The sequence below is a fragment of the Taudactylus pleione genome, unplaced genomic scaffold, assembly GCF_031769625.1.
Source record: "Taudactylus pleione unplaced genomic scaffold, aTauple2 ptg000109l, whole genome shotgun sequence".
NCBI lineage: Eukaryota > Metazoa > Chordata > Amphibia > Anura > Myobatrachidae > Taudactylus > Taudactylus pleione.
The window spans coordinates 8,978,228-9,266,585 of record NW_028284511.1 but is presented as its reverse complement, the minus strand read 5'-3'; the positions used below and the strand labels follow the sequence as shown (position 1 = coordinate 9,266,585).

The window sequence follows — 288,358 nt, the reverse complement described above, 5'->3', positions numbered from 1 at the left end:
GGCCATTGTCTGCAATATTCTTGTAAACATTATGACTTCGTACCGTCATATCATATGTGATATAAATGTACTATAAATTATAAAGATTTTTATAAATCACTGAGGATTACCATTATCATATACCGGTAGCAGATGATATCCATAATAATTTATAGTAAAAACATGCATTATTCCATGTAATTCACAAAATTTCCTCATCAACACTGGACTTGTGACATCAGAACTCAATGATAATAAGATGTGATATCTAACCTCATTGCTTTTACAGATATTATTTACAGGAGTTTATACATGTTAGCATAATTTCTGTTTTATCTAACTGTATTATTACTGAATCATAGATAAAAGTACATATGAAGCATAGACAAAAGTATATATGGGTCAAATGACATAAAACATGGTTTATTTATTTATCATGTTATTTGCATTTTGTAACCATGGTGCACAACCAACCAATATCACCAAATACCATTTAATTATAACTGCACTACAAATGATGGGGCCGGATGCAAGTCAGCAATTATTGCACCCTCATTGTGGGCATGGAACTAAACGCGTTATTCACCCATATGCAGAGTTGTACACATCTCTGTGATGGGATAGGCCGTATAAGTACTTTGGTTTCATAGCAGTTATAATCTACGGTGCACACTTTCACCAGCCGCATCCTTGGTACAAACGTGGCATATGAAAACAGGTGTATTTATGCTGCATGACTCCCGCAATTCTGTTGACATACTGTACCCTCAACACGTCCTTGCTAAACTTTGCTTACATGTGAATCACCCATGAATACACTGCCACAACTCTGTGTCATTCATAGATTTGTGCACTTGTTTCTGGAGAATACACAGTGCGGAAACATGCAAGAAAATATGTAGAGATCTATCAGAAACAGTACAGTCTTAATGTATGGCACACTGGACACCTGCCCAGAGCCCCACAATTCTAGGGGCCTTCGAGCAGGGGTAGGCTGGTGCCTCTGGAGCTTCTTGGGAGGCAGGTATAGAATGCTGCCCACCTGGCCGCTCTGATTGTGTGCAATCCACAGTCAGAACGGCCGGGGAGCTTCTTTCCTGCCTCTCAGCAGGCAGCCCTATGCATTGAGCGAGCGGCCGCATACTCCCTGGCTGCTCTTATTGTGTATTACACACAATTAGAGTGGCCAGAGAGCATTCTTTACCTGCCTCCCAGCCTGCAGCCTGCAGTGAAAGGCTGTCAGCATGCTAATTGGTGGATCGCGGGAGCTATCCACCAATAACAGTGCTGACAGACATAAGAAATACATTGGTTTATTGCTTCTAACCCTTAACAACCTTGTATAGCTTACTTAACTTAAACTAATAAATAACGACACAGACAACAAGAGCTTGGCTAAAAAAGGTCACAGCTTTTATTTATAATGAATTAACCTAACCAGGGTGGCAAAGAGACGCTGCAGACTCAGTTCTAGCTTTTTCTTTGCTCAAATACTCGGGGAACGACTGACACATCCCCCCTCTAGACGCACTAACGCTGCGAGGGTCCCACTTCCCTCCTGGGCCAATCCGAGGCGCTTCCGTACCAAAAAGCGCCCGGGTCCCCCCGTGCGGAGCAGGACAAATTCGCCAGGTTCATCGAGGGCAAGTGCCCCCACAACGTATCTTACGCCACATAAAGCCACTGAGCTGCAGCGTACTCCCGCCATGCTGCGACTCCCCTGAATTGGGAAGAAAAAGTTAGTGTGACACAACATAAACAGTAACGGGTGGGATGGTGGGTTTCAAAGATCCAGGAACCAAGAGGCTGTCCATGCTCACACAGCCCAATATATACTGATCATCTGACCACTCCTTCAAGCCATATCATTGGCTCACCCAACCAGCTGACCAGACAGCCTTATAATCTGCCCAGCAACAAGGCTGTCATCAACAGCCATACAGCAAAAAACATAGTATTCTTAGTTATACTCACGCTTATTCCGCCTTCGTATACTATAAGAAATACATTGGTTTATTGCTTCTAACCCTTAACAACCTTGTATAGCTTACTTAACTTAAACTAATAAATAACGACACAGACAACAAGAGCTTGGCTAAAAAAGGTCACAGCTTTTATTTATAATGAATTAACCTAACCAGGGTGGCAAAGAGACGCTGCAGACTCAGTTCTAGCTTTTTCTTTGCTCAAATACTCGGGGAACGACTGACACATCCCCCTTCTAGACGCACTAACGCTGCGAGGGTCCCACTTCCCTCCTGGGCCAATCCGAGGCGCTTCCGTACCAAAAAGCGCCCGGGTCCCCCCGTGCGGAGCAGGACAAATTCGCCAGGTTCATCGAGGGCAAGTGCCCCCACAACGTATCTTACGCCACATAAAGCCACTGAGCTGCAGCGTACTCCCGCCAAAGCCAGACTCCAAAGGAAACTGGCCCGCCACCCAACACGACCTAGCCCAAAACAAGAATTCCTAAATAAGGAAACTGAATCCAAGTCATCAAGATGCCCTCAATCAGGATTGAAAAATACCGAGTTAAATCTCCAACTAAAAGCTATGACTCACAACCAAGCCACCCAGTGACTCCTAATGACAGTCTTCTGACACATTCACCTTCTTCTTCGTCCTGTCTAACGCACCGTGCTTATACACCACTCTCCAAGTCACACAATACACCAGCCAGATCATACATCCTCCCATTTGGCTTGAAGCCCACAAAATCTCTCACTACGAACGATCACCTCACACCTTTCTGCTGACGCACCTTGTTGCTCCTGACAGGCAACACCTCCTAGTCAGGCACATCCTATTTAGTCACTGAGGACACAAGAAACCCAAGCAGAAAACTCAACACCAAAACCGCGCACATCATTCACAACCCAAATTGTCAACTGCTGCAATCCCAGTGGGCCACAAAGACCCGTACCATGAGTATCGCACCAAACCCAAACCATCCCGACACAACTTTAAGAAAACACATAGCAACTAAATAGCAGGGATGCATAAGAGGGGAAACAAGTAACCCGAGTGAAGGGGAAAAACTAAAAAACCTACCCGTGAACCAAATTGGGCCGGATCAAGGCTTCCGGGAGGAAAAATTAAAAAATCCCTTCACCACCCCCCAATTGTTGAATGCTAGTCGTTCAACGATTGGTTGGTAAACAACGTTTCAGGTTGTCGCCAGGTGCGCAACTAGTTCTATTCGCAACTGAATACTTGTCTCATAGGAAGCCATTTGTACGCCCTAAACTCTGCAGGAAAATGCCCCCGCAATCGCTGCGCCGATTCGTAGAAAATGAGTACTAGAAACTGAAGCATAGAAACTGCCCCAATAAAAACTTAGGCCAAAAACCGCAGAAAACTAACATGTAGTATGTAGGATAAGAGTGGCTTGTAAACCACCCTCGTGCTCTAGGTGAACTGTAGAATGCAGGGTAAGATTGGCATGTAAACTTTCCTTGTGTTCACTAGCAGGGCACCGCATCTGAAATGCACCGCAAGGTGTACCGGGCAAATAAACCTCTGGATGTTGAGAAACGGAAACTATCCACCCCCACCTTTATGGTCTGAACTGCCCAATAAAAACTTGCAAGGCACCACTAATCTCCTGAAAAACAATATTTTAAACCAAATCCCTAATGAAACTAAACACTCCAAAATTGCAGCTGGAAAGTTCAAATGTAAAAGCGAGGCCTCACGCCCTCCTTGTAAACTCTCCTTGTGTTCACTAGCAGGGCGCCACATCTGTAGTGCACCGCAAGGCGTACCGGGCAAATAAACCTCTGGATGTTGAGAAACGGAAACTATCCACCCCCACCTTTATGGTCTGAACTGCCCAATGAAAACTTGCAAAGCACCACTAATCCCTGAAAAACAATATCTTTAAACAAAATCCTTGAAAAAACTAAACACTCCAAAATTGCAGCTGGAAAGTTCAAATGTAAAAACGAGGCCTACCACCCGTCAGAAGCCACCTGCCCCTAACCACAAGCAACGCATCAAAAATGCACATCAAAAAGCTGCCGGGAGACGACGCGAAAGGGGAAACCATTCACCCAACATGTAATAACTGACTGGGTATGTACATGAATACATTTAAGCTTACAATAGATGAGATCCCCGCTGGCGCCGCCACCGCAGAGACTTTGAAGCCGCTCCACTATGAATGGCTCCAAACAAAGAAGTAAAGCAAATATTGAAAAAACGTAGATAGCTGAGCCCATAAACTCACCAAAATTGCCAGTTAGACGAATACCTCCTAGGTATCATTGGGACGAGAGACCGAAGCGCAATTTGTATGAAGAAATATAATATTCTGAACCTAAACGCACAAAATTAAATGACAAAACAAATGCAAAAGGAACGAGTTTCGGTTGTAGATGGCATGAGCTGCACCCAATTCCGTAGATTAGAAAATAATTAATCCTCAGCGCACTGACCAGCCTTATATGGCCATGAAAATTGGGAACGGCTCCAACAGCAACAATTACTCGAAAAAACCTGTATCGTAATAAACCACGCTGAAAAATTTCCCTCCAATTGAAAGCCCAAAACACCTGGCCAGCCAGCCGCATTGGTAAACAAATTGCAGCAACAACTGCCGCTGAAGTACAAATTAGTTCACCGTTAAATTGAACAAGAAACCATGCCTAACAACGAAATGCTTGCTCAAACTGTGTAAACCTATGAATCAGCCGCATTTTAACAAACAACTTACCAACCCCGTACATCATTTTTTTTTTTTTTTTTTTCCACTGAGGCTCAAAACCTTAAATGCCTAGTGTGATATGTGGTACATTTCCCACTACGCTACAAAATCTACCAAACAACCATAACCTGCAATCGTGACTATCTCCTTCTCCAACCTACCCACTGGACACAAAAACCTATCAACATATCACGCGCAACTGGAACACCCAAAACACGGAAAAAAGGTGACTGTGCCAAAAGAGGAGGTCCAAACAGACGTCACTCCTTCCCGCCCCCATGAAGAGAAATACGTACGGACGATGTGCTATACCGACCTGGTCAGTGCCGGCATGAACATGCGAAAGTAAGAAAAATGGCTTTCTCGATATAGGTGCCGGAAACCGCACCGCCTGAAGGCAAACATTATTTTGCTAATTCACCTGAACACCACTAAAACCCCACGCATTGAAACAGAATACATGTAGGAACACAAACAGAGGGAGATATCAGGCCATGGTGGAAACCGAACCAATAACCTCTTCGCTGAGAGGGAGGAACGCTAACCACCACACCACCTGCGCTGCACAGAGAAAAAAACAGCCAAACAAAAAGGCGCCTGAGCCCGACTAGCTCCCTTAGAGCTAACCCCTGAGACGGGAGATAAAACCACCTATACACGTAGGCTATCCTTGGACAGGAGCTACCCCCGCAAGTGCGGAATGAGGGCAAACGACAGCCCAACCTACAACGCATCGGGGACCATAACTGGCGAAACATATACCTTAATAAACCAGGATTACCCCTGTTTCGAAGAGGTAATGCGGAGGCAGCCCCGTGACCAAGGAGGGTCGACGCTGCTCCGTGACCTATAAACAAATTGAAACACCCTTTGTACCCAAAAGGCATAACCACTCTACCGCCATGGTTCCGCCCACATTGGGCATCGAAATCGCCCCATGCCAAATTTCTGGACTAGACAAACATGTTACTACAACATAAATGTATAATAAATCCACCTGTGATCCGCACTCTGTTCGACAAATAGCCCATGGCACAGATGAGAATGTAACTCCCCCCCAACCCAACTTATTATATTCACAAAAATTGCGACACTCGCCTAAGTCGCCTGATTCCACACTATGACATCCCAAAATTGCACAAGAAAAATCGGCAAATTTACTTCTGCAGATCCTTATTCGCTGAAACGCAAAGAGCACAGCAAAAGCTGAATTCACACAATGAACAGTACCCTTGTTTCCTAACCCCCATAACTGCGTCATAATCCTCCCTGTAATTACCGCCTAACCCCCTTTCTAACCTCTGCGCAACACTCCTGTCAATCTAACGCGAGCGCGCCAGGCAAACGTTAGATGTAAGACAAAAACTGGAGTCATAACAAAATTTGTGACACAATCATACTCGCCAGCACCAGGTGGACCCAGAACCTCCTCTACCATGCTTCTGCAAGGTGCCATCTTTGATGTTTTAACGCGGCGGAGCCACCAGCTCGACCACCATAACTGTCTCCAAACGCACAGGATCACTAGAGTCTTCTCCCAACACTCTTCCGTAATCCAGGGCCATCTCGACGCGCACTGTAACAGCAGCCGTACAAACTACTGCATTGACTTGAGTGACCACATCTGAGTCTGGCAGACCTGTAACTAAAGGAGAAAGGTGAGCCGAAGAAAAGGGTGCAGGCACAGGGGGGGAGAAACATTAGGTGCAGGAGCAGGGGTTGCAAGCAGAGGGGGTACAGGGGACCAACCGGGGTGGAAGTATGCTGAAACGAAATAGGAAGATGGGGTGCGAAAATGCCGGGCGGCAGACCCGAAATAAGGGGCAGTGTGCCAATGGGGTAAACAAATAAGGCAGGGATGAAGGTGGAAGGAAGGTTAGCCAAAAGAATGGGGGGGAGCGATGCAACAGAAGAAAAATATGGGGGGGGGGCAGAAACAAAAACACATAAACCTAGGATGGGGGGAACGGGGGGGGCTGGTGGAAGAGAAAAAGGGGTGCGAGGAAGTGAGGATGACATAAAAAAGACAGGGAGCAGGAGATGGGGGGGGGAAACTGGGGCGGTGGCTAGGGTGGGCGGCAGGTGTGTAGATGAGCTGACAGCGCAGCTAGGGAAACAGCCCGGGCTTACACGCTGGGGCTGGGTCCCCCTACAAATGTGGGACCCAAAATGGCCGCCATGTAAAATGGCCGCTGGGCATGTAGTTAAAGCAGGGCCGCTGGTGAACTGGGGGAGAAAGAAAGGCCCGCCAAGTGCAGGGGACCCGGACAGCGAGGGAGCCGCGGAGTGGGCGGGGCGTAGGGGAGAAAGAATAGCGGCGGAGGCCTGAGGGGGACGCAGCGGGGGGAGCTCACGCCCGCCAGAGAGGTATGTGACAGGGAGTCTGGAGGGCAGGGCGGAGGAGCGCACTGGGCGATGGAGGAGGGGGAGGGGACCGCTGTACTGGCCGCCGGGATAATGCTGGAGGAGCGCCGACAAAATGGCCGCCGGGAGAGAAAATGTCCGCCGGACCCACCGGCGGGCAGGACCCGGGCCGGCGGCAGACAGAGGGCAAGTGAGGGATCTGAGAGATGCACAATGGCGCTAACCTCCGGGGGGGGGTAACAAATGCAGAGTCAGGGGGAGATGCGGAAGCGGGCGCTCCCACTGGCACAAATGCAGGGTGTCAGCGAGTGAGCTGCTGGGGCTTGCGCAGGCAGGCGCCTGGGAAAACCTGGGCAGGAGAGGGGGGGGGACGTGAAAGAAGAGAAGCAGGTGGGGAACTAAGACAAGGAGGTGTAGATGGGTGGGATGGGACAGCCGGCGTGGTCACTGTATAGCTGGCTGAAAGATAGCACAAGTGAGAAAGCAGGGACACGGAGACCAAAGAAAGGCATATAAAACTGTTAATACAAAGAAAGAAAGAATGTATAAAAAGGGCAAAGATACTCAGCCTGATCCTGTTTCAAAGATCCAGGAACCAAGAGGCTGTCCATGCTCACACAGCCCAATATATACTGATCATCTGACCACTCCTTCAAGCCATATCATTGGCTCACCCAACCAGCTGACCAGACAGCCTTATAATCTGCCCAGCAACAAGGCTGTCATCAACAGCCATACAGCAAAAAACATAGTATTCTTAGTTATACTCACGCTTATTCCGCCTTCGTATACTATTCACTGTATGAAAGCGTGTGAAGAGACGGCGTGGGGCCGCAGGAGGGGTAAGTTATGATTTATTTTAGAAATATGGAGTCTGGTTTGTTTTAAATTTGGTTAAGGAAGGATTGTCAGATCTGGGGTCTGCTTTTATTAATTGGGGGTGGTATTTGTCCATTTTATCTCGGGTCTGATTTTATTAATTGAGAGGTGGCAGTCGGTGTCTGCTCTGAGCTATGATTTTACTAATGGGGGGGCAGTGGGTGTCTGATCTGGGGTCTGAGTTTATTAATTGGGGGAGGGGGCAATGGATATCCAATCATAGGGTTACCAGTGCATTGCTTTGCCCAGGGCCTACAATGCTGTTAAGTTGGCCATGATGTGAAAAACTGACTTGTATTCAACTCTACATCGGACCCAATATGTTTAGGTTGAATAAAGCGAATGAATCGTGGAATGTTTCTACAGTCTCTGGATAACCTCAGTAATAGAAAGTTTAGGGGACAAACGTGATGGCTCTTGCAGGTACTTGGAGTGTTTTACTGCCCTTGGCCTGCCCATAATGTGGCTAGTCTTGGCTAGAGCTTCTCTTAGCTTGAGCACTGCTGAGTGAAATTATCCCCCTCTATAAGCAGGTAATAGAAGAGCACGTTATTTTATCCTCCATAAAAGACCTTACAGCAAGCAGAAAGTATGCTGTGTAGTTCTGCCTTAAGCCTTTGAAGAGGATTCCACTAATGTTAGTCTACAGGCCTTGGGGATACCAGACTGCATAGATGCAAACACATTTTTAAAATCCTGTTGTTCTTGTATAGAAGAATTCTAATAGGGATTTACCCATACAAGGTCTGAGGCATGAGATTATGCCATAAATGTCTGTAGTATTTCATTATTAACTTTCTTTAACCATTACTAACTTTCTTTAACATTTTTCTTTGTAACCCTTATTAAACTTCTAAGGTAAATCGAAAACCTACAAAGCTAGACTGTAACAGGAGAAAGATCCACATTTCTGTATTAAATGTTGTGGAGTAATCACACATCTGCTGCTGGGACTTCTCTGTTACTGACAGCCAAAGGCAGATGCTGTATATACATCCAAAACCCCTGTAAGAGAAAACAGCTTGAGGATACACTGGTGAGTGGTGACCACCACACGCACACCATACTTTGTATTACTGTACTTGGGTGTTAGGTTAAATGCAGGCAAAACAAAATAACAGTAAAATGTTGCTTTAAGCCGAAGTAAAACATTTTTTTTTCACGCTACTACATGACCCACAGAGTTTCCTCTTTTCATCTGTATGATTACATCTATGTCCCCCACAGATGCAGCCACTCAGTGTTACTGTGGTGCCTAGGATGCAAGTAACACTGGCAACACCTGGTTTTGTCATGGCCTGGTCATAGTGACAAACCTCAAAGTAATAAGTAGGGATGTGCAGGCTCGGATAGGTTCGAGTTTGCACGTGGAATTCGGATTTTTCCCTCCAAAAAAACGAAACTCAGAAAGAGGCAAAACGTCATCTTGCATGGACGAACATCATCATTCCTGGACAAAAGTCCAGGAATGATGATATTCATCCATATTACTAGTGTGTTAATTATGCCAGTGACCTGGTCATAGTGACATACTGTAGTAATCTGGGCCAGGATGCTGGGGAGTGAATGCATATGGTAGATGAAAGCATAGAATGGTGGGAATTTGTCCTAGAGCCACCTTGATCTATATGCAATTGCTGCTTGTCCTCCACAGATGCACTGTCACTTAGTTTTTACATACTATAGCGCCCAAGCAGGGCCGCAACTAGGGGGGGCTGGAGGTGCACATGCACCGGGTGCGCCGCTGCACCCGGTGCCAGTGTCCTCCAGCCCGGCGATGTTATTGCCAGCAGGCGCCCAGCTCCTTTTCTGCTCCGCCGCGCTAGCCGGAGGCTGGAGTTCTATCCTGAACTCCAGCTTCCGGCTCTCCCCACAGGCACTATGGGAGAGACGTAATGACGTCTCTCCTCTCCCATAGTTCCGAGGAGCAGCCGAGCGGACCCGACGGCGGCAGTCACAGGAGCGGGGGGTTTAAGGTAAGTATTTTTTTTTGTGTGTGTATGTGGCACTACGGGGGCATTAACAGGGGGCAGTACAGGGGGACTACAGTGGCATTACCTACAGGGGCATTACCAGGGGGCTCAACAGGGGCATTACCAGGGGCACTACAGGGACATCACCAGGGGGCTCTACAGGGGCATTATCAGGGGGTTCTACAGGGGCATCATCAGGGGCACTACAGGTGGCATTACCAGGGGGCTCTACAGGGGCATTAGTAGGGGGCATTACTATTTGGTCACTACAGGGGCATTACCATATGGGCACTACAGGGGCATTACTATGGGGACATTACCATATGGCCACTAGTACAGGGGCATTACTATAGGTGCACTGCTGAAGGGAGCATTACTATGGGGGCACTGCTGCAGGGGGCATTACTATGGGGGAATTACCGGGAAGGGGGGGGGGGCAAATTACTGTCTTGCCCCGAGTGACAAAAACCCTAGTTACAGCCCTGGCCCAAGTTATAATTAACAAAGCACAAACACATTTTTAAATGATGTCTGGCTGCAGTGGGACATTGATAATGATATGGTTTGAATGTAGATATAATATGGAGCCAGTGGGCAGCTCCCCAATACCTATAACAGTATCTGCAACATAACAGTGTCTAGTGAATAGAATTGGCTACCTTTGCACCCAATAAGAATGACATCTATGTGTAGCATCCAATTCCGAATGTTAAGTACCCGGAACATTTTGCCAAGTATTCACTAACCCACAAAACATATAGATTTTACAAGTGTGTTTATAATCATTGGGAAATGGGCGGGAGCTTCGAAACGCACTTGGATAACATAAAATGTATTGTAGGCACAACTAAAGAAACATTGCGTGTCTGTGCTCAAAGCAGTTTATAAATAAATCATACAGACCGTCTTACCTAACTAACATCCCATGCAGTTTTGGCCCCTTTCGGACAGATGGTACCAAATTAAAATTTCTCAACTATAAACTATAGCAGGGATGGGGAACCTCAGGCCCAGGGGCCGAATAAGGCCCCCGGAATCATTTGTTCTGGCCCTCTGAGATTTTTTCTGCTAGCCTCATTTGGCTAGCAGGGTGCCTAGAGTGGCACCCTGCAGCCAAAATCTATGCAGAAGTGCCGCCAGGAGCATCCTTAGGACATTTCAGACGGTCACACGCTGCCGTTACAGCGCCCGGAGCATCCTCAGGATGCTCCAGGCATTGCTGCAATGACCGGCAATTGTGGCCCTGCCCCTGTGACATCACACGGAGGGGCATGGCCTCCACCAGGCTCGTGAATAATGTTATATATATATATATATATATATAAATGGCCCTCAGCAGAAAAAAGGTTTCCCACCCCTGAACTATAGAATAGGTGGTTACAGAAAATATACAATTGTTTTCAACATGTATTTGTTCTTGTTTTCTTTTCAATTGTTTGAATTTTTCCTCTTATTACAGTGAATATAACTATGTGCTTTTCTGAAATGTCATTGCTATAAATCACAGAATAATCTTTGATTTCATTGTTTTGTTTTTGTAGTCTACAGTATGGACATGGCAATTGTCAATGTCTAAGCATAGGTAACCCAAATATCCTCATGTTATTCAAGCCTAAGCACTTCATAGAGCTTTTGAATACATGCATTGCATTAATAATTTTTAGACAAGTCTCAAATGATGAATTGCAGAACATATTGAGGGCAGATACAAATTATCCTTACAAAAAAGTTCTTGCATTGCATTATAATATCCAGAAATTCTAACCATAGAAAAATTAGACTTCCCAAGTTGCCCTTCGTATCTGCTGGGTGCCAGAAGTGGGAAGGGTGGGTATAAGTTACCCAGGTCTTGACTTCTCTGGGAGTTCAAGAGTGCAAGGATTATCTAGTCATGCCCCATGTGGCATAGCTGCCACCCCTCTAGATGGCCTCCTAACAGGGTATGGCCTTGACCCCACACCTGGCCACATTCCCTAGCACCAGGGCTCATGCAATCTCTTGGCAGCCCTGTCTTTCTAGGTACAATAATTGTGTATGACCTTCCAATGGCTAACTTGAATCAGACAGGTATTTAGTTTTCAAATAACTTTATTAGCAGATAACAAAAGAGTACAAACTACACTCCAAAGAATAATATTGATTGTCTCTGAAAGATTGTTCCCTCATTCATGGTCTCTCAAAGGTATAGTATGTATGCTTCAGTACATTTATACAGTACTTAGAAATCCTAGATCACCAAGACAGAAATAGCCACTGAAGTCACATCTGTCTTGCAATATGATTTGCACTCTCATCTTTTCAGCTGAGGAATGGTTATTACGCAGCACTTTACATATATATGAAATACCAGAATTTACTAAGCAATCAAAACAAATTTCTTGATGATGATAGAACTATGTATTCAGAAAATGTTACTGATTTCAAGCTGCACTTACCATAACTCAACCTCCAAAAACACTAAATGTCATTAAAGCTCTGTAACCTCTTTCTCTTTAAGTCTAATTAGATGATCAAAATACATATAAGAGGCTGACACTGAAACAAGACTGATTTTGCATCTATTATCTATTACTATTGCCCTTTAAAGTCCAGTCCACAAAGCAGCTGGGAATCGATGGCTTTGAGAAAATGATCATTAGTAAATATATCAAAGCTTGTATCGAAACTTCTAATGAGAAAAACCAGAGAGGTTACCCATAGAAACCAAACAGCAGCTTCTTACTGTTTTTATAGACTGACACTGTGCTTGATAATTGATAGCTTGAAGCTGATTGGTTGCTATGGACAACATCTCCACCTGTTATCTTAAGAAGGCTTAAAACATCTCCCACCAATAATCCCTTATTACATGATGAGCCCCTAGATTATGTTATGGCCATACTTGCCTACTTTCAAAAAAGCATTTCAGGGAGATTGTGAAAGCAACACATAGCATTAAAATGAATGTGTACTGTTCCGCTTGAGAGGCGTGTCATAGGGTTGACTTACATCCAAATATAAACGAGCCCCAAAGCAGCAGTTATTGCTCTGTAAGATCTAGTTTTGATGAAAACACATCATTGTACCTAATAACCAATGCAGGGAAATGGCAGCGATAATCCCATTTGAATGTATATATCTTATTTCTTCTTTTTCAAGTATATAACAGCTACACTACTATTCAAAAGTTTGGGGTCACTTAGAAATGTCCTTATTTTTGAAAGAAAAGCACTGTTTTTTTCAATGAAGATAACAATAAATGAATCAGAAATACACTCTATACATTGTTAATGTGGTAAATGACTATACTAGCTGCAAACGTCTGGTTTTTAAAGGAATATCTACATAGGCATATAGAGGTCCATTTCCAGCAACCATCTAGCATCCTATGTATAATAAGGCAGTATTATGGTAATAAAATACAACTGTATATGACCTTGCACTGATTTATAAAATACGGCCATAATATATATTATATCATATGGAGATTGAAACCTAGCTGGAATTAATAGATAATTGGGAATAGATCTCCGAATATATAGCAGCTCTGAATTACTGCATAAATAAATTAGATCATTTTTCCAATCATAGCAGCTGTAATTTCAGATGTGGGATGTTAGCAACAGTTGTATCTATTTTTAGCAATTGATGGCACAATAGATACTGTGTATATTAATATGTAACATCTGTTGGCAAAAGAGACTGTTTATATCACTAAGTAGTAACAGTATACTAAGGCTCTCCATAAGGAACAAATTAATTTAATAATATCTAGAACACATGAACCGAGTCACTAATACTTGGAACTATTATTTAGTTCACACAAACAACAACACACACAATATAATACTATACATCCAGAACTAAAGACAGCACACAGCCTTGTTTTTAAATACACTTTTTTCACAAACCTCTTGTTTTTTCATCACTTTATATTTCTGTATTATTAACTCTTTTTATATTTCACTTCATAGGGCCCTATTCTAGGGCATATTGTTAATAATGTGTAAGCATCGAATATAAGTCAGCAATAAATAGTACTGGCATATTATAATGATTTTGGGGGGGCACCTGCAGTTTAAATGTGAATGAGGCCACTCTCAGAATTTTTTCCAAGGCCACTTTAAGTTCCCAATCCGCTCCTGATGGAGGTATATATGTGATGGCCTGGGGCTGCTTTGGTGCTGGTAAAGTGGGAGATTTGTACAAGGTAAAAGGGATTGTGAATAATGAAGGCTATCACTCCATTTTGCAACGCCATGCCATACCCTGTGGACAGAGCTTGATTGGACCCAATTTCCTCCTCCAACAGGACAATGACCCAAAGCACACCTCCAAATTATGCAAGAACTATTTAGGGAAGAAGCAGGCAGCTGGTATTCTGTCTGTAATGCAGTGGCCAGTGCAGCCACCAGTTCTCAACCCCATTGAGCTGTTGTGGGAGCAGCTTGACCGTATGGTACGCAAGAAGTGCCCATCAAGCCAATCCAACTTGTGGGAGGTGCTTCAGGAAGTGTGGGGTGAAATTTCTTCAGATTACCTCAACAAATTAACAGCTAGAATGTCAAAGGTCTGCAATGATGTAATTGCTGCAAAAGAAGCATTCTTTGATGAAAGCAAAGTTTGAAGAACAAAATTATTATTTCAAATAAAAATAATTATTTCTAACCTTGCCAATGTCTTGACTATATGTTCTATTAATTTTGCAACTCATTTGATAAATAAAAGTCAGTTTTCATGTAAAACACGACATTGTCTGGGTGACCCCAAACTTTTTAACGCTAGTGTAGATAATGAGGGTAAGATCCAATCAGGGAGATTATTTGACTTCAGGGAGTCAGGGAGTTTGCTAATTTTTTCAGAGAGTCTCCCTGACATTCAGGAAGTGTTGGCAAGTATGGTTATGGCTTTCAAACACCATGATATAGGGCGGGATGTATTAAGCGTGAAAATGAGGCCAAAACTATGTAAAGATACATTCGGGAGCTTGGACCAGGCGGTTAACGCCATCTTTAGATGGCTTTACCCAATAGAAGACTATGGGCTTCTTTCCGCATTCCTTCTGAGAGAGATCCAATCAGATCCCTCCCAGTGTTCCCCGCGATGGTGTGCGCCATTCTGCGCATGCACAGAGGGACTTCTGGGTATCAAACCAAGAAGTCCCTCTATAGCAAAGGACAGCTTTTATCGGGAGAGTTTTAATCGCATTTTAGGTACATACCAGCGTAATTAATGCCGATATGTACCCAATAAGTGGCGGGGTGTAACGCATTGCGGATGCGTTGCTTAGTACATTCTGCCCATAATCCTTATGTGTTATACGATGTTAGGTAGAATGGCATATAGTTGGGAAAAAGCAAATGTTCCTTTCAGTTTTTATTAAATATGTAAGAAAACAAATATAAGGTACATATCGTCGTATTTAATACTGATATGTACCCAATAAGTGGCGGGGTGTAACGCATTGCTTGGTACATTCTGCCCATAATCCTTATTTGTTATACGATGTTAGGCAGAATGGCATATATTTGGGAAAAAGCAAATGTTCCTTTCAGTTTTTATTAAATATGTAAGAAAACAAATATAATAAAAGAAAATAATGTTTATTCAATTATAATATATTACCCAAATAAAAAACTATTTGCTACTCAAAGCTTTTAAAAATATATTCTAAGCGGACACATAGTAAAGTTATTACATTTGGAATGGTGCTTAAGTTAAAATATCTAATAAAATACAGTCAGATAAAAACTCTAAGTGAAGGAGTCAGTGATGTTTCCTGTTGCATCATTCCTAGAGTCTCATATTCCCAGAGCTCAGGAATGCCATTGAGAGGGAGGGATAGAGGAGGGGCTCACCACACTCAGGCAATCTTTCAGTTTCATTTCCCAAGCTCTGTTGATGAAACTTAACATAGTTTCTTTGCATCATTGGTGTTTAACAGGTTCAACAACTTCCCCATTAATCTACAAAACAGTGAATGTAACCAGATACCGTTTTGCAATGTCAACTTTCAGTGTTTCATCACCACTCTGTGTTAAATGTAACAAACTTTGTGCTAGATTTGCTATTACAAGTAAGATAAATCATTATAGTTCTCCAATTGTTATACTTGAAAAAATAGAGGATTTTTGTTGAAGTTTTGTTCTTAAGAACATAATAAAAAGAAAGTACATAGGATAGAGAAGTTACATAATAAACAAATAAAGAGGCGCATCAATGCTCCCAGGTCAGGGGCATATTAAGAGAGGAGGGGGCACGTGTGCAATCTTCTTCCAGAGCCCCCTTCTCTCTACCCGGCAGCGCAGTAGACTCTGAGCACTAGTAAACTCTAGCGCTATGCCAGAGACTACTTCACATGCACAGGTGTCCGGGGAAATGGTGCAACAGCCATTTTCCTACTGTGCATGTGCAAAACACTGGGAAAATAGCCACCACGCCACTTTCCTGGTTATTTGTGCAGAACTGCTGCCGCCGCGGGACTCCGGTGAGGCAAGTATTGAAGAAATGGGTACGTGATCTGCGGTGTGGGGTCCCAGGGGCCCATGTGCAGGGCCGTAGAGAGCCTGGCCCGGGTAAAGGAGGGGGCGTGACCTAATCACGGGAGGCGTGGCCACACCCCCTTGGAAAAAAAACAAATAAATATCACTTTTGCAGCACCGCGTAGCCCCCCGGCGCTAAGCAGGGGGGGGCCCGATCAGTGTGATCGCCCCCCCCCCACAGCCATAGGCTCACTCTGCAGCCCTGCACAAGATGTGTACTGAGCTGCTGTGAGGGAGGGGGGGCGATGCCGGACCTGGGTCCCGACGAGCCCCACTATCAAGCCCGGGCCCGGGTAAACTGTACCCACCCCACCCCCTCTCAGCACCCATGCCCATGTGCACCATACACCCTGCACCTATTATAGATACATCAGTGTTCCAGGTATATGATAAAGAATAAAAAGCAATTCAATTGCACAAGAAATAACAACATATGAAGAAACCAGTACAGAACAACGTATAGACATAATGATTTGAGTAGGCAAAAAACATAGAGTAAAAGTAAGAAATACCATATACAAAGCAAATGAGGAGGCTGGAGCACCTATGGGACACCCAGGTAAATTTAGAGAGCAGAAGGCTCCAGGTCCAGTGCAAAGCAGGATGACTGCCAGAGCGACCACATTTTATCAAATTTAGCAGGACACTTTTGCTTGGTATACATGAAACGATTGTGAGAAACAGTAGGGTTCACCAAAGTAATTTAAGCAGCGAGAGATGGGGCCTGCGGAGCCACGCAGATGCTAGCAATAAGCACCTTAACTAACATTAGGAGAACAGAGACATAAAGGTGTAAATGTAAATGTAAAGAATCTGAAAGGCTTAGCTAAAAAATACAGATACATGGGTCAAAAGAGGGGGATCCTGATTCCGCTCTCACCAACACAGTGTACCACTGCAGACCAAAATGTCGAGACATGCGGACACAACGACAGCAGATACTATTTATTGGTTGCTGTGGGCAACATCACTTCTTAATAGAACTCCCATCTTAGTAAATTTACCACCTAGAGTTAGAATGGAAAGTAGAATAGTAGGTCCTACCCACCCAGGGTTTTTTTTTAAGGAGAAGGATTTAACTACCCACCAACTAAGGCGGCCCATACACGGTAAGATTTTTTAGATGATGTGCACGATTTCAATCGATCGCAACGATCAATCATGCACATCGCGTGTTGTTTGGCATGCTGTACGATGACGATGCACGTCCCCGCCGTTGTACATCGGCATCGTAGATCTTATAGAAAAACCATAAGATCTGTGATCCGTCATGCTGTTAAATAGGTAACCGAAGCATCTTGTAAGATGCATCGTTTACCATTCACAGCAGCATGCGATGCATCGGGCTGAATTTGAAAACGTACCGAGGTATTGTACGTTTTCAAATTGCCCCGTGTATGGCCCGCATAAGCCTCTAAGAGGCAAGTAATACCGGGAATATGGGTCTTAGGGGTCTATTTACCAAGCCTTGGATGGTGATAAAGTGAACAGAGATAAGGTACCAGCCAAACAGCTCCTAATGGTCATTTTTTAAACACAGCCTGTGACATGGCAGTTAGGAGCTGATTGACTGGTACTTTATCTCTGTTCACTTTATCTCAATCCAAGGCTTAGTAAATAGACCCCTTAACCTGGAGCAAATCCAAATCAAGTTATATCTTATCACTACCACTGTCCCTGCAAGTTAACCTTAGTACATTAAAATATCCCTCACGATACGGGCTATTAATAAGTGCTGCAATAATTAATAATACATCCTCTTGCAGCAAGAAGAAGTACCGTGCAAACAATACACAAAACAAGATATGTCCTACCTGCACTTGCAGCCTTGACAAATTGCTGCAGCTGCCAGCAGGTGTTCTAAGTAGCTTTGGTGCTTGTCTCAATCTTGGAAAGTTTTGGACCTGTCTGGAAAAGAGATAATAATAATAGTAATTAATACCTGCATTTAAAAAACTCACTAACCCTCCTCACAATACCACATACTGCCCCACACACATCAGCACATACTGCCCCTTCACTGCCCACCTTACAATACCACATACTGCCCCTTTCGCTGCCCCCTAACAGCACAGCATCCCTCCAGCAAACTTACTTGTCTACTTAGGTGGCATCCTCCTGGTGGCTGTTTTGGCCAGGCCGGCTTCTCAGTGCTGCACTGCAGCCCAACTTCTGTGCAGCCATGCAGGTGTCACGGGCCACTGGCTCTGAACAGGATGAGCAACTATGATGACAGCCCAGCGGCTGCTGCTCTGTGTGTGACTGTGAGGGAGAGAGATCATCTTGGGTCCAGTGGTATTTTGGCGCCGCGGACCAGTCAACAGTTAATTGAGTGGCTCCATCTCCCTGTCAGTATGTTTGCAACATGATGTCATAACATCACATTACACTTTCATGCCTCCGGAACAAGGGCATAACTAGGTATTTGGAGGCCCTATAGCAAATGTTTGTAAGAGTCCCTATGTAGCACCCAATGGTAAAAAATGTATTTAACACATGTAACTTTGACAAGTTAGATAGTCCCCCTAAGCTCTGGACCCCATTGCAGCTGCAACCTCTGCAGCTATGGTAGTTACGCCCATGCTCCAGGAGGTGGAGCAGTGCCAAGCCCCCTCTGAACAGCGGCACAGCTGTGCTCCTGCCAGAGGAGGTAGTGTCCATGTTGGGCGGGGGATTGACTGAGTGAGAGTGGCTTCACTGTCAGTGACTGCTGTGTCATCACATGTTGGCCTCCTCAGAGTGGCGCTCCACATAGCTGAGTACCGTAGTGGTAGGGCTGGGCCTTGCTGGAGAGAAAGAACGTCACTACTAGGGCTGCCACTTTTAGGCCAGAGCTGGTCCCCTTTAAGTGCGGACTGCCCCAAGCTAGCACTATAGTCACCTCCACCCCGCCAAACACCTTCTGTCCCAGCCATGCCACAAAGGCAGTTGTAGGACAAGTGCCGAAAATGGACGAGTTACGTCCATGTTTTTGCTGACAGTCCCCGTTACCTCTCCCAAACGATCCCTGAATGTCAATACTTTGCAAAGAAATTCTCACTGCGAGTGGCATCGCTAAGGTACCATAGAGCGTGTGCAGTGCTACCTTGACTCATGCGCAGTTGGTCGATAATTGCTCATCTGCATAAATATTGGCATTGTGTACATATCTGATCAGGACGATAGTCAGTTATAAACATACTCACCGACATTTGGCCAGCCCACCCAGGAGATTGGGACAGTACATAAAGCATTGGGCGGGGCTATGATGACCTGATCCAGCGCCAATCACGTCATATCACCCCTAAACCACCAAATTTCATGGCTATCGCGGGGGGGGGGGTCGAGGGGGGCCAACTGCCATTCCGGGGGAACTTACCTACTCTTGTGGGGTGCCGGGAGCGTCATCCGATATTCGCGAAGCTCCCGGCAGTCCAGGGAGAGTAGGTAAGTATGGTTATAAAGTAAGCTGTAATTTCCAAAAGTTTTTGTCCTTCCACCCATCGTGCCCCACAAATCACTAAAATGACAAAACAAGAATACAGGGCTAAAATGGACGCATCAATGTTACACCCGCACATTACACAGGCACCATTGAATTTCACAGACAAAGGGCCTGATTCATGGATGTACATTAACCCAATGGTTTGCGTCCATCTCCAATGCTGGGGACACTGCACATGTGCAGAACGGGTCTTGCAAGATCAACACCTAAACCGCACCCAAACGGCCACTGATTGACAGGCTGCGGCCGTTTTGGAGGCAGGGAGGAGGCAGTGGGCAGTGGCAGTGTTCTCAAAAATTGGGACATTTTGTTCCCGTTTTCTGGGAGTGCTGGAGCCAGTGTCTACTGCAGATTTACTGGCCTCAGCAGCGCAGGGAAGCGGACAATCTGAGTAGACTTAGGCAACATTTTGAAAGAGACCCCTCACCTCAGGGCCGGCGCTAGGGTAGTGCGGCCGGTGTCATTGCACAGGGCACCACAGGTCAGGGGGCGCTGTTTGGGCCTGTCAAATTTCTGTTTATTATAATTCTTGCTTGTAGCTTCCTCTTATTTCATCCCCAGCATCTCCCGGCCTCTCCTATCTCTTCCCTGGCCCTTCCCCATGAAGCCATGGCCCTTTTTTGGGTGCATTATGTCCCTTTAAAAAATGAGGGGGGTACCAATGCTCTTTCTGGCACAGGGCACCAAAAAGTCTAGTTACAGCTCTGCCTCACCTGACAAATCCTTTCCATCCCTTCAGTCTTTTTCAAACTTAAACCTACTGAATACAATGCGGCACATGTACTTCTATTTACTTTATCCTTTCTTTTACCTACTTAAAGGTATTCAGGACATTAAATTCAACAAGGAGAGACAGAAAATAAAATCTTGGTCTATTACAGTTGGTTTATTATTAGAGGGAACAGTTTAAAAATAGAAAAAAAATCTGATTGAAATAGTAAACATTGCTACTTGTCTTCTCAATGCAGGTATGACCCACATCCTCCTGACGTCTGTGACAGGGGAATCCCATTTGACATGCATGACTAAGACCTGTTGAAACCTCTGTAAAGGGATAGTCTCAACAAAGAAATGCAATCTGACCAAAGTGTTGGCTTAATATACAGTACATGCAAACAATTGTGTAGAACCAGAAAATACAAGTGTTACATATTCTACTGGTATTTGTTGTGTGTGGAATGACTTGTTGACATTCAAAAGATCGACATTCAGAATGTTGACAGGTTTTGAATGTGGACAGTCAGAAGGTCGACATGGCCAATAGGTCGCAATCAATGTATAGACATGTATTTAGGTTGACATGGTTAAAATGTCAACTCTTTGAGAATGTCGTCATTTAACATGTTGACACCAGAATGTTGTGTGGGAGGAAGGCCACGGTGCCACAAGACAGAGGGAATACTCACCACTTGATTTCCTGGGTGTAGCCTGGTTGTCAAGTCCAGTCGAGGTTTTGCAATGTGCTGGGATTCCCAACCAAGCAATCAGCACCACCTGTGAGCTGGGCTTAAGGCTTTGTTGAAAGCAAAGCACAGTGCTCCTAATGCCGGACAAGCTGGCCAGGCGAGAGGCCGGTGGTGGTGGTTAGCATTAGGGTGCCAGGACTTGGATGGTCCACAGATATTGTGTTTGCTGTCTGTAAGCCAGAGTGGCAAATCTGACTTGATGTTGGCTGTGAAGTGTCTGCTAAGCTGCAGTGAATAAATGGTCCACTGTTTTACCGTACTACTGGATGTGTTTCTTCCCTACTTGTGACAGTTGACATATGGTTTTTGGTTATTTTAGCCTAACTGCCATTACATTCCAGGTTTTAAGGATATCCTTGCTTTAGTCCAGATGGTTGAATCAAATTGACTGAGGTACTGTAATCACCTGTGCTTATGCATGGATATCATTAAAACCTGGACTGTAATGGTGGAGTTTGGGAACATCTGTCCTAACCCTCACCCAAACCTACAGTAATCCTAGCCCTAGCCCCAAACCTAATCCTAAACCTAACCCTAGCCCTAAATCTTACCCTAAAACTAACCCTAAAAATCAACAAAACAAATATGCCAACATTTTAGTGTCGACATGCTAAATGTCATCGTTCTGAACATGTAGCTATTTTGACCAAGTCGACCTAAATACATGTCTACCTATCATCAACTTAATGACCATGTCAATATTCTGATCTTCGACATTCAGAACATTTTGATATTGTGGTGTCTACATTCTGAATGTCGATACTAGTATGTTGACAAGTCGACCGGATACCGAGTTTGGTCACCATGCATGAATACTGTTTGATTTAACTATTTGCTGGCATAAATATCAACACCATGTGGCTGATCTGTCATATTGTATTACATTAGTGGACTTTGCAACGGGTCATATAGTGTCATTATGAGTGCACTGAGCAGAAACACAACATGTAAATCTTAGTGTCTAACCTTTCTTTAACCATAAAATGTCTCAGCACTCCTTATTTATCTTTTCTCGGTAGTATCAGTACTATGACCTTTGTCTTTGCAGAAACTCCTATACTATACATTAATAACACCTTTTAAGTATACATAAAGTTGCTCAAAATGTATTAACTCCTTCTGTATTGTACAGAGTAATGAGTCCATGTATTTCGCCTCTGTAGATGCTGATTCTAATTGCTATCCCATTAAGAAAATTGGCAGCCATAATATACTGAGTGGGTTTTCCTAGGCAATAGCCTTCCCAAAAGCCTTGCAAACTATTTATGTGTAACCAACATTACCAAATCATGCTTGCTGACTTTCTGGCTGCCTTCTCTGGGGCGCTGCAGGTGGAGTGGCAGCGGCTACAGAGGGCGGTGCGGGTGTGTAATTATACAATGCCAGGATTTTTGGCATTGTAAAGCAGTGGGTGGGGCTACGATGACGCAATCAAGCGAGAATCACATAATCAAATCCCTCTGGACCACCGACTTTTGACAGGTAACTGCGGGAGGGGGGGGGTGCGGGGAGAAGCAGAAGGTGCGGGGGTTGCCGGCCAGACCGGGTGACTTGCCCTCTCCTGCAGGGCGCCGGGAGCCCAACCCGATATTTGGGAGTCCCCCGGCCATTGCGGGAGAGTCGGCAAGTATGTAATTGAGCATTCAAATATTTTCTGACAACATAAGGAAAATTTCATAATGATATCCAAATATACAGTATATTAACCCTTACAGCCCCAGGGCCTTAATCTTAATTCTCCATTTACACATTCAGTACATAGATGTGTATTTATGAATGTCTACCTTATGAATGTTGACAAACTATACAACACCCAAGAGAGATTTCATCAACTCTAGTAATGTAAAGGTAAAGAAGCATATATGGAAAGTCAGGTATTGTACTCCAATGCAGCGCAGCAGTGATCTATGCTCTGACAGCTACGTTTTGATGCACCCAGTGCAGGTAGCTTAGCAGTTTGCGCCGCACCGGTTTCAGTCTTTCTGGGGGGTCCCGGAGGTGCGGGCTGCCCCCGGGGAACAGTGTACTTGTAGTGCCGGCTCCCTTACTGTGACAGGAGCCGAGTGCTGCATGTAATTCTGCAGTGCAGCACCTGGCTCCTGTCACTGAGGGGGATTCGCACTTTGGTGTCACCCCTCGGCGGGTGACACCCAGGTGCGGCCCACAGCCCCCTTGTGATGCCACTGCACCATTAACTATGGGCTCTAGGCTTGATTCAGCAAGGATCGCAATTGCAAAGCTGCACGCAGGAAGTTTTGCAATTGCGATCCTTGCTGTAACTGGTAAAAAGTATGCACATGCAGCAGGAGGTATATTACACCCCCTGCTGCATTTGCAATCCCAGCACTGCGTCGGAGGTCGCACGCTGCGATCACCATCGCAACCATTGGAGGTCAATGGTTGCGATGGTGGAGGAGTTGTGCTTCCGGCCAGCTGAGTAAGCCTCAGCTTACTTAGGCTGGTCGGCTAGCGAACCCAGGACACTGCATTGATCACCACAGATACTGGGCTGGCCACTCCCAGGAAATGGGGCAAACGCGCCCCCTTTCCGGGAACACCAGCCAACACCGCCCTCGCCCCACCCCTTAAATGCCTCTGCCTGTCAATCAGGCAGAGGCATTCATATGTTTTCGTGCAACTACGCAGGACCCTTTCTGCACACTCGCAGAATGGGTACTGCGCACACGCGCAGATTCCTTATAATCGGGTATCTGCGATCAACAGGACACTTGCGTACACTGCTGAATCAGGCCCTCTGTGTAGTATATTATGTCATGTAACCCCTTTCCCACTTTCCTATACCTCTAAATTAGCTAGTTCATGCTGTCTCCCTTCTTCCTGTGTGTTCTCACTGACTCCTCACCCAGGGCAATCACCTGCTGTATCTTCTATATTACTTCTCCATGCAGATAAGTATGGTCAGGATGTATTAGGCTTTCCACATACAGTACAAAATCAGTGGGACATCATATATATTCCATATTCCAAAGGAAAGAAGACGCACAAACCCATCATCCATGTATTACTGTACAACATTACTGGAGATGTCTGATTAGATATTTTTATGTTGAGAATTATGGTCATGGTGAAAAACTGAATAATCATGTTAAGGTACTGTAACTCACACTGGCGCCCTCTCTGGGGGAATGGTCTCTCTCACTGGCGCCCTCTCTGGGGCACCAATGAATTTGATTGGGTACCCATCTTGTGCATTATCACAGGAACAGAGTTGGAGCCAGCATAGCAGTAGGAGAAGCATCACTGCCAAGTTCCCCATAGCCTACAGCTATAGTTTTGTCCCTGATAGCAGACCTTGCAGTGTATGACTGAGTGATTACATGATTAGCTTGCTAGAATACTTTCATGCCACCTAGTGGTAGTTTGAGCATATGCACACAAATATGTTATTGTGGTAAGATAACCAAATCTACTGGCGAATAATTTGTATGTTTTCTTTTAAAATCTATGGAAAGGTCAGTAACACCCAATCAGAACAAGTTCCTCTTTTACCCAGGAATGTAGCGAGGGCTATGTGGCAATTGCCTTCACACAGGGAACAATGCATGTGGGAGCAAGAGGAAACAGGGGCCCGTGTGCAGCCTCCATTTGGGCCCCCTCCTCTCTGTCGGCGCACTGAGTGCATTAGATTCTGGCATCATGCCAGAATCTACAGTGCATGCGCGGGTCTCTGAGAAAATGGAGCCCATGCCTATTTTCCTGGGGGACATCTTGTCTGTGCATGTGTAAGTCACAGGGAAAATGGCCACCGCCATTTTCCCAGTGATTTGTTGCTGCTCTGCGGTGCAGCACATTGGAATCTGAGGAGAGGTAAGTATTTATTAACAATGGGTGCATGGTGTGTGGTGTGGGCCCCCCTGGACCCAGGGGTCCGTGTGCACCGCAACCTTGCACCCATTATAGAGATATAGGAAAGAAACCCTTATCCACACAGGTATATATGTCTTATGTGATCTAATCTTGAAGGAAATATAAACCCCTATGTTCATTTAATCTGGCGGTATTTACCATTATAATTCTGAAAAGAAAAGGGGGTGCTATCGCTGACAATTATTACAAAATGTAAACAATTAGACAAAGAGAAGAGAATTGTCATTAATGGATGCACATGTATTAAAATATAACTTTTATTGTATGTTAATTAAAATATAACCTAAAGTAACAAGACAGTGAAATATAAAAGAAAGTAAATGTGTAAATTCGGAGAAGGAAAATGTGTATTAAAATGACCCAACCGCACGGGACTCCTGTGTGAATTGGACAAGTAGTATCTTGGTGTAGTATTGATATTCCAACAAAGGCTATATTAGATAAACAATTTTATACCCAATAAATATATATTTGTTAACAAAATATATGCGTGAGTCTCAATTTTAATTATTTGTTCATTGGACCATGATTCAAATCATCTCAGAAACATCACACAGTTAGATGTAGAAATAGTATTAATGGATGCAATTTATCTGATTCAGGTTCACAAGGCTTGATAAAGCTGTAACAGTGAAACGTGGGTCGGCTTGTTCCCTGCCGCACGGTGCTTTGAAATGTGATCTTACTATTATGTAACAACTGTGTAATGCGGTTAATGAACTATATATGACTATTTGTAGATACAGACGAGTTGACACCTTCTTTAAGAACAGACTCCCTGTGTGTGAAACTAATACCGCTTTTACACCAAAATTCCAGATCTGACCCAGAGGTTGGAATAGGGTTCCAATCCGGATCAGACCCAGAATTTAGCCGGTGCTAACCCAGGATTTTCCCGAGCTGGCGCCGTTCAAACCGGAGCCGGGTATGCATAGACCCAGCTTTTCCGGCGTGGAACTGGACGCTTGGAGATGACGTCATCTCCAAGCACCTCTAAAGCCGGCCAATTGGTAGGCATGCAGCACAATCCAGGTCACCGTGACCCGGATCGCGCCATTTACACAACAGGGTTTCACGGGTTATTCCCGTGTTAAACCCTGCTAGTTACATGGGTTGGATTGCCAGGTCACTCCAACCCTTTCCCCTTTTACACCAAGGAGCTACCCGGGTTAACCCTGCAATAATCCGGGTTTTAGCTCTGGTGTAAAAGGGGTATAATACTGTATGCAGGCTGAACAATTAATAAAAGAAGGATTCTATTTACGGCTTAATGACACTGACCAGCATATGATAAATGCTGATATCCTTTTGTAGGAATTATTCCCAATAGCTGTAATAAAAGGGCATTTCTGTGGGGCTCATACGGGCTCATACTGCCTGATAAATTGTCTCCTATTTCATCAGCACACTTATTATTAAACATGCTGACAAGCCTAAACAGGAACGCTCTCTAACTACTGTGTCATAAGGGCAGATTTTGTGTGGGAACATACAGACATTGGGGCCCATTTATCATTGATTGCTTTTGCAAATGTGAAAAGAAGGAATAATTCCTACAAAAGGATATCAGCATTTATCATATGCTGGTCAGTGTCGTTAAGCCGTAAATAGAATCCTTCTTTTACTGGCATGCCAGTAACGCCCCTGATCGCATTGCAAAAAGCGATCCCTTCGGCCGGATGTTTTATCCGAGACATGCAGGGACATGGTCTCCAAAAGGAGCCCGTCTCTGCGATGTCTCCACAGAGCTGCCGTCACTACAGGGGGTGGTGCGTATGCGCAGTCCCGTGGACTGCACATGCGCATCCGCCTTAGCCGGGGAGGGTTCCGGCAGATCCCTCTGCCGGCTAATAGTGCGCGGTGTAGCCCATATGCTACAGCGGCTAATGCCACCTTCAGATGGCGTTAGCTGCAAGGGCCAATATCTGGAATGCATCGTATTCTGGATATTGGTACATTTGGCAGCATCGCTTCCCTCATAGAAACCTATGGAGGAGGTGGCTGCCAGCGGTAATGGAGGGATCACAGCAGGTATCAGAGATACCTGCTGCGGTCCCTCCTTAATACATCTGGGGGATAATTAGTATTTGAGGTAAACCGCCGAAAACTGGTGTCTTCAGGGATTTTACCTCAAATATATTTTGATGAATGGGCCCCACTGTGTTTGATCAACGTACAGTAGGAAATGATGTTCAATCAATCCATTACCCTCTTGTGCATCTCCTTACTATACCTTCATCTACTTCTTACTCTCTACCAGGGCACCTAACACTTGATTGCTTTGCATTGTTGCTTATCTGGGTGTTTTGGTCGTGAATGTAGCAATGTATATTATCCATGTCCTGTATTGTATTGTATTTTACTGTATTGTAAGTCACTGTAAATCAATCTATTTGTTTATGTAAGGCGCTGCGGAAAACTTGTGGCGCCATATAAATAAACGATAATAATAATAATAATAATAATAATAATAATAATAATTATATCGTCATGACGCCAGGCTCCCTGACAAGATAATGCAGGAATGTTTTGCTAACAGCGGCAATACAAAAGCAGTATATTTCTCTATGAATGTAGAAACACACCAATTGATGAATTTACAAAGGGATGATCCGTAATTTAATCAGGTATCTGAGTGTATTCTGTAGGTTTCTAATTAAGTTGGTTTATTTTCAAGAAACCACTGTAGTGTGAGAAAAACATCCGTTATTCTACAGGTATGGCAAAATGATGTATTTAAACATAGAGTCTATGTTATAATACATCATTTTGCCATACCTGTAGAATAACAGGGATGTTTTTTCTCATACTACATTGGTTTCCTGAAAATAAACCAACTTAATTAGAAACCTAGAGAATACACTCAGTTACCTGATTAAATTAATGATTATATAACAATACCAATTGATTTAATAGGTAATAGATGTTTCTTATTCCACAGTGTTATACTGTATAATTCAATTACCGTTTCATTTGCAACTACTGAGACAATGTAGGAACATTTATATTAGGTATATATTAGAGAATTAGAATATGAACAACAACCTAACTGACAGCTGTATACAGTATGTGTTATTTGGCATAATATCATTGTCATATTGTTTACAAGTCTCGCTATATACCATACCTAAGACAGATATGATATTGAATTGTAGTTTAAGAATTGAGTATCCCTATGTTACCTGATGAAAGTCAAATATCATTAAGGAACAGAATATCCTCAATATATGCAGTATACATATATATATATAAATATATATATATATATATATATATATATATACATACAGTCAGGTCCATAAATATTGGGACATTGACAGAATTTTCAGATTTTGGCCTCTATTCACCACCACAATGGCTTTGAAATGAAACAAACAAGATGTGCTTTAACTGCAGACTTTCAGATTTAATTTGAGGGTAATTACATCCAAATCGGGTGAACGGTGTAGGAATTACAACAGTTTCAATATGTGCCTCCCACTTTTTAAGGGGCAAAAAGTAATGGGACTATCAACTCAAAAGCTATTTCATGGACAGGTGTGAGCTATTCCCTCATTATTTCATTATCAATTAAGCAGGTAAAAGGTCTGGAGTTGATTCTAGGTGTGACATTTGCATTTGGAATCAGTTGCTGTCAACTCTCAATATGAGATCCAAAGAGCTGTCACTATCAGTGTAGCAAGCCATCATTAGGCTGAAAAATCAAAACAAACCCATCAGAGAGATAGCAAAAACATTAGGTGTGGCCAAATCAACTGTTTGGAACATTCTTAAAAAGAAAGAACGCACCGGAGAGCTCAGCAACACCAAAAGACCCGGAAGATCACGGAAAACAACTATGGTGGATGACAAAATAATTATTTCCCTGGTGAAGAAAAACCCCTTCACAACAGTTTGCCAAATCAAGAACACTCTCCAGGAGGTAGATGTATATGTATCAAAGTCAACAATCAAGAGAAGACTTCACAAGAGTGAATATAGAGGGTTCACCACAAGATGCAAACCATTGGTGAGCCACAAAAACAGGATGACCAGATTAGAGTTTGCTAAACAACATCTAAAAAAGCCATTACAGTTCTGGAACAACATCCTATTGACAGATGAGACAAAGATGAACTTGTACCAGAGTGATGGGAAGAGAAGAGAAGGAAAGGAACTGCTCATGATCCAAAACATACCACCTCATCAGTGAAGCATGGTGGTGGTAGTGTCATGGCGTGGGCATGTATGGCTGCCAATGGAACTGGTTCCCTTGTATTTATTGATGATGTGACTGCTGACAAAAGCAGCAGAATGAATTCTGAAGTGTTTCGGGCAATATTATATGCTCATATTCAGTCAAATGCTTCAGAACTCATTGGACAGCACTTCACAGTGCAGATGGACAATGACCCAAAGCATACTGCAAAAGCAACCAAAGAGTTTTGTAAGGCTAAAAAGTGGAATGTTATGCAATGGCCAAGTCAATTCCCTGACCTGAATCCGATTGAGCATGCATTTCACTTGATGAAGACAAAACTGAAGGGAAAATGCCCCAAGAACAAGCAGGAACTGAAGACATTTGCAGTAGAGGCCTGGCAGAGCATCACCAGGGAAGAAACCCAGTGTCTGGTGATGTCTATGCGTTCCAGACTTCAGGCTGTAATTGTCTGCAAAGGATTTGCAACAAAGTATTAAAAAGTGAAAGTTAGATTTAGGATTGTTTAGTTTGTCCCATTACTTTTGGCCCCTTAAAAAGTGGGAGGCACATATAGAAACCGTTGTAATTCCTACACCGTTCACCTGATTTGGATGTAATTACCCTCAAATTAAATCTGAAAGTCTACAGTTAAATCACATCTTGTTTGTTTCATTTCAAAGCCATTGTGGTGGTGAATAGAGGCCAAAATATGGAAATTCTGTCAATTTCCCAATATTTATGGACCTGACTGTATATCTAATCTAATCCTAATTGTACAAATAAACAGACATAGATGTTTGAATGTAAACTGGGGATTCAAAAGATACAGAGCAATTCTAAATGTAACAATCATTGTGAACCTAAATCAGATAAATTGTATCCATTAGTACTATGGGCCATATTCAATTAGAAGCAAAAAGCCGTTTTCGCTTGTTTTTTTGCGATAATTTCGCCTTTTTTTAACTCTGTATTCACTTCCATTCCATTTTCGCCTATGTGGAAAGTCAAGGCATTGAAATAGGCGATACTTTATCTCCACAGAATAGCTGGTGAAAAAAAGTGTAATCTCTATATTTTGGGGTGCAGATGAAACCACTCAAACCCCTTGGTACACCCCCCCCCCAATGGACTATTCACCCAAAAAGAGAATAAAAAACTTCCAGGATCACCCCAAAAAACACCTTTGAAATTTGGGGCGAAAATGACAAAAGTGGGTGGACAACTTCAAAAACTTGCGAAATAAGCTTCTGGGGGTGCTCTAAGAAGGGGCCAAGTGTTTTTGGGATTGCAGGTGCTTGTTTGACGGAGGAATTTCACTTTTCCAAAACTTCACTTTAGAGACTTTAAAATATGCTACCACCCATTTTCAAGCACCCCAAATTTGATGGGACTACTTATTTTCACCCAAAAATACTGTTTAATGAGATTCTTCACCACTTTTGCAAGGACGCTAATAATAAGGATTTTAAACAACTTCAGTACCCCAATTAGTTTTATTAGGGCTTTTGGAACACTTCTACATTGATCTTCAATGTTAGTGCATCTTTTTGGGGTGGAAGGCTGATAAGTCTGACAGTACTTTACGCCTGTTCTGCATTCGCCGCTTGCCGTTTTCGCCTGTTTTGGAATTGAATACGGCGGAAAGCAGGGATGCGCACGATAAGTTTTCATGTCCAAAACACGCGATGTAAGCGAAAAGTCGGGCAGGCTGAACTTTTTTGCAGATGCGTAACTAATTGAATACGGCCCTATGTCTATATCTGACTATGTGATGTTTCTGAGATGATTTGAATCATGGTCCCATGAACAAATAATTAAAATTGAGACACACAAACATTTTTCTAACAAATATAAATTTATTTGGTATAAAATCTGTTTATCTAATATAGGGCTCTATTTATTAACATTATTTTTACTAAAATAAAGTGAAAAAGGGTGTTTTCACACCCTTTTCACATTATTTTAGTATCATCTAAAGTTACTAAAGGGCAATTGGAGTAGAATTCGTAAAATTCTACTCCAAGCCCTAATTGTCACGTATTTTTAGTAAGCAGATCGCATTTCCCATAATTCTAATGGGAAATGTGATCTTGCCAAAGTTACTAAAAATAAATTCTGAAAAAATACGGGGGAAAGCCCTGTGATAATAACGCCACCTGCAGGTGCCATTATCCAGGGTCTAACGGGCAGAGCAGAGCCCGGAGCTGGCCCCAGTGATCAGCTGTGTGGTCTAAATAGACCACACGCTGATTACTGTAAAAAAAAAAATAATTGTAAAAAACTTACCTGAGTCCAAGGACTGGTGATCGGGGCTCAGGTGATGTCTCCCCTCCGGTCATGTGGTCTCCCAGCCTGTACTGTGGCCCGGTCATCACCTGACTGGGTCTCAGTGCAGGATGGGATGTCAGCTGGCCGGAGCCACGGAGGACATCACCGGAGCACTGATCACTGCGGGTAAGTGTAATTAAGGGAGGGGGGTCACAGGGGGGCCGCGATCATGGGGGGCAGGGCTTAGCAGCAGGGGCGGGGCTTAGCGATGGTTGGTCGGTGCATGCATCGGCACTTGTCACGGTATTTTATTGCGAAAATACCGTGATAAGTGTGCGGAGGGGATTCACAGGAACGGACCTTTATCGCAAGCTCTGTCCCTGCAAGGGATTTTTAGTAAATCCCTGTGATATTGCTTGAATTCACAATTCAGTCGGTAATATCACACTACAATCTGCATTCTAAATGCGGATTGTAGTAAATAGAGCCCATAGCCTTTGTTGGAATATCGATATCACAGCAAGATACTAATTGTCCAATTCACACAGAAGTTCCGTGTGGTCGGGTCATTTTAATACACTTATTTTCCTTCTCTGAATTTATACATTTACTTTCTTTTATATTTCACTGTCTTGTTTCTTTAGGCTATATATTTAATTAATATACAATAAAAGTTATATTTTAATACATGTGCATCCATTAATGACAATTCTCTTCTCTTTGTCTAATTGTTTACCCATTATAAAGACGCCTGTGGGAGGAAGATAATGGGGAGCTGTACAAATCCTTTGATAGAGATAAAGTAGAGAGAGCTAAAGCACCAACCAATCAGTTCCTAACTGTCATTTTACAGGCTGTTTGAAAAAATAACAGGAGCTGAATGGTTGGTACTTTATCTCTCTCCACTTTTTTTCTCTCCAAGGCTTAGTACATCTACCCCAAAGAGTGTAGAGCAGAAGAAAAGAAGAAGATAGGAAGAAGAAAGATAAATAAGATTAGGGGGTAATATGTAATCAGGAACTTTGGAGGCTTCTACCCTAATAAAAATGGAATCGGTATGAAATACCGCCCGCCGCCAGATGCAGAGTTCCCGGCAGCGGAAGCCCGACAGTGCTGGAAATCCCGATCGTCCTAAGGTAAGTATCTACTAACCTAACTCCCTAACCCTCCTTAGGGGTGCCTAACCCTAACCTCCCCCCCAAGTGCCTAATCCTAATCCCACCTCTAAGTGCTTAACCCTAACCCCCCCTTCCCCGCTGCCTAAACCTAAGTCCCCCGGCGGGGTGCCTAACCCTAAGTTCCCCCCGGGGGTGCCTAACCCTAACCCTCCCGGGGAGGTGCCTAACCCTAAGTCCCCCCTGGGTGCCCTAAACCTAACCCTACCCCCCCCCGCGACTGTCCACTCGTGGCGCCCGGCATCCCTTCGATCGGGATGCTGGGCACCTGTCTCCCGGCGTCGGGGAAATGTCAGGTATCTACATCTAGATGCCCGGCATTTCATCCCTCGCCAGGATATGACAGTTGGGAAGTCGGCTGCCGGTATTAAGGCAGCCGGCTTCCTGATTGTGTACCAATAAAAACTGCTTATTGTATATATATTTAAGAAAATGAGTAAAGCATCATTTTCATAACCTAGACATAGATAGACTGACTACTGACATAGAACACACAAGAGGTCATACTTGCCAACTCTCCCTGATTGTCAGGGAGACTCCCTGAAATAGTAGCAATCTCCCTGACTCCCTGAAGAGTCTATAAATCTCCCTGATTTCACCTTACCCCCATTATGAAGCTGTTATATACTTGGTAAATCAAAGAAATCAGAGATATATACATTAAAATGGTGTAATCAGTGCCATTTCCCTGGTTATAAGGCACAAAGATTTTTATAGCTACCTGCATTTCATATAGGGCTTCTCTTAGCCACTTATATGGAACACCTTGTAAAGTGGTTGAGCTTATTTCCCCTTCATGCTAAGGACCTGTAAGTGACGTGAGTGAGGGCGGAAATGCGATTACATGCCCAAGAAGAAACTTGTTTGCTTGCCACAAGATTATATTCCCCCTCTGTGTCCACATGGATGGTAGGGAATGACCTTGGACTGTAGCTGATGATGTCAGGGTCCTCTCCATGAATGGCATCTAGACACTACCCTTGTAAAACACAATACATGAGCAAGCCCTGAAAAATATCAGTGCATTTTCATCAACATGTAGATCTTATGAACTGCTTTGGGGCTCATTTACATTTAGATGTAAGTCAATTCTATGACAATCCTCTCAGATGTAGCAGTACACGTCCACTTTACCTCCGCGCTCATAGGTGCTGTTTTCACAATCTCCCTGAAATGCAATAGGTGGGTGTGAGGGGCAGGGAGGGAGGGTGAGTAGTAAAGAGTCTCTTGCCCAGCATATAAATTTATATGGATGTGGTGGTGGGGGACGCTCTGTGGTTGCACCAAGTTCATAATGCTGTGGTTAATCATTTAAAAAATATGAGGTCCTAGTTTACTGTTTCTCTGTCCCATTAAAATCTATCTTTTTCATGCCCCTTTCATGGCATCAATCCTCTTCAGATGTACCTTATTTGCCATCAGACCCTTTAAACATGCCTCTTATGGGCCATCAGATCAACTACATGGCCTTTATATACCATCAGACCCTCCACATGCCTCTTATGTGCCATCAGACCCCTTCATATGCCCATTAGTGTCATCAGACTCCTCCACTGGCCCTTTGTGTGCCATCAGCCACCTTCATATGCCCTTTGGTACCCTCCACATGTCCCCTGAAGAATAGCCCCTGGCTTGTAATATTGTCCTAGTGTGGGTGACAGTCTGATAATTTTTACTCGCATAGAGGGTAATTATCCTCCTATGCAACCTCATGTTGAAGTCCTTCTTGAAAGAAGAAAACACACCACCTGGTCTGTCTCAGTACATAGTGGACAGGCCATTTATTTGCCAGTCCTACATGGAGTGGACGGTAAGTCAGACTCATATACATAATTTAAGATTTTTTTTTTAAATAATGTTTACAAATTGGTAATAAAACTAAATTTTTGTCCCAGGCCAGGAGATATGGGGGGCTAAGGAAGTGCCCGTGTTCTGTCTCTTCCAGGGGGCTAAAATATCTAGTTACTGCTCTGCTTTCACCATTAGTCCTTTGTCATGAATATTTATTGATATTAATTTATGACCTTCTAGAGTTCTAAAGAATATATTTCTGTTTTAGGTAACTCTTGGCTGAAATATAACTATTTATTTTATATAACATCCTGTGCTTGGAATTGTCAAATTCTCATGACATTTAAAAACATACAGGGGATGTTAAAAGTCTGTAAACCCTATTTGAATTTGTATTTTTTTTGTAATGTGGAGCCCGAAATTAAGATAATTCTTGTCAGACGTTTTTCCACCTTTACTAGAACCCTGCAACCAACAAACTGAAAAGTGAATGGTGGAGGGTTGGAGAAAAAGTGATTTAACAGGAGGGCTGGTACCCTATAATAAAAAAGTAAGTTTTAAGGGCATGTTTAAAACTGGGAATGCTGGTAGAAAGTGAGTTCTAGAGGATGGGGGCACCTCTATAGATATCTTGGAGGCGAGTGTGAGAGATGGTGACAAGTGTAGAGTAGAGATTAGAAGAGGAGTGGAAAGGGAGTGTGGATAGAGATGAGGTAAAAAATGGATTAAGGGGTAGAGTGGCTTAAACTACTTTCTGAGTGGGCATGGCCATGCCTCTCAGATTTGGTCATGCCCTCCAGTAACAGCGCTCCATTGATCTCTCAACTGCCTTGGGGGCTTGTGGGCAGCCCAACTCACATCTTAAAACCAACCCAAAATAATTAGCCACAGCACTTCATACCGTACAGTTTTTTTTAACCCAACCCTGACACAGAGTAATATAATGGAAGTAGTCAGTGCCGTAACTAGACTTTTTGGTGCCCTGTGCCAGAAAGATCAATGGCGCCCCCTTATTTTTCAAATAGGGACATAACACACCCGAAAAAGGGGCATGGCCTCACAGGGAAGGGCCAGGGAAGAGATAGGGGAGGCCAGGAGATGCTGGGGATAAAAAAAAAGAGGAAGCTACAAGTGAGAATGATAATAAACATAAATGTGACAGACCCCGAACTGCATGGCACTGGTCGCACTACCCTAGTTATGGCCCTGGAAGTAGCAATGGTCTCTAACCAAGGCTCAAACTGATACAGGAAGAATGTGTGTCAAATGAATCTGAATTTGAAAAAGTTCACACATCCAGTGTGTTAAATGGACCCATGGTAACTAGTGGTGCATATTTTCTTTAAATGACTGATTGAATACAGCTGGGATAGTTACAGTAACTTTGCAAAAAGACTTATGCGTGTTAAAGTCATGACATACCAGAAATTATTGCTTTTACTTAGGTCCTGGGCTGAGAAATCGTCCATACACCCATTATTTTTGTAAACCCAAGAAGTTACTCAGGACTTCAAAACGTGTAATATTGCTGGAGGCATGGGATTTATTATTTAACACAATTTGAGCTTCCAGTCCTTGATTAGTTTGCAAAGTAAGGAGAAATTAATTTGCGTTGTATTGTTGAATAACATATTGATCAAATATTGCACTCCAGTGCCTCAACAATAGCTTGACTACTTGAATGCTAGAATCACAACTTTGCCTACAAAAACAATTATATGAATAAAATCTATATTCATTTTGTATACTCTCATAAATAATTTTGTTATTTTGAATTTACAAAACGTTGAAATGTGTGACAAAATCAGTTTTGTAGCACAAAGCCAATTACATTAAGGAAGCACTTTCATTGCATATGTTATATGGTTTATCTATATGTACTAATACATGTATGCAGGGTCGGACTGGCCCACAGGGGTACAGGGGAAACCCCATGTGGGCTCCACTGCCTGAGGGCCCACCCCTTCACTAGGGAACATGTTCCAGACTGCGCACTTGAATTATACATTATATATATGTTACATTATACTGCACAGGACCATGCACTCTCTAATGGTTAGCCAAGCCTCTTTGGAGGCTGTCCATACCCCCTCTGAAGGCTGGCCACACCCCTAAGTATGGGCCCCTATCACAGCATCCCCTGGTGGGCCCTTCATGCCCCAGTCCGACACTGCATGTATGGCTGTCTATTTATGAAGGATGTCATAGGATTTGTTTGACAAAAAACATTCTCTGCTTTGTGGAAGACTAATTTACAAGAAATATTTACATAATTCCATATTTGCATGTGCTGTATGCTGTATAATGAGTGCAGTTCATGGGATTCAATATGGCCTTTGCACAGCCACTTTTGCTTTGTGCAAACTCACATTTAAATGGAGAAATTAGATAAGACATCTTTAAGGGCGACTCCCTATGAAAATGTTTATCTGACAGAGTGTACAAGAGCTTGTCCTTTTATGTATAATTTTGTCCGAGAGAAATTCAGTGACCAAATAAAGAGATACCCCGAGCAATGAGCATCTCATAAAGGAATTTACTTACTTTTTGATTGCCAAAGGAAAGAGACCAGGGGGCCTATTCATCATACCTAAAATATCGAGGGAGGTAATTAGATTTAGAACTCACATTGAGTTCTACCTAATTACCGGAGGAATTCATCATTCCTCCTCCCTATAACTATCTATTCCGAAAAGCTGTTATTTTTGCGATGACAGCTTTTCGGGAAATAGATAGTTTTCCCTATCTACACTAACTTACCGCAGCTGGTATCCATGCTGCGCATGCGCTGTTACAATCGTAAACCCAGCGCATGCGCAGCACTACTTACAGCTGTGGTAAGTTTGTGTGCACCCCACAACCCCCCCTCCCCCCTCCGCTCACCTCCCCCCATCCCACACTTACCTGCCCGCTGCAGCACCTCCGGCTCCGCCCTGCTGGTCTGTCATTTGGTCTCCCAGCAGCACACAGTACAGTTTAGAAAAAAAAATGTTTTCTAAACTTTATTGTGTTCTGCAGATAGAACACAATGTCAGCATTGCAGACGGAGCCGGAGGATGCATCAGAGTGCCGGAGGAAGACTCCGGGGGACCTGCACAGCTGGAAGCAGGTAAGTCTGTCCTGCTATTCGCCACCTCACAGTGGCGAATAGTAACTCCATCAAATTCCGAAAATACATAATTTTCGGAATTTGATGAATACCATAATTTCCATATCGTAAACTCAGTGTGGAGTTTGGAAATTAATGCAAGGGAGCTTAGCAAGGAGATATCAGTGTTATCTCCTGTGCTAAGTGGCTTCATGAATACTAAAATAACGTTATTTAAGGAAAATGTCCTTAAAACGTTATTTTAGTGTTGATGAATAGGCCCCCATAAGAGCAAACTTTGTCTATCTGATGATGTCAGTGGGTGTACAGGGGGCGTATTACCTGAGGACTGTAATGAAAGCTATAAAGCCTTGCTAATCTAAACAATCGTGGTTATTGCTGCATTAACTCTGGGGGAATATGTGCTCCCAGATAAGGGCTAGATCTATATATTTAATTAATAAAATGACAAATTCTTAAGTATACTGGATTGGAATCTATTACTTTACGCAACAATGCAGGTAAAAAGTAAGCTTAAACAGCTTACTATCATATAACCCAAACATACAAAATGTTGTTGGGGTGTATTTCCGTTTTTAATAAAAAATATTGTCCTTATTATTGAAATCCAAATTTAATCTGTAATGAAATAATCGCATGCAAAATGCCTTTTGTCTTTACAAATAAAAACAGGTTTAAAAACAGAAAGATAAACTTAGAGAGAGAAGATGGGGTATATTCACTAAAGTGCGGGTTTTTAGAAATGGAGTTGTTGCTCATAGCAACCATTCAGATTCTAGCTATTATCTTATAGAAGGTGCTAGATAAATGATATGTAGAATCCGATTGGTTGCTATGGGCAACAACTCCACTTCTAAAAATCTGCACTTTAATAAATATACCCCGAAGAGAGAATCCACCCCTGTATACTAAAAACCCGAGTGACAGCACATGGATGCCTATGTCGCTCAGTATTTTTACATCTGTAGCCTCAACCCTCATTGTTATTTTCTGTACTTGCATCACCCTATGCTGGGTGCTATAGATTAATCTGAAACAGTTGTCTAATTTCAGTCTGCACACTACAATTGAGCACAGAAGCCGGAATACACATCCCATGACATTCTTATGAGACGGAGCAGTTCAGTATGTTCACATGGTGGCCACCCAGTTACCGCCCAAAAATGGGCATTTTTCGGATATGGGGGCCTGATTCAGAGATGGACGCAGTCCGGGTCAGTGCTGCGTCTTCGACCACAGTGGAGCGGAGAAGTTATGCCAATGCTGCAGGTGGCGTCTTGTGAAATGAGCTTCTCACATCCACTGCATGCACCCGAAGGCGCAGAATTGGATCAACATTGAGAACATCGAGTGAGCCATCAGACATCTGAGTAACCCTAAGGTGACTAAGTATGTCCAGCGCACCTAAGCTGCCGATGCCAGTGAATCCCGCCCCCAAATGGCTCCAGTGTGTCAATCACAGTGTGAGAAAGATCACAGTGTGACCTAAGGCACAACATCATTGCACTGCAGCTCCAGCGCATGCGCAAATAAAAAACATCGGTCAATTGCGACCAAACCAAAATTACATTCACCTCTCTGCGTTTCCACTTGCGTCCATCTCAGAATCAGGCACACAGTTGTTACACACATTCTTTTGCTGTATTTCCAGGGAAACGGTATGAAATACCACCGGCCGCATGGATGGCAGTTCAAATCCCGGCAGCGCCAGCCCGACGTGGAAGGAAATCCTGATTGTCTGAAAGGTAAGTATGAACTAACCTAACTGTACCCCCTAACCCTAACCCTCCTTTAGGGTGCCTAACCCTAACCTCCCCCCCTGTGCCTAACCCTAATCCCCCCTCTAAGTGCCTAAACCTAATCCCCTCTTTCCCCGCTGCCTAAACTTAAGTCATCCCCTTCGATCGGGATGCCAGGCGCCGGTCTCCCGGCGTAGGTTAGTCAACCCACACTCTGATTCTGTAGTCTAGATGCCGGCGGTCGGCATAGTGACCGCCGGCATCTTAAACGTATACCTATTTCCAGATGTATTTGCAAACTGAGCTTCTGCTAATTTTTTTTATTAGTATTATTATTTTTTTCCGCTGGGAGAAAATATTGTGTCTTACTTGAAAAACAGCAAATACTGTGCTTATTGCATTTTGTCCAATGTAAGCATTATTTAAAATATCTAATAGTATCTCCACTGACATCAGGCAGACTCGCTGGGATGTTGCTGATTACATGTTCCCCAACACCTGGATAGAGTTTCGATAGACATTTGGTACAATTATAAGTAGAGATGTGCGCCGATCCCAGTGTTTTGGTTTTGGATCTGTATCTCCTCTTGTTTTGGATCTGAATTGGTTTTGCCACAACCGCCCTTCTGTGTTTTGTTTTTTGTTTTTGGTTTTGGATCTGTATTGTTTCAAAAAAATCCTAAAAACAGCTAAAATCACATAATTTGGGCCTGTTTTTGTTCATACAATATTATTAACCTCAATAACATTTATTTCCACTCGTTTCCAGTCAATTTTGAAGACCTCACAGCTCACAATATTGATTTTTTTAATCTAGTTAAGGGCCAAAAGGTTGCATCCAGCTAGCTGGCTGACTAAGCTAAGTGACAGCAGTGGGCGGCACTAATGTGTGGCAGTTCAACTTCGAACATGGCACAGAGTGGCATTGTAGTGGTAGACAGGATGGCAGTTTAATAAACTATACGACCCCTAGGAAGTTTAAAAACCAAGAATGTTTTCCTTAACTAGGTCAGAGGCCTGACAGAGTTGGAATGTTTATGGACTGAAGACAGGGAAAGAACGGAAGGAATGATTCGTTTTTAACTTATTTGGGGGAAGATCAATCTAGGATCAAGTTTTCAGTTCCTAAAAGATGCTGCTAGAACATACTATAAACAGACATTTACTAGTTTGTACTCAGGAAGGTTGTTAGGGATAATGGGACCAAGACTTGCTGTTTACATCAGAGGATAGTAGCCTGTAGTTCTCCGGCTGAATTAGAACTCCCAGCATCTGTGATGTTTGTTGGGCCTACTGGAAGTTATTTGTCAACAACAACAGGTGGCGTGCTTCAGGTTACCTCAGCCTGCTTTACGCACTGTATGTACCATGTAAATATATTTGTATGTGACCAATATACACAACTAATTTTTGTATTAAACGTATTTGCACACACATCCTGGCAGGAAGATGCTCTGTGCTGCTGCTGCTCATATTTGCCCACCCCATCAATTTGGTGGTTCAGAATTTTCTTTAAAAAAAATGAAAGGGGCATGCAGGAGATGCTGTCTGTGGCCATTAAAATTTCTGGACATTCATAAGCCATAAAATTAAAAATGACAGGCAGCAATGCCCCAAACAGCACAAAATAGAAAGGAAAAAGGTGCAAGATGGAATTGTCCTTGGGCCCTCTAAGCCACCCTTATGTTGTATATATGAAACAGGACATTCACAGTTTAACAAACCAATCACTTCAGCGACAGGGACTGCCACTTGTGGCTGAAATTATTGGTTTGTTTGTACCCCCCCACAAAACTAGCTGCCATTGCGCAGTGGACGTTGGTGACAATGATCCCATACACAAACTGGGTTTACTATATAGGTAAGATCAGATGTTGTCATCGTCATCCCCATCAGTGTGTACATCCTCTTCTTCACACAATATTAATTCGTCCCCGCTGGAATCCACCATAACAGATGCTTCTATACTTAATTGCTGGTAAAGGTCTTCCTCGTGGAATTTGTAATTCATTTTGATGAACATCATCTTTTCCACATTTTGGGGAAGTAATCTCCTACAACAATCACTGACAAGGTTCCCGGCTGCTCTGAAAACACTTTCAAAGTACACACTGGAGGGTGGGCAACTTAAGTAAAGCAAAGCCAGTTTGAGTAAGGGACTCCAAATTGCCTCTTTTTCCTGCCAGTAGTGAAACGGACTGTCTGACATGCCTATTTGGATGCTACCCCTAAAATAATCATCCACCATTCTCTGAATGGTGACCGTATCAGACAAAGTCATGGTAGACATGTCACTCATTGTAGGCAGTTCATTCAGACCCAACCATATGTCATCAGTTTTTTCTGACTGATCTGCATCACCACCAACAGTGGGTCTCTTAGTTTTTTCCTGACAGCTGCAGAAACTGAAGAAGAAGATACTGCCGTGTCATGTGCCACTTGAGCTGACAATTTTTTCACCAACAGCTCTGTGCATCTTTTCAGATTTATGTCCATCAGAAAGAAAGACACAAGGTATGACTTAAACCTAGGATCAAGTATGGTCGCCAAAATATAGTGATCTGATTTCAAGAGATTGATGACCCTTGGATACTGGTGAAGCAAATGAAGGGCTTGATCTACAAGTCCAACTTTCTTAGTGGAATCACTCCATTTCAGCTCCTCCTTCAGTTTCTCCAGCTGCTTTTTCAAAAGTCTGATTAGGGGAATGACCTGACTCAAGCTGGCAGTGTCTGAACTAACTTCACATGTTGCAAGTTCAAAGGGTTTGAGAACCTTGCACTACACTGAAATTATTCTCCACTGCGCTTGTCTAAGGTGCATTCCCATCCTCTCCCTATGTCATAGGCCATAGTGTAGCCTTGGATGGCCTCTTCCTGCTCCTCCATCCGCTGAAGCATATTGAGAGTAGAATTCTACCTAATTACTACCTCTTGCTTCAGCCGATGGCAGGGTAAATTCAACAGTTCTTGCTGGTTCTGCAATCTTCGACACGCAGTTGCTGAATGTCAAAAATGTCCAGAAATCTTTTGGGCCACCGAGAGCATCTCCTGCACGCCCCTGTCATTTTAAAAAAAATGTTGCACCACCAAATTAATTGAGTGAGCAAAACATGGGATGTGTTTGAATTTGCCCAATATTGCTGGCATTGTCAGAAATCACAAATCACAAGGAGAGTCCAAGTGGGGTAAGCCATTTTGCAATGATTTCCCTGAGTTTTTCTAAGAGGTTCTCAGCGGTATGCCTCTTAGTGAAAACGGTGATACACAGAGTAGCCTGCCTCCGAATGAGCTGGCATTTGTTAGATGATGCTGCTGTTGCTGTTTGCACTGTTGAAGGCAATACATCTACCCAGTGGGCTGTCACAGTCATGTAATCTTTAGTTTGCCCTGTCCCACTTGTCCACATATATGTGGTCAAGTAGACAGTGGGTACAATGGCATTTCTGAGGACAAAAATAAGGTTTTTATTAATGTCTTTGTGCAGATTGGGAATTGCTATTCTAAAGAAGTGGAATCTACAAGGGACATGGTAGCAGGGGCACAGGACCTCCATTATCTGTGTAAAACACACTGCATTAATGGTGGATACTGGATGCACATCTAATACCAGCATAGCTGTTATGGCGTCAGTAATAAGCTATGCAACTGGGTGTCTGCTGTCATACTTGTTCACCATTGCAAAGGATAGTTTTACAGTCAATTGTTTGGATAAACTAAAAGTAGTCTTCTTCCTGGTTCCCTTCTGGGATGAAGATCCACTCACAGCAGCAGCAGCAGCAGCAGGTGTAGCACTCAAGGATCCTTCTGAGTAACCACTGATAGGAGAAGAGTCAGTGATTCTTATGAAATTGGATGCAGGTCTACTTCTGATCACGATTGAGGATGTTGATGGTGATGCAGGTGTTGGTGGTGAAGATTGCAGGCACTAGGCTCCAGATAGAAGGGAGCAGCTAGGTTACCCTGGACTGATAGTTGTTACTTTTTTTTAACCAAAGTTTCAGAATTTGAAAAACCCTTTTCAATTTGATTAATGCACTGCAAGTGACATAACAGGGAGGAGGTTCCTAGATGGTTAAGGTCCTTTCCTCTACTTACTGTTACTTGGCAATGGTTACAAATGGCTTGGCAAAGGTTGTCTGGATTTGGGTGGCAATAATTCCACACATGAGAAGTGGATTTTTTGGTCCTTTGCCCAGGCATTACAAAAATGGGATTATTCCCACCATGGACAACAACTGTTGCCTGATTTACAGTTTTTACACAAACATCCTTGGCATCAACATCCTCATTATTATTATTATTATTATTATTATTATTATTATTATTCTTTATTTATATGGCGCCACAAGTTCTCTGCAGAACCTTATAAAGTACACAAACAAATAATTTGACAACTGACTTACAGTACGAAATAGGGCAAGGACATGGATAATATACATTGATACATAAGTGACCATAACACCTAGATATGCAACAGAGCGTAAGCAACCAAGTGTTAGGTTCCTTGGTGGAGGGTAAGAAGTAGGTGAAAGTAAAGTAAGGAGAAGCACAAGAGGGTAGAGGCCCTGCTCGTAAGAGCTTACATTCTAAAGGGGAGGGGCAGACAAACAGGTGTGACACAGATGGGGTAAACGGAGGAAGGAGCTTGTTGCAGCAAGTTAGGATGGGAGCTGGAAGGCTTTGATGAAGTAGTGGGTCTTGAGAGCCCGTTTGAACGATTGTAAAGAAGAGGAGAGTCATCATCATTAACATCCTCATCATCATTGTTGTTATTGCCAACTGCATAAATATCCTCCTCATCCTCCTGGTGCAATTCCACAGAATCATCCTCAATTTCTATGTCAGCATGTTGACTTGTGCTGCTCATCCCCACATTTGCAGAGGGCACACAAATGGTGGAAGGAGGATTCTCTTCAAGTACAGTATTTGAAAGGTCAGACTCACACATGGCAACTGCGGACACACTTGGACTCTCCTCGGGGATCTATGACTTTTTGGAACACACAGTTTGTTCCGGGGTCTTACTTGTCTTAACAATTTTAATTCTTTTTATACGTCTACTACAAGCAGAAGGGTTTAAATCATCACAACTAGAACTACCAGTCATAAATAAAGGCCAAGGCCTTATCCTTTCCTTGCAACTTCATGTAGTGAATGGCATATTGTCAATTTTTTGTTTCTCTAAAGCTAACAAAGCTTTAGATTTTTTTTCTTTAATAGGGTAAAAGTTAATTTTACATGGCCTGACTTAAGCCCTGGGGCATCGGCCTTCATAGATAACGTTGATGGCCTTGCATTATCATCATGACTGCTACCGGCAGCTACAAGACTGGTATGTGGTTCCTGTTCTCCTGTCATGTGACTGTCCTCCATACTCACCGCAGTCTTGCAGCAGTGTTACCAAGCAATTTTAGCGCAGCTAACTTGCGGCTAACACACACAATCACACACAAAAAAAACAATTTTTAAAACTGGGGAAGAGCACCCCTGAACAAGGCAGCAGCCCCTTGATAAATGACACAGGCAGCAACCCTGCACAGTTACGTTTGTGATAAGTGTGGCTAACGTGCATACACACACACAGAAAAAAAAAACACTTTATTATTGTTTTTTGTTTTTTTTACACTGGGATGGAGAGCACCCCTGAACGAGGCAGCAGCCCCTTGATAAATGACACAGGCATCACCACTGCACAGCTATGTTGCTGATACGTATGGCTAACATGCACACACACAGAAAAATAAACACTTTCATAAAATGTTTGGGTTTTTTTTACACTGGGTTGGAGAGCACCCCTAATCGAGGCAGCAGCCCCTTGATAAATGACACAGGCATCACCCCTGCACAGCTACGTTGTTGATAAGTGCGCCTAATGTGCACACACACACTGAATAAAAATCACATATTAATTTTATTTTTCTTTACACTGGGGGGGAGAGCACCCCTGAACAAGGCAGCAGCCCCTTGATAAACGACACAGGCAGCACCCCTGCGCAGCTACGTTGCTGAAAAGTGTGGCTAACACGCACACACACACAGAAAAACAAAACGCTTATTAATTATTCTTTTTTTGCACTTGGGGGGTGATGAGAGCACTCCTGAACAAGGCAGCAGCCCCTTGATTAATGACACAGACAGCATGCTTGGCGCAGCAATGTTGTTGATAAGTATGGCTAACACGCACACACATGCAGAAAAAAAAACACTTTTTATTTTTCTTTTTTTCACACTGGGGGTGAAGAGCACCCCTGATGGACAGAGCACCCCTGGACAAAACAGCAGCACTCCTTTATGGACTACAGTGACACAGGAGCCACTGAAGCCCCCCTCTTCTGTCTGCAGCACAGCTCCTATAGACAACAACACAGCCCTTATGGACAACAGCATAGCCCAGCCAGCCCCTATGGACAACAGCAGCCAGCCCCTATGGACAACAACAGCCAACCCCTATGACAACAGCAGCCAGCCCCTATGCACAGCAACAGCACAGCCGCTATGGACAAGAACAGCACAGCCCCTCTATAGCTTCCTCTTCACTCTTCACAGCCGGAACGAAAATGGCGGCGAGCACGGGAACCTTTATAGGATCCAAAACCCCGTAGTATCCAACACCGGGAGGATGATGTTTTGTCTTGCTTTGAGATCAGGAAAACCCGAGTCGGGTCTCGGATCTCGCCTCGGATCTGCAAGTTTGGTTGGGCCCGGTTCTCTGAGAACTGGACCCACTCATCTCTAATTATAAGTAGAGATGTTCACGGACCCCAGTGTTTTGGTTTTGGATTTGGATTCTTCGTGTTTTGGTTTTGCAAAACCACACTCAAGTGTTTTGCTTTTGGATTCGGATAAAAATTTATAAAAATCGATTAAAAATCAATAAGAATCGATAAAAACAGCTAATATGTCCGAATCCAAAACTGGAGTTCGTTTTTTAAATCAGAGTTCCGAACTGGCAAAAGATCTGAACCGGGACTCGATCCATACCGGGTCACAAAAGTGAATCCGAACCTTGTCCCGGTTCTACTCGGAACCCCTAAATCCAGCTGTGTTCGGATCTCAGAAATCCGGACCAGCACATCTGTAATTATTAAGTATTCTTAAGTGAAATAACAGTATGACATTGCTGTTTTAATTTAAGGCTCATTTACACACATGCACTAGTATTGTCAGTATAAGTCACAGCCGCATGCAATGCTGGTGTTCACGCAGTTGAGCTACTGCACATTTGCTACTGCGCAATATATTCTGTTAACCCTTACGGCGCATGTGTTACCCTGTGTGTACGCACTGATGTGCTGTTCCTTTGGTATCAGTGAAGGTGAGGTAAAACCCTATTTTTATGCAAGCTAGAATTTGCATATTTTGGGATGCAGTCAGGACACCGGCGTGCACTATCCCGTCTGCCAATATCCCGACACTATCATCCCGACATGGGACTAAAGATAGGCATTGAAATCATGACGCCTATCATTAGCCCCGCTACGGAATCCTGACATCTGGCATACCAAACAAAGGTAAGCTGGGTGTCTTAGGGTTAGGCACCCCCTGGGGGATTAGGGTAGTGGAGGTTATGGTTAGGCACCACTAGGGGTTTAGGGTTAGGCACCCCCCGGGAGGGTTAAGGGGGGAGGTTAGGGTTAGGCACCCCTAAGGGAGGGTTAGGGTTAGGGGGGTGAGAGGGGAGGGTTAGGGTACTTACCTGCTGCTATCGGGATTTTGACCCGCCGGGCTGCTGCCGGCATTAAATACCGATTCCGCATATTATCGTTTCTGTGACTCCGCAAAAAGACTCAGCTGTGGCGGCGACTACATGCACCTCGAAATCAGTCCCTAAATGTAATCATATACTGTGGTTTCTATGTGTAAGTACATGGACTTGAGAGCTTACACACTCTGTTGAGCAGAATTCAGCAGATCAGGGGCGTCCATTGCTGAGTGCTGATTAGCCACTACAGGGAGCCTGCTTTCCATTCATATGCATAAATTAGATTTTGTTATATGTTTTAATAAGTTAAGAACTTACCGCTGTTCTGCAGCAATGAAAGAGAGGCTTGCCTGCGACATAAGGCACCATTGGACTACTGGTGACTGCAAGAGGGTCTTATATGCCGATGAATCCAAATTTGAAATCTTTGGTTCATCACACAGGGTTTTTATATGTGGTCAAGTAGGTGTAAGGATGGTTCCTCAATGTGTGGGGAGTATTTACTAACAAGCTGTCGCTTCCCTGCATGTTTAAGACCAAAATTTAAACATGCAATATTTTTAATAGCAAAACTCCCCATGGCTTGCTATTAACAGTATTGTCCTTTTAAATTTTGGGCTTAAACATGCTGGGAAAAACCATGTGACACCAACTGTCAAGCATGCAGCTCCATGCAATATCCTCTGGTCTATGCCTAGTTGGTCAGTGGTTTAGCCTACCAAAAACCTAACTCCAGATTACCATTAAGGATATGAACAGATGATATGCTTCAAATCATGGATTAGCCAACACGGTCTCAAGGCTTAAACCACATCAAGCTACTTTGGGATGAACTGGGCAGAATGGTGAAAGTAAAGCATTCTACAAGGGTAACACATTTGTGAGAACTTTTGCAACAGTGTTGGGAAGAACTTACAAAACAATATTTAATCTCTATTGTAAAAAGAATGGCGCCAGTAAGTTTGGCGGTTATAACCGCAAAAGGTGGCTACATTGATGAGTCAAAAATGCAGATAAAATTTAGTTCAACAAAATGATTCAATGGTGTCTTTTTTATCTTCAAATGTTTATTTGCTCTACAGTATGCTTTAATTTCAGAATACGTTGAGACATTAAAGTGAGTTAATTTCAATAAAAACAGAAAAATTGGGGGTGTTCTACAACTTCTGACCAGTAGTGTTAAAATAACAGGGTGATCCACTAAGGCGCTGCCAATGTGAATAAAACAACTGTAAAGGGAGTGTGACAGCCTTTAAGCCTAAGATTACTTTAGAAAACAAGATAAACAGTGCTGAATAGAGATAAAAATCATAAATAGTGCGGCTTGATATTAAAAACAAAATATATATTTAATCATAAATTCTACAAACATGTAAATCATCGAAACAATATATAAAAATCATCATTCATAACCATATTGGCAATAAATGAATATTCCAGGGGCTGGGGAGAGAGACTGCTGCCACTGAGCAACAGCAGCAGTCTCCTCTATCTTCCTGCCTAATCTGCTACTGACCTGGGCGCCTCCACCCAGCAAGTACTGTAGTACCCCCCCCATACCCCTGCATGCACCCTGAGATGCATTTGATGGTCAAATTCTCATATTTATGGAAATAATATGTACAGTGTAGCTCTATATTACGGCCAATTAGAGAATAGAAAACATTGCAAGAAAGTTGAGAAATATATTGCATACATAAAATGTGTAGTGTAGCTCTACAGTATATTACGGCCTGTTCATAAATAAGCATTAATGTTTATTTTCCCCCTTATTGCCCAATGGGCAAATCATGGAATAGAAAACATTGCAAGAAAGTTGATAAATATAATGCATAAATAAAAGTACAGTAGAACATTTATGCCAAAAAAACTTTGACAAGTGTACCCCTCTTTTGTGGAGAGCTATATCCATGTAGGGCATGGTGTTCCATATACTGTGTGGGTAATGTAGCATAAAACACATTTTTACCCAGAGGAGAAGAAATCTGCACACATAGAGTACCATACAATTTATTTATTATTTATACATTAACAGTTATTTATATACAGCACGCATGTTACAGAGAATATTTAGGCATTCAGATCATTCCCTGCCTGAGTGGAGTTTATAATCCATATTCTCTCCCACTTATACACTAGTGTTAATTTCTGTCAGAAGCCGATTAACCCACCAGTATGTTTTTGGATTGTGGGAGGAAACCAGAGTACCCGGAGGTAATCCATACAAATATGGGGAGAACATAAAAACTCAACAAGGTCAGGCCTACTTTGGAATTGAACCATGCTTATCGACTGGTGGGCTTGCTTCATTAAGCCCCACCCCCTCGCAGGAATTAGCTGCAAATGCCAAATATTTAAAATAGGGGGCGGTGCTAAATGACACGATTCTAATAGAATTGCGACATAAGGCCCCATTCCCAACACACGGACCCCGGTAATATTTTTCCCATTCAGCCCACTTCATTAGGAAATGGGCAGAATGCGGGAGAAGTGCCTACCCTTCCGAGGGGGTTACCCGAAAAATCGTGAGCTTCCTACAACTTCCTGGAGGGTAGGAAAGTATGAGTTGAACCCATAACCAAATGCTGTGATGCAGTAAAGCTCTTCATTGCGCTATTGTGCTGACCCAATGCCATTGTTTCAAATACAGCTGGTCCCTATAATTAAAAGATATTTGTCGATATGGGATATATATAAGACCACATGTAGATATCCTGTTTACTGCAACTTGCTGCTGCAAGTTGCTTGGGCCTGCCTTGTGCTGGGTACACACTGGCAGATATATTGGTATCAATTGATCGGCCAATATATCGTGTGCCCGTCGGCCAGTGTGTACCAGTGATATGTCTGTGAACTACGCCGTTCACAGACATATCGCGTCGACTCTGCTGCATGGCAGATGGCAGATATATCTGTCCATCATGCTGTGTGTATGGGCGGTCTACCGAACACCCGTACACTTGCAGCAGGACCCGCGGCCAGATGACAGAGGATGGTTGTTCAGTGTGTATGAACATCCATAATCTGCAGATATATCTGTTAGGTGTGTACCCAGCTTTAAGTCATACCACAGTAATAATTCCATATTTATCAGGACTAAGGCAACATGCTCTGGACTAAACACCTTAGATTTCTAGCCAAAATTCAATCAAATGTGGATCCAGTGGTGCTTCGGTGGTAAGTATGTCTAACCCCTAACCCTCCCCCTAGTACCTAACCTGTCTCCCTTAGCCTAACCCTAACTGCTGCAAAAAAAAAGAAGGAAAAAAGGTGATTTTGGGGTGTCATCAGGGGGGGTGTCCAAGGGTTTTAACCTTAAAATAAAAATTTCCTTTCCATCTCTCACCCTCAGGAAGGTGCAAATGGAGAAAATGCGAATTCAGTCTGGTTCAGTGCGAGTTGCTGATTGGATTGCAAAATGAATTCGCTATGCGAATTCGAAGAGAAATAGCATCTCGCACTTCGCACCTTGCAATTTGCACCTAATTGGATGACCCCTATGCCTGTTATTGCCCAGTCTTGTTCTATTACTGTCAGTTCCCTATTGTAAAGCGCAAAGGTATATGCTGGTGCTATATAAGTATCTGATAATAAGTGAATAATAAATTTGGAAGATGGCTTCACTGACAGCAGGTGTGTGGAGGGGGAACGTTGCATGCAGCAGGGGGGAAGGTTCTGCAGGTGTTATACCCCTCTGGTAATATGTGTAATAGAATAATCTGGAGCTAAGTGTCTGCATAGGTCAATTCACAAGTCCCAGAATCCAATACAAAGTTTTCCTTTGCGACATAGATTGCATCGTGGACAATTTGAATGGTATGTTACCATAATTTGAAGCCGAGCAGTAGATCTATAACTGGGCTAGACATAAACACCTATGTTAGTAATAGGGAAACCTGATATAGTGCAGCCCTCCAACATTCAAAACAGTCAACATTACCCTTAATTTAAACAATGAATAAACAGGCTGAAAACAACTTTGGCACACCCATACTGTACACCCATCCCAATATGCCCCTATATGCCCCTCACTCACTACATGTCACGTAAACCTTCCACTTGATCCAAAATATCTCCTTATGCCTTTAGACTACTACTTGCTGCAAAATACACTCATGCATTCAGGCCACCACAAGTACTCAGATCCCATATATACTCCAAAATTTCTCATCCGGTATGCTGTGTGACCTCCTTGCCTTGTGTAGTGGAGGTTATGTGATGCAGAAGTCTGCTGCTGCCACTCAGTATCATTCTCTGCTTTATAACAAAACAGGTTTGTGTCACGCTCAACCTATTGATGGCTGAAATATATTCCTTGTACTCCCCCTATATACTGTATGTCAAAAATAGTAAACACAGTAGGGATCTGATATAAATGCCTAGTAATCACAGAGTACAATACATAACATACAGACCTACACCTACTCCCAGAGGAAGGCCATTGGAGGCTGAAACACGTTGGGTTCACATCTGAACCTAATATTCGATTTAGACACAGAGTGAGAAGCTCATTGCCGGCCCAATGGGCATTCAGCTAGTTCTGGAAGCCGGCAATAAGCTTCTCCCTCTGTGTCTAAATAGAATATTAGGTTCAGTTTTGACCCCAACGCGTTTCAGCCTCCAATAGCCTTCCTCTGGGAGTAGGTGTAGGTCTGTGTGTTATGTATTCTACTCTGTGATTACTAGGCATCCATACTTATCTGCATAGTAATCTATAATACTTCTACTTCTGCATATATTGTACAGCATGAGACATTATTTTAATAGTAAAATCATTTATATCAGATCCCTACTGTGTTTACTATTTTTGACATATATAGGAGGAGTACAAGGAATATATTTCAGCCATCAATAGGTTGAGTGCAACACAAACCTATTATTTACATTGTTCGTATATCTGTAGACAGAGGGTGGCCTACAAGTGTAAGCGGCTCACCATTGATTCATTTGCTTAGTGTGCAGGAACCTTTTCCCTTTAAAACAAAACAGAGAATACTGTAGGTAAGATCGGGAGTGGCCTGCTGCAGGTCACAGGTAAAGGCTCAACAGGCCACTGGCAGCCCGCAGGTTGCTGGATGACCACTTGCCTATTAATAACAGTACAAATAACCCAAATGTTCTGTAACCCAGGGCAAACATTAAAGCAATTACTTTATTTAGTCTGACATGCACTAGTTTGATTGCCATTTAGGATTACAGCTAAATTTAATGGATACTCTAGTATGGTATTTCTAAATATATTGGGTTCACTAGTTAGTTAAAAACTAGTTTAAGTGTTTAAGTGCAAAATAATGTGTTAGGATGGACTATACTCATGTATGGGAGGTTTCACAACAATTAATTCAGCTTCATATATCTGGAACAGACTGTGATATATAATAAGCCCACATTACGCAATTTGCCGTTTTAAACTCAAGATTGATATTAAGAAGATATGGCCCTGATTTTACATTACATTGCACAATCAGAGGTGCTATAATGAGCCAGACCGAGGCAGATGGTTCTAGTTTATAGCAAAATATAATGAATACATTATAAAACATTTTACTTTCTTGTTGATATTATATAATATATGTGCTTTTTTTCTTTAACCCAGTTGGGGATATAATAATTATTTAAGTTCAAATATTTGCCTTTTAAGATACACAGCACACAACAAATACAGATGTTTATAATAATGTAAATGTTCTATCTGCACGAGAGATAAGATGGGTGCTATATTGGTTGCCGTCACTGGCAGTAGAACGGCTATCCACATCCCTGCTAACTTATAGGTAGCCTTGACGTGGCCCGGCGCTTAACCATATATTTGCAAATGTATGCAACAAAGACCTCTGAATTTCTATTATCAAGTATTATTCACGCCTTTCTGCTGTTTTTTTTGCAGTGTGCTGGAGGGAAACTCTTTTTTTTTTTTTCCTGTAGTTCAGAGTAACCCCCTCCCTTTACCTGTAAAAACCATTAAGTTTATACGAGCAACCACTATTTTGTATAACTTATAGGTAGGGAAAATATCAAATAATCTTTAGAAAGCTGTGTAATAATAACTGGTATCCAAACTAATGTCCAGAATTATTTGCCAGTCTATATAATCCATTTTAATGATATTTGATAACATTGACATAATATTTCATGATGTGGCCATATCAATATTCAACTGACTGCTGTAAACTTTAGAACACAGTGTTACAATATACTAACACTAACTGAGTCATTTGGTGGAATATTGAATGTTGGATTCAGATCCTGATCGTGCTCTTCATCATCATCATCATCATCATCATTTGCTTGCTGATTATTAAAGTCTTCATCATATTCATCTGCCTCCCCTTCCTCAACTCCCTCGATCACAACTACTTCTGGGGCCGTGTCCTCCCTAAACCACACTGACTTGTAACCAACATCTTCCTTAAGCTCCTTAGTTAGGATTGATTTCACCTTTGTGTCGTCGGAATCAGACTCATTTTCTTCTGTCTCAATAGGCGGACTATCGGCTGTGCTTAATGATAGTACAGGGCTTACTGCAGAAACTGAGTCCAGGAACTTGTTAGATGACATTGGCTCTATTCCGTTGATACCACCAAAGTCAGAATCCAGATTTGTGGGCACTGGTGTGGTTGAGATATCTCCCTCATTTATGAGTCCAGTACTATAGTTTGAACCTCCAAAATTCTAGAATGAGAGATGGAAACAATTAAATTATTTTATCTCAGGATGGAATCACCTGCCTCATCTGCATTTGGAGTTTATGTAACCTATTGCTCTTCAAGTTTTAAGGGGTTATCTGAGGAGTATGTGTTAACTCTAGTAAATGTCTTTATCTAAATGATTTTGACAATTGGTTGTTCCGATCCAATGGAATTGGGGAAATCATTTACAATATCGCTCAACCTGACGATGCGGCTGATGACCCCATGCAGCGAGATGTGGCAGGGTCCGACATATCGGGTGGTTGTGCACCAGATCGTCCAATGTGTACTGGCCACCCGATTTGTTGGCCCATCAGCGGGGGGATTGGCAGTCACATTGCTGGGTACATGCAGTTTAGTGTGTACCCAGCTGAAGTGCTTTCATTGGTCACATAATCTATCGTGGGGCTCTTACCTTCTGTGATGGCTGCATCAGAAGAACGATTTCATCACAAGGAAGACATGATATTTCAAATCTTCTAAAGAGTGGAGAAGTGGGGAAGTGGAGAAGTTGCCCTATAGTATTCAATCAGCTTATACCTATAATTTTATAGAATGTACTTGTAGCTAGGAGCTGATTGGTTGCTTTGGACAACTTATGAACTTGTCCTCTTCTCCACTCTTTACGAGGTTTGATACATTTTACCCATGATATGCTGAGCTGGCCATAAGAGGGTGTATTCTCTGGCCCACCCCATACCATGTCATCCTGCCACCCCAAGTCATCAGTGCAGTGTTGGACTGAGGTATGAAGGGCCCACTGGGAGAATTCAGTGATATGGACCCATACTTATGGATCTGGTCAGACTCCAGAGGCTTGGCTAACCATTAGAGAGTGTATGGTCTGGGCCCCTTTAAAAATATATATAAATACTGCTGGTGCATGCATGATAATGTACAGTTCCAGATTAATAACACCAATGCATTGTAGAGAATACACCATAGTCCTGTGCAGTAAAATGTAACATATGTATAATATATAATTCAAGTGCACAGTCTGGAACCTGATCCCTAGAAGATGGGGTGGGCACTCAGGCAATGGGGCCTACCGGGTGTTTCCCCTGTACCCCTGTGGGCCAGTCTGACCCTGCATCAATGTAAATAGTAGACAGGTACAGTGGACAACTGCGCACAAGGGGGCTGCAAAGAAGGATTGACCATGGGGGGATCACCAACCCCCAATAGATAAGTCACAAACCAAAAAAATTGGGCAACCCTAAAACTCTGCGCACACTGAGTGCGCAGAGTTTTAGGGTTGCCCAGTTTTTTTGGTTTGTGATCAATGTAAATAGGTTGGGAAGCCCCAGTGCCAATAATTATCACACTGTGACTTTCACGTCTAATTACATTAGCACAATTAGGCATCGATATGGCATATAATGGGATATATACTGCCCTATAATGGGAGCTATACAGCACTGAGAAGGTCAAACATCCAAAAAGGAGGACGTCACCTAATATATAAAACTGAAAACAGTTGTCTTTCAGCAAAAAAATGGGGACACGTGGCAGGAATTTCCACTATACAGGTGACTCAGTTTAATGAATTTTGATAATGACAGTTGCAATACTGTATATAAATATAGACACATTGATATATCTATGTTTTCTCAGTGAATTTAGTGGATATAAATAATATTATTTCAGTCATGGATATTGGTTGTTTTAAATTCAACAAGTTATACACTAGAGAAATGAAAATATGTTGGCCGCCAGTGCACTGTATTCCAATCTAACCTCCCCCACCCCATCCTCCCCGCGACGAGTACTCACCTCAGTCCCCAGTTTCACTTCATCCGCCGGCTTCAGACCAGTCAAACAGAGGTCCTCTTTCAGAGGCGGTCACAAGAAGCGATCGCTCTCTCTGAATGAGGGCGGGCGCTTCTTATTTTTTTTGTGCGGCCTCCTGGTCGCTAGCTAAGCTGTGGGTTACCACCCACAGCTTAACGACCGACCAGGTTGATGGTCGCGATGGTCAAGACCATAGGGTCTCAGCAACCGCAAGCCCCAGGGAGCTTCCTGCTATGATCGAGCAGGAAGCTCCCCACTGACATCACTGCTGATGTCAGTGCGGCCACCCACAAAACGGCAAGCATTCCGTCAGGAACGCCTCCGTTTGTGTTACCACCCCCCTCGCCCCGCCTACAAAATGGGGTGAGCTGTCGATCAACATCGACAGCCACCCCTTTTGTAGTGAGCTCCGGAGCGAGAGAGTTTCTCTCATCGAAACATCGAGCCGATGGCGAGCACTCAGCGCTTGCGACCGACTCTGAATGAGGTCCTGAGTCTCTCTGCATGTGTCGGAGGTCTAATGGGCATGCAGAAGGGTTTAATTTTATTGACCATTTACATTTTTTTCCCGTGAATGGGTGGGTAGGGGCCCCAGTGCATTGCTTTGATCAGGGCCCACACTGCTATTAAGACAACCCTGCACAGATCCACTTCATGCGACCAAATATGCAGCATCAGATCACCATCGGCAACATCAGACTGGCCATCGGGCATCTGAGCAACCCCAAGGTTGCTCAGAATGCCACGACAACTAAGCTATAGAGGCCAGTGAATCTGTGGCTCTTGTGCATGCACAGAACTAAGACCATCGGTCAATTGCGACCGAATCGCTTTAACGCCCACTTCTGAAGATGCCCCCTTGTTTTAAAAAAACAACAGAAGGAACCTATCTAAATTAGGTACAAAGAAATTATAAAAATTGTAGAAGCAGATGTTTAACCGTATTGCAGCTCTCAATTAGTATCCTGGAAATACTAACAATCAAAGAAACTATATACTGTATAAGCACAAATAAAGCATTTAGGGCTCTATTTACTACAATCCGCATTTGTAATGCAGATTGTAGTGTGATATTACCGACTGAATTCGCATTGCGAATTCAGGCAATATCACAGGGATTTACTACAAATCCCTTGCCGGGACAGAGCTTGCGAGAAAGCTCTGGGTCTGAGTCAGAGCCGGACGCTATTTGCGCTCGCTCGTTTAGAAAAAGGGGCTGGCTATATAAATTGACCGTTCGCTCTTTGCGGTCTGTTGACGCCTCTATGTCTGAACGAGCGAACAAAACATGCGGTAGTTATTTTGAAAAAACGCCCCCTGGCCACTCGCATCATACGTCATCTCCACTATTTATTTGATTAATCGAGTACATCGAACAGCGTATGAACTGCTCGCTATTCTTGTGGTTGCATTTTCCTACCGCAATCATGCGAGCAGTTCTGGCTAAAAGACACCCAACTGACGTGGTCGATGACGCTGCTTTGTTAATTATGCACACCCTTAAAACGCCCGTTTTGACCTTTTGGCACGCCTGCGTTCGGATCTCCACTCCCCGTTTTCAAGCACCTTCTCCTGTTACCACCCACAAACGCCTCTCTCTGTCACTCAAATTAGCAGGCATTCGCTATTTTGCGAGCACACGATTTTCGACCGCACTGACTGGTTCGCGCATGCGTACTAAAACCCGTACGCATGCGCAGTTGTGTGAACATCGCTCAGAGCGAACGAGCAGCCGCTTACGAGCGGCTCTGAATCAGGCCCTCTGTCCCTGCGAATCCCCTCCAGAGCCTTATCATGGTATTTTCACAAAAAAATACTGTGACAAGTGCCCCGCACATGCGCCAACCGGCCGCCACTATTATCCCCCCTGTCGCCAAGCCCCGCCCCCCATAGCTAAGCACCGCCCCCGCGATCGCGGACCCCCGCGACCCCCCCTCCTTCCCCCCACGACCCCCCCTCCCTTAATTACACTTACCTGCAATAATCGGGCCTCCAGTGATGTCCTCTGTCGCTCCGGTCATCTGACATCCCATACTGCACTGGATCCCTGGCCCTGATTCAGAGCCAGACGCTCTGAAAGAGCGCTCGCTCTGAATCAGGGCGTCTTTTTTTTTTTACGGAGCAGCCTCCTGACCGCTCGCATTTTTGTGGGTTGCCACCCACAGCTAATGCGAGCGGCCAGGATCATGGTCGCAATGGTCAAGACCATCGCAACCAACGGGCTTGCGACGAGATCCTTGTGGTAGGGTCTCGTGGCCACAAGCCCCAGAGAGCTTTCGGCTCAAACAGAGCCGAAAGCTGTCCCACTGACATCACTTGTGATTTCAGTGGGGCCGCCCCCAGATGGTAGGCGTTCTCATGGGAACGCCTCCGTCTGGGCAGCCACCCCCCCCGGCCCGCCCACCAAAGGGGGCGTGCTGTCACTCAACATCGCCAGCATGCCCCCTTTGGTGCGAGACCCGGAGCGACAGATTGCCCGTCGCTATCCGGGTCTCGCGCATGCGCATGACGGAGCCAGCTCCATCGTGCGCATGTGCTCTGGGCCACCATCGACCCGGTTGCGAGCGCTCAGCGCTTGTGACCAGGTCTGAATCAGGCCCACTGTCAGTTGATGACCGGGCCACAGTGCAGCATGGGAGACCAGCTGACCGGAGAGAGGACATCACCGGAGCCCCGAACTCCGGTCCCTGGACTCAGGCAAGTTTGTTTTTCTCTACTTTTTTTTATTTTTTACAATGAATCAGCGTGTGGTCTGTTTAGACCACACAGCTGATTATTGGGGCCGGCTCCGGGCGCTGCACGTTAGAGCAGAGCAGGAGTCTGGTAACCGGGGGAGACCCTGGATAACGCCTAATTATCACAGGGCGCCTAATAATCACAGGGCTTTCCCCGGTATTTTTTCACATTTTATTTTTAGTAACTTTGGTCAGATCACATTTCCCATTACAATTATGGGAAATGTGATCTGCTTACTAAAAATAAGTGATACATAGGGGTTGGAGTAGAATTTTACGAATTGTACTCTAATTGCCCTTTAGTAACTGTAGGTGATAAATAGAGCCCTTAGGGAGCACTAGTAAGAACCATTTGTATATTCAGTTAATAATTAAACTTACATATAAACAAATAACACTATAAAAAAGCAATATAATTAAGCTAAATAATTAAAATAAGTACATAAAAATTTTTAGAAAAAATATCTCAGTTATAAAATAATCTCCACTTTAGCTATTATGCTCAGATATGATCAAGATAATCCTCTTTATATTGAAACATAGATAAAATCCCAGTAGTTTGAATACTAATACCAGTATATGTATCCAAGTAAATGTGATGGTAAAAACACAGACATAGGGTTTCTTAGTAGGCCGATTATGAAAGGATCTGCGACCGATGCAGTGACATGCGGTGAGGTTAATGGTTGGAGAGGCACACATGGAGATGGGTCTGAGTGCTGGGAGCCTGTCTCACCCCCTACTCACCTGTCCATTGATTCTCCTACCTGCATCACACACTGTGTCTCTTTTCTTCCTCCCCCTGCTACTGCTGACTGAGCTCTGGTGGATCTCTGAGCAGTGCACTTCCTGGTCACATGACACATCCACGGTGTCCATCAGAGCTCAAGGCATCAACACACTAACACACACACAGTGAGGCATGCCTATCTTAGCTCTCTTTCTGTGCAGTATTACTAATAATGGTTAGTAATACTGCACAGAATACTGGTGTGGCCCCGCCCCCAGCTCTGCAATCAGTGTCTGAGAGGTGAGGCTGAGCTCTTTTTGCTTCACCTCTCATCTATGCAATTTTAAGAAGCTCCACAGATTTGGCCAGATTTAACTAAAAATTATTACAATAAACAAAGAAGATGCTTATAAATGATAAAAATCTTCTTTGTATTATTCGAATCGCTGTTTATGTCAAAACTCTGAAGCATAACAGGGAGTATGATAGGGGAGAGAGCATGACAGAGGAGGCTTAGCCTCCCCTGCCTACGCTGACTGCACGTCCCTGCTTTGTACGCAGACACTTGGATTTGCAAAGCCACAGGTATGAGGTGCCTCAATATAATCCCAGTGTCTGTGACATCTGCATATTTTCTCACAGCAGCTCAGTACGGGACCGCAGCAGCTTTAGTGAACATCTCTTGAACAGGATCAAAGTCCAGAAAAAGTTAGCATTTTATATTCATTTTTATTCACAATTTTCAATGATTTCCCACATGCAGAATACCTATAAATTGATGTAGAAATTGTAGTTCCTGTTCACTCCAAGTTTGAATAATCCCAGAAGCATGACAATCCTGAATATTCAGATTAAATATTATTGGCAAAATAATATCTGATGTGATCTGTCTTCCATCTTTGTCCCCCTCACACTCCCCCCATCTTCCTATTCCCCTGTCCCTCAGTTCTGTCCCCTATACCATCCTGTTTCCCCATCTCTCATTTCTGTCCCCCTTACACCAATCTCACTATCTCTCATCTTTGTCCCCTTCACCCCATCTCTCTGTCTCTCATCTCTACCCCCTCACCATCTCCCTGTATCTCTGTCCCTCTCACCCCCATCTCCCTGTTTCTCATCTCTATCCCCCTCACCATCTCCCTGTATCTCTGTCCCTCTCACCCCATCTCCCTGTCTCTCATCTCTAACCCCCTCACCATCTACCTGTATCTCTGTCCCTCTCACCCCCATCTCCCTGTCTCTCATCACTATCCCCCGCACCATCTCCCTGTATCTCTGTCCCTCTCACCCCCATCTCCCTGTTTCTCATCTCTATCCCCCTCGCCATCTCCCTGTATCTCTGTCCCACTCACCCCCATCTCCCTGTCTCTCATCTCTAACCCCCTCACCATCTACCTGTATCTCTGTCCCTCTCACCCCTATCTCCCTGTCTCTCATCACTATCCCCCACACCATCTCCCTGTATCTCTGTCCCTCTCACCCCATCTCCCTGTCTCTCATCACTATCCCCCTCACCATCTCCCTGTATCTCTGTCCCCCTCATCCCCATCTCTCTGTTTCTCATTGCTATCCCCCTCACCATCTCCCTTTATCTCTGTCCCTCTCACCCCCATCTCCCTGTTTTTCATCTCTTTCCCCCTCACCATCTCCCTGTATCTCTGTCCCGCTCACCCCCATCTCCCTGTCTCTCATCATTATCCCCCGCACCATCTCTCTGTATCTCTGTCCCTCTCACCCCCATCTCCCTGTCTCTCATCACTATCCCCCTTACCATCTCCCTGTATCTCTGTCCCCCTCATCCCCATCTCCCTGTATCTCAACTCTATCCCCCTCACCATCTCCCTTTATCTCTGTCCCACTCACCCCCATCTCCCTGTTTCTCATCTCTATTCCCCTCACAATCTCCCTGTATCTCTGTCCCTCTCACCCCCATCTCCCTGTCTCTCATCACTATCCCCCTCACCATCTCCCTGTATCTCTGTCCCCCTCATCCCCATCTCCCTGTTTCTCATTTCTATCCCCCTCACTCCCATATCCCTGTCTCTCATCTCTATCCTCCTCACCCCCATCTCCATGTCTCTCATCTCTATCCCCTTCACCCCCATCTCCCTGTCTTTCATCTCTATCCTCCTCACCCCCATCTCCATGTCTCTCATCTCTATCCCCCTCACCCCCATCTCCCTGTCTCTCATCTCTGACTCTCTTATCTCCTCCCCTGTTTCTCATCTCTGTCTCTCTTATCTCCTCCCCTGTTTCTCATCTTTGTCCCCCTCACCCTCCATCTGCCTGTCGCTCATCTGTGTCCCTCTCATCCCCCAATCTCATTGTCTCTCATTTCTGTCTCCCTTACCTTATCCCCTGTGTCTCATCTTTGCCCCCTCACCACCTTTATCCCTGCATCTCAGCTCTGTCCCCCTCAACCCCAATCTCCATGTATCTCATCTCTGGACCCCTCACCCCCCATATCCCTGTTTCTCATCTCTGTCCTCCTCATCCCCCACCTCCCTGTCTCTCATCTCTGTCCTCCTCATCCCCCATCTCCCTGTCTCTCATCTCTGTCCTCCTCATCCCTCACCTCCCTGTCTCTCATCACTGTTCTCCTTATCCCTGATCTCATTGTCTCTCATCTCTGTCCCCCTTACCTCCTCCCCTGTCTTTCATCTTTGTCCCCTTCATCCCCATCTCATTGTCTCTCATCTCTGTTCCTCTCACCGCCCATCTCCCTGCCTCTCATGTCTGCCCCCATCTCCCTGTCTCTCATTTCTGCCCCCCTCACCTCCTCCACTGTCTCTCAACTCTGTCCCCCTCACCTCCCATCGCCCTCTTTCTCAGGGATTGGGAACCTCAGGCCCAGGGGCCGTATAAGGCCCCCGGAATCATTTCGTCTGGCCCTCTGAGCTTTTTTATGCTAGAGTCATCTGGCTAGCAGGGGGCCTAGAATGGCATCCTGCAGCCAGAATTTATGCAGCAGTGCTGACTGGAGTGTCCTTAGGATGCTTCAGACAGTCACACCGCTGCCCTTACATTGCTGTAATCACGGGCGATTGTGGCCACCCGTAGCTATACGAGCGGCCAGGAGGCCACTCCAAAAAGTAAGAGGGGCGGCCCTGATTCAGAGCGAGCGCACTGTCAGAGCGTCCGGCTCTGTATCAGGGCCAGAGATCTGTAGATTCCAATGGGATAATCAGTATTATTTCCCTGCATTGGATATAAGGCACAATGATCCCTATGGCTACATGTATTTTCAAATACTGTTTCTCTTGGCCACTTATATGGAGCCCATTCTGACTAATACAAAACACATGAGCAGGCCGTGAAAAGTTTCAGTGTGTTTTCATCAAGTAGATCTTACTAATGCTGGGCATACACTATACAGTTATCTGTCAGTCATATGTCCAATCTGGCTGGTTGGAATGAAAACCGTGTAGTGTATGGGAGCAAATGGCAATTCACCGTATGGTCCCAAAACATTTGGAAAATGGGCAAAAACAAATGATTAAATTGGTTAAAGTAATTTGTTTGAACAACCATTTTTGTCTATTTTCCAGTGTTTGTGAGCAAATGTCGATTATTATTTGCTCCCATAAACTAAGGGTTATATTTACTAAAGTGAGAGTTTTTAGAAATGGAGATGTTGCTCATAGCAACCAATCAGATTCTAGCTATTAATTTCTAGAAGGTGCTAGTTAGATGTTACGTAGAATCTGATTGGTTGCTATGGGCAACATCTCCATTTCTAAAAAAAATCTCACTTTAGTAAATTTACCCCTAAGAGAAATTAATTCCAACCAGCCAGACTGGACAGATGTCTGACAGATAACTGTATAGTGTATGCCCAGCATTACTACTTTTGGGCTCATTCACATTTGGATGTAAGTAAATTTTATGACACGCATATCAGATATAGCAGTACACATCCACTTTAATGTCACGCTCATAGGTGCTGCTTTTACAATCTCCCTGAAATGTTTTTTCAAAAAGCAGACAAGTACTGTGGACCTGATTCAGACCCGTTCGCTAGCTGCGATCGCTCGCTCCGAACGTATGGAAATTCAGCTAAGTGACGTCAAGGCAAGTCATAAGCACTCCCACTTTGTTTCGGAGAGCGATCACTTTTTGTTTGTAGACGCCCACCAGCCTGTCTAAAGACGTCCACTTGCGTACGTCATCTCAAGGAAGTGCATGAAACCATTGGTACATCGATCACCATCGGATGCAATCCCAGTGCTTGAGGTTGACTATACCCTGCCGCAAGCACTGCGAGCACTGCAGTGTATATTTCTAACAAGTGACGTTTCCTATGACGCTGGATGTTAATTATGCACGCCTCTGAAATGGCGTTTAAACACTCAGGCACGCCTGCGTTCGCAACTCCACTCCACCGTTACTACTGCCCTGCCCCTGTTACCACCCACAAACGGCCTCTCCTGTCAATCATTCCTCTGGGCTGTCTTTGCAGGGCAAGCGAGCGTATCCCAATCACTCGTACTAGTTTGCGCACGCGCTCTGCGGTCTATACGCATGCGCACATTTGCAAACATCGCCAGCAACGAGCGATCGCTAGCGAGCAGGTCTGAATCAGGTCCTGTATGCTCTATTTTATTATTGTTTGACTATGTATTTTTAAATGTAATTACCTTATACTGAAGGATATTATATGTTATTTAGAATATTGCTTTAAGTAAGTTGTAAATCAGAGGGTTACTTACATCTCCATAATTTCTTTGCAGTCCTTTCCTTATGCTATTTCCATACTGCTTGTAAATGAGTAAGCCCAATCCAATCAAACACAGAGCAAGTATAACTCCCAGCGAAGCTCCAAGCACTGCCATGTCGGTGACAGTATAATATTTGTTTCCCTGCGGAGCACCAACGGTATCTGATGAAAGATAATAGCGCTATAAGAGAAGCATAAACTAAATAAATGATCATCAAGTTTGGCTACAATGAAATAGAAGCACATGTAAAGTCATTTCAGGGACACTCTCACAAAAGAATATATTAAAATGTTTAACCCAAATCTCTTGAATTTTCATATTTTTCGTTCATATCGTATAATATTTATGTAGACTCTTTATGAAATTATTTTCTCGTCAGGATTTTTCACAATAATTGTGACTACATTTGTCTTTTACAGTATACAGAACACAAGTAAATACGAGTGTTTATCTAAGTGAGTTATGAGAAAGTAGTCATTCTCAGTTGCAACCTCTAGCAGCAGAAGGGTATGAGAGGCCGGTGATCAGAATACGGACAGCGGCATCCCATCATTCTGAATCTGGGCACCCATAAAGAACAAGGTAAGTCTAACCCTTACCCCTACCCAGCGCCGCAGCAGGACGGCAGTGCACCATGTGCTGCACTGCCGCCCCTCTCGCTCGCCCCCGCCCCCGCCCCCCTCCGTCCCCTTGAGTGCTTACCTTTACGTCTAGAAGGTGGGTGGAGGGCGGGGATCTTCAGCGGCATTTCTGGTGTGCGCTGTGCAGCATTGCAGCTCTCTTCCTGCAGACCTTTACTGAGCCGGGCAGTTCGTGGCCGATGCCGCTAGAGGATTCCGCCCTGTGCGGAGACACCAGCCACACCACCCACCCTATGGCCCTGCCCCGACCCCTAACTCTCCTTCCCCGGTGCCTAACCCTAACCTCCCCGCTAGTGCCTAAACCTAACTTCCCCTTCCCCGCACCCTAAACCTAACATTCCCTCCCCGGTGCCTAAACCTAACCCCCGCCCCCTCCTCCCCGAGTGTCTAAACCTAACATAGCACTCCCTGCACCCTAAACGTAACCCTCCCCCCTAGTGCCTAACCCTAACCCTCCCCCCTAGTGCCTAACACTATCCCTCCCCCTAATGCCTAACCCTTACCCCACACTGTAACCCTCCCCCTAACCCCCGATACTTACCTTCGGGAAGCCGGCGGTCGGGATTCTGGTGCCGGGATTCCGATGCTATCGGATTTTCGGCACCGGTATTTCGGCCATCGGTATCCCGCACGCTGGGATGCTGACTACATCCCCGGTTAAACACACCCTTGTGAGCCATTGATAAGATTCTATAACTAAACTGCATGTAAATTATTCTGTGATGACACCTAGAAGCTTATAAATAGGAACAAATAATTAGTACCTTTTGATAATAGGAAAGTAATTCGTATCCAAATGAATGATCTGAATTATTTGTCTGTCCATGTAATGCAGTAATGTAGATATAGTGGTATGTATTCAAAATGTCGACTTTCAGAATGTCGACACCAGAATGTTGACATGGTGCCTGATTCAGCACAGGACGAAATTACAAAGCTGCACACAAGCAGCTTTGCAATTCCGCCCTTGCTATTTTGTTAAGGCAGCAGGAGGCGTCATGCATCCTGTATGCATTAATGATCCGAGCTGCGTCCATGCAATTAGGGTTGGGCTGTGGTTAGGGTAGGCTGTGCTTAGGGTAGGGTGCACTTAGGGTTAGATATAGCCTATACGGCCGCAACCAGGGGGGCTAGGGGGCACGTGCCTCAGATTTGAGTGGCACCAAGACAGTTTGCTGACAAAAAGCAAGGAAACCCGCAATGAGTCAGTAGCATGCAGTGATGCAGTTGCAGACGTAGGCTTCAAAAGGTATACCAGGGCAAGATTAAGGGGGGCTGGCACAGGGGATTAGTACAACCATGCCCTCCTCTCTCAGGGGGCCCCTGGCCGGAGCTCCCCTGACAAATCTTTAGCTGATGTCTGGTCTGGTGATAGTGACCAGGCTCTGTGCCTGCGCCGCTGGACTAATCAGCAGGGTGCTGGCATAGAGGGACAGGGATAACCAAGCACAATAAAAATTTAATTTTCTTCCCTATCTGCGCTGCCCGCGTAATGTCATGACATCATGCACACTATAGAACAGTGTGTGAGGAGCCTGTGGCAGCTGTGGTCTTAAGGAGGAGCATGGAAAAGATCCAGGTTAGTGGTGGCGGGGGTGGGATAACACCAACACAGGCTGCTGCTGCAGAGATATAGGGGGGACTGGGGAGAGACACAGGCTCAGGGCCGGATTAAGGGGGGGCACTGGGGGCATGTACCCCCGGGCCCCCCTCTCGGAGAGGGCCCCCTGCCACCCACCACTGATCAGACTGGTTCCCGCGATCCACAGCGCAGGCGCAGCCAGTGCTGTAGCAGCCGCTGTCTAAGACATCAATAAGAGCCCCCGCCGGCGCCGCAGAGCAGTGCTAGGTTGCCGGGCCGGCGGTGGACCAATGAGATGACAAGTTGCACCCTCCGGCTCTCAGTGACTACATGGCGCGCAGGCTGCAGGGAAGAAGCCGGGACATTGAAGGAGGGGGCGGGCGCCGGGCACGACACACACACAGCCACATATGGAGACAGAGAGGGTGGAACATGCCGCGGTGAAGCTGAGGGCGGCTGTGGCTGAGGCATTGTGTCACAGCATCATAAAAGAAAAAAGTAAGACAGGTTTGACATTTTTTTTCTTTCTTACTACATAAAATTTAACTAATGAAAGGCACTGGGTCCTATAGCTTTGCATGTGTATGTGTGTGTACATGTGTGTGTGTGTATGTATATATATATATATATATATATATATATATATACACACACACACACAGTATACAATATATCTAGTTAGAGGTGTTATGCTTGTACTTTAACACAATAATTGGAGATGGGGTTGTGTGTCCCTATGGCCAGTCCCTATTTTATTTTACCCCCTGGACGAAATAGTCTGAGAAATCTGCCTGGATTATACAGGTTTTTTGAGCGCTTATCCCTGCTTCTGTACCGAGATTGTGTATTTATCGTGTTGCATAGCAACTCTCTTTTGAAGCGCCCATTGGTTAACACACACTGGTCACATGCGCAGGGGTTTGCGTGCCGAGAGTGGAACGCATCGCTGTTCAGCACGCAATAACCGCACTGTGTTATACAATGCCTATCATGCGACAAAAGTGACTTGGCTTCAGTTGGCTAAATGAGCTGGAGATGTAAGTTATCGGTAGGTCACGGCTTTTTTTACACGTGAAGTTTGGCACTCTGGAAAAGAAACAGTATGCTGTGGTGCACTCCTACTTTAGTAGAAGCAAATAGGTACAGTGGGCCTGATTCAGACCCGCTCGCAAGCGGGTCGATGTTGGGCAAGTGCGCATGTGCACGACGGAGGCTGCTCCATCGTGCACATGCGCGAGACCCGAATAACGACGGGCAAGCCGTCGTTATGGGTCTCGCACCAAAGGGGGCATGCTGTCGATGTTGGGTGACATCACGCCCCCTTTGGTTGGCGTGCCGGGGGCGTTGCTGCCCAGACGGAGACGTTCCCATGGAAACGCCTACCATCTGGGGCCGGCCCCACTAACATCACTAGTGATGTCAGTGGGAGTGCTTTTGGCTCCAAAAGCACTCCTGGGCTTGCGGCAGACGAGACCCTACCGCAAGGGTCTCGTCGCAAGCCCGATGGTCGCGATGGTCTTGACCATCGCGACCATCATCATGGACACTCGCATAAGCTGTGGGTGGTAACCCACAGCTATGCGAGCGTCCAAGAGGCCGCTACAAAAAAAGAAAAAAAACGCCCTGATTCAGAGCAGGCGCTCGTTCAGAGCGTCCGGCTCTGAATCAGGCCCAGTGTCCTGTAGAAAGAAAGAAGGATCACTCCACATACTTTTAAATTAGTATAAATATGTACCCTGAGGAAAAGACTCATAGAGGTCTTGAAATATCGGTAACTATTTTAAACAGATTTGAACTATTTTAAAAGTTTGTGGAGTGCAGCTTTTTCCTTTCTACAGGATACCTATATTCTATATATAATATTAATATTTACCACCGAATTGTACCGTAATTCTCTCTCTAGTGATTGACGATGAATGATTTTAATTTTAGACTTTAGGGCCCCCCTGTCTTAAGTGCCCCGGGCCCCCCAAAGTCTTAATCCAGCTCTGACACTGGTCACATGCGCAGGGGTTTGCGTGCCGAGAGTGGAACGCATTGCTGTTCAGCACGCAACAACCGCACTGTGTTATACAATGCCTATGATGCGACATAAGTGTCTTGGCTTCAGTTGGCTAAATGATTTGGAGATGTAAGTTATCGGTAAGTCACGGCGTTTTTTACACGTGAAGTTTGGCACTCTGGAAAAGAAACAGTATGCTGTGGTGCACTCCTACTTTAGTAGAAGCAAATAGGTACAGTGGGCCTGATTCAGACCCGCTCGCAAGCGGGTCGATGTTGGGCAAGTGCGCATGTGCACGACGGAGGCTGCTCCATCGTGCACATGCGCGAGACCCGAATAACGACGGGCAAGCCGTCGTTATGGGTCTCGCATCAAAGGGGGCGTGCTGTCGATGTTGAGTGACAGCACGCCCCCTTTGGTGGGCGTGCCGGGGGCGTTGCTGCCCAGACGGAGACGTTCCCATGGAAACGCCTACCATCTGGGGCCGGCCCCACTGATATCACTAGTGATGTCAGTGGGAGTGCTTTTGGCTCCAAAAGCACTCCTGGGCTTGCGGCAGACGAGACCCTACCGCAAGGGTCTCGTCGCAAGCCCGATGGTCGCGATGGTCTTGACCATCGCGACCATCATCATGGACACTCGCATAAGCTGTGGGTGGTAACCCACAGCTATGCGAGCGTCCAAGAGGCCGCTACAAAAAAAGAAAAAAAACGCCCTGATTCAGAGCAGGCGCTCGTTCAGAGCGTCCGGCTCTGAATCAGGCCCAGTGTCCTGTAGAAAGAAAGAAGGATCACTCCACATACTTTTAAATTAGTATAAATATGTACCCTGAGGAAAAGACTCATAGAGGTCTTGAAATATCGGTAACTATTTTAAACAGATTTGAACTATTTTAAAAGTTTGTGGAGTGCAGCTTTTTCCTTTCTACAGGATACCTATATTCTATATATAACATTAATATTTACCACCGAATTGTACCGTAATTCTCTCTCTAGTGATTGACGATGAATGATTTTAATTTTAGACTTTAGGGCCCCCCTGTCTTAAGTGCCCGGGCCCCCCAAAGTCTTAATCCAGCTCTGCACAGGCTGTTGCAGTGATACGGGAATGGGGGGACACAGACTGCTGTAAAGACACCAGAGGGGTTTCTGAAAGAACAGACTTTTAGTAATGGGGGGGGGGGCAGCAAATTACTGCCTTGCCCCAGGAGACAAAAATCCTGGTTTCAGCCCTGACAGGCTGCGCTTAGGGTAGGCTGCAGCTAGGGTTAGTGTAAGGTTACAGCTTAAATAAGCTAAAAACGCTATGTCGACATGCCGATTCCGGCGATGTCGACATTACATCCATGTCGACATTCGGAATGTTTACATTTTGTACCACACCGATATAATTGTCCATTATACAACTGTGCAAAGATCTCTCAATTAATAAACTATCAGGTACGTATTTTACTTTGATTAAAGGTCATAGCATTAAAAATAATCTAAGGCGCTAATATTTGTATAGCAGGGAATATAATGGTTGGGGGGATGAACCGAAAACAAAATATATATGTAGAATGATGTAAAAACAAGACACACAGTAGAGACACAACTAATACAGTACGGCATAGAGACAGTCACCACCAGACTCCATGCAGAATCTATTTAAAGATTTTGGGCCTGATTCAGAGCCGTTCGCTATTTGCGGTCGTTCGTTCAAAAACAAGGGGTGGCTATTCAAATGATCCCTTCGCAAATTGCAGTCTGTTCACACCTCTAAGTCTGAACGAGCGAGCAAAACATACGCTCGTTTATTTGTTAAAAACGCCCCCTGGCCGCTCGCACCATACGTCATGTCCGGTATTTATTAGATTAATCGAGTACATCGACCAGCGTATGAACTGCTCGCTATTCTTGTGGTTGGTTTTTGCTACCACAATCTTGCGAGCAGTTCTGACTATAAAATAACCCAGTGACGTGGTCAATGACGCTGCTGTATTAATTATGCACACCCATAAAACGCCCGTTTTGACCTTTAAGCACGCCTGCGTTCGGATCTCCACTCCCCATTTTAAAGCACCTTCCCCTGTTACCACCCACATACGCCTCATTCTGTCACTCAAAATAGCAGGCATTCGCTATTTTGCGAGCACATGAATTTCGGCCGCACTGACTGGTTCGCGCATGCGTATAACGATCCGTACGCATGCGCAGATGTGCGAACATCGCTCGGAACGAGCGTACTGCCGCTAGCGAGTGGCTCTGAATGAGGGCCTTTGTTATTGTCGTTCAGTAATGCATACAATGTAGTATACAGAAATATGAATTTGTTTAATCAGTATTAATGTTCATAATGTTTTCCTGATGTGGTAACTATAGAAATAAAATAATGCACATGCCGAGAACAAAAAGAAAAATAGGGATACTAGCATTCTTTCAATAAACCTAAATACACATAGAAAATACATAATAATGAATATTAAATAAAAATGTATAAAAATGATATGGTAATTAGAAAAAAATCAATGGAAGTGTGATTTGATTTGAATGTGGACATAAGATTTTTGGACATATAGCATATGATGGTGCGACTGTATGACTTACAGAGTACACTCATCTGGGCAGCTCCAGCAGAGTGGACAGAAGAGCTATGGATTCCAGATGGGCTTCTGGAGAAACTGGGGGTTTAGTTTTATAAGCAAAAGAGATTGAATTGTGTAAGAGTGTGTGCTGCCTTATCACCATCTATCCCTTGGATAATATACACTGAGGAATTCACTGGAGGGTTAAAGCAATCACTCCATCACTACCACTATCCTTCTCTTCTTTATTTCCGCTAATGTGCCAAATTAGAGCTCACATTACTATATAATCAATACTCTGTTTAAGAGATACTGATTCTAATGGTCTTTATTATATGATGAATTACTTATTTTAGTGTGATTGACCTTTATCTGACCCTCTATTGGAATTACCTCATAAGCCGCCCATACACAGTGCGATATGCACCGTGTGACGCGACGGGGGATCCGACGTCCGACATATCAGACGGTCCCCACACACAGAGCGATCAGGTAGCTGACAGCCCGATATGTCGACTCCCCTCCCGCTCCCACCCACTTAGCGCTGCATGGGTTTGCACATCGCATCCCCTGATCGACTGATCCTGCAGTAAGATCTTGGGGTGCGATGTACGACCCCACGTGTGCGTGCTCTGTCCGATATCCATCCCATACATGCAGGGCTGTCATCAGGGGGGGACTGCCGGGACTGGAGTCCCGGGCCCGGACACTCGGGGGGCCCACCCGTCCGCTTCTACTCCCTGCTGCAGCCCAAGCCCAGGTAATTCCTCCTAACACAGCCACGGCCGGACACTCCGGGGGCCCCGCCTGCTCCTAACCCCTGCCACTGCACAAGCCATGGCAGCAGCCGGATACTCTGGGGGTCCTGCACGCTCCTAGTACCGCCACCAGCCCACCCATGCTGTACATCCGTCACCATTATTAACTGTGTCACAGCAGGAACTGTCGCTGCACCGCCGAGCTCTATGGTCTTGCTCGGCAGAGCAGCGGCAGTTCCTGCTGTGACACAGTTCCTCCTACCTGAAGGACTGCTGGGAGTGCGACGCTGACCTCGTGATGTCACATCACGCTACCTGCCGAAGAGAGGAGCCGCCGGCCGCGTGGGAGACCCGGACCAGCTAATGGTAAGAGAGGGGGACATAGGCTGTAAAGACAAGGGGGCAGGTGGCAGGTGGCTTGAAAGACAAGGGGGTGGAAAGGGGGCAGAAGGCTGGAAAGGAGGCAGAAGGCTGGAAAAATGGGGGTGGAAAGGGGGCCGGTGGCTTGAAAGACAAGGGGGTGGAAAGGGGGCAGAAGGCTGGAAAGACAAGAGGGTGGAAAGGAGGCAGGTGGCTTGAAAGACAAGGAGATGGAAAGGGGGCAGAAGGCTGGAAAGACATGGGGCAGGTGGCTTGAAAGATGGGGAGGAAAGTGGGCAGGAAACTAGAATGGCGCAGGGATCTGGAGATGACACAGGGCAGAGATGCTGGAATGACACAGGGATCTGGAGGGGAGATGGGACAGGAAGCTGGAATGTTGGAGGGATCTGGAGGTGACACAGGGAGCAGAAGGCTGGAGATGACATGGGGTATGTAGCTGGAAAGACATGGGCATAGATGGGACATGGAGAAGGAGGCTGGAGTGACACACTGGCAGGATGCCGGAGGGGACAGAGGTGGCGAGTCTGGTTGAACCTTTGTTGTATGATAATGACATTAGTTATATTCCTACACAAACAGGCATTTTCCGGACAATGGGATTTTCTACATGAATAGTGAATACCGAGTGAAGACACCGTCTGCCCAGGGAGGATCAAATTTCTTCAGAGGTTCCCCATCGCAGAGAAACCTCCATATCGGTAAGGTCAGGTGTATTTTTTTATTTCATATGCACATGCTGTGCCTGTGCCAAATATATTAGAATTGTACATAGTACATGTGACGGGATTTTGGAATTGCAGAGAGAGAGAGAGTCCAATGAGCTGCAAAACAAAAGCTGTGGAAAAGCAGTTCTACAGATGACATGTTTTGTGCTGCAGATGATTGCTCTGTTCTCTCTCTGCAATTCCAAAACCCCAGCACATGTACCATGTGCAATTCTATTTGGCGTAGGTACTATGCAAACAGTCCAGTCACAGTGATCCCCCTTCTCATCCTGTCCAGTGCCCCCATCCATCCCAGTGTCCCCCAGCATCTCACTGACTGCCCCATCCCAGTGTCTACCCCCTTCCCTCTCCAACCAGCCCACTGCCTCCATCTAACTGACCCTCAGCAAGAACCCCAGCAAGTCCAATCACAGTGTTCTGCCATCATTCAGCCCAGTGTACCCCTTTTCCAGCCTAGTGTTCCCCCCTCCCACCACCATCTCACTGCCCTCTCTCCATCCAGCCCAGTGCCCTCCTATATATCACCCTCTGCCTCTCCCCATTATTCTCGACCTGTCACCCACTGCCTTTCACCCTCTACTTGGCATCACCCACTGCCTCTCCTTTTCTCCCTCTATCTGGCGTCACCCATTGCCTCTCCCAGACACCCATTGCCTGTCACCCTATTCCTGGTGTCACCCACTACCTCTCCCTGACACTATCCCATGAGTCACCAACTGCATCTCCCTGTCATTTTCTCCCTGGCGTCACCAACTGCATCTCTCTGTCATTTTATTCCTGGCGTCACCCACTACCTCTCACTGACACTATCCCTGGCGTCACCAACTGCATCTCTCTGTCATTTTCTCCCTGGCATCACCAACTGCCTCTCCCTGTCACCTTCTCCCTGGTGTCACCAACTGCCTCTCTCCATCACCCTCTGCCTCTCCCCTGTGTCACTATCTCCCCATCACCCTCTCTCTCCCATCACCCTCTGATTTCTACAAAGCATCACCCTCTCCCTGTCACTCTCTGCTTCTCCCCATCACCCACTGCCTCTTCCCATCACCCTCTCCTTTCATCCACTACTTCTCAATCTACCACTATATCTACCAGTCAACTCTCTCTCCTGCCAGCCACTGTCTCTCCCCGTCATCCCCCACATCACACCTCTTCCTGTCACCCACTACCTCTCCATCTCACATTATCTCTACCAGTCACCTATCTCTCCTGCCAGCCACTGGGCCAGATTTACTAAGCTCTGAAAAGTGATAAACTGGAGAGTGATAAACCACCAGCCAATCAGCTCCCAACTGTAATTTTTCAAACACAGCCTGTAACATGAGTTGGGAGCTGAGTGGCTGGTGGTTTATCACTCTCCAGTTTATCACTTTTCAGAGCTTCGTACATCTACTGTCTCTCCCTGTCATCCTCCACATCATACCTCTTCCCGTCACCCTCTCCTGTCACCCACTACCTCTCCATCTCACACTATCTCTACCAGTCACCTATCTCTCCTGCCATCCACTGCCTCTCCCTGAGGAGCTGCAGCATGTGAGAACTGGGAGCAGCTAGAACGGAATAATAAGAAGAGTGTGGTAACTAAGTTAAGCGTCCGGGGTTGTGGTGGGGGGGCTGTCTATTTTGGTAATCTTGGGCCCCATAATTTCTGATGGTAGCCCTGCATACACAGTACAATTTAGCAGCCATACCAATCCATCGGATCTGCTGCTTTATCGCACCATGTATGGGCACCTATATATTTATCTCCAAGATTATAACTAATCGTAGCAGTGTCCCATCTGTTGCTTAAAGTGTATACATGCAGCAGTGCATGCAGAGCTTGGACAATAGCAACATAAAAAATGTGCAATGGTTACAAATAATATATGCTAAAGTGTGGAGCACTGTGGCAAGGATCATTAAGTCCTGGTTTGCAGTGTAAGCAAGGTTTAAAGCTGGGCACTGGGCATAGGGAAAGGTAGTCCATAAAATGTAAGTGTATATATAATATGTATCTATATGAAATGTACATATATATTTAAAGTGCTAAAACTAGACTTTACCTTATGCACTGCGTCACAAGGGGAGCGCGAGGGGTGCGGGCCGCACCGGGTGACACCACCCGAGGGGGTGACACTAAAATAGCAGAGCTGCTCTGCTATTTTGGTGTCACCCCCTCGGATGGTGTCACCGAGCAGCCACACTTGTGAGAGGAGGGAGAGGCTGTTGGCTGTCCAGCAGCTGCTGCTGTGCTGAGTCGGGCTTACTCAGCGGAGCAGCACAGCAGCCCCTAGCCTCTCTCCCCTGCCCATTGACTGCAGAGGATGGGGGGCGCGTCACACCCTCAAGATTGCCAAACAAGTGGGTGTGGCTTAGCGGGGCGAAGCCACACCCCCTTCCGCCTGCGCGCTCTCCGGCACACAAGAATATGAACCCTGGACCGATCACCGCACCAGGTGCAATTAAGGTAAGTGATGCCACTGACCTTATACCCTGAAGGTCTAGCAGATTTGGGGCACCCCTCCAGTGTCTGTGGTGCACCGGCCCTTATCTATGTGGTGCCTGTCCTATATCCCTGGTGGTCAATGAGGGGTGCTGCAGCAGTAGACCCTCCAAAGACCAATGTGGGCAGGTAGCCAGTCAGTCAACTGCTGTAGAGACTTTACATGCAGTCTATTGAGTTTGAATGTGTCACAGCCTGCTGATTGCTATACTAGAGGCCTGAAAACACTAGGTGGTTAATTTACTAAGATTCGAGTTTGGTTGAGTTAGCATTCTCTGGAGAGTTTGGGCATTTTTTCCACTCGCAAATTTACTAATGACAAACTCGGAAGAGAAATCTCCTTTGCTACGGGAAAATTCTGGAGAGTTAGCAAACTCTCTTGATTTCACGATCAGCCAAATTTTAGTAACTTTTCACTAGTGAAGATAGGATTTGGGAATTTATCAAGATGAGAGTTTCTAAACTCTCATGAGAATGGACAAAACTCCTGTAAAAATTTGTGAAATCAATTCACCTGCCTGTGAGCTGCGAGTTTGCCAGAAACATACACAGATCAGTGTGATCCATGCATATTTCTGCCTGTAAATAGTAAATGAAGGGTTACTGTTTGTTTTTTTAAATGATGTAGGGTCCCTCCCTAAAAGCATAACCAGCCCCAGACTGCTCAGCCAGTCCTGGTTACTAAAATGATGGGGGAAAAAACGTCTAGAGTTCCACCGTAAATTAGGAACCAGCACCTGGCTGCAGGGCCAGTCCTGGTTATAAATATAGGGGGGGGGAATGTGTAAGGGTCCCCCCTTTATTTAAAACCAGCAATGGACCCAAACCGACTGGGGTGTAATGGCACAGCCAGGAGACCTTATCACCGGGTCTCCTGGGCCAAAGCATTAACATCCCATGCCAGTCAGCCAAAGCCAGGAATCTCAGGGGAGGTGGGAACCCTCCCAAGAAGGGATCCCCCCTCTCCTGAAACCCCAGGCTTAGGCTGAAGCCCGGGGCTCTTCCCCACACCCCTGGAGCATTGGGTACGGGGGTAATAAAGAGGGAAATAGTTCAAAACTATTATATTTTACACTAGAACTACTGGTGCCAGCATGCCTGCCCTTTGGCACTTGTGGAACTACAAGTGCCAGCAGGCAGCCGGAAACCGGACTCCCACTGTAAAATAAATAGTTAAAAAGCCACAGTACACACACACACCGTCTAAAGTACAACTTTATTACATTCACCTACCTCACTCACACATACTTACCTGCTGTCAGATATTCAAGTCCACTCCTCCATGTAGAATCCACTGGGAGTACCTGGAAAAAAGATCTCATACTCACCTCCATCCTGGCGACGCTTTCTGTAGCATCCCCGTACTTGTCAAAATAAAAAAATGAGTGAACCGATCCAAGGCAGATATGTTGCGACATATACTTACACTACACAAAATGTTTTGAACTGTTTCCTCCATTATTACCCCCGTACCGACCACTCTAGGGGTGCAGGGAAGAGCCCTGGGCTCCAGCCTAAGCCTGGAGTTTTTGGAGAGGAGGGACCCCTTCTTGGATCTGTCCCCACCTCCCCTGAGATCCCCAGCTTGGTCTGACCGGCTTGGGGTGTTAATGCTTTGGCCATGGAGACCCAGTGATAGGGTCTCCTGGATGTGGCATTACACCCCGGTCGGTTTGGGTCTGGTGCTGGTTTTATATATAGGGGGACCCCTACGCATTTTTTTTCCCAATATTTAAAACCAGGACTGGCCCTGCAGCCAGGTGCTGGTTCCTAAATTACTGGGCTGAGCAGTCCGGGGCTGGTTATGTCTTTTTTTGGGGGAGGGCCTACGTCTTTTTTTTTTTTTACATTTAACCCTTTTTTTACAGGTACAACACACAAACAACCTTCACATATCTCACTGAAATGTGCAGGCTGCTTGCTCGGGAGAGTTTTGCAGAGAATACATTGCAATCTCAGGTGAGTAATCTCCTTCAAAACTTGCTACTCGGGGGAGAAATCTTGATCTGCTTCACCATTGGAGCTCTCAGCTAAACTCACTTCTTAGTAAATTTGTGAGTTTCAGGAGCCTCAAATCACCCGAGTTTCGGCGATGCTAATCGAGTTGAAAAATAAAAAAAACTTGATCAGACTTGATTCTTAGTAAATTTACTCCCTAGGAGTGGCTGCCAGGGAACTGTTGCCCACAGACCTGGTCATACTACCGTAGAGCCTAAATTCGCCTCAGCAGAACCCTGACGAAGGTTAAAGGCAGGATATCAAGAGAGAAGATCGCCCTGACCTAGACTCATGTGAAGATAAGATAGCAACTCTATTATTTTTTTATTTTCATTTAATTATACATAATTTTGTTTTATTTTTTCATAATGTTTTAAATTGTGTATTTTATCTACGTGTATTTAGGCTTTTTGCTTCAAATTGATATTTTTGTAGGGACTTCCCTTCCCTTCTGAAATCTAGCAGAATCATCATTTACCTCAGTAAGTAAGTACAACTGTGGAATATAAAAGGACCATCTGCATTGGGTGTTTCTGTTATATGCAATTGTCAGGGATCTCAGTAAGTATCCATGACGGGTTACACTTTTACTATGGTCAGAGCACCGTAATTGAAATACCTAGATGGTACCAACCTTCCTTTTACTACCTGTGATAATTAAAAGAGCCACAGGTCCCCTCTCTCTATAACGCAGTCAGTTGCGCAGGTTCGGCGACACAACTTCCATACAATTACTTAGTCGCCCCCTGCATCTATAATAACAGTTTAAAGCATAAGCCTAGTGGTCTAATAGTCTCCTTAATAAGTGAGTTCTGGAGCTAATATGAATTAGACTAATAGGAATACTTTATTTACAAAAAGAAGCACAAAGAAATGATTACAAAGTACACACATGTGTTGCAATTTCAAATAAAAATTTAAATAAATTTACAGATTTAACACAGCACTAATCTGGGTAGAACGGAAGGAAAATGTAGAAAATGCAGGTTACAAACTTTAACGCAGACCTTGATCTACCAGTCTGAACCTAGAACAAAGTGCTCTTATACCTTTTATGAGCTTAGGGGCTGATTCAGACCCTCGCTCTCTCGCAGCCGTAAAATTCCGTGATCGCACTGTCTGACTTAAGGACGCACTCTACATCTTAGAGAGCAACGGCAGAGTGAGCGCACACCGGTGTAATGAAGCCCACTTTTCTTTCTTAGCACCCGCCATCTCCAGGAAGTGTATGATTAATCAGAACCATCGAGAGCCATCGGAGCTGCATGCAGCGCATGAGGTAGACCCTACACCACTGCAAGCACTGCGATCACTGCAGGCTGAAATACAACCAAGTGATGTGTTTAATGACGCTTCCATGCTAATTATGTACACCCATTAAATGCCATTTTGATGCCCAGACACGCCTGCGTATGCACCACCACTGCCCCATTCACAAGCACCTTCACCAGTTACCACCCACAAACGGCACTATCACTCAAAGTAGCGCTCAGTCTGTGTTCAATGAGCGCACGATTTCCGATTGCAATGACTGGCTTGCGCACGCTCACTGAGACTTCTACACATACGCAGATGGGCGACAATCGCCCATAGCGAGCGTTCGTGGGTTAGCGTCCGGGTCTGAATCAGGCCCACTGTCCTTGATGGGCAGTGCCACCAACAGTGACAGTACCCTAGGTAATACTGGCCGAGCTAGTTTTGTAGTCAGCAATTCATTGTTTTTTATAGTGCAGGAACATAATTTAATTAATTATTAATATTGTTGTGTGTGGCTTAAAAAAAAAATATTTGGTTCTGTAACTTCAGGCCGTAATATAGTTTCTGATATATCAGTCAGTAACGGTCAGTAGGTCAAGGTACAGTGCATAGTGTGTCGCAGTCGGTGGGCATGTCTTGTTTTGTAAAAAAAAAATTCTATTTTTCTTTATAAATATATTCAGGCCATGATACTGTGTCTGTGAGATATAACAGTCAGGTCAGTAATGGTCAGTAGGTCAAGCGTGTGTTGCAGTCGGTGGGCACATTTTGTTGTTTTAAAAACAGGTTGAGTCTCCCATATCCAAAACGCTCGGGACCAGGGGTATTTTGGATATCAGAATATTCCATATTTTGGAATATTTGCATACCATAATGAGATCTTGGGAATGGGAACCTAATCTAAATACAGAATGCATTTATGATTTATATACACCTTATACACACAGCCTGCAGGTAATTTTATACAATAGTTTTAATAATTTTGTGGCTCAAACAAAGTTTGTGTACATACATGAAATTAATTTATGTTTCATATACACCTTATACACACTGCCTGAAGGTTATTTTATACTATATTTTTTATAATTTGGTGCCTTAAACAAAGTTTGTGTACTTTGAACCATCAAAAAGCAAAGGTTTCATTATCTCAGTCATGCTAATAATAGTCAGTATTTTGGAATATTCCATATTTCGGAATATTTGGATATGGGAGACTCAACCTGTATATATTCTATTTTTATGGATAAAAAAATTCAGGCTGTGATATTGTCTGTGAGATATAACAGTCAGTAACGGTCAGTAGGTCAAGGGCCAGTGCATAGTCGGTGGGCACAGATTTGTTTGTAAAACAAATATATTTGTTTTGTTTTGTGATAAATTCAGGCAGTGATATATAGTCGTTAATGGTCAGTAGGTCGAGGGCCAGCGCGTCGGGTGTTGCAGTCAGTGAGCAAACTTTTTGCTGTAAAATAAATATATTTGTTTTGTTTTGTAATAAAGTCAGGCCATGATACTGTGTGTGTCTGTGAGATATAACAGTCAGTAATGGTCAGTAGGTCAAGGGCTGTGTGTCGCAGTCAGTGAGTGCATTTTTTTTTGTAAAAAAAAAATTCTATATTTTTTATAATCCGCAGTTTCTAGGCCGCCCTGCTTTCTTGGGCTCCCCCGTGCCAGCAGCGGCTGGTCTCCCAAAAGGGTTTGGCTAGTCTTCACCTGCTTCTCTCCGGCTTCCCAGCGCCTGCAGCAGCCGGTCTCCTCTCAGGTTCTGGCTTGTACCCCCTGTTTCTCTCTGGCTCCCCAGTGCCCGCAGTGGCTGGTCTCCCCAGAAGGTCTGGCTGGTCTTCCCTGCTTCTCTCCAGCTTCCCAGCGCCCACAGCAGCTGGTTTCCCCGGAGGGTCTGGCTGGTCTTCCCTTCTTTTCTCCAGCTCACCAGCACCCGCAGTGGCTGGTCTCCACGGAGGGTCCGACTGGTCTTCTGTGCTTCCCTCTGGCTCCCGCAGTGCCTGGTCTCCTCAGTGGGTCCGGCTCACCATTGCTGCTTCTGTCCGTCCTCCCCTCCAAGCTTCCCAGTACACACTACACCACTTCATAATGGGACACTTGCAGTGCAGTGAAATGTGTATTTAATGTACAGTATATACATTATTAAGAACAAATATATTTATATATATATATATTTATATATATATAATATATATATATATATATATTTATATATTTCTTACATTCTGCAAAGTATTATATTCTGCAAATGTTTTCGGACTTCCATGAGTCCATCATCAGGAGGCACAACAGACAGTCAGCAGCATACACGTAATACCAAACACCTACAGCTGCTGACAGCTGTATGCTGCTGACTGTCTGTTGTGCCTCCTGATGAAGGACTCATAGAAGTCCGAAATAGTTTGAGGATTATAATACTTTGTAGAATATAAGAAATAAACAGCAGCTTTTTTTACGTGCAAGAAGAACCTGGCGAGTGCCCCATTCTTTGAACTTTTCTATATGGGGTATCTACTTGAGTGAATTTGGGAAGACATCCCAGTGGCTGACAATTTAATGAAGACGTGAGTGCGGCTTTACTGTGGATAAATATATATATATATATATATATATATATATATATATTCAGTAATAGTGAGACATCAGCGCCATCTAGTGTAATTTCTTCAGAAGGTGACTTTAAATAATAAATCCAGTCAGACGAGCTCCTTCTGCAGCTCCCAGGCATAAATATTGTGTTGTTTAAAAAAGAAAAAACATATAAAAATTAATACTGTGACATACACAAATATATAGTGTATCCCAGCCAAAGTGCATGTGCCACTTAGTAATCTATTGCACCCTAATATCGATCAAGTTCAAATAAGCCAGCAGCATTCACAAAAGTGCAAAAATGCAAAAAAGTGCTTCACCATAAATATAAATATAAATTGCAGTGTTCAGTGCAACTCTTTTCAATAGGTACCAATACACAGCAACCAAAAAATAAAGTGCATATAGGCATACCAGAGGACTTTCAAGGCTTTGTCCTGTTATTCGCCTTGTCACTCAAAAGGATTTGCAGGTATAAATAGAAACAAGGTACCAATGAGTAGTAAAATTTAAAACCACATTTAATAGAAAATAATAGTAACATACATCTAAGAACAGGATAATCAGATTATCTGGTCAGGACCATCAGCAAGAGGATCTGGACCACCAACACCAGAGATACCTCAACGTGTTTCGTCAAGACGCCAAATGGCCAGACTTCTTCAGGAGGATATCTAGATACCAATTATAGCCCCCTTATATACATGTGCAAATAGTGCCAATTACTTTGATTGGGACAAATCCCACGTCTTCCTCACTCCAGTGCGCATGTGCCACAGAGTTAAGGAAACATGGGAAAAAGGTCAATTGTATTATTGGAGACCAATCATGCTAGCACCCATCTAAGGGAGCACAAATGCCTTAGACTTCCCTGCGCACAGCTTCCATCTTGGTAGTTAACACTCATCGCGAGTCCACTCACTTCCGGGATTGAAGAACAATACCCCCAGGCCATACGTCTCTAATGTCAACAACATCTTGGGCTCTAGTGTCAGTCCTATTGTTGCATGGGAAAAGGCTATATCTAGAATGCATGCAAATTGCATTCTTAATGAAGATCGCTCAGGAATGACTCAAAGGGATGGGAATTGACCCCTCCTTCCCCACCGAGTTTCATGAACAAAAGAGATTAAAATAAATACTAACACCAGAATCAGTCTAAAACACGGATCTCCACCATTTAGTAGTAGTCCAATATATAATATGGAAGCAGCCATTTTGCATGTAATTATTCTACATATTCAAAAGCTGCAAATCCATATCGTTTCTGATCCAGTAGTTAGCATATATATATGATGGGCTAAAGTGACATCCAGTTACAGTAAATATATGACAATAAAACTAGACTATAAATATACCTAAAAACATATACATAATCAACCTAAGAGAGATACAAATAATTCTAACTTCCTCAATAAAAAATTTTTATAAAAAAATTAAACAGATATTATAAAAATGGGGTGATTTCATACTGTTCATTTAGACCATTCGGGATCAGAGTGTTTAAGGTGTAAATCCAAAACATCTCCCTTCTGGATAACTTGTTATCCAGATCTCCACCTCTATTCCCCATTTGTACTTGTTCAATAGCACAAAACCTCAGGCTGCTAGGATCCACATCATGATTGTTCAAATAAATGCCTAGGTACCGCATGATTATCTAATTTATTCCTAATACTCCTAACATGTTCTTGCATGCAGATTTTCAGTGGGCGCTCAGTTTTTCCTACATATTTTTGTCCGCATCCACACTCTAAAAGGTATATAACATAGGTGGTATTACAATTCATAAAATCTTGAATTTTATAGATCTTCATGTTGCCTATATTGGAAAAAGTATTTGATGGTAAATGTACAAATTTGCAAATGATACAATGTACACATTTGTGTAAACCTCGTACTTTTGTACCAAAAATACCTATATTATCTTTCTTTATAGGTGGTAAGGAGCTAGGTGCTAATATATCTTTTAAGTTGCGGGCCCTTCTAAAAACCACCTGAGGTTCGTCTGGTATAACCCCTGAAAGAATGGTATCCTCCTTTAGGAGGCCCCAATGTTTATAAATGACTTATTTTTTCCTCCTGATCAATAAATTCTGTAATAAAGAGAACCTGGTCTTTAATAGACTCATTTCTACTCTTATACTCTAGTAGTGTCTCTCTTTTTAGATTCTGGGTTTTTTTCCACAGCTCGTTTGGTGATTTCATCAGGATAACCTCTATCCACAAATCTATTTTTATAAATATCTAGCTGACGTGCACAAATATCCTCGTTATTACAGTTATGTTTCACTCTGCAAAACTGGGAAAATGGTACATTGTCTTTCAAATATTTCGCATGACCACTTTTATAATGTACGTAACTGTTAGAATCTACAGTTTAAAAAAAATTCTTAGTATTAATTTCATTATTAGTCGAGGATAATGTTAAATCTAAAAAATCAACAGAATCCTTATTAAAATTAGAAGTAAAAGAAAGGTTGTACTCATTCTGACTTAAATAAAACTTAAAATCATTAAAATGCTCTGCAGTACCCTCCCAAATTATTAATATATCATCTATATATATTTTAAACAAGATGATATTCTTTCTAATGGGATTATCTCCATAAATGTACTTCCGCTCCCAGCTCCCCATATGAAGATTGGTGAAGCTGGGAGCGAAAACGGTGCCCATTACTGTACCGCAGATTTGTAAAAAATAGTTCCCCAAGAATTTAAAATAATTATGTTTTAAAATGAAGGTAATCAGATCACAAATAAAATCCTTGTGTGCCATACTTAGTGTAGAATCATTATCCAAAAATTCTCTACATGATGCTACCCCTTTTTCATGAATGATAGACGTATACAATGATTGTACGTCAATGGTAGCCCAGTTAAAATTATCCATCCAGGTTACCTCTTTTAACATTTTTAGAATTGCAGTGGTGTTTTTGATATAAGAGCTTAGTTCTCCGACATATTTATTTAAAAACACTTCACATATTCAGAGGTATTTGCCGTTAGGGAGTCAATTCCCTATATTATCAGTCTCCTGGTGGATCAATTAATTGTTTATGAATTTTTGGTAAAAAATAAAACATTGGAATAACCGGATTTGTTTTATTTAAAAAATCATACTAATCTTTATTTCAAATTTTTTCTCTAAAACCTTTCCTTACTAGAGGCTCCAATTCTTCTAAAAAGTTTTTTGTTGGATCTTTAAGTAATGGCTGGTATGAGTGTGAATCTCCTAACAACCTCCAGGCTTCATTTTCATAATTCTTGCTGTCCATAATGACTAGGCCACCTCCTTTGTCCACCTGTTTGAATACCAAATTTTCATTTTCATTTCATATAAAAGATATATTAGCACCTAGCTCCTTACCACCTATAAAGAAAGATAATATAGGTATTTTTGGTACAAAAGTATGAGGTTTACACAAATGTGGACATTGTATCATTTGCAAATTTGCACATTCACCATCAAATACTTTTTCCAATATAGGCAACACGAAGATCTATAAAATTCAAGATTTTATGAATTGTAATACCACCTATGTTATATACCTTTTAGAGTGTGGATGCGGACAAAAATATGTAGGAAAAACTAAGCGCCCACTGAAAATCTGCATGCAAGAACATGCTAGGAGTATTAGGAATAAATTAGGTAATCATGCAGTACCTAGGCATTTTCTGAACAATCATGATGCGGATCCTAGTAGCCTGAGGTTTTGTGCTATTGAACACGTACAAATAGGGAATAGAGGCGGAGATCTGGATAACAAGTTATCCAGAAGGGAGATGTTTTGGATTTACACCTTAAACACTCTGATCCCGAATGGTCTAAATGAACAGTATGAAATCACCCCATTTTTATAATATCTGTTTAATTTTTTTATAAACATTTTTTATTGAGGAAGTTAGAATTATTTGTATGTCTCTTAGGTTGATTATGTATATGTTTTTAGGTATATTTATAGTCTAGTTTTATTGTCATATATTTACTGTAACTGGATGTCACTTTAGCCCATCATATATATATGCTAACTACTGGATCAGAAAGGATATGGGATTTGCATCTTTTGAATATGTAGAATAATCACATGCAAAATGGCCGCTTCCATATTGTATATTGGACTACTACTAAATGGTGGAGATCCGTGTTTTAGACTGATTCTGGTGTTAGTATTTATATTAATCTCTTATGTTCATGAAACTTGGTGGGGAAGGAGGGGGGACATTCCCATCCCTTTGAGTCATTCCTGAGCAATCTTCATAAAGATCGCGATTTACATGCATTCTAGATATAGTCTTTTCCCATGCAACAATAGGACTGACACTAGAGCCCAAGATGCTGTTGACATCAGAGACGTATGGCCTGGGGGTGTTGTTTTTCAATCCCGGAAGTGAGTGGACTCGCGATGAGTGTTAACTACCAAGATGGAAGCTGTGTGCTTCCACTGTTTGCATATACACGGCGCCCGCAGGGAAGTCTAAGGAATTTGTGCTCCCTTAGACGGGCGCTAGCGTGATTGGTCTCCAATAATACAATTGACCTTCTTCCCATGATTCCTAACCCTGTGGCACATGCGCACTGGAGTGAGGAAGACGTGGGATTTGTCCCAATCAAGGTAATTGGCACTATTTGCACATGTATATAAGGGGGCTATAATTGGCATCTAGATATCATCCTGAAGAAGTCTGGCCATTTGGCGTCTTGACGAAACGCGTTGAAATATCTCTGGTGTTGGTGGTCCATATCCTCTTGCTGATGGTCCTAACCAGATAAGCTGATTATCCTGTTCTTAGATATATGTTGCTATTATTTTCTATTAAATGTGGTTTTAAATTTTACTACTCATTGGTGCCTTGTTTCTATGTATACCTGCAAATCCTTTTGAGTGACATGGCGAATAACAGGACAAAGCCTTGAAAGTCCTCTGGTATGCCTATATGCACTTTATTTTTTTGTTGCTGTGTATTGGTACCTATTGAAAAGAGTTGCACTGAACACTGTGCACTTTATATTTATATTTATGGTGAAGCACTTTTTTGCATTTTTGCACTTTTGTGAATGCTACTTGCTTATTTGCACTTGTTTGATATTAGGGTGCAATAGATTACTAAGTGGCACATGCACTTTGGCTGGGATACACTATATATTTGTGTATATCACAGTATTAATTTATATATGTTTTTTCTTTTTTTAAAAACACAATATTTTTGCCTGGGAGCTGCAGAAGGAGCTCGCCTGACTGGATTTATTATTTAAAGTCACCTTCTGAAGAAATTACATTAGATGGCGCTGACATCTCACTATTACTGAATATTGTTTTATTGGACATTCTTGAGCAATGGTCCTACTTTGGAGACTATTCTAGCAGCCACTCTGAGGGAAGAGTATTGTAACCTTATTTCTCATTTGACTGATTGGGTTTTAAGGAAAGGATATTACAGCCGTCTCTATTGACAGATATAGCGCTGGTCACCACTATTTGCTTGTATGTATGTATATATATATATATATATATATATATATATATATATATAGTCAGGTGCATAAATATTGGGACATTGACAGAATTTTCATTTTTTGGCCTCTATTCTCTACCACAATGGCTTTGAAATGAAACAAACAAGAGGTGCTTTAACTGCAGACTTTCAGATTTAATTTGAGGGTAATTACATCCAAATCAGGTTAACGGTGTAGGAATTACAACGGTTTCTATATGTGCCTCCCACTTTTTAAGGGGCCAAAAGTAATGAGACTATCAACTCAAAAACTATTTCATGGACAGGTGTGGGCTATTCCCTTGTTATTTCATTATCAATTAAGCAGGTAAAAGGTCTGGAGTTGATTCTAGGTGTGACATTCGCATTTGGAATCAGTTGCTGTTGACTCTCAATATGAGATCCAAAGAGCTGTCACTATCAGTGAAGCAAGCCATCATTAGGCTGAAAAATCAAAACAAACTTATCAGAGAGATAGCAAAAACTTTAGGTGTGGCCAAATCAACTGTTTGGAACATTCTTAAAAAGAAAGAACGCACCGGAGAGCTCAGCAACACCAAAAGACCCGGAAGACCATGGAAAACAACTGTGGTGGATGACAGAAGAATTATTTCCCTGGTGAAGAAAAACCCCTTCACAACAGTTGGCCAAATCAAGAACACTCTCCAGGAGGTAGGTATATATGTGTCAAAGTCAACAATCAAGAGAAGACTTCACAAGAGTGAATATAGAGGGTTCACCACAAGATGCAAACCATTGGTGAGCCACAAAAACAGGAAGACCAGATTAGAAATGGCCAAACAACATCTAAAAAAGCCAATACAGTTCTGGAACAACATCCTATGGACAGTTGAGACAAAGATCAACTTGTACCAGAGTGATGGGAAGAGAAGAGTATGGAGAAGGAAGGTACTGCTCATGATCCAAAACATACCACCTCATCAGTGAAGCATGGTGCTGGTAGTGTCATGGTGTGGGCATGTATGGCTGCCAATGGAACTGGTTCCCTTATATTTATTGATGATGTGACTGCTGACAAAAGCAGCAGAATGAATTCTGAAGTGTTTCGGGCAATATTATATGCTCATATTCAGTCAAATGCTTCAGAACTCATTGGACGGTGCTTCACAGTGCAGATGGACAATGTCCCGAAGCATACTGCAAAAGCAACCAAAGAGTTTTTTAAGGCTAAAAAGTGGAATGTTATGCAATGGCCAAGTCAATCCCCTGACCTGAATCCGATTGAGCATGCATTTCACTTGATGGAGACAAAACTGAAGGGAAAATGCCCCAAGAACAAGCAGGAACTGAAGACATTTGCCGTAGAGGCCTGGCAGAGCATCACCAGGGATGAAACCCAGCATCTGGTGATATCTATGCGTTCCACACTTCAGGCTGTAATTGCCTGCAAAGGATTTGCAACAAAGTATTAAATAGTGAAAGTTAGATTTAGGATTGTTTAGTTTGTCCCATTACTTTTGGCCCCTTAAAAAGTGAGAGGCACATATAGAAACCGTTGTAATTCCTACACCATTCAACTGATTTGGATGTAATTACCCTCAAATGAAATCTGAAAGTCTGCAGTTAAAGCACATCTTGTTTGTTTCATTTCAAAGCCATTGTGGTGGTGAATAGAGGCCAAAATATGACAATTCTGTCAATGTCCCAATATTTATGCACCTGACTGTATATATTTTTTTTTTCTTAAAAATATACAGTATATACTTTAAATACACATTTCACTGCACTGCAAGTGTGTGGTCAGACTAGTCAGCACATGCGCAGTGTGAGGAAGTCATTATGGACACCTCAATTCTGGAAATCTGACTCCGCAAAAAGCAGCTTTTCGGAAATGATTCTTTAGCCAAAGAGGCATGATGAATACCTCCGAAAGGTAGTTTAAACTTGCAGTGAGTTGAAAACATAAATGTTACTAGTGATAATTATGTAATGATGAATAGACCCCTCTATGTAGAAGAGGTGTCAAAAAAATGAAAACTGGTAAATCCATGCTGAAAATAACCACTAAGGCAGTAGAACAAACTGTGTACTCAGAAAGAGTTTTCAGCACAACCAGGAACCTTGTCAGCAATCGGCATAGGGGGCTACTTCCTCGAAATGTGGAAAAGATGATGTTCATCAAAATTAACTACAAATTCCACGAGGAAGACCTTTGCTGGCAATTATGTCAAAGTTCAAAGGTACCGGTAAAGGTGGATTCCATCGAGGACAAATTAATATTTGTGAAGATGATGTACACACTGATGAGGGTGAGGATGATAATGGCAACAACATCTTGTCTCTGTAGAGCCAGTGTGTACGTAGAGATCATTGCCAGCAATGTCAGCTGCCCATTGGTAGCTTGTTTTGTGAGGGTGCAAACAAATCAATCACTTCAGCCACAAGTGGCAGTCCCTGTCACTGAAGTGATTGGATTGTTAAACTGTGCATGTCCTGTTTAATATATACAACATTACCAAGGAAAATTCCATCTTGCACCTCTTTTTTTTGCATTATTTGCTGCTTGGGGCGTTGTTGACTTTCTTTTTGCGTAGACAACAGATATTTTTATAGTCTATTAACCTGAAATCCTGTCTGCCACTGTAGTATCAAACAGAACAAAGGGTTGGTGGACCTGCGCACTGAGTAAGATGGTCACCTTGTGTTAATGGCAAGTTGCCGCACTGGATAGCTGACTGCCACTCTAGTGCCTCTCTGTTTCCTAGATATGCTATGTTGGAAGTTGAACTGCCACATGTTTGTGCCACCCACTGCTGTCGCTTAGCTTAGTCAGCCAACTAGCTTTTGGCCTAAACTGGATGAAAACAATATTGTGAGCTATGAGGTGGTCAAAATTTACTGGAAAATTACTGGAAATGTTATTGAGGTTAATAATACTCTAAGAACCAAAAATGGCCCCAATTCTGTAATTTTAGCTGTTTTTATAATTTTTTTAAAAACTACAGATTCAAAACCAAAACATGCGAGGGCGGTTTTGGCAATACCAAAACAAGAAGTTAATACAGATTCAAAACCAAAACACGGGGGTCAGTGCACATCTCTAATTGTGTGACTAATACTTGCATGTTGTTTTTTCTCTTTGATTTATTGCATTTAATTATTAATTTTTTCATTTGTTTTGTAGATATTTGTCATTTGAATCAGTATTAGAAAGGAAGTTCGGTTGCACAATGCAAAAGGATAGGGAAAATGAGAGTGGTCAGAAATCTGGCTACATTTATTTATCTTTTGTTATGAAACTAATTGATGTATGCTAAAGCAGCAGAAAAAAGTTTGAATAGTGGTACTTACTGGCACTGTGGCTGGTACTTGCTCCAGTTGAGAAACCGCCTACCCCGGGAGAAGTTATATGGGGATTATTTGTACCAAGTGTGTTACTCAGTGTGGTAGGCTTTTCGGGAGTAACTTGATTGGTCATGCCTGTCCCACGAGTTGTACTTGCACTGATAGTTGAATGTGTATTGGTGTTTATACCTGGAGGATTATATGTTGTGGTCATTGTTCCAGGAATATTACTGTTAGTAGTACCTGTGACAGTAGTGGTTGTGCCTGTGGCAGTCCCTCTCCCAGAAGTACTTGTTACTGTGGTAATTCCTGCCACTGGATTTCTAGTTGTGCTGCTGCCAGTCATAGGTGTTGTGCTTGTAGTGGTGCCTGTCCCCTTGGGGGTACTTGTTGTTGTCTGGGTATTAGGAGTTTTAGTGGTACCTGTCCCAGGGGTGGTAATTGTTGTTGTCTGGGTATTAGGAGTTGTAGTTATAGTGGTACCTGTCCCAGGGGAGGTACTTGTTGTTGTCTGGGTATTAGGAGTTGTAGTTATAGTGGTACCTGTCCCAGGGGAGGTACTTGTTGTTGTCTGGGTATTAGGAGTTGTAGTTATAGTGGTACCTGTCCCAGGGGTGGTACTTGTTGTCTGAGTATTAGGAGTTGTAGGTGTAGTGGTGCCTGTCCCAGGAGTGGTACTTGTCTTGGTATTAGGAGTTATAGCTGGAGTGGTGCCTGTCCCACGGGTGATACTTGTTGTTGTCTGGGTATTAGGAGTTGTAGTTGTAGTGGTGCCTGTCCCAGGGGTGGTATTTGTTGTTGTCCGAGTATTAGGAGTTGATGTGGTGGCAATTACTGTAGGCCCAGTTCTAGGTGTTGTACTTGTCTGTGGGGTGTTACTTGTTGTGGTCCCAGCTCTAGAAGTTGTACTGGTGGTAGTAGGAGGAGTCGTGGTAACTGCACAATAAATAGAAGTTCCAAAGATAAGTCACTACTTTTATCTCTGATGTGAGTGGTATTCTAAGCAATAAATAAACAGTATGTATCCTACTAATGTACCCTATCATTTGGAGAAATAGTTGTTATGTTTCCATCCCCAAAATAATTCTTGTTACTGAAATGAATTATTGGTATAATTATATAGAGCAATAACTGACATGGAATTAAGGATCTAGCTAACACCTTTTCTTTTTTTCTCTTCTTTTATTCAATATTCTTTTATTAATTTTTGTCATTTGAAAAAAGAACAAATACAATTATCTCAGAAACAATACATATACATTACACATCTTAACCATATACTCTATACAATTATGTACCTAAACACATAATTTTGGAATATTTGCATACCATAATGAAATATCTTGGGAATGGGACCCAAATCTAAACACAGGATGCTTTTATGTTTTATATACACTTTATACACACAGCCTGAAGGTAATTTTATACAATATTTTTTATAATTTTGTGCATCAAAAAAAGTTTGTGTACACAACTACACACATGAAATTCATTTGTTTCATCTACACCTTATACAAAGAGCCTGAAGGTTATTTTATACTATACTTTTAATAATTTTGTGCTTTAAACAAAGTTTGTGTACACTGAACCATCAGAAAGCAAAGGTTTCACTATCAGCCATGCTAAAAATATTCCGTATTTCGGAATATTCCGTATTTCTGAATATTTGGATATGGGAGACTCAGTGTGTGTGTGTGTGTGTGTGTGTGTGTGTGTGTGTGTGTGTGTGTGTGTGTGTGTGTGTGTGTGTGTGTATATATATATTAGGGGTGAGCGGGTTCGGATTTCTGAAATCCGAACCCCCCCGAGCCCCCCCGATCCGAGTCCGATCCGAGTCAGGCTCGACTTTTCCCGCCTGACTCGGATCTGACATCGAGGCAAAACGTCATCATCCCGCCTTCCGAGTCTCGCGGGTTTTGGATCCTATATAAGGTACCCGCGTCGGCGCCATTTTCTCACTCGGCTGTGGACAGTGAAGAGGGAGGGTGGGAGTTAGTGCTGTGTAGTGTAGTGTAGTGTAGTGCTGCTGTTGTCCACTACTTCAAAGTCCATAGGGGCTGGCTGTGTTGTGCTGTGCTGCTGTTGTTAATAGGGGCTGTGTCCACTACTTCAAAGTCCATAGGGGCTGGCTGGACTGTGTTGTGCAGTCAGTTCCAAAGTCCTGTGCAGTGTCCCAGTCCTAAAGGGGTGCTGTAGTGTTGTCCAGGGGGTGCTCTGTCCATCAGGGGTGCTCCCCCCAAGTGCTAAAAAAATAATATATTTTCTGTGTTTGTGAATTGTGTGCGCAGTAGCCGCACGTGCATCAACAAAGTAGTGCCAAGCGTGCGCCTGTGTCATAAGTAAAGGGGCGGCTGGCTTGACCGTTAAGGGTGCTGTAACCCCCGAAAGTACACTCCAGTCCAAACCAAAAAAAAAATTATTTTCTGTGTTTGTGAATTGTGTGCGCAGTAGCCGCACGTGCATCAACAAAGTAGTGCCAAGCGTGCGCCTGTGTCATAAGTAAAGGGCCGGCTGGCTTGACCGTTAAGGGTGCTGTAACCCCTGAAAGTACACTCCAGTCCAAACCAAAAAAAAATTATTTTCTGTGTTTGTGAATTGTGTGCGCAGTAGCCGCACGTGCATCAACAAAGTAGTGCCAAGCGTGCGCCTGTGTCATAAGTAAAGGGCCGGCTGGCTTGACCGTTAAAGGGTGCTGTAACCCCTGAAAGTACACTCCAGTCCAAACCAAAAAAAAATTATTTTCTGTGTTTGTGAATTGTGTGCGCAGTAGCCGCACGTGCATCAACAAAGTAGTGCCAAGCGTGCGCCTGTGTCATAAGTAAAGGGCCGGCTGGCTTGACCGTTAAGGGTGCTGTAACTCCCGAAAGTACACTCCAGTCCAAACCAAAAAAAAAATTATTTTCTGTGTTTGTGAATTGTGTGCGCAGTAGCCGCACGTGCATCAACAAAGTAGTGCCAAGCGTGCGCCTGTGTCATAAGTAAAGGGCCGGCTGGCTTGACCGTTAAGGGTGCTGTAACTCCCGAAAGTACACTCCAGTCCAAACCAAAAAAAAAATTATTTTCTGTGTTTGTGAATTGTGTGCGCAGTAGCCGCACGTGCATCAACAAAGTAGTGCCAAGCGTGCGCCTGTGTCATAAGTAAAGGGCCGGCTGGCTTGACCGTTAAGGGTGCTGTAACCCCCGAAAGTACACTCCAGTCCAAACCAAAAAAAAAATTATTTTCTGTGTTTGTGAATTGTGTGCGCAGTAGCCGCACGTGCATCAACAAAGTAGTGCCAAGCGTGCGCCTGTGTCATAAGTAAAGGGCCGGCTGGCTTGACCGTTAAGGGTGCTGTAACCCCCGAAAGTACACTCCAGTCCAAACCTAAAAAAAAATTATTTTCTGTGTTTGTGAATTGTGTGCGCAGTAGCCGCACGTGCATCAACAAAGTAGTGCCAAGCGTGCGCCTGTGTCATAAGTAAAGGGCCGGCTGGCTTGACCGTTAAAGGGTGCTGTAACCCCCGAAAGTACACTCCAGTCCAAACCAAAAAAAAATTATTTTCTGTGTTTGTGAATTGTGTGCGCAGTAGCCGCACGTGCATCAACAAAGTAGTGCCAAGCGTGCGCCTGTGTCATAAGTAAAGGGCCGGCTGGCTTGACCGTTAAAGGGTGCTGTAACCCCCAAAGTACACTCCAGTCCAAACCAAAAAAAAATTATTTTCTGTGTTTGTGAATTGTGTGCGCAGTAGCCGCACGTGCATCAACAAAGTAGTGCCAAGAGTGCGCCTGTGTCATAAGTAAAGGGCCAGCTGGCTTGACCGTTAAAGGGTGCTGTAACCCACAAAGTACACTCCAGTCCGAACCAAAAAAAAAATTATTTTCTGTGTTTAGCCGCACGTATATATCAAATCGATATAACATAAATGGAGGACCAAACTTTCTCCGATAAAAATAAAATAGAGAAAGATCAAGAACCACTTCCTCCTAGTGCTGAAGCTGCTGCCACTAGTCATGACATAGACGATAACATGCCATCAACGTCGTCTGCCAAGGCCGATGCCCAATGTCATAGTAGAGGGCACATACAATCCCAAATGGCAAAGTTCAGGAAAATGACCTTGAAAAAGACATTTAAATCAGCTGAAGAGAAACGTAAACTTGCCAATATGCCATTTACGACACGGAGTGGCAAGGAACGGCTAAGGTCGATCCCTAGTATGTTCATGACTAGTGGTTCAGCTTCACATGACGATGGAAGCACTCCTCCCACTAAAAAAATCAAAAGAGTTAAGCTGGCAAAAGCACAGCGAAGAACTGTGCTTTCTAAGAAGATATCACAAATCCCCAAAGAGAGTCCAAGTGTGGTGGTGGTTGCGATGCCTGACCTTCCCAGCACTGGACGGGAAGAGGTGGCTCTTTCCACCATTTGCACGCCCCCTGCAAGTGCTGAAAGGAGCACCCACAGTCCACTTGCTGATATGCAAATTGAAGATGTCACTGTTGAAGTACAACAGGATGAGGATACTGGTGTAGCTGGCGCTGAGGAGGAAGTTGGCGAGGAGGATTCTGATGGTGATGTGGTTTGTTTAAATCAGGCTCCGGGGGAGACAGTTGTTGTCCGTGGGATGAAAAAGCCCATCACGGTCATGCCTGGGCAGAAGACCAAACATTCCACCTCTTTGGTCTGGCAATATTTCTATCCAAATCCGGACAACAACTGTCTTGCCATATGTACCATATGTAAAGGTGAAATAAGTAGGGGTAGGGACGTCAACCACCTAGGAACATCCTCCCTTATACGGCACCTGCAGCGCGTTCATAAAAAGTTACTGTCAAGTTCAGAAACTTTGGCTCAGACCGTAAGCAGTCCAGGGACACCTAAATCCCGTTGTCCTGTTGTATCCAAGCGCCTGCAAACCACACCGTCAACTCCCTCCTCGTCAATTTCCTCCTTAGTCAGGATCGGAAGTAGTCCTGCAGGCCATATCACTGGCATGACTGACTCTCCTATCCGGGATTCCTCCGGAGGATCCTGCATTGCTACGCCTACTGCTGCCGCTGCTGCTGTTGCTGCTGCTGCTGGGAGTCGTTCATCATCCCAGAGAGGAAGTAGGAACACCACTACTTTTACTAAACAATTGACCCTCCAACAGTCCTTAGCGAGGAGGATGAAGTACGACAGCAGTCATCCTGAAGCAAAACGTATAACTGAGGCCTTGACTGCTATGTTGGTGTTAGACGTGCGTCCGGTATCCGCCATTAGTGCAGTGGGATTTAGACAATTGATGGAGGTAGTGTGTCCCCGGTTCCAAATCCCGTCTAGATTCCACTTCACTAGGCAGGCGATACCGAGACTGTACAGAAACGTCAGAAAAAGTGTCCTCAGTGTCCTGAAAAATGCCTTTGTACACAATGTCCACTTAACCACGGACATGTGGACAAGTGGAACAGGGCAGACTAAGGACTATATGACTGTGACAGCCCACTGGGTAGATGTATCACCTTACGCAGCAACAGCAGCAGCGTCACCAGTAGCAGCATCTCAGAAACGCCAGCTCGTTACAAGGCAGGCTACGCTGTGTATCACCGGTTTCAGTAAGAGGCACACCGCCGACAACCTCTTAGAGAAACTGAGGGAAATCATCGCCCAGTGGCTTACCCCACTTAGACTCTCCTGGGGATTTGTGATATCTGACAACGCCACCAATATTGTGCGGGCATTACATCTGGGCAAATTCCAGCACGTCCCATGTTTTGCTCACACAATAAACTTGGTGGTGCAGAATTTTCTGAAAAGCGACAGGGGCGTGCAGGAGACGCTTTGGGTGGCCCGAAAAATTTCTGGCCACTTTCGCCATTCAGCGACTGCGTGCCGAAGACTGGAGCGCCAGCAAACACTCTTGAACCTGCCCCGCCATCACCTGAAGCAAGAGGTTGTGACGCGGTGGAACTCAACCCTCTATATGCTTCAGAGGATGGAGGAGCAGCAAAAGGCCATACAAGCCTATACATCCACCTATGACATAGGCAAAGGAGGGGGTATGCACCTGACTCAAGCGCAGTGGAGAATGATTTCCGTGTTGTGCAAGGTTCTTCAGCCCTTCGAACTTGCCACACGTGAAGTCAGTTCAGACACTGCCAGCTTGAGTCAGGTCATTCCCCTCATCAGGCTTTTGCAGAAGCAGCTGGAGAAAGTGAAGGAGGAGCTAAGACGGAGCGATTCCGCTCGGCATGTGGGACTTGTGGATGAAGCCCTTCATTCGCTTTGCCAGGATTCCAGGGTGGTCAATCTGTTGAAATCAGACCACTACATTTTGGCCACCGTGCTCGATCCTAGGTTTAAAGCCTATGTGGTGTCTCTCTTTCCGGCCGACACAAGCCTGCAGAGGTGCAAAGACCTGCTGGTGAACACACTGTCAGCTGAAGCGGAACGTGACACGTCAACGGCTCCTTCTTCATTTTCTCCCGCAACTGGGGCTGCCAGGAAAAAACTTAGGTATCCTAAGCAACCCGCTGGCGGTGATGCAGGGCAGGCAGGACCAAGTTTGGACATCTGGTCCGGACTGAAGGACCTGGCAACAATTTCTGACATGTCTACTGTCACTGCATATGATACTGTCACCATTGACAGAATGGTGGAGGATTACATCGGTGACAGCATCCAAGTAGGCATGTCAGACAGTCCATACCTGTACTGGCAGGAAAAAGAGGCAATTTGGAGGCCCCTGTACAAACTGGCTCTATTTTACCTGAGTTGCCCCCCCTCCAGTGTGTACTCCGAAAGAGTGTTTAGTGCAGCCGGGAACCTTGTCAGCGAAAGGCGTAGGAGGTTGCTTCCACAGAATGTGGAGAAGATGATGTTCATCAAAATGAATTATCAGCTCTTCCAGGGAGACCAGCCTCCAGAAGGTACAGAGGGACCTGTGGTGGTGGATTCAAGTGGGGACGAGTTAATACTTTGTGAGGATGAGGATGTACACACTGAAGAGGGTGAGGAATCGGTGGATGAGGAGGATGAGGATGACATCTTGCCTCCGTAGAGCCAGTTTGTGCAGGGACACATTAATTGCCAGCTTGTTTTGTGGGGGCCCAAACGAACCAATCATTTCAGCCACAGTTGTGTGGCAGACCCTGGCGCTGAAATGATTGATTTGTTAAAGTGTGCATGTCCTGTTTATACAACATAAGGGTGGGTGGGAGGGCCCAAGGACAATTCCATCTTGCACCTCTTTTTTTCTTTGCATTATGTACAGTTTGGGGCCTAGTTTTTCTAACTGCCATCCTGCCTGCCACTGCAGTGTCACTCCTAGATGGGTCACGTGTTTGTGCCGCCCACTCGTGTCGCTTAGCATAGTCATCCAGCTACCTCGGTGCAACCTTTTGGACATAAAAACACTATTGTGAGGTGTGAGGTGTTCAGAATAGACTGGAAATGAGTGGAAATTAAGGTTATTGAGGTTAATAATAGCATAGGAGCAGAAAAACCTACAAATTCTGTGATTTTAGCTGTTTTTATGCTTTTTTTCAAAAAAATACAGATCCAAAACACAAAACCCAGAACCCAAAACACGGAAGGGTGGTTTTGGCAAAACCAATCCAGATCCAAAACACGAAGAAAGATCCAGATCCAAAACCAAAACACAAAACACGAAAAGTGGCCGGTGCACACCCCTAATATATATATATATATATATATATATATATATATATATATATAAACAAAAAGCACTAATCCACGGCACTCACCATTCCTAGATTTGGGGTGCAAAATGGTATGTGACCACATTGTTTAAATAGAAATCACAGGGGCTCTGCACTCACCATAATAACTAATAATAATAATAAACATAATAAACAGTGGGGTGTTAGTTCATGAATTGGGGTGTTAGTTCATGAATTGATCAGTGCATTTAAGCTTGCAGCCCATCGTCACGGGACCCCACTTTACTGCAAGTCCCCACTCCATTGCTCAGAATTATAACATGGACATAGCCATCACATTAGTGTTAAACTCAGGGTATGCTATCAAGGTTTAAAGCTCACAGCAACTTTGCTTTTAAACGTGAGACAGTTACCAAGCACACCTGTTGCAAAGCACCTAGGAAAACAGCTGACACAAGCTAATTACACTAGTTAAAAGGGGTGCATGAGAAAATGTGATAACAAAAATGATTAATTATAAAAATTAATCAAAATAAACAAAACCACATTGTTTAAATAGAAATAGAAAACAAAGCTTAAATCCATTGATCAACTCATGAACTAAAACCCCACTGTTTATTATGTTTATTATTATTATTATTAGTTATTATTGTGAGTGCAGAGCCCCTGTGATTTCTATCTATTCTATTTAAACAATGTGGTCACATACCATATTGCACCCCAAATCTAGGAATGGTGAGTGCCGTGGATTAGTGCTTTCTGTTTATTTTGATTAATTTTTATAATTAATCATTTTTGTGATCACATTTTCTCATGCACCCCTTTTAACTAGTGTAATTAGCTTGTGTCAGCTGTTTTCCTAGGTGCTTTGCAACAGGTGTGCTTGGAAACTGTCTCACATTTAAAAGCAAAGTTGCTGTGAGCTTTAAACCTTGATAGCATACCCTGAGCTTAAAACTAATGTGATGGCTATGTCCATGTTATAATTCTGAGCAATGGAGTAGGGACCTGCAGTAAAGTGGGGTCCCGTGACGATGGGCTGCAAGCTTAAATGCATTGATCAATTCATGAACTAAAACCCCACTGTTTATTATGTTTATTATTATTATTAGTTATTATGGTGAGTGCAGAGCCCCTGTGATTTATATATATATATATATATATATATATATAATTTTTTTTTTTTTTATATATATATTTTCTCTCCTCCCCCCCCTGCGTCCACTATCTAAACCAAGCAAACCATTACATGGTCACATTAGATTAACTCTGAGAAATGTGTTAAATATTCCAAATTGAGCCACTTATACCAAACTTTATCAAACTTGGATTCCATTTGTCTGACCACATAAGAGTACTTCTCGTGGGCCAGGGTGGTATTAACTAACGATATCCATTGTTTAACCACTGGACCTTCCTGGGCCATCCAAGTACAAGCTATACATAATTTAGCCAGGCTGCATAAATTCACAATATATTGTTTAGTGCATATATCCAGCCCATTTTCATCAGCTATGCCCAGTAGACACACATTTGCTGAAAAAACAGCCCTCAGAACTCCAGTATCTGATATAACCCCTATTACCTGAGTCCAAAAATGTAGAACCTGTGGACAATCCCATACCAAATGTAAGAAAGTACAGGCATCTGCCCCATTTTTAGGGCATTTAATGAGTTTGTCCTACCACCAAATTTATGTAAACGCATTGGAGTAATATATACCCTATGCAATATAAACAGTTGTATTTGTTGAAAACTAATGTAAACCGTAGATACCAGTGGGCACTTCAATGCCATTTTCCACATCCTTGCATATGACCCTCAAATCATTCTACTTTTAAGATCCAATAACTCCCCTGAATGATAAGCATCCAGCAGAAAAGAATAAAATATAGATAAAGATCTGCGTGAGTCAGTAGACATTATACACTTTTTTTTATAGAGGAGTCAATAATATCCAGGGGACCCCTGAAAGTTGAGCATACAACGCATGTCTTAACTGAAGAAATCCAAACAAATAAGCAGTGGGAATGCCAAACTCTCGTTGTAACTGCGAGAATGATTTAAATATCCCTGAGGAGTACAGTTGACTCACTGAAACCACTCCTCACTCACTTCAAACCTCGCAGACCTGAATTTCCTTTAATTTGGGCAACATATTAAAGTGCCAAGACATGTGTCTGGATCTAAGCCCCCTTCACCCAACAGCTTCATAGCAAATTTCCAAACTCGAGTCGCCTGGGTAATAAGAGGCATGTTATCACGAAACAACTTATCACTCAACAACATCTGTAATGGTGTATAAAAAACTCCCAGTTGTGCAACCATTAATTTAATTAATCCAGATTTGTAATCCACCACCATAGGGGAGCCCACTGGGCAGCATAATAATTTACACGAAAATGGGATAGCGGAAGTCCACCCCATTTTCTAGGCCTTGTCGGTACGTTAAGCTTTATTCAGACCCGCTTTTCAGCACAAATCAAAGACAAAACCAAACTATCTAACTGTCCAAAAATTGCTATTGGGAGATATAAAGGAGAATTACAGAAAACATACAATAGTTTTGGGAGTATCACCATCTTGATTAAATTAACTTGACCCGTCACAGATAAGGATAGTTTTATCCAGCTTCTCACCTTTGTTTTTAAATATTGCAATTGAGGTTTAACATTCAACTGAATGTAATATTGAGATGTATTTGAAACCTATATATTTAAATTTTTCTACTCACTGTACTGGGAAGGTAGCTAAGGGATTAGCCGGACATGAACCCCTTATTGGAATGATACAAGATTTATTCTAGTTTATTGACAGGCTTGAAAAACTACCATATCGGCTAATAAGATCCAGGACTATGGGCATAGAAAACAAATAATTCTTAATAAACAGCAATAAATCATCTGCATATAATGCCAATTTATCTGTCCATGAGCCCAAATCAAATTCCTGTATACCCTGATGTGATAGTAATAAGCAAGCTAGGAGCTTGATTTCTGTGGAAAACAGTTCCGGTGAAAGAGGACAACCATTTCTTGTTCCACATGCTACTGGAAAGGAGGATGATATACCTGTAAAGCCGTTCACTGATACTCATGCTTTTGGAGCAGAATATAAAAGCTGCACCCATTTTATAAATATGGGTCCTATACCAAAGCTTTTCATAGTCTCCCATAAAACAGCCACTCAACTGAATCAAATGCCTTATTAGCATCTAAAGAAACGATGATTCTTTTTCATGGGTGACCTGAAGATGAGTAAATAAACATCTAAGATTAATGTCTGTGGATTTACCAGGCATGAACCCAGTTTGATCTGGGTGGATTTATCTATTTAGGGAGAGAGAAGGAAAAAACTCTCTTGGATGGGGGCACTCTAGTGTTATTATTTAAGGCATGAACGACAAGAAGTAATAATTAGCTTTTATTAGATATACATTAAAATGCCACCAACAGGTCTGGACCCGTTAATATATAGCCATACTAACAGTCATAAATAATAGACAACGAAAAACAAACAAACACAGAACATAAAAAGACATATAATTACAATGAAAATCACAAAATGTGTGAAGCTGAGTGAAATAGTACCAATGGGTCTCAAATTCTCAATTTCATATAGTGTTCAAACCAAAAGACACAGAAAAATGTCTCTAAGTCCAATAACTATGTGATATTATAGTAGCACAATGGCTGATCAAAATTGCAGCAGACACAAAGACATCAAATGCTCTTCAAAAAAAAGTATATATATATATATATATATATATATATAAATTATATATATATATATATATATATATATATATATATATATATATATATATATATATATAATGGCAATGCATCCAAATTGTAAATTACAACAAAATTCCTAATATATGATGAAATTTTTTCAATTGTAAAGTAAAAGAGGGGGCAAAATAAAATAACCCTAGATGGTCTATTAATTGATATCTAACACAGGTGTGTTATAAAAGGCAGATCACGCACTGGCCGCCTGTATGATTACCCAGGTACTTATAGACAGTAAGATAGGGATGAGAATTCAACTACTTCCTTATGTGGAGTTCACAAAAGCAGCAGCTGCTGCATGCCATTATACTCTTTCATTGAATGGCACGTGAGCGCACTATTTAGTACTCTAAGGGGAGGGAATAAGTATAGTGAGTATCTGCTTTTGGACCACATTCAAAAGAAGGTCCTGGTATAAATAGTGCAGGAGCCTCTAATGGTCGGACCCCAATGAGAGTACTCTTGGCAGCAGCACAGATTACGATTCTATGCTGTGTTATCATTTTAACCTATGATATGATCTCTATTTTTCTATGAGTACTCTCATTGGGGTCCGACCATTAGAGGCTCCTGCACTATTTATACCAGGACCTTCTTTTGAACGTGGTCCAAAAGCAGATACTCACTATGCTTATTCCCTACACTGGGAGTACTAAATAGTACGCTCACGTGCCATTCAATGATAGAGTATAATGGCATGCAGCAGCTGCTGTTTTTGAGAACTCCACATAAGGGAGTAGTTGAATTCTCATCCCTATCTTACTGTCTATAAGTACCTGGGTAATCATACAGGTGGCCAGTGCGTGATCTGCCTTTTATAACACACCTGTGTTAGATATCAATTAATAGACCATCTAGGGTTATTTTGTTTTACCCCCTCTTTTCCTTTACAATTGAAAAAATATCATCATATATTAGGAATTTCATTGTAATTTACAATTTGGATACATTGCCATTATATATATATATATATATATATATATATATACTTTTTTTGAAGAGCATTTGATGTCTTTGTGTCTGCTGCAATTTTGATCAGCCATTGTGCTACTATAGTATCACATAGTTATTGGACTTAGAGACATTTTTCTGTGTGTTTTGGTCTCAACACTATATGAAATTGAGAATTTGAGACCCATTGGTACTATTTCACTCAGCTTCACACATTTTGTGATTTTCATTGTAATTATATGTCTTTTCATGTTCTGTGTTTGTTTGTTAGTTTGTTTGTTTTTCGTTGTCTATTATTTATGACTGTTAGTATGGCTATATATTAACGGGTCCAGACCTGTTGGTGGCATTTTAATGTATATCTAATGAAAGCTAATTATTACTTCTTATCGTTCATGCCTTAAATAATAACACTAGAGTGCCCCCATCCAAGAGAGTTTTTTCCTTCTCTCTCCCTAACTACGTTTAGTTGTACTCTCAAGGGGAGCACCTCCACATTTGATATTCTGTGATACCCACAATTGGGTTTGATATTTATGATTGTGGATTACTTAATTCTTTCTATATTCATAAATCACTTATATATTACTCAATATAAGATCCTGTGCTCAAATTATATTCCCCATTCCCCTTTCCCTGGCTTTTTATGGATTTATCTATTACCTGATTAATCCTAGTTGCTAATATTTTAGCCCAAATCTTGATGTCTGTATCCAATAAGGAAATGGGGTGGTATGATTCAGGCACTTTCTGATCCTTCTCTGGTTTTGGGATTACAATTATAAGCGCTTCCGACATAGGAGCTCATTCAGAGCCACTCGCTACTGGCGGCCACTTGCTCTGAATGTAGGCGTGTTTTTTTTTTGTTTGGTCTCCGGTCGCTCGCAAAGTTGTGGGTGACCACCCACAGCTTGTGCAAGCGGGCTGGAGACCGTCGCGATAATCGCGACCATCGGCCTAGACGAAAACCTGGGGTAGGGTCTAGCTGCCGCAAGGCCAAGTGGACTTCCTGCTCTAATAGAGCAGGAAGTCCACTACTGACATCAATAGTGATGTCAGTTGGACCACCCAACAAACGCCAGGCGTTTCTAAGGGAATGCCTGCATTTGTGCAGCCACCCCGCCCCAAAAAAACGGGGCGAGCTGTCACTCAACATCGACAACCGCCCCAACTTGTTGCGAGCCCCGTAGCGACTGAACTTCAGTTGCTCAGTGGGGCTCGCGCACGCTGGACCCGGTGCATGCGCAGTGCGCAAACATCGGGCCGCTTGTGAGTGGCCCTGAATCAGCTCCATAGACTGTGGAAGAATATCATTATCATATATAAGGTTATAAAGATTCAATAATCAAGGTATATAACATCTGGAATATTTTTTGTAAAAATCAACCAGGATTTCATCCAATCCAGGAGCCTTCCTATTGGGGAAGGAGAGAATTGCCCGTTCTACTTCATCAGATGATATCAGGGAATCCAAAGATTCCCTAGCTGTACTAGATAAAACAGGAAGAGGAATATTGGCTAGATATTTTCCCAGGTTGCTTCCAAATCTACACAATCACCGTGTAGAGTTCATCAAAAACTATTAAATATAGAAAATTATTGCCCCATCTGCATTCCCAAGTCCAAATCCATAACCAAACGGGGGTGATCTGATATCCCTCTGGACTCATAACTAATTACTACCACTCTAAGCACCAATTTAGAAGAAATGAGGGCAAGATCAATCCTAGAGAGTGAATCATGAGTATGTGAAATACAGGAAATGTATTTACTCCTGAGTTTCTCCCCTCCACACATCTATCAGTCCCATGTCTACCACCACTGCAGAAAACTGGCTACCCCTAACACAAAGGGAGCCAGTATTCGGCTTCCAACGGTCCAACAAGGGATCCATCACATTATCAAAGTCCCCAATACAGACAACAGATGTATCTGGAGACTGATCCAGAAATTCAGCAGCTTTTTTAACTATTTCATGAGTATAAAGTGGAGGAACATAAATAGCCAATATAAGCAGGGGTATAGAATTAACCCGAAATTGAATAAAGACATACCATCCCCATATATCCGTTTGCAAAGACTCCATACTGAAACAAACTGTTTTCCTTATAAGAACAGAAACCCTTCTTGACGCCGTTGTATAATAGGAATGAAATGCCCACCCAACCCTCGATTTTTTTAATGACATCTACTTACCGCCTACTAAGTGTGTTTCTGGCATATAATATCTGCTTTATATTTCTGAAGTTGTCAAAGAACCAGAGATCTCTTAATCCTATCATTAAGCCATCTTACATTCCAATTAAAAAATTTAGGGGCATATCCAATTAGCCGCAGGGTTTACCCCGCGGCTAATTGTCGCGCTGGTTGGGATTCAATTAGCAGGGATTCCTCACGAAGGAGTCCCCGAGACCCCGCGCGTGAATCCCTGCTTTCAGACTTTACCTTGCACCTCATGGAGGAGCGAGGTAATATCTGCGGAAAACCAGCCTATTCTGCCTCGTGCAAGTGGTAAAAATAAACTGATTCTGCAGTTCTTGAAGAATCAGTGTGTTCACAAGCGCGAGACCCGAATTAACGGCGCAGGGTAAAAGCTATTTAATTGAATAGCTTAACCCCGCACCGCAGGACTTTTCCCCGACAATTACTCGCGGGTGAATTCCTGCGGCTAATTGGATATGCCCCTTAGTTTGAGACATAACATCCACTTATCAAATTTATAACAGCAGTTTGCTTGATGCAAGGAAGGAGGAGAGAGAGAGGAAGGCGGTGAAAGAGAAGAGAAAAAAAAACACACAAAACACATAAACCAACACATACCTTTTGCCCCCCAAACCCCCCACCCTGTATACCTAGCCCAAACTCTGGTATACCTAAACCCCTTACACGTACCATAGCCTACAAAAAAATAGTGGGGGAGCAATAAATAATGAAGGCCCCTAGACAAGGAATGCTCTCCAGGCATTATTTCCCAAAAGGCCTTCAAATTTATATTTCACACAAATGACATATATTAGCAGCACAAAAAAGGGAAAATAGTAATAATAAATAAATGAATACAAATACCTTAAGCTTAAACATTACAATCACAACTCCAAATATATATATCCCTGAACAACCATTCTGTCACTAATGTGCCAAAAATTCATTTTAACAGATTTACCAACAGTACAAAAACCTAAATAAATATGCACTCCATTTAAAATATCAGTGTATAGTGTGATCATACATATGATTAATATAGTCAATACCTGTGGAAGAAAGAAAAAAAAGTCTTTACTAATTATGTGCAATTTAGTAATATATATGCGAGATTGCAGGTGCTTGGATCTAGCAGAGAGAAGGGAGCTTTTTAGCATAAATTTCTGATTTTGACAAAAACTTTTCATGAACACATTACAAATGACATACAGTAACAGGGAGGAGGTTCCTAGATGGTTAAAGTCCCTACCTTTACTTACTGTGGCTTTACAAACGCTACAGATGGCAAGACAATTGTTGTCAATAGCTGGCTAAAAATAATTCCACACTTAAGAGGTGTATTTTTTTGCCTTATGCCCAGGCATGACAATAGTCTTCTTCTCGTCAAGGGCAAGAATTGCTTCCACTGGTGCCTCATTTACACATACAACATCCTCATCATCAAAATCCTCATTAGCGCCTGTGTCAGCTACACAAATGTCCCCCTCATTCTGCTGCACTTTCACCATAGCATCCTCAATGTCTAGGTCAGCAACTTCTTTACTTGTGCCGGTCATCCTCACATTGGAAGATGGTGCAGAAATGGAGGAAGGAGTATAGTATCAGAAAGGTCAGGATTGTCAAGATCCTGACAAAAACTCTCATTTGTTTGTCTCATGACTTAACTCTGCCACTTGTCCTCTGGATCAGAATATTCTTATTTGTCTGGGAAGTCTGCTCAGCATGCAGGCTGCAAAATCTCCACTGTTAGCATGAATCTGCTATTACTTCCAGGCTGATTATGCACCTGAGTTTCCTTCTGTCTGTGAGCTCTGCAAATTCCTGATTAGAGCAATATGTGCAATCCAAATGTAGTGCTTGTCTTGAACTGCAGAGATTGAAGATGTAATTGATCTCTGTGCATGCTGTTCCCTCTACACTTCCACAGCATGCTAGTACTGCACACCAGAATTCCCTCCAAAACTCAGTATGGGTACAGCCAGAGCCGTAGCTAGACTTTTTGATCCCCTGTGCCAGAAAGATCATTGGCACCCCCCTCATTTTTCAAAGGGACATAATACACCCAAAAAAGGGGAATGGCTTCATGGGGAAGGGCCAGGGAAGAGATAGGGGAGGCCAGGAGATGCTGGGGATGAAATAAGAGGAATCTACAAGTGAGAATGATAATAAACAGAAATTTGACAGGCCCAAACAGTGCCCCCTAACCTGTGGTGCCCTGTGCGATAGCACCGGCCGCACTACCCTAGCTACGGCCATGGGTACAGCCATGTTGAACTCAGTCACCTGACTTTCCTTCACGGCTCAGAGCACTGCTCCCAGACCACCTTACCCCATCAGCCACTCCCTGCAAGACCCATGGACTTCCTGAGGCATGGGTATCCACAGTGTTCTGGTCCCATAGATAGAGCCCACATTCCCATCATTGCCCCCCGTGACAATCCCGTGGACTACTACAATCGCAAAGGATGGCATTTGATTGTCACACAGGCCGTAGTGGACCACAAATACTGGTGAGTACATTTTTAGTAATGAGTGTTTCATATGTACTTTTATTTTATTTTATTTTTTGTATGAAGCAGTGAAAAGAGTGGGAAAGTGAGCAAGAGAAGTTACCCACGGCAACCAATCTGCAGCTACGTATAATTTTATAGAATGCACTTAATAACTGTTACTTCAAAGATGATTGGTTGCCATGGGTCACTTCTCCACTCTTTTCACTACATATTACATTTCCCCCTGTCAGAGGCGTCAGTAGGGTTGGTGTCACCCGTTGCTGTAAAGCACGGTGACACACCCCCTTCCTCCACCAAAAAAAATAAATCGGGACCAAGATGCACAGCTCTGCGAACTCTCCCTCCTTACCAGTCCAGCAGTCACACTGTGCTCCTCCCGGCATTCTGGGTAGACACGAAAAGACAGTCACCCCCCCTTGCAATGCTATGATCGCAATGCAAGATGCGATCATAGCGCTGGGATGCATCTTCCAGCACATGCAGGGACAGGGGGAGCCCGTCCCTTCGATGTGCCAGGAGTGCTGTCAGGGATACTGCGCATGCACAGCCACCATTGCCAGGGGAGGGTTCCCCTGGTAAGTTTTGCGATGTGTTACGCCATCTTCAGATGGTATTAGCTGCGGGGGCCAATCTCTGGAATGCATTGCATTCCGCAAGTTGTTAAATTTAGGAACATTGCATCCCCCATAGAGACCTAAGGAGGAAGTGGTTGCCAGTGGGAATGGAGGAATTGCAGCAGGTATCGGAGATATCTGCTGTGTATTCTCCTGCATACATCTGAGGGAATCTTAATATTTGTGGTTAACCCCCGAAAACTGGTGTTTTTGTGAATTAAGCCACAAATATACAATGATAAATGGGCCTTCTAGAGTTAAGGCCCCCATACATGGTGCGATATAGCAGCCGATCCGACGGATTGGTATGATATAGCTGCTATATTGTACCGTGTGTGGGGTCGTACATCGCAGCTCCAGATCTTACTGCATGTTCACTTGATCTGAGCATGCGATGTACGATCCCATGCAGTGCTATGCGGGTGGGGGGTGCTGGCATATTGGGAGGTCGGCCACACGATCGGTCCGTGTGTGGGGAACGCCCAATATCTTGGATATCGGATCGCAAGTCACATAGGAAGGTGCATATTGCACTCTGTATGGGGGCCTTTACACTCAGCTCCCAACCAACACCCCAACAGCAAACAGAAACACACTCCCCCTGCTTAACACCCCAACATCAGCAGGACCAAAATACACCATTACCAGCCCTACCCACACTTAAGAGGTGTATTTTAGCAGGAAGCTCACTGGGGCTTGCGGCAGACGAGACCCTACCACAAGGGTCTCGTCGCAAGCCCGATGGTCGCGACAATCACGAGCATCACCTGGCCACTCGCAAAAGCTGTCGGTGGTCACCCACAGCTTAGCGAGTGGCCAGGAGGCCGGCAAAAAAAAAAGCGGCCGCCCTCATTCAGAGCGAGCGCTCACTTTTTGCGAGCGGCTCTGAATGAGGTCCTCAATCCATAATTATAACAGTACTTTCTTCATCATGAATAGGCCCCTAAATTTGATCACATCAGTGTGGTGTATTTAATTCTACCATTTACCTTGGCTAATATGATAGACCGTTATCTGCAAGGTAATTATACTGCTAATATACTGATTTTACTTGCTACATACAAGGTGTGAGGATTATGACCATACAAACTGTTTGAATTGCTTAAAACCTCATGACACCTTTGCATCTATTTTTCCAGAGTAACTATGCTGGGATGTAGTCTGGAACCCAACGGTCTAAATGCCGACCGCCGGCTTCCAGACTGCTTTATCCCGACTAGGGACGAATGACAGGCGTCTAAATAAAGACGCCTGTCATTTGCCCGACGTCGGGAGACCGGCGCCCGGCATCCCGATCGAGCGGATGCCAGGCGCCGCAGCAGACAGCCGTGGGGGGGGAGGGTTAGGTTTAGGGCTCCCTGGGGGGACTTAGGGTTAGGCACCCCCGGGAGATTAGGGTTAGGCTAGGGGGAGGGAGGGTTAAGGTTAGGCACCCCCTGGGGGAGGTTAGGGTTAGGCACCCCCCCGAGGGACTTAGGTTTAGGCAGCGGGGAAGGGGGGGTTAGGTTTAGGCACTTAGAGGGGGGGTTAGGGTTAGGCACAGGGGGGGGAGGTTAGGGTTAGGCACCCCTAAGGAGGGTTAGGGGATTTAGATTAGTTTAGTTAATACTTACCTTTAGGACGATCGGGATTTCCTCCTTCGTCGGGCAGCCATGCGGCCGGCGGTAATATATATCACACCCACTATGCTAGTATATAAGCCTTGAATGGTGACATCTACAACATCGATTGTGATAAAAATATAAGCAATATTAGCTGAGCTCTATCATATTAGTAAATAATACACACCGGCAGACAGAGAGATATATAACATAAGTCAGCAATACTTTCTATAAAGATATGTTGTTTTCTATCAAAACTAAATCTCAGCACCTGAGTTGCACCTACAGTATGAGAAGGATACCTGCAGCAGGGAAATTGCAAATACCCCACAGCACACAGAAATATGCGCCGGTTCGCAATAGGCAGTGACTAATAATTAATCTGTAAAAAAAAAATGTTTATTGCATAGTAATCAAATACTCCCAAATTCAATACTAACGCGAAAGTTACAATGTTACTATTCAACATGCATTGATGTCATATATTCAAGTTTGCATACAAATGACAATATAAAAATAGATATCTCAGCATCTCATTAACCACTTGCCTGGCACGGTCGTATCAGATACGACCATACCAGACAGGGCTTTTCCCTGACATGGTCGTATCTGATACGACCAGTCAGGAATGGCCACTAGGCGGCTACGGGAAGTTAATCTTCCCACTGCCGCCTATATCGGAGGGACCTTCTGGTCCCTCTACACCCACGGCTCCCCCTCCTTTGTGTCCCTATCACTGCTGGCCACAGTAATCGGGCACCGTTAGCACCCCCCTTCCGGCGAACTTCCATTGAGGAAGCAGCCAGGGCTCATGTAGCCGCGGCTGCTGCGGTGTCCCGATCACTGTGGCCAGCAGTGAACGGGCAGCCACCCCCTTCAGTGTGAAGCAGCAGCGGCTCTGGTAGCCACCGCTGCTGCTGTGTATTGGAGCCGCCAGCGGAACACCCTCCCGCTGCGGCTCTGGGAACACACAGTGATCAATGTGATCACTGTGTAGAAGCAGCAGTGGCGGCTCTGGTAGCCGCCGCCGCTGCTGCTAAGTATCCGGGCCGCCAGCGGGACACCCTTCCGCTGTGGCTCCGGCACAACAGTGATCACATAGTGATCACTAGCTGAGTAGAAGCAGCAGAGCCGCCGCTGTGCTATGTGTCCGGGCCGCCAACGGGACACCCTCCCGCTGCGGCTCCGGCAGTGATCACATAGTGATCATTGAATGTGTAGAGACAGCAGCGGCGGCTCTGGCTGTTCTAGGTATCCGGGCCACTCCCTCCTGCCTCAGCTGCTCCTCCTCCTCCCCCATGATGCCCATTTTTATAAGGGCCAGGCCGTAATAATACATATATATATATGTGTATATATATATATATATATATACATACCTCCCAACATGACCCTCTCCAGGAGGGACACATTGCTCTGATCCTGGACTTCCCTGGAAAGAGGTGGGGCTACAGCGCAGTTCAAAATTCAATATAGGGGAGTCACACAACTGTCATTTCACACGCTGCCAAACATCACTGGCTGTTGATGTGGCTCCCCTATTTGAATTTTGGACTGTGCTGCAGCCCCACCTCTTACCAAGGAAGTCCAGGACCAGAGCATTGTGTCCCTCCTGGAGAGGGTCATGTTGGGAGGTATGTATATATGTATCTATCTATCTATCTATATATATATATATATATATATATATATATTAGGGGTGAGCAGGTTCAGATTTCTGAAATCCGAACCCCCCCGAGCCCCCCCCGATCCGAGGCCGATCCGAGTCCGGCTCGACTTTTCCCGCCTGACTCGGATCTGAAATCGAGGCAAAACGTCATAATCCCGCCTTCCGGGTCTCGCGGGTTTTGGATCCTATATAAGGTACCCGCGTCGGCGCCATTTTCTCACTCGGCTGTGGACAGTGAAGGGAGGGTGGGAGTTAGGGCTGGCTGGGCTGTGTAGTGTAGTGTAGTGCAGCGTAGTGTTGTGCTGTGCTGTGCTGCGCTGTGCTGCTGTTGTCCATAGGGGCTGTGTCCACTACTTAAAAGTCCATAGGGGCTGGCTGGACTGTGTTGTGCAGTCAGTTGTCCATAGGGGCTGTGTCCACTCCAAAGTCCTGTGCAGTGTCCCAGTCCTAAAGGGGTGCTGTAGTGTTGTCCAGGGGGTTCTCTGTCTGTCAGGGGTGCTCCCCCCAAGTGCTAAAAAAAAAAAATGTCTGTGTTTGTGAATTGTGTGCACTGTGGCTGCACGTGCATCAACAAAGGAGCAGCGCCAAGCGTGCGCCTGTGTCCCATAAGTAAAAGGCCGGCTGGCTTGTCCGTTAAAGGGTGCTGTAACCCCCAAAGAGCACTCCAAACAAAATAAAAAAATATATTTTTTTGTGCTTGTGAATTGTGTGCGCAGTAGCCGCACGTGCATCAACAAAGTAGTGCCAAGCGTGCTCCTGTGTCCCATAAATAAAGGGCCAGCTGGATTGACCGCTAATGGGTGCTGTAACCCCCAAAGGGTACTCCAAACAAAATAAAAAAATGTTTTCTGTGTTTGTGAATTGTGTGCACTGTGGCTGCAAGTGCATCAAAGAAGGAGCAGCGCCAAGCGTGCGCCTGTGTCCCATAAGTAAAAGGCCAGCTGGCCAACAAAGTAGTGCCAAGCGTGCGCCTGTGTCATAAGTAAAGGGCCGGCTGGCTTGTCCGTTAAAGGGTGCTGTAACCCCCAAAGTACACTCCAAACAAAATAAAAAAATATTTTCTGTGTTTGTGAATTGTGTGCGCAGTAGCCGCACGTGCATCAACAAAGTAGTGCCAAGCATGCGCCTGTGTCCCATAAATAAACGTCCGGCTTGATTGACCGCTAAAGGGTGCTGTGACCCCCAAAGGGCACTCCAAATAAAATTAAAAAAAAATTTCTGTGTTTGTGAATTGTGTGCGCTGTGGCTGCACGTGCATCAACGAAGGAGCAGCGCCAAGCGTGTGCCTGTGTCTCATAAGTAAAAGGCCGGCTGGCTTGTCCGTCAAAGGGTGCTGTAACCCCCAAAGGGCATTCCAAACAAAATAAAAAAATATATTTTTTTGTGTTTGTGAATTGTGTGCGCAGTAGCCGCATGTGCATCAACAAAGTAGCGCCAAGCGTGAGCCTGTGTCCCATAAGTAAAAGGCCAGCTGGCTTGTCCATTAAAGGGTGCTGTAACCCCCAAAGGACACTCCAAACAAAATAAAAATATATATTTTTTTGTGTTTGTGAATTGTGAGCGCAGTAGCCGCACGTGCATCAACAAAGTAGTGCCAAGCGTGCGCCTGTGTCATAAGTAAAGGGCCGGCTGGCTTGACCGTTAAAGGGTGCTGTAACCCCCAAAGTACACTCCAAACAAAATAAAAAAATATTTTCTGTGTTTGTGAATTGTGTGCGCAGTAGCCGCACAAGCATCAACAAAGTAGTGCCAAGCGTGTGCCTGTGTCATAAGTAAAGGGCCAGCTGGCTTGTCCACTAAAGGGTGCTGTAACCCCCAAAGTACACTCTAAACAAAATAAAAAAATATTTTCTGTGTTTGTGAATTGTGTGCGCAGTAGCCGCACATGCATCAACAAAGTAGTGCCAAGCGTGCACCTGTGTCATAAGTAAAGGGCCGGCTGGCTTGACCGTTAAAGGGTGCTGTAACCCCCAAAGTACACTCCAAACAAAATAAAAAAATATTTTCTGTGTTTGTGAATTGTGTGTACTGTGGCTGCAAGTGCATCAAAGAAGGAGCAGCGCCAAGCGTGAGCCTGTGTCCCATAAGTAAAAGGCCAGCTGGCTTGTCCGTTAAAGGGTGCTGTAACCCCCAAAGGGCACTCCAAACAAAATAAAAAAATATATTTTTTTGTGTTTGTGAATTGTGTGTGCAGTAGCCGCACATGCATCAACAAAGTAGTGCCAAGCGTGCGCCTGTGTCCCATAAATTAAGGGCCAGCTTGATTGACCGCTAAAGGGTGCTATAACCCCCAAAGGGCACTCCAAACAAAATTAAAAAAAAAATTCTGTGTTTGTGAATTGTGTGCACTGTGGCTGCACGTGCATCAACAAAGAAGCAGCGCCAAGCGTGCGCCTGTGTCCCATAAGTAAAGGGCCGGCTGGCTCATTTCTTAAAGGGTGGTGTAACCCACAAAGTGCACTAGTCTCCAACAAAAATAAAAAATTATTTTCTGTGTTTGTGTGCGCCTTAGCCGCACGTATATATCAGTATAACATAAATGGAGGACCAAAACTTTCTCCGATAAAAATAAAATAGGGAAAGATCAAGAACCACTTCCTCCTAGTGCTGAAGCTGCTGCCACTAGTCATGACATAGACGATAACATGCCATCAACGTCGTCTGCCAAGGCCGATGCCCAATGTCATAGTAGAGGGCACATACAATCCCAAATGACAAAGTTCAGGAAAATGACCTTGAAAAAAACATTTAAATCATCTGAAGAGAAACGTAAACTTGACATTATGCCATTTACGACACGGAGTGGCAAGGAACGGCTAAGGTCTTTCCCTATGTTCATGACTAGTGGTTCAGCTTCATATGACGATGGAAGCCCTCCTCCCGCTAAAAAAATCAAACGAGTTAAGCTGGCAAAAGCACAGCGAAGAACTGTGCGTTCTAAGAAGATATCACAAATCCCCAAGGAGAGTCCAAGTGTGGTGGCGGTTGCGATGCCTGAACTTCCCAGCACTGGACGGGAAGAGGTGGCTCTTTCCACCATTTGCACACCCCCTGCAAGTGCTGAAAGGAGCACCCACAGTCCACTTGCTGATATGCAAATTGAAGATGTCACTGTTGAACAGGATGAGGATACTGGTGTAGCTGGCACTGAGGAGGAAGTTGGCGAGGAGGATTCTGATGGTGATGTGGTTTGTTTAAATCAGGCTCCGGGGGAGACAGTTGCTGTCCGTGGGATGAAAAAGCCCATCACGGTCATGCCTGGGCAGAAGACCAAACATTCCACCTCTTTGGTCTGGCAATATTTCTATCCGAATCCGGACAACAACTGTCTTGCCATATGTACCATATGTAAAGGTGAAATAAGTAGGGGTAGGGACGTTAACCACCTAGGAACATCCTCCCTTATACGGCACCTGCAGCGCGTTCATAAAAAGTTACTGTCAAGTTCAGAAACTTTGGCTAAGACCGTAAGCAGTCCAGGGACACCTAAATACCTTTTTCCTGTTTTATCCAAGGAATCGGTGGATGAGGAGGATGAGCCTAGTTTTTCAAACTGCCATCCTGTCTGCCACTGCAGTGCCACTCCTAGATGGGCCACGTGTTTGTGCCGCCCACTCGTGTCGCTTAGCATAGTCATCCAGCTACCTCGGTGCAATCTTTTGGCCATAAAAACAATATTGTGAGGTGTGAGGTGTTCAGAATAGACTGGAAATGAGTGGAAATGAAGGTTATTGAGGTTAATAATTGCATAGGAGCAGAAAAACCCACAAATTCTGTGATTTAAGCTGTTTTTATGCTTTTTTTAAAAAAAAATACAGATCCAAAACACAAAACCCAGAACCCAAAACACGGAATGGTGGTTTGGGCAAAACCAATCCAGATCCAAAACACGAAGAGAGATCCAGATCCAAAACCAAAACACGAAAAGTGGCCGGTGCACACCCCTAATATATATATTTTGTCCTTTTTGTCTGAGGCTTGAGAAAGAGGGTTATACCTCGAAACGTCGCTTTAGATGCTGTTGTAAAATACACTATTTTTTGCTTACTAATCTCTGAGTGCCGTCCCGTTTCTGGTGGAGTCATACATATATATATATATATATATATATATATGTCTGTGTGTGTGTATATATATATATATATATATATATATATATATATGTGTGTGTGTAATCCACATGGCGGCACTCCGGAATAAACAAATCACACGCGGCTGATTAGGCGCATATGTGTATATATATGTATGTGTATATATATATGGTACAGCTGTCAATGGCCATCACTCCAGTATAATATAAAAATTGCTATTTTTATGGTATACTGTGTTTTAAAAAAATATATTTTTTTCAAATAAAATAGTGATGGATAAGTTTAAAATTATATTCTTGACCTAATTCAATCATAAAAGAAACCGACAATTTTGGAGCGGTTTTTGGAAAAAGAATTTGTCAGTTAAGTGGTTAAAAACAATATATCAGTCCATGAACGTATCACACATGTAAATAAAAGTTATTAGCAGTTGTACATCCAATTAGATGTGTCAGTAAACAAGATGAATAATGAAGTACTGTACAGTCGGATTGTCTTGGCTTGTGGTATATTGAAAGAGTCTTTAATAGCAGACTAAAGCCAGGGTCTTATATGAAGGATGTAGACAGCATCACAGTACAACAGTCTTTATCACACAGTTTAGCAGCACTCAGTCGTAATTGACACTCCCGATGGATTTAATGGGCTGACCGCCATTATATGTTTTCTGATACCTGTTGTCCATGTAAAGCAGTGGATTCACTAATTAACCCCCCCCACACACACACACACACACTCGCTGGGCCTGATTCAGAGCTGCTCGTAAGCGGCCGCTCGTTCGTTCCGAGCGATGTTCGCACATCTGCACATGCGTATGGGTTTTAGTACGCATGCGCAAAAATAGCGAATGCCTGCTAATTTGAGTGACAGATTGAGGCGTTTGTGGGTGGTAACAGGGGAAGGTGCTTGAAAACGGGGAGTGGAGATCCGAACGCAGGCGTGCCAAACGGTCAAAACGGGCGTTTTAAGGGTGTGCATAATTAACAAAGCAGCGTCATCGACCACATCACTTGGTTGTCTTTTAGCCTGAACTGCTCGCATGATTGCGGAAAATGCTACCACAAGAATAGCTACCTCGGTGCAATCTTTTGGCCATAAAAACAATATTGTGAGGTGTGAGGTGTTCAGAATAGACTGGAAATGAGTGGAAATGAAGGTTATTGAGGTTAATAATTGCATAGGAGCAGAAAAACCCACAAATTCTGTGATTTAAGCTGTTTTTATGCTTTTTTTCAAAAAAATACAGATCCAAAACACAAAACCCAGAACCCAAAACACGGAAGGGTGGTTTGGGCAAAACCAATCCAGATCCAAAACACGAAGAAAGATCCAGATCCAAAACCAAAACACGAAAAGTGGCCGGTGCACACCCCTAATATATATATATATATATATATATATATAAAAATGTGTATCTGTCTATATATATATATATATATATATATATATATTTATATATATATATACTGTATATATATGTCTGTGTGCATATATATATATATATGTGTAATTTCTCTATACACAGGCTTTGTAATGACCTGTGTTGTGTACACGTGTTGCTATGGTGATGGGTCACTGTTCCGATACACGACCCCCACCTGATGACGCGCCTCTGGAGCCTGGGTGCAGGTGATGACGTCGTGGATGCTGGATGGTGGAAGCGTGTAGGTGCTGCACGGGTGAGTTAGTATATATATGTTTGCTTTTGTTCATTGTTGTGATGATGTCTTGATAAAAGAGGTTAAAGTCCTCTGAAACGTTGGCATACACGCTGAGTGTTGTGGATTTATTTCTTTATTTTTTGGAGTGCCTTTCAAAACTTTGTAAGCGATATCTATACAGACCCAGGGCTGTTGGAAAGTGCACCCAGCATCTATTGTGCTAATAGGAGTGCCGGGCAAAAGACTATATATATATATATATATATATAAATATATATATATATATATATATATATATATATATATGTATCTATATATATATATATATAAAATGTGTATCTATATATATATATATATATGTCCCCACTATGCCGGCACTCTGTCACATAGACATTGATAGCCCTCCGGTGCCTGTCCAAAATATCTCATATGACTCCACAGGAAACGGGACGGCACTCAGAGATTAGTAAGCAAAAAAATCGTGTATTTTACAACAGCATCTAAAGCGACGTTTCGAGGTATAACCCTCTTTCTCAAGCCTCAGGTTGTTTGTCCTTTTTGTCTGAGGCTTGAGAAAGAGGGTTATACCTCGAAACGTCGCTTTAGATGCTGTTGTAAAATACACTATTTTTTGCTTACTAATCTCTGAGTGCCGTCCCGTTTCTGGTGGAGTCATACATATATATATATATATATATATATATATATATATATGTCTGTGTGTGTATATATATATATATATATATATATATATGTGTGTGTGTAATCCACATGGCGGCACTCCGGAATAAACAAATCACACGCGGCTGATTAGGCGCATATGTGTATATATATGTATGTGTATATATATATGGTACAGCTGTCAATGGCCATCACTCCAGTATAATATAAAAATTGCTATTTTTATGGTATACTGTGTTTTAAAAAAATATTTTTTTTTCAAATAAAATAGTGATGGATAAGTTTAAAATTATATTCTTGACCTAATTCAATCATAAAAGAAACCGACAATTTTGGAGCGGTTTTTGGAAAAAGAATTTGTCAGTTAAGTGGTTAAAAACAATATATCAGTCCATGAACGTATCACACATGTAAATAAAAGTTATTAGCAGTTGTACATCCAATTAGATGTGTCAGTAAACAAGATGAATAATGAAGTACTGTACAGTCGGATTGTCTTGGCTTGTGGTATATTGAAAGAGTCTTTAATAGCAGACTAAAGCCAGGGTCTTATATGAAGGATGTAGACAGTGTCACAGTACAACAGTCTTTATCACACAGTTTAGCAACACTCAGTCGTATTTGACACTCCCGATGGATTTAATGGGCTGACCGCCATTATATGTTTTTTGATACCTGTTGTCCATGTAAAGCAGTGGATTCACTAATTAACCCCCCCACACACACACACACACTCGCTGGGCCTGATTCAGAGCTGCTCGTAAGCGGCCGCTCGTTCGTTCCGAGCGATGTTCGCACATCTGCACATGCGTATGGGTTTTAGTACGCATGCGCAAAAATAGCGAATGCCTGCTAATTTGAGTGACAGATTGAGGCGTTTGTGGGTGGTAACAGGGGAAGGTGCTTGAAAACGGGGAGTGGAGATCCGAACGCAGGCGTGCCAAACGGTCAAAACGGGCGTTTTAAGGGTGTGCATAATTAACAAAGCAGCGTCATCGACCACATCACTTGGTTGTCTTTTAGCCTGAACTGCTAGCATGATTGCGGAAAATGCTACCACAAGAATAGCGAGCAGTTCATACGCCTTTCGATGTACTCGATTAATCTAATAAATAGCGGAGATGACGTATGATGCGAGCGGCCAGGGGGCGTTTTTTTCAAAATAGCAACAGCATGTTTTGTTCGCTCGTTCAGACATAGAGGCGTCAACAGACCGCAAAGAGCGAGCACTTAATTTAAATATCCAGCCCCTTTTTCAGAACGACCGTCCGCAAATAGCGTTCGGCTCTGAATCAGGCCCTCTGTACGGTGACGAGTCAAGCTGGTACTGGAACCTGAGCCACAATTACTTACTACAGCCGGCAGGTCCTGCAGCCTTGAGACCACCCACGGAGGCTTGGGATCTCAGACGGCTAATATTACTGACAGATGCAGACTTAGCACACTAAGGTCGGGACTCAGTGCAGCTGTATACAGGAGCTCCCATACCACATTAACTGAGCGCCCAACGGAACACTTGGACACCGGAGACTTTTACCTAAAGGGGATAAAGAAGCAGGTAATATTACCTCTAATTGTAAATTTAAAGAAGACCCTGGCTTTAGTCTGCTACTAAAGACTCTTTCAATATACCACAATGCCATGTACAAATGCTTAAAACTTTTATTTACATGTGTGATACTTTCATGGACTGATATATTGTTTTTAATGAGATGCTGAGACATCTATTTTTTATTGTCATTTGTATACAAAATTGAATATATGACATCAATGCATGTTGACTAGTAACATTGTAACTTTCATGTTGGTACTGAATTTGAGAGTATTTGATTACTATGCAATAAAAAAGGTTTTTAACAGATTAATTATTAGTCACTGCCTATTTTGCATACTAGTACGTTTTTTTTTCTCTATATTGATTTCTATGATATGTTTCCTTATTGTAGTGAACATACCTACTACTGTCTGTCAACAAAAGCTTATTTCAGGTCTATGCTAACACATGAATTGTAACTCAACTTCACATACAATTATGATCAAGCTGACATACTATGATTTTAAGACTAAACTTCAAATTAATTTCAAATATTGTATAAATAAGAGGTGTCTTAAGCTAGGTACAAACTACACAATATGTGACCCAGCCGACTGTGCGATGCAATGTACATACTGCTCAATCTGGTGTATGATTGTGCAATGTGCTGCTGCAGGGGCAAGTACTGCACTCTGAATGGCTCTCTAAGACAGTGAGAGCCAATCAGAGCTAACAATGTGCCCTGTTGCTTAGTAGAAGCCTAGAGAGGAGAGAGAGTCAGGAACTGAGCAGGGTCATATCTGAGGCAGATAGAGAGTGAGAGACAGCCTCAAACAAGCCCATCAAGATGCCCTGATGCAGATACAGTAGCCAGGAAGGAGCCAGAGGAGGTTTAGCTATCAGGAATTAAAAAGACAAAAAAACATCGGAACACTATCTAATGATTTCTATTCGATGGTGGCAAACATTGGACTGCCACCATCAAATGTTAAAAACACTACAATCGGAACAAACACATTGATGGTTTGTAACCATTGGATTTTGATGTCCATCCCTATGTGAAACCTGCAGACGGACTCCGGCCACCACTCCTCCACCATGAAGTGCTACTTCTCCAGCATGATGTTCCCGCTAAGCCACATGCCCTCAGTGAACAGGAGAAATACAAATCTCTCATCTATGATCCTCCTGCCCTTCCAAGCACATCCCAGTGGTTGGGCCCAGCCAGCTGGAGGGCAGCAGCAGTGGGAGGTTCTGGTGACACTGGTAGCAGGGGGCAGGATTGAGAAGCAGGGGGTTGCGGTCAAATACAGGGGACTGTAGTGACATGGCATAGGTTGTCATGAGATGCAGGGTGCTCTGGCGAGTGTTCCCGGGGGATGTTACTAGTTTTATATACAGTATATAGAGATATTATCCCCTAATACAGGGATGGGGAACCTCAGGCCCGGGGGCTGTATAAGTCCCTCAGAATCATTTGGTCTGGCCCTCTGAGCTTTTTTTTGCTATCCTCTACGGGCTAGCAGGGTGCCTAGACTGGCAACCTGCAGCCAGAATCTATGCAGCAGTTCCGTCTGGAGCATCCTTAGGATGCTTCATATGTTCACACCGCTCCCCTTACAGCTCTCCGGAGCATTGCTGTAATCACCAGCTATTGTGGCCCCGCCCTGTGTGACATCACATGGAAGGTGCATGGTCTGCACTGGGCCCGCGAATAATGTTATATATATCAAAATGGCCCTTGGCAGATAAAAGGCTCCTCACCCCTGCCCTAATAGGAAGCAGTGTGACGTAACATATTAATTATACTTTACCACTCATCTGCAGTCCCCCCTTCTTGTTTTTTCTTGAGTTAACATAACGTCAGTGGTAAACACTTACCTGCTGTAATCTCCACTGTGACAATGGTTGCGGCAGCTTCAGCGGTTCCACTGTCAGTTGCTGTCACCTATTTGAAAAAAGGAAATAGAGAAATATAATACAGGCCAGGGTCAGTTAAACAAAAAAAATCATGTGCTTCTGTTTAATATTACTTAGATGCTCATGATGAATTCAGAGCATGAATACATAACCATCAGTTTGTGATCAGCATTATGTTTTCGCTGATGATAACTATTTTTTTCCTATTATGTTCTTAGGCAGACTATTGACTTCAACCACTTGGGGCAGATATACCAACATTATAAAGGAACAGAACTCACCAGTAATACAATGGTGTCTGAGGAGCTGAATATGGTGTTAGTCAAAATATATCCATCACGCAGAATACTGAAGTCAGTGCTGTTTTCTATCTTATATATGATAGCTGGATTCACCCTCTGCAAATGAGAAATAATGGGATCAGACATTATATTAAACTTTTAAATAAATAAATAGATTTGCCAGCTATATGAATATTCTTATGTAATCATTTTAATACAATAATGTCTCTCATTTAGTGTTTTTGACTATCCTGCAGTGACCCCGCACTGTGGGCCTGATTCAGCAAGGAACACAAAGGAGAGAACCCACACACTTGGCCGATGTTGTCGCACTGGCCATGTGTATGCATCGCAGTGCACGTGTGCGAACTACCAACTGTGATGGGAACTGCGTGAGCAGAGGCTACGCAGACCCAAGGTAGAGTGTTTCATAGGAAGTGCCGTTTGTGGGTGGTGACGGGAGGTGGTCGGGCGAGCGCAGGCGTGCCAGTGCATTGCAACACCGTTGCAGAGGCATGCATAAATTAGCCACTGAGATGACGGACGCAGCCTGGCATCCCCCTGCGTGCAGGATGTCTCTCAACTCTTGCGGCAGGATCAGATCTACCTTTAGACTGCGTGCTGCTCCGATGTTACTCGATGTTCTCTCAGCCTTGCGCATCTGTACGGACATTAGGGAAGGGTAAATGGGGCGGCATTATGTATTGCTGGGCATCTGCCTCTTGTGCTGCAATCGCCCTTGCTTATGCATTCATTAGCATATTCTCGCAGTGGACGAGTGCATGCGTGCGTGCGCACACTTGCGTTCCTTGCTGAATCAGGCCCTGTGTACTGACTGCTAGTACAATGGCTGCATCGCACGCAGTGAGTACACAAGCTGTGTATGCCATCGTAGTGGCTAATTTATGCACGCCCATGCAATGCGTTCAAACGCTGACCTGTCCCTCCATCTGCGATGGCTTTGTATCTGTGTGTGATCACAGTACGATTACAATGCTAACTCACGCACACACACTGTAGTGATAATGCATGTGCAGTACGTAACAATCGGCCGTCTGCGTACACTATCACAATAGCGATTCATACTGCATCAGGCCCTATATATTCTGTCACTGTAGTAGAGCATCTACTAATGTATTTGGAAATTAGATTGTATGGATCAGCTTCATTGTAATTTTGTATATTTTGAAGTGACTGTCTTCTTTTTGGCACTACACCCCACCTATCTACTGTTCCAACACAAAGTATATTAAATGTCACATTAAAATGATAAATTGTTAGTGTAGGTTCACAACTAAAAGAGGACACTTTGTCATGGTAGTCAGGCATTCAATATGTGATCAAAATGTGCACTAAGAACCTCATGTTTATATACATACTGACATCGATTAATGAAACTAGATGTACTTTTTCTGCACATGCTAACGATTGATTGAAAGATTGCTGTACTGGTAGCCACTGATTATTCTACATATTTTAAAAGACATTCTCTATGATATATTAAAAGATATTCACACACTCTCTATTCATGTTTTGGTTTGAAAAGAGTACATTTTATCAATGGGCCTGATTCAGAGCCACTCTTAAACGGCCGCTCGTTCGCTCCGAGCGATGTTTGCCCAACTGCGCATGCATACGGATCGTAATACGCATGCGTGAACCAGTCAGTGCGGCCGAAAATCATTTGTTCGCTAAATAGCGAATGCCTGCTATTTTGAGTGACAGAATGAGGCGTATGTGGGTGGTAACAGGGGAAGGTGCTTGAAAACGGGGAGTGGAGATCCGAAAGCAGGCGTGCTTAAAGGTCAAAACGGGCGTTTTATGGGTGTGCATAATTAATACAGCAGCATCATTGAGCACGTCACTGGGTTATTTTATAGCCAGAACTGCTCGCAAAATTGTGGTAGCAAAAACCAACCACAAGAATAGCGAGCAGTTCATACCCTGGTCGATGTACTCGATTAATCTAATAAATAGCGGACATGACGTAGGATGCGAGCGGCCAGAGGGCGTATTTTTTCAAAAAACGACCGCAAGTTTTGTTCGCTCGTTCAGACATAGGGCGTGAACAGACCGCAAAGAGCGAACGGTTCATTTGAATAGCCACCCCTATTTTCTGAACGAGCGAGCGCAAATCAGGCCCTATGTGTGCACTGAAGCCAAGAGAGACAGCTACAGTATAAGCTACATTTGTGATTACATTGTGTTTGCTTCCTTGCTACATTACTACAAGGGAAGGGGTTTTATCCTGTATAGAGCCGAAGAAAAATCAAGTGACTGTCAATAACCAATTCATTCATGAAAAATTATACTGAAATAGAATAAGATGGAAGTGTTGGTGGTGGTTCCCTGGGTTAGTTAGTATAAAATTATACCCAGGGAATTTTGCAAAAGAGCCAAAAAAAAAATCAAAGCAAAACCCTTTTGGGGGCACTATTAATAATCTAAATTTAAAACATTTGTTAAAATCTAACTTTTATTTATTATCAATAAAAAATAACAAGCAAAATACTAAAGATAACAAAGAGTCAACGAGAGTGACTCTTAACAGTAATAGTATGCAAGTACATTACTACCGAGCAAGTTTCACTTACACTTCAGCTGATTCAATTCAATTCTGATTTAATTTACATATGATCTCCCAACCACTTATACTTATACATATTCATAGCGCCTCTTATGATTTTTTCCACTTAAATATTTATGTCTACAAGCATTTCATGTTTACACCAAAAACCAGATTGCAATACGCTCTCTGTAAGAAGCCCCTTTTGTGAACACCTTGGGGTACTAAAGTGAGAGTTTAAAGAACTGAGTTTTACAAGAGATGTTGCCCATAGCAACCAATCAGATTCTAGCTATTATCTTCTAGAAGGTGCTAGTTAAATGATAAGTAGAATCTGATTGGTTGCTATGGGCAACATCTCTTCTAAAACTCACTTCTAAAAACTCTCACCTTAGTAAATTTACCCCCTTGACTATTAATTGACTGGTATGGTATATTTACTAAAGTGCAGGTTTTTAGAAGTGGAGTTGTTGCCCATAACAACCAATCAGATTCTAGTTATCATTTATATAGCACTTTCTAGAAGATAATAGCTAGAATCTGATTGGTTTCTATGGGCAACAACCCCACTTCTAATGACCCACACTTTAGCAAATATACCCCTAATAGTCTGGAATAAAATCAAGATTGTATGCTTATAATATAGCAATATCATGCAAATTCACCCCATATGCATCTGATATATTTTATTATTGATATTTATATTTCATTGCTTTATATTGTATGACAATATTGTATTTTTATTGAAATTAGCTTTTTTTATATTTAGATGATAATAAATCATTTTTGTTGCATTATTTTCTTTTTACCTTCCCAGGGACCCAAAGTCTGAGATACCTACATCTGGGAAATCATCATCTGCAGCAAACACTTCAAGAGGTCTATTCTGGTCACTGGAATCTCTGACAAAGCTTTTGGTTTCAGAACCTGTGGCAACATTGCCATAGTAAATGGGACTTTCAAAAGCTGGTGGGAAATTGCTCTTCTCTTTCACTTCAATCTGCACTGTGGTTAGGGAATATCTCAAGGCATCGTCAAATTGGTAAGCCTGGAGACGAAGACAAAAACAGTGTCTTACCAAGAAGAAACATTTCTTACTGATCGTATACATTCAGGGATCATACACAAGTTTCATTGTCCACCTACCTTTGGTCCACATAGTTTGTCTGTGTATAAGGAACGAAATATAAAAAGGTCTCACACTGCATGAAAATATATGTCATTCCCCTGACTCATATACCTAGATCTGGCCACACTATTTGGTCATCCAATTCAATCAGATACACTGAAATTAGCCTGACGTTTCTATGTATCTTCCCATCAGTCACCAACTATTGACTTTTCTAAGATAAATAAATAAAAAATTTTATATATATATATATATATATATATATATTTTTTTTTTATTATTTTTTTTTTCCAAGATGGAAATTAGGCAAAATAGAATGAAAAAAATAATAATTAGGTACTTGGGTACTTTACGGACTCATTGCAGAGAGAACCCAAGTGTCCTACGCTCATTATTATTATTATCAATCATGGTAATGTCTAAATCCCCTTCACGGACAGGACCCTGACTTCGTCAGCCAGTGTCCAGCATCATTCCCAGTGTGCAGCGTCATTCCCTACCATCCAAGTGTAAATAGACAGGGAATATAACCCTGTGGTGAGCGGAGCGAGCCACCGAGCCCAAAGTATGGTGAGCGCAGCGAGCCCGCAAGGGGACAACTTTCTTCTTTAGGTGGGGACAACTTTCGGTACGTGTGTACGTAAACTACACAAGTACCATTTAAAACATTCATTGGGTTCTCTCTGCAATGAGGCCCTGATTCAGAGCCGGACGCTCTGACCAGAGCGCTCGCTCTGAATCAGGGCCGGCCTACCTAAAATTGGAGCGGCCTCCTGGCCGCTCGCATAGCTGTGGGTGACAACCCACAGCTTATGCGAGCAGCCAAAAGATGGTCGCGATGGTCAAGACCATCGCGACCATCGGGCTTGCGACGAGACCCTTGTGGTAGGGTCTCGTCTGCCGCAAGCCGGGAGTGCTTTTGGCTCTATCAGAGCCAAAAATACTCCCACTGACATCACTAGTGATATCAGTGGGGTCGGACCCAAACGGTAGGCGTTCCCATGGGAACGCCTCCGTCTGGGCAGCCACGCCCCCGGCATGCCCACCAAAAGGGGCGTGCTGTCAATCACCATCGACAGCACGCCCCCTTTGGTGCGAGACCCCGAGCGACGGCTTCCCCGTCTCCCGCATGCGCACGACGGAGGCGCCTCCGTCATGCGCATGTGCATTTGGGTAACATCGACCCGCTTGCGAGCGTACAGCGCTCGCGAGCGGTTCTGAATGAGACCCTGAGTCCGTAAAGTACACAAGTACCAATAATTATATTTATTAAAAATGATGCAGGACATAAAGCCTTAATACAGTATTGATTCAAAAAAGTATCTTTAGAGCCCGCACAGGAAAAAACAGACAAAGACCAGTAGTAAGAACATCCCTGGTGTATACGATACACTAGAATGGGATGAGGTAATATATTCCTGGCCAAACCAACTTATACACCAATCATAATATCCAAAATTGGAGATAGATTAAATTTTTGAGTTGGCGGTGCTACCCTGAGTCAGACTAATACAAGATATATGAAAGCATGTAGAAAAAAGAAGACTCTTGGTTGGGGGCACTCGAAATACTGTATCAATAGTGAAAACTAGTGATACTAAAACTTAACTTTTAATATTCAGGATTTTAAAACAATAGATACTCAACAATACATTACATACAACATACAACACAAAAATCTTCCACTAAACCACTCAGGCAAGTGGGACAAATGGTGCACGTGACACCAATAAATGATGTGAAAAAATAAGCTAATTAAGCTAAGTTCAGGCGAATATTATTCTTGTTAGAATGAATCAACAAGCTGTGATTATCAAATATTATTTTTGAATTCTCCTAAAATTGCATATGACTAATCAGTTGCTCACACAAATGGGCATGCAAAAATCACCATAACAGTCGTTTAGCACAACAGTACACCGTAGTGTCAATTTGGCGTATATGTTAAGCCAGTATGTCAAATGATAGCTAAAAGTTATACCAAGATATGTTTGAAAGATTGGCTGCATGAAATTTAAACAATTTGCATATACATGACATATGTCAGTTTATATTATTAGAGCTTATTATACAATTTCGTTGGTTTTTATACTGTTAGGGTTTCTGTAGCAGGTTTCTAAATGAATATCAATCTGATACTATCTATTTAGCAAAAGTCATAGTATTTTACAGTACACACGTGGTGCTTTTCAGGATGCTATACACAGAATGCTTACTGTGTATAAATGACTGGCTATAGATTAGCCTAGGACATAATATTTAGTATAATTATAACAGACATTTAGTCACTGTGTCACCTAGATCAGGGAATGAAATACATATAGTTATCATAAGGCAAACCATTGCACAGGGGTATATGAATTCCTGTAGGCAGTACCAAAAGGGGCCCAGACAAATGTCTCCCCCGTTTCTGCTGTCACTGTGTCATGTAAAAACAGAGGACACGGGATGAGAGAACGGGGTTGGCAGCTGGTAGGAAGAAAGAGAAAGGACACCTCTGCTGTCAGTGTGCACCAGTTGTGACTCTCCTGATATCAGAAGACATTGCAGGACAGGTACAAGAGGCAGACTGATGAGAGAGTGCAGAAAATACTCTCTATCTGTGCAATTGTCCCTTAGCAATTTCATACATAGAGGAATCTACATGTAAATTATTACTGTTTGAAGTATAAGACATACATAATAATATCTATGATTCTTGTTTAAGATTGCAAGTTCCTGAGCCACTATGTAGTCAATATTGGGTCATAGAGGAGCAAAGGTGAATATGAAGCACCCTGATCCGGTTAGCCGGAAAAGTAAATAAGTAATAAGTAAAACACTTCCCTGCAGTGATTATGCAGAGTGGTATCTGATTAGTCAAGAGTAAATAAAGAGTAAATATATACTGGGGGGAATGTATCTCCCAGCAACGTTCGCTAGTTATTCCTCCAGAGCAGGTGCACGGCATAGAAAAATTGACTCGTGCATCGTGATAGGGAGTTTTCACTATTGATACAGTATTTCGAGTGCCCCCAACCAAGAGTCTTCTTTTTTCTACATACTTTCATATACAGTATTGATTCAACAGATTGGATGTGTGAATATCTTTTCCTCTCAGTTTGCCATGATAATGTCCTGCTCATTGCTTGGTTTAACATTCTTTCTGCCTCTTTATCATCCCTCTCTGGTGATCTATAGCTTATCACTTCCAGCCTATTCACCAATACCTACCATAACTTGTAGAAATATTGTTCCTAGTGTATCTATTGCCTTGTTCATTGTTATGTTTCCATTATTTTGCACAGCAAACACATTCTGAGCATTTCCTTCAGGACAAGTAAGAAATACAGAGGTTTTTAGAATGTATTCAACTAGATTGTAGTAGAACCACTTGGTAAATAATCAGTATACATTACAACTAATATACAAAAAAACTAAATAATACATACATTTCACTCAAAAAAGCATAATAAACATAATATTCAGGGAAACAATTTCAGTCATGTAAGACACTTTTCACATCAATATGTTTTTATTCATATTGATCAATTTGTCTTGGATCCATTAGTTCTGCCTGGGATTCATTTCTCCGTTTCTACCTTGGTTTTGCTTCTTTTTACTCCTCTGCAGGATCACAGATAGAAGAGTGTAGAAAGTACCCCGTCTCGGAACTGGCTGGGAGCCATGCCGCCAATAGGGATTGCCAAACCCCAGTCAGCGTTTATCACCTAAATGTATACTTTTTATGGACATATCTCCTAACCACTAAATAAAAAATAATCTGATATTTAATCAAGTGAAGCATAATTGCCTATTCTGCTAAAACTGCAGCCTTAAAAACAATATGGGGATTATATTTCACCCACAAAACAACATAAAAACAAGCAAGTAATTGAAGGCGCTATCAGTTTTACATATTTAATAACATGTGTCACATATACTTAAAAGAAATACACAATGAAATGCAACAAAATTATTATGAATACACAATCACTAGACTGCTTTTCTAATGGCATATATCTAGACTCAGTATAAAACAAATTAAATCCAAGAAAGATATAGGAGGTCCTCATAGTACAACTTGATGAGTTTAAATGAATTGGTAACACCACAGCTGAAACAGCAACTCTGTGGTTAATTTGTATCCAGCAGAAAAAAAGTCTAATTTCTGTTGATAATTGTAACCTTTCATCATAACAAACGAGTGTTTTAAATTAGAATATGTACATCTGATGACCATCTTCTAAGGGGTGGGGGAGCAGTGCCCTCGCAGAGAGCGCATGGCCCTGTGGGTAGCCCCGTTGCTGCACCGTGGCACCTGCAAGTGTCTTGCAGGGTACCTGGACTGGCACCGTACAGCCCTGCAGCCACTAGCGCTACTGCATAGAGCCCTGTTACAGCACTGTACAGTGTGTATCCAGCTTACAGTATGTGACAATGATATGTTGCTAAGATAATATAATGCATTAGATCATTATGTTTATACTTGACCGAATAATACCCCTTTTACACCGGAGCTAAAACCCGGGTTTTTGAAGGATTAACACAGGCAGCTCCCTGGTGTAAAAGGGGAGAGGGTTGGATCGCCGGGTCGCGTGACCCAGCAATCCAACCCAGGTAACCAGCAGGGTTTAACACGGGCGTAGCCCATGAAACCCTGCTGTGAGAACAGCGCACTCCGGGTCACATTGACCTGGAGTGCGCTGCTAGCCGGCCAATTGGTCCGGCTTCAGTGACACTTGGAGATGACGTCATCTCCAAACGACCACTTTCTCTCCGGAAAAGCCGGGTCTATGCAGACCCGACTCCGGTGTGAGCGGCGTCGACTCGGGAATATCCCGAGTCGGTGCCGGCAAAATTCCGGGTCTGATCCGGATAGGAACTTTGGGTCTGATTCAGAGCCAGATGCTATTAGTCGCTTGCTCATTCAGAAAAATGAACCGTTCACTCTTTGCGATCTGTTGCCGCCTCTATGTCTGAACGAGCGAACAAAACATGCGGTCGTTTATTTGAAAAATACGCCCCCTGGCCGCTCGCATCATACGTCATATCCGCTATTTATTAGATTAATCGAGTACATCGAACAGCGTATGAACTGCTCGCTATTCTTGTGGCTGGTTTTTCCTACCGCTATATTGCGAGCAGTTCTGACTATAAAACAACCAAGTGACGTGGTCGATGACGCTGCTGTATTAATTATGCACACCCATAAAACGCCCGTTTTGACCTTTAAGCACGCCTGCGTTCTGAATTCCACTCCCCGTTTTCAAGCACCTTCCCCTGTTACCACCCACATACGCCTCATCCTGTCACTCAAAATAGCAGGCATTCGCTATATAGCGAACAAACGATTTTCGGCCGCACTGACTGGTTCGCGCATTCGTATTACAAACCGTACGCATGCGCAGATGTGCGAACATCCCTCGGAACGAGCGTACGGCCGCTTACGAGCGGCTCTGAATGAGACCCTTTGTTCCAACTCCGGGTCAGACCCAGAATTTAGGTGGAAAAGTCATCTTGTCCTTCACCTGCCAGAAGCAGGATTCTGTGATAGGAGACTTAGGGGCAAATTTACTAAAGTGAGAGTTTTTAGAAGTGAGTTTTAAAAGTGATGTTGCCCATAGCAACCAATCAGATTCTAGCTATTATATTCTAATAGGTGCTAGTTAAATGTAAAGTAGAATCTGATTGGTTGCTATGGGCAACATCACTTCTAAAACTCACTTCTAAAAACTCTCACTTTAGTAAATTTACCCCTTAAGGTGCATACACGGGACGATTTGCTCCATGAATGAAATTGTCCCGTGTGCCCCCGGCAGGGGTGTGCGCAGACACACTGAACGAAATCAAGAACGATATCATCAGGTTGGACTGGAGGTTTGGGCGATAAACAATAACTACCAACTACAAACAGGAGCGCGTATTGGTTGTTTTGGGGCTGAAAATGAACGATTTTTTGGATGACTGAACGATAATGATATCGTTATTGTTCCGTCGTCCAAAAACTCGCTGCAGGTCTATGCAGCTTAAGCCGTAGATTTGCAGACTTGCTCTGCACAAATTCACTCTCTTGGCAATGCATCCCGCCACCCATTGCAAGCATAACGGCGTTTGCTAATGCCATATGCTTGAAGAAAATCACAAAAGACAGCCTTCCCTGTAATAGTTCTTTGAGATAGCAGGACGTCCGGGTTTAGGACCCGGGAGATCTTCTGTTCATGTGTCGAGTGATGCTCTCGCTTTGGGGGGTGCTGGGATCACTCTCAGGGGGAAATAAGACAGAAGTCCATAGGCTTCCATTGGGTAACTCCATCTAAAGATGACATTGCCTGCATCAAAGCTCCATAGTATAACAGCATTTTCGGAGGTTTGAACGCAAAATATGCTTTGCTGCATCCTGTCTTCTGTATGGCTACGTGATTATATCATAGCACCAGAAATTACTGTGGTCTCAGCTTTGTTACCAGCATCACATCACAATAGATCACAGTGGGCTCCATTTATAGACGAGTTTCAGCTGTTAAAACTCGTTGCACATGATAAACAACACTCTGTCCTATTTATTAATGCACGTGTAGTGTTTGGGCATAATAGCGCTATTTGTTAGCGTTTTTCATTAAATCAAATGGCAACCTTTAATAACGAACGGTAATGATGACTAACCGTTCGTTTTCCTTAAATGATCTCTCCAGGTGCTGGCTTCTATTAAACAGAGCTCACAAGCGCTGTGGTCCGTCCCATCCAAACAGTGGACCTCATTCAGAGTCTCTCGCTAGTGCTGTGCGCTCGCAAGCGGCCCGATGGTTTGCGTACGTGCATGCGCATGCTTGGTTCTGCACGTGCGCCAACTACTCTGTGCAATCGCAGACCGCTTGCTCGCCCCACAAAGACAGCCCAGTGAAATGAGTGACAGGAGAGGCCGTTTGTGGATGGTTACAGGGGCAGGACTCTAATAACGGTGGAGTGGAGGTGCGAACGCAGGCGTGCCTGAGTGTTTCAACGCCGTTTTAGAGACATGCATTATTAACACGCAATGTCATAGTACACGTCACATGCCTGTTTTTTACACTGAAGTCCTCGCAGTGCTTGCGGTAGGGTAAGGCAACCACAAGCGCTGCGATCGCTTCCGATTGTCCTCGATGTACCAAAGTTTTAATACACTTCCTGGAGATGATGTGTGCTGGTGGGCGGCTCTGCCTGTGCGATTGGGTGCACGCTGGCCGCTCGCTAAGACATGGTGGGCGTGCTTATGCCTTGGCGAGAGATCGCTTCCCGTGGCATCACTTTGACAAATTTGCATACGCTGGGGGCGAGCGATAGCATCTAGCGAGAGACTCTGAATGAGGTCCTGTGTACAGCACCCGTCTCATCTCTTTCCACTCCCCCTCCCCCCCCCTCATGGAGTGTACAGCACCCGGCATCTGACCCCTCTCTCTACCTGCTCCCCCTCCCTGTGGAGTGTACAGCACCCAGCACCTGATCCCTTTCTCTCTCCACCCCATAGAGTGCACATCAGCCGACGCCCTCCCCCTTCCACCCTCCCGCAGCAGCACTCGGCTTCCTCCATCCCTGCGAGGCAGCGGCAGCAGCCTGCCTCCCAAGCCCACAGTGAGTAGGGGGTGAGACAGGCTCCCAGCACTCAGACCCATCTCCATGTGTGCCTCCCCAACCATTGAACTCACCACCGTCACTGCCGTTAATAGAGACCTGTGTGCAACTTAGAATCAGCCCCAAAGTGGGCAATCCCCTATAAGCTTTTGAGCAAAGGAATCATTCTGGAGGCTTGTATGAGGGTGAAAAGTATTTTATATTTAATTAGTGGCTTACATGATTGCAAAGGAATAGCTCTAGACAAGCAATAATGAGATAGTTAATACTTACCATTAATAATGGAGTAGTTAATAGGAATATTAATGCCATAATCGCCATCCACAGCATATAAAGGCGAAGGCATTAAATGTAAAGGTTCTGTCTAAAATAAACACAACATAAATTGTGAGCATTCATAACATTTAAGTAGGCAGCATTAAATAGTCAACAACATAGCAGGGCTCACTGCCACTCTGTGCCGGCCCTGCCCATGAACCAGTGAGGCGGGGCTGGCATCAGTAGAAAGTGGAGAACTGCCCTGACATTATGCGTGGCTCTGCAAACTGCAGGGTGCATGTCCAGAGCGTCATTTGGATGCTCTGTGCAGCACTGAAGCAGCACTGATGGCCGTAGGGTGCCGTTCCAGAAGTAGCGATGGTGCCATCCCCAGGGCCCTGTACCCTGGGCAACTGCACCATTCACACACCCTTCTCTATGGCCCTGCAAATACACATAGAGAATTGGGTCTATCCTGTGTTATTTTTATATGTTGATGATAGTTATATGTAGTGGGCTGGTGGGAACTTCTGATAAGAAAAGTTGCCATATCATAAAAAAACCATAATAAATAAACCTGAAACAAAGTAGACTATGAATTGCTTTTTGTAAACTATAGGAGATTTGTCAGTCCTGCATGGCCTTTGTGTACATTACTCCTACATAGAGATTATCTCCCTATGTGGCCAATTTATATCATTTATACAGTACTGTACATCTCAACTGTGCAATATAAAACTACATAATCCCAGGGCACCATAACTCATATTGTATTAGGGCTCTCTACGCAGCAAGCTGGATTAAGACCCTTGGAGCCCTCTGGTCCAACTCTACAAAATTTGATAATGTAACATTCATTTTAGGTACAGTGCATTTTACATTAAATGATGATTGGTGTCAGGGCCATCTCCAGTAGGAGCCGTGCCCTGTGTAGAACAGAACTGAGGAGCCCGTTAAGCCTGCACATGGCGAAGCCGAGCGCGACTGAAAAGGGTGTGTCACCTAATTAACATAAGCCACACCCACTAAATGATGTTATTTGGGGGCGTGTCCATATGGCAGGCCTCCCGTTTAACGTCAGCCTGGGAGCAAGCCCAGCACTCAGTCAGTATTCAGCTTCTCCGGGGTCCGGCACCGTCGCACAGCTGCGGCGGTGGGGATGCCCAACCCCCAGACCAACCGCGGTACACTTCGGCTCACGGGTGGAACAGCGGGACAGTGCTCGGAAACTGGGACTGTCCCGCTGAAATCAGGATGGTTTGGAGGGGTGCGCCCTATATGGGCTGGCGCTCCTGTTCGACCACACTGGTTGAACGTGCCTCGAGCCAACCCTACATGGCGTTGTCTATTTTTGTCCAAAGTATACAATGTTTTATGAGAATTGGTAGCACAGTTAAAAAACAAAATAGATGAAATATATATGCATAAAAAAAAATATTTTAAAACCTTTTCACCTGTTATTGCTATCCACATGTGACAATAAACGAACAGGTATTGCGGTGACATATATAACGCCATAATAATTTTTAAATAGGCAGGAAGGGAATCAACAAAGTTTATAATATGAGTGAAAACAAAGTACATGCCAGCAGCAGTTGCAGATGGGCCTCCTGTGACCTACAGGGCCCTAGGCAGCCACCTACAGTACATTGCCTTGCGGCAAATCCATCTCTGTCTATGCACCAACATAAAATATTGCCGTCCATCATGTCTGCTCTATTCCCATGATTAATTACTAGCAAGTTTAATGATGACCTAATGTTCTTTTGCCTGTTTGCACCTCTGGTAAAGTCATCTCTTAGTTTTATGGGCACTCACTGCTTGTTGAGATTGGTTCACACTGCTACTATAGCCAGTGCTTATGCAGATTTTTGGATGATGTTGTATGCAGGGTTGGAAGAAGGGCAGTTTGTCATCTGCATCATTGATCACAACGGTTATGGCGGCTGTAGCTGTGTGACTGGGAGAATCTCCAGGATTCACTGTATCCTAAAACACAACATGCAACACTTAGTAAATACAGACATCCAATCAAAAGAGATCAACTATGTTAATATTTGCAATTGGTATGGTAAGAACATTTTCATGAGGGGTATTAAAAGACACTGGAGCTAATTCAGACCCGCTTGCTAGATGCGTTCGCCGCTCAGCTACTAATATATGCATAGGCTGCGATCGCACGGTAAGACATTAGTGCACCAACTCTGTCTTAGCGTGCAACGGCAGTGCGATCGCAAGCCAGTCTAATTACGCCCCTTCCCTTCGCAGCACACGTCATCTCCAGAAAGTGTATGTTAAAACAGTAATATCGAGTGCCATAGGAGCCGCTCGCATCACTTGTGGTTGACCCTACCCCGCCGCAAGCATTGCTATTGCTGCAGTGTGAAATACAACCAGGTGACATGTACTATGACACTCCATAATAATCCTAATTATGCACGCCCAAGAAACGCCATTAGTACACACAGGCTCGCCTGCATTCGCACATCCACTCCCCCGTTTTCATGGGCCATCTCCTACTAACAACCCAAAAATGGCTTGTCCTGTCACTCATGCTAGCGAGCCATCTATGGTTGGCGTGTTATCGCTTCCCAATCGCAGAGACTGGTTTACGCATGTGTGCTGTGATGTGTACGCATGCGTAGATAGCAAAAATCGGCCAGCTGCAAGCAAACGCAGCCTTGCGAGCGTGTCTGAATCGAGCCCACTGGACCTTATTTATTAACAAAGGCAATGTAGGGGGGGGATATTTATAAAACCATCTAAATAGCACAAATGGAGGTGTTGCCCGTAAGAGCCAATCAAATTCTACCTATCAATCTAATATCGTCACTTGTCCATTTTAGATGAGTTGATAGATTTCCCCTTAAATGTCAGTCACTATAGCCAAACAATGGGCCTGATTTAGAGTTGTATGCTATGCACACAGCAGCTGCGACGTTGGATGCAGCTGCTGTGTACAAATATGCTAATGATGAAGGAGGCGTCTTGTGCTAATAGACGCCTCCTGAAAGCGTGTGTGATACAGCTGACCTCAGCACTCTCACATAACGGGGGGACACACAAATTCAGGAACGCTGCCCGGTGCCAAACCCTTCCTGTCCCCAAATGGTCACAGCCTGTCAATCAGGCTGCGGCTTCGCCAATTCTGCGACCAGAGCCACAGCTGCATCGCAGTACACGTGCAGTGCAGCTCCGACGCATGCGCCGTGCTCCCACCATCAGACTTGTACACAAACCATCAGGTTTGAGTACAAGTCAGAATTTGGCCCAATATTCGCTCACACTTTGTTCAAATTGCTATGAGAATGTTCCTGTGAAAGGAAATGGATCACAAGGAGCTAAAGAAATTGTAGGAATCTGAAGTTGCTTGATATGGATACCATTGAATGAGACCTGGGGGTTTATTTACTAAGTTTCGGGTTCTTAAACCTGGCGCTTCCCATTGTGTTTATGGACAAAATTTAAAAGGGCAAAGCAAGGCTAGTAAATGCATTGCCCTTTTAATTTCAAGCATAAACACTATTGGAGGCATCGGGCTTTAGAATTTTCTATGTGCTGCTGGTCCCGCCCCCCCCCTCCCAAACATGTGACATTATGACATCACAATGAGCAGACGGGTCCCCCTGCACTAGAATATTATGTTAGTGTCTGCTCTGTTCTTCTGAGAATGTGTTGTAAGGGGTCAGCAAATGCACTGTGAATGTGTTGGTCCCGACACATGCTGAAAGTAGGAGAGTCTATGGAGGCAGAGCCAGCTCCAGGGTTCTGAGCACCCTGTGCCGGCTCTTTAGAGAGTGCCCTAACCTCACGAATTTGGGGGTGTGGCCTAACAGGCCATGCCCCCTGTGTGGCCTAACAGGCCATGCCCCCTGTGTGGCGTTATTTGGAGGCGTGCCCACATGGCACGCCTCCAAATAACATCAGGCTGGGGGTAAAGCCCAGCACTCCGTCACTGGCTCAGTTTCCCCCAGCCCTCTCCCGTCAGTGAATGGTTGCCGTGCTCATGCGCGCGGCATCCATTCACTCTCCGGGGGTCCGGCACCGCTGCACAACTGCGGCGGTGGGGGTCCCCAGCCTCCCGATTTGACCACCCGCGGGCCACTTTGGCCCCCGGGTGGAACAGTGGGAAAATACTGAAATCGGGATGCTGGGGAGGGGTGCCACCCTCTACGGGTGGTGCCCCTGTGCGACCGCACTGGTCGAACAACCCTAGAGCTGGCCCTGTATGGAGGGGATGAAGAATTAGTCATCCTGTCCCCTAATGAGACCATATATATAATAAATGTAGCCACTTATTTCCCAGTACAGATATGTCCTTTATACTGTGGCTCAAGTTGCATCAAATAGCCCCTCATTGCACCAGGTTCCATGTGACTAGGCCTAATATAGAGTTGTTGTCAGGATCCGGCCTGGGATCGGCCTTTACTCACCACTGGACTGGTGTCTTTAGGCTCTGAGGCGGTCAGACATCAGTGGCAGTGGTGGGTTATGGCTGAGGATTCTCCCCAGAGTCCGGTAGGACTTTCATGCGTGCGTCCTGACTCCTGTGTTAGCAGGCATGGGCGCAGCGATGTTGGTTCATCTCACCTGATTAGTCTCCTCCAATGGCAGTCCGGCAATCTCCCAGCTGATCCTATGAGCCAATGACCAGCTGCCTAAGGGTATTTAGGACTGACTCCTGCAACAGGAAGTTGATGTTCAACTTCGCTGTAAGAATGCACGTACAGTAGTCTTTCCCTGGGACAACCATCTCACGCTCCTGAGGCCGTATTGCTTCCCTCAGTGTTTCTGGTTCTCTGTGTGTCTTCAAGCATTACTCTGTGTATTCAGTTCCTGTGTTACGTACTAGTTCCTGGCTTCCTGTGTATCTCCAGTTGCAAGTACAATGACTTTGCTTTGAACACCCATATTTTTAAAGTCATTACATTAGGGGACCCATCCAGTATTTTACATTGTGTCTTTTATGCCATCACTTATTAAGCTATAGCACTCTTATGTTAACTATACCCAACTAATATTTGAGAAAGTCCATTTGGAGACAGGAGCGGAAATGTAAATATATCCAACATACCAAAGCCATATATTTTCAGAACTTTCACCTCTCCCTCAACCCCCTTGCATACATTTTACAGGAAGTAAATATTGGAAGAGAGCGGTGCTCAGGGGAAGGGACACAAGAGTCAAGTAAGGTCAAGTGGCATGGGGGTTTACCATTGTAATGTCAGGACAAAACCCCCAAAAAAACCTAAAATATGTAAAAATTATTTTGCAGTGCCGCATTCTACAGATTGCTAGGGGTATATTTACTAAAGGTCAATTTTAATCGATTTAAAATCAATCAAAATTGATCAATATCAATGTTTTGTTTCTGGGGCTAAATCGCACATTTACTAATACTTAAAAAACAAATTCAAAAGTTGACTGTTAGTAAATGTGTGATTTAGCCCCAGAAACACAACATCGATTTTAATTGATTTTGTTCTATATTAAATCAATTAAAATCGACCTTTAGTAAATATACCCCTTAGTGTCTGTGACACTATTTTCTACCCTCATTGTAATGAGACATGTGATGTAGACAGGTAATACAAGGTGATAAAAGCAATTGCAGTACCCATAACAACCAAGTTACACTTCTAGATACCCCCCCCCCCCTTTCATGTCTGACATTTGGAAATGGCTTGGTAGAAAGTATCCCTTTAACAAAACTTACCCGCACTGTAAGGTTCATGTTTATGATAGGGTATGAATCATAATCTAGAGCCTTGTTCACCAATATAACTGGATTAGTAATAGAGGATAGTCGAAAGTACGCAACAGCATTCTTAAAAAAAAAAGAAAAAGAAAATTTATTATACTGGTATTTTTATCATAATGTAACACTATCCATATACTGTAAAGTGTTGTATATTGCATGTAATTGATTAAAAATATATAAAAAAAAAATGTTCCCTTTTAACTCCTGTTTTGACAAATGCGCATATATAAGGGTAAATTTACTAAGATTCGGGTTTGGTTGAGTTTTTTACTCTTTTTAAACTCACTTTGCTTCACCATAACTCGGGTGAATTTTGCCTTATCAAATACGCAAATTTACTAAGAAGTGAGTTTAGCTGAAAGTGAGTTTTTCAGTTGTGAAGCAGATCGAGTTTTTTCTTCCAAATTGCGAGTTTAGAGGAGATTTTAAAGGTGAGTTTAAGGAGAGTTTAGGTGAGATTACTCACCCGAGATTGCAGTGTTTTCTCTCTTCCAAGCAGCCTGCACATATCAGTGATATATGTGTAAGCTGCTTGTGTGTTAAGACCTGTAAAAAACGGGTTAAATAATTAAAAAAAAAAAATAACATATGGTCCCCCTCCTGAAGCTTAACCAACCCCGGACTTGCCAGCCTGTCCTGGTACCTAAAATTATGGGGAACAAAACAAGTAGAGTTCCATCGTAAATTAGATACCAGCACCAGGCTGCAGGACCAGTCCTGGTTTTAATTATAGGTGTAAAAAAATGAGCATAGGAGTACCCCTAAAATTAAAACCAGCACTGGACCCTTTCTAGCGGGGGGCTGATACCACATCCAGAGGAGCCCTTTCACCGGGCCCCCCAGCCGCAGCATCAGCCCTGACAGCTAGTCAGCCCAGACCAGGAATCGCTGGGGAGTTGGGGATCCCTCCAATAAAGGGGTCCCCCTCTCCAGGGCACCCCTGGCCTAGGCTGATAGCCCGGGGCTATCCTCGCCACCCCTGGGAGGTGGGTGGTGGGTTAATAGTGTAGGTGTAGTGTTAAAAATGTAATTAACAACATTGTCTTTACAGTAGAACTGCAGGTCCCAGCAAGCCTCCCCCGCATGCTGGTACTTGGAGAACCACAAGTACCAATATGCGGGGCATTAAGGGGCCACTGGTACCTGTAGTTCACCTGTTACGAAATGTGTAAAACAAAACAAGACACACACACCGTGAAAATAAAGTTTTATTACATACATACACACTCACATACTCACCTTCTTCCAGATGTTCATATCCCCTTCTCAACGTAAAGTATCCAATGGAAGTACCTGTAAAAAAAGATCCAATACTCACCTTTTGTCGGGAGGCCAGCCAATCAGCGGCAGCTTAACATTAATGGCCGCTCATTGGCTGGAACCCACGTGGAGAAGCCGCTCATTGGCTAAGCCCAAGTGGGTCCCAGCCAATGAGAAGAATTGATTTTTAATCCGACTCAAAATTATTTGAAAATATATAAAAATATGATCACCAATGCATATAGAGAAGGAGTGATTACGAAAACAAATCTGGATTACCTATGGGTGGACAATCCCAAAATTGCAACATACTGTCTGCTACCCAAAATATATAAAAATGAACAAAATCCCCCTGGACGTCCAATAGTCTCGGGTATTGGGAGCCTGGGGGAAAAAGCCAGCAATTGCAGATAACCATCTAAGAAGATATGTGACACCATCATATTTACGAGATACAATGGATCTATTAGGGAAAATAGATGGCATCTCCCTGAGTGAAAATACTATACTTGCCACATGCGATGTCAAGAGCTTGTATACAAGCATTTTTCATGATTCAGGATTAACAGCTGTGAGGTACTTTTGGATATGGAAAGAAGAGATGATGAATATAATATTTTGATTTTGAAATTATTGAATTTACTTCATATTCAATTCGAAATATTATTTGCAGGTACGGGGAACTGCAATGTGCCCCGACATATGCTAATCTATATTTAGGCTGGTCGGAGCAGGAGGTGGTCTTCTCAGAGGAAAATTCAAAGTACACAGACAAGTTAATATTGTGGTTGAGATTTATAGACGACATTTGTATTGTCTGGGAAGGAGAAGAGCTTGCTCTGATAGAATTCATTGATAAACTCAATGACAACACCTTGAATTTAAAATTAACAACAGAAATCCTGTGCAGATAAATTTTCTGGATCTCACCATTAAAATCAAGAAACACAGAAATATGGTGACAGATATATACAGAAAAAAGACGGCGACTAATAGTATTCTGCATTATGCAGAGTTCTCACTATCCAGCAACAAAAAATAGAGTTCCAAAAGGAGAATTCCTTAGGATGAAAAGAAATTGCTCCATAGAAGAAACTTTTCAAAAAAGAGCTACGGAGCGAGGAGGAAGATTGAGATCTCGAGGATACAGCAATCAAATCATCAAAGAAGTGGACCAGGAAACCCAACTAAGGAGTAGGGAGACTTTACTGTATCAAAATTATACAAGATAAAAGGTGAAACAGGAACAATCAGATTTATTTGTACTTTTTGCAGACAATGGAGGAGTCTACAAACTGCTCTTCAGAAACACATGTGCTGAAAACAGATGAGGACCTGGCAATCATCTTAGGTCCTAAAATCAACATCAGTTGGAGATGATCAAAAAATCTTAAGGATTGCTTAACACATAGTCATTTTCAAACCCGGAAAAGAATGAAAGAACGATACACTGGCTCTGATAAGTGCAAACATTGTAAAGCCTGTGAATTTGTGGTGAAAAGATACTAATATGTGAACAGATATGGGAACAGGTGTGAGATAAAAGACTTCTTTAACTGCTCCACACTTGGGATCATATACTGTTTAATATGTCCCTGTGGAAAGGCATACGTTGGTATGACTATTCATGTAATATAGGTAATCACTGGGTTATTAAAATGATTTAGTATTATTTAGATTGGATATATATTTATTTCAACACATAAGGTATATAATTTATATAGATTATTTAAATTATCACTTTAATTAAAAGTGTGCACAGTATATTTAAACATGCTGTTATAGTATTATGTGCACTAATAATACTTTGTGATATTAATAGGTGTAATTTATTTATAATTTAGGAGCAAACAGATATGTAGAACTAGAAATTAACTTATTACAATGATTTATTATGGGGATACATTATTAAACATTAGATATAGGGTATCTTAAATATTTCTAATATTATAACAGTATATAAATGCAAAAGATATGATAATTCATTCAATATATATATCAGCTAATTGATTTATTGTTATTTTGATCTGTATATATTTTAGTATAAATATTAGCACTGAATTAATCATGTTGGTTTATATACCTACACATGTCAATCAAGGTAAAACACAGTGAATAATATGGTGACCAATTGGAGGAATGAAACTGAAATTTTCAAATGTATACTGAGAAGAGATTGGAGGGTTAACGTATAAAAAACCGGTAGAGTTAACGGTCGGCTTGCCTGTCTGAAAAAGCTACAGCGAAATGTGCATTGGCGTTCAGGTGTGAGTGTCTTTTAAGAGTGCCCTATTCTGATAATATATGCTACAAGAGATGTGCTAATAACAGGATTATATTGGTGTATGTTAGATTATGTAAATGGTTTGCGGTTGCGGCACAGTTATACTAACTGACTTGATACGAAGCCACTGACTGCTGCATACATAATATTATTGTCCTATTCAGCAGTGCAGGACATCAGTGGCTCGTAAATGTTACAGGCAGATCGCGGCTGCGGCATTGCTGTAACAAGCAGGCAGAGCTACTGTAATACGGAGCTACTGATCAGGGTGAAATTAGTGACATCATTAGACCCCATACATCAGAGATTGATTGCAGCAATCATGCAATTTGCAATCAATTGTGTATAAAAAATCTTTCCCTTTTTCAATCGATTGCAGATTGCAGAATTGCCACAATCGATTGAAAAAGGGAAAGATTTTTATACACAATCGATTGCAAATTGCAGGATTGCTACAATCAATCTCTGATGTATGGGGGCCGTAGAAGTGATAGTAGTTATACTAAATGGCATTTCCACCCATTTCCATTCATTAACATCTACAACCGGGGTGATATTGAAGTATTGTACCGATACTTCCATGAATGGGGATATCTGAATAAATAGAAGATACAATAAACAGCTGTATATCCATAGGAATGAATCTATTCCTGGAATAAATAACTACATGTGTGTGTGAAGCGAGGGGTATATATCAATTGAACATTTGAATATAAATATATCTGACTACACACTTCAGTTAAACCTTGGCTGCGAGTAAACATTGTGGTTATAAACTATATCACATGGAGGATCTTATAAAATTAAAATACTCATAACTATAAGTGTGAAAACTGCTATTTTGCAAGAAGCAAAACACATTATTTACGGAGACAAGATACATTTGTTTCAGAGTATACATTTGGCTCTGAACATGAAACAATGTATCTGAATAAAGTTTTGCTGCTGTGATACAAACCTCTGATTATAAAGCCTGTGAGGATGTTTGGTTGATCTTTTCGACCTAAAACGTATATTCCACTGCCATTTTGACAGTCTGTAATCTACACCATGCCTTTAATATTTATACCTGCTAATAACTGTGATATGCAATATAATTATAATTAACATTTAGCGCTCTATAAGTGTAGCACAACAATAATAGAACGGGACACAGACAATTCACAGCCTTTATTTTAATCTTTCATTACTGTCATATATACGTTTTATTTAGCTGGAATCCGATATAATTATTTGTCTATTTAAAAATACCAAATAAAGGTTAAGTTTTAAAAGAATCCTGTGCTTATGCAAATACAAGTGCACTCCACTATAGGGACTACTTTCTCGTTGTTTGTAAAAATTGTTGTCATAAGTCCTAGAGTAGCACCCCAAAGCAATATCCATTTTTTGATAGAGATAATATATGATAGATACATGCATTAATAGGGGGTACATTGCATAAGTTTGTATTAAGATTTTCCTTTGGTGCGACCTTTCAATTTTGTTTTTGTGAAAAGTGGGTGCCTTGTGTCAGGCTGGTGGGTGTCTAGTTACATACTGCGTTCACACGGCAAAACATAGTAGGCATGCTAATGTTTTGCTAGCGATCGCGGGTTTTTTCATACTTTGCTTACTGATGGCTGCGTGCGAACGCAGCTTGGTGACTGGGTCTGAATCAGGTCCTGAATCCACAGAGAACCATATCATGCGCATGACCTCTCCATCTGGCCACCCTCAGAAAGTGGGATTCATAATGTTCCATAGCTTTGTCATATTAATTTAAGGTCTATTTGGAGGAACTGCACATTACTTTCCATCTTTGCCTTAAATGACCAAACCTTTCTCCTGCCCTGAGTTGAAAAACTTTTTTTAACTGACAATTTTTTCATTATTTAAGCAGCAACTTTAACAAAAGAGGGCTAAAGGATTTTAAATAAAGGTTTCACCACTATACTGTGTAAAACATTGGTGATTGAACTATTGTGGTATCAGAAATTGATCTGATATTACGGACCTACTGTATTATTTTTTTCTTAAAGACAGGTGCAAATGTGTCTTTTTATTGACACCACTGATATGAGATTCAAATAAGTCTGAGGTTCTGTTGGAACATCGTGGCGTGTGCAACTGCTGGCAATTTTATGAAAGGGAAATGTTGGTAGTTTTCGCTTGCATGTCTATGGGGAGCAAACAGAAACATGCAAGGTTTTCTTCCCGCATAACCCATGCTATATTAGCTCGAGAGGTCCCGACTGTACATCACGGCTAATTAAATCTCGCCCTTTGTGTTGGAAAATTCTGTGTATACTTGAGGAACAAGTTGGTATTGATCTGGCAATTTCTGGAACCTCAGAAGATATCTCTATCCTCAGCTGGGTGTTTTTCTCTACTGCCACTGAGAGAGACATCCTGGCTGTGCTCAGTGCAGGCCGGTGAACTTATAAGATGCCGCTTCCGCACTTTCACCTTACTGGTCAGGAAGTGGGCAATTTCTGGTGGTGCTGGTGGTGGGGTGGTAGGGTGTGTGTGTGTGGGGGGGGGGCAGTAAACTCAAGTTTTGCTTTGGGTGCCATGAAACCTTGCACTGACACTGAGTAACTCCTTGACGCATCCCCAACCCTTTACTTATGGTGGTTTATGCGAACTGGTGATGGCTGGGCAACTGTTCGAGTTTATTTTCGAGGTTTACCGCATTGATGAGCTCTGAGAGTTTTGGTGCTGAACATCACCCCATGAGGAGGCTACGCTTTACATAGAATCTCTCTAGGGGCCATTGAAATTCTCTCTAGCATGCTCCATTTCACGAGAGGCATAAACTAAACTATAAGTTAAATTAAGATGGTATGAATGAAATGAAAATATCTAAGTAAATCTATAATTGGTTTAAAAATATGAAAACATAGAAAAAAAGACCATGGGGTCTATTTACTAAGCCTTGGATGGAGATAAAGTGAACAGAGATAATGTACCAGCCAATCAGCTCCTAACCGCTATGTAACAGGCTATTTTTGAAAAATTGGTTGGTACTTTATCCCTGTTCACTTTATCTCCATCCAAGGCTTAATAAATAGACCCCCAAATCCTACTTATCTACTCCACAGGTTCTCAAACTCGGTCCTCAGGACCCCCAAGAGTGCATGTTTTCCATATCTCCTCACAGAATCACAAGTGAAATAATTAGTTCCACCTGTGGATTTTTTCAAATATGTCAATGAGTAATGAATACACCTGTGCACCTGCCAGGCGACCTGGAAAATGTGAACCGCAAGTTTTGCTCGCTCGTTCAGACTTAGAGGCGTGAACAGACCGCAATTAGCGAACAGTTCATTTGAATAGCCACCCCTTGTTTCAGAACGAACGACCGCAAATAGCGAGTGGCTCTGAATGAGGGCCTCTGCCTGTGCAGGTGCTTTGACACGGTCCTACCGGTGGGGGTGCTGGTGTCTGGAGGTTGGCACGAGGTGCGCGTGGATGTCCGAAGGGTACAGGCCATGTGATGACAGGTGAGACTGGCAGCGCTGCTGCGCTGGGGATTGCTGGGCGCCACCATCTTGGTTTTGGGCATGTGACCTGAATGGGCCAATCAGGTTGGAGCATCTTGTGTGTACTCTCAGCAGCCTATCATGCACTTTCCCATGGTACTTAAGGGTATTCACCATGCCTTCTAGTTGCCAGTGCAACGTATACACTGTGCAAGCTGTGTGAGAGTTCTCTGTGCTCCTTAGCTTGGTGTGATATTTGCAGTCCCAGCAGTGCTCCGTTTCCTGCTCTGTCTCCATCACAGGCTGTTCCCGGATACCCGCATCTACCCTGCTATACCCCGTTACTCACCCACAGTTTGTGAACTCTCCAGCACTCTGGACTCAGAACACACTCCAGTACTTCAGACCTCTGTTCCTCAGTCACACCTCCATTGGACTTTTGTTTTTCCTGTCTGACACCTGTTTCCAGCCTCATTAATTGGACTTTGTTTTTTTCTGCCAGACATTTGTTTTCAGCCTCACTTTAGTTGGACTTGTTTATTTTCTGCCAGTTTATATATTCCACTTCATAATACTCCTATTAAACCTGCTGCATTCCAATACTACAAACCCGTTCCTGTTTCTTCTCCTGCATCCACCCCAAATTCAAAAAATAATCCAGACCTGACATCTACTCCATAATTGCAATGTTTTTCCAGGATGTTATGCCCACTCCCACAGGCTAGTCTAACCACAAAGCAACAGTTTGTCTAGTATGCACTAAGTATCCCTCAATTTTATTCTCAGTGCACCTTGGAGAGAAACACCTAGCTAAGGGAACGTTCCCATAATAGTAGTTTCAAAATTCCTGGATCAGCACAAACTTGTCCTACATTACCTCCAGGAGCTCAATTGAAGTCCACTGATCATAGGCTGCAATTTCTGATCTTGCACATCCAGGCTCTCCTGTGTATGTCTGAGGCACTTGCTGACTTATATATCAGTTGAAGGTTGCAGTTTAACTTGTTACTAAAGGATGGTGAGGCAAGGTTTTTAACTAATTTCATCATACAACATTGTAAATCCAAATATCACTGTATGTTGTAGAGTGTATTTAATATGCATTTAATATCCACTTACAGCATCGTTACCGCTCAGCACATAGTGGAGGATGTCCTGATCAGCATCCACAGCTGTAACTGCAGGACCAATAGAACTTCCCACTGCTAGATCCTTAGGAGAAAATGGATTTATGGGAATGTCACATTTTATTTTCAAAGTAATGCTCAGACAAAAAAAAACAACAACCATCCGACACAGGAATACCAATATCCAAGTTTATACTATACATATACATTTATTAACGAGTTTTATCACCAAAACGAGCAATACATTTCTCTGTGTATGACAAATGGTGCTCCAGCCAATCATCTCCCAACCATTATTATTCTAGCAGTTGACAGCTGGAAGCTGATTGGCTGGAACACCATTATCCTACACAGTGATATTTATCACTTGTTTTGGTGATAAAACTCATTAATAAATGGGGGCCATAGTAGGCTTGTGCCTACACATGGCTGACAGGTGGCTCTGTGTGACTGACACACATGCTTAGGTTTTTTCTTTTATCAGCAAAATAAAGTGAACATAGGATATAACAAAGAGAATGTATTGCAGATATATTCTACTCTGTCAAGTTGTTTCTGTGTAAAAGAGTTATGGGCAGTGAATGGCATGACAGGAGGACCATTTAACTGATCACCTCCTCCATGGGCATAACTACCATAGGTACAGCTGCTATGGGGCCCAGAGCTGAAAGGGACCCATTTTCCTTGTCCAAGTTAGATAATTTTTATATACATTTTTCACCATTGGGTGATACATACAAACTTTTGCTATGGGGCCTTGAAAAACTTAGTTACGCCCTGTCCCCCTCCCTGTATGAGTCTCACTCATATAGCATAAGCTGACCATATTAGGATATCCATAAATATTTGTTATATTGCATAGCTTTTGTGGCTGATTAAAACCAGGTGAATTGTAGACTTGATGCCAGCCACATAACCTGTGTAATTGATGTGTCCCTGATTAATGGGATATTATAGAATCCCTAACTGCTCCACCCACTATGGAATCTATGGAGTTTCTTTGCCAGAAGACCTCATGAATAACTATTTCTCTTCCTAACTTTACCTACATTGGCTGTGTCTGTTGTGTGAGTACATACTGTATGTACCAGTCCACCCCTTTCCATTCACAAACCATTGATAAGTGATGCAGTTATACTGCATTGCAATAATAATTGCATGCTCCACAGCTTCAGGTTGTTATTGGGCAATAGGACGTAGGAGTCAGTGCAGAGTTTAACATATATGTTATTGCAGAAGAAACACTGGGACTGATTCAGAGCCGGACACTCTTTGAGAGCGCTCGCTCTAAATCGGGGCGTCCCTTTTTTTTTTTTAAAGTCGGCCTCCTGGCCGCTCGCATAGCTGTGAGTGACCACCCACAGCTTATGCGAGCGGCCAGGTGATGGTCGCGATGGTCTTGCGATGAGACCCTTGTGGTAGGGTCTCGTGGCCACAAGCCCCAGTGGCCTTCCTGCTCTAATAGAGCAGGAAGTCCACCTACTGACATCACGAGTAATTTCAGTAGGGCCATCCACAAATGGCAGGCGTCCCTGCAGGAACACCTCCATTTGCCCAGCCACCCCCCCTGCCCACCTCCAAAACGGGGCAAGCTGTCAATCACCATCGACAGCTGCCCCGCTTTGGTGCGAGACCCATAGTGTCAGAGCGCCATTCCCTTGCCAAGTCTCATACATGCACACGCCGGAGCCGGCTCCGGTGTGCACATGCGCAGTGGCGGACCATCGACCCGCTGGCGAGCGCTGTGCGCTCGCGAGCGGGTCTGAATCAGGCCCACAGTTCAGCAGCTCCTAGTGATTTTAGCTCTAGTTACTTTAATCATTTTCCTGGCAATCAGTCAGGTGTGCAGACCAGGAATCATCATGCTGGGCTGTGTTTTAGTGCTTGATTGATGCAGCTGACTTCAGAGCCTTGCTTGGTTTCTGCACTTGTGATTACTGGCTGTTCAGCCTTGTTAGGGATTTCCTCCTGACACTCCATTTACCGGGAGTAGCAATTTGAGAGTCTGCGTCCATGGATGCAGACTTCCTGGCCTCACAGGCCACCCGGACCCAAGCAGGCTGTGGTAGGCTTCAGGTTCTGCAGCCTCATCAAAGAAGCAACAATTGCGACCATCAGGCGCGATGGTGCTCCCTAGCTGCGACCTTATTTGCAGCTCTGAGATTGCAGATGCAGCATGGCGGTGCCATGCACCACCTGCTGCATTTGCATTTTAGCAGGATGGAATTGCAAACCCACTTGTATGCGACTATGCAATTCCGTCCTCTGCAGTATCAGGCCCTAAGTATATCATTTTGCCTATATGCAGAGGTGTACGCATTTCTTCAAGCAGGCTGCTGCTATCTTTAGACTTAGGGCCTGATTCAGAGCCGGACGCTCTGACCAGAGTGCTCGCTCTGAAGCTGGGCCCTCCTACCTATTGTTGGAGCGGCCTCTTGTACGCTCGAATAGCTGTGGGTTGCCACCCACAGCTTATGCGAGCGTCCATGATGATGGTTGCGATGGTCAAGACCATCGGGCTTGCGATGAGACACTTGCGGTAGGGTCTCGTTGCCGCAAGCCCAGGAGTGCTTTTGGCTCTATCAGAGCCAAAATCACTCCCACTGACATCACTAGTGATGTCAGTGGGGCCGGCCCCAGACGGTAGGCGTTCCCATGGGAACGCCTCCATCTGGCAGCCACGCCCCCAGCACGCCTACCAAAGGGGGCATGCTGTCACTCACCATCGACAGCACGCCCCCTTTGGTGCGAGACCCCGAGCGACGGCTTCCTCGTCGCTCGCCGGGTCTCGCGCATGCGCATTTGGGTACCATCGACCCGCTTGTGAGCGTCCTGCACTCGCGAGCGGGTCTGAATGAGTCCCTTAGTTTCATAGCTGTCATCATCACAAGGGGATCTATTTACTAAGCAGTGTTAGGAGACAGAGTGAAAAGTGATAAGGTGCCAGTCAATCAGCTCCCAACTGTCATTTTTCAAACACAGCCTGTGAGATGAAAGTTGCGAGCTGATTGACTGGCACCTTATCACTTTCTTATCACTTTTCACTCTGTCTCCTAACACTGCTTAGTAAATAGACCCCTAGGTGTAAAAGATACATATGAAAGTGGAGACGTTTAAACTTCCATCAACAAGCCCTCTATAAATGTACCTTACGTGAGGATACTCTGTTACAGCCCAGGTATAACCCTTCAGTTGCAAGTGGAAATGTGCCTAAGATGCACACAATGCATCATCAGTTTTTGCATTCAATTGCTTGTGAAGCGGCACAGTGTGAAAATATATGCTCTGCAAACTACAGTACGTTCTCCTCTGCATCAGACCCATAGTGTTTCCCTGGTATGAATTCTGGAAAAAAAAATACCTGATGGGTATAACAACTGATGTGGTTAATGTGAGTAGTACTTTTTTTTTTTTCATTCAAATTAATCCAACTTATGTATGTTGACCCTGTAACCCTGTGGCTTGGTAGCCTCTGCTCCTGAATGGATACCAGTAATATAGATCATATATTATGACTTTATGTTTATATGTAATTACATATTATTTATTTTGCTTAGCCTCTATAAATCGTAGGATATGTCACTGTTTTATGATTCCGCTTATAAAATTACTTTTGACCTTTGTACCCAGGTGTTGACTCACCTCCGAGACAGTGAACTCATAGCTTGTTTCTGGGAAGATTGGTTCATTATCATTTATATTAATAATATTTACAAATACAGTTTGTGAAGGTACCTGAAAAAGATTTAAAATGTGACATTATTAAATAGATGTCAAACCTAGAACATCATTTGCAGGGTGCTGAGCAGGTGCATTTAGAACTGTCATGCTACCTTGATGTACTACAAATCCCATACTGACACTTAATGACATGACTTTTTTGCATGTTTTAATTTTTAAATTATCTACTTCAATTAAAAATGCAATATTAAATCATAAACCTCAGAAAATAAGCAAGGAAAGCGAGAAAACCATCCATGCACAGTAGGAGGATTTGTACCATTCAGTGCTGACAATACAGGATAAAATATTCCGTGAACAAATGTACAAAACCACCGATCAGAAATTAGCAGCAGTTGGCAACTATTGAAGATCGCTGAGATTGTGCAAGCAGTGAGACTGAAGAAAGTAAACATTGATGTTAGGCAGTAGTAATATTATTTTAATAATTAAATAATTTTAAGAAATAAACGAAATCATTTTGAAAAACAAAAAAATAAAAGAAGAGTCTTTGACAAGTTTCCTGCAAGCCAAACTGGCAAAAAAAAACACAATTCCGTTGCTGATCCAAATACACACTACACAGAGGAATTGTGGATGTGCAGCCAGCCATAATGACACCATTAGACTCTAAGGGGGAATGCAATTGTTTTCCTCAGAGGGGACTGTTACTAGCGGGTGTCCGATGAAGTCAATTGTTGCTCTGTTTGGGCGGGAATGCCGAGGCGCCCAGATTTCTGCTTTGGGAAACACTGTTCTAAATCAAACTGTATATAACTTTTGATGAAAATCTTTGGATTCTAAGCTTCCTCAGGTACCTTGCAATGGTCTGTTAATACTTTGTGATGTGCCTTTAGTGTTTGTTCTGTGGTACGTCTTTCTTTGTGAATAATAATTTATGCTCAGAGTTTGTCTAGTCATTCTATTACCTGAGGTAACATCTTGTAATGTCAGCATTTTCAAATATTACACAAACTACCATATGTATCTATCTGTATATGAGTACATATTCATATATAGATTATTATGGTGAGTACAATCTGTAACGGTCTCTTGTTTTTAGGCCATGCCCATTAGTGACTTCAGGTGGAGTGATACAGTGTTCTAAGTGATTTATCAGTAAAGGCGCATACACAAGTAATGATTTTTTGAACGATTTGTCATTAACGACGTCATTTTCGTTCAATCGTTAAAAAAATTGTTATAGCGATGAATGATAATCGTTCAAGCGCGCTCCCGTTTGTAGTTTGTAGTTATCGTTCAACGTTCATTTCAGACTGTCTAACATAACGATTTTCATTAAGGGAAGGAACATTTTTCATTCATCATTCATTAAACTTCAAAAAATCGTTCACTTTTTCAAGGGAAAATCTGACAATAAATCATTGGTTACAAAATCGTTACGTGTGTATGAACCTTTAGAGGCAGAGAGGCAGAGTGATGCGGTGCACTGTGTATTGTGCAGGGCCGTAGAGAGCCAGCCTGGGCCCAGGGAAAGGGGTGTGGCCTTATTGCGGGCAGAGTGGCTACGCCCCCTTAGAAAAAACCTTTTTGCAGTGCCCACCCCACAAGCAGAGGAAAGGAGACTGCTGCTGCTGATCAGCAGTCTCCCACAGCAGCCCAGCACACAGCAGCATGTGCTGGGCTGCTGACAGGTAAGGAGGGGGGCCGTATCAGACCTGGGCCCCCTCTGGACCCCTCCAAGCTTGTCCTGGGTAATTAGTAACAACTATATGAGGGGTAAAGAGCCAATGAAGAACTCCTACCTATAGAGGGATAGAGGACTTCATTCAGACCCGCTCATAAGCGCTGAGCGCTCGCAAGCAGGTGTATGTTTAGGCCCTGCACACGCGCAGCGGCCGCACTGCGCGTGCGCAAGCCCCAGAGCGAGAGAGAAATTGTCTCACTCCGGGGCTCGCTACCAACGGGGCGGCTGTTGATGTTGATCGACAGCTCGGCCCATTTAGTAGGAGGGGAGGGGGGGTGTTTTCACAAACAGAGGCGTTTCTTAAGGAACGCCTGCCATTTTGTGGGCTGCCGCACTGACATCAGCAGTGATATCAGTGGGGAGCTTCCTGCTCGATCAGAGCAGGAAGCTCCCTGGGGCTTGCGGTTGCCAAGACCCAACCTTAGGGTCTCGTCACAAGCCCCAATGGTCGCGATGGTCTTGACCATCGCGACCATCATTCTGGTCGGTCGCTAAAGCTGTGGGTGGTAACCCACAGCTTAGCTAGTGACCAGGAGGCCGCACTTCAAAATACAAGCGGCCGCCCTCATTCAGAGCGAGCGCTCGCATTTTGCGAGTGCCTCTGAATGAGGGCCAGAGTCCCAACACCAAAACCCCCAGCAACCATATAGGAGAACGACTACAGGAATGCACTGTGGGTAAAGAGATGAATCCCTAAATGTAAGTGAGAAAGGGCAGAGGCAGCACAAAAGCCACAAGGGGAGGAGGAAGCTGTGTAAAAGCCTATGGGGAAGATTCCATGTATTTGCCTTTTTTAAATTGATTCCCTTTAGTATGCTGCCATCTGAGTCAGCCTGTTTGCCCCATCAGTCACTTCCCCATTATGTTGAGTAATTACTGTCTAATGAATAAACCTCTGGTGGTCTGGTTCAAAGTTGCAGCAGTTTTGAAAATACTCACAGGAATATCACCTTTTTTGCATAGGAGATCGACCATTAGCAATTGAACTTCCTATGTTAAAAGAAAATAATGATATAATATTAAATTAAATAGTTAAACCACACTTTTATCTCATGTTTCAACATTTCCATTCCCTCCACTTCAAAGAAACTGCCCCCAGCAAGCTCACCAATGATTTTCTCACTACCAAAGACAATAGTTACTTCTCACTTCTCTTTGGTCTGTCTGTGAGCATTGACACTGTTTATCACCCCTTTCTTATTTAAACTAGAGATGTGCGGATCGGTTCAGTTTTTTTCCCGCCAAATTTCGGATTTCAGAAAGAGGCAAAACGTTATCTTTCATGGACAAAAGTTTTGCTTCTTTCTGAGACCCGAAATTTGTTAGGAAAAATGGCGGGAAAATCCAAACCGATCCGAACCTGCACGTCTCTAGCTCAAACCCTCCTTTGTATCGGACTCTGGGTCTCATTCAGAGCCGCTCCTAAGCGGCCGTTCGCTCGTTTGGAGTGATGTTAGCACATCTGTGCATGCGTACGGATTGTAATACGCATGCGCGAACCAGTCAGTGCGGCCAGAAATCGTTTCTTCGCAATATAGCGAATGCCTGCTATTTTGAGTGACAGGATGAGGCGTATGTGGGTGGTAACAGGGGAAGGTGCTTGAAAACGGGGAGTGGAAATCAGAGCGCAGGCGTGCTTAAAGGTCAAAACAGGCATTTTTAGGGTATGCATAATTAAAACAGCAGCGTCATCGACCACGTCACTTGGTTATTTTATAGCCAGAACTGCTCGCAAGATTGTGGTAGGAAAAACCAGCCACAAGAATAGCGAGCAGTTCATACACTGTTCGATGTACTCGATTAATCTATTAAATAGCGGACATGACGTATGGTGTGAGCGGCCAGGGGGCGTATTTTTCCAAAAAACGACCGCATGTTTTGTTTGCTCGTTCAGACATGGAGGCGTCAACAGACCGCAAAGAGTGAATGGTTCATTTGAATAGCCACCCCCTTTTCCTGAACGACCGTCCGCAAATAGCGTCCGGCTCTGAATCAGACCCTCTGTTCCTGGACTAAACTTTCAATGACTCTGCTTCTACATCCCCCTTACTTCCTTTGCCTGTGTCGGTGTCCCCCAAGGGTCCATTTTAGCCCCCTTCTCCCTTTACACCTCCTTCCTGGGAACCCTCATCAGCTATGTTGGTCTCCAATATACCACATCTAAGCTGATGCCAGTGGAATATACTTCTCATCCCCTGACCTATCTCCCTCCATCATCTGTTGTGTTTATTTTTGCCTCTCTGCCATTTTACCCTGAATATCCCAATGCTTTCACAAACTAAGTTCTTTGTTTTTCCCTTCCAGGTCTCCTCATCTCCCCCACTATCTTTCTATTTATAACATCTCCCTCACTACTGCTCATCAGGTTTGCTGCCTTGGTGTTCTCATTCACCTGCTGTTTCCACCTTTGCAGCATCTCTAAGATTTGGTCCTTTCACATTGATAATGTGTCAGTACCAGCAGACATGGACACCACTGGCCTGGTTCCAAAACTTAGCAGGTGATTGGTTGCTGGCCTTCCCAATTAGAATCCTTAAAAGAACACAGCTGGGCTCAGCTTCAGGCTAGAGATGGCATAACACCTCTCACAGGTGCTACCACTAAACTCCAGCACTGATAACTCATCCAGGGAATCACCCATCAGCCAGTCACTATAAGAATCTGCTCAGTGCCCTCCTCTAGTGCCTGAGTATCAATTGTGTTCTACATAGGTGCTCCTGCTCCAGAACTATACTCTACAGTATAATTTTATTCCAGTGTTGTTTAAACTGCGGTGTTTGGTTTCCTCGAAAGCAGCACATCCATACCCTCATTTCCATCTGCAGTGTTTCAAGGCAGAGTCCTCATATCAGTTAAGTACTGTTTCGGTGGGAGTCAACTACACTGGGCTGTGACTAGGGCCTTCATTACCATTGGGAATATTAGACTCCACCCCACGGTATTTGGTTGTGCCAATTCCCAATTCTACCTGTTTGCTTTTATCATCTGTGTCTGTGTGTACTCTGATACACTTGCTGTCTGTTTTGAGCTCCGGGGTTATTGCAATATACTGTGTATTTCATTGCACTCTACACACTGTTCCCACAGTGCCAACACAACCGTGGCTCTCAATGCACACTATACATGGTACACAAACAGTGCCAACAACTCTGTATATTTTATTACATGCTGTTCAAACAGTGCTAAAACTACTGTGTCAAAATATGTATAGCCTCGGAGCTTCAAAAAAGAATACAACTAAGATAAAATCTAATATACTCGTATCAATGTATGTATTTAGTACTGGTGATTTCTTCAGCTGCAGTAATAATGGTTGCAAACCAATAACATATAGAGAAAGAAAAGAATTTACTGCGCTTAAAAGAGAAAACCAGAAAAATTAAAAATGAATAATAGATAGCTCATCAACACTTACAGGGTATATTAGTGTTAATTTAAGTATTTAAAGTAGATGCCATATATAGTAAGAAACAAAATATTTTAATAAAGGTAATATAAAGACAATGATTACATAATAAGACAATAACTATTCTCTTTAAACTGTTAAACATGAATTCTTCACAATTGAGAGGCCGCTATTAAAAAACTCTCTGTATAAAATATGGAAGAAAGGTAATATAAAGACAATGATTACATAATCGGACACTAAATTATTCTCTTTAAATTGTTAAACATGAATTAATAGCAATTCAGAGGCAGCTATTAAAAAACTCTGTGTAAGATATGGAACAATTTCTTTTTCTATTTATATAGAAACATTGCTTCTGTTTTTGTATATAAACATGTCATATCTCAGACATAGCCACTGTTATCTTTTTAGAAAAAAAGATTGGTAATAATTTCATATAGCAGCGTCCGGCTAATAAAAATCAACAGTTAAAAATATATATTTGTTTTATAATAAAAAGTTGTGCTTTTGTAATAAAAAAATTTTTGTGTTTTTATTTTCCCTCAACAGTAATCCGGCTACCATGAAGCTTCTTTAATATCCATATAAATAGGTGGTATAGAGCCCGTGGATAGTAGTAATCCCTGTATGAAAAGGAAGTGACTTAGTATATGTATATAGTAGCACTTCGTGCTTTTCCACAGAGTACCGTATCTTTTGTATAAGATACAGAAAAGTCCAATGATTTGACAAATACTTGGGGCACCTGGCTCAGTTTATGGGATTGAACAGTCAGCAAGGAGCAGGAATATGGCTGCTAATGGTAATGCTTGGTTTTATGTCTCAAGTCGGAAATATCAAGCAGTCGGCATATTACAGGAGTAAAGACACTGTCAGTGTGAACTCACTTTTCAGCCATTGTTCTGCTTGGTGTTCGTTGGACTCGTGTGAATGCTGCGGGTTGAGCAGAAAACTGGGGTCATCCGAGCCCTAGCCTTGAGCCGGTGGAACGATCAGGCCAGGCACTCACTCTGACCACGGTCCTTATATGTGCCAGGGGTTCCCGTATAGTCGGAAGCAGTAGGCTAGGAATTCCCAAGCAGCACCTCTGTTTGGCTTCCTTGCTGTAGGAGTGCTGACGTTTGTAGTCACCAGCTAGTGCTTGGCATTTGAAGACCCCAGGTGAGGCAAGGGGTCATGCAAAGTTTCATAGGTCCACCAGAAAGGAGCACACACTGTTGAGGGACAAATGTGGTAGATGCTAACGCGTTTCTTCCGTTCAGGATTTCTTCAGAGGGGTATATGTTCCAAGGAACACCAAGCAGAACAATGGCTGAAAAGTGAGTTCACACTGACAGTCCTGTAATATGCCGACTGCTTGATTTTTCCGACTTGAGCCATAAAACTAAGTATTACCATTAGCAGCCATATTCCTGCTCCTTGCTGACTGTTCAATCCCATAAACTGAGCTACGTGCCCCAAGTATTTGCCAAATCTTTGGACTTTTCTGTACCTTGTGCAAACGATATAATTCATGTTTAACAATTTAAAGATATTAATTTAGTGTCTTATTATGTAATCATTGTCTATATATTACCTTTATTCCATATTTTATACAGAGGTTTTTAATAACTGCCTCTGAATTGTGATGAATTCATGTTTAACAGTTTAAAGAGAATAATTTAGTGTCTTATTATGTAATCATTGTCTTTATATTACCTTTATTAAAAGATTTTGTTTCTTACTATATATGGCATCTAATTTAAATACTTAAATTAACCCTAATATACCCTGTAAGTGTTGATGAGATATCTATTATTAATTTTTTATTTTTCTGGTTTTCCCTTTTAAGCGCAGTAAATTCATTTCTTTCTCTAAAACTACTGTGTACCTTATTGCATGCTATGCACTGTACAAACAGTGCCAACACATTTGTGTATCTTGTTGCACACTACGCATTGTTCAATCAGTACCGACACTTCCGTGTACCCTGTTGCAAGTTGTGCACTGTACGAACAATGCCAATACATACATGGCAGGTTACCAAAATCCCACACATTGTGTACTCAGCTGAACCTTTGACATTTGTGCCTACTGTGTTAAACACCCCAGGGTATTCCATGCCTACCACCTAGTATCACAGCTATACCTATTTTGGAGTATTCCCCATAGAAGTAAAATTCCAAAGCTTCACAGAATACTCAGGTCATGACTATGGCTGGAATTCCAACTTCAATGGATCTCATGCAAAACTTCACTGGAATGGTGGGCAACCAAACAACAACCATGCACAGATAATGCTATGGCTGCAGGACATGTCACGACACCTGAAGGAATTCCACCAGCATCTTCTCATACCTTATTAGAATTTAACAGTTCCTCCTGCCAGCCCTTTGCCTCCATTGCCCAGGGCACAGTCCAGCCACCTTCGGACCCCCGAGCCCATTGTATGTGGTGGGATCCCAGCGGTTGCTGGGGATTCCTTAATAAAGTATCGATTCACTTTGAATTATTCCCCGGTGAGGACCAGGGTAGCATTTAACAATTCCCTATTATCCCCCATCCTTTGGCTCCATCAAGGTACGGTCACAGTGGGAGAGTATGTTATCCAATTCCGGTCTCTGGGGATGATTCAGGCTTGCACATAAGTGAAATGCTGACCGCAGATTCTCCATTATTGGGAATCTACACATGCGCAGGACCCATTCTGTGAATGTGCAGAAAGGGTCCTGCATAGTCACAGCGCTTTCTGTGCCTCTGCCTGATTGATAGGCAGAGGCATTTAAGAGGTAGTGCGGGGGTGGGGTCAGCAGGTGTTCCCAGAAATGAGGGAGTGTCCGTCCTGTTTTCCGGGAGTGGCAAGGCCAGGGACTGTTTTGATGCAGCTTCCTGGCTTCGTAAGCTGACGAGCCTGAGTAAGCTGAGGCTTACAGTCCTGGCCAACGGCCCAGCGCTGTCCGCCATTGTGACCATCGACCACCAATGGTCACGATGGTGATCCCAGCCTGTGAACTCCGTCACAGTGCTGGGATCGCAAATGCAGCATGGGATGTCATACACCTCCTGCTGAATTTGCATATTAGCAATGACAGAATAGCAAAGCTGCATGTAATTGCGATCCTTGCTGAATCACCTCCTCTGTCATCTGAGTTGATAGAACGGAATGCCCCCTTAGCCATTTTCCGTAAGGTATTGGCAAGCCACATCAAGGATGCTCTAGCATCTAGAGACCTTCCGTAGTCACTAGATAGCATGATTTCCACTTGCATCAAGTGTGACATCCATCTAACCAAAAAGGCAGCTGAGAGAAAGGGGCACCAGGATCTTCCACCCAAACGACCAACCATCTCATGCCCAATTCGAGGAACACATGCAGCTGGGTAGGGCACACTTTACCCAACAGCGCCACCTTAAGTACAAACTGTGTTCTTATGTGTCACCCAGACCACTTGCTGGTGGTATGCCCTCAGGAGCACAAGTGGCAAAGATGGCATTTCGAGGCAAATTGCATTAGTTTGACCTTTTTGTTCGGGGGTGGGGCACGGACCCCCTCTTAAATGGCTACCTTGGAGTTTGTATTTAACTGAGTTCAACTGAAGCATTTTTCACCTAAAAACAACTTCTTTGCCAAAATATGTTCCCCAAAACCGTGCCTCCACCTGATTACAAAATATCCTAATTTGTGTCAAATTTTCAAAACCTTAAGCGCCTGCTGGGCATAATAAAAATTATCTGACCGAGCTGAAATTTTGCACACGAGTTACTGTTATGGACCCACAACTTTTCCACCCTATTGGAATTTCAAACTCACAATTTTGTGTTTTTGACCCACCCTACTGTTCAGTGTCAACACTTCAATGTTATGTTCTGGGTTGTTTGTGGACCCGGGGTGGTAGCAGGAGCGATCACAGAAGCAGATTTGAAAATAAACTAGGATTTTTAATAAGTGCTTGAGTAGACATATAATGTGGCAGTAAATAAAAGTCCAGGAATATATAAATGTGCACAAGAGTTCTGTGGTGGGAGTAAAAGGGTTAATGTCCAAGTAGAAACAATTAGAGCTGTCCAGATGTGCAGGTAGTGAAACTGAAAATAATCAAACCAGGTATGCAGGTAGTGAACTGAAAATAAACAAGCCAGGTATGCAGATAGTGAACTGAAGCGCAGGATGTCAGCAGGCTCAGGCACTCAGGTATGGGCAAGGGTGATGGAGGAAGCGGGGTAGTCCAGTGGGAGCTAGGAGCTGACAGGCAGACAGCGAATTCACAGGAACAGGATAAGCACAGAGAACTCCCTCTCAGCTAGGCTGAGATACACGTTGCACTGGCAAAGAAGGAAGGCACTGACCCTTCCTAAATACCCCATGCCGTGCTGTTACTGGCCGGAGGGAACATGTGACTCACCAGGATTGGCCAGCCGCATCACATGGCCAGAAGGAAAGATGGCGGCGCCCATGCCAAACGGAATGGAGACGCCGCCAGGCCTCACCAGCGCAGAGTGACAACAGGACCGCACAACAAGGCAGGCAGCCAAAGCCCCCTGCCAGACACCAGCTCCGCCACCAGACAGCCCGCGCCACAACGACCTCACAGGTAACACCCGCCTAGCGCCATGCTGAAATATCCTGGCCGTGACAGTACCCCCCCCCCTTTTGGGGTGGCCTCAGGACACACCAGGCTTCTCTGGATGGGCAGAATGGAATCTCCTGATGAGTGTGGGAGCGTGGACATCACGAGCATCGGTCCAGCAACGTTCCTCTGGACCGTAACCTTTCCAGTCCAACAAATACTGAAGATGACCTCTGCGCAGACGAGAGTCCAAGATCTGGGCGACTTCAAACTCAACTCCTCTCTCCGTCTGGACTCGAGGAGAAGCAGGTAGAGCATTATGGAACTTATTCAGGACTAGGGGCTTTAATAAGGAAACATGGAAGGAATTGGGAATTTCTAGGTATGGGGGTAACTGTAAACGGTAGGCCACTGGATTAATGACTTCTGTTATGGTGTAGGGACCGATGAAGCGGGGTGCGAATTTCATAGACGGAACTCTTAGATGAAGGTTCCGAGTAGACAACCAGACCTGGTTTCCTACTTGCATGCGTGGAACTATTCTACGCTTTCTATCAGCCTGGGTCTTATAGCGAGAGGATGCCTTCAACAAATCAGACCATACTTGAGTCCAGATGACAGCAAAATTCCGCACCGTGTCCTCCACGGCCGAAACATCGAAAACAGGCAGGCTTCGAAATTCGGGAACACGAGGATGAAGGCCATATACAACCTGAAATGGTGTTTGGTTAGTTGACGAGTGGTAGGAAGCATTATGTGCAAACTCAGCCCACGGCAGCAAGGCAGCCCAATTGTCCTGGGAAGAAAACATAAAAATTCTTAAGAAAGTCTCTAGATCTTGATTAACTCTCTCGGTGGAGCCGTTGCTTTGCGGATGGTAGGCCGTGGAAAAGTTTAACTTCACTTGAAGAACAGAACACAAAGCCCTCCAGAATTTTGCAGTAAACTGCACACCACGGTCAGAGACAATTTGAGCAGGAAGGCCATGTAGACGAAATATGTGTTGGACAAACAACTGTGCCAGGTCAGGGGCAGAAGGTAACTTCTTCAACGGTATATAGTGGACCATCTTAGAAAATCGGTCTATTACAACCCAGATAGTGTTGAAACCTTGAGAGACTGGCAGGTCTGTGACGAAATCCATGGAGAGATGCATCCATGGACGTGATGGAGTAGGTAATGGAAGCAATTCCCCAGCTGGAGCTTGTCGTGATGATTTATGCTGGGCACAGGAGGAGCAGGAAGAGATGAACTCCATTATATCTGCCTTCATAGAAGGCCACCAATAGTGTCTTTTCAGGAACTCCAAGGTCTTCCGAGTGCCTGAGTGCACTGCAAAGCGAGAGGAATGTGCCCAAGTGAGAAGCTGCTTCCTTAATTCCGGGGCCACAAATGATTTTCCCGTAGGAGGCTGAACTTGTATTGCGGCGAAAACTCTTGATTCCAAGACAGGGGTATTGCTTTGATTTTCAGATTGATCATCACAGAGGAGAGATCTCGATAGGGCATCAGCCTTCTGATTAAGTGCTCCAGACCGGAAGGTCAGGGTGAACTGAAATCTGGCAAAGAATATTGCCCAGCGGGCCAAACGAGGACTCACACATTGGAGGTTTTTGAGAAATAGGAGATTTCTATGGTCCGTAAATACAGTAAATGGAAACTTGGCGCCTTCTAGCAAATATCTCCATTCCTTCAACGCCAACTTTACAGCTAGTAGTTCTTGCTCACCTATGGCGTAGTTCCATTCGACAGGTGAGAATTTTTTTAGAAAAGAACCCACACGGATGGACTCGATTGTCCTCATAACGTTGAGACAAGACTGCTCCCACAGCTTCAGATGATGCGTCCACTTCCAACAAAAAAGGCCTGTCCAGATCTGGTTGTCGAAGAACTGGTGCTGAGATAAAGGCCTGTTTTAGAAGATGAAAGGCAGACTCTGCCTCAGGTGACCATTGTGCAGGATTAGCACCTTTGCGGGTCAAGGCTGTAATGGGAGCCAGCAGTGTAGAAAATCCCTTAATGAAACGTCTATAATAATTGGCGAAGCCCAACAATCTCTGGATGGCCTTCAGTGTCTGAGGTCGGGTCCAATCCAGAATTGCTTGTACTTTCTTGGGGTCCATTTCTAAACTGGAGTCAGATATTACATAGCCGAGAAAAGGTACACTGGGCACTCCAAAGACGCACTTCTCCAGTTTGCAGTAAAGGTGGTTTTCTCTCAAACGGGTCAGAACTTCTTTAACATGTTCTTGATGTTTAGCCACAGAGGGTGAAAAAATCAGTATGTCATCCAGATAGACAACAACCGAAACATATAACAGATCCCGGAAAATCTCATTAACGAAACTTTGAAAGACAGCAGGGGCGTTACACAATCCAAAAGGAATTACTAAATACTCGAAATGTCCATCTCTGGTATTAAAAGCGGTCTTCCATTCATCGCCAGCTCGGATACGAATGAGGTTGTAAGTTCCTCTCAGATCTAATTTAGAAAAAATGACAGAGCCCTTGACCCTATCAAACAACTCAGTAATCAGGGGAAGAGGGTATCGATTCTTTACAGTAATGTCATTAAGGCCTCGATAATCGATACATTGTCTTAGACCACCGTCCTTCTTGCCAACGAAGAAAAAAACAGCTCCGGCAGGTGAAGTAGAGGGGCGAATGAACCCCTTTGCCAGGTTGTCCCGGATGTACTCGGTCATGGCTTGAGTCTCAGGCAAGGACAGTGGATAGGTACGACCACAAGGTGGTATCTTATCAGGTATCAATTCAATTGGACAGTCCCATTCCCTATGAGGGGGTAAGATATTTGCTTGTTGCTCAGAGAACACATCGGCGAACATCTGATATTCCTTGGGAATGGCAGAAGAAACTAATGGAACTGTCTTTCTCACAGGTCGAATTTTTGGAAGACAGGATTTCTGACAGTCCATACCCCATGACTGAATCTGAATAGAACTCCAATCAATCCTGGGATTATGTTGACGTAACCAGGGTAGACCAAGAACAACTTCTTGAGAGGCCTCTGATATCACCAGGAATTTTAAGGACTCAGAATGAAGTGCCCCAATTTGGACCAATACTGGTTGAGTCTCTTTGGTGACTATCCCGTTAGTTAGAGGGCATCCGTCTATAGAGGTCAGAGAGATGGCATGGTTGAGAGACAAACAAGGAATCTGAAATATAGCTATGAAACTAGACGTTATGAAATTTCCGGCTGCTCCCGAGTCAAGTAGAGCAGTAGCAAAGACAGGTTTGGGTTTAAGATCCAAGGCTAGGGTAATCGTGAAATCTTTAATTTTTGGAGACTGGTTCATAACTCCTAACTTGATGTCTCCAGGGTCAGTTAGGATTTGGCATTTCCCGGTTTACGGGGGCAGGAGATCAGCAGGTGACCGGACTCTCCGCAGTACAGACAGAGGTTCTTTTGCATTCTTCTCTGACGTTCTTCTTTGGAGAGGTGTGTATGATTCACCTGCATAGGCTCCTCTTCAGTAGGAGAAGGAATGGGTTGGGTAGAAATGGAGGGGGTAAATGACCTTTGCCAGTCAGTTCTGTTTTTTTCAGCCTCATGTTCCCTGAAGCGTAGGTCAACTTTGATACACAACGAAATCATGTCGTTCAGATTAGTAGGAAGCTCTCGAGTGACTAGATCATCCTTTAGTCGGTCTGACAACCCATGTCAGAAGGCCGAGGTGAAGGCTTCCTCATTCCATTTGAGCTCTGATGCTAAAATTTTAAATTGCACGGCATATTGACTGACAGGACGGACCCCTTGTCTCAGTGTCATGATGTTTGATGATGCTGATACAGTACGCCCAGGTTCATCGAAAATCCTCCTGAAGGATGACACAAAGCCTGCGTAATTATCCAGCAGAGGATCTGAGCGCTCCCAGAGTGGGGAAGCCCATTCCAAGGCCTGGCCAGATAACATAGAGACTATATAAGCCACTTTAGTTCTTGCAGTTAGAAAGTTGTCAGGCTGCAGGGTAAAATGTATGTCACACTGATTTAGGAATCCTCGGCAGAGTTTAGGATTGCCGTCAAATTTACTTGGTAAAGGAAGATTTAAGCGGGGAGATGATCTGCCTCCTGTATTCCCAGACGCTGATGCGGATATAGATGCTGGTACTTCAGGGGTAGAAAAGGAAGTTTGCAAACTATCCTGTCGCTTGGACATCTCTTGCAGAAATTGAGCCATCTGATGCTGCATGTTTTCCAGATTCTCTAAACGACCAGAAATGCACCGGAACAAATCCACTCCTGACTCCTGATCCGTGGCCGGCTCCATGGGGCCAGTGCAAACTGTTATGTTCTGGGTTGTTTGTGGACCCGAGGTGGTAGCAGGAGCGATCACAGAAGCAGATTTGAAAATAAACTAGGATTTTTCATAAGTGCTTGAGTAGACATATAATGTGGCAGTAAATAAAAGTCCAGGAATATATAAATGTGCACAAGAGTTCTGTGGTGGGAGTAAAAGAGTTAATGTCCAAGTAGAAACAATTAGAGCTGTCCAGGTGTGCAGGTAGTGAAACTGAAAATAATCAAACCAGGTATGCAGGTAGTGAACTGAAAATAAACAAGCCAGGTATGCAGATAGTGAACTGAAGCGCAGGATGTCAGCAGGCTCAGGCACTCAGGTATGGGCAAGGGTGATGGAGGAAGCGGGGTAGTCCAGTGGGAGCTAGGAGCTGACAGGCAGACTGGCAGACAGCAAATTCACAGGAACAGGATAAGCACAGAGAACTCCCTCTCAGCTAGGCTGAGATACACGTTGTACTGGCAAAGAAGGAAGGCACTGACCCTTCCTAAATACCCCATGCCGTGCTGTTACTGGCTGGAGGGAACATGTGACTCACCAGGATTGGCCAGCCGCATCACATGGCCAGAAGGCAAGATGGCGGCGCCCATGCCAAACGGAATGGAGACGCCGCCAGGCCTCACCAATGTAGAGTGACAACAGGACCGCACAACAAGGCATGCAGCCAAAGCCCCCCGCCAGACACCAGCTCCACCACCAGACAGCCCGCGCCACAACGACCTCACAGGTAACACCCGCCTAGCGCCATGCTGTAATACCCTGGCCGTGACAAATGTACTTTATTGCACACTACATGGTGTGCAAACAGTGCTGACACATCCATTTACCTTGTTGTACACTACACACTGCTTAACCAGTACCTACACCTCTGTGTACCTTACTGCATGTTAAGCGCTGTACAAACAGTGCCAACGCATCCATGTACCTTGTGGCACATTACAAAAATTCCACACGTTGTGTACTCAACGACACCTTAAGTATTTGTGCCTACTGTGTTTCCATGTATTCCGTGTCTACCACCTCTCGGAGTATCACAGTTATGACTCTTTCAGTGTGTTCCCCCATATAAGCGAAATCCCAAGGCTACAAAGACTTTATCCACATACTCTTCATCTCCCGCCTTGACTACTGTAACCTCCTCCTCTCTAGACTCCCCTTTTTTTGACTTTTCCCTCTTCAATCCATCCTGAATGCTTTGCTCATCCTTTCCTCCATTGTCCCTCAACGTCAGCTTCCCCTATCTGCAATCTTCTTCACTTACTAGCTCCCTAACCCCTCCCTAGCTTCCTGAGAATAGTTTACTCACCTTCTCACATCATGCATCATCACCTCACACCTCCCCCTCCTACATTTCTAACCTCATTTCTGTCCACACCTCCTGTGCTCTTCCTCCGATCTGCTTGTTGAAGTGGTTTATTGCAGTGTAGGGCTCCTCCAAATACCACCTCATTATTAACACCTTGGTGTATATTTACTAAAGTGAGAGTTTTAGAAGTGGAAATGTTGCCCATAGCAACCAAACAGATTCTACTTAACATTTAACTAGCACCTTCTGAAGATAATAGCTACAATCTGATTGGTTGCTATGGGCAACATCTCCACTTCTAAAAACTCTTTGTAGGAGTAATTGGCAGCCATAAATACACGTGCAACAAAAGAATATGATACCACTAGCTGATTTTTAATTGATGTCAATTTTGTGCTTTTAATGTTTTATTTGTCTTTGGTGTGTAATGAATAAATACATATTACATAATTAGGCACTTATGAGTAATTACATTTTTGTGGCTTCTGATGACTTCTGGGAGAATACTGCATCAGGGGTATTTACTTCTTGTTTCTTAATAAAGTTGACTACATTTTGTATTGAAGTTTTTCCTTATGTTACACATGTGGCTACAGTCCCATTTCAAAACTGCAATGATTGCATGGATTGGATACACAGATGGACTATGAACATGACACTTTTGCCATGTTCCAAGTCAGCATAGGGCTGATTGTATTCTCTTTCTCAGGCAGTGAACTAGGTTAAGCCACTAAGGTGATGTGCAATACTGATGTGAAGAATTTATCCAACCACAAATAGTCATTTCTTATACCATGGTCCCAGGTAGACAACCAACATGTTGTTTATAAGATATATAATATAGAAATACATTTTGAAGTCAACTACATTGCTGACTACATACTAGTTTGTATTGAGCATCCAAAATAAATAAATTTAATATAATTTAGCATGAATATTTCCCTCACACAAACACTCATGTGAGAATAACAGAATAGGACAGAGGGCCTGATTCGGCATGGAACGCAATTGCAACCGTGTTGGCAAATCAGCTGATTGTTGTGTACTGTGCGTGAGTATGCACCTCACTGCACGTGCGCTGCAATCGCACTGCAATTACTGACCCACATAGGTATCCATCGCAGAGTGAGTGACAGGTCATGAGCATTAAGGGGTGGTGAATGGGGAGTGGTCGGAGAAACTAAGGCATGGCTGTCTGTTTGAATGCTGTTGCATGGGCATGCATAAATTAGCCAGTGCTACGGCATAAGCAGTACTCACTACGTGCGTCGAGACTTGCAATTTCTGAGACAGGTCAGACCTGCTGTAATTGTGTGTGACGGGCCGATGTTCTCCGATGTTACTGATGTACACGCAGGTCTGCGAGGTATTACGGATGTGAGAAGGCAGTAGTGGGCGTCTCTATGCTGGCTGAGTGGTGGTAGACATTAGCATATTTTCTCAGCATCATTATGTGCAATCGGTGCTCAATCAGGCCCAGAGTATGAACGTAACTACAGAACTGACCATAATTCATCAGAAAAATAGTATACAGTAGGACTTACCTCATAGTCCACAACTACAGTTAATATCAAATCTAATCCAACAATTGCAAAACTGTCCGATGCCACCTGCACAGTATGGTCTGGTTCAACAATTAATTCTGTCACATTGTAACCAATGTTATTATTTTCTGGTACTCTTGGAAATTGATCTCTTGCCCTACAACCTGAAAGGAAAAATAGGTTTAAACGGTTTTATCTCTGAAAATATACCTAAAATCAAGAGTACCATATATTCAATTAGGTTATATTCACCAAGGTTTATAGCAAGACTTCAACACTAGAATAGGTGAGATGCTATGACTGAGATTGACTACTGTTGTCAACCAAAAGGTATAAATAAGATGTATATTCAATTTACCAACTTTTATAGATGATACACTGTATAAAATCTGTAATAGTTAAGTAAAATATCATAGGTGCCAACTCTCCCTCATTGTCAGGGAGACACCCTGAAATGGTAACAATCTCCCTGACTCCCTGCAGAGTCTAGTAATCTCCCTGATTGCATTTTACCCCCATTATGAAGCTGTTATATACATAAAAAAACAGAGATTATATACATTCAAATCAAACAAGTAATTGCTTTGGGGCTTGTTTACATGTGGATGTAATCCAGGTTTATGACACGCCTCTCAGACGTAGCAGTACACGCCCACTTTACTGCCGAGCTCAAGGGTGTTGCTGTCACAATCTCGCTGAAATGCTTTTTTCAAAAGTAGGCAAGTATGTTAAATATACATCTCATTTATTTAATATCTAGAATACTTGATAAATTAAATATACTTTTGTTTATTTCTGCCTTTTAGTTGACAACAGCAGTTAATCTCAGTCGCAAGATCTCACCTAAACTAGTGTTAAAGTCTTACTACTGTATAAAATCCTAATCTGACAAGAAAAAAGTTTTACTGAACACCCCCATATATCAGCGACGGATTATCACAACTTCCCGTTCCCCTGTGACGCTGTTGTCGGAGCCGGGGCTAGGCTTCTCTGTGCCCAGCGCCATTCTGTGCTGCACTGCTGGGAGTGGGGGGCGGGTACTAATTACCCTGGCCCGTACTTGCTAGAGGAGCCCGGCGTACGTCCGGGTCTGGAACCGCCCTCCCTCCTTTTTATCTCGCAACAGCCAAGCTCACGCTGCTGTGTGCTGCACTGCAGTGGGAGACTGCTCACGGCTGCTATGCAGCAGCAGACTCCTATGCCTGTGGGGGGTGGGCGATAACACCAATTGTGCCCCCCCTGGCTTTGCGCTGGGCTGAGGGGCTCACAGTGCCACCCTCCCCGGCGCAGCACCGCTACAGTGCTGCAAAAATCTGTTTTCTTTTATCCTAAGGAGACATGGTCACGCCTCCTGTAATTAGGCCACACACCCTTCCCCCAGGCCACGTGCAGCTTTTGACACCCCTGGCCGCACCCCTTCCCTCCCCCGCTCCCTCCCTCTAAGCATATATCTAATAATGCCAGTGGGAGGGTGGGGGGCGGTATATGCCGTAGTCGGCCAATGGTGAGTTCAGGCAGGGCTGCACCCTTTAGGCTAAGATATTCCGGACAATGGCCCTGCTAGCCCGTGCCTTGAGATGCCACTGGTCAGGGCATCAGTGAAATCCAACATATTGGATTTCCCTAATTAGCCTATCCCGACCAAAATATGATCATGATCAGCAAATCAAGGATTATTAACATTAAGAATTTCACTGGTTTGTCGACGAATCGATAAACATAAATGCCTGCCAATCTGCATTTCCGACTGGCAGATCGGTGGTTCCGGTCAAATCGGGGAATCGAGAAAACGGCCACCTAATGTATGGGGCCCTTTAGCTGCTCCTTGCATTTTTCGGCAACAATCTAGACACCCAGTCCTAGAAAATATAATGCACATGATACCAATCATAGATCCACAATGCTCTGAGGCAATCAACAGCTAAGTATAATTTTTAATCTCATCATATCAGCCTCTCTGTAAAGGCCCCACACACAGAGCAATATAGTGGCCAATCCAACGGGTTCGAACAATATTGTTCCGTGTGTGGGCTTGATATCGTCCGCTCCATTCTCCCGTGATGTTGTCCGTCGCTCCCCCAGATCTTTCTGCTTGTTAAATTGATCTGGGGGATCGACGAACGATCCCATGAAGCGCTATGTGGATGGGGGAGGGGGGTGCCGGCATATCAGGTGGTCGGCCACCGGATCGCTCTGTGTGTGGGGACTGCCTGATATGTTGGCCGTCGAATTGGCTGTCACATCGAAAGGTGCATATTGCACCTTAAGACTAAGGGCTGCTTTAGAGAAACCTTCAACATTGTTGCAATCAAGTTAATACCGTATATGACAGTAGTCTTTGCTGCCTAATACATGATATTCTCTAAACTACAGATGTGCCCAGCTAGTTTGTTGTTCAAGGTGCGCCATTCAGGGCTCTGAGTCGCGCCATGGAACGTTATGTGATGGCTGGACTTGTGGCGTACTGTGGTATTTTTCAATTAAGGATACGCTACGGCATGTAATACAGCGCTTAACCGCTGGGTGTCTAGTGCTCCACTGTTGTAATTTGCACTGAATACCCTACTGTTAAATTGGATGGATATCACATTCGCGCACTGTACAGTATTTGCATGTTCGCGCAACCAATATTTTTAATATCACATACATACGCAAATCAGTACACATACTGGGCCTAATTCAGACCCGCTCACGAGCGCTGAGCGCTCGCAAGTGGGTCGATGTTGGCCAAGTGCGCATGCGCGTGACGGATGCGGCTCCATCGTGCGCATGCGCAAGACCCAAATAACGACGGCCAAGCCGTAGTTATGGGTCTCGCACCAAAGGGGGAGTGCTGTCGGTGCCCATGGGAACACCTACCGTCTGGGGCCGGCTCCACTGACATCACAAGTGATGTCAGTGGGAGTGCTTTTGGCTCTGATAGAGCCAAAAGCACTCCAGGGCTTGCGGCAATGAGACCCTACCGCAAGGCCATCGCTACCATCATGTTGGCCGCTCGCTATAGCTGTGGGTGGTCACCCATAGCTATGCGAGCGGCCAGGAGGCCGCTCTTAAATTCAGAGGGACGGTCCTGATTCAGAGTGAGTGCTCTGTCAGAGCGTCCGGCTCTGAATCAGGGCCATTGTACATAACTGTATAGTAGTGTAGTTGCCCGAGTTGTTTTCACGGTATAACCGATACTTTAGATTAATGAGATGCACGCACAGCTTTCACTGAGATGGGATGAATTATTCTCTAATGGTGGGGTACTGTGTATATATGTACTAGTACTGTATAATATTTGGAAATGAAGACAATTTTTTATTATTAAAAACAGAAGCGGGTGGGTGGAGTGCACAAGGATGTGCCGGCTTTGTGCAGTTCTTAATATAGCTGGCTTGTGTGCTAGAAGTTAGGTGTCCGCTTTGCAACAATGCTGGTCACGGGTTCGAGCCCTGGAAAATAATAATTTTTGTTTGGCACTGTCTGCTCTGGACACTTAAGTGAAACTACTGTAGTAGTGTTGTTGTTTAAAAGGCTGTTTAAAAGTAAGGCATTACAAACTGATTGTGCGTTTAAAAAGTGCAAACTTGCATCAATGTCTGCGCTGTGGTGGCTGTCAGCTCCGAGGGGTTACAATGGGATTTCTGGCGCATGCCCAGTGGAGGGGTTACAATGGGATCTGTGGTGCAAGCACAGTGGAACCAAGCCATATGCTGTACTGTTTGAGAGAGAGGTCTCTGTATTACAAACTGATAGTGCGTTTACAGCGCAAACTTGTGTCAATGTCAATGCTGTCCCAGACTTGGACACTATAGTGATTTCATGAGTTCAGTAACTGGTAGTGGGCTCTGTATGAGATAGAGGTCTCTGCATTACAAACTGACTGTGCGTTTAAAGCGCAAACTTGCATCAATGTCGATGCTGTCCCAGTGGAGCCACTCAGTAGCTGTGGCGTAAGGATGCTCATACAGTAGTAATTCAGATGTCCAGTGTGTAGGGAGTCACACACAGTGCATCAGATCCCTTCACCCAAAGCAAGCAATAGCCTCTCATTACCATAAGAAAGGACGTTCTGTTAATCCATTTACTGTAAGCAGTCAGCTCAAGGTCTGCCCTTACCTGTACGTCACTGCATTTTGTACAATACAAACAATACAATGCCTAGTACATTGTGTTTTCATTTAAAATACAGCTGGGTGGCGTAGAGTAGCATACAGTCGAAATGGCAGGTGGTTGGAAGTTGAGGAGAGTCTACTGTATTGGAGTGAACTTAATTAATAATATTGAACTTCAATTGCTCTATATTTATTCAATGCGGTTTGTGCATCGATACCTGTATGTGTTGGTAAAAATGACAGAATTCATACACCACCAAGTGATTTCTGTGTAATCGTGTTGTGAAGATTTAAACAAAAATAAAAATAATAAAAAATTACAAATTGTAGCCTTCCAGGCTTCGATCCCGTGATGCCCACACTGCTTTGCATTTTAACCACTACACCACAGATGCCTGCCGTAACGAGTGACGAACCTGTGTGTAATGAATGAGCGCCATGCGTCGTTATGTATGTGTGTTTTGAACATGGCGACTAGAGCGAGGAGGTTTTCCACTGGCGAGCTCTTTCTCTTGGTCAAGTGGCGAGACCAAGCTTTTTCCATTAACCAAGAGAAAGAGCTTGCTTACAGGAAAGTGGGGAGAGCTATCTTCTGTAAATATGGGTGCCGCTGGACCATCAGGGCCCTCGAATGGTGCTGGCCTGACCTGCTGCGCAGGGATAGGCCTCGGCTACGCCGAATAAGGAGGCATCTCCGATGCAGTAGGTACGGTGTTGCTGTACAATTACATGAATTACAGTATACAGTACAATAACAAATACAATGCACTACTGTGACATACAGTACACTGCACTGTAGGGTGTTGGATATGTGACGTTGACTGGCAGTTGTTACCACACACTCACATGATTGGCAGAGATTTGATTGACAGGGTCATTAAATCTACATGGACTAAAGGGTGACACACTATTGGTCGATATGGCTTGTTTGATAGTAAACATACAGTAACAAAAGGCAAGTTGATCCACGATACTATATTTGGTCGTCAAACATATTTTGGCAACATTTCATCCATTATTATCTATTGCCATGTTGGCAAATACTGTGTGTGATCATGAGTCACAGTCAACCATTTTTCCTGGTTGACCTAATGCCTGTCGACCAAATCTATGTTGACCTAGTGTATACACTGTTTATCTGTGCTGGCCCTGCCCCCTTTAAGTCTGACATTATTACGTCACGGACAGATTCAGGGGTCTATTTACTAAGCAATGTTAGGAGACAGAGCGAAAAGTGATAAGAAAGTGATAAGGTGCCAGCCAATCAGCTCCCAACTGCCATCTCAGAGGCTGTGTTTGAAAAATGACAGTTGGGAGCTGATTGGCTGGCGTAAGGTGCCAGCCAATCAGCCAGGGTGTGCCTATAGCATCCAAAGTATGCAAAGGGCAGCAATTCTGGCAGCAGGGTGCCGATCCTGGCACCCTGCAAGGCAAAAGTACAGCTCGTGGGGTGGCGACAGTGCTGCCCACAGAGCCTGTGTGTGAGGTGGCACCACTTGGTCATACAGTACAGCACCTTCTGTAGTTATGTAGTACAGTATATACTGTACTGTATATTTTTTATATACCATACTGTACCATGTTAGGCCCAATGCCAGCTTCAGACTACAGTAGTTTTTGTACTACAGTATACTGTATTGGTTTGTGTTGTTATTCCAGTAGAGACTTGTTGTACAGTAGCATTTTTAGTAACAGTATACAGTACAGTAGTCCAATTGTTTCTGTACACTTAAAACTTCAAACATCATTGTCTTAGTAACATTTATCTTTACAGGTACAGTATGTACAGTACTGTAGCATTAAGTATTTGGGTATTGTCTGAATAATTCCCATGTGATGGGTCTCTTTCTAATCCTTGATGCCTTCTAGGCCAATTTACCCTGTTCCTGTTGTATTTACTGTATAGGGTAATTTCTCCCATGTGCCTGAGAATAACATGAGTCTCTATTTTCTTTCTTGTACTGTCCCAATCTATGTTTCCTGGCTATACTGTACAGTACTGTATGTCCTACTGTATTTGTCCACATGTCTAACACTTACTGTACTGTACCTGACTGTGGCTGTCTTTCCTTACCACACCGTCCACTGAACCTTTGCTGCTGTGGATGCTGTTCCTGTAGGGCCTGCTTACTCAGTCATTAATTTCTCACTTTGCATTTCTTTTCTCTTGGTTAGATTTTTATCATGGTCAATAGCTGATTCCCTAAGGGCATCTACCGTAATCCCTCTCCAATTTGGAACAGAGGTCTGAACTCTTGTTTTCAAATTCTCCTTAAGGTCATCCATAAGAACTGAAACAGCCACTTCCCTATGATTCACATTGTCTTTTATGTCAGATACTGTACTGTACAGTAGTGTAAAGTACTTGTCCATTTCCAACAACGCTCTATGGAAATATTCTAAAGCATTTTCATTATCTTTTTGCTTTATGGATAAAATATTATGCAAATCAACAACTACAGGGAAGTACATTTTTATCTTGGTGTTAATCTTAATAATGTTCGTCTGATTATTCTCATCAGTTAATGGTTTGTCTTCCTCCTGTTCCTCAACAATGGCCACTAAAGCAGAAACTACCCTCTTTCTGTCCTTGTGTTTTTTTTTATTTTCCAGTACTGTACAGTATGTTTTGCTGACCTGTCTTAAGGGGCTTACGCACCAGACGATTTACATGAATGATAACAATATGGTTCAATGATATATTGTTCATATCGTCTTCTAGTGTGTATGCAGTAAATCACCAAGTATGCTTGCACGCGCTCCCCTGAGGCATCAACGATATCCCCAGTGGACTGTACATGCAGCCAAATCTAGGGATATTGTTAACCCTCCTACCCCCTTATCTTTCCTCGCTGCCGGCATCAGCAAGTGTGCATAGAGTACACTTGGCCACGCCGGCACCATGGCGAACAATAGCGCCTCATACACACCTGGTCTAGTGCCATGGCCCATACTGTACAGTAAGTGTATACTGTCAGTAAAGTGTAATAATACAGTAGTAATAGTACTGTCAGGCTGAATTTATTGACATTTTTCCAAATTTTTTTCAGGCAAAATGACATGTTTTTTCCCCCCCCACAATTCTAAAAACCAAAGGGCCCCAGCCCCCTCCTGCCCAGGAGCCTGCAGCCAGGCCCAGTGGCCTTGACAGGCCGTGTAAGTACAGTACTGTACACTACATTGTTATCTATCTCTTTCCTTTTTTCCCTTGTCAGTCTCTCTCTTTCTCTCTCTCTCTCTCTCATACACTAAAGACGCATCTCCAACCTCTTCTCCTTGCACACTAATTCTTTCTGTCCTTGTGTTTTTTTTATTTTCACTGTGTTAGTACAGTACTGTACACTACATTGTTTTCTATCTCTCTCCTGTTTGTACCTTGTCAGTCTCTCTCTCTCTCTCTTGTACACTACAGATGCATCTCCAACCTCTTCTCCTTACACACTAATTCTTTCTGTCCTTTGGTTTCTTGAACTGTGGGTAAAATAAAAAAAACACAAGGGCCCCAGCCCACCTCCTGCGCAGGAGCCTGCAGCCAGGCCCAGTGGCCTTGACAGGCCGTGTAAGTACAGTACTGTACACTGCATTGTTTTTTATCTCTCCTTTTTTTGCCTTGTCAGTCTCTCTCTCTCTCTCTCTCTCGTACACTAAAGACACATCTCCAACCTCTTTTCCTTACACACTAATTCTTTCTGTCCTTGTGGTTTTTTTATTTTCCAGTACTGTACAGTATGTTTTGGTGACCTGTATTAAGGGGCTTACGCACCAGACGATTTTCATGAACGATAACAATATGGTTCAATGATATATTGTTCAAATGGTCTAGTGTGTATGCAGTAAATCACCAAGGATGTATGTGCGCACTCCCTCAAGTCATCAACGATATCCCCAGTGGGCTGTACATGCAGCCCAATCTAGGGAAATTGTTAACCCTCCCACCCCCTTGTCTTTTCTTGCTGCCGGGATCAGCAAGTGTGCATAGAGTACACTTGATGACGCCAGCACCGTGGCAAACAATATCACCCTATACACACCTGGTCTAGGGCCCATGGGCCATACTGTACAGTAAGTGCACACTGTTAGTAAAGTGTTACAATACGTTAATAATAGTACTGTCAAGCTGAATTTGTTGACATCTTTGCACATTGTTTTGAGGCAAAATGACATGGGTTTTTTTCCCACAGTTTAAGAAACCGAAGGGCCCCAGACCCCCCCCCCTGCCCAGGAGCCTGCACCCTGGCAAAGGTGCATTTCCAGCCTGAGTAAGTTCTGTACCGTACACTACTGTATATTGTCTTCTACTGTATCACTCTCCTTTTTTTCCTTTTCACAGTGTCTCTCTCTTCCTCCTGTACTCCAAAGACCCATCTCCAACCTCTTCTCCTTACACACTAATTCTTCCTGCACAGTACTTGTGTAACAGGAATATTCTGTTTTTTGTCCCCACAGTACGGGAACATGGAAGGCCCCAGCCCCCCACCGCCCATGAGCCTGCACCCAGGCCAAGCAGCCTTTCCAGGCCACGTAAGTACTGTACCGTACACTACTGTACATTGGGCCTGATTCAGACCCACTCGCGAGCGGCTGTCCGCTTGCAAGTGGGTCGATGTTATGGACTGAGCATGCGCACGACGGAGGGAACTCCGTCATGCGCATGCGCCAGACGCGACGAGCGAAGGAAAGTCCTTCGCTCGTTGTGTCCGATCAAAGGGGGCGTGCTGTCAATGTTGATTGACAGCACGCCCCCTTTGGTGGGCGTGCCGGGGGCGTGCCTCCCTGACGGGGGTGTTCCCACGGGAACGCCTCCCGTCAGAAGCCGGCCCACTGACATCACTAGTGATGTCAGTGGGAGTGATTTTGGCTCTGATAGAGCCAAAATCACTCCGGAGCTTGCTGTTGAAAACCTCAACCGCAGGCGTCCAGGAGGACGCTCCATGAAAATGGAGGCCGGCCCTCATTCAGAGCGTGCGCTCTGCTCAGAGCGTACGGCTCTGAATGAGGGCCATTGTCTTCTACTGTATCGCTCTCCTTTTTTTCCTTTTCACAGTGTCTCTCTCTCCCTCTTGTACTCCAAAGACCCATCTCCAACCTCTTCTCCTTACACATTAATTCTTTCTGTACTGTACTTGTGTAAGAGGAACATTGTTTTTTTTCCCACAGTTCATGAACATGGAAGGCCCCAGCCCCAGCCCCCCACTGCCCAGGAGCCTGCACCCATGCAAAGCAGCCATTACAGGCCGCATAAGTACTGTCCCCTACACTACTGTACATTGTCTTCTACTGTACTGTATCTCTCTCCTTTTTTTACTTTTCACAGTGTCTCTCTCTCTCCCCCTCCTGTACACCAAAGATGCATCTCCAACCTCTTCTCCTTACACACTAATTCTTTCTGTCCTTGTGTATTTTTTGATATTTTAGTACTGTACAGTATGTTTCGGTGACCTGTCTTCAGGGGCTTACACACTAGATGATTTTGATGAATATATGGTTCAATGACAGTATACTGTACACTATTGTTCATATCATCTAGTGTGTACTGTATTCCTGTAAAAGCATGGGAGTGTGCATGTTCTCGGACTCCATTAAAATAGGCCAGTTTAAAAAGTTTGATAGTTTACAGTTTTTATTTTGTACTTTATTACTGTACTTTTCACTTCTCATGTGTGCACTACAGTACAGTATGTAGACTCTTTCAGTAGAGTGTGTTTGTTTTTGGTGTTATGGAGGCTGTGGTCAAGAATTGCACAATAGGGGTTTATTTGTTTCCAAATTGTTTTGAGGGAAACTGATGGTACAGTGTTCTTTATCCACAGTTCTGACTCAGACTCCACCAATACCACCACCACCACCATCACCTCTATCATCAATTGATAGTGGTAATGATTAATACAGTTATGGACACACTAATGCACTGCTACTATTGCCATTTTTATTTTTTCTATAATATTTTTTTTCTTATACACACACAATGCACTTTTTAGTGATGAGGAGGAGGAGGAGCCTACAATAAGGAGCGGCTCTTGCCGTTTTAGTAAGTACTGTAAGCTACTGTAAATTTTCTTCTATTGCTCTCCTTTTTTTCCTTTTCACAGTCTCTCTCTCCTTTCTGTACATGCAGCCCAATGTGGAGACAATCAAAGTACTTGCTGTACTGTAACATTTAAACTTTTTTTTTTTTACACATGTAGACCGGCTAATCTGTTAAAAATTACATGCCTAAAAATTATATATTTTGTTTCCCCACAATACCACAAAATGAAGGGCCTCATCTCTCCCCACCTGGCCCGAGTCGCCTTGCTAGGCCGCGTAAGTACAGTACACTACACTACTGTACATTGTTTTCTATCTCTCTCCTTTTTTGCCTTTTCAGTGTCTCTCTCTCTCTCCTGTACTGAACTTCAGATGCATTTCCAACCTCTTCTCCTGTGTGTTTTTTTTTTCCGAGTACTGTACAGTATTTTTCGGTAACCTGTATTAAGGGGCTTGCACACCAGATGATTTTCATGAACAATAACAATATGGTTCAATGATATATTGTTCAAATGGTCTAGTGTGTATGCAGTAAATCACCAAGGATGCATGCAAGCACTCCCCCAAGGCATCAACGATATCCCTAGTGGGCTGTACATGCAGCCCAATCTGGGGACATTGTTAATGATGCCATGCTGGCGAATGCAGAATTGACTACTCTCCTACCCCCTCATCTTTGTGTCTGGTCTAGTGTCCATGAGCCATACTGTACAATAAGTGGATACTGGTAATAAAGTGTACTGTAGTAATAGTAATACTGTCTGGTTGAATTTATTTACCTTTTTACAGATTGTTTTGAGACAAAATTATGTTTTTCCCTATAATTCCACAAACAGAAGGGGTCCAGCCGGACTCCCCGGCCCAGGAGTCAGAGCAGGAGTCAGAGGATAGTGGTAATGATTAGTACTGTTAGGGAGACAGTTGAGTACTATAGTTCCAGTAATTTTTGGACTTGACAACATTTGTTTTTCTTTGACACACAGATTGCTTCATAGCAGAGGCTGGCAGCAACCCTGCCCCAAGCTGTAAGTACAGTAGTGTACAGCACATTGTTCTACTACTGTGTACTTACAGGAATGTATGTCCTGACTTCAATGTGTAAGTTATACTTTCATGCTGTGTGTCTTGTGTTTATTTTAATATTTATTTTACAGGTGAACTAAAGGTACCAGCGGGCCCCTTAATGCCCTGCATGCTGGTACTTATGGTTCTCCAAGTAACAGCATGTGGGGGAAGCTTGCTGGAACCTCTAGTTCTCCAGCAAAAACAATATTAGTACATATTTCTTTTACACCACACCATACATAATCAACCAGGCACCCACTGGCCAGAGGTGCTGGGGATAGCCCCGGGCTATCAGACCAAACCTAGGGTGCCCTGGAGAGGGGAACCCCTTTATTGGGAGGGTCCCTACTTCCCCAGACCTTGGCTAACTACCGGTCAGGTGTAATGCTTTGGCTGGGGGACCCAGTTATGGAAAATACAGATGACCCCTGCTCATTTTGTTCCCTGTATTTCCAAAACCAGGACTGGCTCATTGAGCCAGGTGCTGGTTGTGCTAAATACAGGGGACCCCTACGTCTTTTGACCCCCAGAGGACTGGCTCTGAAAAGTCTGGAGCTGGTTGTGATTTTACAAGCTTTTTATACAGAGATGCATGCACAGATCTCAATAATCAGTGCATGCATCTGTGTCATTAATACTAGCTCAAGCTAAAATCGCAAGCGTGAGCAGGTCTATTAAGTTGGGGATTTGCAGTTCATTTTTTGAGCAGGATTTGGTGTTCAATTTGTACATGGGCATGCAAAATCGAACATGAAATCACTGTTCAAAATCGAACCAAATCGAATTTGATTTAGAAAAGGCTTCTAAAATCGAATTTTAGTAAATGTGGAATTTTGACAGGGATTTCTACATTCGATTTGTTTCAATTTGAGGTGAGCTAAATCAAACATAAAATCAAATGCAAATCGAACTTTGATAAATATACCCCCTACTTGGGAAGAGGAAGTTTGTGAACACTTTCCTCCGGAATCTTTTTTTTTTAAATTGAGTAAATTTTTTATTTTAGTTTTAGTTTGAAAACATACCGTACGAGCATACAGCTTACCATATACATAGCATACATACATATCAAATAACATCAATATGAACAGGGATTTACAGACAGAGTAAATATCCGTTCCCATTCGCTTGATCGATTGAAAAAGAACAGAATATAGATATGCATATAAACAAATATAATGTTCTTAAACATACATACTAACTAACAGTTTACAACTGTGATGTACTTAGCACATTTAAAAAACAGCGTTAATGTTATTATTATTAATACTGACATTGCCGCATAATAGAAAACTTCCCAATAGAACATTAGAGCCAATTGTGGGTCTATTCCATGTCTTCTCAAACTTAGACTCAGACTTTCGTGAGATATAAATATATTTCTCATGCATCACCGTAGAATTAACAAGTGATTTCCACGTCACATATTCAGGTCCCTTCGGGGCCAACCATGATCTAGCTATGACAACTTTTGCCAAAGTACACAAATTAATGACGTATTGGGTAGTATGTTTATCCAAAATATCACAAGGTATTATTCCTAGAACACATGCACTAGGTGTTAGCACAGAGATAGGGACACCAGTAGCGGCCACAGTTTGTAGAATTCTGTTCCAGAATGTACTTATGACGGAACACTCCCAAATCAAATGCCAGAAAGTACCACTGAGTAAAACACACTTCGGACAGATATTGTTTATCCTTCCAGCAAACTTCATAAGCCTAACTGGTGTGAGATAAGTCCTATGCAGAATGAATAGCTGTATCTGTTGAAATCTAATTGATGCAGTAGAACATCTCGGAGACCCCATGGCAAGGCTCCAGGACTCATCACTCACAGGACCCACATCAGACATCCAACGTTCCCAAAGACCAGGAAGGTCCGAACAATGATGAGCGGACATAAGATAAGAGTATATACTAGATATAAATTTACGGGACCCCATAGACAACAATAACTTTTTAATAGGAGAGTCTAATATATTTGGCGAAGAGTCCGAGAATTGGGCAGATAGAGCATGTCGCAATTGAAGATATCGGTAAAAATAGGAGCTAGGTAGACAAAGTTCATCCCTTAACTGAGTAAAGGATTTAAGAATACCATTATCATACAATTGTCCCAAAGAGAACAACCCTTTAGAACCCCATACTCTATCTGTTTGTAAATAGGACAACTCCTCTAATGTTTTGGAGTTCCACAGTGAAGTGTCTGGGTCTACACCTTCATACTTGACCATTTTTGAAATTAGCCTCCAAATGTAAATTGCTTGATAAAACACAGGAGGATCATTTTTAGAGTATCCCTCTGCAAGTAGTGCCTGTATAGGGGAGTGTCCCAGCGAAGCCTGGGAGACCATTACAGATATCAAGTCACCCACCGGGCCACCCTGCAACCATAATCTCAAATGCACCAATTGAGACGCAAAATAATGTAATCTAAAATGAGGGAGAGCGAGTCCACCCAGATTCCGGGATCTAGTTAGAGTATTCAATTGAATCCTGGGACGCTTGTTCATCCAGACCAGAGAGGAGATCAAACTGTTTAGTTTCCTAAATATGGATAGCGGTATATAAATAGGAGAATGTTGGAATACATATAGGAATTTAGGCTGCATGATCATTTTTACCAAATTAATTCTACCAGTCATTGTCAAAGGAAATTTAACCCAGGTGCGAGATTTCATTCGGAGATATTCCAATAATGGTTGGATATTCAGAGAGATATAATCCTGCGGAGAATTAGTAACCCAGATTCCCAAATATTTAAAACGTCTACCCACTGAAGGGGAAGAGGTATACTGGGAGATGCGGGAGGGGACCCCCTAAGTGGAAGTATGTGGGATTTCCCCCAATTAATCTTTAGTCCAGAGTATATACCGAAGGCTGTAATAACCTGGAGCACCGCCGGCATGGAGAGAGCATAGTCAGCCAAAAACAATAAAAGGTCATCTGCGTATAAGGCCACAATGTCATCTCTATTGTCCACACGAAGACCCATTATATCAGGATGGGATCGCAGTATACATGCCAGCGGTTCCATTGCCAAAGCAAATAGGGCTGGAGATAAGGGGCAACCCTGTCTCGTTCCCCTAGATAAATGGAAGGAGGGTGAAACATAACCATTTATTGAGATCCGTGCACTAGGGACCATATATAGCAACTGGACCCATTTAATGAAGCGTGGACCTATCCCGAATGCTCGCATAACTTCCCATAAGAACTGCCATTCTATGGAATCGAAGGCTTTAGCCGCATCCAGCGACACTACAACTGACGATGATTCATCACCATGGGAGATCTGTAGATGTGTAAATAACCTCCTCAGATTCTCAGAAGTGGATTTCCCGGGCATAAATCCTGTCTGGTCTGGATGAACTATAGTAGCAATAACTGTAATAAGTCGCATAGACAGGAGTTTGGCCAGAATTTTAGCGTCAGTGGATATCAGGGATATCGGTCTATATGACTCTGGAAATAGGGGATCTTTTCCAGGCTTCGGAAGTACCACTATCACCGCCTCAGACATGGAGGCAGGGAAGATCCCTTCCTTAAACAAAGCATTAAATATGTCTAATATGGGAGCAAAAAATAACACATGTTTTCTATAAACTTCAAGGGGAATACCATCAATTCCGGGAGCTTTGCCACTCGGAAATGATTTAATAGCTGCGTTAATCTCTTCAATAGTGATGGGGGCCTCCAATGTGTCACTGGCCTCATTAGTAATGATAGGAAGCTTGGCATTATTTACATAATTCCGCAGTTCTACCTGGCTACATTTTAAATCAGATGAGTAGACATTCTTAAAAAACTTCAGGAACACATCCGCTATTTCAGGGGTTGTATCAACTACCAAGCCATCAGCTGATCTCAACTTAGCAATAGTATTACTAGGTCTATCCGAGTTAACCAAGTACGCTAGATAGCTACCTGATCTGTCACTTTGAAAGTATCTGGAATGTGAAGTAAATAATAATCGACGGCTAGTTCGGTCCTGTAAATGAGTAGTCCATTCTTTTTGAACATGTAACCATGATACCCTGGAGGCTTCTAGCTTATCCACCAGATATGACAACTCTAAAGCTCGGCATCTGGCTTCCAATTCAATTTCCCTTTTCCTATAGAATAGTTTCAGCTCTGCCACCCTCTTTATCAGTGATCCTCGCATAAAGGCCTTGAATGCATTCCATATCATATCAGTAGGAGCAGAACCCATGTTATCGGCAAAGTAGCCCCGCCATGCCACCTCCAGTTCAGACCCCGCCCCCATCTGCAACAACCAGGAGGGATGTAGCTTCCAAAAATGCTGACCCTTATCTATTTTAATATCTAACTGCAAGAATAGCGGGGAATGGTCAGATATGCCCCTAGCCTTGTACTCTATACCAGAGATGCAGGGCAATAGGTTTCTGGAGACCAGGGCCAAGTCTATTCTGGAAAAAGAATGATGGGAATGGGAAAAACAGGAGTATTGGTGTGTATTTGGATGTTTTTCCCGCCAGGGATCAATCCAGCCAATATCCGCCACAAAATTTGCCATCCTTCTACCTGATGGGACGTGACAGGCAGAGGATTCACACCACCTATCCATAGCAGGATTTAGTACATTGTTGAAGTCCCCAAGACACAGAATTGGGGTATCAGGAGAGGAGGCTACAAATTCAGCTGCATGCTTCAAAACCTCATATGAGAAGGGTGGAGGAATATATACTGCTAAAATAAATATATTAAATGAATGAATGCTACAATCTAAGAAAACATATCGCCCTCCAGGGTCAATTTTAACGGTATTGCAGACAAATGGGACTGTTTTACTTATAAGAATAGACACTCCTCTAGAAGAGGAGGTAAATGGGGAATGAAACTCCCAACCCACCCATGGTCTCTTAAGTGATAAAAGTTTCCCACCCACCAGGTGCGTTTCTGTAAGACAGGTAATCTCTGATCCATAGTGTCGCAACTGTCTAAGTACTAAGGAACGTTTTATCCTATCATTTATACCCCTCACATTCCAAGTCAATATTTTAGTCATATATAGGGAAGTAAAAAGAGTTTCAGGATATCCCCCAGCAAACCACTAGAGACATTGGGCCTGATTCAGACCCACTTGCGAGCGGCTGTCCGCTCGCAAGTGGGTCGATGGTCTGCACTGAGCATGCGCACGACAGAGGGAGCTCCGTCGTGCGCATGCGCCAGACGCGACGAGCGAAGGACTTTCCTTCGCTCGTTGTGTCTGATCAAAGGGGGCGTGCTGTCGATGTTGATTGACAGCACACCCCCTTTGGTGGGCATGCCGGGGGCGTGCCTCCCTGACGTGGGCGTTCCCAAGGGAACGCCTACCGTCAGAAGCCGGCCCACTGACATCACTAGTGATGTCAGTGGGAGTGATTTTGGCTCTGATAGAGCCAAAATCACTCCGGAGCTTGCGGTTGAAAACCTCAAGGCTCCGGGTCGCAGTGGCGATGGTCACGACCATCACGGCCATCAAACTGCACGCTCGTATAGGCTGTGGGTGGTGACCCACAGCTATACGAGCATCCAGGAGGACGCTCCATAATTATGGAGGGCGGCCCTCATTCAGAGCGTGCGCTCTGCTCAGAGCGTACGGCTCTGAATGAGGGCCATTGTGCAGACAGACAGAGCGGATACATATAGTCAATACGGCAGTACAGTACATCACTTTACCAAACAGAAAAATAATATCAAATAAAGATAAAAAAAGAGGAAATAAATCTCTCCCAAATCCCCCCCACCCTGTACACCAACCCAACCAAGGCATACTTGGATCCCTAAACATTAAACTCTCCCTCCCTACAAACTAATAGTAACACAACCCACCCAGCCAAACAATTACTCTGATAGCCAAAACAAGCTGAGAGTTTTAGGAGCAATGGATTTTAATGACCACCAAAGAACATGATGGGCTCCCCAGTATAGAAATATTATTAAAGCAACAGTACCCTATGCACTTATTCTTATATGAACAGACATATTTTAGAGTGATTTTATAGCTAAAGTATTATGTAGTGAATACTATCCTCCGTAAACTATCATTTCTATCCAGTACCTACTTAGTTTATATATTGCAATCAATGAGGTAACATATTATATCTGAGAACATCGATTCCAACAGCAATATAGATATATTCACAAAATTATATATTATTCATAATCACTCTGGTTCCAATTGCCGGAAACCAGGTGATCTACGATCCAGCCAAGCCGCCGCCTCTTTTGGGGAAGCAAAGAACTTGGTCTCCCCATCTGCCACCACCCGTAGCTTAGAGGGGAAAAGCATTGCATATGATAGATTTAGGTCACGGAGGTGACGTTTGATAGGGAGAAATCTTGCTCTGTCCTTTTGTACCTCCACCGCAAAGTCTGGAAAAATAGAAGTTTTAACTCCATTCCGTTCCAATGGACCTTTGATACGTGCTAACTTGAGAATAGTGTCTCGATCTTGGTAATGTAGGAGTCTAGCAATAAATGTGCGTGGAGGAGCACCGGGAGGCAAAGGTTTAGGAGGGACACGGTGTGCCCGCTCCACTGCAAATTGGGCTGAAAAAGAATCTCTGCCATAGAAATCGATGAGCCACTTTTCAAGGAAAGCCTCAGGGGCGGAACCCTCATCTTTCTCAGGAAGCCCCACAATTCTCACATTATTACGACGGAGTCTGCCTTCGATATCAGATATTTTGTTCTGCAGAGTAGCCATTTGTGTAGTCAGAGAAGCAACTTGTGATTGTAATGGGGTGTGCGAATCTTCTAGATTAGAAATACGGGTTTCTGCCTCTCCGACCCGTTCCCGCACCCGTTGTACATCATGTCGTAATAAAGACAGATCAGACTGAACACTTTTTCGATTTTGTCAGCTAGTCTAGCTTCGCAGGAGGTGACTGCCTCCAGCACCTGTTGTAGGGTCACCTCCGAAGATGTAGTGGAACCCGCTCCAGTGTTAGGTGCGACAATTGGTTGTCCGGATGTCCCTGGGGGGGCAATGCTCGGAGGCACAGGTGGCGTTGATGAGCGGACAAAGCGCTCAAGTTTAGCCGTAGCTGCCGCACCATGTCCGGACTTTCCCATTATATTGTAATAGCCGGTCCCTCAATAGCAGTCCACTGCCCAATAAACAATATCTTGAAAGTATGGTATTTGTGATAGGAATGCTATAAAGACTAGGCTGAAATAGAGATCCAAGAGAGCTCAGTCACAGAAATATCCAGCTAGGTTTAATTAGTATAGTATATTAGGTGATGATACTGACTCACAAAAGTTGCAGGGAGTATAGATCACGCAGGGCACCACACTCCGAATACCTCCCCTGATATAATCAGGAGCAGAGAGCAGCCACCTGTCGGGGTCCAGCAATGGCGCCCAGCACAAACTACGGTGGCGTCACGTGGCCGGGAGGCCCATTCAAGCATCAGGCCAACACGAGGCACAGGGGACAGAGAGCTGCACTCACCGGAGTCTTCTCGACTGCCCGACCACGAGGAGAAGGGTCAGTCCGGATGTGGAGTTCACTCCCGGCCAGCACAGCCGCGTCTCACCGGAAGCGCCAAACATCAGCCGAGGCTCTGCAATCCAGCAATGGCGGTGGCAAGGCCCAAAATCTCGGCGACCCCGCCGGGCGCCGTATTCGGCCTCGGAGTTCAGGACCAGCACAGCAGTGTCCCGGGAGGGTAAGTACTCAATGGTGAGCAGTTTTATCCGGGTAGCTGTGCGCAGGATAGATATACAGGATATAGTACTGGGGAGCCTACAGGACCAGCTGCCTACACCAGATCCGCCATGGCCACGCCCCCCCTTTCCTCCGGAATCTTAACCAAGATTTTATCCTATTTAATTCCTAATAATACATATAGATAATATGAATAAACATATGGTATAAGTCTCTGTTGATCTATGATAATGTACTCTTGTAAAGAGAAACTAAGCTAAAAAAATCAAAATGTATGCTATTACTATTCATAATTGATGTCACCTTTTTTTTGCCAAATATTAAACAAAATATAACGGAGGTTAGGAATAGAGCCGACTGCACATAAACTTCTAGTCAGGGATAGAGGGGTTAATAAAGTTAAAAATGTTTGTTTACAGTTATAGGCAGATGCGATAGGACGTTAGGTTAGGGGCGGAGTTAGGGAGAGGGGTAGAGAATCTACTGTGGTAAAATCTGCCTCTTTTGAATTGATCTGCGACCAGGAAAGTACAGTTCCTTCTTAGCAGATCTGTCTGTTGGGATAAACGTTTTTTATTCAGCCCTACTTTCTCTTTCCCTTCTTTATATCTTTCCCTACTCTCTTCTCCATACTTTCCCTATATCTACACTCTTTTTTCTTATCTGACTTTTCTTTCCCTTTCTTTGCTGCTACCTCCTTGCTTAAATTTGATTAAGCACCATGAGCCGCCCCCAGCGTGCGCGCTCGGTACCCGCCCGTCTGTCAGACGGTGTTGGGCCCGGCGCGCTTTTTCCCCCTCAGGTCCTGCCCTCCCGGCGTCCGGGAGGGTCAGGTGAAGCGGCCCCCTTACCAACAAGCGCTGCAGTCCCGGGCACGCGGCCGCGGCGGTGCCGCGAAATGCCACTGTTGCTGCCTCCGCCTGCCCCTGGTTCCTCGCTGGTCGCCAGTACCAGTGCGACTAGGGACCAGGGCAGGCGGGGATCGGGGGCGGCCGGGCATACTACAGCACCCGCAGGAGTCATGGGTGCGCGCTCCGGCCATTCCCGCGGCCAGCAGCGGGCAGTCACACCGCCCGTCCCTTCTCCCCCAGTGGTGAGCCGGCTGAAGTCCGGGGGGAAGGGCGGCGGAAGCAGCCGCATAAGCATGCAGGCTGGATGCCTGTCATGGCGCCGGCTTGCACGCAGGCCAATGTTACTACAGGCGGGGGGCGGAGACGAAGGGGGTGGAGCCAACGCCTGCATAGTGACAGGCAGGTTAATCCGCCTCCTCTTCTGCTGCCCTCTGTTTATAATGATGCAGACATGGGGTCCCCCATGTCTGCAGTAGCCAGCTCCTCCAGGCTTGCGGGGGTGGCAGCTGCTCCGGCGTCTGCTATGCCTGCAGGGCCTGCGGCACCAGGGAGTGCTCCTTTGCTGGATGCTGGTGCCATAGCCGGACTGCTGGTGTCTGTGGTGGGTGCACTGACACCGCTTTTGACCCAGCAGCCTGGAAACGCTGACACTGGAGGCCCTTCTGCATCGGCGGCGTCCGCCGTGCAGACGCAGCTTGGCCCGCTGGTGCAGCAATTAGGCAGGATTTGCGGTCTTTCCCTCGCTCCCATGCCCGCAGCTCCTTCCGTTTCTTTCTCTCCCTCTGCCATCTCCCTTCCTCAGCCCAATCAGGCTATGGACACAGACAATGCGCACGATGCCACCTCAGTCTCTTCTTTTACAGACGACAGTCTGGAGGAGTTAACAGTGGTCGCAGCCCTGACCAGAAGTGCGATGGCTAAAGTCGGAGCGAACGCAGGCGCTGGAGTTACCAATGCCCTTGCCAGTGCTTCTGGTGAGTGTGACAGTACATCTGACTGTGGGTCTACTTCCATTTCCTCCTCCTCTTCAAGCGATAGTTCGCAGAAGGCTAGGCGTAAAAGGGCAAGGAGGTCTCGTAGACGTCGCTCACGTCGTCACAGGTATTCTAGCGAACGGTCCTCCGGCAGTAGTACCAGTGTAGATCGCGGAGCGGGTCCGGAGGATGTTGTACACTACGCTAATACAGCTGTCACTCGAGGTATGCGTACCAGGGTTAAGCAGCGGATCAAAAAAGGGCGCTACGTAGATATGTTCACCCTTACAGCTACGGCGAAGAAAGCTGCTGCGACCGCAAAGGCAAAAGGGGGTATTGGTCTGGAGGCCTTTAAGTCTTACACGAATTGGTTATCTGGGTTCTGCGTGTTCTCAACTTGCTATCTCAAAACCAGGCCTTCCGAGTACCTTAATGTTATCTGATATTTACACCTGATACATGGCCTATTCAAGGCCTCACGCAGTACGGCGTGGCGTCAATACGACGAAGAGTTTCATCGAAAGCAAGATCGGGTTAAGGTCATGGAATTGGGTTGTAAAGATGTTGAGGTGTGGATGGAGGTGACACAGCCTACACGCATCCTTGCTGATCAGTCCCCTGGGCGGCCAGTTCAACCCTCGTCCCCCTCGGCACCAAGGACAGCCAATGGAGGGCAAAACAAGCAGAAGTGTTACGCATACAACAATGGGAATTGTACCCTTGGTAACAGGTGTCGCTTTCGACACCAGTGCCTCCGCTGCGGAGCGGCACACCCCAGTAAGGACTGCTCCCGCGGTCCAGGAGGAGCTCAGGCCTCCGCTGCGGCACCCTCTGCCAAACGGTCTGCCAAAGTAAAGCGTCAACTCCCATTCGTCTGGATGCCATGGCAAAATGGTTAGACTGGTATCCTGTGCGGGACGACGCCGCCTTTTTGCGTAAGGGTTTTGCAGAGGGATTTTCGCTTCCAATAATACGGCCTGTCAGTTCCGGGTCCCCTAGGAATTACGCTCGACCTGCGATTTACCTCACGTGCTAAAGGATAAGGTTATGAAGGAGGTCGGGCTGGGTCGCATGATTGGACCTTTCCCGCAGCCTCCGATACCCGATCTGGTCCTTTCCCCTCTGGGTGTTGTCCCCAAGAAGGCCCCCGGGAGTTACCGTTTAATTCAGCACCTGTCACATCCGTCAGGCACGTCGGTTAACGACGCCATAGATGTTGAGGTCTGCCGCGTACAGTACCAGTCATTCGAATCTGCGTTAGCGTTGGTTCGCGCAGCGGGTCCGGGTTCTTTCATGGCGAAAGTGGACATTGAGTCCGCCTTCAGATTGTTGCCCATGCATCCTGAATCATTTCGCTTCATGGGGTTTCGGTTGACGGATGGCTATTACCTGGACAAATGTCTTCCGATGGGTTGTTCGATTTCCTGCGCGTTCTTCGAGCGTTTCAGTTCCTTTCTCCATTGGTGTGTCGCGGTGGGGTCTGGGGAGACGAGCATAGCCCATTACTTGGATGACTTCTTGTGCGTAGGTCCAGCTGGTTCGCGTCGCTGCAATCATCTCCTTTTTTCAGTGCAAGCACTCTTCTCGGAATTTGGAGTACCTATTGCGCACGATAAAACTGAGGGCCCAGCCACTAAGCTGGTTTTCTTGGGTATTGAAATTGATACCTTGGAGGGTCTTTGCCGGCTGCCGCCGAACAAGATTCGTCGTTTACAGGATACTATCCTCCTAGCGTTGGCAGAAGGAAAGGTAACTCTTCGTCAAGGTCAATCCCTGCTCGGGCTGTTTAACTTTACGTGTCGAGTTATCCTGATGGGGAAGATTTTCTGTCGGAAGCTACAGAGGGCTTTGGTAGGGCTACGTCAACCGCACCATTTTCTGCGACTGTCGTCTGAACTAAAGCTGGACCTGGCGGTTTGGGAGACATTTTTGGTCGATTTTAATGGAGTGCGCGTCTGGCCTGCGAATCCTCAGCCTAATGCTTGCCTGCAGCTCTTCACGGATGCTGCTGGATCATCAGGTTTCGGATCTTTTTTGGGAGGAGATTGGTGTTTTTCAGTTTGGCCGGCGGAATGGGTACAGGCAGGATTGACCAAGAACTTGCTCCTACTGGAGCTGTTTTCCATAGTGGTGGCATTGGAGCTATGGTGTCAGCGGTTGCGCGACCGTTCCATAGTTTTTTGGTGCAATAACCTGGGGGTAGTACATGCGATCAATAACCAAAGATCGTCGTCGCTACCAGTGTTGCGGCTTCTTGCTTGGCTGGTTCTGCGCGCTTTGCAGTTTAACATATTGTTCACAGCTCGTCATGTGCCGGGTACTGATAATTCCATTGCAGATGCGCTCTTCAGACAGGATTTGCAGAGGTTCCGCGAATTGGCCCCGTACGCGGCATTAAAAGGTGAGCTTTGTCCATTTCATTGTTGGCAGATCATCAAACCAGAATGGAAGATCTCGCACGTCGGTCCGTGGCCCCACGGACGTTGACGGCCTACCAGACATCTTGGCAACAGTGGGAGAAGTTTTTGCAAGGACGGAGTTCATCAGGTAGCTCTCGTGATACTAATATGGTTGCTTTTGTTTGTTTCTTGTTCGATTCCGGCAGGTCGCGGGCCTATGTTGCCCAGAGGCTTGCTGGGATTTAGTTCTTTTTGCGCCTAGCGGGGCGGAGGGACATAATTAAGGGTTTTTTAATACAAAGGGCCCTTAGGGGTTGGTCTCGTGTCAGGCCTGCCACGGATGACCAGCATCGTCCTATTGGTCCTGATTTGTTAGCGCGTCTAGGTGAAAGTTTGACGGGCATTTGTTCTTCACAATTCGAGGTTCTGTTATTCCGCCTCGCTTTTGCGATGGCCTTTCATGGGGCTTTTCGCATCAGCGAGCTGGTAGCATCTTCGCGCCGCGCTCAGCCCCCTCTGCTTCGTTGTCACATTTTGCTGCGTGATACGCTGTTGTGCCGTATTCGGCGTTCCAAGACCGATCAGATGGGTAGAGGTCAATGGGTGTCCCTGAAATCCTGTCCTGATGACGGGATTTGTCCGGTTCACTTGGCCTCCCAATATACTCTTTGCAGGCCAATGCAGCCGGGGGCTTGGCTTATGCACGAGGACGGAAGTCCTTTGACTAAATTCCAATTTAGATCGGTCTTCCATCGCTGCATACGGCACCTCGGGCTTTCCCCTTCGGATTACGGCACCCATTCTTTTAGAATAGGTGCCGCCACTTTTGCGGCCTCCTCGGGTCTTTCTTCACAGGAGATCCAGGCTCTCGGAAGATGGAAGTCCAATGCCTACAGAAGTTATGTTCGTCTGGACTCATATATTGTTATACTTTATTCGTTTCGACTTGAGTGCCTTGGCCAACTTGCTGCCTTTCCGGTGGGGGTCCCGAGAGATTTTTCCCTGCTTTGGACATTGATCGTTTAGCTTAATATAATATTAATGTGAACGAATGAAATATAAAAAAGATCCAGCAGGTTTTTTGTAGGTTTTCACCTCGGGTCAAGTCTTCCTCCCCCCCTCCCACCCTCCCACTCCTCCTTTGTGATTTACATGCTGCATATATACTTATCTATTTTATTTCTGTATATTTGCCGGTGTCCAGGACGCTAGGCCCATTTGGTTCATTGGTCACTCTTTTCTTTTTTGGGCCGGGCAGTCGCGCTTTGCTGTAGATGCCTCCGTGTTCCCACGTTGGGAGAGTGTTAGGTGGTTGGGGCAGAGGGGCATGCTTTGGGAAGCTTTGTTGCGCAGCTTGCACAGGTCAGTAGCTGAATTTGGTTCCCCTTTAGTGTTAATTATACATCTCGGGGGCAATGATTTGGGCCAGCAAACTTCTTTAGAGTTGCACCATGCGATTGTTCGTGACTTGAGAGAGGTGGTTCGGTTATTGCCTAACTGCCTTTTGATGTGGTCCCCTATCATCGCCAGGCTTTCATGGCGATAGTTATAATAGTGTGGCTTTGGAAAGGTCCAGGAGGAAGGTTAACAAATGGGTGGCTAGGCACGTGCTGGAATTGGGAGGGTTGGTGGTGCACCATCCTTTAATTCGGATTCAGGATGCCCACCTTTTCCGCAGGGATGGAGTTCATCTTACTGAGGAAAAAAATTTTTTGCTTCTAGAAGATATTTTTGCAGTTTTTAAGGGCTTGGTTGGTTAGCATGGTGGCGGGCTGCTTCTCTCCTGAGAGCCGCTGTGGCGGGAAAGACCGGCAATATTGAAGTGTCCATCTTGCAGCAGTAATAGCGGTGCGCACCCCTTCAATGCACTGATAGGCTGATTTCACCCTATTGGGGTCAGCGGCACCTCTCGACCGAGCAGGATGAATGGTGTATTGGCATGGGTGTTGGGGCCACATCACTTGCTCTGAAAGGGATAGTTGGCCCTTGCAAGTTTTTAAGATCACCCTACCCTTGTCTGGGATAGTTGGCCCTCACAAGTTGTGATTTACTTCCGGCCTAAGACAAGTGGACGCTGGTTAATTGCCGTTCTTTCTCCTGCCACCATGTCTACCTTTGTAACCAAATAAAGCTGACCAATTAATTTAAACGGCATAACTTGGTCTCCTGTGTTTATTTTAGTTAAGTTTAGTTTAAGTTTATGGGTCACATCTATCATCTGACGATAGAAGTTTAAACTTTCTTGTTAAAATGACATCACTGTCATTTCTCCTCTGGCACATAGGAATAGTCACTGATACTGATAAGCCATATTTATTATTGCTCATTTACATCTTCACTTGAACTTTGAGCCTCATAATTCTGACCAAGTTATTTGAAGCATCTCTGTTGCTATAGGAACTAATCCTGTTGTCTGCCAGCTGCAGTATGTGTACTACCATCTACTCAGGTGATTAGAAATCCCAGGAGTAAGTACAAGGAACTGATATGCAAACTGCGAATTCATTCATGCAGAATTTTACCTTGTGCTTGAGCAATCCAATACTGACTCCAAATGTAATCCATTACAGGAAACGCCTGTTATAATAGAGCTGATACAGAGCTGAACATGCATCTGTATCTTGACTAAATTTGATCTGTAGATTATCAGAAAATGAGCACACGCATGGTCTAGAATGTAGAGGCAAGCACATTTTAAGCCTGATTCTCAGTCAGTCGCAAGGCCAAATGCGGTCGGATCTTGCGGATATCTTCAAACTGCACATGCACATAGTCTGTACCACGCATACACACACACGGATGGAGATTGAAAGTGCAGATGGAGTGATCCATCAGTTGACAGATCTCTCTTTGAATGGACTGTCTTCTGGATGGCAACTAATCCTTCTCATGGGAGTGTCATGGGAGTGTGGTGGGTGTATAGGCCGAATTCTGCACCTGTTTAGAGCATGCAAATAGAGATGAGATGCCTGCTTCTGATGGATCTTCTGCACTCCCAATACTAATGGTGATGGCTGAAAAACAGTGCATGGGCCAGCCATCTACATGCAGACACATGGATAGTCAGCATAGCCGGGCGGATACTGGCATTAGTATAAAGTAGCAAGCAGGTCAGCAGGGACGGATGAAAAAGTGGCGGAGATTCATCTGATTTAGGGCATTTGATCGCATCTACATTTGGAACAGAACAGGCGAAACGCATGCGTGAAGGGCAGTTCTCACTAAAGCAAATTTCAGTAACAGTGTTTATGCAAATGCAGCTCATGTAAACCAGCATGTTAGCGTATATGTGCCTGTTATCTTTTGCGATTAGCATAGGGGATATACAAGTACAGTACGTGTTGATGTTAATGACTTGTAGTAAAGCAGGTGCATATGAGGTAGATTCATGTGCACGAATGGTATTGAAATCCTGACTGAGGACCCTAACCGCCCCCCATAACCCTAACCTTCCCTTCAGGGTGGTGCCTAACCCTATATCTGCCCGGGGGTGCCTAACCCTAACCCCCCATCCCGCACCCAAAACCTGACACTCCCGGGGGGAGGGGGGGAGCCTAACCCTAGCCTCCCCCCAGTGGTGCCTAACCCTAACCCCTCCTTTCCCTAGCCTAACTCTAACCCTCCGCAGGGGGTGTCTAACCCTAATTTCCCCCGGGGGTGTCTAAACCTAACCCCTCCATCCCCGGGTTAATTAGTATACTTACCTGGCTGTTGACGATCGGGACGGCAGAGATCAGGCTTCCGGCATCGGGATTAAGATAAGCGTCAGTATTTCAATGCCTATCTTAAGTTCCGTTCCGGGCTTGTGCAGTTGGGATATAAACCGGCAGCATCTCATCCACCTGTCAATTGACCGCATCCCCATGTGCACATAGATATGCGTACAGCTCAGCATGTGTTCCTTTGTGTAATGTACACCCTTTAAACTCCCAGCATAGACACCAAGCTGTCTATTTAAGTATAAATAGCGTCAGCATTTTAGTTCTGTTGACCATTAGCCATAGGGTTACTCAGAAGACTGATAATCGAATGATCTGTAGCAGATGCTGCATCTATGTACGCAGATGCTTAGATTTGCAGAGTATCAGGTGGGCGTCATAATACAATCCTCAGTGTCTGCAACATTTACATATTTTCATACAGCAGCTGCATATACAGACGCAGCACCAGCGGCATTAGCATACACAGACGCAGCAGGGGCGGCACTAGTGTACAGCTCTGAATCTGGCCCAATAATATTACAGAATTAGCATACATCTTGCAGATAGGACATGCATGAATATAGTAAACATAACAGATACAGTAAAGCACAAAAAAACATACTGTATATGGATAGGCATGAGCTAGATATTATAGCTAATATGAATGCAGTTATAAATACCACGAGTGTGAAACATTAATGTTTTACTATAGGTAGGATAAAATTATGATCTGTTACATTATTCTCATATTATAGCAACACAGGTTATGAATGTAATAAAATCAAACCTCCCTAGGGTTAGGAGATCTGCAATGAAATGATTCTGATGGATCTAATAAATTGTCCTCCATGACACAATAATCCAATCAAATGTGCTGTCACAAATGCTGTATCACCGTCTGTGCATACTGGATTCACAAGGATAGTCTCCATGTTGTAGGGCAACTGACCAAGTTGCTCATCTCTCCTCAATGTCCTCACTGGGTTTGCCAGAGGCCACTGCGCTACTCCTTCTGTTGCCACACACTGCACAGCAGCTGACCATGGGCCTGATTCAGAGCCGTTCGCTATTTGTGGTCGTTCGTTCAAAAACAAGGGGTGGCTATTCAAATGATCCGTTCGCAAATTGCAGTCTGTTCCCACCTCTAAGTCTGAACGAGCGAGCAAAACATACGCTCGTTTTTTTTGATAAAAACGCCCCCTGGCCGCACGCACCATACGTCATGTCAGCTATTTATTAGATTAATCGAGTACATCGTACAGCATATGAACTGCTCGCTATTCTTGTGGTTGGTGTTTTCAACCGCTATTTTGCGAGCAGTTCTGAGTTAAAAAAAACCAAGTGACGTGGTCAATGACGCTGCTGTATTAATTATGCACTCCCTTAAAACGCCCGTTTTGACCTTTAAGCACGCCTGCGTTCGGATCTCCACTCCCCGTTTTCAAGCACCTTCCCCTGTTACCACCCACATACGCCTCATTCTGTCACTCAAAATAGCAGGCCCTCGCTATATTGCGTACCAACGATTTTCGGCCACACTGACTGGTTCGCGCATGCGTACTAAAAACCGTACGCATGCGCAGATGTGCGAACATCGCTCGGAACGAGCGTACTGCCGCTAGCGAGTGGCTCTGAATGAGGGCCCATGTGTGCTCTATGACACTTATAATTTGATATTCTCCTCTTTGGATAAATAACTTAACCTTAGTAATTATGTAGATTTACAATAATAGTCTGTGATAGAAGCACTGGCAAATGGCATATATATTTGTCCATGGTTTCTGACCTATGTATTTTAAATCCCCTGGAAATGTCTGTGCCGCCTTGATGAGAATTTGGGCTTTTAGTAAAAGCCAGATAATGGGTCCTGGGGGTGTGGATGTGAGAGAGAAGGGAGGGCTCCATCCACAAAGTCCAGTTTGGGTTTTCTGGCCTTCAGCCTGAGAGCAGGCTAATTAAGTGATTGCACCTGTGAGAGACTGATATAAGCTGTGCCAGGGTTTGGCTTAGGGTCTCATACCTGGGGAGAGCAAGCAGTCAGGCTTGTTCAGAGACATTGTGATGTACTACTTGTAAGTACTGTGCATATGCCTTTGTTTGTGATGAGGGCAGTAGGCTTTACTACTTTGAGAGGGAATTTATTGTTTAGTTGGTGCCCAGACAGGCTAGGATTTATATATATGTTTTCCATTTTATACTGCACAATAAACACTAGCTGCGGCTAGCTTGCACAAAAACCCTGGACTGTTGTGCTGTTTCCTGGCTGCTGTGTGTTTGGAGATGTTCATCTACCCCAGGAGAGGGACCTCCAACCCCGATCCTATTACACAGTCTTATAAACCCTAGGTACACTGTGCCGTTAATACCAATAAAGCAAGCAAGGATGTGCTACCGCCAGACTTAGATATACTGTAGACTAAACCCCCCCCAAAAAAAATGTGTGGCAGTGCACAAGGACTGTATGACTGTTAAAATATTATATTTTATTCATTTTAATAAAAAAATATGTTTTATTAGAGACTTTACACTATAAGCAAAATATTAAATATGTATTTCTAATTGTGAAATTATAAATAATGAAACAAAATATAATGAAGTGATTTAAAAAATGACTCTGCGACTATGTTCCATGTATCAGCACTAATATAAAATATTAGGATATTCGTTGTCTGACTAGATTCGTGTTAAAAACAAGCATTCGTACTTTATGAATAGAATTAATAAATAGAACACTGTGTGACCATATTCATATTACTTATTGGATATAGACCAAATAGTGCCTACAATCTGAAATCCTAGTTTGTATTATTTATATTAATGCTGACACAGATATTCAGAAACACAATAGGAAATATATACGGCTCACACTTCCCTATTACTCGCTGTTAATCACTTGCGAATGGAACATAGTCGAAAAGTATTTTTTTAATTCACTAAATTATCTCTTAATATCTTTTTAATATTTCGCTTATTCTTTAAAGTCTTTAATAAAACATGTATTTTTAATGCAAATGAATAAAATATAATATTTTAAGTCTTTAACAGTCACACAATCCTTGTGCACTGCCACACAGACCTCTTTCTTTTTTTGGGTTTAGTTCATGTATCCTCTATTCCTATGTTGGGATCCTGTCCTCCTTTATAGTGGTGGGTGCTTAGCACTTTTACTCCTTTTTTCTTATGATCATGTGATCGATGACATCAGCAATGCTAATGATACAGCCTATATAAGTCTACCTCTGGTAACAGACAACTGCCAGAGCATTAGGCCTATTTCCCTATTCTCCAGCATATACTGTAGTTCTGTTCTCCTGTTGCTCGCTACATGGTGTTTGTCCCAGATTATCCTGGCTATCCCTTTTGTCTAATGACTTGTACCTTGCACCTGTGTCCTGGTTTTGACTCTGGATATTCCTGACTTCGCTCCTGCTTAGTCCTTAAGCTAAATGGACTACTTGTGTACCAGACCTTGGCTTGCTAATTTCCTTTTGACTACTGTGTTTCCAGCCTCATCTCATTGGGAACTGGTGCAGAGGGTTGTAACCTGTATATCAGGCACAGCTATGACCAAACTCACTTAGAGTAGTTCCTGGTGAAAACAACTGATATGTAAGACTCCACATTAAGATTGAAATACCTCTCCCACTCCAATGATAGGTTTAGGGGTATTTATTCATACAAAAAAAATAAAAAAATATTCCACAATTAAATATACAGATAAGAGATGAAAATGCACTAAAATATCTTATTCCTTATACCAGGCTGTTGTTATAAAGCATACATGTGCGTGTTTTTACGTTACACACACGGACACGTGGTTGGGAACATATGGAAGAAATTTTCCAGTTGGACTTTACTATACTTTATCTACTGAAGATTTATAAACATCATAAACGTTGTACACTATTGTGATATTTTCTCTTTATGTACAAACCCCTGATGTAAGAAAAATTGACTAATAGAAGATTCGAAGCATCCAAAAGACTTATGTATTTGTATAAAATTGACATTGAATCATTGGAATATTGTATCCTTACAGTGGAGCGCAAGGTTTCTATTTTTCTTCCCTTAATTATGGAGTCCTAATTAGAAATGTAATTTCCACTTCTTTTATCTAGAGAGAACTCGGGAACACAACGAAAAACACAATCATAGTGTAGATGTATAAAATAATGTCTCCTTTAGATCATACTGTATATATAGGGCACCTACCAGAAGATATGGTCTGTCGAATAGGCAGACAATGACGCTTATGGACGTCTGGTGGGGGAGGTCCCTCCTTGCAGTATGCACATGGATTTTTCAATTCTTCCAGATTTTCTCTTCAGAGAGGAACAGCAGGTGAAGAGAAGATGGTGACATATAGTGGCAAAATTAAACATGGACATAAGTGGAGGGAGTAGATGGTGCAGAGAGCCCGGCAGCTGTCACTTTTATTTTTTTGGAAAAACCATTACACTACACCTTTGAACCAGAATAAAGAAACTAGATGTCACCGTCTTCTCTTCACCTACTGTTGCTCTCTGAGGAGAAAATCTGGAAGAATTTATTTTGTTGTATGGGGACACCAGGACAGGTCAGGACTGCTGGAATGTAAGCAGGAAATATCCATGCAATCTCCTATATTACCTTTGTAATAAATGGCCTCAATATTTAATTTCTACAAAAGTAGGTGAAAATTATTATTATTCATATCCCACATCTCCTGCGTTTTTTTGCCATGGAACATTTTTGCATAAGCCTCTATGGGATGTTTAGAGCCCACCACTAAAAGGGGAGGGGGTAATGTCACAAAACGGCGGATCCTGGACTGTGCTTAACAGGCTCAACATCAAAGGTCTATGCACTGTGGAGCAACTGACCAATTTGCTTATACCTCATCAACTGCTTCATTGGGTCTTGCATGGTGCCAAAGACCGCTGCACTCCTCCTGGTGTCGGTATTCTGCCACTACACAATCCACAGGGGTTGACCTTGGCACTCCATACCATTTGTTATCATTATTTATTTATTACCAATTATTTATATAGCACACACATATTCCGCAGCACTTTAAAGAGAATATTTGTCCATTCACATCAGTTCCCCAGTGGAGCTTACAATCTATATTCCCTACCACATGCTCACACACACATACACACACACACACGCTAGGGTTAATTTTTGATGAGACTCAATTAACCTACCAGTATATTTTTGGAGTGTGGGAGGAAACCGGAGCACCCAGAGGAAACCCACACAAGCACAGGGAGAACATACAAACTCCACACAGTTAGGGCCATAGTGGGAAATGAACCCACAACCTCAGTGCTGTGTGGCAGTAATGCTAACCACATCCTATCCATCTATAGGTATGGGCACAAACCACTTTCACTCCTTTAATCTGATCAGTGATATCAGCTATGCTATCTTCCATGTCGCTTGAATATATGCCAAAACTATCTTTTGGGGGTTACTGGTGAATCCACCTATATGTTAGAATTCATCACCCATTCTTAGGTAGCGCTAATTACTATTTGGTAATATTGAGTCCATTACTTATAGTGAAAAGAGAAAGAGCTGCGGGATTGGGGCACCACCAGTACAGAGCTTGCTCAGGAATGGCATCTGACCGGTGTGAATGCATCTTCACGCACAGTGAGGCGAAGACTTTTGGAGGATGGTCTGGTGTCAAGAAGGGCAGCAAAGAAGCCACTTCTCTCCAGGAAAAAATCAGGGACAGACTGATATTCTGCCAAAGGTACAGGGATTGGACTGCTGACTGGGGTAAAGTTATTTTCTCTGATGAATCCCCTTTTCAGATTGTTTGGGGCATCTGGAAAAACGCTTGTCCAGAGAAGGAAAGGTGAGCACTACCATCAGTCCTGTGTCATGCCAACAGTAAAGCATCCTGAGACCATTCATGTGTGGGCAGGTCCGGTCTTACCATTAGGCAGCCGCCTAAGGGCGCCAGCCACTGGAGGGCACCACTACATCCACAGAAAACAAATTAAAGGCATAATTTATGGCTGAGTGGCATATAATGAATTTGTGGTACAGCTGTGTGGCATATTATGAATTTGTGGCAGTGTTATATTGGGTACATGATGATTTTGGCACCCTGCTGTTTGGCATATTATAAACTGGTGGTTGGTGAAATGTTGCCTAGGGTGCCCAGAAACCTTGCACTGGCCCTGTGTGTGGGGTTGCTTCTCAGCCAAGGGAGTGGGCTCACTCACAATTTTGCCTAAGAACACAGCCATGAATAAAGAATGGTACCAAAACATCCTCCAAGAGCACTTCTCCCAACCATCCAAGAACAGTTTGGTGACAAGCAATGCCTTTTCCAACATGATGGAGCACCTTGCCGTAAGGCAAAAATGATAACTTCTTCACATTGCATTGTCCAGAAGAAGACCTCACAAGGGTTGAAACGCGTTGGAGCTACACCTATTCACACTAACAGAGAGGAGATCTGGAGACCACCATGGACATTTCACAGCTCGGCGGCACCAGACAGGCCGCAAACACTTGACTGAACCGGAAGCGACAGGAGGAGATACGCGAGAAGACTACAAGCCAGTAAGGGGTGAGAGCAGATCACTGAGGAGACCTGAGGAGGTAAGTCTCAATTTAGAGGGGGGTACCGGCGTCTGGTTCCCCAAGCCACAACCGTTTTATCCCCCCATAGACATCAGCGGTCCTTCCAGTGCGGAGTGCAGGTTTCTGTCGGTTCAGTCCAGGTGTTCACCAGTGCACCGCCACACCTAGGACACTGTGTCAAAGAGAACCACCCCCCAGTAACTCCAGTACCATACTCCTACCCCGAGAATCATATCCCGGGCAACAACATCTGTGCACACCATTACTTAACTAACAATAATCAAATTGCGGGACACTGCATTATCACTACACTGAGCCATCCAGTACATAACCCCCCCCCAAGACTTTCTATTGTAGTCTCCATACCCCCTCAACTTTACACTGACCTATCGGGTCCATTCCTTATAAGACCTAAATTCTGTTATTCCAGTATCCCATCTTTTCTTCCCTTACTTTTTTAACGTCATCCTTAGAGGTTTATAGGTAGGATTTTAGAAGGTACAGGCAGGGGTACATAGAGGTTAATTTCAGTATCGTTAATTGGGGGCTCGTAGTAGTGAGGTCACTTACCTACTCACACGGCACATACAGCTATCGATATCTCAGCAAAGGGTGGAGTGGCCACATACAGGGTTTTCCTGTAACCGCTTTGTGCTGAGAGGTCGCTATCCATTTTCGTGTGAGTCAAGGAAGCTGACTAGAATCCAGGGACAAGAAAGGAAAAAGTCTGTTTTCCTTTGTTGATAGAACCTAACGTTTAAAAGGGGTGCCGCAGTATTGAGTACGCGGTTGAGTTGCAGTTTTGCGCACAGTAAAAAAAAAAATGCACTTTTGCATGCGCAGCTAAAAAGCCATTATACGGTTGTGTGGTAGTCACATTATTGTGTATGCGGCTGGTCCCACAATAGCGTATACGTACTTCCGGTTCTGCTGCCACGTATTTAAACAAAGCCATTGAGGTCTACCTTTTTCAATTGCTATCAATATCTGGGTTAACGTTTATTTTTCTGCGCAGGAAAAAAGTGTGTAACAGTGAGTATTTGTTGGACAAAGTTAAGGGTATTGTATGATCCTTAAGGGCTAGGTGCAAGGGTTAATCTAGCCGTTCGGTAAGTAGCTTTGCCATTCTATACACAGTAGCAGGTGTACATGTTTTTTTTGTTGTAGAGAGGTGAGTGGAAGTGGCCGACATATAAACTTCCATAGGTGTGGAAGTTGCCTTACTAAATCTTATCCGGGTGTGGAAGTTGCCTTTTTCAAATCTTATCCAGGTGTGTGGGCGCCGCCGACTTAAATCGTCCACAGGTAAGTGAAAGTATCTTGATTGTCTTTCACCAGTTTAAATCTTTATTGAAAAGCGTAGGATTTTGTCTCAGAATGGGAGCCATGCAAACAGTAGAGATGTTAGACAATGATGTGCTGCTAATGGAGGCGCCGATCGGATCGGCCCGTCGTATTATGCATACTAAGTACGGTACTTATGCAATAAGGTATTGTGATGTATGGTTTAAAATGATGATGAAGAGTGTTAGACCGTTTCCCAGAATTGGTAGTTTTGATAAGGATGTATTAGATCATGTCCGGGATCACATCAGTCTGATGCGCTCCCGAGAGAAAAAGGTCAAATATTGTGAATGTTTAAAATTGTGGCAGCATGAGGGGGATGCGTGGCTTAAAAATGTGCAAACGATGCAAACTAGCGTCACGAGCGCATTGCCAGAAAATACATCCGCGACGCTAAATTGCAATACGGGCGAGCCGCAAAATGGTGTGCACGTGTGGCAAGGTAGCGTTGTGGAGAGTATTGCCAGCAGTTCACGCTCACCTCCCCCACCTTATGTGGATGGAGGTGCAAGTACAGTTACCAAAAATACCCATAAAAATGTAACAAGCAATTTGTACCGTCTCTTAAGCAACCATAAAGAAAATGTTTATGATATGGATGATGAGCCTATTGTAATGTCTGCCATTTCCCATGCTGTGCAAATGAGAGATGCTGCATCACCACAATCACGAGTGGTGCCGCCATCTCCATCGGTAACAGCAAGGGAAGTGTTAACACCCTCTGCACCCGTAGAGGAAGTTGTTCATACCATACATAGCAGCAGCAGATTAAACCCCCAGCCAGGTAACCAGGTCAGAGGTGGCAACGCTACCGGTCTGCATCCCATTTGGACGATAACTGTTCCGAATGGAAATGCAGATGCGAATGGTGTAGTGCCCACGAGGGAAGTAGTAATGCATTGTCCCTGGACAAGAGCAGAACTAAATTCCATCATAAATGATTTCCCCGATCTCAAAAAGGTACTAGCCAAATGTCAAAGATTTTTGAGAAATTTGGGTAGTTCTCATGAACCAACTAATAAAGATTGGCGTGTGGTGTTAAGGGCTTGTCTGCCACGCAATACCGACGTGACAAAATTTATCACGGATTGTGTATTGGATGGTGACGTTCCCTTAACAGACCAAGTAAACCAAGGTAACATTTCCCGCATTGTAACTCAATTGGGTATATATTTTCCAGTGGTAGTTAACTGGAACAAAATTTTCACAATCAAGCAAAAGGAGAGTGAAACTGCAAAAGACTATTGCGACTGGGGTCTTGCAGGCTATCACCCAGTACACTGGGATAGAAGATATTAAAGATAGCACTCACCACAGGGGAATGATAGTCATGGTACTCATGCACGGTCTGAAGGAGAACTTAAAAACTCAGGTTCAGACCTCACAGCCTGGCTGGAGGGGACTCACAATAGATAACCTCATAGAGTCTGCCATAGAACATGATAAAAACATCTCAAAAAGAGAGAGACCCAGAGCGAAAAACTAATGGCTGTCAGTATCCAAGCTCTGGATGGAATGACTGTAACATCACAGCCAACAGACACACTTGCACCTGCACACACACCCACACCTGCCCTCACTAACCCCACACAACAACATGCACAGCTCTATTCCACTAACCCAATACAACCACAGGTCCCATACTCATATACCCCACAATACCCTTACCCTCCCTATCCTTACCCATATCCACCACCATTACCCTCTGCTCAAACCTCACAACAACACATGATTTCACCTGATCCACGGACATGTTTTAATTGTAAACAAACAGGACACTTAAGTAGAAATTGTACAGCAAAACGAATATGAACCCCAAATCAGGGAAGACCTGGATATCCCCATAAGGGATATGCACAGAGACCAGCAAATGTTCAACAGGCACCAGCTCCAATTGTGGCCGTAAATGCTTTATTGGAGAATGGTAGCCAACGCTAGGGGTCAGGTCATACCTGTAGTCTACAGATAGACAGGTTAACAGGAAGTACTAGGGAAGAACCGGTCATGATGGTTGATGTAGCTGGTACTGAATATCCTTTTCTTGTAGACACAGGGGCGACCAGGTCAGTGATGAAATCTCCCGTTAATTTACAGGTGACCAATGAGACAGTACCAACAATGGGTGTAACAGGTAAAGTGGAACATTATCCTTTAACAAAGTCCACAGAGGTTACTATTGGGCCGTTGCATACCAGATATTCTTTCCTTCTGGCAGCTGCGACCCCTACTAACCTGCTGGGAAGAGACTTGTTATGTAAAATGGGATGTGTTATATATTGCACCCCTGATGGTGTATTTTTATATATCACAGAGAGAATGGTATACGAGGTGCGGGATATGTTAGACACTCGTCAAAGGATAATGTATCACTCTACAGTTTTAAAAGAAAATCCATCACAGGTAGATGAAATGTTGTCCCAAATTCCAAATTCCCTTTGGACTAAGGATGGACAGGACACTGGATTAATGGCAAATGTAAGCCCTGTAATGGTAAACTTAAAAAGCGGTAGGCAAGCTCCAAAAATTCCCCAGTACCCACTAAACCAGGAGGTAGAATTAGGGGTGTTTCCAATAATTGAGCGATTATTGCAACAGGGAATTTTAGTTCGTACAGCTAGTGTAGCCAACAGTCCCATTTTTCCAGTAAAGAAGAGTGGTGGGAGGGGTTATAGGCTGGTACAAGACCTTAGAGGTGTTAATAAGGTTGTAGAGAGCCAATTCCCTGTAGTGCCAAATCCAGCTGTCATCCTGATGCAGATCCCACCAAATGCAACCCATTTCACTGTCATTGATCTTTGTTCTGCTTTCTTCTCTGTGCCTCTCCACCCTGACTGTCAGTACCTATTCGCATTTACATACAGAGGTGTGCAATATACATGGATACAATTACCCCAAGGTTTCATAGACAGCCCCAGTATCTTCTCCCAGGCATTGCACGACTGTTTACAATCTTTCCAACCTGCAAATGGATCTGTTCTAATTCAATATGTGGATGATTTATTGCTATGTTCTGACTCGTTTATGTCATGTTTGAATGATACTAAACTTTTGTTACTTCATCTCTCGCATACAGGACACAAGGTGGCTAAGGACAAACTACAGCCGTGCCAATCCAGAGTAAAATATTTGGGACACTGCCTAACCCAGGGGTTACAACACCTTACAAATGATAGAATCCAGGCCATACAAAACATGACACTGCTGCAGAACCAACAGCAAATCCGTACCTTCTTGGGAATGTGTGGATATTGTAGAATGTGGATCCCAGGTTTTTCTATTTTGGTCTTGCCTTTACAGGAATTAGTCTCTTCCTCAAAGCCCGCTCGTGTCATACACACAAAGGAATCAGAGCAGGCTTTGCTTAATCTTAAGGATAGCCTGACAAAAGCTCCTGCATTGGGAATACCTGATTATGAGAAACCTTTTGATTTGTATTGTACGGAAGCCGATGGTTGCGCTGCAGGTGTCCTTACACAAAAACATGGTGATGCCAGTAGGCCCGTAGCATACTACAGTGCCCAATTGGACACGGTAGCAAGATCACTCCCCACTTGTTTAAGAAGTGTAGCAGCTACCGCTCTATTGGTGAGTAAAAGTGAGGATGTAGTATTGGGTCATGATATGATTGTCTACACTCCCCATGCTGTATCTGCTCTGTTGAACTCAGCTCAAACCAGACACGTCTCTTCAGCTAGGTTTACCAAATGGGAATTAGCCCTAATCGCACCCGCAAACATCACTGTTAAACGTTGCAGCACGCTGAACCCAGCAACGTATCTACCATATGTACAACATGATGTACAAAGGGTGGAGGGAGATGAGTTGCTGGCAGGAGGTGAGTTCAGCGGACATAATGATACGTGCGATTGTATGACATATCTGAATCAGACCTTTACTGCTAGACCTGACATACATGACACACCTTTAGAGAATGTGGATGTGACTTTTTATATGGATGGGAGTTGTCATAGACAAACAGACACAGGTGAATTATGTAGAGGTTATGCTGTTGTAAATGACACAGACATCATAGAAGCTAAACCTCTTGGTCCTCCACACTCGGCCCAGGTGGCAGAGTTAGTAGCACTAACTAGAGCATGTGAACTGGCAGCAGGTAAATCTGCTAACATTTACACTGACTCGAGGTATGCGTTCGGGGTGGTGCACGATTTTGGGGCTCTATGGCGTCTGAGAAATTTTATGACAGCAGCAGGCACACCAGTTGCACACTCCCGACACATAAAACATCTTTTAGAAGCAATCCAACTGCCTAAAACAGTGGCAGTAATTAAGTGTAAAGCCCATACATGTGACCCGGTGTCACTAGGCAACAACAGGGCTGATGAAGCTGCAAAATGGGCAGCAGGGTTGAAAATGTTTTCTCCAACTGAAAAAATTATGTCTTTCCAAACAATTGATATGCTGAAATTAATTGAGATGCAAAATTTGTGTTCAATCCAAGGAAAAATCCATTTGGAAGTCCAAGGGATGTGGGCAAGAGTCCTCTGGGCTCTGGAGGGACGGACAAGGTAAACCAGTAGCCCCCAAGGCATATTACCCCAGCCTGGCTGAGGCAGCACACGGTCTGACTCATCTGGGAACACAAGGTATGTGCAAGTTGGTGAGGGCATACTGGTGCGCACCAGGTTTTTCTTCACAAGCAGAAAAGATAGCAATGTCCTGTCTGACCTGCTTGAGGAAGAACATAGGGAAAGCGATCCCTACCGAACCGTCCCACATTCCACCGACTGATGGACCTTTCCAGGTGATACAAATTGATTTCATACAATTACCACCCTGCAGGAACCTTAAATATGTATTAGTGTGCATCGATGTATTTTCTAACTGGGTTGAGGCCTACCCAGTGGCCACTAATACCGCTGCATTTACTGCCAAGAAAATAGTCCAGGAGTTTGTATGCAGGTACGGTATCCCTAAATTCATCGAGAGTGACAGGGGTACTCATTTTCACAGGTGATGTTTTTCAAAATATGTGTAAGCTGATGGGTATTAATAGCCGACTTCATACCCCCTACCGACCGCAATCCAGTGCCAAGGTAGAGAGGATGAACGGGACTATTAAAAATAAGTTAAGCAAAATTATGGCAGAGACTGGGCTGGGATGGCCAGAAGCGTTACCTTTGGTCCTACATAGCATAAGGACCACTCCTAGACGCCCTCTAAATCTGTCCCCATTTGAAATATTGTTCAGTAGACAACCTCATTTGATTATAAGTCCACAGGAAGACTTGAAGGGTAACAACGAGGTAGCTGTAAAGTATCTTATATCAATGAGTAAGCAGTTAAAGCAACAGCAGCAGAAACTAAAATTGTTGTCTAATGATATGCCTGAAACTGTCATGATGTTGATCCAGGAGAATATGTTATGATCAGAAATTTCTTGCGTTCAGGTTGTTTGACTGATCAGTGGGAAGGTCCATACCATGTGCTGCTGACGAGTACTACATCTTTGAAGGTGGCCGAGAGAGATACCTGGGTCCATTCCACTCACTGTAAAAAGGTCAATCAACCGGTGGAGAAACAAGTCAGAGACAAGGCTGGTAGTGTGGACCTGTCGCTTGCGAGCTTGTTCCGGGAGGGTTGAAAAGGTCGTAGTGAGATACCTGAACTGAGAGAAATTTTGCAGGACTTGTTGTGACAATGGATGGGCCTGCTGTGTTCATTTACATATTCTCTTTTAGAGTGTTCACCATTCTGGTCAGTTCAGGGATATCCAGTGTCTGTGATGGGGGACTGATTGAGGAAACGGGAGCTGATGGCAGTGCTGATGGAGTGGAGTCAGGAGGAAGGCAATGCCAATCAGGGGAGTGTCTGACCAATCTTAGTACTGTTATTGTGAAGAGAGCTGTCATTCCGGATACTCGGGGAAGGTGTGGAGGTTTATCGTCTGAAGATTCCTGTATTTGTGAGCTTTGTGGGTCTCTAGTTGATGAGAACTGTATTCAATGGTGCCAACCTAAATATAACCCGTACTGGGGTGGGTATCCTTTAGAGGATTATCATAGCATGGTAGGCAAAGTGTTAAATCAAACTGATTGCTGGGTGTGTTCACACGTGCCACAGGGACAGCATAACGTAGGGTTGGTGCCATTTCCGCTGAATACCACGGAAATTTTAGAATTGCAAAAAGGGAAAATCTTGGATGGAAAATTTCTCTCATCCAAGCCACCTCATTTCAAACTCTATCAATTCCAAGTAGATAGATCACTTTTGTGTTTAAACATAACCAACCCCAATAAACCCGGAGGTTGGGAAGTGACGGGGAATAACCAGACGATGACCTTCTCACAAAGAGCTGATAATGAGTCCATAAACCATGATCTGTTACGCTCAATTAAATCTAGTGGGAAACATTTTAGGTATCGGTATACACTGAGTTCCACCAAGGAGATTATTGGTAAGGTGCCAGATGGTTATTGTGCTAAAATAATACAGCCAGTGACTTGCATGAACCAGATGGAAGACCCAGAAATAGGATTGTTTGCAAGAGAAATGTGCTTAATGATAATGATGCATACCATCCCTTATGTTCTCCCTGATAATGTATATTTTGTATGTGGAAGAAAAGCGTATAAATGGCTCTCCCCAAGTTCCGAAGGTTTGTGTTACCTGGGAAGAGTAGTCCCAGAAGTTATGACCCTCACACATGTTGAAATGCTTGGTATACATAAAAACACACTATCACCATATCTTCACATGTAATATGAACACAGAGGCAAGAGAAATATGATACCTGGTGATGTGCATAAAGCCGCTCAGTTAATTAGTGAGACAACTGGCTTTCAAATTTTAGTCGCACTGGATCCCACCAGGATCGCTCGGGGAACATAAAATTTTAGATATATTCAGGAACTTGCTAAATTGATAGATAATATCACCGAGATGTATGATGACACATTCAGGTATACAGGGAGAGAATTGCAAGCGTACAAGAAAGAACTGGTGCAACACAGGCTAGTGTTGAATTATTTAACTGCAGTTACTGAAGGGTATTGCGTAACGTTAGCCACCCAATTTGGAGTAAAACCGGAAGATGGATGAAATCCTGCAGCTAAAGTGGGAATTTCGTAAGAACCATAATGCTTCAGTGACTGAAGTAGGGGAAAAGATAGAAGGATGGGTGTCATGGCTGAACCCAGTGAAATGGTTCTCAGGTCTAGGGGAATGGGTCCAGGAAGTGATCGCCAGCATAGGCAAATTCTTAATCCTTATACTAATTGTCATCATAATAATTGGCATATGCGTCCGGTGTGTTCCTATTGTGTTGAAGTGTGGAAAATTTAAAAATAGAGCAAAATGAAAGAATGAAATTATGATGGTGGTCTGTATGAATACCGAGGTAAATACAGAACTGCATTACAACCCTGAGCTAGGAAATACCATCATTTAATGTATAATATTTAGACATGCATAGAATGTATTATTGAAATGTTATTTTTAAAACACCTCAGATAATGTCAAGTCTCAATTCCCCTTCAAGACTGCTTTTATAAGACTGGTGCACTCCCACGCCTTTCACATGATCTTCCAAGATCCGCAGTGTGCGTATAATAGTAATTTTATGTCCCCACCCAGAGACACATTATTGATGGATTAAGAACCACCTTGTGCCATCCCATAATAACACTAAATATGTAAATGTAAGCCTAAGATAAAATCCCAATAACCGATTGTGATAGCATGTTGTTTGCTATCAAAGGGTGGACTGTCGAAGCTGGATAATTGGCTGAGACCAGATCAGTTTAAAATTGAATTGCAGCGACGCCATCTTGCGACTGATCGCAAGACGCCATTTTAGAAAATGAGATCACAAGACGCCATTTTGCGAATGGCCGCCTAAGTGCCATTTTAGATAAACTTACACTTTAGTACATGTGGCGATATTACTATTAGCAACATGCGATTGCATCTTTCACCATTTCTCATACACACATTAATACACACAATTGCGTTGTCAACTAGTCGCATATTAGCAAATGCATAAGACTTTGTATGAAACCACTGTTTTATTAGCTTTGTGCGCACGCTTCTGCCCCAAGTTAACTAGCATCCTTATATCATACCTCGCATACTCACACATTACATATTCACACATAAGGTTTAATAAGCTTTAAAGTATAAGATTTAAGTTGGTTCAGTTAGTATAAATGCTGTGAAATAAAGATATTTGATAACTAAGGTTTTATACATGCTAAGAGAGCCGTGTTTGGTTCCGTACTGATGCGTACTCTTTCAACAGAATTCCGGTACTATCGGTGTGGAGATCGCATCATGCATTCTCAACTTATGGACCGCAGAGACTTCAAGCAACAAAATGTATAACTGTTAGGATTTTGCATGGGGCGGGAGGGCAGAGACCCCCAGTTGTTAGAGGCTGGGTGAGTCTATTTGAACTCTTCGTAACAGATGCTTCCTCCCTGGGAACCAATGACATCAGCAACAAACTTCCCTATTGTCCGGTCCATTCTGGGGGGTATAAATATGTGTGCTCAAACACTGGGATTTTAGTCTTCGTGCTGAATGCTGAATGACAACGGGGTTTCTTGCTGATGCCTATCATTCGGTCTGGAAGCGCTGCATATGTATACTATACTTGGGGTCTGTATAATTCCTTTGCATCTAATTGTGTCTGGATCAATAGCGTGTAACTAACTGTACTTTTACTTGAATAATACTTTGTGCTTTGGAACCACATGTTCTAAGTCTGGAGTCTCTATTTACTGTATGACTGTGTATGCAACTTAGCATCATCCTTAGAGGTTTATAGGTAGGATTTTAGAAGGTACAGGCTGGGGTACATAGAGGTTCATTTCAGTATCGTTACTAGAAACCTCTCCTGACTAACCACAATCAGAGTCCCACCCCGTCACAGCATAATAACGTGATTCATGTGTGTCATTTTGGCTCTGCCCCCTCCCATAGACCTGCAAATCGTGTTGTTATGCAATGAGGGAGCAAGTCTAATGACGCAATTTACCTGGCCCCACCCCAGCAAGAAAAAAGGTGTGTCTTTACCAGCGCTGAAAAGAAGGGTATCAGGAAGAGTTAGGATAAAATCAGTGTAAAAGACAGTGAAATATTGGTGAAAAACAGCTGTTTAAACATCATGCTAATTAATCTTTTTATCCCGCAGGTATTGCGCTACGCAGTATTTTCTTTTTTCTTTTTTAACCAGACACTTACAAGCGCTCTATCATTATTAGCTTTATTGTTTTCATTAATAGTGGAGCAGCTTATCTTATAGCCTGCAGTAGCACAGTTTTACAAAATGCAGTTTACGGTAGATAATGATTTAATGATGTTAATTAGGATTTGTTTTTTTTGTGAGACTAAGGGATGTAATTAGGAGTTTAATGTCTGTACTATATGGTAGTCACTAATGCTGTCTGTAGTACATGGCGGTCACTAATGCTGTCTGTAGTAAATTGTTGTCAATAATGCTGTCTGTAGTATATGGCAGTCACTTATGCTGTCTGTAGTATATGGTAGTCACTAATGATGTCTGTAGTACATTGCAGTCACTAATGCTGTCTGTAGTATATTGTGGTCAATAATGCTATCTGTAGAATATGGTGGTTACTAATGCTGTCTGTAGTATATGACAGTCACTAATGCAGTCTGTAGTATATGGCAAAAACTAATGCTCTCAGTAGTATATGATGGTGGTCACTAATGTTGTCTATAGTATGCGGCAGTCATTCATGCTGTCTGTAGTATATGGTGGCAAATGCTGTCTGTATGGTAGTGGTCACTAATGCTGTCTGTAGTATGTGGCAGTCACTAATGCTGTCTGTAGTACAGTATATGGTGGTGGTCACTAATGTTGTCTGTAGTATGTGCCATCATTAATGCTGTCTGTAGGGGATGTAGTTTTGAGAATGGCGGCCACAATGTCACTTGTCTCAATCCCGATGCTGAAAGTCCAACACGGGACTTAAGATAGTGTTACTGTGTTTCACATTGCTGCCAAATACTTACTAAATTCATATGTTGGATCAAAGAAGTTGGGTCCTTGTATGGTTTAGCACCCACAGTGCAACCTTCGTAGTGCGCCCACCATGGCTGCCTCACCTGGTAAACTCGTGGATGAGATGAAAAATACATGGACCTGATTTTTATGTTGGGACCCTACTCCTAGCATCAGGATTTTGCAACCACCCATTTTGTGTCATCTCTTCTAGGCGTAACCTATTCCTCCCAGGGTAATCCTACATAGTGCGCCAAAGACGGCTGCCTCATGTGGTACCTTTGTGGGTGGAATATATAACTCATGGAAGTTATTTCCCAAAATGTCTGCACCAACCCCGCAATACAGTATGCTTATTGTGATCTCTAGGTTTCGGTTGATTTTAATTATCTCGGTGTGGTTTTCTATTTTTTTTTTTTTTGCAACACCAAATCCTTGTACAATGTACCGTGTTTTCTGATGTCTGTAAAGCGACTTTGAGTCATATGGGAGAAAAGCGTTATATAAATAAAATTATTATTATTAATTATTATTATTATTATTAAAATACTATGTTTTGATAATAATCTATTCCAAAAAAGTTTGGTATTATCTTGTATTTTTTTTGCTGACATATATTTGTTCTAAGTAAGTTTGATATATTGGTTCAATCAACATATGTGCAAAGGCTGATAATTGGTCTGAGTCACAATTTTCTTTGGCGTTATATTGTATCGCATTGCTGACAAATACTTGCTCAATTTGAAACTGGAACAATTTATGTGCTATTATGTGACTTCTTTATGTGATGTACAGTGTGTACAAATGATGTGCCTTACAAATCTGACTACACTTCTCAGACTAGGGGCCTGATTCAGCAGTGTACGCAATTGCAACTACGCATGCAGATCGGCTGATTGTTCATTACTGCGCATGCATATGCACTACACTGCTACTGTGCTGCAATCTCACTGCAATTTCGCACGCACATAGGAATCCATCGCAGAGTGAGTGACAGACTGTGAGCATTTGCGGGTGGTGACAGGGGAGTGGTTGGAGACATGTAGGCGTGCCTGTCCATTTTATGGGCAAGTATAAATTAGCCACTGCGATTGCATACGCAGCTTGAGAGCCCTCTGTGTGCGACTGCGACAAGTCATACCTGCTGTATTTGTGCGTGACTGGCTGATGTGCTTCGATGGTACCGATGTATACGCAGGTCTGCGAGGTATTATAGATGTGAGAGAGCAGTAGTGGGCGTCTCTATGCTGGCTGAGCTGGGGCAGGCATTAGCATATTTTCGCAGCTGCATTGCGTGCGATTACACAGCTGCTATTGCAATTGTGATCCGTACTGAATCAGGCTCTAGATCAGTACTGAAATCTATAAGGGAATAAGAATAACCTACCATTTGAGGCTTACTTCCAATAAGGAGATACCACAATTCAAGACTTATATACTACCAAGCGCTCCACTCATGATCGTGATGTAAGCCAGAAGGGCAAAATATTTTGTTTAAACTCACACGATCACTATCAATACATTTTGCCCTTTTTCTTCCCATAGGCCCATAATAGGACCATGGTAGATTAAGAAGGATGGCTATGACTAATGCTTTTAATCACACTTCGGAGAACAGTTCCACTGTAGAATCTTTGCTTTTCCTTTTCAACTTTTGCACAAACATGCACATGCTTATATATGTTTGTATATGTTTGTAATGTCTGATTAGGTACTTAGATTAATACTTTTATCTTCTATATAAATAAAATCTACATTTTATCAATTTTCATTATTGACACATCTACAAAACTAAGAGTGCCCCAAAAAGGATCCATCTTTCTCCTCCTTCTAATGTAAATGAAATGTTCAGTGACTCTGGGGAACACCACCAACCCCCATTATTTCTATATGTCTTTAGAGATTTATACTACTACATAGTTGCTCTTTCTATGTTACCAAATGTTCTTATACTATACACACATTGAAGATTCAGTGCAGAATCCTCATTGAGAAAACATGCTCCAGCTGACTAAGGGGAAGATTTACTAAGCCTTGGAGAGATATTAAGCGGAGAAAGAAAGTACCAATCAATCAGCTCCTGTCATGTTACAGACTGATTGTTTGGTACTTTATCTCTCCCCACTTTATCTCTCTCCAATGCTAAGTACATCTACCCCTAAGTTCTCAAACAGTGTTGAGTCTCTCTGCTATAGAGTAAACCAACCTCAGGATGGTTGGGACAGGACTGGTTTCTCTACGAGGAGGAGCTGCTAAAACACTATGCCCCCCATCTGAGAGGCTAACAACCCCATTCAGAAAAGTGTTGAGGCTATAACCAACACATGTTGGCTTTGGGGGTAGGGATTTTTAACAAGATTGGAACCCCTGGAATGGGAAGTTTGGAGCTGATTCAGACCCGGACGCTAAGAAGCGTTCGCTCGTAGCTGCCGATGGTTTGCATTGTGCGCACGCATATGCATCTCAGTGCGCGAACCACTGTAAAATATCGGGAAGCGCTCGCTTGCCCAGCATAGACAGCCCAGCTGAATGAGTGACAGGTCAAGCCGTTTGTGGGTGGTAACAAGGGCAGGCCACTAGAAATGGGGGAGTGGAGGTGAGAACGCAGGTGTGCCTGAGCATCTTAACGGTGTTTCAGAGGCGTGCATGATTAAGAGGCTGTATCTTTGTACACGTCACTTGGTTGGATTTAACACTGAAATGATCACAGTGCTTGCAGCAGGGCATAGTCAACCTCAAGCGCTGTGATCGCATCCGATGGTCCTCGATGTACCGATGGTTACATACACTTCCTGGAGATGACATGCACAAGTGGGTATCTTAAGACAGGCTGGTGGGCATCTGCATACACACAGTGATCGCACGCCAAGACATAGTGGGCATGTTTATGCCTTGCCGTGCGATCGCCTGCCTTGCTAGGTGTGTGCCGGATTTGCATACGCTGGGTGCGAACGAATGCATCTAGCGAGCGGGTCTGAATGAGCTCCTTTGTCCCCACAGTGTTCCCATTATAATGGAAAGACATATGCCAATTATCCCATAAGAAAAATGTATACCCAGACAATTATGAAATAAACTTTATTGAATGGATGAATGCTTGTACTGTACTACATAAAAAAAAAACTATGTTCGTCGTTCTTGATCTGTCATATTCCAAATGGGAAATAAAGTCGTCAAGTTCCTCTATTGAAACAGGCCTTAGATATTTGGTACAGAAAGTATGTCACAATTCAGTCTAATTTTGTGGATTCTCTCATGCCAATCTGATTTTGGTTTGGCAGTGACAGAGGTCTAATGAACGGTATCCAAATAGAAGATAGATAATAAAAAGGTCAACAGTTAATAGGTCAACACAAAATGGTTGACATATAATAGGTCGACAGGGATAAAAGGTTGACAGGTACAAAAGGTCGGTTGACATAAGGTCAACAGTACAAAAGGTCAACACACAAATGGTTAATACAAATATTGTCCACATATTTTTTATGGGTTTTTTTTAACATCTTTAAGGTTAGGATTAGGGGTTATGGTTAGGGTTAGACTGCCGGAAGGGACGGTTAGGGTTAGGCTAGGGATTATGTTTAGGTAGGCACTAGGGGGAGTGTTAGGGTTAGGCACTAAGAGGGAGGGTTAGGATTAGGGTTAAATTACAAAAAAAAGTCAACCAATTTTGTGTCAACCATTTGTCTGTCGACAATTTGAACCTGTTGACATTTTGCACAGTTTTGTCGGTCAACATTTTTTATCAGTCAAGCTTTTGTCCATGTCGACTTATTGCATGTCGACCATTTGGTGTCGACCTATTGACTTTCAACCTTTTAAATGTCGATCTTTTATAACACATCCATAATGAACACCTGGGGGTTTATGTAATAGGATCTGAGTTTTCAGAAGCAGCACAATTACAGTAATATCTGCTGCAGCTTTAAAGAAGCAATGATTTAAAATGGCAAAACCGTCCTGGTGTCACAACTCTGGCAAAGTCTGGAAAAAAAACATGTTGGGTGGCCTCCCACGCTGTTTTATTGTGTCTGGGAATTTGATAGCTGCCTAATTGGGACTGGGTAATATCTATTGCCAGTGTCTATTATACAAAGCTTCTTTATGTTTTAATTCTAGTAAGCATATTTTATTTAGTCTGCTGCTATTCATTATGTTGATTATCAGCAGCCGGACGGCCCCCAATAATTAGCATTCTATCTTGCCACAAGCACCGAAGCAATTCATCATTGCTCCGACACGGAGACAGCTGTCCTGAAAATCAACTGTCTCCATGAATCCTTATACTGCTATTTCCGTAGTAATAAAAATTAGCACTGACGAGTCTGACTAATTAGGGTTCACGCAGGCGCACAAAGCCCCAGCATTTGGAGCCAGACAGGGAAGAAGGGATCCTGAAATCCGGGACTTTTTCCCATAGGAAGGAGCAGTGTTTGGGAACAAACGTCATCTGAATATTGATGAATTTAGGTCCCCATACTAGTGTATTGTGACAGCAGGCCACATCAAGGCTGAAAGGTAAGCAGGAGATATCAGTGACATCTCCTGCATTACCTATAATGAATAGCCTCGTTATATAATTTATACAAAAGTAGGTGAAAATGTTGGACATGAAGTTGCAACAAGCCCTCCCACATGATGATGGAGGGAGAGTCGGCCACGGTGGTGATAGGGGAGGCTAGGAGCTGCCAGGGATAAAAGAGGCATCTACAGTGAGAATAATTATAAACACAAAATTGACAGGCACCCGGAACAGCATCCCCTGCCCTGCAGTGCCCTATGCCATGGCACATGTCATACCACCCTAGTTACAGCCCTGAGTGTAGCAAGGAGTCCTGGCACCCAAAGAGAGCATATTCTATGGTGCTTCTCCTCCACTTAAGCAGAGTTTTTTCCTTATTCAATTTTTTTGTCCTTTCTCTTTTACTTTCCCTCTTTCATTCTCCCTTTAGTATAATGTTATCTCTGTCACTTTCTTTGTATTTCTTATTCATTTTATGCCTTTCACACTTTCCTGCTCTTTCCTGCAAAAGTTTATTTTGTACAAATAAGAAAGATAAGTGAGTAAATGTTGGTGCAATCATTAATGTATGTTAGTAGAAGTAATTTATACTTAATTCAGTATACTACAGGCCTTTGCGTTCAAAATAGCTTGTAGGAGTCAAAGTCTGCCCAATGGTTATTCAGGCGCTCTGTCAGAAGTAACAGTAGGGCACTGGTTATATAATAATATAAGACACAATACTGAAGGTCCTAAGATTAGTAATGATTGAGTGATACAAAGACAGTGCGATATGCAGAAACAAATAACTACAAGTGGGAGATCCAGCTTAAATGCTCAGACTCCAGTTCCAAGCATGGTACACACCTATATAATTATCGGCCCGATCACCCGTCTGATAATTGTATAGGTGTGTATACTGGAGTGTTAGCTGATAAACATCTTAAAATGTTCCTGCAAATAGTCGGATCGGGAGGTTGCATCTGATGAGCATTTTAATATTTAAGATGCCCAATCTGCCGATCTGTTGAAGAATGTACACACTGAGCTAAAAATAACTCAGCGTGTATGGGGTACACACCAGTGACACTGATCGGATAATCGCTCAAAGGATTGGAGTGTTTATTTGATCTGCCAAGTGATCGGCATAGGGTGTACCAGGCTTTTCTGGCAGAGTATCCTGTCACACCCTTAAAAGTTAATAAAGATATAAAGATTAGACAAAGCAGGAAATATATATGTATTATATATCACATGCAATGAATTACTGCTAGACACAGTTGTGAGCATGGACACAATCTAATAAGACTGCCAAAGTAAAGGAGCAAAAGTGCAATCAGATAAATAGTAGTAAATGTACCAGAAAATTCCTGATTGTGGGTTACCCCTGCATGATATTGTGTCAGTATGTTTAGGAGCTGGGCTCTGAGGCGTTTATACATTATCATGCCATCTTTGTACTATTGGCTATTGTGTGGAGGTCCAACATTGTTTTTTATAGTTTGGGGCTTTTAATGATTTGGATATCAGGCAGCGCATACTTGCAGGGCCGATCCCAAGTCAACTAGCACCCTGTGTGAGAAATTTTGAAGCACCCCCCACCCAATCTAGCTATACTCATTATTATTACTTTTATTAATCAAAAAAGATATTTTGAAGTTTTAATTAAACAAATTATTCCTCAGAAGACAAATAAAGAAATACTGAGGAGTCATGTCACAGTGTCCCCAGAGGAAAATAAAAGAAATACATTATCCACACAGGAAAATAAAACAAATACATTATCCGCCACAGGAAAATAAAACAAATACATTATCCGCCACAGGAAAATAAAACAAATACATTATCCGCCACAGGAAAAAAAACACACATTGTCCCCCACAGGAAAATATACAAATACATTATCCGCCACAGGAAAAAAAACACACATTGGGCCTGATTCAGCAAGGGTTGCAAGTGCTAAGATCCATGTAGTCGGCAGATCGCGATCTGCACATGCGTATGCATCGCAGTGTGCGAACTAGCCATTGCGATCGGGTATGCAGACCTATCGCAGAGTGATTGACAGGAATTACTGTTTGTGGGTGGTGATGGGGGTGGTGGTCAAGCGAACGAAGGCGTGTCAGTGCGTTTGAACACCGTTACAGGGACATGCGTAATTAAGCCCCTGTGACAACATGTGCAGCCTCAGCTCTAGATACCGACAGGAAGTTTAGCAGTTTGTCAGTGAGGTCTGACCTGCCTTAATTGTGCGTGAGGCTCCGATGGTACTCGATGGTACCGATGTTTTTGCAGGCTTGCAAGGTATTACGGATGTGAGTAAAGCGAAGTAGGCATTTTTATGTTGTGCTGTGGCGTCATTGCGATCGCACTTATTTGCATAATCTGGCAGCAGAACTACGATCGCATCAGTGATCTTTGCTGAATCAGGCCCATTGTCCGCCACAGGAAAATAAAACAAATACATTGTGTGCCACAGGAAAAAAAAATCACACATTGGGCCTGATTCAGAGTTGGGAATAGAGTAATGGCTGGTACACACTAGACAACATGTCGGCAACATCGTCCAGTGTGTACACTCAATGTCACTGATGCGCGCTCCCATCGAATGCAGCATGGCCTCCGCACTTGCCGATGCCGGGACCCCCGCTTTTCTCAATGCCTACGAGTTCACGCTGGGCACACATCATTAAATGTGTAGCCAGCATAAGAAAGAGCAAGTAACTGTGCATCTTCATAAAACCATGCTGCACTGCAGGTGGGGCAGATTTAAAATGTGCAGAGATTTAGATTTGGGAGGAATGTGTCCAAACTGACATCTAAATTGCAATCTGTGGGCTACATGCAAAAGCAGCCAGTGTTTACCCTGAATGCAAAGAATGTATGTATTTGAACTAGGGGTGAGCGGGTTCGGATTTCTGAAATCCGAACCCCCCCGAGCCCCCCCGATCCGAGTCCGATCCGAATCAGGCTCGACTTTTCCCGCCTGACTCGGATCTGAAATCGAGGCAAAACGTCATCATCCCGCCTTCCGAGTCTCGCGGGTTTTGGATCCTATATAAGGTACCCACGTCGGCGCCATTTTCTCACTCGGCTGTGGACAGTGAAGAGGGAGGGTGGGAGTTAGGGCTGTGTAGTGTAGTGTAGTGTAGTGCTGCTGTTGTCCACTACTTCAAAGTCCATAGGGGCTGGCTGTGTTGTGCTGTGCTGCTGTTGTTAATAGGGGCTGTGTCCACTACTTCAAAGTCCATAGGGGCTGGCTGGACTGTGTTGTGCAGTCAGTTCTCCATAGCGGCTGTGTCCACTCCAAAGTCCTGTGCAGTGTCCCAGTCCTAAAGGAGTGCTGCAGTGTTGTCCAGGGGGTGCTCTGTCCATCAGGGGTGCTCCCCCCAAGTGCTAAAAAAATAATATATTTTCTGTGTTTGTGAATTGTGTGCGCAGTAGCCGCACGTGCATCAACAAAGTAGTGCCAAGCGTGCGCCTGTGTCATAAGTAAAGGGCCGGCTGGCTTGACCGTTAAGGGTGCTGTAACCCCCGAAAGTACACTCCAGTCCAAACCAAAAAAAAAATTATTTTCTGTGTTTGTGAATTGTGTGCACAGTAGCCGCACGTGCATCAACAAAGTAGTGCCAAGCGTGCGCCTGTGTCATAAGTAAAGGGCCGGCTGGCTTGACCGTTAAGGGTGCTGTAACCCCCGAAAGTACACTCCAGTCCAAACCAAAAAAAAAATTATTTTTTGTGTTTGTGAATTGTGTGCGCAGTAGCCGCACGTGCATCAACAAAGTAGTGCCAAGCGTGCGCCTGTGTCATAAGTAAAGGGCCGGCTGGCTTGACCGTTAAGGGTGCTGTAACCCCCGAAAGTACACTCCAGTCCAAACCAAAAAAAAAATTATTTTTTGTGTTTGTGAATTGTGTGCGCAGTAGCCGCACGTGCATCAACAAAGTAGTGCCAAGCGTGCGCCTGTGTCATAAGTAAAGGGCCGGCTGGCTTGACCGTTAAGGGTGCTGTAACCCCCAAAAGTACACTCCAGTCCAAACCAAAAAAAAAATTATTTTCTGTGTTTGTGAATTGTGTGCACTGTGGCTGCACGTGCATCAACAAAGGAGCAGCGCCAAGCGTGCGCCTGTGTCCCATAAGTAAAGAGCCGGCTGGCTCATTTCTTAAAGGGTGGTGTAACCCACAAAGTGCACTACTCTCCAGCAAAAATAAAATAATATTTTCTGTGTTTGTGTGCGCTTTAGCCGCACGTATATATATCAATATAACATAAATGGAGGACCAAACTTTCTCCGATAAAAATAAAATAGGGAAAGATCAAGAACCACTTCCTCCTAGTGCTGTTGCTGCTGCTGGGAGTTGTTCATCATCCCAGAGAGGAAGTAGGAACATCACTACTTTTACTAAACAATTGACCCTCCAACAGTCCCTAGCGATGAGGATGAAGTACGACAGCAGTCATCCTGAAGCAAAACGTATAACTGAGGCCTTGACTGCTATGTTGGTGTTAGACGTGCGTCCGGTATCCGACATTAGTGCAGTGGGATTTAGACAATTGATGGAGGTAGTGTGTCCTCGGTTCCAAATCCCGTCTAGATTCCACCTGCATCCTCAAAGCAGCAGCGACAAGCGTGCGTCTGTCTGTTAAAGGGTGGTGACACCCTCAAAGTGTGCTACACAAACAATTAAAATATTGTTCTTTTTTTTTCTGTCCTTGTGAATTGTGTGGGCTGTAGCCGCACCTGCATCCTTAAAGCAGCAGCGACAAGCGTGCGTCTGTCTGTTAAAGGGTGGTGACACCCTCAAAGTGTGCTACACAAACAATTAAAATATTGTTCTTTTTTTTTCTGTCTTTGTGAATTGTGTGGGCTGTAGCCGCACCTGCATCCTTAAAGCAGCAGCGACAAGCGTGCGTCTGTCTGTTAAAGGGTGGTGACACCCTCAAAGTGTGCTACACAAACAATTAAAATATTGTTCTTTTTTTTTTGGTCTTTGTGAAATGTGTGGGCTGTAGCCGCACCTGCATCCTTAAAGCAGCAGCGACAAGCGTGCGTCTGTCTGTTAAAGGGTGGTGACACCCTCAAAGTGTGCTACACAAACAATTAAAATATTGTTCTTTTTTTTTTGGTCTTTGTGAAATGTGTGGGCTGTAGCCGCACCTGCATCCTTAAAGCAGCAGCGACAAGCGTGCGTCTGTCTGTTAAAGGGTGGTGACACCCTCAAAGTGTGCTACACAAACAATTAAAATATTGTTCTTTTTTTTTTTGGTCTTTGTGAAATGTGTGGGCTGTAGCCGCACCTGCATCCTTGAAGCAGCAGCGACAAGCGTGCGTCTGTCTGTTAAAGGGTGGTGTAACTCTCAAAGTGCTCCAAAAAATAAAAAACTATTTTTTTTAATGTGTTTGTGACTTGTGTGCGATGTAGCCGCACCTGCATCCTTAAAGCAGCAGCGACAAGCGTGCGTCTGTCTGTTAAAGGGTGGTGACACCCTCAAAGTGTGCTACACAAACAATAAAAATATTCTTCTTTTTTCTGTCTATGTGAATTGTGTGGGCTGTAGCCGCACCTGCATCCTTAAAGCAGCAGCGACAAGCGTGCGTCTGTCTGTTAAAGGGTGGTGACACCCTCAAAGTGTTCTACACAAACAATTAAAATATTGTTCTTTTTTTTTCGGTCTTTGTGAAATGTGTGGGCTGTAGCCGCACCTGCATCCTTAAAGCAGCAGCGACAAGCGTGCGTCTGTCTGTTAAAGGGTGGTGTAACTCTCAAAGTGTTCCAAAAAATAAAAAACTATTTTTTTAATGTGTTTGTGACTTGTGTGCGATGTAGCCACACTTGCATCCTCAAAGCAGCAGCGACAAGCGTGCATCTGTCTGTTAAAGGGTGGTGACACCCTCAAAGTGTGCTACACAAACAATTAAAATATTGTTCTTTTTTTTTCTGTCTATGTGAATTGTGTGGGCTGTAGCCGCACCTGCATCCTTAAAGCAGCAGCGACAAGCGTGCGTCTGTCTGTTAAAGGGTGGTGACACCCTCAAAGTGTGCTACACAAACAATAAAAATATTCTTCTTTTTTCTGTCTATGTGAATTGTGTGGGCTGTAGCCGCACTTGCATCCTCAAAGCAGCAGCGACAAGCGTGCGTCTGTCTGTTAAAGGGTGGTGTAACCCTCAAAGTGTGCTCCACAAACAATAAAAATATTCTTTTTTTTTTCTGTCTTTGTGAATTGTGTGGGCTGTAGCCGCACTTGAATCCTCAAAGCAGCAGCGACAAGCGTGCGTCTGTCTGTTAAAGGATTACATCGGTGACAGCATCCAAGTAGGCATGTCAGACAGTCCGTACCTGTACTGGCAGGAAAAAGAAGCAATTTGGAGGTCCCTGTACAAACTGGCTCTATTTTACCTGAGTTGCCCCCCCTCCAGTGTGTACTCCGAAAGAGTGTTTAGTGCAGCCGGGAACCTTGTCAGCGAAAGGCGTAGGAGGTTGCTTCCACAAAATGTGGAGAAGATGATGTTCATAAAATGAATTATCAACTCTTCCAGGGAGACCAGCCTCCAGAACGTACAGAGGGACCTGTGGTTCCAGCAGGGACGAATTAATACTCTGTGAGGATGAGGATGTACACACTGAAGAGGGTGAGGAATCGGTGGATGAGGAGGATGAGGATGACATCTTGCCTCCGTAGAGCCAGTTTGTGCAGGGACAGATAAATTGCCAGCTTGTTTTGTGGGGGCCCAAACGAACCAATCATTTCAGCCACAGTTGTGTGGCAGACCCTGGCGCTGAAATGATTGGTTTGTTAAAGTGTGCATGTCCTGTTTATACAACATAAGGGTGGGTGGGAGGGCCCAAGGACAATTCCATCTTGCACCTCTTTTTTTTCTTTGCATTATGTACAGTTTGGGGCCTAGTTTTTCAATGCCATCCTGTCTGCCACTGCAGTTTCACGCCTAGATGGGTCACGTGTTTGTGCCGCCCACTTGTGTCGCTTAGCATAGTCATCCAGCTACCTCGGTGCAACCTTTTGGACATAAAAACACTATTGTGAGGTGTGAGGTATTCAGAATAGACTGGAAATTAAGGTTATTGAGGTTAATAATAGCAAAGGAGCAGAAAAACCTACAAATTCTGTGATTTTAGCTGTTTTTATGCTTTTTTTCAAAAAAATACAGATCCAAAACACAAAACCCAGAACCCAAAACACGGAAGGGTGGTTTTGGCAAAACCAATCCAGATCCAAAACACGAAGAAAGATCCAGATCCAAAACCAAAACACAAAACACGAAAAGTGGCCGGTGCACACCCCTAATTTGAACCCCTTGCATTGCAAATACATACAATGCATTTTGTATCAGACCCATTGTCTGCCACAGGAAAAAAAACACACACACATTGGGCCTGATCAGAGATGTGCGCAATTTTTACGGAATTGAGCGATTATCAGTAATCTGTGCATGCGTTTACCATAGTAACTTGCAGCGACTCTTTCATTGCATTGTAATTAAGAGTTAGGGAGTGTTCAGGGGAGGTAACGCAGGAGTGTTGCATCCATTGTTAGGGCATGTCACAGCCTGCATCGGCAATCCTGTGTGCAAAATGGCTCCAGCTTTTCGGTACACGTAGCCATTCTGAGGGTTACTCAGAAGGCTGATTATCATAGGATCTGTGATCAATGCTGCGTCTTTCTACACAGATGCTTGGATTTGCAAAACTGCAGGTGGGCATCTCAATACAATCTTTGGCGTATGTGTTCCCACTGAAAAAAAATTAAAACATACCTGGATTCATTGCACCCCCCCAGGACTTCCCCCACTTTCCCCCCCAGAAAACTGAGTGACTTCATCTGTCTGTCACAGACAGCTGCAGAGAAAGTTGCAGGAGGAGCTTCATAGTGACCCAGTCGGACCAGTGACCAGTCATCTGATTCCTTACTCGCCCTCAGTCTCAAGTGGCACCGGAATGCAGCAGCAGCGGCAGCCTCAGTTACTGGCTGCATCAGCACAGTGCGCGAGCGGAGCGGCATGTGGCTGCATAACATCTACAGTAACGTCACATCACACATGTCACATCTACGTCTGTGCCAACTGGGAGAGCCCAGTCCTGCCTCAGCCCAGAAATGTGTATTATGTCAGGCTCAGCCGCAATGGCTGTAATGCTGTCGTGGACTCTGTAGGCCGTTGTGTCCAACACAGAATCAGACTCTTAAGGGGCATATCCATTACCCGACTATGTGAACAATCCAACTAAAATCAGGAGGTTTTGGTCGCATTGTTCACAAAGTCGGGTTCTTGCCGACCCTGACTATTTACTGAACATGCCCGTCAACCTGACGATGCTCGTCAGGTTTGGCATGTTCAGAGATAGGAGGTCGGTCTCCTGCACTGAATGACGTTCAGTGCGGGCACAGCACCTCGGCGCCCTGAAGGTCTGAACGCTAAACGTTCAGTCTTTCAGGGCGCCTAGTGGATAGGCCCATTTAGTTGTTGCTTTAACAATCTCCCTCAATTGCTTTTTCAAAAGTAGGCAAGTATGCAGGGTCAGCTTGAGGGTCGTTCCAGTGGAGCGGCCAAGCCTGTAGCAGCACGCCATAGAGGGCACAAGAGGGCACAATGTGGCCGAGTGGACCAGTCTGATGGGCCGCCTTCTACGGAGGACCAATCTGACGGGCTCCCTCCTACAGAGTCCACGACAGTATTACAGCCATCACGGCTGAGCCATATATAGTTAAAACCATTTATGGTAAGAGAAAGTCCATAAAAAGTGAAATATTAACAGATAGAATAAGTATAATGTGAAAAGAATAAGAAATAGTGTTTTAATATTGTTTTCAACATATTGATATATTTGTTGGGTGTATGTGTTAAATGGGATCATTGCCGTTCTAAAAATGCTAATTATTATGTTACCCTAATTGAGATCATTCAAATTTTGCATCATTTACACATGTATGGTTTGTATTGTCCCTTATGTTTAGATATGTGTATATTTTAGATATTATATCCAAGTGCGAGTATGGGAATTATAGTAGCAGCAGCATCTGATCACAGCTTCTGATATTTACTGGTGGGTTTAAATACAGTAGATATCTATATAGAATACAGTGAGCAAGAAGTCCTTATATTACTTTTTTCGGTGTACGCAGGACAATTAATATATTAATGCCTTCAGAAAGCACTAGTGAAACGCGCATCTGTGTTTACTAGACTGTGCTATTTTGTGGCTGATAACTGCCTGTGTAAAAGCGTGGGGCTCACCGCTGGCTAATATAATTATATAAATAACCAACAAGTGGTAATACTGCACTTCATATCATAACCATAATGTAGCCGTACACCTACGGACATTCTTTGTGAAATATATACATTTCATATTAGGGAAATTGGGTGCAATGATGTTTTTTGTGAATTAGACTGAACAACGCTGATGACTAATTGACTGTTAAAACTATTTACAATTAGATTGAACAGCATTGGTGATTAATTGGCAACTAAAACTACTAACAATATTTACTATAGAATACAACTGTGGACAATGGACCTCATTCAGAGTCTCTCGCAAGCAGCCGCATGCTCGTACGCGGCCAATGTTAACAGACCACGCATGCGTGTGCTTCATTGTGCGCATGTGCGTTCATTACCGCGGTATGTACCAAGGATTTCGCAAAGGACAGCTCTCTCGATGAGAGCTGTCCTTTGCGATGCTGCCAGGCAGAGGGACTTCCGGGTTGAACACCCAGAAGTCCTTCTGCGCACGCGCAGAAGGCCGCGGGCCGCGGGGGCTCATGGGAGGGATCCGATCGGATCCCTCCCAGCCCCGAGTGTCGCGCTAAGAAACCCATAGGCTTCTAATGGGTAATGCCACCTGAAGGTGGCGTTACCTAACGTCGCGAAGCAGCAGAATGCAGCGCATTCTACTGCTTAATACATACGGGGAATGCGGTAAAACCCCCGAAAACTGCATTTTCGGGGGTTTTACCGCATTTTGCCATTAATACATCTCCCCCATAGTTCCATACCTGCCATACCTGCCATACCTGCTTAACAGACCATATTATTTAACCTAATTTGTAAGTAAAGGACCTACAACCACTCTAGTACTGAATAAATCTGAATGGGAACCTGCTATATCAGAGAGGTATATCATTAACACCGTAGCATTGAATGTTGTGCTTATAATATAACTAGAGATTTAAAGACTGAAATATTGAAAACAGGAATGAATGAATAAATTAATAAAAATTATCAATTTCAAAGCACATTTCTATATTATGATCAGATTGATCACATTGAGTGTTTCTGAAAAAAGATTTGCAGTACGACCATACAGTAAGACAACATTAGATACCAATATTACATCAATCAATCAATCTGCCTTAGAGGCACAAGTAACACCTGATTGCTGGGCTGTCAGACAGACTGACAGCCTAAAACCCATGAGATATGGTCATATTTCACAGTGTATGGCCACGATATCTGCTTTCCTTCTTTGGGAGTTATTGACTATATAAATATATGTCAATATACATTATTCATATTTTCTTTATTCATTATTTATATGGGGATATTTTTCCTGTTTAATTAAAATCAAATAATGTGATATTTTAATCCCGGATTAGCAACACCTGAGTGTACCCAAAAAATAACTATTCTTTTAGCTGTGAAGGAGGTATCAGTTACATATGATACAGGTGAGGAGAGCAGAAATCATTGCAAACCCCTAAATATATTCATTATTATATTACATAGTAATCTGTAAATATGTCATTTTATTGAGTATATATTTTGTCACCATACTATTTTCTCATTCAGCTGATGAGAACTTGTCACCAAACCTTATGATGTTGTTTTATGTTTTTTGCTTTTCAATTTAGGGGCATATTCAATTAGAAGCGAAATGTCCGTCGCCGTCATCAACGCTTTTCAGAGGGATAAAGTATCGCACCTGTCCCCGCGTATACCTGTATTCAATTCCAAATCGGCGAAAACGGCAGCCGGCAAAACTGATATAGGCAAAAACTGCTGTAATTTTTGGGGAAATCAGCCTGACACCCCACAAAAGATGTTCTGACATGGGGGTTCACTATGGGTACCCCCAAATAGCCCTGCTAAAGGTATTTGGGGTTTTTAATTGGTCTCAGTAAGCGTCTTTGAGCAAGTGGTGATGAATAGTATTTTGCAACTTTTTTTGGGGAAAAGAAGTAGTCTCATCAAATTTGGGGTACATGAAAATGGGTGCAAGCATATTTAAATATTGCTAAAGTCAAGCATTAAAAAGCGCCAAAAACGCGCCTTCAGCAAACACCTGCAATCCAAAAAACACCTCCCCCATACTTGCAGACCCCCCCAAAGTCTATTTTGCTAGTTTTTGATTTTGGATCCCCACTTTGATTTTTTTCGCCCACTTTTTCAAAGTGCTTTATTGGGGTGTCCTTTGTGGGGGGGTTTTAGCGTTTTTTGATGCAGTTAGCATCAAGGAGGGTGTTCAAAAGGTCCAGAGTGGTTTCCGCACCTTTGCACCCCAAAATTCCAATTCTGCACTTTTTTCCGCTGGGTATTCATAGGCAAAACTTTTTAGTCTATTACATTGCATAGCATTATCACTAAGTGAAATTGGCAAAAATGACTTCATCGGCGAAAAAGTTTCGCCAAGAATGGCTTTTCACCACTAATTGAATACGTCCCTTACAGGGGTATTCAATATGGGAGCGATAAGTCAGTTTTTGCGTTAATATCGGAGGTATGACGTCATTATCGCAGGTTTTACTTTTACACCGTATTCAATTTCAGAGACTTATCGCAGTTTTGAAAAGTCTTTGATAAAAAACGGGGATAATTTTTCACCACTGAATAGGTGGCGAAAAAAAGTACAGAATTGGGGTTTAGGGGTGCAGGTTTAAAAAAAATAGCCTGCACCCTTCAGAATGACCCCTTGAAACGATCTGTGTCAAAAAAAAAAAAAATCGGGACACCCCAAAAAAAGCACTTTGAATTTGGGGGCCAAAAAAAAAAATGTTGGGGAACCAAGTTAAAACATAGCCAACTTGACTCTGGGGGGGTTCCCAAGTATGCCCCAGGTGTTTTTTTCATTGCAGCTCCTTGCGGCAGGTGGGTTTTTCAAGATTTTTTCAAGTCTCTTTAGCAACTTTAAAATATGCTGACCCCCATTTTCAAGTACCCCAAATTTGCTGGGCATAGTTATTTTCCCCCCCAACAAAATCTAAATGCTCTTCTGCACCACTTTCTTCAAAGTCGCATTTATGCCTTTGCCGCGGCTAGTAGAAACCCCGACTTCCTTCAGGAGTTAAAAACGGGGTTACCCATAGTGATCCTCCATGTCAGGACATCTTTAGGGGGGTCCCAGGCATATTTCCCGAAAATTCCCGTTTTTTTCCTTAAATGGGCTCAAGGGTCAATTTTAGAAAAACAGGGATAATTTTTCTAAGCACTATAGCAAGTGAAAAAAAAATACAGAATAGGGGTTTGGGGGTGTAGGCTTATAAAAAAGAGCCTGTAGTTTTGGGAATGTCCCCTTAAAAGGAAATGTTCAAAAAAAATGTCCTACAAAAAATCAGGACACCCTTAAAAAAAAAATTGGGGTTTAAAAAAAAAATTGAGACACCCCAAAAAATTTATTTAAATGAGGTGAAAAAAAAAATGGTAAAAAATTGTTTAACAATAGGGAAGTAGGTTCAGGGCTATTCTGCAAGTATGTGGCAGGTGTTTTGAAGAATAGAATTATAGCGGCAGGTGCACAAATGCAGTATTTTTAAAAACTTACTTTAGGGACTTAAAAATATGCTAGTACCCATTTTCATGTACCCCAAATTTGATGGGACCACATAAAAAAACGAAAAAAATAACCTAAGTGCTCTTCTGCAACACTTCTTCATTGTCGGGAAAAAAACACCTGCTGCGGCTATTTAAATCCCCAACTTTCATTTAAAGGCTGAAACGGGGGTACCCATAGTGATCCCCCATGTTTTTACAACTTTAGGGGGGTCTTACAAATTTTTATGGAAAAAATCGTAACTTTACGCAAATCCAACTTCGGAGGTTCCTGTTTTCGATAATTTTATATTGAATACGGGGATAAGCGGGAGCGTGCCCGATACTTTAACGCAGGTAAAAACTCCGATATGAAACGTTAACTTCGACAGTGAAGTTAACGTTTCATATTGAATAACCCTATTAGTGTCTTATGGGAGCTCATTATGGGCCTGATTCAGCCTTGTATTCTAAGCAGTAGTAGCTGTGACAGTTGTGCTAATGCCGCAGGAGGCATCTTGTGTAAATAGATGCCACCTGCCAGCTTCTGTGATCCAATACTGCGTGGATCCATTGGATCACTTGCATAAACATCAGTGATCTGAGTAACCCTCAAGTTACTAAGGATGGCCGTGAATTCACGCTTCCGGTGCCAGCGAAGCTGCTTCAGAAGACGCAGACACTGGCTTGACACGCCAGGAAATGAGGTAGATGCCCCCGTTTTCTGGGACCCCTGCCATTGCCACTCCTACCCCGACCCTAAACGTGGCCCCTGTACCTCCCTAAATCATAGTGCAGCTTTGGGGGCACTTCACAGACACAGATCGTCACGTGCGCAGTTCAGATCCTGTGCATGCACAGTCACAGTCACGCAAACTCACCTAGTATCCTACATGGACTCTACATGGACCAAAGAGGACATGAACTATGCATAAGAATAGGTGAGTATTGATTTATTTTTTTTAACAGGTATCCATGGATTTCTACATGGCCAAGGGGACATGACTGGCTACAGGGATACTAGGTGAGTATGCGTGAATGTGAGTGTGAGTGAGTGTGCATGTATGTTTAAATAAATCTGTACTGTCACAGTGTGTGTGTCAGGGGTGCCGGGAATAGCCTCAGGCTGTAAGCCCAGGCCTGGGGTGCCCTGGAGAGGGGGACCCCTTTATTGGGGGAGTCCCTACCTCCCCAGGGATCCCTGGCCTGGGCTGACTAGCAGTCAGGGGCAAAGCTTTGGCCGAGGGACACAGCCCCTGACTGCCCTGGCTGTGGCATTACCCCCCCACTAGAAAGAATCCTGTGCTGGTTATGGAAAATAAAGGGGACCCCTACTAATTTTGTCCCCTGTATTTCCATAACCAGGACCACCTCAGCTGAGCCCTGTGCTGGTTCTTAAAATACAGGGGACCTGTCCTAAAGCAGGTCTGTTTTTTTACAAGTTTTCACAGAGTAATAATGTGCGAGTGAAACACTCGCACCCTTTTACAATACCCGCGTTCTATGCTCACAATGGCAAAACATCTGGATGCGTGTTTTGCCATTGCGAGTTGCGGAGGTGTGAGAAACATGCGAGTTTGCATGTTCTCACTCCCTATTACATAGGGAGAGTTAGTTCCATCCTCCTGCAGCAGTCTCTGAGCCTGATGGCCATTTTGGTGTAATGTGTATACCTTTCTCAAGGCGTAAGGTGTACACATCACATGTAAAAACATTTAGAGAATAGATTCTGTGGTCTAATTTCCATGACTGAATGCCCTGCAGTAGCTGGTTTTCAATTATATACTGTATGTACTGTAGTGGAAATTAAACCACTAATACATGTCCAGTATTAAGAGGGGACAAATACTGTACTGAACCAGCCTTAGTTATAGTATATACTGTACATACTGTATTATAATCTTATTAATTTATATATGAATGTATTTAGCTTTCTGATAAAGTTTCTTACCCTTCACCTGGGTGGAATCAGTTGGCGAAGGGACACAGTGACTCAAAAACTTGCACTTTAAATCTATTCCATTAGACAATAAACAATATCAATTAAATCCACTTTTCTTGCTTCTTTCAAAGGCCAACAAGATACTTATCAAGTATACATAAAGCACACACGTCAAGGTATACCATATTTGTACAATTGTTTTCTAAGTAATTTTTCTATGATAGATGTAATTGACCTTACCTTGTGATAAACATCCTATAGGGAATAAGAACAAAACACATAGGGCCAAAATGGGCCCCATGTTAGACAGAGCAATCCAGATCCTTCAACGTCCAAAAGATGCTCCTGATACTGGGTTTGTGTGGGACTCCGATGGTTCTTTTCAGGTAAAAGACTGAAGACAGACTGAACATAAAGATTATTATTGCTGTCAGCCAGAATTAACCTTTGAATCCATCCCTGTTATTTGTTCACTTATTTATGGCTGTGCCGATAAGAAGTGTAATTGCTTATGCTCTCAACAGTCATACATGGATGTTCTGCTACCTTTTATACCAACCTACTGTATAGTTCACAAATCTAACTTCTAAATAAAAGGTAAAATGTTTGAAAATGGGTAGGTTCTATAACATCTAGTAAAATCCCCATATACACAAAAAATAACATAGGGTTATTCCAATGAGAAATATTGTCATATCAATATATATTATGTGTATAAACTTGCCACTTCCAACAGCAATCAGCTTTTCTGGTGCCTTCCACAATAGAATACAGCATACTGTATATGTTAGTGTTAAAACTTTTATCCTGACAAAGCTTTACAAACTTAAATATTGAAAAAGCAGCACAGTCTCTCAACCTCTTATTCCTGTTACTATTCGTGAGTGCCGCCATTCTCCACATGTATGATATATATATATATATATATATATATATATATATACAAAGTTTTAGTGCCTTTTTATTAATATTTGTGGCACTTTCATCAGGTCCAAAGTGCCACAAATATTAATAAAAAGGCACTGAAACGTTGTCTATTACGTTGACGCATTTGTGATTATTCCGTGCCAGGAGTGCTGCATCTCTCGGTGAAGTACATTATTTATTTACTTGCGGGCACCCGGCCTATACACGCTGTAAAGGGAGAGCCGGACCTTTGCATATGGTTTCTATATATATATATATATATATATGTATAAATACATACGCACACACACATATATATATATATACGAGGGTGAGTCAAAAATTATCCGCACAGTAGCTGCGGGAACGCCTCCGTCTGGCAGCCACGCCCTCGGCACACCCACCAAAGGGGGCGTGCTGTCAGTCACCATTGACAGCACGCCCCCTTCGGTGCGAGACCCGGAGCGACAGCTTGGCTGTCGCTATGCGGGTCTCGCGCATGCGCACGACGGAGCTCCCTCCATTAGGGCACCATCGACCCGCTTGCGAGCATCCTACGCTCGCGAGTGGGTCTGAATTAGGCCCTCTGCCTGTAGAATTTATTTTAATCAACTTTTAGAAAAGGCAAATACATTAGTTTTCAACATAATCTCCCTGCTTTTAAATACACATTGTCCATCTGTCAACAAGCTTTCGTATTCCCTCTTTAAAAAATGTTTTAGGCTGAACTGTGAGCCACAAATGCACCGCTGTCTTCACCTCTTCATCAGGCGTGAATCTTCTGATTTGCAAATGATTTGCAACATAATCCACTGTCACTTGTCTATCCAACAGAATCAGTTCACGTGCACGCTCAATGTTCTTATCAGTCTTGGACATGGACAGCCCGGCTCCTTCTTCATGGCTGACACTTGTGCAACCTTTTAACTTCTCTATCTATTCATACACCCTTCTTCGCGACAGTAAACTTTCTCCATACTGTGCACAAAGTCTTCAATAAATATCGGCACCAGACACACCCTCAGACCACATATACAGTCAGGTCCATAAATATTGGGACATTGACAGAATTTTCATATTTTGGCCTCTATTCACCACCACAATGGCTTTGAAATGAAACAAACAAGATGTGCTTTAACTGCAGACTTTCAGATTTAATTTGAGGGTAATTACATCCAAATCAGGTGAACGGTGTAGGAATTACAACGGTTTCTATATGTGCCTCCCACTTTTTAAGGGGCCAAAAGTAATGGGACAAACTAAACAATCCTAAATCTAACTTTCACTTTTTAATACTTTGCTGCAAAACCTTTGCAGGCAATTACAGCCTGAAGTCTGGAATGCATAGTCATCACCAGACGCTGGGTTTCATCCCTGGTGATGCTCTGCCAGGCCTCTACTGCAAATGTCTTCAGTTCCTGCTTGTTCTTGGGGCATTTTCCCTTCAGTTTTGTCTTTATCAAGTGAAATGCATGCTCAATCGGATTCAGGTCAGGGGATTGACTTGGCCATTGCATAACATTCCACTTTTTAGCCTTAAAAAACTGTTTGGTTGCTTTTGCAGTATGCTTCGGGTCATTGTCCATCTGCACTGTAAAGCGCCGTCCAATGAGTTCTGAAGCATTTGACTGAATATGAGCATATAAGCATATAATATTGCCTGAAACACTTCAGAATTCATTCTGCTGCTTTTGTCAGCAGTCACATCATCAATAAATACAAGGGAACCAGTTCCATTGGCAGCCATACATGCCCACGCCATGACACTACCACCGCCATGCTTCACTGATGAGGTAGTATGTTTTGAATCATGAGCAGTTCCTTTCCTTCTCCATACTCTTCTCTTCCCATCACTCTGGTACAAGTTGATCTTTGTCTCATCTGTCCATAGGATGTTGTTCCAGAACTGTAATGGCTTTTTTAGATGTTGTTTGGCAAACTCTAATCTGGTCTTCTTGTTTTTGTGGCTCACCAATGGTTTACATCTTGTGGTGAACCCTCTATATTCACTCTTGTGAAGTCTTCTCTTGATCATTGCCAACTGTTGTGAAGGGGTTTTTCTACACCAGGGAAATAATTTTTCTGTCATCCACCACAGTTGTTTTCCGTGGTCTTCCGGGTCTTTTGGTGTTGCTGAGCTCTCCGGTGCATTTTTAAGAATGTTACAAACAGTTGATTTGGCCACACCTAATGCTTTTGCTATCTCTCTGATGGGTTTGTTTTGATTTTTCAGCCTAATGATGGCTTGCTTCACTGATAGTGACAGCTCTTTGGATCTCATATTGAGAGTCAACAGCAACTGATGCCAAATGCAAATGTCACACCTAGAATCAACTCCAGACCTTTTACCTGCTTAATTGATAATGAAATAATGAGGGAATAGCTCACACCTGTCCATGAAATAGGTTTTGAGTTGATAGTCCCATTACTTTTGGCCCCTTAAAAAGTGGGAGGCACATATAGAAACCGTTGTAATTCCTACACCGTTCACCTGATTTGGATGTAATTACCCTCAAATTAAATCTGAAAGTCTGCAGTTAAAGCATATCTTGTTTGTTTCATTTCAAAGCCATTGTGGTGGTGAATAGAGGCCAAAATATGAAAATTCTGTCAATGTCCCAATATTTATGGACCTGACTGTATGTGCTGCAAAGGGGGGGCCGAGGGTGCTGCACAGGGTGGGGGGGGTGGCGGCTGTGCCGGGAGAGGAGGGCGGGGGTGCCTAGAAATATCTACATAATTATATTTCCTTTTTATATGTATTTAGATATAGACTCCTGCTCCTTCTAATCAGTGACCTACTGTCAGTGTAATACTGTATGCCGCTGAGTACTGTTAGATTGCTGAGGAGTGGTATATCTGTATATTACATCTCAGTGACCTCGCTAACATTAATTACTTCCAAGTTCCTGCTATTGAAATGCTTCTAGAATCTACTTGTTTAATAAACACTCTCCAGTGATCAACTTTTATAACTAATTATTTTCAAGATCTAATTACAATTTTAGAGGCTGTATACGTACACAATTACACATACATTTGTAGTAGACTTAAGTAAAAGATCTCAAAGCCTGACATGAGTTTGACAGTGTATTTATTTCATTTAAATCTATTATTAGCCACTAAAGGCTCACAAAGTTCTTTCAATAAGCATTTTAAGTTGCCTTGTGCATAGTCATGCTTAGAATACCATCATGATAACACGTTAATAGAGGCCCTCCCCCTAATAAGAATATCAGCAAGTCTTTAGCCAATCAATTGGGAATGTACTCACCCTTCTAGTGCCATTAGAAGAGCAACATAGATATGTATTTTTTATAAATGACAGAACTCACACACCAAGTGATTTATTTTTAATCCTGTAGTGAAGATTTATAAAAAAAATGACATTGTCACTTTCCAGGTCTCAAACCCGGGGCGCCCACTCTGCAAGGCGCTCACTTTAACCACTTGCCCACACACGCCAGCCATATTGAGACCCATATCTGTCATGTAGGTAATGTTACATGAGCGAGTTTACAGCAGGGAATGTGTACAATGTCAGAAGTGGGCTCAGCATGTGGTGGCATTGAATAGAAGTGAATGATGGTGGGGGATGGTGTTGAGCCATACAATGAGCTCAGTGGGATTGAATAGTAATGAGTGATGGTGGGGGGAGTGCAGAGTACTGTATCTTAAAAGGATACAACCTGAAATGATATCTCTTTATAACAAACTTCCCGAGTGTCATATGGAAGACCCTGTAATGTATACAATACAATGTATTACTGTATAGTAGAAATGCCAGGTGGTGGGAAGTTGACAGCAATGTATTGATTTCAGCAGAGTTCCTTAAGAGTATTGAAGTTGAGTTCCTCTGCCTTTATTTAATGCTGGTTTTGCATTTTTCTGGCCAACACAGATATGTATTTTTATAAATGACAGAACTCACACACCAAGTGATTTATTTTTAAAGCTGTAGTGATGATTTATTAAAAAAGAATAAAATAAAGAAAATAACAATGTCCAAAATGACATTGTCCCAGATCTTGAACACAGGGCGCACACTCGTTAAGACGCTCACTTTAACCACTCACCCACAAACCCAGCCATATCAAGACCCACACCTGTTGTGTAGGTGATGTTACGTGTGCAACTTTACAGCATGGAATGTGTACAATGTCAATAGCAGTTTATAGTCTAATGAAGCTGGATATCATAATATGGAGATGAAGGGATGAGGAAAGTGTGGAGCAATGCATAAAGTTGAGCAGAGTACTTTGAAAGTATTGAACCTGAAATGCTCTGTTTTTATGAACAGGCAACTTTACACCATGTAGTGACTTACAGAATGGTTTGCCATAACGGGTACTGACATGCTGTGACAGGGAAGCCAGAATACCATGCTGTGAGCAAAGATGAGCAAAGATGTAGCAGGACATTTCGGTAGATCGCATCAGTTCGATGCAATTTTTAGTTTTCTAAAGTAGCAATTCTTGTACCCTGACCTGTTTTACAAAGCAATGCGGTATATCCTGGTGTCCGGTCTTCTCTTTTTCTCATTGTCTCTTCTGTTTTTGTTTTCCACTACTATTCCACGCATGCGCCGCTTTGATCTCCTTACTGCACATGCGTCTGGCGGCTCCTGTCTGAACACAGTGAACACGGAAGCAATGCCTCATGGGATAAAAAAGGGGCGGAGTAACAATGGAGGATGGGACAAGATTCAAGGACATGCAAGTTCCCTGTTCATTTAAAGAGGAGAAGGACACTACGCCATCCTGAAACGCGAATGTGGTACAAGCAGAGGAACAGAAAGCTCAGATTTCCATTCCTTTATGAATCGCACTTACCATACAAAAGTATGGTGATGCGATAAAGACACAAAGTAATAAGCTTCTCCACAGTAACTAGCTCTATGAATCGCAAAAAGCAGAGAAGACCCTGTTGTCAGATAAACAGGATACTTCACTGCTTCATGGATAGACCCCATTGGGAAAGAAGGAAGGATAATATACCCTTTATTATGGATTGTGTTGTGGAACCTTGTTTCTGATCTGTGGGTTTGATTCAGAGCCGGACGCTATCAGCCGTTCGCCCGCAGGAGGTACGTCCGTCCAAATGGCAAAACAAGCGCTCGCACGTGTGGTCGCTCGTAGCGAGTCTTCCGTCCCATATTTCCACAACCCCTCCTCTAGCTAACGAGCGTCCGAAATAGCGTGCGCACTGCTCGTTTTTTGATGAAGTGTTCGCTAGCACAAGTACGACCGGAAGTAGGCCTGTCATTTGTCAATTGCCTTGTTTTTCCTTCGTCAAACATCCGTGAATCGATTGGTGCCAATCATTACCTTAATTTACTTAATTGTTGGTCGTAAGTTTTCAATCTTGTTTTTTTTTTTGAATGTCAATAAACTTTATTGTTTGTTTTGTGTTCATCTTGGTCCGTAAAATCCGTCTGCTTTTAACGGCAAACTTGTTTTTTTTCAATCCAAAGGCAGTTTGTTTGCTTTTTTAATAGCTTTTATTTTGGTTTTAAATTTTGTAATTGTTTTATTTCCAGCTTGTTGCTAAAGCATCCAAATGCAGCAAGCCAATCATATCACAATATATTTTTAGGGGTTGTTCACATGACTCACACATTAACCAATAGAATTCTTCATGTTATTTATGAAAGTACATTAGCCAATTAAAATTTAGGGGTCCCTGTAATAAAACTGATTTGTGTAAAAAAAAAACATTGCCATCATGAGAGCCAGTGCTTTTACACGGGTTGAGCTGCTGGTGCTCACTGAAGTGATCGATTGGCGAATAACTGATATGCCGCCCCCCCGTCACCAACCAATGCAAGCGCCGGGCGTACGCGGAGGTGCGGCGCAGGTTGCGGGCCATGGGATATCGTCGGACCATCGGCCAATTAGAACGCCGGTAGTCGGATTTACGACGCCGGTCCCCACTTACGCCCACGGTACAGTCGGCGTAAGTGGATATTTGAATGTTTATATCTATGACAATCTGTTGTTACTTTTTGTCTTTGCTAATGTAAATTTGCATTAATGCGTGTGCATGTGTGCAGTATGGGCTTTTTCTGGCTAAATGAGACCTTGTTATTGTTTTTTTTTAAGATATATATTTTCTTTTTGGTTAATGTTTTACATTAAAAATGTTTTTAGGTATACATATTTGGTAATATTACAAATTATACATCATTTAGGTCAGGAGCGGATCCAGAGACATAGACGGAGGCGTGCCCGACCCCTCTCCCCAACTCCCACCATCTCCTCCCCTGCCCAATCCTCCCAAATTTCGCCACCCTCCCCTGACCTGGGCATCCTTATTTCCCCTCCCTCTCCTGCTCCCCAAATCCAAATCACCCCTCCCTCCCCTGTCCTACCCATCCACATTCCCACACCCTCCCCTGATGCACCCACTCCTGAATCCAACCCCTCCCCTTTATCCCCCCCGGACATTTCGCCCCCGTCTTCACCCATCCACTGGCCCACTTCGGAGGAAGAGGATCTGGGCCAACCTGGCCCTGAACCTGCAGGTATTTTTTTGGGGTTGTTTGCAATTATTGTGTAAAAATGTGCCCTATATGCATACACTGTTGTATCCCTGCTTACAATCTAAGGGCAGTCCATTTTTTGGTTATGTTTTGTTTATTTGGGTGGTATTTTTAAAAAAATTTGACTTCAATTTTTTTAAAAAATTTTTAAAAACGCGTTTTTATTTCTTTGCCAGTATGGTCTGGTGCCAGAGACTTCCTCTTAAAGAGGAGGTTCAAATCTGGCGCCAAATGTGACTTCACGTTTGGCGCAGCTGTCCCTTTAAATTTCTTTGCAGGACGCCGTGCGTGCTCCTTGGAGAGCCGCGGCCGTCTGCACTTCCAGCCAGCATGAGGGGGACCCAGAGTGGATGTCACGGCAGCAGGTGCCGGGGACTCCCCACCTGCTGCCCACTGCAGATTCCAGTGCTGCCGAACCTGGTAAGTGGTAGCCGGTGTCCGGCGCACTGTGACATTACCCCCCCTTCTAGGCATAGACAAATGCAGGGGGGATTTCCATCTGCCTGAAAAACCCCCTCCCCAGCCCACACCATGACCACAATAGAAATAGTAGTGTAATAGAATTTTACTAGTGCTGCATGTTCATCTCAGTATCACAAAAGAAATAATTAGCACCACCTGTGGATCTTTTAACATGTATCAGCCAGTAATAAATAACCTCTGCATCAACTAGGAGATCTGGAAAACATTCACTGTTACTTAGGGATGTGCTGCTATAGAGCTCAATATGTATATATATGTCCAGGGCAGTGCTGGGTTATTCTGCTGCACCCCCCAGACTCCCACACTTACTCTAATACTCTGGAATGGTGCCTACATCTACAATAAAAACATTCAGCTCAGGCAGGATGGCTTTACTGCCGCATTTAATGGCTTACTGTGTTCGCTGGTCCTGTACATGCTGGAATTATGACACACAATATACTTTGTATGACGCATATTACAATTGGTTGTGCTAGTTCTATCCTCTTCATGGACTGGCCACACTCACTCTAAAATCAAACCTTTGGAAACCCCCCTCTAGAAATCCTGCGTTTGCCACTGCTAGGGGTGGGCACTGAACACCCCACAAATGGTTTGTTGGGAAACTTCCAGTGGAATTTCTGAAGAAGCTGAGCGCATGAATGTCAGAAGCCTTGACCCAGAAACGTTCCTCAGGACCATACCCCCTCCAATCTACTAGAAACTGAACAGCTCCTCTAGAAACCCTACAGTCCAGAATATGTTTCACTTCATATTCCTCTTTTTGGTCTACCGGAATTGCAGGAAGAGGGCTGCAAGGAGTTGAGAAACGATTAAGCACCAAGGGCTTGAGAAGAGAAACGTGAAACACATTGGCTATTTTTAGAGTGTTTGGAAGTTTCAAACAATATGCCACTGGGTTGATCACCTGTAAGATCTGAAAAGGACCAATGAACCTGGGAGCGAATTTCATTGTCGGAACCTTTAAACTCAGATGTTTGGTTACAACCAGACTTTATCACCAGGAGCCAGCACCGGACCCCTCCTCCTTCTCCTATCTGCAAACAGCTTGTACCTTGAAGAAGTTCTACACAAATTCCTCTTTACTATCTTCCAGATCCTAAAGAATTGATTCACTGTACCACATATGGATGGAAGTGGTACTGGCTGAAGGCCTGGTAACTCAGGTAACACTGGATGCAGACTATACTGAACAAAGAACAGAGAATGTCCCGATGCCTCATGGTACAGGTTACTGTGGGCAAATTCAGCCCAAGGCAGGAGAGAGACCCAGTCATCTTGATTGGCTGAAACATACATCCTGATGAATTTTTCCAATTCTTGATTCACTCGTTCAGTCTGGCCATTACTCTGGGGATGATAGGCCGAAGATAAGCTCAGATTGATGCCAAAGCACCTGCATAATGCTTTCCAGAATTTAGAGGTAAACTGTACCCCTCTGTTGGAAACGATGTTCTTAGGAAACCCATGTAACCTAAAGATTTCTCTTACAAAAATCTCTGCCAAATTCGGTGCTGAGGGTAGACCTTTCAAAGGAATAATGTCAGCGGCCTTGGAGAACCTATCCACCACCACCAGAATTGTGTTGAACCCTTGGCACGAAGGTAGATCAGTCACAAAGTCCATGGAATTGTGAGTCCACGGGCAATCAGGCACTGGTAGTGGCAACAGGGAACCCGATGGAGAGTGCGGTGGAATCTTGTGCTGAGCACAAATATGACAGGCTGCCACGAAGTCTTTTACATCCTGATGGATCGTCAGTCACCAGTACCACCTGAGGATCAGTTCCAAGTTTTTGTTTACGCCTGCATGCCCACTGAAGTAGTTTAGCCCAAAGTTCTGAGGCTATGAATGTTTTCCCCAGTGGGATCTTGACCCTCTTGGTGGCTGCTAAGAAACAGGCAGGATTTAGAATGGCCTTATCCTCCTTTACTTCTTCTGTTTCAGCAGAACTAAATGCTCGAGACAGGGCATCGACCTTGATGTTCTTATTACCCAGTGAGTAATCACTAGATTAAATCGATCAAAGAATAATAACCATCTGGACTGACGATAATTTAAACAGTGAGCTGTCCTGAGGTACATCAAATTCTTATGATCGGTGTAGACTGTTACAGGGAATTTAGCTCCTTCTAACAAGTATTGCCATTCTTGTAGAGCCAGTTTGATGGCAAGTAGTTACTTATCACCAACAGCATAATTCCTCTCTGATGTAGAGAACTTTTGGTAGAAGAACCCACAGGAGTACCACTTATTTCCTTTGTCTCTCTGTGACAGGACTGCCCCAACCCCAACCGTGGAAGCGTCCACCTCCACAAAAAATGGTTGGTCACAAGTAGGTTGTCTCAGGATGGGTGCTGAAAGGAAGTGCTGTTTTAAATGGACAAAGAGTTAATCTGCCTCAGTTGAACATTCACGAGTGTCCTGACCCTTTCTGGTAAGAGCAGTGATGGGAGAAGCGATGGAAGAGTAGTTCCTGATGAATTGGTGGTAGAAGTTGCAAAAACCCAGGAAGCATTGTTTTGCTTTCAATCCAACTGGGCGGGACCAGTTAACAATAGCGGCAAGCTTCTCTGGGTCCATTCGAAGGCAGGAACCTGAAATGATGTACCAGAAAAATGTCAGTTAATTTTGTTCAAAAGAGCATTTCTCAAGTTTGCAGAAAAGCTGATTAGCTCGGAGTCATGAAAGCACCTCACATACATGTTGGCGATGACTTGCTATATCTTCAGAAAATATTGGGATGTCGTCCAAATACACCACTACGTATTTATACAACAGATCCCGGAAAATATGATTCATGTTTTTTTTAAACACAGCTGGGGAGTTGCTTAATCCGAAAGTTATATCTAAGTATACGTAGTGGCCATCTCGAGTGTTAAAGGCCATTTTCCACTCGTCTCCAGATTGAATTCTGATTAAATTGTAGGTCGCAGTAACATCTAGCTTAGTGAAAATCTTTGCCCTCTTAATCCAATCAAAGAGTTCTGAAATCAGGGGTAGCGGGAACTGATCCTTGATGGTAATTGCATTCAGGCCCCGGTAATCGATGCATGGTCTCAAACCCCCATCCTTCTTTTTAACAAAAAAGAGACCAGCTCCAGCAGGTGATTTAGACTCTCTGATAAATCCACTTTCCAGGTTCTCTGTAATGTATTCAGTAACTGCCTGGGATTCGGCAAGTGAGAGGGGAAAAATTCTTCCCCGAGGTGGGACTTTTCCAGACAATAAATTGATAGCGCAATCCCACTCCCGATGGGCAGGAAGTGTCTCTGCAGCCTTTTTGCTGAACACATCTCTGAAGGACTGGTATGGTGCCAGAATCTGATCTTCTGAAGAGACAACGGAGGTCCGAATGATGCGATGAGGTGGTTTGACAGATAGTAAACAAGTCCCTCTGCATTGAGAACCCCATGACAGTTTTTGAGGCTCTCTCCAGTCCAGAACCGGGGCATGCTTGCGAAGCCAAGGAAGACCCAGGATAACAGGACTTTCAGCTGATGGGAGGATATAGAATGTTATTGATTCCCGATGAAGAGCCCCTATTTGCATGGTGAATGGTAGCCATGGGAAGTTTATTTCCATCCACGCCAATGATGCCAAGGGGTTTTTGCAGCGGCATGCTAGCAATACCTAACTCTTGGACCTTTTTAGCCATGATGAAATTGCCATCGACACCTGAATCTAAAAAGGCTTTGACTTCTTCAAAGGAATTTCCCACGACCAGGGTTACATTGATGGAAAACTGGGAAGTAACATGGTTTTTTGTGGTGTTTTTCAACGCACCTAAACTGACCACCCCTCAATCATTTAGGCCTTCTCGTTTCCCGGATGCTTTGGAAAGCCTGAGAGGAGGTGGCCTGATTCGCCACAGTACAAGCAAAGTTTATTTTTGAACCTCCTTTCTCTTTCTGCGGCAGGAAGGTGAGAATTCCCAATCTGCATGGGTTCTTCTGGAGACTCAGTAGGTGCCGTGAATTATGGGGCCAGCTTAAAAGTGAAGCGACGAGACTGTTCCTTTTCTCGTGCTCTCTCTCTGTGGCGAAGGTCTACTCGGATACACAAGGAGATCAAGTCTTCCAAGGAAGTTGGCAATTCCCTGGATGCAAGGACATCTTTAATTTGATCTGACAGTTCTTGCATAAATGCGACAACCAAGGCTTCATTGTTCCACCCCAACTCTGAAGCAAGGGTTCGGAACTGTACGGCATACTGTCCCGCAGATTGGTTCCCCTGTTTCAGCTGCAAGATTACTGACCCTGCAGAGGACACTCGCCCAGGCTCATCAAAGACCTTCCGAAAGGCTCTCAGAAACTCGGCACTGTTGTTGACAAGCGGATCATTCCTTTCCCACAATGGAGAGGCCCAAGCCAATGCTTTACCTGACAATATATTAGTAAGAGAGAAAAGAGAAAGTTTGTCTTTTTGTATGGTGCACAGGACTGAAAATGGTAATAAAATATATAATTCTTTATTAGATATGCATTAAAAAGTTCCAACGGGAACCTGATCCAGCGAAATAAAGGTTAAAACATGAAACAAAAAATAATAATTGTGTAACTATTTGTAATAAATAAAGTGAAATAAAATCAAAAAGAAACCCTGACGTGTGTTTGTATTTCTTTATTTTTAATATTAGTAGATGTCCATGCTCTGTAATTTAAGAATTAATTCTTGCGTAGCTCTGCAATTAATACTTGGGAAGGATGATAATTGTATTCGAAATAAGAGGTTCAGTTAGTAGGTGAACCCACACATCTCCATTCCCACATGTGACCAGAGATAATGGGATAGAAACAATACTTATAATTGATGTATTAATTAATTTATTTATCGTGCATAAAGTGTACTAATATAGCTGATGTAGTCGTTATTATGTAGTACATATATGCTTATTCGTTAAGTGCCAGTATTAGTACAAGATTTCATCAACCTATCCTTAAACAGTTATTTATTATAGGTGTTTTGCTGTATATTCATGTCTTAGTTAATTAAAGGGTTTCACTTAGGGAAATATCTTTATTATCTGATGTACTTGTGTCTTTATTTGCTTAACATATATCAGCAATTCCCTAATGATATATTGCCACCAAGATATCTGCCACGGATCTTCTTAATGTGACTTATTTGATATTAATAGTCACAAAAGAATAAATGCAAGAATTGATCTGTATGTAATCTGCTCAGGCAGCAGCGCTAGTATTGCTAGCGAAGATGTTGAAACACTGTTGCCAGTTGCTGCTAATTCAAATGAAGTGTGGATACATGGATTCATGCACGCTGAGACATTTTTAAGCACTGTATAATAAATATGCAGGTTTAAATACAGTATAACATCCTGTACCTGGACGAGTATTACAATCAAGTATTATTGAAACTAGTTTATTACACCCAACGGGGATGTTGCCCGTGCTATGTAACCGAATCACAGTATATTGAATTTGTCTCTGTGTTTAATAGCACAATATAGGTGTCACAGACATTAGATGTTAAATATTGTCACCAGTTTAAGGAATGGTTAGCTGTAACATAGATATGCAAATATAGACACAATGTAGCATCCTGTAACTGGATGATTATTACGGCCAAATACTATTGTAACTGGTTAATTACTGAGTCTTATCACACCCAGCAAACACGTTACCCGTGCTGTGTAACCGAATCAAAAATAAGGATATTATGAACACTGAATATTAAACCTCATTACCATTATAGCGGTTGGTTAAACATACAGTAAATAAGCAGGCTCACACACCCTATCTAATGTCCTGTAACTGGAAATACCCTCTACTATATTCATACAGAGGAACCAATGGGATTAGTAATAATATGGTCATATTATATGGCCATGTGAATATTATTGAGTAATATTGCAATTTTGATGTATATTGTTAATTAATTCTTTAAACAACTAAAAAGTGCATAAATGTGAAAAAAAGCTTAACTAAACAACACATGATTAAAAAAGTGACAAAATTTAGCAAATAAATGTCACTTTTTTAGTCATGTGTTGTTTTAGTTGTTTAAAGAATTAAATAATAATACACGTCAAAATTGCAATATTACTCAATAATATTCACATGGCCATATAATATGACCATATTATTATTTGTATTTATGTTGCACACTGTTTAATAAACTCATTCTTATTGAATTACACATATACATGTAAGATTTACTATTTTGCACCTGTGCTACACTATATCACACCAATTCATCTTATTATCATCTAACACTATCATGACACATTTCCTTATATCTATTGATATCTCTTTCTTCTTTCTTTTTTCTCCCCTTCTTTATGATAAATAATAATATAATTTTTTTGCGCACATTAATATTTTCCTCAATATTAATTTCATTAGTTTTCAATTCTAGTTGTTTTTTATTACTTTTTCCACTGTATATATTGATATACAGTATTATTATATGAATAATCCAATTCAACTATGACTGACAGTATGCTGACTGACAGTATGTTTTTCTATTAATATAACCTCCATAAAGGTATTAACTGTAATGCGGAATCATATATTTTACGGGTACTGTGATTTAGTAATAAAATAATTATACTAATTGTCAGGGACCTGTACCCAGTATCCCTGATGTGGGGGTGTGCACCTCTGCTATAGACAGAGCGCCGTGATACAAATACCTTAATTACGGAACTGCCACCAACGATGGAAACAATTTAAAGAGGCCACTGGTCCTCTATTATGCCAATAAATGCACAGGCTCAGCAACAAGATCCCCACACAGTTAATCTGTTGCTTAACCTCTCCACAATTGCGCAGACTCGGCGTCCCAGACGACCACACAGTTCGCTGAGACCAACCCTCTGCTTCCCGTACTTAACAATATGTGTAGCATCACTAATAATCTCTTCAAAGACGAGGGTTCGGAGCATATATGAAATAAACTAATAAAGAATACTTTATTTACACAAAAGGTAGTACAATGCTTAAAAAAGAATGTTACAGAGAAAAGAATGGTTACAAAGGTACATACAGCAATATAAAATAAAACTGGTAGAGGTAGACTTACGGAAAAAACACGCTGCGTTAGAAACACGTAGCGTTCCGCCCAGGAGGAATGGTAAGAAATGCAGAGACTGCAGATTAAACTTCAATGCGACAAATTGATCCCCCAGTTGAACACAGGGCTTCAATCCCTTTTATCAGAGCACATCACACCTCAGGTGAGGTCATACCCATCCATTCTGATTGGTGGATTAGCTAAATGAAGGTCAGGAACCTCCCAGCTAAGTTTAAATATCTTTAAACTTATAACAGAGTAAACCTAATAACTTCCCCTGTGGATGGACTACCTACAATATGGGGTGTTCCTAATACTTGTCCATATTTTATCTGTTATACAAGTGTAAATATGATGTGGTTGTCATAGTGCATTCCTGAGATATCTCATATCTTTAAATCTGTATGTCTCAGTGATCTGGGAATTGCACACAACCTGGATATGGAGTCCAGTTATATGTATATAACTTCCCAAGCTTCCAGCTATCACTGATACAACAATTTTATCACATAAACCATCCAAATATGACTAATCATTGATCTGCCATATCTCAGACAGACACAAAGGCTGAGCAATACACATGCCCTGGTGACAAGGTTACCATAATTGAGTGGACACACAGCTCTAAGATAGACAAATCTGTGTTGTATTTCCTAATTTCATTAACAGGGAATTTAGCCTGTCCCTGTTAATTTCATTGCCTGGGCAATACTTTAACCAAAAGGTTTCCTGCCTTGTACACTTCCAAGAATAATTATCATGTGACAGTCATGTTACATTTAACAATTCTTAAAATTGAGCTGTGGCTCCGAAATGTGAGAATAGGCCCTTTCAGGAACATACAGAGCTAGGTGCTATTTGCATGTCAAAGGGTTAGCTTCCTATTTTTCCAGCCTTCCATTAACCTTGTAACAGGACTCCCAGGATACATGACCTAATAAGGACAGTCAGCGCCTCCTGCCCTCACATTTAGAAAATGGCTTTTAATTACCAATCTGTTATGTTGTGAGAACTATAATTCGCATATCGCTAAATTCCTCACACTAATAAATATGAAATCGGAAGGTAATGGTCCTAATGTGAACTAATTTTTGATTGGAGGAGGAGAACATAACCCCCCCTCCCCCGTCCGATGCACATCCATATGAGAACTATTGAAGTCATATTAGTTACTATGTACCTTGTGACTATGTACAGCTTTATTGATAGTCAAGGATACACACTTTACTTACGATCCCTGAGACATCGTGTCTCATTGGATGAGACATGAATCCTACAGTTACTCCATAAACTAACTCAGGATTGGTCCTTATGACCATATAACTATGTAATACAATCCCATTGGTTCCTCTGTATGACTATAGTAGAGAGCAGTGGAGGCAATCGTCTTGCCTTTGAAAAAGCTCACAGTGAAACGCGCGTCGGCAGTATGCCCCGCCGTGTATTAATCCATGCTCAGTATTAATTAGAAACTACATTTGTCCAGTTACAGGACATTAGATAGGGTGTGTGATCCTGCTTATTTACTGTATGTTTAATCAACTGCTATAATGGTAATGAGGTTTAATATTCTGTGCTCTTAATATCCTTATTTTTTGATTCGGTTACACAGCACGGGCAACGTGTTTGCTGGGTGTGATAAGACTCAGTAATTAACCAGTTACAATAGTATTTGGCCATAATAATCATCCAGTTACAGGACGCTACATTGTGTCTATATTTGCATATCTATGTTACAGCTAACCAGTTTTTAAACTGGTGACAATATTTAACATCTAATGTCTGTGACACTTATATTGTGCTATTAAACACAGAGACAAATTCATTATACTGTGATTCAGTTACACAGCAAGGGCAATGTCCATGTTGGGTGTAATAAACTAGTTTCAATAATACTTGATTGCAATACTCGTAAAATTACAGGATGTTAAAACCTGTGTTTAAACCTGCATATTTATTATACAGTGCTTAAAAATGTCTCAGCGTGCATGAATCTATGTATCCACACTTCATTTGAATTAGCAGCAATTGGCAACAGTGTTTCAACATCTTCGCTAGCAATACTAGCGCTGCTGCCTGAGCAGATTACATACAGATCAATTCTTGCTTTTATTCTTTTGTGACTATTAATATAAAATAAGTCACAATAAGAAGATCCGTGGCAGATATCATGGTGGTAATATATCATTAGAGAATTGCTGATATATGTTAAGCAAATAAAGACACAAGTACATCAGATAATAAAGATATTTCCCTAAGTGAAACCCTTTAATTAACTAAGACATGAATATACAGCAAGACACTTATAATAAATAACTGTTTAAGGATAGGTTGATGAGATCTTGTACTAATACTGGCACTTAACGAATAAGCATCTATGTACTACATAATAACGACTATATCAGCTGTATTAGTACACTTTATGAATAATAAATTAATTAATACATCAATTATAAGTATTGTTTCTATCCCATTATCTCTGGTCACATGTGGGAATGGAGATGTGTGGGTTCACCTACTAACTGAACCTCTTATTTCGAATACAATTATCATCCTTCCCAAGTATTAATTGCAGAGCTACGCAAGAATTAATTCTTAAATTACAGAGCATGGGCATCTACTAATATTAAAAATAAAGAAATACAAACACATGGCAGGGTTTCTTTTTTATTTTATTTCACTTTATTTATTACAAATAGTTACACAATTATTATTTTATGTTTCATTTTTTAACCTTTATTTCGCTGGATCAGGTTCCTGTTGGAACTTTTTAATGCATATCTAATAAAGAATTATATATTTTATTACCATTTTCAGTCCTGTGCGCCATACAAAAAGACAAACTTTCTCTTTTCTTCTCTTACTAATATTACAGTGCCTTTTGTCTGGTGGCAGCACCCCCAATTCAGACATGTCAATTTCTTTGATGCCAAATATGGGGATACTGAGATAAATAATATGTAATGTGTGCAGATGCCCATTCTCCTTTGTATCTTATTTGACCTGACAATAGCAAGATGATATAAGCCACTTTTGTCCTGTCTGAAGGGAAACTTGCTGCCTGGACTTCGAACTGGATCGAGCACTAGTTCCGGAATCCACGACAGCCTGTCGGATCACCATCATACTTTGTTGGATTCGGAATCTGTATTGGTGCGGAAGCCCCTGCGGCTGGTGCCATAGTAGATGGACCTGGCTGTACCGGAGGTGCTTGAGCAACACCGACTTGCTGCATCAGTGTCTGCAAACACTGCATAATCTGAGCCTGGTCTTGTTCTTGTTTCTCGACTCGAGCAAGTAAGTTCTCGAGCAGATCTCATGGTGACGGATTAGTAGCATCCATGTCATTGGCCAGAGTATTCTGTGGCAACTCTCGGATGAATTGTGGATGCGGCCCATATTTAGGGAATTGGCTAGACCTATGCCTGAGGCGCGGAGTCTAATGTGCCAGCGGTATTCACCAGGGACCCTCGCAAGAAGGTATGGATTTGGCTGCATCTGACACACAGGTCGCGGCCCTCAGGTTAGGTTCCCCTATACAGGTGCTGGTGAACACTGGATGAGGTGCAGAAGAATAAACGTAGTCGACAGGCCGGGTCAAAACTAAACAGACGCGACGGTACCAGGCGGCAGACATAAACGGGTCACAGGGAGCAGCCGAGGTCAGAACCAGATATCAGGAGCAGTACAAGGGGTCAGACGAATTCGGAGTCACAACAAGCCAAGGTCAAGATCAGGATAACAGGTAAGTACTAGGAACGCTGGAGTATGGTATGGAGCCTATACCCTGGCACCTGTCTGGTGCCAGAGACTTCCTCTTATAGAGGAGGTTCAAATTTCGCGCCAAATGTGACTTCACGTTAGCGCAGCTGTCCCTTTAAATTTCTTTGCAGGACAGCGTGCACGCTCCTAGGAGAGACGCGGCCGCCTGCACTTCCAGCTGCATGAGGGGGACCCGGAGCGGACATCATGGCAGCAGGTGCCAGGGACACCCCGCCTGCTGCCTGCCGCAGATTCCAGTGCTGCTGGACCCGGTAAGTGGTAGCCGGAGTCCGGCGCACTGTGACATACAGTTTGTGGGAGTGTCATGGGACAGGTTTTGTGCTGTTCTGAGTTGTATGTGTCATGTAGGCAGGGGCGTCGAGAGGTGGGGGGAAAGCAGATACTGATTACATGGGCCTAGGCTTGCTGAAGGACCCCAGTGCCACCCCCCTCCCTATTACTTCACAGCAGCCCAGCACATGCCGCTGTGTGCTGGGCTGCAATGGGAGACAGCAGCCGCAGCAGTCTCCTATGCCTGTTGGGGGGAGCGATCACACTGATCGCGTCGCCCCCTGGCAGGATCACATCTGTTGAAGCGTATGCAGATGGTTGATTGTTGCAGGGGCGTGTATAAATTAGCCACTGCAATGGCATATGCAGCTCTCACTGTGTGCAACGAGGTTAGCAATTTATAGGTTAGGTCAGGGCTGCAGTAATTCTGCGTGAGGGGTCGATGGTACTCGATGTTTCCGATGTTTGAGGAGGTTTGCAAGGTATTACGGATGTGCGAGAGGGGAAGTGGGCGTCTGCATGTTGTCCATGCGAGGGCTTTGCGATGGCACATATTAGTATACTTTCACAGAAGACCTACGTGCGCAATTGCAGCCGCGATCATATCAGCGATCCTTGCTGAATCAAGCCCATAGTTCACAGCACAGCAATAACATTTTCTCCTTCTGTACTAAGCCTTGGAGAGTGATAAAATACCAACCAATCAGCTCCTAACTGTCAGTTTACAGGCTGTGTTTGAAAAATGGCAGTTAGGAGCTAATTGGTTAGTACTTTATCACTCTCCAAGGCTTAGTACATATCTCCCTTTATAGTGAGGCAATGATATCCTTTCTTTTTCTGCAAGAAGGCTATAGGCACACATTCTTAGGGGTACATTTTCTAAAGTGAGAGTTTTTAGAATTGGAGATGTTGTCCATAGCAACCAATCAGATTCTAGCTATTATCTTCTAGAAGGTGCTAGATAAAAGCTAAGTAGAATTTGATTGGTTGCTATGGGCAACATCTCCACTTCTAAAAACTCTCACGGTAGTAAATTTACCCCTTATACTCCATAAATGCCGCCAACATTAAGGCTCTCAAAAGCAAACAAAAGGACAACCACAGTAGTGCAACACCTCTAGACAAAAGGTCCAATTTTATTTATACAAAGCACTCACATTTTATAGGTAAATAAATGCATATATAACCACCAACTAGTGGAATCCTATAGGGGGCCAATTGCTTCAGGGGACAAAACGATTACCAAAGTCAGATAGAAATGGAAATTTTGGAGCCAATATGTCCCGGACACCGATGCTCTCACTTCCAGGATAGGCAGCCGTTCGTTCCTTTTGTGGTCCTCCCAAAGAAATTGGTCCTTCATCAGAAGCGTGACTTATCAGCCAAAATAAAGGTCATGTTATAGTTGTATGTATACGTCCTTTTTGTCCCACTTTCGGGCAGGACAGTGCCACTATTCAAGGGCTGTCCGGCCATCCCACTCCCGGGCCACAGTGTCCCGCTGTTGGTAAAGTTGGTAAAGATCACTTTCGCTGCTGCTCTGCATAGCATAGCAGAGCAGCGGGTGAATAGATGTTGTGTGCATGCAGGCACGGCATCTATTGTGCGGGGAGAGCCTGGGGGCAGGCCAGCATCTCCAGGAGTGCTGGGCTTATCCTCAGAGTGATAAAACTGGGGGCGTGGTCACAGTGAGGTCATGCCCGATTTTTGAATGTGCGCGTTTGGGAGGTATGGTTGTATGTGATATCGTATATAAATTCCTGCAAGTCTGATTAATAACAGTATTATAAGGTGCTGCTAGAAAATATTAAGGGGTCAATCCAATTAGGTGCGAATTGCGAGTAGCGAGTTTGTTTCTTGAAACTCACAGACTTTGCATCGAAGCGCGCTCTAGAGAATTCTCCAATCCAATTAAAAATGCCTATTTGCACTACTCACAGCGGAGGGGTGCAAATTGACTGCCAAATGCGATTATGGGAGCAGTGCATGAAAATGTAGGGAGACCATCCTGGACCTCCCAAAATGGATAATTTAGTTAGCAGGACCGTATAGAAGCCTGTTTGTGGGCATTAGGAAGGTACTGTAGGTTTTTAAATGGTGTCAAATGGCTGATTTGTGGGGGTTTTTAAAAATGCAAGAAAATTATGAAAAAACATACTTTTTTTAAAAAAATTTCTCAAACTAATTAAACGAAAAATGCAAAAAGAAATAGGAAAAGGGTTGATTTCGGGGTACTTTGAGGGCACCTTGAAAAACTGAAAAAAATGATAAAAACAATTATTTTTCAGCTAAAAAATTATTGTAATTAAATTTGGGGTGCCTAAACTAACGAAAAAGTTGATTTTGGGGTAATTTGAGTACAATATTTTTTAACCCCCAAAAGATGACACGTAATTATTGGACTAATTAAGCTAATTGGCAGCTTCCAATTGCCTAATTAGTCATTAGGGGGGTGTCCAAGGGGTTTAGCACAGTGTCCCGACATTTTAACCTTAAAAAAGAGATTTTCCTTTCCATCTCTCACCCTCATGGAGGTTAGAGTGGAAAAATGCGAATCCAGTCTGACTGGTTCAGTGCAAGTTGCTAATTGAATTGCAAAATGAATTTGCTATGTGAATTCGAAGTGAAAATAGCAACTCGCACCTCGCAATTCGCACCTAATTGGATTGACCCCCCCATAAATAACAGTTGAGACCCGCAGGTTGTAAAAGCCTAAGGGGTCTATGTACTAAGCAGTGATAAGAGACAAAGTGAAAAGTGATAAGAAAGTGATAAGGTGCCAGCCAATCAGCTCCCAACTGCCATCTCACAGGCTGTGTTTGAAAAATGACAGTTGGGAGCTGACTGGCTGGCACCTTATCACTTTTCACTCTGTCTCTTATCACTGCTTAGTACATAGACCCCTAACTGTCCAATCACAGGGTCCTGTGCATGACATCACTCACAGACTTCTGTCCATTACATCACTCAGAGGTGCTACCAAGTGTTTAAATGGGCTTGTAATAGTTTGTAAATTGTCAGACCCTACTGAACCCTTTTTCAGCGGCAGAGCAGGGCTCCTTGCCACCCAGTGCTGGAGCCGCCACCAAATTCGTGATGCCATGGCAGGGTGTTGGGAGACTGGCAGGAGATAGGGCAGAGCTTCCCCAGACACTCTGGGTGGCACTACACACTGCATGGCGTATGCTTTGAACTACCGCAGCGCTACTGGCTGCAGGGGGCCATTTCAGGCACACTGTTAGCCAGATGCAGGGGCCGTGGGGTAGCGACACTGCTGCCCCCAGGCCCTGCACCCTGGGAGATGGCACCACTCACACACCCCTTCCTATGGCCTTGCCCATTTTTGATCTTTCTTGTCATTTCCAGCAGCAGTTTATATAACTCAAGTGTAAGTTAATATTCTGTGTTTATACACATTTATTTAATTCAAAAGTTTTGCAAACTATTGCTATCTGTTCTAGTTACAATTTTTTAATCAAAGCATTGTTACTACAATATGTCATACCAAATACCATATAATACATTCTGTTGTATTTTTTAAACATATTTATGCACTAGGAATGCTTGGTTAGTTTATATTGCTACATTTTAGGGCAGATGTTGTTAGAATAACAATAGATCAAAGTAAGTAGAGATAACTGTGGGAAAACTGACGTCCGCCAAGCCTTTTAAAATAAAAGGTAAAATCTAACGTTCTATGCATGGCAATTAGCCGCTACCTTAGGCAGTGAATAGCGAGTCAGTGTACATTGCCTGAGGAAGCAGCTAGGCGCCGTGAAACGCATCACAACATAAGTGGGATTCTACCTTTTATTTTATGCTTTATTTTTAGGTAGATCAATCAATTATTAGGTACTGTTTTTATCATGTGATACTGTGTTTTTATAACTAATGTATTATTTTTGTGCATTTTATCAATTATTGTCTGTATCAGAGAAAATGTGTTTACACTTTGAAATTAGTTTCTCCAGGATAGTAGTTTGATGTTTCTGATGCTATTGGTAAATCAAATTTTAATTATTATTTACATTCCTTTTTAGTCACACTATTTTGGTCATTCCTGTTTTATAGTACAGGTTGAGACTCCCATATCCAAATATTCCAAAATACGGAATATTCTGAAATACGGAATTTATTTTACCATGACTCAGATAGTAAAACCTTTGTTTTTTGATGGTTTAATGTACACAAACTTTGTTTAAAGCACAAAATTATTAAAAATATTTTATAAAATCACCTTCAGGCTGTGTGTATATAAGGTGTATATGAAACAAACAAATTTCATGTATGTACACAAACTTTGTGTGAACCACAAAATTATTGAAACTATTGTATAAAATCACTACCGCACACAGGGGGGGTTTCTGAGTACCCAGAAACCCCCCTGACCAAACCATTCTTTTTTCAGAGACAGACTGTGGGCCACCCTTGGAGCTGCCCAGCCGCTGGCTGTTCAGCTGTCAGCGCTTCTGAATCAGGTGGCTTTCATACTACCTTATGCGGAAGCGCTGACAGCTGAACCAGCAGTTGCCGGGAAGCTTGCAGCGATTACCAGGGCCTGGACGGAGGCCATCAGGGACTGACTAGAGGCCCAGACAAAGAGGGGGCCACTCGCTCTGGCGCTGCCACTGCCGATCCCCGCTCCCGCTATGCTGCAATGCAAAGCATCAGGTAAGTGTGGGGTTTGGGCTGGCTGTCTGGGGTAGGCTGGCTATTGGGCTTGAGCTGGCTGTTGGGCGGGGGATGGCTATCTGGGGATAGCTGTGTGAGGCTAAGGCATGCTGGCTGGGGTGGCTACTGTATCTGGTGCAGGGGCTGCCTGGCTGGGGATAGCTGGCTGGGCCTGGGACAGGCTGGCTGGGGTGGCTATCTAGTGCAGGGGCTGTCTGACTGGTGCAGGGGCTGTCTGACTGGGGCAGGGTATTGCCTGGCTGGAACAGGGGCTGGCTGGGACTGGTTGTTTGGGGCTGGGGCTGACCGGGCTATATATATGGAAACCCGCCTAAAAATCCTGCGTTTGCCCCTGAAAATGATCGGCAGACTGTGTGTATAAGGTGTATATAAAACATAAATGCATTCTGTGTTTAGGTTTCGGTCCCATTGCCAAGATATCTCATTATTATGATATGCATATATTCCAAAATACGGAAAATTACGATATCCAAAATTCTCTTGGTCCCAAGCATTTTGGATATGGGAGACTCAGCCTATATAGCTCATTGCACTGAGTAACTGTTACTGTGTACTGAGTTAATCAGTACATTGTTTGAAGCTGAGACATTTAGTAGAACAGTCCCAGGACAATTATTAGTTCTTCTGTCAGAGGAGTAAGGGACAGTCTAGTCACAGCACAGTGTCACTGACACCTCTTAATATTTTGTTACAACCAAATTTGTTCTTATACCCTTCTGCAGCGCAGGAGACACTTAATTTTTTCTGCTCAGTTACCTATGGGGGGATGGATGGGAATCCCGCAGGCTGCAGAAGTAAGGGTCTCCTATCGGATGCCGGCCAGACATCCCCATTTTCTCAAAGCTATGCCTTTACCTCAATGTGAATTGGATAATTGTGTGCTGTGGTGCAGTATTTGGTATGTTACTCACAAATGTACAGTAGCAGACACTGTCCCATTATAAAAACCATTAAGGCCCTTTAAAGACATGTTAGAAGTCTTCAGTTCAGGGCATATCTACCCACCTGGTGGTGCAACCTGTGGCCATGGAGCAGAATCAGAGATGGATCCAGTGGTGGGCGAGACCTGCAAAGGCCCAAAGCCAGAGGAAGGTGGGCGAGACCGGCTCACAGCATACACAAAGTAAGTATCCATCACCCCAACCTCCCAGCCACAACCCATTATATCCCCAGCATCACCCGGTGCTCAGCACTGCAATACAGCTCCATCCTCCTAGCAGGAGAAAGCAGATGGGGAGAGAGAGAGGACATGGCCTTGGGGGCGATACCAGCTTGGTACCAGAAAACTTTTGTGTGTGTGTGTACTGTATGTCTGTGTGGGATGTGGAGGGTTATTTGTAATAAGGATATCCCAGATTCACATTGCAAGCAGTAGTAAAGTGCGCACTGAAGGAGCACAAGCACTTAAACTGGATTGGGGGGGAGTTATGTAGGTTTGGCCATTGACCATCAATAGTTTGCTGGCGATGCTTGTTCAAACATTCCTTGCCTTCTGCTTTGCACATGCTCTGCAGTGCTATCCTTTCATCTGCGCATGCGCAGTCCCGAACCATCAACGGATTTCTGACTATAGAAACCCTTGATGGTTACCCCAAGTAATCCTAGTTCAATGGCTGTACCTGCATTGCATCTAGATTTCAATGCTTTCTCAGGGTTAGTACAGTTCCAACAATGGCTGCGCCTACCTCCTCTCTTGCTACACTGATATCCTCTCTTCGTGGGCTCTGCTGTAATTTCCTTTGTCCTCATTCTTGAGCATGCTGAGAAATGTATTTTGCACCTGAAGCAGCGTTGGGCAGACCCAAACTCCCAGTTGCTCCTCCTCCCCATCATTCCACTCCAAGGACCTGGTCTGCCCACACTGGAGGGGAATGAAGAAATGGCTGTTTTTATGCCTATGACAACCAGAATACACTTATCTATAATTTATAGACAGATCAATATGTGCAATAATATTTACCCATATCATACATGCATGTATACATACATACACGTAAGATATATTTTTTCATTTATTATCTAGATAGCAAGGAGCAGAGCTTAGGAGAATATATGAACTGAAAAATCTACAATGATCCCTTGAACTTTGTTCTGTGATTACAGAAAGGTTGACGTGATTACATGTAACATAATGTATAAGAATTTATGACCAGGGATAATACCAGGAAGTTACTAAGCAATAATGAATGTGATAAACAAGACATTTGTATACTTAGTGAATTCCTGCCTCTTTTCTTACATTAGTAATAATACAAAAATTGTAATTGGAAAAAAACGGGGGATTCACTTACAATTTGAAAAATGGCCAAAACTCAGTGCAAAATTCTGTTGGTTGCTGCTAGTGGCCTCAGTTTGCTGAGGTGAACCTAGATTTTTACCACACTGTATGGGTTTGTGGAACAAAGTGTGGGGGCTGAAGTTTCTACTTGAAAATGGAAGGTGTTGGACAGAGTAAAGATGTTACAGAATCAGGACAAGATTAAGGCTTGTGGGGGCAACAAAGTTGTGGGGGCCCTACCAATAAAATTGCCACAGCCCCTCGCAGCAGTTATGACAGTGGCTGCTGACTGACTAAGAGTGGTCTGACTCTTAGCCAATCATGGCTAAGCTGAAAGAACCTACATGGGGGTCCTGTCAGTCTCCAGGGACGCTTTGTCCACTGGATGGGGGATTAATTTTTTTTTTCTCCAAGCCTCCTGGATGCCTACTGATTGCTGATTGGCTAAGAGTGGTCTGACTCTTAGCCAATTAGAAAAAGATAGATATATAAATTAAATGTACACACATATATATTTTTTTGTTGTTGCTGATGACAATAAAGTGTGTATTGTGTATGTATATATATATATATATATATATATATACAGAAAACCCAGCACTCACCATTGTTGAATCACTTCCAATAATACATAAATAATGGGGTTTTGGTTCATGGATTGATCAATGCATTTAAGCCTGCAGCCCACATCACCGGACCCAATTTCTCTGCAAGTCCTACACTATATATCATACTTATGGAAACCTGGTAGCTGCTATCACAGAGTTTAAACTGAAAAAATGTTAACTGGTTTAAAGCTTACCTGCCAACTAAGTTATGGCTTTTAAAGGCAAAGCAGTCACCAAACATACTACCAAAAAGGCAGATGACACAGGTTAATATAAATGAGCTTGCACAGGGGTGCATGAGACAGCTGTGATCACAAAAAGGCTAATTAAAAATTAGCCAAATAAACAAAGTCAGAAATCCACTGCACTCGCCACTCCCAGATTTGGGGTGCAAACCTGCACTCGCCATTCCCAGGACTGGGGTGCAAGGGGCTTGTGACCACATTGCTTAAGTAAATCAAAACAGAAAACTCAGCACTCACCATTGTTAAATCACTCACAATGAGGGCTGCAGGCTTAAATGCATTGATCAATCCATGAACCAAAACCCCATTATTTATTTATTATTGTGAGTGATTTAACAATGGTGAGTGCTGAGTTTTCTGTTTTTATTTATTTAAGCAATGTTGTCACAAGCCACTTGCACCCCAATCCTTATATACCCATCTCCCCCACATAATAATTAAAAGATTGGATAATTCCATTTCACTATTAAAACATAGTAAATATATTGAAAATAATATATATGCATCAATTTAAATTACATCATATCCATAAAGGTGCATACACACACAACAATTTTTTGAATGATTATCGTTAACGATATTGTTTATCGTTCAATCGTTGTAAAAATCGTTCACTTTCTGAGTTAAAACGATGAACGATTATCGTTCATGCTAGTTCACGTTTGTAGTTTGTAGTTGGTAGTTTGTAGTTCAGTCAGACTGACCAACTGAACGATTTTCAGAAAGGGAATATGCAAAAATGGTTTGTAGTTCAAAAAAATCGTTCATTACACTTTAAAAACTCTGACAGATAATCTGACAGAAAATCGTTCATAAAATCATTCATAAAATCGTTGGTAACAAAATCGTTGTGTGTGTATGCAGCTTTACAAATATAAAATCTATAAGAATAACATTTCATGTTTACCAAATGTACAAGGCAAACATAAAAACATCAGAAAGACACAAAATAGGCAATTAATCAATTAGGTGCTGTTACTCCTAGAAACAGCTCCCTATGTAACATTATACATCCTTCTAACTGATCGACATATTCTTACAGCACACCAGATATCTAGAAGAGATACATAATCTATGTTGCCAAATAAAAATAAATAACAATATATAAAATCGTATGGAATTGAAGCCGATTTCTATAAAAAGAAAACATACAACATATCAGACAGAATTAAGAGGAACACACCCAAACTATATAACATAATATTCATATGGACTCGAGAATGGATATCGCTGTGACATTGAAGATATGCACGCTCGTGGTGGTCAGCAGGCACTATAAGTATAGCGTAGATGGGAAACTAATCAAACATCAACTGCGCTAAATAGATACCAGCCTCGAAGCGCTAATCATGCAAAAAGGATACAATGTTACAGCCTTCATTCATTCCACTAGGTGCCAGGGTATTTAAAATGTATCTTTATAATATACTCTGTGCAGGGGATTCTCTATCTCTCTGCCATTACCACTCATCTGTCTGTAATTAGTATTCCATAGGCATTTCCACTCCCTTATTGTCCCACCAGTAAGCAGAATACACATACCTGTATATCAGGCCTAAGGTGGATGTACACGGGAGACTAGTGGATGCCGACTCTTATTATTTCATACCCTCATGGTATATGTGGTGGGTCCACTCATATCCCATTCAATACAACTGTAAATGGGATACAGAAGCAACCTATCCCCTTACCTTTAAGTGAGTGGTATCTGTTACCTGATTTATTATCTACTTAGTGCTGTGATGTATCTATATTAATTCTGTTAAATAACAGTTACTTATTATTCGCAATACATTGTATTTATATGTTTGGGCAATTGACATCTTACGATAATATCATTGTTGATTAATTATTGCATGTCACTAGGGCGGACTGATGTTCCAGTATTCCCTTCAGAAATTTATCTGTTGAAATTTATCTGTTTTTGAGTATATATGTCATTGTGAGATTTTTTTCACCTGCAAATCTCTGTAATATTCTATGACTATCAATTTTTAATGATTACATATTTGGAAATAATGATTCAGTGATTATTTCACCGATATATCGGCTCATTTTTTCATCAAGCTATGACATCGATGATTTGATTGATTATTGTATTTTGGTATGGCAAACCAACGCTAACAATTGTATCTATTATTTCATTTGATGCTTTAATTGTCATATGTTCATTCACTAATACCTAATTGCATCAAGCTATGATATTGATGATTGATTACTGCATGTTGTTACAGTGAACCGATGTTATAGCATTTCTCTAACTTACAGTATGGTCTCAATAACAACTGTACCATACGGTTCATTTGGTAATTTTATTATAGTGAGTTATGACAGCGTAGGCATTATTATTTGTTATTAGATCTATATTCCAATATCAGCTGTACTTCTTATATGACCACCATTTTTCATTGTATGTTGTTCATGTTGTTCTATGTGGTTAGTCCTTCTTATATGATTATTCGTTTTTCTTGCATTTGATAAAAGTTACGTTTTACAGTAATATAGACAGCTATACTGTGCCCCAAAAATAAGAGAGTACTTTTTCTCCTTGTTGTACATTTTTGCTCTCATGGGAGCACCGCCTTCCTTTAATATTATTGGGTATGTTTCACCCTTTTACATGACTTTTTCAGTACTGTAGGAGTTTAGTCTGTCGCATCAATACTTCTATTACAGTTGGTACCAGTGCTTGGGGTTTCCCTCTCCCTTTTTCCCACAACTGCTATTTAAAATGTATATCCAGAAAGTTTCTCACTTGGATAACTGTAACAGGATATCACCTTTCCTATCATCTAATGTCACCTGTTCTATAGCCTTAAACTTACATTTTTGTAATTTGGAGTTGCAACAGCTTTGAGGGACACTATGATTAGACACTTTGTTTAAAATATTTCTGGTAGGTTCCAGAATTCGCATTTTTAGCTGACGTTTTGTCTTACCGACATAACGTTTATCACATCCACATTCCAGCAAGTAGATGACATGTGTGCTAGTACAACTCATTTTTCTTTTTTATCTTCCAAGTTTTATCATTCACGGAATTTTAAACTACTTTATTATCTTTATTGGCATATTTACAAATCTTACATCAGTTACAGGGAAAAAACCCTTTGTCCTCTCCTATGCACCTGTGCTTCCTGGACTGATGACGTCACAGCGTCTCTGTCATAAGCCAAGCCGAAACATGTTTCATCCCGAATCCAATCTTCCTGTCCTCCGGGAAGGTTTTATGCCCTGTTCCAAGATGACTACCATGATCACTACTGAACATGTGTAAGCCATCTTGGTTTTTCCTGTAAAGAGTAACATGGTTGGAGATAGTAGTCTCCTGTTGTGGTAGGTATATTCATTATACCTTCCACAACAGAGTATATTGTAAATAAAGGACCAAACATAAGTGTTATAAATGGAATGGGATTGTAATGCCGGCGGCGGTTTAGCCGGTTCAAATCCCGACACCGTGAGCCCGACAGATGGAAATCCCAACAGCGTGAGGTAAGTACCCTAACCCACCCCTCTCCCCCGCCTCCTTTAGGGGTGCCTAACCTTAACCTCTCCCCAGTGCCTAAACCTAACCCCCCTCCCCCTAGCCTAACCTTAACCCTCCCGGGGGGGTGCCTAACCCTATGTCCCCACAGGGGTGCCCTAAACCTAACCCCCCCCCCCCTCCTGCAGCTAATAGGACAGGCACCCTGTACTCACCTCATTCGGGCCCGCATCATCCTGGAATCCGGCGTTGGGATTATGACAGGCATCGGTATCTCGACGTATGCCATAAATCCGTAGCGGGCATTCTGCCATCGGGATTGTGACATAACTGCATACTGTTTTATATCATTATTCACATAAAACTTGTTTTCTCATTTTTAATATTCCGACTGATTTTTTTTTAATGCATACCAACAAAATGTAAAGATTTTAATATACAAAATAAATCCGACCTCAGAAATACCTATATTCAGGGCATAATGAGGGGTGTGCATCTGGTTCAGCCCCCCTTGGGTGGCACAGTTGAAACCTAGACAGCACTCTGGAGAGGCACCCCACCATCCTATTCTACCTGGATAGGCACCCCACTGCATGGAAAGCCCCAGTGAGTAAGTCCTTAGAACCCACTCGGCAGCCATCTTACTTCTCTTAGTGCTGCCCCGCCACTTGATGTGTGACATCATTATTTACATCAGGGGTGACTGGTTCTGGTCCAAGGTGCAGTGCCCTTCTATGGCACTGACTCTATTATGATTACTTCCTTCTTCTTCTTCTTCTTCTTCTTCTTGTGCCTAAGTAATATTACCAGTATGCAAAATCCTAAAATAAACATAATCATTTTACTAATATATTGTTGGCAGCCACTATGATGCACGATGTATTGTATAGCATTAACTAGTGTGGTCATTGTATTGTGCAGCTGTCATGGATGCTCTCTATATTGTATATCTGTCACTGTATTGTATGGTAGTCACTACAGTAGCATGCTTGCTGTATTGTACAGTGGCCCATTGTGTGGTGTCTGTATTTTATGGTGATCACTAGGATGCTCTATGTATAGTATGGCAGTCACTAAGATGATATCTTTATTGCATGGTGGTTTATAGAATGTTCTTTCTATTGTATATTGCTGTCTGGGATGCACCCTGTATTTTATACAAGTCCCAAAAATGACTGTGATTTTTGCATGCATAATTTCCAAAGAGATTTCAGACCCAGCTGACCAGGCTGAGGCTATTTGCACATTATGCCAGGGGTCTCCCTGTATAATGTGACTAGCTCAACATGGCATAGTCTGGTGCTGGTTGTCACTTTTAAACCCATGTTTGTTGTCCCTCTGCTTTAGCGGTAACCAGCCCATGCTATAGCACTCATTTTGTTGAGTTTTACTCCTCTGCAACAGGGTTATTATGGTCTACAGAGATGGAATTAAATCCAGTGATCCTGTTACATATAGAGTTGACAAGTGCATGTTTCGCACTTAATAATTTCTTGGACTTTCACAGATTTGCTAATATCTATGTTCCTCTCTCATAACTGAAGTAATAAGATGTATCTGATAACAATCTGTGTTTCCTAGGTCTGTTCTAATATGTGTTTCACCAACCTAATACTGTAGACAACACATTACAGCTAATATGTTGCACAGTGTACAGAGCAGAGATGTGCGCAGACCCCCATATTTTGGTTTTTCAAAACCACCCTCACATGTTTTGGTTTTCAATCTGTATTTTTGTTTTAAAAACAGCTAAAATCATGTAGTTTGGAAATGTTCGGACATGTTTACATGCAAACCAAACCCAGAGGTCGGTTCTTCAATCCAAGTTCCAAACTGATTGCAGAATCGAACTGGAACTCGGAACCTCAAAATGGTTCTGAACTCACACTCAGTTTGACTCTGAACCCCTAAATTCGGCTCTCTACATACTTGCCAACTTTCAGCTCCCTCCTACAGGGAGGGAGCTGTTAGGCTTCTATGGCGGGGGGGCTTGACCCTGCACAAAGGGGGTGTGGCTCGGCAATGATGCAGCATTGGGGGCAGGGCATGGGTGTGACTGCGTCATTGTGGCCCCGCCCCCTCTTCACAATGCCGAGATGAATGCCATTGACAAGCAGGAAGCAGGGCCAGGATGACGCAAGACGGCGGCGGCCGAGAGATTTGCCTACTTTTCTGGGGGGCCTGGAGCGCCACACGATTTTTGGGAGACTCTTGGCCATCCCGGGAGAGTAGGCATGTATGTTTCTCTGGGAACCGGACCAGCATATCTCTAGTATAGAGGGGTGCTCAAAATCCGCTATCTGGGTCCACAAATTATTCTAGTGCAGGTGCAGCCAAGACGATAGCTGTCAGGAACCCTGAGGTGCTTTGTGTCCCCAGTGCCAATGGAGGCTAGGAATACCTTGACATGCACAAATAAAGGGGGTCCTCAAACAGTATTATATTACAATAGTCTGGCAAGAGGTTTAAATTTTTTCCACTCCAAATGGTTCTCATCAGCGACTGCTCCTTACCTGTCTGGCAGGGGGTCTGCATTGCACACCCTCCCTCTCCTTCCTTGCCATCACAGTGATTGACAGCTGATGTCACCAGGAGGTGGGGCTTAAGTCCACCGGACACGAGCCGTGGCCTAAATCAGAGGTGTGGCTTAAGCTCGGACCTTTTGCTAGGCTAGCAAACAGGCTGGCTTTTAGGGGCTGCATTAGTTGCCTGTGGGCGGTGTATTTTAATAGGGGGACTGCAGTCCCGCAACCCCTAGGTAAAATCCACCACTGGTCCTCATGGCTTTTGTTGTCACAAAGCAAAAGGGCACTGTTTCTTTGGAGGAGGCTTTGAAGACCTTTCCCCCAATTACACTGTTTCTGCCAATGATCTAGGTGAACAAAAGTGAAAATAATAAAATACATTAAAAATACATAATAGTTTGCATGAACATCTACAGTTTATTCTAAAATTATACACAAGTGAATTAACATTGTTATTTATTTTTAATGATAAATTATGCTATCTGTCAATTTCTGTAGAGCTGCCTTATTGATTTCTCTCCAGAGATTTAGTAATGGAATTTATTCCACCAGACTGACAACAGGATGGCCTGTGGGTCGACAGATTAGTTTGTAGCACTCCTGAGCGGCCTCCAAAGCGTCATCATCTGACAAGCTGAAAAATATGAGAAAATAGTATTCCTGTTATACAACAATATTACAAAGCTGATATCAGTCAAACCAAATCTTAATATTCAAAACATTCTAATCTCATACTTCCCCACAGGCCCAAATCAAAAATGTGCCTAGACCACACCCTTGATGTGCCTGGACACATCCACAATATTCTTTGGCCACATCCTAAATATTTCAACTATACCTTTTTGGGTCCTGAAGGGGAGAGGGAGTCAGTGTAGGGCTTGTAGGAGAGGGGAGGCAGGTGTAGCACATTTGGAGAGGAAGATGAGCCGGACAGCAGCCTTGAGGACAGATTGGAGTGGAGAGAGTTGGGAGTTGGGGAAGCCAAATAAAAGAAGGTAACAGTAATCAAGTCAGGAGACCTGTGAGTGGATAAGGGTCTTAGTTGATTCCAGGGAGGGAAAGGGTCTGATCCTGGAGATATTTATGAGATGTGTGGTTTGAAGAAGAGGGAGAAGAATGGTGGTGCTATCAATAGTGTAGTTGTGGTAAGTGAGATAATTCGGGAGAGTGGGAAGATTGTCAGCTCAGTCTTAGACATGTTAAGTTTATGAAAACACTGGAAGATTCAGGAAGAAATATCAGAGAGACAGTTGGAGATACGAGTGAGGAGAGAGGGGAAAATGTCAGGGGAAGAGAGGTAGATCTGAGTGTCATCAGCATAGAAATGATATTTGAGGCCAATTGATTGAAGAGATGGGCAAGATAGGAACAGGTATCAGGAGAAATGGAGAGGAGGAGGCAGGAAGGAATAGGGTCAAGGGCAGAGGACCAGATTAGGACCATGACTTAATCTCCAGATACTGGGGAGGATGATGTCAGAGTTAGAAGGCTGGGAAGAATAGGGTGGGCCGGTGAGGGTCTGGTGCTATATGATATCCTGACATATGGATTTAATTTTAGATGTGAAGTGGGTATATAAGTCAAGGGCAGAGTGTGAGAAAAGAGTGCAAGGAGTGGGTGGGCTGTGGAGGCAGTTGAAAGTGGCAAAGAAATTACAGGGTTTGGAGGACTGGCATAAGGGTCTTTAAATAAGACTGTTTAGAGAGTGAAAGAGCAGAACTGTAGGTCGACAGCAAAAATTTTGAAATGGAGGAAGTCTGCATTGGAGATCGATTTCCCTCACTGTTGCTCAGCAGTTTGTGAGCACTTTTGCAGTTGTCTGGTGCATTTTGAATGCCAAGGTTGAGGTGTGGATCTTCAAAGATGAGTAGTGACCAGCAGAGCCAAAAAGTAAAGAAGATATTGTATAAGTAAACAGCTAGGTCAGAGCAGGAGAGAGAGACAATGCAGTAGAGAAGTGAATTGAGCAGGGAAGGATACAGGTTCTGATTCTGACCCGTTCGCGAGCGCTGTACGCTTGCAAGTGGGTCGATGGTGCTCAAGTGCGCATGCACACGACGGAGGGAGCTCCGTCGTGCGCATGCGTGAGACCCGGTGAGCGACGGGGAATCTGTCGCTCGGGGTCTCGCACCAAAGGAGGTGTGCTGTCGATGGTGAGTGACAGCACGCCCCCTTTGGTGGGCGTGCTGGGGCGTGGCTGCCAAACAGAGGCGTTCCCATGGGAACGCCTACCGTCTGGGTCTGGCCCCACTGACATCACTAGTGATGTCAGTGGGAGTGATTTTGGCTCTGATAGAGCCAAAATCACTCCAGGGCTTGCGGTAGTGAGACCCTACCGCAGGGTCTCGTCGCAAACCCAATGGTCACGATGGTCTTGACCATCGCGACCATCATCATGGACGCTCGCATAAGCTGTGGGTGGTAACCCACAGCTATGCGAGCATCCAAGAGGTCACTCCAAGTTTAGGTAGGAGGGCCCTGATTCAGAGCGAGCGCTCTGGTCAGAGCGTCCGGCTCTGAATCAGGCACACAGTGCCAATAGCCTCAAGGTTATGCTTAGTGATGGTAGATTTGGGAGGTATTGGTGGAAAAGGAGTGGTTGATAAGATAAAAAAGAGAACATGATGGTCAGGAGAGGGAATTGATGAAATCAGAGCGAAGACCAAATCAAGTGAGTGTCCACTCACATGGGAGGGTCCACTAGTGATATAGTGAGGGTAAAGAGTTTAGAGGCAGAGGGGTCAGTGTGGGCATGAATAGGAATATTGAAGTCACTTAAGATGAGGGAGGGAAGGTCTGAAGAGAGAAAGTGGGGGAGCCAGGAAGCAATGTTGTCAAGGAATTTAGATAGAGGGTCAGGGGGCTGATAGATGACATCTAAAAGAAGGAGAACCTGTTGGAAGAGGCAAATAGCATGAACCTCAAATGTAGAGAATGAAAGGAATGATTCTAAGGGTATGAGTTGGTAGGAGCAGCCAGAGGATAGTAGGACCCCAACACAACTACCATGGCACGGAAGAGAACTTGAGGCTCCCAAAGAGAGTGCAGCTGGAAAAGAGGTGTATGAGGGTGAAATCTAGGATTCAGTGGTAGCTAGTAGGTTCAGGGACTTGGAAATTAAGAAATCATGGCTGGGGAAAAGTTTATTACAGTCAGATCTGGCAATCAAAAGGATGCAGGAGAGAAGGACAGAGTTAATGGGAGAGATGTGAATGAAAGGGAATGAGGAGGTGAGACTGATATGGGGGACTGAGAAGAAGACAGCGTAGGGATTGTACGAGATCTTGAGAGGGAATGAGCAGGGAGGAAATTTACTGTGATGTGAGTGGGGATTAGGAGAGAATGGAGAGAGCAGGGCTTAGTAATGGGGTAGTAGGACCAAGGTGGGAGAGAGGTGAAAGAAAAAGGGAGAACAGGAGAGGTGAGGGAGGGAACCAAAGGGGTGTAAGAAAGACAGAGTAGGGGACACAGGGGGAGGAGGTGGAGAAGTCTACAGGTGGAGGAGGACACTGGTGGTAGAATAAATGAATGTGTCGCTACTGAGTGAGGGGGGAGTTGAAAATGATGTAGATTAGGGAAATAGGAGGAGAGAATTTGGAAGATGGAATGGAGACTGTGTGGTATAGAAGCAGTGTAGTTAAGTTGTCAGAACTTCACAGAGGCACATCGCGGTCAATTGAATTCCGCCAATTATATAATTTATATAAAACAAATTGAAATAATTAATTTCTTTTATATAGAGGTATATTTCAAACCACAATTGTCCATGTGCGTTTGGAGACTCCCATTGTTTTTAACTTTGAGTCAGAAACTCCATGTTTGCCTCCAATCCCCTGCTCACATCATGCCACAGCCCTTGTCTCATCCCCACATATACAATCACACAAGTAGACAGGTCACTTCCTCCCACATGATCAATGCATTCATCTCATTAAATAGTCTGTGCTGATATGAACATTCTTATAAACTGTTTGGTTACAGGTAATATTTATATTCCCACCATTTTTGAATTTTATTTAAATTTTGTTTAACTAATACCCCTTTTACACCGAGCTAAAACTCCTGGGTTGATGCGCAACAATTTGGGATTTTTATCATTGTAAATGGATCCACCCAGGTCCAGGTATCCGGGAATCCAACTCGGGTGTTTTCAGGGTTGGCCACGGGTTGTTCCCGTGCCACCCTGCAGTTTAAATGGCGCAATCCGGGTCACGACAGTTTCATTGGCGCTTCGAGATGACATAATCTCCAAGCATCTACTTCAATGCTGGAAGAGCTGGGTCACAAGAGCTGGCTCCGGTGTGAACGGCGCTGACTTGGGAATATCCAGGGGCAGAGCCGTGGAAGTTCCTGGCCTGATCCGGATTGGAACCCTGTTCCAACCTCCGGGTCAGACCCGGAACTTTGGTATAAAAGCGGTATAAATGACCATCATTTCTTATCCTGGCTCTGAGTATGTCTTTGTTGACTAACTATGTGCAGTATTTATTCACTTAGTTGAGTCGGTTATAGTAAGACAACAGTTACATTGAACAACATCTATTACACCCACTGTGTTAATCTGCTCCTACAGTACTGAGAATAATTCCTTTTATCAAATAAAGCAGCCAATATTGGCTGGGCAGGTACCTAAATTTAAGTCACATGTTTTAGACTGTAGAGACGGATTGGGTACGGGATGCTGGCGCTCGGGATCCCGGTGGTCAGAATCCCGACGCTGGCATCCCCACAGGGTTAGGATACTGCAGAGCCATAACTAGACTTTTTGGTGCCCTGTACCAGAGAGAGCATTGGTGCCCCCCATTTTTTAAATAGGGACAAAAGATAGTGCACCAGAAAAAGGGCCATGGCCTCATGGGGAAGGGCCAGGGAGGGGATAGGGGAGGCCAGGGGATGCTGGAGATAAAAGAAAAGGAAGTTACAAGTGCGAAGAATAATAAACAGGAAAATTGACAGGACCAAACAGTGCCCCCTGCCATGGCACAGGTCACACCACCCTTGTTACGGCCCTGGGATACCCACAACTGTCGGTAGGTATTCTAACCCTCCCCCTCTCCCTACCCTAACCCTCACTCCCCGGTGCCTGAACCTAACCTCCTCCCTAGTGCCTAAACCTAACCTCCCCCTCCCTGCACCCTAAACCTAACCCTCCCCCCTTGGTGCCTAACCCTAACCCTTCCCTAGTGCCTAACCCTAATGCTAACCCTCTCGCTCCGGAGCTCTCTACAAAAGGGGCGGCTGTCGATGTTGATCAAAAGCTCGCCCCGTTTTGTAGGCGGGCCAGGGGGGTGGTTTAAAAAATGGAATGTCTACCGTTTTGTGGGCGGCCGCACTGACATCATCAGTGCTCGATCAAAGCAGGAAGCTCCCTGGGGCTTGCGGTTGCCGAGACCCAACCTTAGGGTCTCGTCGCAAGCCCTGATGGTCGCGATGGTGTTCACCATCGCGACCATCAATCTGGTCGGTCACTAAGCTGTGGGTGGTAACCCACAGCTTAGCTAACGACCAGAAGGCCGCATTAAAAAAAGGAAGCGGCCACCCTCATTCAGAGAGAGCGATCGCTTCTTGCAACCGCCTCTGAATGAGGGCCACTGTGTGTTCTATGGGGCCAATGTAGTGTTGATCACAAAATGTACATAATTTCTGCTAAAACACACTCATGAAATTACCGTATTGCCATATCGTGATTTGTATTTTCAACAGTAAGTATAACAATTAATCTAGCGTCTAGATTAATCTTGCATTTATATTAAAATGCACTTCAAATTTACCTCTTGCTCCGAAAGCCTTGGTACAGCCAGTTAAAGCAAGCACCCTCCAATCTTGCCTCATTTTCTTCCGAGCCATTTGAATAATTCACTTGTGAAACACTGGAATCCAAACAAAGAAAATATATTATTAAAATAATTTACAGTAAGTAGATACAGTACCGGCCTGACCATTACTCAAAGTTCACTGGCATGTAGGGCGCCATGCGCCCAGCAAGGAGCAGAACATAAATCTAAACCCACCCGCCCTGCTTCCGGCTTGCACTGGAGTGAGGTGAGAGGGAGGAGATTAAGAAATGTGCATCTTACCTGATGTAATCAGTTCTGTCTGCCCCTGAATAGATATGATTTGCATTCTCTGATGCAAGCCCTGGAGTGTAGCGCTTGACTGTGGCATCACAGACAGGAGTAACACTCTCACCGTAACCATAGAAGCAGCAGTAACCAACTTCACATGGTTACCACATGGCACCACAGGGGGTCATTCAAATCAGTATATTTATATATTATCACTTATTCAGTTTTTTTGGCACCAACTATTGGCTCCCTAGGCAACCAGCTAGGTTCACCTAATGGTAGTGCCCTGCTTTTGGCATAGTGGTAATCTCGCACCGTAACCCTAATGCAATCATCCATTTCCATGTCAAATATTATCGAAATAAGACACCATAGAGTAGTTCTTCCTCTTGTACTAATACAAACTGTTAATCATATGGTTCCAGTGCTCCTAGTTTTTATTTTTATAAAAGAATAAATAAAACAATAACCGTGCTCTATTGTGTTAAAAAACAGCAGCACCATGTAACAATTAAAAATCAAAATAAAATATTAATAATCACACATTAATATATTGTATCAACTGGTTGCTATAGACCCATTTGTTAAGGGTCACAATAAAAGTTCTCTTGGAATTGGTTCTTTTATTGTTGCAGTTGAAGAAATATATGTACTAGTTTTTATTTTATACTGTTTTGTGTTTTCATTTTTCCAGTAACAACAGTACTAGGGTGCACATTATAGTGTCATATAGGTAAAAATTGTATATAGCTTTCTAACCGTCTTTTACGTGACATATGCATAGTGTGTCATTGGTTTATGAGACTATTGAATACATGGTCTTGTTATAGAATCTTATGATTAATTATTACTATATTATACTATATTATTGATTTGAATGGCACCATAGTGAAAACGAAGTAGGGTGGGCTTTCCCTGCCCATGAGAGAGTTTACACTTTAATTGGAAGAGGGCACATCTAAAAAATGAGAGTGGGTGTCTCAGAGTGAGGATTAGGATAGCTGTGGCAATGCAATAGTGTGTTATATCAATATTCTAGTCATGCAGCTGTAGTGGATAATGTTGATTTTTTTTTTTTCATGTTTCTGTATTCTTTGTTTTAAATTTTATTCATCTTTAAACATCTTGAATTTTATAGTATTTATCATCTCTCAGTACTTATTTATATCTTTACTAGCACTGATTATAGTGTTGTTTTCTTACATCCATAGTTACAGTATGAGGTTGGCTTCTACTTGCCTATTCTCCATGAATGACTGGGAGAATTCCTCTGTGATTTCCAGGTACAGTAAGTAAGAAGCTTTCAGTCGAGGGGGGACTTGATGATGTGATCGAATCGCATAATTGTGGCCCAATTCTTTTGTGTGATGCAAATTGCACCATTGTCTAGCGGCAGTTGGGGCTGCATTGGGGCAAATCATCATAACATGATTTCTGCTTTTGCCACTTACTACTCCCTCTGCGGTCTTCCAGAGGTGAGATCCATAAAGTAGACAAGTACAGTTTGGCTGTTGCCAATTATGTGATCTAGCAAATTGTTTTATATATATTTTTTTTAAATAGGGTCACACTGGCCCACAGGGGTACTGGGGAAATCCACTGACTGAGGGCCCACTCCCTTCTCTAGGGGTCAAGTTCCAGACTGTGTACTAAAATTATACAATGTTACTCTATAGAGGGTCAGTTACCTGGTGGTGCAGACAGGAGCGCCGATAGCTGCAGCGGGCCTGGGTAAAGGGGGCATGGCCTAATCGCAAGAGGCGTGGTCACGCCCCCTTAGAAGAAGAAAAAAATAGATTTTTTTTTGCGGAGCTGTGCGCTCGGGAGGAGGGTGCTGCGAGCCCCTCAGCCCGGTGCATAGCTAGTGGGGGGGCAATCGGTGTGATCGCTCCCCCCACAGGCATAGGAGACTGCTGTGGCTGCTGCTTAGCAGCTTCGGGCAGTCTCCCGGTACAGCCCAGCACACAGCAGCATGTGCTGGTCTGCTGTGCAAGAAAGGAGGGGGGGGCGGTGCCGTGCCCGGGCCTCTCCAATAAACCCGGGCCTGGGTAAATAGCGCCTGCTCCCCCCACCTCTCGGCACCCTTGAGTGCAAACCTAAGGATGGACATGGGCGTTAGGTTCTCTTCTATAGAAACTACACTGAGATTTGCCCTCCTGCCAGTCAAAGCAACTGGTCTCAACACACCCCTGTCCCATCTTATTGGCTGCAGGCTTTATCCTAATGGGCATACTTCCTGCCAGTGATTGGAATGGCATTGTAGCTCTGCATTCAGTCACTAGCCTACAATTAAGTAATCTTAGTGATAAGAACTTAGATAGTTGAGTTTTCTGTGGCGTGTACAGTATTTTGCTTTTTCAAATGCAGATATCAATGAGAACTGGCCAGTCAGAACCAGGGTCCCCTATCACATGTACAGCGCATTAATGTGATATATCGAGAAAGGATCACAATCATGTGTGAAATTATTATACACATGTTACATTATCATCCCTCCGAGTCCCAACATGACCCATTCCAGGAGAGACAAAATGCTCTGTTCCTGGACTTTATGATTGCCGACTACTCAGTGGCATAAATATGCCATGTTACTTAAAACATGGTGAAAATAATAAGACCAACAAAGACAGATACAAGAAAATACAAATAAAAAGGAAGACATAAAGGTACTGAAAGTATAAGAAGAATAGCCTGTAACCTGTAGACATGTGGAAAATTTTATAAGGATAAGTATGTCCCACCAATAAAGTGTAATGAATGCCAAAATGGATCAAAGTAAATTGGGCCGGTGCTAAGGTGTGCGATGCCCCCATGCAAACTTTAAATTTGCACCCTCCGATTTTTTTATAAAGGGACAGCGTGCGCCACAAAAAGAGGTGTGGTCTCACAAGGAAGGGGAGTGGCCACACAATAGTACCCCCGATTCAAATTATGCCACACAGTAGCGCAATCCTATTTACATTACACAGCACAGTAGTGCCCCTTATACACAATGCCTACAGTAGTGCCCCTTACACACACTGCCCTCAGAAGTGCCCCTTATACACAGAATGCCAACAGTAGTAGTGCTCCTTACACATAATGCCCATAGTAGTTGTGTCCCTTATACACATAATGCCCACAGTAGTAGTGCCCCTTACACATAATGCCCACAGTAGTAGTGCCCCTTACACATAATGCCCACAGTGATAGTGCCCCTTATACACATAATGCCAATATAAATAGTGCCTCTTACACATAATGTTCACAGTAGTAGTGTTCCTTACACATAATGCCCACAGTAATAGTGCACCTTATACACATAATAGCCACAGTAGTAGTGCCCCATACACATAATGCCCCCAGTAGTAGTGCCCTTACACATGCCCACAGTAGAAGTGCCTCTTAAACATAATGACACACAGCCTTGTAAATACCTGAAGCACTGCGCCTGCCACCATCTGATAGCTCCTCATGCTCAGCACTATGGGAGAGACATCATCACGTCTCTCTCTATACACACTGCGGGAGCCAGAAGGTGGAGCTCAGGAGTGTGCCCCAGCCTCCAGCTGCAGGGGAGGAGCCGCCAGGCGCTCGCTGGCTACAAAATCTCAGTGGGCGTCTGGCAAATGGGGAAGGTGGCAGCACCTCTCCAGCTCGGCACCTCCCTGCTACGCAGGGCTGGCTTACTCCATCGCGCCGGCCCTAACTTTGCTATAAATGGACGTGCTGTATGTTTACAGCAAAAAGGCTAAATCACTGCTGGAAAAGAAACCTGTCTAGCAGTAGCAGGTTCACTAAGAAAACCACAAACCAGTCTTACATCTGAAGTCCATGATACAAATCAATGATACAAATTTGCTAAGAATATGAAAAAGAAACAATGTAAACTAATTAAGTCAATATGGGAACATATATGTGGAAAATAAAAACATTGCATACAAAATATTGAGAATTAGAAGCATAGACATAAATCCTGTATGACATTTGCCAAACAATAAGGCAAAATTGAGAAAAGTCCATACAAATTGTAAAAAAAAAATCACTATAATGAAAAAATTACATAAAGCACTGCATATGTCTCTAATAGGCTCATTATAGTCCATACACATTGTCAACCATATTAACATGCCTAAGTACTAAAGTAGTAAGTTGCATGTGTTGGGGCACTATACAATACTATTTGCTTTTAACCATCAGTTTGCAAGTGGAATTTCATCTTCTAAGCTGCATGTACTAAACACTGCTTCATGAGATACCTTACAATTAATACCCTTTTCACAACGCTATCCCAGGTTAAACCCAGTATTTTGTACACAGGTCCATCCCAAATGCGACCCGGGTGAGACCCCTTTTAAAATGGCGCCTCGACCAGCTAATTGCCGGGCCGATGAAGTCTGTGCCATCACGTGCCAAGCCAGCGCTTGGCAGTGTGAAAGAGGTATAAATGAGATGGTTACAGTACAAAAGTAATATTTCCCAAGGCTTCATTGTGACACTGTGGTTATTGTTTGGCGTGTGATTGAAACTTCCATTTATTTTTATTTATTTGTATAGTAAGCTGTGTGTGCTGATACTGGATAATGTATTTGCTTTAATAGTATATTTGAAATGTAGCAGTATGTATGTCACCTACAATACACACTGTGGATTCATGTGCGCACAAAGAGGAAGGGGAGAGAGTGGATATAAATTACCCAGGCCTGGGAATTTTTAGGGGTTCAGGCTCCCAAGAAGGTGCAAACATGCCCCTGTTGACGTAGTTAAAGGGTTAAATGCTAAAAGCTGTATCTTAACTGAGATTAATTGTATATGACTCATCCTACTCAATAACATCACATGGGTGTGTTATTGACTGTGTATGACTTGTCACATGTCTGAGTCACCAGACTTAAAGGTCAAACCAATTAGACTGCAGGTGCAAGACTTGTTTACTTGGCTCTATAAAAGGGTCTGTGTGTTCCTAAGCCTGTCACTGTGTGTATTGGTGCCTCACAGTGCTGTACTGCTGTACAGTACTTAGCCCAAGTGAAATTACTACCTTATCGTATTAACTGCTGTTTTTCTTCTATCCTGTTATCTTTAATAAAAACTATTCTGCACATGTGCTAAACCAATCCTGTGTATGCATAGACCCTAAATCATCTGAGATTTACACTGACCATCGGGTTAGTGTACATCTGAGTCAGACCCTATGAACGCTAATCATGACCGAACCACAATCTTATTTACAAATCCACATAATTATAAAAAGGAAAACATCTTCCAAAGCGCCAGCCTAGAAAGAAAACTTGTAAATGTGGTACTGTCAATATCAAACACAGTTTTCACTTTTATGTAAGATGCTTTTACATCGAGATACAGTTATATCTGGTGAAGCAGATGATCAGTGTGATTTCATTCTCAGGCATATAGTGATATCACTTAATGACAATGGTTGAATCCTGCATACCTGCGTTTCGGTTCCGCATCTAGTTGAGTCCTTATATTATGTTTCATAGCCTTGTCATTCCTATATTGGCTATATTGACTGGAAAACAGGCCATCTGCATGTCTCTTAACTCTCCTGTAAAAACCAAATTAAATTGTTATGTCATATATCTTATATCTTACTTTTATTAAATATGTCTCAATTGTCTAGCTGTAGGAGGGATATTCCCAGTATGTGAGCCAAACTCAAGAAACATGGCTAAGAAATACTTTGTCATTCATTTTGTACATGTAAGTATCTGTAGATTTCTACTGTATAAACACTAAAGCATCTGTGTTGCTGTGTTACAGCTTTGAGTGAATCATGTTTGGTTTTGAATTTCTCCATCCACACCCAACTAGTAAAACAGTAGGTACTTGTCCCACAATGTCACCAGCTTCAGGAGACTACTACAATGTAGGAGAATGAAATAGGTTGGTAAAGTTTGCCCTAAAGCAGATGGAATACTTTTTTAGGTTCTGAAATCAATCATCATTATCATCTCCCCCCAGTCCATATGTAATCACAATGCTAACAGCCTAGTCATTGAGACCGTGGGACTGATCACACCATGATCACACCAGCAAGAGATTAACTGATCATGATCAGGACGGGACCTGCGCACTTTTGTTTTAAGGTGTGTAAGATCATGGCTGGGGCCGGGAAGCATCAAGCATCATATTTTGCATGTGATGCATCTAGCCACTCATTATATGTATGCCGAGTGTTAATTATGCCAGTATATATGAAGATTTGCGAGTAAACCCGCAAAGTACAGCTATCCTTTGTGATAGAAGGACTTCCTGATTTATGACCCAGAATCCCAGCGTGCATGCGTCAGATAATGAAACAAAGCAATTCCACTAAGTATGTTGGACTTAGATTAAGTTCTTTATTCACTTCACCAGGACTAAAGGGTTTGCAACATCTTAGTTGGATCACTACATTTTTGGAACCATGATTGATCCCAGGTTTAAGTAGTAATGTCTTTCCTTTCAACTGACACAGGTCTTATAAGATGCATAGAGATCCCTGCAAACAAGTTGTCAGTTCAAGTGGCACATGACACAATGACGTATCCTGCTTCATTTTCTTCTGCAAATGCTGCTGCCAGGAAAATATGACCTGTCCCAAGAGACCCACTGGTGATGATGGTGAGTCAACTTAGCACACCAGATTGACACAACATCATGACATCTGGTCAGGCTTAAAAGAATTGCCCACAATTATACACCTCTACCATGACTCAATCTGAAGCAGTAAGCATCAATAGAATGGTGGAGGATTATTTTAATGACAATGTACAAATTAACATGTCACACAGTCCCTTTGATTATTGGGAGGAAAAAAATGGCAATTTGGAGTGCCTTGTACAAACTAGCTTTGCTTTACTTATGTTGTCCACCATCCAGTGTGTACTCAAAAAGAGTTTTTAGCACAGCCAGGAACCTTGTGAGTGATTGGCTATTTCCTAAAAATGTGGAAAAGCTAATGTTCATAAAAATGAACTATAAATTCTATGATGAAGATCTTTGCCACCAACTACAACAAAGTACAGAGACATCTGTAACAGTGGATTCCAGTGGGGATGTACTAATATTAAGTAATGGTAAAATTAACACTGATGAGGGTCAGGATGAGGATGATAATATCATCTTCCAACTGTGATGAAGATTTACAACCCTGTTAGTCGCCTAAAGCACAATGGTAGCTTGGTTTGTAGGGGCCCAAACAAACCAAGCACTTCCATCACAAAAGTGGCAGTCCCTGTCGCTGAAGTTCTTGGTTTGTTAAACTGTGTATGTCTTTTTTAATATACAACATAAGGATAGGAGGGCCCAAGGACAATTCTATCGTGCACCACTATTCAGTATGGGCTTTGCCAAGATTGTGTGGTGTTTGACAGGCAGTGTATATTACTGTACTTTACTGGGGTGTTCATGTTGTTTTGTATCTTGCAATGCCATCCATCACCATCTTCTTATCCAGGCACATATTGTTGGTCCAGTTTCCTACAGCTTTTACCACAGATACAGAGTAGTATGATCAAATCATATAATTAATTATCAACTTTGACTAGACTGCCTTGAATCCTGAGGCTTTTGACTTGCTTTTTGGATTCCGTTTCCTCTTTAAAAAATCTCTTTGGGATTTTGGAAACTTGTTTTTAAATAGTGTTTTCCATGTCTCAGACTTGTTTTTATTTTTATAGTTATAGTACTGTAATCAATCAATCCTTTATCTGGCTTCCACTAAATAGTCCACCTCCATTTACCTGTGCTGGCCTTGGGCCTCTGATCTAGTTCTTGATTAATGAAAACATTATATAGCATTATTTAATTTATATAAAACTGCCATCTTATTGCCACTGCAGTGCCACTATGTTTCATACACTTGCTATATTTTATTTTTTAAACTGCCATATGTTTGTGCAGCTACTTTGTTGCTTTTTTAGCCAGCCAGTTTGCTGCAGCCTTTAGCCAATATGGGTCAAAACAGTATTGTGAGCTGTGAGGTGGTCAAAATTGACAGTAAATGATGTTATTGATGTAATAATACTGTAGTAATAACAAAAACAGGAACAAATTACATGATTTTAGCTGTTTTATCAATTTGAAAGAAATCCAAAACCAAAACACAGGGATCCGCGCACATCTCTAATATTTACCAATAGTATATAGACAAATAATATTGCCATTATTGACTAAGTCTTTATGAACAAAATATAAGTACATGTTTAGGCCTTGCATACATAACATAGTTGATAGCCATAGAAAATAAAAGGGATTATTGGATTTGCAAAAAGGATGGCAGGAAAGCTAGTACTCTATGGGTAGGTATAATGACACAGTAGGAAAGGCTGTTATAGATGAAAACCTCCCACCTTTCTCCATCAGGAAGAGCACAATAAAGCTGGAAGAAGATTGTCACCACCGTCAAACAGATCAGCAAGCGTGGCATGATCTCACACACTGTAATACAAACACAAACATTATCTATTGCACTGTCAGTCTGTATTCAGGTCAGTAAATATTAACCACTTAACTGATGATTTTTTCAGCAAAACCGGTCATAAATTGCCGGGTCCGCAAGAGAGTCTAAGGAGTCAGAGGATATCCATTCTGCACATGTGTAGAACACATTTCCTCTTCAAAAACACAGTGCGGGGGTGTGGTCATACCTTGTAAGCTGAAGCACAGCTGGTTGCGTTTGCATCCCATATGACCACGTCAGTTAAGTGGACACATTATATATGTTGAAATACATATGGGAAAACAGGTATCACAGAATTTTAAACCCATTACATGATGTGGCTTTAACAACACCCTCAGGGGTATAGTGGGTATTACCGCTGGTCGCATGGTTCAAATCCCGACAGCGGAAGCCTGGCAGGGGTGAAGATCCCGATCGCTAATTAAGGTAAGTATTTTTAACCTAATTCCCTACCCTAACCCTAACCCTCCCTTAGGGGTGCCTAACCCTAACCTCCCCCGTAGTGCCTAAACCTAACCTCCTCTAAGTGCCTGACCTTACCCCCTTTTCTCCGCAGCCTAAACCTAAGTCTCCTGGGGGGGTGCCTAACCCTCACCTCCCCCCCGGGGGTGCCTAACTCTAACCCCCCCCCTTCCCCTAGCCTAAAACTAACCCTCCCGGGGGGGGCGCCTAACCCTAAGTCCCCCTGGGAGCCCTAAAACCTAACCCTCCCCTCCCCGCGGCTGTCCGGGCCTGGCGCCCGGCTTACCTTCGTTCGGTATGCCGGGTGTCAGGCTCCCGGCATAGGTCTAATGACAGGCATCAGGATTTTGACACCTGTCATTAGTACCTTGCCAGGATTAGACAGTTGGGAAGCCGGCAGTCGGCATTTAGACTGTCGGCTTCCTGACTAAATCCCCCCCCTCAGGAACCCAAAGACATGTATGGCTTCCTCACATCTTAAATGATACCATGTACCATGCTGTCCTGTTCTATGCCAAGATAAATGATGTCATAAGACTGATCATTCTGTACCCATTTCTATTGCTCAATGCTATGATACATAAAATGAATGGCGTCCAATATAGTATTTACATTGGGAGCACTTAGAGATGTAGCTACTTCAATGCCAGCTAATGTATGTATTTTACTGATATAAAAAATCTTATAAACTGGTTTTAGCCATACTAGCCTAGTCTTCCGGGAATGGCCGGGAGGCACCCAGCTGCCTGAAAGAGTGGGCAAGTCTCCCGACCAGCTGCCCCCCACTGACCATCTCGAAAATGACAATACCCTGTAGTAGCTTATGGGCTACTAACTCACATATTTTTTCGGAGAGGGAGCCTCTGTGTGCAGTGTGCGCTGAGGAGCTGAACAAAGTGTCATAGCATTACACTATCACGCTGCTTCCAGCTCTTGTCGCAATCTCCTGGTTAGCGAACATTGGTAAATTTGCGTGAAGACACTCATCTTAACACATATGCACTAAAAATGCAGATTGTGATAAATATGTCCCAATGAATGCTAAAAAAAATGCTACACTTTGACAATTAATGTTCATTCAGACCCAGTAACCTGTCCAATTAGTCTAAATTGTGCAATAATTAGATGATCAGAATTATAATCTTACACATCTTTCCTCTTCATTGGCAGGTAAAGAATATATTTCTACTAATGTTACTATGTTTTACAGCACAAAATACTGCACAGCACACAATCACTCATATTTATGTATCGCAACATAAAACACCTTATACCGTAGCTCACACTACTGACTCTTATCAATATCCTACAATTGCTTTGTAATAATGACACATTATTCACAAACCTTTCACCTGCAGAGAAACACCTTGTTGTCACCTAAGAATACTCCCCCACCCACAGTACAGAGCCACCATATATATATACTCAGACACATCGCAAGTAATTACTATGTCTTATCCTAACATCTAATTACTTCTGCAAATATATCTGTTCTGACAATTGATTAATTAGAACATTCAATAGAAAATACTATTCATAAACGATTAATTCTACTGTGAAAAATCAAATTAACACTTCTTAATCTGCTGGTAAATAAACTCGTCCACATCTCAAATACTTCCATTGATAAATGATGCTAAGGTGCTTTTTTAATTTCCAAAAGCTGTCAAAAGTAATATTTAAATATAGGAAAGGTAAATATGTGTATAATAATGTTCATTTAAAGATGGCTTAAGTAGAAATTAGATTATTTGATGCGACACAGTACATAAATATGTGTTCTAGTTTTCTCTGTGCAGACCTTTTGTAATTACATGAAAATGATGTGTTCTTAGGAACTCATTTTACAATTATAATTACAGCCCATTAAAGGTTCCAAACCTTATTGCTTTTGTTGTTTTTTGCTTTGCACAGTTCATAGTAAATTAGAACCCTGGATTCAGGTTGGTATTATATCTAGGGCAGATTGGGAAATAAAAGTGTCCCTGGAAACATTCTAGAAGTGGGCTTGTGGGCGGCGACAAATAAACTGTAGGTGGACCCACACCAAAGTAGGCGGGATTACTACGTAAAAAAGTAATGGCAGGTGGAGTAACACCAACAAAAGGCGGAGCTTGTCATAGTAGCTGGACCTTCTACATAAAAAGTTTACAAAGTATTGTGTTGTATCAAAACTAGTTTAGAAATGAAAAGTGGGGTGACATTTGATCTTCTGCACACTTACTAAATACATGTTATAGCAATTATAGCTACTTTAAGCTATATTCTATTAAAAACAAGGACTGTTAGTTCCCCTCAGACAGATCAGCAACTCCTCTTGTACAGAATAACCCCCCTCCCCTTCAGATAGAACATCATTTCCCCCTAGTACAGAATAGCCCGATCTTCATCTCCCCCTATCAGCAGGGACGGACCGAAACTATTTTCTTTTGTAAGCGAATATAGATTTTGGCAACCTTAGTGGACCTCTATCTAAGCTCACTCATTCCTCCCCCTAGCACATGGAGCCTCAGAGCACACACACTGACCCAGTTACTGCCCACCTCGCAGCACTCACTAACCATCCTCACAGCACCACTTACTGCTCCTTTCACAGCTGCCTCACAACACAGCACCCCTCACCCCTCTCCCCACATCACAGCATCTTCCCACAGCACAGCAAAACCCTCTCCCCTCACAGCACTCCTCACAGCCCCTCACAGCACAGCACCCCTCACCCCTCTCCCCACATCACAGCATCCTCCCACAGCACAGCAAAACCCTCTCCCTCACAGCACTCCTCACAGCACAGCACCCCTCACCCCTCTCCCCACATCACAGCATCCTCCCACAGCACAGCAAAACCCTCTCCCTCACAGCACTCCTCACAGCACAGCACCCCTCTCCCCACATCACAGCATCCTCCCACAGCACAGCAAAACCCTCTCCCCTCACAGCACTCCTCACAGCACAGCACCCCTCACCCCTCTCCCCACATCACAGCATCCTCCCACAGCACAGCAAAACTCTCTCCCTCACATCACTCCTCACAGCACAGCACCCCTCATCCCTCTCCCCACTTCACAGCATCCTCCCACAGCACAGCAAAACTCTCTCCCTCACATCACTCCTCACAGCGCAACACCCCTCATCCCTCTCCCCACATCACAGCATCCTCCCACAGCACAGCAAAACCCTCTCCCTCACAGCACTCCTCGCAGCCCCTCACAGCACAGCACCCCTCACCCCTCTCCCCACATCACAGCATCCTCCCACAGCACAGCAAAACCCTCTCCCTCACAGCACTCCTCACAGCCCCTCACAGCACAGCACCCCTCACCCCTCCTCCTACATCACAGCATACTCCCCACAGCACAGCAAAACCGTCTCCCTTCACAGCATTCCTCACAGCACAGCCCTTCTCATCACACTCCCTCTCACAGTACACTCTACCTCATCACATCCTTGTCACTGTGGTACAGCTGAGCTCCCTTCCTGGACTTGGCGCAGCCATCTCAGTCTCTTCTCGCGGTATAGACGGGCCACTCTATTAGCTGTGACAGGCAGCAGACGGGTTGCCTGTCATGCATGGAAGCAGTGACAGCGCCCCTACAGACTAATTGGCCCACCAGGAATCTCCCTGCTGAAGGTAATGGCCAATCTGCCCCTGATTATATCTAATAGTGTGGGATGGGCTTGATTACAACAATGCATTTCTAATGTTGTATGCTGTAAAGTACTTTGTATTTGTTAATGGAACTGAATGGAGTCCTGTTCTGTGCATCAGTAATAATGTATGCAGGCTTATCTGGTGCATTTGTGCTGGAGACCCAAAATGCATTAGTGTAAATGTACCGGTTATACAATTTTTATCTTTATACTATGTCATCGGCTGTACTGTATGTTATGTTCCATAAGTTTAATCCTTGTCTTAATAAGCTTATAGGCCCGCTGCAGAGGTGCCCATTAGATGCCCGCAATGCCGATGTTCACGTAGTTGAGCCATTATTTGCTACTTCGCATGTGCAAAATATTCTGAAAACCCCTTACGAAGCATGCGTTACCCTGAGTGTACGCAGAACTACACTGTTGCCTACAAGTCCGCTGGTATCAGAACTGGAGAGGGAAAACCATTGGGCATTCCTGAGTGGTGACTGGGAGGTGGCCTGAAGTGAACGCAAAAATATCTGTTGCATTGGTGTGTTATAGGAGTTTCACAGACGTGCCAGGCCCTATTTCTTCATCTCAGTTCTGCTTTAGAGCATAATAAACCCAAACAAAGAACCATATTACTTTTCTGCACATGATTAAACGAGTGGAATATGATTCAATGACAGGTGGAAAAACACCTCTTTGCCCATTGGTGTAATATGAGGGCTTCTTATATTGTTTTTAGGTTTAGACTTGTAAAATAGGAGCTCTATTAGGACCTGGCTTAATTGTGAAGCTTGTGCAATGTATGCACACAAATAGGTTTGGATCATCATTTTATCCAGGTTTTAAGATTATGGGGTATCTAATTAGCGGCGAACAGCAAAAAACGGCAATTTTTCACTGATTGTCCCCGTTTTTCACTGACGTTTTTTTCCTCCCCATCCTATTATTTCTTTCGAAATAATAGGATATTTCGGGCAAAAACACATAGGATCCATGATAAGTTCTCCATTTCGGGGCGAAAGAAAGGCACTTTTCTTGGATTTTTTCTCGAGACACATCAGGTCCCGAAAAGTGCTCCAAGGCTAATTGGCTAGCCCTGGGGGATCTATTAGCGCCCAAACAATGGGCCTGATTCACTATGAATCACAACTGCGAATGCAATTGTGATTACGCACACAGTTCAACTGCGATAGTATGCTAATTCATTGCGATCGCTATGCTGCCGCAGCACTGCACAAGGCCGCCCACTTTACGTTACACACATCCGTAATGTTTAGCAACACTGCGAAAACATCGGTACAATCGAGTACCATCACAGCCACACACACACTTGCACAAGCTCTGACCTTACTCAGGAATTGCTAACTTCATCACAAGTTATGTGTACATAAGCTGCGTTTGCCATCACAGTTGCTCATTTATGCATGGCCCTGTAAAGGCGTTCAAATGCACAGGCATGCCTGCGTTTTGCCGACCACCCCTGCCACCTCCCACAAATGGTCACTTCCTGTCATTTACTCTGAGATGGGTTTGCATAGTCACTGCGATTACAGTCCCGTCACAGTGGAGTGATTGCGCATGGGCACTGCGACACAGACGCATGCACAGTACATGACAATCGGTCGATTGCGTGCATAGTCACAGTTGCGATCCTTGCCAAATCGGGCCCAATGTTCGGTGATAATTGGATCCCGCCCTAATGGTCAAACCCAACAATCAAAAGTCTCCTCTCTAGAACAAAATGTTTCAGATAGAGAGAGCGTAAGACCACTCCCCGTAAGTCTATGGTATATTTTGAAGGACCCAGCTAGTGAAAACATGTTAATGGATAGGGGGATGGAATTTCTTGGTTCCAATGACCCCTTACACTCTTGCACTTATGTCTGAGATGGGGCAGTTGGCAGTGGCGTAACTATAAATTTTGCTCCCCCCTGCCAAAAATATTTCTGACACCCCCCCCCATGGCATTTTGGTAAATTAATTACAGTGCCAGTTATACGCAATTTGGCTCTCAGTGCAAAAGTTAAAAATGTGCCCCACCCCCCTAGACAGTTTGCAGTATTTTTTCTCCTTGTAGTAATGCCCCTTACACATTATACCAAACACCGTAATGCCCCTTACACATTATTCTACACACCATAATGCCCATTACAAATTATGCCACACACTGTAATGCCTATTACCAAAGTGCCACTTACATATTTGCCTCCTGACACCATTTTATACCCCGCAGTAAGGCTTCTAATTACTTTTAAATTATCTGCTCATTGTCAGGGGTCTTACACAGTGCCCCCAGTAGTGGCCCCCTATGCAGTGCCCCTTATATAGTGCCCCTTATATAATTCCCCCAGTAGTAGTCCCCCTTATATAGTGCCCCCAGTACTAACCCCCCAGCAGTGCCCCCAGTAGTAGTCCCCCCCCCAGCAGAGCCTCCAGTAAAGTCCTCCCCCAGCAATGCAGTGCCCCCAGTAGTAATCCCCCACCTATGCAGTGCCCCCAGCAGTAATCCCCACCTATGCAGTGCCCCAGCAGTAATCCCCACCTATTCAGTGCCCTCAGTTGTGGTCCCACCAGTGCAGTGCCCCCAGTAGTAGTCCCACCAGTGCAGTGCCCCCAGTAGTAGTCCCATCAGTGCAGTACCCCCAGTAGTAGCCCCCCCAGCAATGTCCCCAGTAGTAGTCCCCTCCCCCTCAGCAATGCCCCCAGTAGTAGTCCCCCCCAGCAATGCCCCCAGGAGCAGTCCCCCCCAGAAGTGCACCCAGTAGTAGTCCCCCCAGCAGTACCCCTAGTAGCAGTCCCACCCAGCAGTGCACCCAGTAGTAGTCCCCCCCCAGCAGTGCCTCCCAGTAGTAGTCCCCCCCCAGCCCCAGCAGTACCAGTAGTAGTAACCCCCCCAGCAATGCCCACCAGTAGTCCCCTCCCAGAAGTACCAGTAGTAGTCCCCCCTTCAGCAGTACCACTAGTAGTAACCCCCCTCGAGCAATGCCCCCCAGTAGTAATCCCTCACCCAGCAGTACCAGTAGTTAACCCCCCCAGCAATGCCCCCCAGTAGTAGAAACCCCTCCCCCCGGCCAGACAGACACACACACACACAAAAAAAAAAAAGACCTCCACTTACCTTGAATCCCGCTCTGGCATCCTACCGGGCCGGCCGGCCCGCTCTCCACTGTGGGAGCCAAAAGATGCCCAGCTCCGGCAGTGGGCGCAGCAGCCGATGAGAGTCTGTTTCACTCTTATCGGCTGCTAAAACAAACACACAGCCGCCGGCGACGGCGGCTGTGTGTTTGTTATACTAATAGTGTAGTGTAGACGGCACTTATGTGCTGTCCACACTACCGCCCTGCCTGGGTGACTAACAGATGCTAGAGGTCCAGTAGGACCTCTAGCATCTGTCTCCTCCGAGGCAGCGGCCATTTTTGGAGGGCCTTTTTCTGCAGAATTCATGCAGACGGCTAGTCCGCATGGAATCTGCAGCCACAGTGCCCCACAACCCCCGCGCCCCCATGCCACCACAGGAGCTGCGGGGGTGGTAGTTACGCCACTGGCGGTTGGAGGATGTAGTTTAATCACAGCTGTCAAGAGGCTGGCACTCAGAATGCCAGCGCCAGAATCCCGACACCAGTCAGAATCCCAGCGCCGGCATCCCAATGGTAAGTAGTGGGGTTAGGGGGAGGGTTAGGGGTTAAGCACTAGGGGGAGAGTTAGAGTTAGGCACTGGGGGGAGGGTTAGGTTTAGGCTGCAGGGGAAGGTTAGGTTTAGGCACTGGGAGGGATGGTTAGGGTTAGTGTTAGGACACTTACCGACAGGTGTCGGTATCCTAACCCTGTCGGGATACTGGGATCGGGGTCCTGACTGCAGGAATCCCGAGCACTCATTCGCCGAAAGTGAACACAAAGAGTTAAACAGAAAATTATTACTTGCTATTAACCACTTATCTGACGATTTTATTTTTTTTTTTCAAAAAAATGCTCCAAAATTGTCGGGTTTTTTATGAGTGAATTAGGTGAGGAACATCCATTTTAACTTATCCAACATGGTTTCATTAAAAAATATATATATATATATATATTTTTTTTTAAGATTTGTAAAAAAAAATAAGTTTTTAAAATAACTGAACATCGGAACCACCATCGGAAACATCGCGACCATCGCGACGTTCAATTTGAGACCAGATACAGGAGCCAGGTATGTCAGGGGTGAAAGGGGGGAGGTTAACTTACTTTGTCCCAGCTGCTGCTCAGTTCTGCAGGTGCTGGGTAGGGGGTCCTGCTTTGCTGACCAATCAGCAGTGATCGGTAGCACAGCAGACAGAGGGGAGAGGGTGCTGGCAAGCAGAGGGACCAGAAGGTCCCTCTGAGAGCAGCAACTGTGGGAAGATTCTCTACCTGTAGCCGCCCTCATATTTATTTGTCTGGATTACATTTTAAGAGCTGCCTGGTGTGGACAGAAAATTACATCCATGCCAGGCAAGTGGAAGAGAAAACTCAGGGAAGACCCTGAGCAATGCTGAGCTCCCCAGCAACACTGGCAGTTATAAGAATAGTCTTACCACTCCAAAAGTACACCATAAAACAGAACATTTTGGTGTATCTGAATAGCCACCTCCCAGTCACCGCCCAGCACATTTCCAATATATACAGTATTCTGATACTGTGGGGTAAATTTACTAAGATTCGAGATGGTCCTGATTTTCAAAGTGATTAATCTTGCTGGTACTCGCCAAAATTCGGGTGATTTAATCCCTTTTTTTTTACCAAATTTACCAACAGGCGATTTGAGGCTAAACGAGTTTGCCGATGGTGAAGCAGAACGAGATATCTCTCCCGAGTAATTTGTTTTGCAGGAGATTACTCACCCGAGATTGCAGTGTTTTCTCTCTGCAAATCTCTCCCGAGCTAGCTGCCAGCACATATTAGTGAGATATGTGCTTGCTGCTTGTGTGTTAAAACTTGTAAAAAATAGATAAATGTTTTTTTTTAAAAATGGCGTGAGGTCTCCCCCAAAACACTAACCAGCCCCGGGCTTGCCAGCCTGTCCTGTTTTTTAATTTACAGGGAAAAAAAATTGTAGGGTTCCACTGTAAATTACGAACCAGCAACAGGCAGCAGGGACAGAGCTGGTTTTAAATATATAGAGAAAAAAATATGTGAGATCCCCCGTATATTTATAACCAGCCTTGGACCCTTTCTAATGGGGGACTGATGCCACAGCCAGGTGTGCCCTTTCACCGGGCCCCCCAACCGCAGCATCAGCCCTGACAATTAGTCAGCCCAGGCCAGGGATCCCTGGGGAATTGGGGACCCCCCCAATAAAGGGTTCACCCTCTCCAGGGCACCGCTGGCCTAGGCTGATAGCCCGGTGCTATCCCCGCCACCCCTGGGTGGTGGGTGGCGGGTTGATAGTGTTAGGTGTAGTGTAAAAGTTAGAATTTTCATCATTGTCTTTACAATGGAACTACAGGTCCCAGCAAGCCTCCCCCACATGCTGGTACTTGGAGAACCACAAGTAACAGCATGCGGGGCATTAAAGGCCCACTGGTACCTGTACTTCACATGTAAAGAAATGGTTAATAAAACACACAAAACACAGTGAAAATAAAGCTTTATTGCATCCATAAACACACTTACACATATTCACCTGTTTCCAGATGTTCATGTCCCCTTTTCAACGTAAAGTATCCCATCGAATTACCTGTAAAAAAAGATCCAATACTCGCCTTTATGTCCCTCGATGTTCTCCGCAGAAATCCAATACGTGGCCCGGATACAGTGTAACAACATGCTTCTGCATGCTGTTACACTGCGCTAATGTCTGCTCGTGGGAACGAGTTGACTTCAGTCCCGGGCCGCCGGCCAATCAGCGGTGGCTAACATTAGCGGCCGCTCATTGGCAGGGCCGGATTGAGGGCTACATGGGCCTGGAGCTCAAAATGACCAAGGGCCTATTATGAGAAGCAGAGGAGGCGTGACCAGTGCTGTGAGAGTGTGGCCAGTGCCATGTGAGTGTGTACACCAACTATACTCTCAACCCCAATGTCTCCGTAAATATGTAAAAGGAAAAAAATGCTTCATTTTGTGAGGCAAATAGAAATACAATTTTATGACTTATGATTTATGGCTGACCGTGTGGAGAGCAGATGGCCAGTCAACATCATGT

The 288,358-nt window shown here is 43.5% G+C and overlaps 1 protein-coding gene across 1 annotated transcript; it reads right to left on the bottom strand.

The window, feature by feature from the left end:
* Positions 1-53,309: 53,309 nt before the first annotated feature.
* On the bottom strand, positions 53,310-182,233 carry CDHR5 (cadherin related family member 5). Its single transcript, XM_088471037.1, has 15 exons — positions 181,306-182,233; positions 166,825-166,992; positions 152,638-152,684; positions 149,913-150,005; positions 146,263-146,355; positions 138,091-138,201; positions 134,193-134,363; positions 132,390-132,480; positions 127,740-127,834; positions 124,239-124,445; positions 120,832-120,948; positions 120,512-120,578; positions 89,684-90,613; positions 63,880-64,049; positions 53,310-53,897 (listed from the first exon to the last, which is right to left on the bottom strand). Exons 1-15 carry the CDS (start codon positions 182,231-182,233, stop codon positions 53,412-53,414), a joined length of 3,774 nt encoding a protein of 1,257 aa, XP_088327163.1. The 3' UTR covers positions 53,310-53,411.
* Between the last annotated feature and the right edge of the window lie 106,125 nt (positions 182,234-288,358).

Bases quoted from the DNA above. Each gene is read 5' to 3' on its own strand.
- CDHR5 (XM_088471037.1), bottom strand. From the start codon at position 182,233: ATGGGTTCTGCTCCTACTGATATGATATGGAATGCATTCAAGGCCTTT. The intron at 152,685-166,824 runs GTCCTACTGTAT...TAACATAGGAAG, and splicing joins AGTTGTGGACTATGAGGTAA to TTCAATTGCTAATGGTCGAT. The intron at 138,202-146,262 runs GTAAGTGGATAT...TTTTTTTTTAAG, and splicing joins TGCTGAGCGGTAACGATGCT to AATGCTGTTGCGTACTTTCG.